The sequence below is a fragment of the Trachypithecus francoisi genome, unplaced genomic scaffold (genome assembly GCF_009764315.1).
Source record: "Trachypithecus francoisi isolate TF-2019V2 unplaced genomic scaffold, Tfra_2.0 Lachesis_group3, whole genome shotgun sequence".
Taxonomy (NCBI): domain Eukaryota; kingdom Metazoa; phylum Chordata; class Mammalia; order Primates; family Cercopithecidae; genus Trachypithecus; species Trachypithecus francoisi.
Genome location: NW_022681468.1, coordinates 90,618,888 through 90,907,245, shown reverse-complemented (window position 1 = coordinate 90,907,245; position 288,358 = coordinate 90,618,888). Strand labels below are relative to the sequence as shown.

The following is a 288,358-nucleotide window of genomic DNA, read 5'->3' as shown; positions in this document are numbered from 1 at the left end:
CTCCCTCCCCATCAATGTCTCTCTCCACCTCTCCTACTACAAGGCCCAGGCTAAGCCCTATCTCCCAACATCCTTAACATCCCAACACTTCCTCTCTTGCTGCAATTCAGTCCAATTAGCCCCAGCCCAAAATCTAATTGTGTGCAAAGTACAAATTAACACTAAACCTGATCAGTGTTGTTTCTTTGTTAATGCTGAAACAGTTCAGGGCTCACTCATCCTATTTCATCGGCTAGATTGCAAGCTCCATGTAGGGATTTTCCCCCCTTTTATTTAAACCAGCAGGCTGCCCCTTCTGGTGGAGCTGATGCACCCTAAACACTCCTGGGCCATGAGTTAAGGCTCAAAGCATATTGGTCACATGAGTTTCTGAAGATGGCTTCTGTGAGTGCCTGCAGATTTCCTTACACATCCCACAAGGAAGAGCAATGCCCCCTGTCCATGAACAGAGACCATGACTCCCCAGTCTGGCTGCAATCTTCTTTTTTATTCTCACCTTGCTGAGAATAATCAACTCATCTCAGTTTTCCTGAGGCTTTGCAACTTTTAGCACTGACAGTTCCATGAGCCAGGAACCCACTGAGGGCCAGGCAAACCATGACAGTTGATCACTCCACTTGCCTGCCCTGCCCATAAATGAATTAAGGTTTTACAGCCTAAATCTTTATCGCCTGCTTGAAATGTTCTTATCCCATGGTTAGCCTTTCAAGGCCAAGTTTAAATGTTCTTCCCCTTACTGGACATTCCCTTATCACATTCCTTATATTGCCTCCCTCCTGATGAGTCCGGCCAAGTCACATGACCTGGCACCATAACTGATTGCCCACTGACCCATGGTCTAGTTCTCAGTAAAACTGCTTCCCTTCTGGATGATTCTTGCAGGCAGGGTATCTGTTATGCACATCGTATGCACATGCTTGCTTCCCCAGCAAGCCCAGCACTGTTCCTCGCACCAGCACATCATCAGAATTGGAAGACACTTAATCAGCATTGCCAGTTGATTGATTGATTGGTTCTGATCCCAGAACAGGCCCAATCTAGGGAAGCCTGAAGCCAGGCAGGAGTATAGTGGAGAATCGGGAACTAGCTGCACTAATTCCACTCCAGCTGAAAACTCTCAGTAAATAACACTAAAATCTTCAACTGGCAGAGCACCTAGCTCCTCTGTTCAATGTTTAGGGCTGTCTATAACCCATGAGTTGTGTGTTAGTGTTTTTTCTACATACGGACCTAAGTCTTTGCTGATGTATGTAGAAAGGAGTCCACAGCAGGGCAGAATGCCTACCAGGAAAAAGAAACGGTTATCATGCAACTATGCTAGGTCATTCAGAATAGTTATCATTATATGCCCTGCTTGGGAAATTGCAGAGACCATATTTTTTAAATGAATATAAAGTCTAAAAGGAATTTTGTTAAGTCAGATTTACAAAAATCAAAGTAGGCCACCCTGACTTGCGCTGTCAATAAGGTGTTAGGAGAAGATACTAGGAGATTAACACCCTTTCATGATGACCCAGCTGTTCCCTTGAAGGTGATAACACCCAGTCAGGTCCAGGATGAGGAACAAAGAGGGACTGGGGGTGACACTGGAAGCTTTCAAATCTAAGGAGCCACAAATCTCCTACTCAGTTTGTTTTTAATGACGTTTATTATTTTTTTAATGTCAGTAGCATTGCTTTCCAATCTATATCAACTACAAGAAAGAAAAATTTTCACTGGGTATTTTTCTTCCTGTTGTATTACATTACATTGATTTTCAGGAAGTTACTATATAAAAAGAGTCTCTAGATAATGAGAGAATCTCTATCTTTTTCTTTCTATATATATAGTGAATACACGTAATATATAGTTATTTCAATGTTTTTTATTATTTGTCAATTATATTAAATATATAAATATATAAAATATGTTATATATTTATTTGTTATGTATTTATTTAAATGTATATTAGATGTAAAGTATATACATATTTATATATATTTTGTATGTATAGTTTGTACCTATTGTATATTATTTTTGTATATAAATATTTATGTACATATGTGAATTTTGTTCAACTGACGGATATCAATTCCCATCCAAACACTTGCTGTGTCATTCGTAGAGAAAGTGTATATGCCAAATTGGGAAAAGCCACAGTAATCACCATACCCACCTTGTCCACCTAAAGTCAATGTTTCTGTAAGGTCACAGGTAAATAGAACTGGAGCCGAAGCTCTCAGGTAGTGGCTAGCTCACCACCAGCTAGCAAACATGTTAAGAGGAAGGACTCGTTTTCCCAGGACCTTGCTGTATTTTCTGGTCACATGGAGGTACAGAGAATACAATCAACTGTATTGTTGCTTCTACAGTTTGTGTGGAGCTAGAGCCCAGTTTGGGGCACCTACTAGTCAAATGTTTAGCAACTCCGTGCATTTCAGAATTCAGTATCGTTGTTTCTGCAATTTTAACATCTCTATTATTCAGTTCTTTAATTTGAAGCCTCCATGTACCATGTGGTGTTACCTGTAAAATTAGAGTTTCCCCTGCTCACACATCTGTCCTCCCAGGAAGTACCAATTTCACCCCCTTCTTTTCCTCCTAAACTGCAGAGGGGCTTATTCAGGCATTCTCAAGACTCGAAGACAGTTCTCTGTAATCTAAAATGGCTTTCCTAAAGAGATAATGTGAAGTTTTGTTTGTTTTTTTTTTTTTAATTTAGTACAGGTAACAAAGAACAGAAAAATTCAAAAGAAAACCAGCCAAAGAGAAAAAGGAACACCAGTATTAAATGTGCAGTGGTCTGTCTTCTGATTCTTAATGTTCTTCCTAGAGTTTTGATTAGCAAATGTTTTAAATGAGCACTTACTAAATCAGGGGGCATCTGCATCTTCCCTTAGGCAAAGCTAAGAACTCATTTCTGGATCTCCAAATATGTTTACTTATTTCTATGTTAGTTAATCATTAGTTAGTATGAATAATTCTAAAATGTGAAGTAAATAAAGGCAAATTAATTTTTTTTTACAGCAGGAGGAAAAGTGTATTAGTCCATTCTTACATTGCTAGAAATAAATACCTGAGGCTGGGTAATTTATAAGAAAAGAGGTTTAACTGGCTCACAGTTCTGTAGGCTGTATAGGAAGCATAGCAGCATCTGCTTCTAGGGAGGCCTCAGGGAGCTTCTACTCACGGCAGAAGGCAAAGCAGGAGCAGGCATCTTCACATGGCTGGAGCAGGAAGAAGACAGAGAGATGGTGGAAGGTGCCACCCTCTTTTAAACGACCAGATCTCATGAGAACTCTGTCACTAGAACAGCACCAAGAGGATGGTGCTAAACCATTCAGAAGGGATCTGCGCCCATGATCCAGTCACCGCCCACCAGGGACCACCTCCAACATTGGGGGTTACAATTGAACAGGAGATTTGGGCAGAGACACAGATCTAAACCCTATCAAAGAGTATTTTTGTAAAGCTCAATAAACAAGGAGTTAAGAACATTATTGGATTCTGGCCCTAGTTTTGCCACGGGCCAGCCTTGTGAACATAAGCAATGCAAGCCATCTTCTGAAGACTCAGTTTCCACAACAGTGCATTGATGATGTTGAACCAGATTAATCTTAAGATCCCTTGTGGACCTAATAATCCATTAGTCTATAAAGAAGAAAGGAAATAGAAACAGATTAACTAGGATTAAATAGGGCATTATTTTCTCTTATGGACATCCAGTCTTAGAGAGAACTACAGAATTAAATTTTTAATAACAAAAGTGGTAAATGTTTATAGCTGAAGAAATAAATTAATAAATAATAATAATAAGATACTTTGCCTTGATTTTGTGATCTGTCATATAGCATTGGGGAAATATGAATTGGTATTAATTGGTGTAGGTTTTCTAGCAACCAGGTTAGCATTATGTATCAAAAGTCCTGAGACTATATGTATTCTTTAATCTAACAATTACCTTGCTAACAAGGCAATTTCCTAAGGTGTAAATGTATGAAAAAGGATGGTCACTATATCACTGTTTAGAAACTGTAAAAAAAAATGAAAAAAGAAAACAAACCAAATGTCCAAAAATCAAGGTCCTATTAGGTAAATCACAGAGTACATTTACACAATGGAACACAATGCAGCCTTTAATAACGATACTCAGATATATATTTAGGAACACGAAAAACTATAGGCAACCAGTATTTGAGGCATTTCCTCTGACAACCACAGGTAAGGGAGTTCACTGAAATGCTTTCTTTAAAAAAACCACAATAAAGCTGCCGGGATGGCACAGCCCCGATCTGGGCTGCCAACAACAATCTCAGGCTTTCCATATGCTCCGCAGCATCCAGAAATGGCAGGCTAACATTTTCCTCCTGCTGGCACTGGTGGGCTCGCTGCAACTGTCACCATTCCATCCTCACTCTCCACCCCATCTCCACAACCTTTGCCCACTCTTAACCAGGGACAGAGAGACACACTCTCGAGGCTGAAAAATTAGAAACCTGTTGAGTTGCCCTCTTGCACTCCAAAGTTGCCAAGAGCCTGTATGGGGAAGGACAGGAGGTGAATGCAACAGGATGGGCAGAAGGCAGAGGCAGCAGGAGAGGGAGGCAAGGCGTGGGAGTGCAGGGACATCCAGCAGAGAGAGAAGGAGGGTCACAGAAAGAAAGGCAACCAAAGGGACAAGGCTCAGGGCTGCAGAAGAAAATGGGAAGCACTACTTTAAAAATAATCATAGAGGGTAAGAAAAAAAGATGCTGCCATGATTCCTTCCCTTTGGTGATGCAACCAGTGAATTAATGAAGGAAACCCGAGGTAGAGCCAACCAGCCTCTGAACTGCTTACAGATACCTGGAAGAGGAAGGATTCCTTCTTTTGCTTATTCTTTTCCCTTCCTTCCCCACCATCCCTTTTGGATTCTCCTGGTTCATTTATATACTCTCTCTCTCTTTTTTTACATTGTCCAGATAAACATTACAATGGCTTGAAGTAGTGTGACAAAGATGGGAGCCAAGATGAGAAGAAGGGAGCTGGAATACCTATTCAGGATGAAGATGTGTAATATGATTCACCTGTTCATACCCTAGTGACATGGTTTGGCTGTGTCCCCACGCAAATCTCATGTTGAATTGTAACTCCCACATTTCCCACGTGTCATGGGAGGAATCTGGTGGGAGGTGATTAAATTATGGGGGAGGGTCTTTCCGGCGCTGTTGTCATGATAGCAAATGAGTCTCATGAGAGCTGATGTTTCTAAAAAGGAGAAGTTCCCTGCACAAGCTCTCTCTTATCTTGCTGCCATCCACGTAAGATGTGACTTGCTCCTCCTTGTCTTCTGCCATGATTGTGAGGCTTCCCCAGCCACGCAGAACTGTGAGTTCTCTATTAAACCTCTTTCCTTTGTAAACTGCCCAACCTCGTGTATGTCTTTATCGGCAGCATGAAAACAGACTAATACATCTAGTCTTTGACATATTGATCTCCAACAGGAATGATTGGAGACCTGGAGAGTGTGAAGATGCCATACTGTGTAACTTCCTAACCCTCTGCTGGTCACTCCAGTTGTTGTGGCTTAGCTGTACTCAGTTTCTAATGGGTCTTGTCTAGCTTTCCTTCATACCTTAATTTCTCCAGTACCCCCTCTCACTAACTCCAGAATACTTATCCATTTTCAACTCTCAACAATCCCTTTTCTCTCTGTGATTTGTAATAGCAAGGACATCACTTAAACCCATCCGTCTCCTTCTCTTAAATGAAGAATACTTTTCCTCAACATTGCCATACTTTCTATCTCTATACTTTCCTGTTACAGTGCAATGCTTAACAATTAATTTTAATTAACCTTCTAACTGAGGGACACAATCTGAGATGCAAGCAATAAATAAAATGTCTGTCCCCAGCATCCTCCTTGGCAGCCTGGCAGTACCTGCCACCCCAGCATCAGGCACTTTTCTGTACCCAATCACCATGAGGCCATTGGCAGGTCCAGTTTTTGCTGTCCTGATGCTTTCAGGTTGTCCCCTGGCTTCCAAGAATCCTAGTTTCTTAACTAGAGGTGATGAAATATAAAAGGAAATTCCTGGTACAGCACAAAATTAATGAAGAATGTATATCACCATATTTCCCAACTGAAGAGGTGTTCAATGAGTCAATAACACCACTCCAAGGTGAAAAAAGAGATTCTGATTAACTGAGAGACTACTGTGTGCCAACTACTGTGCTAGATGCTTCATGCTTACTGGGAACCATTATCTTGCTAGGTACAGAAGACACAGTTCCTGTCCTCAAACTACACTCTGTGTAGACAAAGCACTCACAAGATAATTGGCTTGTGGACCCTCGCAAGGGACATCTGCCAGAGTAAGTCAACACAGAGTCAATACCAGAAAAGTACAGATTTAGGATAATAAAAATAATTTACATCATTAAGTGCTTACCACGAACCAAGTATCATGTCAGTCCCTTTAAAACACTAGGCTTCAAATTCTCAGAATTGTCTTCCATGGATGATAATGAGATTTGAGATTTATGATGATCCAGCACATAGTAGAATTTGGTCATGTCCTCTGTATCATCAGAGAGATGTTGAATGAAGGAGGAAAAATCAAATGACTTTGAAAATCTGTGCTCAATTGGTATATTGATGTCTACTTATTAGCCCAAATTATTAATTTTCTTTTTAAAAACACTTTGTTATAAAGTGGATTTTATGAAAACTAAACAACAATACTTAGTCCTATTGGTTTAAAGGCTGTTAATTCTGGCACATAATATTAAGTAATATCCTTATAGAATGGATATTTAAGGCATAACATGAATCATTACTGGTATGAGTTGTGATATGTATAATACCTAAGCATTGTGCTAGGCATATGCTGTCAATCTTCTCATTTATTACTCCTATTAAACTTATATGTAAGTTTCTATTATCAGTCTCACTTTACATCTGGAGAAACTGAGTCACAGAAAGGTGAAATTGTGCATGCTTTCAAATTTGGTAAGTGCAGAGGTAGGACCTGAGCTCAGGTTTACTTGATTCTAAGCCCACTGTGTCCTAACCCATGACCATCTCAAATGGTTTTCATTACTACTTTAAATAATAAAACAATTATAATTTTTAAAAATCTCTAGAATATGTTTCACTATGATGTAGTAGTCAAATCCCATTGAAAGCCAACTGTGCCCAATTTTTTAATATTTCTGATGATCAATAAGTAAGATAACTGCACCATGTCCAGAAGGTTTCTCTATAGGAGTGTTTATCCCTATCAAAATGCTTTCTTAACTTGAAAATTACCGGCATGGCTTTAAACCACTAAAGCTGACTTTAAAAGGGGAATGGACTGGGGGGAGGGGGGGCGGAGAGGCTTTCATCATTTACGAACAGTCCTTTGTTCGAAGTTCTGACACCTGTGAAAAATAAAATTATTTTTTGTGGTCACTGCTGGTCGCACTCAGGCTCTTAGGGAGCCTCCTTCAATGTCTGATGACATACAGACCTAAGGGGACCTTCCAACAGGGCTGGCTGCTTTGCATCCCTTGGAATGCAAGTCTGTTTGCTCTAGGTTTTATCTCTCAAGTAGGATCTAGTTGCCAGTGATTTGGGGTGTTGCCCCCTTATTTCCAAGAGTTGAGAAATATTTCAAATGGTGAAAATGTTTTCCGGTTCTCCCAGTTTTGCCTCTGAAAATTGCCATTTATTCTGTCCTAACATCAGTCTTTTCCTGACTACCTTCCCCTGCTATTCTGTGGGATTTCACTGTGCAATGATTGGAACGTCCAATTTGCTGAGTGTTACAAGTCGGGGCTAGGCTTGTATTGCATAGCAGATGAAGCAACTTCAACACCAGGAAGCTAAGTGGAGGAAAAGAGGATTCTGACGTTTTACTGAAGGAATTTTTGTTAATCATCAAACTCAAGAAGAATATAAATTTTTTCCCACTAAATTTCTCACTTGAAATAGATAGAAACAAGAATTTTTCCCACTGAATTTCTCACCTGAAAAGATATTAGAGCACATGACTATAACCGTCATCTCCCAATGAATACTTTTATGCTTGAATAGATTTTCAAGCCCCAAAACCTACATACTATTGTATGATCCTGAAGGAGGAGGATGTTTTCACTAAGGTTGGTGAAGGTTGAGAAAAAACTCTGCTAGAAAAATCCAGGCTGGGGTGATAATTGAAAGAAGAAAACAATAGACATGTTCTCTCTCAACTTCTACTACACCAAAGACAAACACATAATTTACCAAAATGGTCCAGATTCAAGCAAAGGCTACCTATAGCTAAATTTGCATACATATGAAGTTGAAAACTAAAGCATATTAGCCTCAAACCAAAGTAAAAGCCTTTCTTACATCAAACACTGAGGGAAGATCTATGAAACAAAATTTCTTCCAGTTTATATCATCTCTTAAGTCACAACAATTCCCTCCTTCACAAATACAAATACTTCCTACAAGTTCAAAACCAATTATGTTTTCTAGACATTTGTGTACCTCTTTCAATAAACAAATCATTTTGTCCATTCCCATATGCCGCAACTCATTCATCTTGACCTTGGCAAATCACTTTATTTGGAAATTTTCAGTGTATTCCCACTGAGATCACCAATTCTAAGTAATTATCACTTTGCACCAGCTGGGTTAGAAAGTCAAGGTGTTTTCATCCACCCATTGTGGTTCCTCTGTGTTTTCTGTAGAGCACTCATGATTTTCTACTGGAAATCCATATTTGTATACATTTCTTGCTCTCTAAACTGCAAGCTTCATGAGAACAGGAAACATTTCTTTACTTGAAAATATGATCTCCTGTTTATAGCCCTCCTAGGACTTTGCACACAATTGTTAATAAATATAAGTTGAAGGACTCAGAAATTTCCCTTCCAGGAATACGTCCTATAGAGCTATTGGCATAAGCACGCAAAGAGATACTTGTTGTATTACTGTTTTCAGCAATGAAAATTGGGAGCTACGTAGATGCTCATCAACAGAGAAATGGTTAAATAAACACCTATACCCTTTGCAAGCTATGGATTGCTACATATCTATAAATATATAGTGTATATACACATGTACTTGATAATAAGGGCAAATTAGATAAATAAGATGTGGAAAAGTCTGATATTATCAAGTGGAAAAAGATAAAAAGGAAAAGTTCAGAAAAATATGTCAATATACTTCCCATTTTTAACAACTGCTTATGGATAAACTCCATTATATACTACAACACATATTTTTCCTATGCACAGAAAATGTCTGAAAAGATACACAGTATGTTCTCATGAGCAAATATCTCTGGGAAGTGGGAGGCAGTGGAAAAAGGAGAAATTTTTTCCCTTTACATATGTATTTCTATACTGCTGATATTCTTTACACTGAATGTGTATATCTTTTCAATAAGAGGTTAAGGAAAATAAATCTATTCTAAATGAATGAATGAATGAAGTCTACATAATTAAATTGTTAATTCTGTGTCCCTAGTCTGGTTTATGAGGATAAGCTGACGAAATCAGTCCTCCCCTGGCGATAGGCCTATTACAGGGCAAGAAAGATCTTTGCTGAAAGGTCCTACAGCAGCATGCAAATTACCCTGTCCCAGGAACCAGTAGACTAAATTCCTGGTTTATCTGCTACCTACCAAGCCGGAGGACAACATACATTCCCTGTACCTTACTTTATTTATTTATAAGGTAAGGTTGGGTAGACTAAAGGATTTCCAAAGTCCCTTTGAATTCTAAATTTCTCACCCCCTTCTTCGAGAGACAGAGAGAGAGAAATGATGAGGGTCACCAAATGGCCAAAGCATTAAAGACGTAAGTTGCACTGCTATTAGAAGATAGGCAGTTAACAGAATCTGGCAATGAAAAAAAAAAGGGCACTTAGAAGGTTAACGTTCATTTTATGCTTTGCTTCATGATATAAATTTAGGCTTTCATCTGCATTCAACCCTACATAACATCCTATAAGACAAGGGAACACTGTTTACAGCATGGCATTTCAAATATCCAGATGATGGTTCATTTGAAATAGATTACAACTCTGCTTTCTGTCATCAGGCATTCTCAGACCCATATTGCATCCATATGTAGCCAGGGACCATTAATTCGTCCAGTATTCTTTTATTTGGGGGGAAAAAGGGAAAATGGGGCAAAGTTTAGTACTTTATTAATATATTTTATTCTAAATTTTCTAGATTGAAAACTAAATAAATTATACACTAGTTTATCAATCATCGCATTTAACACGTAACACCTCTTAAACATCTATGATAAAGTAAACCTGAGTCCCATCAACATGAAATGTAACCTCCTGTCTCAGAAACCACATTGATCCATGAATTTTACTCTAACTATGATATGGAGTAAGACCAGGAGGGTCACTTAGACATAGCCTAATGAGAAAAGCTTCTTGGATTATTTTCCAGCCTCAGTTTTAAAAAATAATAATAAATGGCAACTTTTTTGATTCATGACATCCTATCAAATGCAAAAGAAACCTAAAGTTTTCATTGCCCCCAGTGATATTACATACAGTCCTTTTTTTGTTTTCTGACAGAGTGTCTTAATTAGGACTTAGAATGGACAAGTTTATTTTTTAGCCAACTTTGAAAGATGATCTTCCCCACCTAATTTTCTACTTGAAAATCAATACATACAGTTTTGCCTTCAGCGGTTCCCAGAATGATATCCACAGCATGCCATCTTCCACTTGCTTGCATCTAGTTTTTATTACCCAAAAATGTCTTTGTTCCTCTTTAAGAGCTCTAAAGAAAGATCTGCTCAGACTGCATTGAGAACACAGGGAAATAAAACATTTCGGAGTAGGGGGTATGACAGAGAGGTCTGCCTCCTTGGAGCTGGGAAACCTGAGCATTTAAGCATCAATTTTAGAAAGGATGATGGATCCAGGGCTGGCAAAATGATGACCATGTAAGCTCTTCTTTGGGAAGCACTTGCCTTCAATAAACTCCCCTCTCTTCCACCATCATTCCAGGTGCTTTTCTACTTCCCATTCAATTGACCAGGAATCCCACTTTCCCTGCTGCCAAAACTTAAAGTAGACCCATTTTCCTTACTGTAGCAGTGTCTAGCAACAGAATCTTTTCTTCAAACTCTATCCAAACATACCTAACCTGTGCAGAATCTACTCATCTGTAGACATTAAGAGATCTAAACTGTTAAGGTAAGAACTGAAGTGCATGCGTTGTATGGCAGCTCCTGAGAATAAAACCAGAGGTCCAAGACGACTCTCCCCAACTCTTCTCTGTTGCAGGCCCTATCAATCAATACCTGCACTTGTTCTGCACTTGTTCGCTCTAAGCCCAGATACAATCTTACAGTCCTTAACGCTGGATTCCAGGCAGCCACAACCACTTCCAGTGGAACAGAGCCAACTGGAAAGTTGGAAACTCTTTGCCATAATTGTCTTACCCTCAAAAAACAAAAATTACAATTGCTAGAACCATAGATAGCTGCCAAAGAAAGTGGGTAAGGTGATCACCTTTCATTGGATAAGGTGGACCTTTCAGTAAACTTATGACAACACCCCACTACCTACCTATGGAGTTGACCTTACCTCTGATATACCCCTTCTGATATCGGAGGTAAAGACAAAGTGATGATCATCCATCTGCAATATGCTCTCCAATGACAACGCCAGCTTCTTCCATCTCTGACTATTTAATGGTTTATTGCTTATGCCTTTAAGACATTCAGATAAATCTTTTTTATACATTTAAATTCAGCATAAAAACAAAATAAATTGCAACTGCTCTTGGATGCCATACTCCTACATTTTTTTCACCAAATTCTGAAGTTGGAAGTATTTATTAAAATACATGGTAAAAGCATATGTATTCCTCTATAGCAAAAAACTGCCTACTGAAAAACTCCATTCAGCATACATTGTATTACTCAGCTTGAATTTAGGGAAAACTTTTTGATTTTGTATAATTCCCCCTTGATCTCCAGCTCATTGTATTGAATTTACACATTTGTTACACATATACTATGGGCCTACCATATACAAAGTAGCCATCAGAATCAGTGTTACAAGTGAAAACTGAACTGTCTGATTTTGGATAAGCAAGCCAATTGTTTGGCATTAGCATAGATGCATCAATTCTTTTTAATGGCTTGGATTTGTGACTTTTCTCTATGTCACCTCACCACCACCCACAAACACTCATTAATACAAGGGTCAAATTACCCTTATTTTATTTCTATCAGGGTATTTCACTACAGATGTCTTCTGAAAATCTATTGGTTAACCAGAATTCCTCATTCATATTCACACTGTCTCTGCCCCTCCCGCCTGATTTCAGTACACTTCCAATTTGTTTGGCATTCGTCTTCTCCAAATTTCTGAAGTTAGTCCTGGCTTTCTCCCGATGAAAAAGCCTCAAATATTTAGTTTCCCTTATTAATAACAAAGTTTGATTCATTCAATCAACTGGTGCACAATCATTTACACAGTGAAAAGTATTAGCCTGATTGCTCATAGCACAGCTGATACTGTTTGACCCTGTTCAAGATAAAACCCTTTGCAGGTATGACATCTACCATAGACTTAGCTCTTTTGCCAGGTAATCAAATGGCTATTAATTTTTCTATTAACTGAATTTAATACCAGAGGGACACTGTAATGAGACCTAGCAAATAATTTGGGAACATTAGGATCCCATGGATGCTACTAATAAAAGCTGTGATTTCTCTACTCTTGGTACTGCTTTTCCTTACTAGGAAATTGTAACACAATAAAATTTTAAATTCTGTGTTTATTTCATTCACGGTGAGTTGGACCCTGATCTTGCCAACCCACTGGGGACCATTTGGCCTTAGTGCTTGGCTTGAGATTAAAATTTTCTCAAAACTGAGGAATCAGATTTTTCATACGTATCATGGTGAATTTTTTTTAAGGCACATTGTTTTCCAGAAGACTAAAATTTCTGCGGAAATAAACAAAGACCACCAAAACGAGAACATGCAAACACTATTTTTTCAGAGCTTGCTACAACAAGAGCATCAGCCACCATCATTCATGTTTGGCAGAGACTCAAGGGCAGGTACAGAGGTGAGAAAGCTCACAGCAGAAGGAAAGGGGGAGGCTTCGATGTGCCCTGATTGGAAGCTGTGGTCGTGTAGGAAGCTGGAAACAGGCTCGCTAGAAGTCAGGTATCCTATAGGATTGGTTAGGAGTGAGGAATTGGGCTTCTCCAGTTGGCCCTAAATTGGAAGGCGGGACAAATATTAAGAAAGCGCTATTATTGGTTAAACCCTGGCCATCTTGGGCTAATGACTATAGGGGTTTATATTTGGCTTCATGAACTGGCTGCTTCAGGTTGTAGGTTAGAGTTCTATTTTTATACACGATCTGGCCATTGTCTGTTTATATATTCAGTCTCTCAACTGATACACACTGAAAAGTCTCACTTAAATGAAATGTCTGTGCAATACTAAAAATACCACTGCCATCCAATTTGCTGGTTTGGCATTTCTTTTCTGTGACTAGAAAGTAAAACCTAGTTAGTGTATGTTATTTGGAGAAAGGAAAAAAAAACACAAAAATAAAACAATCACCAAATATCTCACCATGTTTAAAAGACAGCCCTGATAACATTTTGGAATATACATATATTCACTGCTCTTTCTATATACAAAATTTACAAAATCAGAATAGAACTGAGCATAATCTTTTCTAAACCATTCTCTAAACCAACAATAAGCCAACAATCATGAACATTCTCTGCCTGATCATTTAGCAAGTTTCCCTGTCATGATTTTAATGACTATATTATTTTAACGACTTCACATATTAAGGGTTCCTATAATAGATGCAACACTCTGCTCTTTTGGGATATTCATGGTGTTTCTTATTTTTATTACAATACAAAAATATTGCACTGAGCATTCTTTCAGGTAACTCTTAGCACACAGCTCTGAACTCTAGATGCTAAAGAAAAAAAAATGGAAAAGGGATGGTGTTGAGAACTAACCAAGAGGCAACAGAATAGGGTAGGAAGACCCATGGGGTCTGGTAGGTGTTTTTGGTTATACTGGTTCCACCATCACTCACTTTTTTTTTTTTTTGAGGCGGAGTCTCTCTCTGTCACACAGGCTGGAGTGCAATGACACAATCTTGGCTCACTGCGACCTCTGCCTCCCAGGTTCAAGCAATTCTCCTGCCTCAGCCTCCTAAGTAGCTGGCATTACAGACATGCACCATCACATCTAGCTAATTCTTGTATTTTTAGTAGAGATGAAGCTTCACTATGTTGTCCAGGCTGGCCTCAAACTCCTGACTTCAGATGATCCACTCACCTTGGCCTCCCAAAGTGCTGGGATTACAGAAGTGAACCACCGCACCTGGCCCCACCATCAGTTCTTCTGTCACTAAATCCCTTATTTCTCTTCCTGGGCCTGAGTTTCCTCAGGAGAGAAAAGAGAAAGGGCTACCAAGGATGCAGCAACAACATTTTGCAATTCTGCCCCCCTGCTTCTGCTCTTCCCGAGATCATGACAGCTGGTGACTTGCGCAGAGGCTCGCAGGACCTTCTCCTAGATGGGGCAGGCCCTTCAGCCTGGGAGGCCTGGACATCCTGGTGAGGGTGGGACAGTGGCTGCCCTTGTGCTGCCTGGTTTTCACTGGTATCTTGATGAAGATGTTACAAAGCTCTCAAAAGCCCTATTTCTGGGCCTCTTTAAACTTCAAAGGGTGCCATGCCACAGCCTGCCTTTAAGCCCTGGGGCGATGCAAGCGACCCTAGAACAGGTGGACTGATTGGCACAGGTTAAATTCCTGCTGTGTATACCAGTCTCTCTCTCTGGGTAACCCCAATTTTCATGTTGTTAACTGTCAAGTTCAAACATTTGAACCAAACCATAAAATGTGTATGAGACACAAAGTTGTCCAGACAGAAATGAGCTCTGCTTCAGTGGTAGGGAAACAAGCACATTTAAACACTGTGACCAGAGGTAGATCCAGCTGGAGGCCCTGAAGCTTATACAATTTGGGGGTGCCCTGTAAGAAAGAGAATAAAAAGTTACAGTATAACACTAGCTACAGAGCCTTGGAAGGGGCCTTGCATAGGAGAGTAATGAGGCTCAGGTTTGTTCTAAAACTCCCTGGGGGCTTGGTCAACCCTAGATGCTGACATCATTCCCAGAGCTTCAGTTCAAGTGAGCATGATGAGGGACTGGGAAATTTCTAACAAGTTGTTGGGCAGCAACAAAGCTGCTGGTCCACACAGAGTGCCCATACGTTGAGAACCACAGATTTATACAAGGGTGGGTCACGGTCTCTTTAGGAAAAAGAATACACATTCTTTTTCACATTTTATAAAATCTTCTTAGTATCCCGCATTTTACCAAAAATACACAGGATAGCATGACAGTCTCTCCCAGGGCTGTCGAAAGGCCCCGGGGAGTGAGAAGCACAGAGGCCAAAGTTTTACTTGCTTTGCAGACAGGCCATGGCTGGGGAGGCCGCTTCACCATTCAGCAGAACCCTAAGAGATTGCATTTCTGGGATGAAACCACCATGTCAACTCTCCTCAAAAGAGAACACTATGTCTTGTCTGGATGACCAGATGCTGGTTATCTGTATTGCTACCAGAGGGAGCTAGGACAGTGTGTACAAGCTGTTACTGTAGAGTTAGATTAAGGAATTCAAATCATGGACTTGCCATGGACTGTGTGGCCTTGATCAAGTTACTAACTTTTCTGTGCATCAGTTTCCTTGTCTCAAAAGTGGAGATGGTAATGGTACCTCCTTTGCGGTATAGTAATGAGGATTCAGCACTCAGTAAATGACTAGCTGGTAGCAGCAGCAGCAGTGTAATGTGGCTTATGGCATTGACTCTAGAAGCTGACAGTGTGGATTCAAATCCTGGCCCCACCGCTCCAGAGCAGCACAACCATAAGTAAGGAAATAATCTCCCTGAGCCTTTATTTCTTCATCTATGAAACAGAAATAATAATAACATTTATCTAGCTAGAGTTCTTTAAGAGTTAAATGAGATAATGCATACAAACATGCTCCATGCCCAGCACACAGTAAGATTCCACAACTGTCAGCTGCTGCTAATGTTGTTACTATTATCTCCGCATTTGATGATCTTATGTTAATCCTTATTGGCTCAGAAAGCACAGAGGAAGTCCCCGGACCCTCTTGTTCCATTTCTGAGCACATGGTAAGAAGTCAACACATGTCTTGTGTATTGAAACCAAAAATGGAATTGAATGCCTTTATCTCATCATCAGCAGCATCAACATCAGAATTTATCGTTCATTTTGACATGAGTTAGTAAAAGTAATTCTATGCAAATCAAGGTGCAATTGGTCTGGTGGTGGAGGGGATGTAGAAGCTGGTTTCTTAGGAATAAACCAAATTTCCCTTTTAGGTTGAATAATTGATTGGTCTACTCATATCTATTGAGAGCTCAGTGATTTTATTGTTTGTGTGGCTGACCTTGAATATACAAAACATTAAAACTATCAGGAGTGGAAGAAAGGGGCAGTTCTGGGGACTGTCATTTCATTGGCTACCAGGAAAAATGACTATGGTGGAGTTTCTAAGGCCACCCGGCAGACAGTGGACTATTGCCAGCGGGCCTGTTGGGGGCCATCTGTAAAGGGGCTTCAACTACAAAATGTAAAGGTTGAGAGACAATGAAGAACCCTGGCCAGAAAGCCTAGAACCAGCAGCAGAGACCACCCTTTGGTGAAGAAAAAGAGGCTAATTCTACCCTTATCCTTCCTTCCCTGCCTAAGCTCCTCCAAAAGGGGACTGATGAGAAAGCAATGCTGAAATCCTCAATTGGAGGCTTTAGTTAAATGATGTTATGGCTGTATTCCACTATCAGGTGTCAGAACCTATCATTTATACAGAAAATGAGCAAAAATATGATGACTCACTAAAGCTTTCCAAAATGCTGATTCATTCATTCAAAAGCATGTATAGCATCTATTGTGAACCATAAAGTGGTTTCAACACCAGGATAGGAAGTAAAGTGTCTATTCATCATTTCTATGATCACACCAGTTCCAGATGCCATAGAAACTTGTGTTCCCTATAGTGCAAGAGTTATAGTCCATATTCAATTAACTCTGGTTCAATTAAAATACACAGGGAAAAGGCTTCTGGTATCACAGATTAGAACTATATAGTCTGCAAACATCATCATGTTTACCACGGAAGATATGATACCCTGTTGTGTGCCTCTCCCTATATGAGTACGTCCTGTCTGTACAAGGAGACAACCAGAAATGCCTCTAAGAGAGGGGTCATGTAGTAACCAGCATGTGCCCTGCTAGCACCTGTCACAGTGCCTGTCTTTGCTAATGAAAGTGGTCATCAACAACCTCCATATAGCAGCAATTGTTTATTGTGCCCCAGTCATTTTTCCTGTAAACCATGCCCAGCTTATGTGGGCAAAGTGTCCTGGGAACACAGCATAGGGAGCCTGATTTCTGCTGAGAATTTCCAGGAAGGCATCTTAAAGAACAGACGTTAAATTCAGTCAGTACTTGAGATATGAATAGGACTTTGGTGGTGGTGACAGTAGGGAATGGAAGGAAGAATATTTCAAGCAGAATGAACAAATAGCATATAGACTATATAGGACATTCAGGCCAGCAGCTGTGGCTCATGCCTGTAATCCCAGCACTTTGGGAGGCCAAGGCAGGTGGATCACCCGAGGTCAGGAGTTTGAGATCAGTCTGGCCAACATGGTGAAATCCCATCTCTATTAAAAATGCAAAAATTAGTTGGGCATGGTGGCATGCGCCTATAATCCCATCTACTCACGAGGCTGAAGCAAGAAAGTCACTTGAACCCAGGAAGTGGAGATTACAGTGAGCCGAGATCGTGCCATTGCACTCCATCTGGGGCAACACTACAAGACTACATCTCAAAAAAAAAAAAAAGAAAGAAATATATATATATATAGAGAGAGAGAGAGAGAGAGAGAACATTCAAAGTAGGAGGGGTGGAAGGAAATGCAAATCAGAGTATACTTTCAAAAGAATTGAGACACTCAAACATATCTGAGGATCCATGTTCACAGCACATTATTCAAAATTGTCAAAAGGTAGATGCAACTCAAGTGTCCATAGAGAGATGAATGCATAAATAAGGCACTCTATATATAAATAATGGACTATCATTCAGCCTTAGAAAACAAGAGAATTGTGGCACATGCTACAACATGCATGAACCTTGAGGACATTATGCTAAGTGAAATAAACTGGTCATACACAAAAAAAACCCCCTAAATACTGCATGATTCCACTTACATGAGGTACCTAGAGAAGTATATTCATAGAGACAGAAAGTAGAATGATAGTTGCCAGGGGTTGACAGGAGGGAGGAATTGAGAGGTATCGTTTAATGGGTACAGAGTTTCAGTTTTACTAGATGAAAGATCTGAAGATGGATGGCAGTTATGGTTGCACAACCATGTGAATGTACTTAATGTCACTGAGCTGTACCTTGAAAAATGGTTAAGATAAATTTTGTATTATGTGTATTTTACCACCATGAAAAAAAGTCTTTAAAAGAAAAAGGGAAAAACCAACAATCATTACAATTGTGCCCTGAGTGAAAAGTTCAACTTCTAAATACTTAGATACTTGTACCCTCAAAAGTACTATGCATTTACATTTTATGAAAATTTCTAACGTGCAAATTTGAGATAGACACAATTAAAATATTCATAAATATCACATTTTACCAAAAAACAGAAACATGAATCTTTTCCTAAACTTTTTTACTTAACCAAGAAGCATACAATTGTAGTGATCTAAAGCCAAGTGAATTGTAAACTGTGTTTAAGAAAAGATACATGGAAGTTTTAACTGAAACAGCAAAAATTTCTGTCATCCTTGCCAGTGACTTCTGAATTGCACAACACAAGATTTTAGTGAATATTGAGTTATGATGTTTAAATACACTCCAATAAACTTAAATTTTTCCCTATGCTATTGTTCTTCAAATTCAAGCTCTTCTATGGCAGTACCACCACGAATACTAAAAAAACACAACGGAAAAGAAAGGACTCTGGAACATGAGTTAGAAATGCCAGAATCTTAAAGAGCAAGTCAATCATTGATTAATAATCTACCTATCTCCTTAGGCTAAAAGGCATATTTAAATTGTTCTTAAATGTCCCTATCTTCTTCCTTTTGTGTGTTCTGTGAACACATCCTCACAACTCAAAATTATGTACGTCTATACAAATGCATTTTGCACATGAAATGCAAATACTTTGTGTAATGGAAGTCCAATTTTCCTTTGGAAATGCTGGACTGTCAGCAAATGTCTAGTGTCTGCTGGCCTGCAGTCCTCCTTTGCTACCCCATGACGGCAATATCCCATTGCCACACTCTGCTTCTGCAGAATCTACTTTCAGGCACTGAGCCCCATTTGCTCAAACCTATCCATGCATGTGAGAAGCAGATCTGAAGGTGGCCGCAGGCCAGCACGTGCACTTGCCCGGCTCCCCAACACCTAAGTCTCAGAGGCCTTTCCTTAATGGGGAGAGGCTGCCTGTCAAATGGTGGGAAACCATCTCAACTTCTGCACAGATTGTCACCTAAAGCCAGTCCTGAAAACTTGTAGCATGGGACCTCTGGTCATCTGAAGCTCCAAAAAGTATCAGAATAATTCAGTAATTTTCCCACTAAAGAATGGAATAACTTGAACTCATAAGCATATATGGTCCTAACTGAAGATATGAGTATGAGAGGATATATATATATGAGATGAAACATCTCAGGACACACAGGTCTGTCAAATAATAAGAAAACTGTAGGTTGGAAAAATATCACCAAACATATTGGAGCCCCATGAAACATTAAGCCTCTTATCAAATACACATTTTTGTTCTGTGAACCTTCCAACAGGGACAGGCAGTCTGTCTTTATACCCAGGCCAAAGTTCATCTGTGAAAATGCAGCTGTAACAGAGTGAAGTTCCCTACCACCCTTTTAAAACCTAAAAAGAGGCCAACTGCGATGTGAGGAAGGAAACATCTAGTGGGGTTGTCACTTTTGTCACCACCTCCAAGTCCAGCTCGCAGCCCCCCATGGCAGTATTAAAGGGCCTCCTTATCCTGAATGTACAGGAATTTGGTTTTCTGAAAGGTAGCTTCACATTTCAGCCCGAGTCTCTAGGGTAATAGGTATACAGGCAGCTGTAGGGAACCATTCAGGTGTAACACCCTCACTTCCCGGAGAAAAGACTCTCAGTCAATGCTCAAAGGCTTATCCCTTTCCCCCAGCACACACACACACACACACACACACACACACACACACACAGTCACACACACACAGACCCACACACAGAGACACACACACACAGAGACACACACACAGACACACAGAGACACACACACAGAGACGCACACACACACACACACACACAGAGGTAACCTTCCCAGCGAGGATAGGATGGCAAGAATTAAATGGAGTAAAATCGGAATGTTAAAGAAGCCCTTCTGCAATGAAGGTATATCCAAAAATCAATCCAAAGAATTTACCGAGATTTCTGCTCCCTGAGGAGGTTGTGGTGGAGGCTGAACAGTGGAATATCTGAATCTCCCCTCATCTTGACTGTAATTGATAGAAAGAAAGAAAAAAATGCATTGTGTTTCTAACTCAGTTCTTCTAAGATTTTATTTTTGATGCCGGGTCTCCTTTTCCATTTTTCAATCACACAACATGGTACTTATTAATGAACTCTCAAATTACATAAAGAGAGATCTAAAGCACAGGAACACTAATATGCCCCGTGGCATTGTGGCTTTGAGTGCAGAACGGCATTTGTGTGCAATTGAGGAGGACCGGCCGCAGCTATGGAAACTAGAGCCAGACAAGGAGGAAGATGGCGCCCACAACACGAGGTGGGAGCTGCAAAAAGGAAAAACCCCCAGAAAGGAAGACAAGTGGCATCGCTAAACACACACACACACAGTCCCAGGTACTGGTACCTTAAGTGATGCAACTCTCATATCCCAATCATCTTTTGTTATATGTTGGGTTTTAAAATTGAAGAATCCCACAGGAACAATATATATATATTATATATATACTATATAAATATGTATTTTATAGTACTAGCTTAACAAATAAAATCAAGTATTTCTGCACGATATAAAAGTGCGGATTCTTCAGTCCATTAAGATCATCCTCTGTATGTTCCGCCTCCAGTCCAGATGGGACCAATTAAGAGTAAGACCCCCAGTCCTAACAGATGTTAACCAAATAAGCCAAATCTGAAGCTTTAATGAATGAAGTCAGTCACATTTACTATACCCAAGAGAAGCAAAAATAAATATAATGTATACGGTAGGCCACCTGGGTTAACTTTGGATGACTAGGGCTTTGACCCATGGCTGTGATTAGTTTCAACTTTTCCCACATATTTGTAATTAGCATATCAAAGGCCGTGGTGGTGTTTAACACAACCCAAACCTTGGAATTCTTTTCCTTAATATTGTTTGAAGAGGCAATTTCCACCTCTAAAATACTTTTCATTGCTTCTATTGAAATGGGAAGCATGGCTTTGTAACATTCTAAATCAATAATGATTAGTAACTCAGTGTGCAGCTTGTTCTGTGTCAATAAAATATGTCGCTTTCCAGCTCTCTCTGCTAGCTGTGACAGGCTTGGTTGGCATCACTTCTGTAACTTGTGCCTCACTGAATTCCATGTAGGATGGCGTGCAGACTAGAGACGCACCTCAGGCAGGCCGACCATCTCCCAGGGCCAGGTCCGAGCCCTAATATTTTCCTGAACAACAGGTGGCGGTAAAGAGACATTCTGCAGAAGCTCATTAAAGAGGTTTTCTGTTTCAGGCTGGGATGTAGAAAGGCTGCTTAAGAGAAAGGATTGGGTAGTAAAAAACAAAACCTGATTCAAGTTTCTCTGCACACAATATTCTGTTCCTACATATGTCACACCTAGCTCAGAGATTCTCCACCCACCACCCCCTTCTTTAAATAACTCACCTTGTGATATAAATACTTTCCTTATTGTGGAGACCTCAGCTTTTGTAATGAACAGACCTCTAACCACTGACTCCCCTCACCCCCCCCCCGCCACACACACACACACGCTGACACATCTAAAAGAGCTTGAGCTTTCAAAAGCACAGATTCCAAAGCAGCAAAGCCAAGGGGTGCTTTGCGAGAAAGCTGCCATATTACGGGAACATTTGGTTTCTGAACTGCCTTAAAACAGTGACCTTTTTTCTATTGCCAAATAAACATTCTGCAAGCTGCACTGGTGTAGAACAAAAGTATCATCCAATAGTTGATCATGCTGATCAAAGAGTTGTCTTTTAGGTTCTTTTGTCATTTTGACCAGAAAAGGGATTTGTTTGAATTCTGAGCAGAAACTGTCCCACTTTGCTTTAAATGTACATGAACAAAGAATTTGCAGGAGCACACAGCACACAGCTCTCCTCTGAAAAGACAGAGAGAGAGAAATTGAGAGACTGATTTAATAAAACATTAAGTCTCAGGGAATCTACATGACTAATTTTGTATTAAAAAATACTGACGATGTCTGTCCCAGTGGGAGCTGTCCCCAACAATCAGTAATTGCAAACATTAGTCACAGAGGCATGGAAAATACAATCTGTAGCTCATCTAGTACATTTTGCCCAAAAATACAATCTATGGAGCTGGGTATTACCCATTTTGTTGCAGCATGCCGTCCAATGATGCAGTCCAATTCACAAGGCGAATCTGCCAAGTTTTACTGATTCATTCCATTGGCTGGGCAACTCTCTGGAAGCAGCCACTGCCACACCAAGCAGGATCATATGGCCGGCCCTATTTTTCCTATACTCCCTGTATTTAGCCTGTCAGCTCATGGATACGCTTTGCTTAGGATACCATGGATTCCAACAAAAGAAAAGGAAAGCTTTCAAGGGCCATACTGGACCTGTGAGTTACTTAATAACTCAGCCCCCACCCCTGCTCTTTTGTTTCTTGGTTCCCGGAAACTAGAAGTGACTATTTTTCATTGATCAGTGTCAAATCTCCCAAGAGATGTTCACAGAGAATAAACATATTGAAGTGTTCCCAACATCCATCATAACCTAGTCCTTCAATTCTTCTAAAAAGTCAGGAAACAACAGGTGTTGGAGAGGATGTGGAGAAATAGGAACACTTTTACACTGTTGGTGGGATTGTAAACTAGTTCAACCATTATGGAAAACAGTATGGCAATTCCTCAAGGATCTAGAACTAGATGTACCATATGACCCAGCCATCCCACTACTGGGTATATACCCAAAGCATTATAAATTATTCTACTACAAAGACACATGCACACGTATGTTTATTGCGGCACTATTCACAATAGCAAAGACTTGGAATCAACCCAAATGTCCATCTGTGACAGACTGGATTAAGAAAATGTGGCACATATACACCATGGAATACTATGCAGCCATCAAAAAGGATGAGTTTGCGTCCTTTGTAGGGACATGGATGCAGCTGGAAACCATCATTCTTAGCAAACTGTCACAAGAACAGAAAACCAAACACCGCATGTTCTCACTCATAGGTGGGAATTGAGCAATGAGATCACTTGGACTCGGGAAGGGGAACATCACACACTGGGGCCTATCATGGGGAGGGAGGAGGGGGGAGGGATTGCATTGGGAGTTATACATGATATAAATAATGAATTGATGGGTGCTGACGAGTTGATGGGTGCAGCACACCAACATGGCACAAGTATACATATGTAACAAACCTGCACATTATGCACATGTACCCTAGAACTTAAAGTATAATAAAAAATAATAAATAATAAATAAATAAATAAATAAAAGTGGCTACTTGGAAGATCCAGACCTAAATAGCCACCTGGGTACAGCGAGTCATGTGCCACGCAAGAAATCTAGGACTCAACTTAAATTCTCCCTCTACCTTTTCCCAACAGATCAAATAATGACCAGTGAGTCTTGCCTCACCCTTCTAAATATATCACCTGGCTAAGTAATATCTCCAGGTGTAGGATTTATTTTAAATACAGGAGAGGGAGGGAGGTTTTGTGCCTCCCACCCTCTCTACCCTGCACCTAAGTTAAATCCTATATCTGTGTCTGTGTATTTTCATAATCCCCTGTGCCCCATTCTATCAGGGCAAAGTCAAAATTTAAGATAACTGTCTCGTTACATGCTTGTTTTCTCTAGGAGACTATGAGTTCCTTGAAGAATACAACTATCTTTGCTCACTCTCTTCTCAATATATGCCTGACCCGGGTGTTTGGCAGATGGATGGAGGGATGTATGTGTGGGTGGAGGATCAGTGAGGAGCACTCCTGAGAGGAGAACCCTGCCTTCCCCTTGCCTGCAGGTTCACTGTGGACACAAGTTCAAATCGCCTCAATCAGGAGGAAATTCTTAGCCTCATTACTTAAGATGTTCTTAAGAACAAACTATTTTTAAAGAAAAATCAATCTACATTCAAAGACAGTAAGTCCCTAAACACTAACTTTGGGAGGAAACCTCAAAGAAACAGCTCTAAATAATGAAAGGCTTGTCTTAGAGACTTTGGAATTGTTTAAATTCCAAATCAAACAGGCAGCTATCCCGACCCCATTTCCATTTCTTTATGCAGCCACAATGTAGCTCTGCTACAGACTAAAAGGCCTGGTTTCAATTCTTCCAGGTGGAATATGCCTGCCTAAATAATTAAAGGCACTTGATCTACCAAGATTAAAGCCTCTTTTTGAACCTGGAAAAATGTAAGTTCCAAGAAAAGGCGGTAAACTTTCACCACCAGAAATCCTCTGTATCTCATCACACTCTCCTGAACACATAAAATACCAGCTATCAATTCAGGTTGCTGACCCACACAGGATCCAGGGAGAGTTACCACATAAAACACAGGCTACACAGTTAAATTTATTTCAGATAAACCATAACTAATTTTTGTATTTGTATGCCCATGAAATATCTGGGACATACTTATTCTGAAAAATGTCCATTATTTATCTAAAATCCAAATTTCACTGAATCTCCTATATGTTATTTACTGTCTCTGGCAACCATAATTCCAGGGTGCAGGGCCAAGTGCCTCATCTGAGATTCTTGTGAAAGTAGATAGTTCACTGTGAGTTAAAATAAAAGTTCTATCCTTTGGCTGGATACTGCCATGTGGAAAATACTTGCTCTTAGTGCTCAGTCCAAGCTGGTCATCCCTGATGGAGCTACAGCTCTTCCTGCCCTCCTAGCCCCATTCCAAAGCCGGCTTGAGCTCATAAAATCAGAACGTGTTGCCGATGTATTCTCCAGAAATTCTCTCAAATCTGTCGATCGGATACTTACTAAAATAGAAAATCGTAACACTGATCCCGTGCACAGCAATGCAAATGGAGAAACCCCAGGAGAATGAAGGCATTATCCAGAGGAGCCTTTCCTTTTCTAGAATCATCTTGGGGTTTATGACAGCAGTTCCAGCAGTCACACATCAGTTTCTGAACATCATTCATGCTTATTTCCTTCTCTTCAGCTCCAGGTGCAAATAGGCAGGGTGTGCAGGAGAGTGAGGTGAAAGATACACCTGGGCTGCAAAGTTTCCGGAGACGTGAAGTCTCAGAGCAGAGCAAACATGCAGTCAGCATCTAAGAGAAAGTGTTGCATCCCAGGTGCCTCATTCCCCTCACCTTAGTCCTGGCCGTGCAAAAACAGGTTATTTCCTTTTCAACCAGAATGGTTTGTGAGACAAGAGTTAGGCATTTCTAACTGGTTTCATATCATTTCTGGGTGGAAACAATCCAGATTTATGAGGAAAGAGATTGCAATCTTTTAGCAAATGCATAACACAGTCCCTCACAGACAGAGGATAGTCATCACCGTGATGTCCTTAGCACATGGGTCTGACTCTGTCCTCATCAACTTGGCAAGCCAGTAGAGCATGCACTCATTTCCTAGAGTGTTGTAATAAAACACTGCAGGCTAGGTGGGTTAAACACAGGAATTTGGCGTCTCACAATTTTGGAGCCTAGGAGTCTAAAAGCACCGTGTGTCAGCAGGGATGGTTCCTTCTTAAGGGCTATGAGGGAGAATCTGCTCCAGGTCTCTCTCCTGGTGGGTCACTGGCCATCTTTGCTGTTCCCTGGCTGGCAAATGCCTGCCTTCATCTCCATGTGGTGTTCTCCCTGTGTGCGTGTTTTTATCCACATTTCCCTTTATTAGGAAGCTAGTCAGATTGGATTAAGGCACACACTAATGGCCTCATTTTAATTTAATTACCTTTGTAAAGACCCTACCTCCAAATAGGGTCACATTTTGAGGTACTAGGGGTTAGGAATTCCACACATGGAATTTGGAGGAACACAATTCAACCCGTAATAGAGCACCTCTACACTGACTGGAGAGGGACATGCTTGTGGACGCTCAAGGCCCCCTGGACAGGTGACTGTTTCCCTCCAATTTCATTTCTGTAAGTGCATATCTTTTTGCCCTCCCTCTAACCAATCCTGGCTCTGATGTCCACACCGGTAAGTCATGCTGGACAAAACTCTTAAACACTCTGGCTCCCCGCTTATTAACCTGCACTGCCAGAACTAAGTGGACTTCTAAGACCCTTCCTGCTCTACATTATTGTTTTTCTACTTGCTTCATTAAAAGCATCACTATGGGGAAAAATGGCATTAAAGGACTAAAGCATTGCAAATCTCAGGAGGGTTCTTTTTTTCTCATAAGCAATAAGCTACAGGTCACAGGTGGAGAATGATGGAAATCGGTGCCTGCAATTGGTTGGGGCCTATCAAGGAGATGAAGGAGAGTGGTTGGGGGCTGAGGCAATAGTCTGAAAGGGTCATCTGGGGTTCCTTCCCAGCAATGCACCATGTGACATCTAAAGCAGGAGCATCTACAGGAGAGCAGGACACGATGTAAAGGTGGGAGGAGGAAATGAAATGGTGGCGGAGTGGGGGAAGGATGCAGGGGGGCACATTGGACATCTGAAAAACACCATTGTACTGAGGAATCAGCCAGTAATAAGTTTGAGATCTTGTTCTTTTCAGAACTGCTGTGTGACCTTGGGCAAAATCCTTAACCTATCTGAACCTCATTTTCCCCCATTTAAAAACGGGATCATGATACCCGCCTCACAAGCCTGTTGGAAGATTAAACACGTAATGCGCCACAACCTGGCACACCTACCCTATCCGAGAGAAGTGGATTCTCACTGGCTTCCTGGAAGAACTTCCTTTCTGGCTTCCTGGAAGAACTTTTAAAATGTGACTCCATCCTGGCAGAAGTGTCCAGGCAGGGCCAGCAGAGAGACAGTGGAAGGACTGAGGGGAGGAGGAAAGCGCTGCAGTTAGGCTCGGCAGTTCAGCTGGTCCCAGGCTGCTGTCCATGGTCGTGATGGTCTTGGGACTGTAGGAAGAAGAAACTGAATAAAGGTGACCTGTCGGTTCAGCCAGGACTCAGGGGCCAAGATACGAGATGATCACTCAGGGACCCTTTCCAGAGAGGTCAGGAACTGTGGACAATTAAGACTAAGGATGCTGAGAAGAGCTCTCTGGTTTCTGGCAACAGACGTCACCCAGACCCGATGATTTCCTAAACCCCCAGGAAATGAGGCTCTGAGCAAGCCCGACACCCGGCCCTGCCGACGCGAGGTGGCGCAGCACAGCCAGAAAGCCCGAGGCGGCGCCTCAGCTCCCAGAGCCCGGCAGTGGGAGGTTTCCACCGGACCTCATCCCAGGCAGCACGCTCTGCTCAGCCCATGGGTTCTTTCTGCCTTCCTATTCGCGTTTGCTGAGTAACACACCACCTTATATTTTTTCACACTCACACCCCCGCAGAGATGTTGACGTTTGATGACAAGACTATTTGACGCCTCTATTAGTTTTTCCTTAGTTAAAAGAGGTTTGAAGGACTGGTAAGGAGGAAACCGAAGGAACAAAATTATTCTAAACCTTGTGGCTGGCGCCCACGGGTAAGGTCTGAGTTCAACAATGAGCATTTACAAAGTGATCATGTAGAAAGAGAGGAGGAGGAGGAGGGCTAGCTAAAAACAAAACAAAACAAACAAAAAATCCCATAAGACAGTTTCTAATGAAATTCAACACATTCCACCCAGTGACATGGAAATTCCACTGTTACGAAGGAGTGCTGACCACCACAACACGTGCACAAGAATGCTCAAAGCAGCTTTATTCCTAATCGCCCCAAACTGGAAACAATCAAAATGTTTATAAATAGGAAAACGGATGGACAGACTGTGGTATATTCACACTATGGAATTGCTTTCAGCAATTAAAAGGAATGAGTTGCTGGCCCCGGCGCGGTAGTTTGCGCCTGTAATCTCAGCAAATTGAGAGGCCAAGGCAGGTGGATCACTTGAGGTCAGGAGTTGGAGACCAGCCTGGCCAACATGGTGAAAACTCGACTCTACTAGAAATACAAAAATTAGCTAGGCATGGTGGCAAGAAACGCCTATAATCTCAGCTACTCGGGAGGCTGAGGCAGGAGAATGGCTTGAACATGGGAGGCGGAGGTTGCAGTGAGCCAAGATGGTGCCACTGCACTCCAGCCTGGGCGACAGAGCAAGACTCTGCCTAGAATAAATAAATAAATAAATAAATAAATAAATAAATAAATAAAATCAAGGGAACGAGCTGCTGAAAAGAGCAACAGCATGGCTTTTGGTTAAATGAAAGCTGCTGATACAAAAGACTACGCTATGCACTGTGTTATTCGGGCTCCATTTAGGTGAAGTTCTGGGACAGGCAAACGAAGAGTGACAGAAAACAGCTCAGTGGTTGCCTCTGGGGTGCTGATTGCCTGGAAAGGGACACAGGGAACTTCCTGGAGTAATGGAAATGTGTTCATTCTTAATTTGCATCATGGCTGCACATTTGTGTGCAGATGTAAAAATTCATGGAGCTGTATGTTTAGATTGGCAAAACTAGTTGAGCTTCTACTGTTCCACGATGGTACGGTAGATTTCAAACCATTCTAACTTTCTGTTCTTATATCCTTTTGAAAGATTTCTCTTAGCAAGGTTTTTTTCTCTAATGTGAAGAGTATGACCTATTTCTGGCGTCTGTCTCTCCTGACCATTTTTTTTGTTTTGTTTTGTTTGGAAAATGTAGCTAAAGACTTCATTAGCTTTTTTAAATGCTTATGCTTCCAACTAATGAATTGTCCAAATCCTCATCATAAGACTTCAGTTTCACTCATTAGAACCTTAATTGTCAAGCAGCGGAAATGATTCTTATTGTTTATCCTAATTGCTGTTAGGAAGGAGTACCGGAATTACTTGTCATTCATTAGTCACATAAAAATGAGGAATAAATAAGGTTATTTTCCCTGAAGTTATTTTCAAGGTACAGATGCAAGGAGGGGCATGTTTAAGGAACACCATACCAGGCTTCTGTGGGAGGGAGTAGAAGTCTGTCTCTGGGAATCTACTTGCTGTGCTAATCCTCAGAATCACTCCTTTTCAACCCTGTTCAAGCACTTGGGGTCTTGAAGAGTGATTCTGAGGATAAACACAGCAAGTAGAGATTCCCAGATCCTTGGAGCCTCGAGGGATTGCTTCCTCTTGCCCCCATCAGAACCCACTCTTGGAAAAGATCCAGTGCTGGTCAATTTCACCGCCTTCCCAATGGGACACACACTTGTTACTTGTCCTTCCTAGTGTCAGGGACCCAAGCACTGGAGAGATGGAGTTGCCATATTCCGGGACCAGGAGCCAGGAATCTGGAGGACATGATCAATGACTTCTGATCAGCAATGGTGTGCAAGGGGTGCACTGAACAAGATGCCTGGCTGAAGGGACACATGGGGGCCAACTCTAAAGCCAAAGACCCTAGAGTCTAGGGTGGGTACCTTTTCCTTCACCTAGAGGGAGAGCATTTCCTTTTGCCTGTCACATACATCCAGAGGGACCATTTATTTGTAATATGCACAATTCACCAATGAGGTTGACAGTGGCCCTAAATTTATCTTCTAGAAAACCAAATTGCCATTATGATCGATGCGCCTATTTTCACACCCAGTTATGAAGAATACAGAAAGGATGTGGACCTCCCACAAAGAATTTACATGCTAGCCAAGAAGTGGAAAATGATGACAGGAAGCTAGACCCCCTTCCCCATCCTACCCTCTTCACTTAGCCCAATCCTGTTTGGTCTTTCCTCCCCTCTTTGATTCTCTTAGTTTGAGTTAAGTGTTGTGGCCAGGTGCTTCAGGGCACCAGCACTTAAATCAATTCTCATCACCATTACAAATGGCGTCAGAGGTGGGGCACAGTAGCTCACACCTGTAATTCCAGCACTTTGGGAGGCCAAGGCAGGTGGATCGCTTGAGCCCAGGAGTTTGAGACCAGCCTAGGCAATGTGGCAAAACCCCATCTCTCCAAAAAACTACAAAAATGAGCTGGGCATGGTGGTGTGTGCTTGTAGTCTCAGCTACTTGGGAAGCTGAGGTGGGAGGATTACCTAGGCCCAAAGAGGTCAAGGCTGCAGTGAGCCATGATTGTGCCACTGCACTCTAGCCCGGGTGACAAAGTGAGACCATGTCTAAAACAAACAAACAAAAAAAAAACATGGTGCCAGAATTTACACACACACATTTATATTGCATGTTGTAAAATACACATATATATATATATCATCACAATGACTTACTAAGGTCATAGCCTGTTTCCTTGCCTATACAGTGAGGATAACAAAGGTCCCTACCTCCAAGGATTGCTGTAAAGATTAAACAGAAAAATGCACTCTTGCATTTGTTTAATGCCCCTGTGATATTCCACTGATAGCTGAGGAACTGAGGCAGGACTTCCACCGGTGCACACTAATAACTGGGGAGCTCTAGAAAGAGAGGGAAGCACCCAGACGTCAGGCCAGTCACCAACCTATCTTCTTTCCTATCTTCCTTCCCAATAATAGAGCCTGTTTTAGTTGGGGTGGTATTGTTTCCAGGACTATTTCCTGGCCTAGCTTTCAGCTAGGTACATCCACAAAACTAAGTTCTGACTAACGAGATATAAGCTGACATTATTGGAGAGGGTTATGAGAAATCTCTTTAAAGGGTAGAAAAATGGCTGTGCAAATTCCTTTTGTCCTTCTCTTCTTCATTTTTCTGTCCGGATCATGGATGTAATGGCTTGAGCTCTGGTAGCTGACTTGGACCATAAGGCAACCTTAAGGATGAAAGCCAAGATATAAGAACGCAGAGCAGCAACATAGAGGAAGCCTGGTTTTCCAGTGAACCTTTGGAGTCCTCACACCAGCTCTGACATGCTTTCCTCTAGACTGTGATATGTGAGAAAAACATCCTTTCATCACATTCTGTTTAGTCTCTGCTCTTAGTAGTCAAACACAATGTCTAACTGATACAGCAGACACAACCAAGATACCCTCATCTTTACAGAGCTTACAATCTCATTGGTTGGAACTAACACAATATGAGAAATTTGGGATACTGGATTACAGGAGACATAAATCCAGGAAACCAGGAAGACGCAGGAAAATTTCCCCAGAGAAGTCAAACCTAGGATTGGCATTAAGGATTGGTCAAATTTAGCCCCATAGAGAAGAGAGAAAAGTGTGTTCCAAGAGAACAGCATGCAGAAGGGCCCAGAAGCAGCAGAGGAAGCACAGCCTGCTTATGTTAATAAATATGAATTTGATTACAAGAGTTACAGAGACTACCAAAGGCTTTTATGCAAAAAAAAAAAAAAAGTCATAGAAAAAAAAAAATCCCAGGGCCAGACATGGTGGCTTACTCTTGTAATCCTAGCACTTTGTGAAGCTGAGTTGGGATGATGGCTTAAGACCAGGCATTCAAAACCAGCCTGGGCAGCACAGTGAGACCCTGTCTCCACCAAAAAAAAAAAGGTAAATTAGCCTGGCGTGATGGGACACCTATAGTCTCAGCTACTTGAGAGGCTGAGTCAAGGGGAGCACTTGAGCCCAGGAGTTCAAGGCTGCAGTGAGCTACACTCCAGCCTGGGAAAAAGAACAAGACTTTTCCATTTACTAAAAAATAATTTTAAAAAATGCTTCTCACTTCTAAGCAGAGAAGGGACTAGAAAGGTAAGTCTGAAAGCAGGAGATAGGTGGAGGCTCATGCAGAAATCCAGGTAAGATACCAATGCACTTAGAACTGGCAGAGTGCTGGCAGTGGTTGGAGGGATGGATGAATTTGAGTGATAATTGACAAACAGAATTGGTAGGACATGGAAAGTAAGGGAATACAGTCAAGAGAGGGTCTCAGTGTGTGCTGGCTTGAACCAATTTCAAAACAAGAGAATTAGCTCAGCCTACCACACTGCACCCAACACCACTGCAGAAAAGTCTTGTTTTGTAGCAAGAGATTGGTTCTCTAGCCTCCCTTGTGGACATGTCCATGGGTCAGCCCCAGCCCAGCCATTCATTACTACTGGAAATATGTAAGAAAAAACGTTTTCATTTACAAAGTAACATTATGTTTAAGATTAAAATGTGACGGGTATTAACTTGCAGAGAAATATTTCAAGATTTCGTGTGAAGGTAAAAAGTGGTAGGTAGTTTTTTACATAGATAGGTGCATGACAACTAGCTTACAGAAAAATGATCCCAACTATTCTTAGAGTACAAATTCTATGGTTCTTTTACAGCAATGTCGTCAGTCTCAACTCTCACAGATGATTTGGGGAAGAGTTCTGAGATTTAGTATATGAAAATGCAGGGCATCAAGAAAGAACATCCTATGAATAAAGAGAACCCCACTTCACTTCAAAGAGAGCAGTCTCTCATTGAATCGCCCAGTACAGTTCCGAGGACCAACATTAACTGGGTAGAAGTAACCATGCAGGTGCAGTTAAAGTGACTGCCATAGGAGGGCAGCCTAACACGGTTCCTGCAGGAATCGGGGCTGCTCAAGGCTGAGAGGTATAGATTGCCTAGGGCTTCAATATGACCAACACAATCCCACTTAGAGAATTATCTCACTGTGGAAGTAGTGCAAAATATGGGGTGGAGGAACACATCCTTAAGAAAAGTGATTTCAGTGTAGTAAGTAGGAGAGGAAAACTGGAAGCAACCTGAATATCTAACACTAAAGAAATGGCCAAGGAAATTATGATATATGCAGAATATGATGCTTTTTTCATCAAAATGATAAGGAATGAAACAATAATGTTGCATTTTCAATGCAAGACACAATGTGCTAGATATGAACATGAAACATATTTAAATATACAATTAAAAGCTAAATTACTATGGGAAATATGAGCAGGAAAGGGTAAATGTTATAATTAAGCCTTGATAATATTTTTTAAAAGACTTAATCATCAAACAAGAAGTGCAAATCAGGAAAGACATATAAATTAGAAAGGAAAAAGTCAATCATCTAGAAAATTCTAAACTGTCTCTTAAGTAATTCTTGTTTTGTTTTTTAAGTCAGAACAGCAAGAAAAAATGTGTTTTTAGACTCATGGCATTAAAACCTACATAATTAAATAAGAAAGAGTTAATGACTTAAACATCCAATTCAAAATGTTAAGTAAAACAAAAATAAAATAAACTCACATAGCACGTGGAAGAAGATAATAAAGGTGAGGACAGGAATGAAAGAAATACAAAACAGAAAAAAAGTAGAGCATTTTCAAGGAAAATACAACATACAAAATTGACCCCAGAAGAGGGTGAAAACATAAATAAAACAAGAAAAGTGAAAAAAAATCAAAAAGAAATAGTAAATAGCAGTAGCATTCATGAACAGAGTTGCTTCCCTGCAATAGAAACCATTGTTATTTATTAAAAGGATAAAGGTCCTTAGAATGAGCTGATATTAAGGTAACTTTTTGCAAAAGGAAAATGCAAGGTTTAGCATAGCAGGTAGGCTGTGACCTCCTTGTGTAATATGTATGTATGTATGTATGTATGTATGTATGTATTTAGACAGAGTTTTTGCTCTGTTGCCCAGGCTGGAGTGCAATGGCACGATCTTGGCTCACTGCATCATCTGCCTCCCGGGTTCAAGTGATTCTCCTGCCTCAGCCTCCCGAGTAGCTGGGATTACAGGTGCCTGCCACCACGCCTGGCTAATTTTTTTATTTTGAGTATTATTTCCCCCTTCATTTTAAACAAGTATTTTATTTATTTATTTATTTGTTTTTGAGACGAAATCTGGCTCTGTCGCCCAGGCTGGAGTGCACTGGCACAATCTCGGCTCACTGCAAGCTCTGCCTCCTGGGTTCATGCCATCCTCCTGCCTCAGCCTCCTGAGTAGCTGGGACTACAGGCACCCACCACCACGTCCAGCACATTTATTTTTAAATACACTAGCTTCAGATGACATATTTTGTAAAATATTTAAATGTAAGGCAAAAATACTTCCTGGCCTTTTCCATGCCTAGCCCCTCCAGGGTGGGCATCTTCTCTCTGCATTAACATAGACACATACATAGTTATAGAAATGTGTAATTGTGTTGTTTTTAGCAATATAAATGCTGTCATACTTCATGTATTGTGCTGCAACTTGCTTTTTTCAATGAAAAATATGTCTTGGAAAAAGGAATTTCTATGCCAATATACAAATATCTACCTATTTAATAGCTGCATAGATTTCTGTGATGTGTTTGTGGCAGTTTATGTAACTGTTTCACTATTGATGGGTGTTTAGTTTGTTCCCAAATTTTACCTCTTGCCATCAGTATTGCAACACACATACTTCTGCACATCTATTTCTCTGACTTTTTCTATTTTATATACTTTTATGACATATTGCTTTCATAATTTTCAAACTAATAAGAGTATGGATAAGAGGAATATTAGCTTGCTTTCCAAACCCAAGAATATTCACTGTGATCTCTTATTTTTTGAGACAGAGTCTCACTCTGTCACCCAGGCTGGAGTGAAATGGTACAATCTCTGCTCACTGCAACCTCTGCCTCCCAGGTTCAAGAGATTCTCCTGCCTCAGACTCCCAAGTAGCTGGGATTACAGGCGCCCACCACCATGCCCAGTTAATTTTTATACTTTTGGTAGAGACAGGGTTTCACGATATTGGCCAGGCTGGTCTCAAACTCCTGACCTCAGGTGATCTGCCAGCCTCAGCCTCCAAAGTGCTGGGATTACAGACATAAGCCACTGTGTGTGATCTCTATGATCCTAAGTATGAACCATTTCTTAAAGCATAGCATACCAGGGAGAATCAAAACATCTATAAGTGTATAGTAAAGTCAGACAAAACCCCACAAACAATAAAAAATGTGCCATTTTCCTCAGGAGGTAGTAGAAAGTAAACAAACATAAATCTGCAGTTTAGCAAATGCATAGGCGTTACAGCATTAATTGTCCACTGGGATGTTTAGGGATAAACAACTTTTAATGGAAACATTGTGAAGAACAATCATGTCTCTTGGTGCAAGTGCCAATGACAGGCTTCTAGACTAGATGGATCAAGAGCCCGCCTGATGTGATCAATGTTGTGTCCTTACGATCACCATTACCAACCAATGACAAGCCTTTGCAAAGATCTTTCCATAATTTATTATCTTGTCTCTCTTCCAATAGGTTTACTGTTTCATGAGAAAAGGCCCACAAAACAATTAAGTAAAGCTGATTATTTTAGATAAGGAAAGTGAAATATCCTTTTTCCACTTCCCATTTTTCTTTCTCTGAATTTGCATGTAAGGTACAACAAACTTATGTCATTTATCACAGGCAAGCCCCAGTGCAGCAACAGAAATCGCTGGGAACAGAAAAAGAAAAAAAAATGTGACAGACCCTCTCAAGACTTCTCAAAGGGGGAAAAATGTTCCTCAGTAAGCTCTCTTGTCAGTGAAGCAGAGAGACGGTGAGGCTGAGCTTCGCCCTGTTAAATATCGGAGCAGAACGTGTTATTTTGTTTAATAGAGCCGCAACGTGCTCCTCTTCAGAATAGACAGTTTGATTTAGGAGAAAAAAGAAAGAAAGAAAGCAATTTGGCTAGTCTTGTTCAAATTGACACACTCACTGAAGAAGAAAATAAAATAATGTGTTCTGCTTAACCCTGTGGTTGCAGGGTAAAAATCTCAATGTGAATATTTGAGAAAGAAAAAGAAACACAAGCACAAATTCAAAAAGAAAAGTTTATGAACTTTATACAAGACTATTTGGGAAAGCGTTAAGACCAAAAGGAAAGGGTCAACTAAATTTCAAATCATTACTCCATTTGATCTGAGTTTTCAGGTGGTCTGGAAAAGAAACAATAATATTGCATTGCTCTAGCAGATTAATCTTAAAATCACATTTTAACATGTGACCCTTTTATCAAAATCCCATGTGATTCCACTGCTCACATCAGGAGGTTTTAGTTTCTTTCTGCCTTCTAAGTCCTCCCTCCCTCCCTCCCCGCTACCTTCCTGCACAGTATACATGGATCGCTCGTGAGTGCCTTCCTTTTTTCCCATATTCTCATCTGATTTCTGTGCCTTCTCTTACCACATTTGTTTTGTTGATTTCATTATGTGTGCCATTAAAAATTAAAGCAAAAGATGATAAGGGTGCGTGATGATTTATGAAGCTCTTCTTTGAAAAGCAGTTGCCAAATTAAAGCTTAATTTATGGTTTTATGTCACACTAAAGCAAGTGTCTTTCTAAAGTGTTAGTCTTTGTTCCTCCTGCACCAGAAGACCTTGTGATGAAGAGTTTCTGCTTGAACACAGCCGAATGGTCAAGTCCTTCCACAAGCACAAGCACTCAGCATGCTGTTAGCCTTTGGCGAATGGCAGATTCAAAATCCAATCCAATTTCCTTTCCTTTTCCATTTACTACTACAGTGTCTGCAAAAATAAAAATCAACACCCCTACCTCTGCTACAGATAGGAATTGCCATGTGACTCAGTTCTGACCTATGAGATATAAAGGAATGCTGCTTGTCTCTTCAGAACCCTATTCCTATCTGCCTGGAATGCAGAGAAAGGTTGGCTGAGCAGCCACCACCTTGTGACCAAGACGGCAATGCCAAGACAATTTTGGAGATTTAGTCTAGGCGTTGCTGAGCTGCTGAACCAATGACTTCAGCTGCCTCCTAACCAAAGCTTCTTATGATGTAAGGGAAGCAAACTCCCTGGTAAAGTTACCTTAAGGCAGATTTCTGTTGCTTACAGGCAAATGCATCCCTAGACTAGATGATATGGGCTATAAAGATGACAGTCTAGATCCAAAGAGTTTATAAAATCTTAAGAGAGAAAGGTATCCAACTAATTAACTAAAACATTAAACAGTATGAAAATTAATAAGTTGAGGTAAGCAAAGTTCCACGACACGGAAGCAAAAAGAGAATTTTTTTGTTACCACTGGGACACGGGAAGCCCTCACAGAAAAGATGGAGAAGACATTAGAGCCAAGATTTACAAAATGAGATTTCTCCCAGCCAAGAAGGGCTGAAAACCCCACATGAAGGATATGGCAAGAAGAAATGAATGATGGCCAAAGACATCTGCGATTAGTGGACTGTGCTTAGTGAGGTGGTCTCATGCCTGATCTTGATGCATTACAGAACAGTTTTCTCAGCCTTACTTTCTCCTAAACCATTTCCCACTCCCATCATTTCTGTGCTCAGTATCAGTCTCCATCACATATATCTTCACAACAAGAAACTAGGTACAAATCACTGGCTGCTACCCTGCAAAAAGAAAAAAAATAAAACCATAGTTTCCAGCAGTTGATAATACGAAAATCTAATGATTCCTTTTATATAAGTGGTTCTCAACCAAAAGTGATCTTCTTCCTGGGGGACATTTGGCAATTTCTAAAGGCATTTTGGATTTTCACAATTTCAGGGGAGGGTTGCCACTGGAATCTAGTAAGTAGAGGCCAGGGATGCTGCTAAACATCCCAGAGTGCACATACGGTACAGCCAGCCCCCTACAGCAAAGAAGTATCTGGTCTAAAGTGGCAATAGTGCTGAGCTTGAAAAACCTTGTTCTTTTTTATTTGATGTGGGCCAGTGACTTCCTTTGTGTGGCTTCATATCACCAGATAAGCTCATCAGAGAGAAATGAGTAAAGGTCAGCATTGCCTTAAGAAAAGACCAGTGAGTCATCGTGCTATGTGCTATTATGTTTTCTTTTTAATACTGAGCAAAACTACATTGACTGAAGCAACATCATAATGTCATTTAATACTTTTAGATTCCCTTATACATGGAAATTCCTCTAACAGAATGCTTGGTAATAAACATTTGTTTACTAGATGAATGCAGAAACAAAGGCCCATCTCACAGGATTCAAAATATACTTCTTTTACAGTGAGGCTTTCTGGGAGGGTGCTAGAACAAGGGTCTAGTTTATTAGCTGTTCAGAATGTTAAGCCCTTGCATGTAATAAAAACAACAACAAATCATTATAACAGTTGTAAAAGCCATATTTACTATTTCATTCAAAAGATACTCCATGCCAAGAATAATAGTATGTTACAAAAGTAGTTTTCTTAGAAAAACTTTTTTTAAAATCATATTGAACTACAATGGGATTCAGCCTTTGCTAAGAACTGTGTTCAGATCACAGATGGAATATTGAGAACTGTGCTAAATCACAGATGGTATATTTTTTCCTATATTTCACAAAACAGGCCATTTCTACCACTTTTTTTTCTTTTACATTTTGCTCTTGGTAATCCTGTAGCTTGAAAAAAAAAACGCAACTAAAAAGAAACATGGAAACATTTACTTTTAATGCGGTTTATAATCTTACTCTTTAGTGGATGGATACATCACTGAATATTCTGTGGCGTAATTTACTCAAAAAAAAACTTAAGCGTGTAATTCATTTTAGGTGAGCAATTTGTTTTATGAGCCGTGTATGTTTATTTGGGGTTGTGCTGTTCTTTTATTGAGTGCAATAAAGACACTTCTTATCAATTGATTTGTTGTATCAGCAATGGGCTTCTTTCCAGATTGAAACATGGCAGCTTTTCTGAGGACATTATCCAGCATATAATTTCACCACAGATATGAATCTGGGTTCATTAGGGCCCACTTGCACTGCCTGTTATGACCTAATTTCTAGGATTCCTGCTTGATGCTGGCATTATCCTTCTCTGCGCACAGTGCATAACATGGTTGTCAAATGGGTTCTTCCTCTTTGATGGTTCATCACATACACAAACTTTTAATTTTGCCAACTTTTATACCAACTGATAAAATCAGTTCAAAAGTTCACTTCCAATTCCATATGACATAGAAACTTTAAGTATTATAAAGCTTACACCTCTTGTGAATAATTAATTGCAATGCAGGGCAGAAACTAGAGGTATTAGATTACTATTTTGATGGTGTCAATACACCACCAGGAAGTAATTCTTAAGCCAGATGTGGATAAGCACATTTCAGTGGTACATGATGCAAGCCACCAACCTTCTATCAAGCCTGGGTATGATGAACACTGTTTTTTTGGGTGCCATTGACTTCCCATGACTCTCAGACCACGGGACACCTTGCAAGACCTATTATTAGCACTCTCATGTCGGCACATGATGCCATTTATTTGCACCTTTCAAGTGTGAGAAAATCATGCCTTGAGAACAAAATTACGCTGATGCAGATCTCACACAAGTATGTATCACAATGTCCTGGGGAACACTCCTTTGCACTTCAGTAATGTCATGCATGAAGCAGAACATAAGTGATATACACCCATAGAAAGTAGAGCCAAGAGATTTAACAGCTGTGCAAATGGGCTTGAGAACGTAAAATCAGGAAGCTATGTCTTTAGAAAAGTATTTTTTTTAATCCCCAAATATCACATCTGGTTGCATTAAGTTGTCATTATGATATAGTATTTAAGATGATTTAATGGGTTATTGCAGAATAAGAATTTTGGAGTTTATTTAACTACTGTGCATTAACAGAATGTAGCTATTTAAATGATGTTCTGACAAAGCAGATGAAAAGCTGTTCTTGATGGTGAATGACTTTATTATATACTTTTTTACTGTAGTCAGTATAAATATAGATATTCAAACATAAGCACAATATATAGAAATACAAGAGTGGAAGTGGGACTTTGTGATAGAAATTCAGATCAAGCAGTGCATACAAAAATGTAGGCAACTATTCACCCTAGATTTATGAGGTGCATTGGCCATGTGCACGAATAGGGTGTGTCACAATACAAATGTATCACTTCTTGACTGTTCCTTATTTGTCAGTCCCCTGACTGGGCATCTGCAAGTGAACAGGCCAGTCCTCAAATTGACGGCTGGGTATCTCGGATCTGGAAGCCTCCTGACCTGTTCTCACTCATGTGCTCACCACCTTCCACCTTCCCCTGTTGACCTAAACCTCTTACCACCTCTTATCAGACATATACATCATTTTTAATAGAAAATTGAGGGTCTATGTAGTTAGAACAATTTCAAATAACTTATTAGGGCCTAAACTAAAATCTGGCTTCCCAGTTTCCCAATGTGTTGCTCTATCACATCATCCCATCCTTGCTGCCACTTACGGGACATCAACATTGCAGGAGAGATGGGTGAGTCCCAAAGTTTTTCCAACCTGGCAAAGTATACAAAAGTCTTTCTAATGCCTCCCTATCCCTAAAGTGAATGTGTTTTGTTTTGGCTTCCTCCTAATCTGCTAAGAATTTCTAACGAGGAGGGTTAAATAAACAAAGCATTATAGCAAACAGCAAACTTCCAGCAGATTGCAATGGCTATATAACGGTGTCCTAAACAAATAGAAGGTTAGTCAGGGGCTAGAACAGAGCCCTGCTCAATAATATTTTCAAGGACACAAGCTCCTCCAGCTTACTGTTTCATCATTCTCGTGGCAGGTCCATGTTCCAGGCAGCAGAATTCAGGAAAAGAACAAGAGGAAGAGCAGCAAACAGCTTACACCAATTGCCTCCTAAGAATGGTTTGCAGAAATTTCCACACAGCACTACAGTTTATATCCCACTGGCCAAAACTTATACTTAGTGGCTATATCCAACCGCAAAAAAAATAAAATAAAAAATAAAAATAAATAAAAAAACAGATCAAAAAGTTTAGTTTTATTGTGAGGAACCAGGTATCCAGGCAAAAATTCACTATTATGAAAGAAGAGAACAATATGGTTGCTGATGGTGACATGCGCATTTGCCCATGGACATTAAACCATTTACAAGACTGTTTTTTACGCACTGCTTCTTCCATCAGTTCAAGACTCTAGCACTAAAGTAGCATATAGGTTTTAAAGGCAACATTGATTAATTGGCAATGACTGCTTGAGAAGGCCATTTCAGACAAAATGTGGTCTCAGGGACAAAGATCTCAACAATCTATTAGTGATGTCTGTAATGGATACAGGAAAAGAGAGTGGGGGTGAAGATGCTTTCTTTTATATTTCTATTCTCGCACTCTCATTTGACATTGACTTTCAAATTAAAGTAGGGGTTCTACAAGTCCAGCAGCATAATAATAATGAAAGCTGCTAACACATCTATGATACATTACCCAAAACAATCTATGCATGCAGGCACTAATTCCATCCTGACAGCTCTATCATGAGATAATAATGTATTTTTATAATCCCCAATTTGGAGATGAAGAGGTTAAGTTTTAAGCAGAACAATGTGTTTCCACTAAGGTCACCTAATCATAAGTGGCAGATCCAGAATCTGAATTTAATTCTTTCAGCAACATCAGATGTTCTTTCCACTCCCTGTACAATAATACTATTCCAAAAAGAAAAAGAAAAGAAAAGAAAAGAAAGAATTAAGTTGTTCTCCTGGTAGATTTTCTTGGATCTTTAAACTATTTTGGTCCAATATATTAAAAGTGGAAAGAAGACAGAGCAATTGTATATTATCTACTGATATTATCCCTTAAAGTTTTGGGTCTTCTCTGCTAATGAATTTCCTGTGGTACTCAACAAGACCAACTGAAATAGTCATTCAACAAACACAAAATTCAAGCAAAAACCTTACTGAAACAAAGCCTATTAGGAACTGGGCAATAGATACTCATGAAAAAGTAGTTTCTAATGGCCTTTAGCCCACAGATGTGCAAACAATTAAATGAACTGCGGTGTGCTAAGAGCTGTAATAAAGGCAAGCACAAGGACCCATGGTGGCACAAAGGAGCCAACTGCTGCCATTCCAGGTGTGGACAAGCAGTTGGTATGTCAGAGCCACTTCACAGAAGGAGAGATGGGTGAGTCCCAAAGGGTGGGTGGGTAATCACCAAGCACACACAGGGAACACCTAATCATGCAGGGAGGAGTAGATGCCAGGACTGGATGTGCAGAATGGCATGGCCAGTTCAGAATGGCATGGCCAGTTTAGAAAAGCTGGGCACAGTATGTGCATGGCTGGAATAACCAGAATGAAGTGGGGGACCAGCAGGGGAGTTGGTCAAGAGGCTAACCTTGAGAGGGGCACCTGGACGAGGCTGTGCTTTATGGATTTTAGTGTGTAAGCACAGAAAAGCCACCGAAGGGTTTTTAAGCAGGGGAACAAAAGAATCACATTGATCTTTGAAAGAGACCCCTAAAGAAGTTGGGCTGCCATTACCAAAGCCACAGGCAGTGAAATCTGGTAAGAAACGAGTAGAGCTGAAACTGAGAGTACTTCCCCTAGAACCCACACTTTTTGAAGGGTTTATGAAAGGCCTGGAATGATACGATCCAAATGTAGGACTAAGTATTTCTCTGAGGAAAAGCTCTGTGCCTTTCCCAGGTTCTCAATGAAGCCCACAAGCAGAGGGACAATAACAACCTATCGGTTAAAAATGTGTGACCTAAGCTCAGACCACTGCAATGGAATAAAAAACATAGTTATAACAGAGTAGTATATAAAATGAATAGGAATGAAATGCATGTATTTGCATTTAATTTTTTAAAAACAAAAGAGCAAAATTCTTAACAATGGGCCAACTATCTTTGATTTATATTTCATATACGCAAAGTTAAGGAATTCAGGTGTATATGTACACAGGGGCCTTGCCACAGACATCCCAGGATGGACCATGTTGTCAACATCCCATCTTCTTACACCTTGTTGATATTACAGGTACTCTTTTACTTGTTGGACTATATATCCCAAAGTTTGGTTGAAAAGTAAATTATCTAAAAAATCAAGCTCCTGAGAAGGTGGTCATACTTCTAATAGCTTTTGCGGGGAGAGGGCAGTGTTGACAGGCATTAAATCTCAAAGTTCTTGCTACAGAAACTTAAGCAGAAATGGAGCCATTGCCAGGCAACAAAGTAATTACGTGGGAAAAATCTAGATCAGTTGTTCTTAACCATTTTCGGTGTCACAGAACCTTTGAGATGTTGCTGAGCTATATAAACATTCTCAAAAAAATTCATAAATGTATCCTCTTACAAAATTGTATATAAATTTCCAGAGGTTTATAAAACTCTCAGAGTCCAAAAACATTGAGGTGACACTGGATGGCACGTCAAGAACCTTTAGTTTAAAAAATTCTCCTCTCTCTCAACAAAAATTTATCGATTTTCATCTAAATTGACCTCACTAATATTTTCTTTATCTCATTTTTACGGATACTATTTGCTCTGCAATTAATTTCACCTTTCTCGCATGCATATAATCTCCATCAGTGGTAAAATCACAAAGTCTGAGAAAAGGAGAGTGATGCCAGTTTTCACTAAATTGAACTGTTGCCCAAACGACAAACTCCCAAATGTATTTACAAACCTAGATTAGAAAACATTGTGCTATCCTTTCACTCCAAAAAAATGCCTTCTCCTGTCAATGCTAGTATCTGTCTTAGAACCAGGTATTTGAATTCTGGTCTACTACATTGTTGCGTATATATTCTTTAACATTCATTCTACTAAAAACATCAAGACCTTTATTTGGAAATTATATTAACTTTCTTCCAGAATAAATAGAAACCCAGCAATGGTCTTGTTTTCTTAATGGGCTACAGAGCAGAATAATTTTAAGGGGAAAAAAATACCACAAATTCTATAGTACTCCTTCTTTCTCCCACATTGCAGTTACTTCAAACCTTTAATTAGCCCTCTAAAAAAGACCACACATTCTATAACTTGAAGCAAAAGGTTAATGGTGTTATTACAACTATTATCTCTTTTAAAATCATTATCTTTTTTTATGGCTATATTACCTTCACCTTTCCATGAACCCACTTTACCAGCTGTTTCCCTCTGTCATAAACTTTGCTGAACATCATCATAGAAATAGGATAAATGCCATGTTTTATCAATCAAGCCTAAGGGGATTTGAGGATTCTTATAACTACAACTGTAAAGGGAGTTTATTGCAAGTTTCTGTTTTGATTTGTAAATTGTCCTTAAGTAAAAAACACACCTGATGCAAACGTCCAGAATGTTAAAATGCAAGGTGGTATGCTACAAAAATCTGCATCATAAAATTTGCTAGGTTGACAAATGAGAAAACTAAAGACTATTGAGAAACACATGCAGGTGTGTTTCCTGTGTGAGTTGACATCTGCTGGCACCACCATCCCTACCCATACCTAAGTTCCATCACTCCTAACAACACCCACCCCAGCACTCCAGCACTCCAAGGAATATGTGGAGCATAGAAAAGGTGATTTTAACTTACACAGACTACTTAGAAAGTCTCAACACAATTCAAAATTAATTAAATTAACTTCATCGTAATATTGCAATAAAATTTAAAATTTACAATAAAAGTCGCAAAATATCATCATACACTGGAGACTAATAAACTTCTAAATTATAAAACATCATGAAATATTTATAACTAAATCACATAAACTATTAAAACTTTTAAGCTGCAGTTAAACTAGTACTTCAGGAAATTTTGCAGCTTTAATAAAAATTTTTTAGGGTTGAAAATGAATGAAATATTCAACTGAAGTAGACATAAAAAAAGAGCAACAAAAATCTAAATTAGGTAGTGGAAAAGAAACTAAAAGAATAGCATTGAATACATTTAAAATATAGAAATGAACAACAAAATCAAACTCTAGTTTCTTAAAAAGATGAGTACTATTTATAAATTTCTGACGAAAGTGATCAAGAGAAAAGCAGGAAAGCTGCAAATCAGCATAATTAGAAATGAAAAAGAAACGTAACTATAGATAAGTTACACCTTATGTTAATACTATGAACAATCTTTCCAATACATTTGAAAACATGTGAAATGTAAGATCTTCTAAAAAAACGTTTAATTACCAAAATGACTAAAAAACAAATACATTCTGAACAGATAAGCAACCATTAAATAATTTCAATCAGCAGTCAAAAAAATCTTTCCCAACCAACTACACAGAATAATTGTATTAAATCCACAAAACCACCGATCTCTATTTTTAACAAATATTTTTCATGAAAAAAATTAAGAAAAGCATTCCTTTTTATAACATCATTAAAACCATATGCCAAATCAGTCTATGACAGTGCAAAAATAATTTTAAAACCCAACTCATTTATAAGCATAAATGCAAGTATAATAAAACAGTAGTAAATCAAATCCAATACTGTATAAAAATAATTCATCATGAATGAGTTGCATTTATATTAGTAAGACAAAGATACTTCAAAATTATAAAATTGATCAACACTCAGAATAAAGGTCAAAATGGGGATTCTCTATAGGTACAAAACAGTTTAAATAATACTTTTATTATAAAAGCATTTGGCCACGTTGTAATAAAGATAAATTTTCTTGACCTAAAGATGACATCATTCTTAACACTAAAATTTGTAATGAATCCCAATAAATCCTGGAAAAAGGCAAGAATCCTCACTATTGGCACCACTGTATAATACTATACTAGAAATCCTAGCCTATGAAATATGATAAGAAAAAAAAAATCAAGAGGCTTGCTTAATAGATGGCTTTAAGAACAAAAATAATAAAATTATTATCTACATCAAGTCTCTGCAAAATAAGACTCATTGGCCAAATAAGGCCCTATTGTAGGCCAAATTCAGTACCCCCATTTTTGTTTTACATGTTGTCTATAGCTGCTTTTATCTTAAAAGTCAGAGTTGAGTAGTTGCAATGGAGGTTGCATGACCCTCAAAGAAAAAAACATTTACCACCTAGCCTTTTCCCAAAAAATGTTTGAATACTTCTGTTCTACATAATAGGTCAAACAGAATCCATAAACAAACAAGTTGAATGAATAAAAGGACTTAACAGTTTCTGGTCAGAGGATCAATGTAAAATAAAAGTCAAGAACATCTTTATACAGTAGTGTAATCTACTAGAGAGCTATGTTAAAAACACAGCTACAATTGACAATTAATAAACTATAAGGTATTTAAAAATATACCACACCTTCACAAACAAATTTTTGAATGGAATAAAATGGAATATACCATTTACTAGATGTGAAGGTACAATAATCCATTAGCAGAGGATGGTTATAATTCATCAACAAAGATACAATACCATGTAGAACAACATCAGCAACAACAACTGTATCTAGTACTTATTGTATGCTAGACTCTACTCAAAGATAGATGGATAGACAGATAAACAGACAGATAATATCCAAAATATATTTTAATAAGAAGAATGATATAGAAAGCCTTTTCTTGCCAAAAACTGATATATGTTAAAAAGGTATAATAATTATGACAATGTGGACTTGGTCCAATAATAGATAATTAGACAAAGGAATTAGAATACAGCACTTAGACACACAAATACCTGGAAATTTCATATATGGTAAATGTGACAGTAAAGATCAGTAGGAAGAGGATAGAAAATTCTGAAATAGTGCTGGTATAATTAGTTATCTATCATGCTGGTTATTTATTACTACCTCTCAAATCCAAATTCATTCTTTTTGCCCACTCTGCAAAAAAAGATCTGGACCTGTTAAATACTTTTGCTGTCAGATGGCACAATATTAAGTTTTGTTAGTAGAGGTCACACAAGAGAAATTGCAAGAAGAAGAAGTTTTGGTTTCTGGTCCCAGAGTGTCCACTGGGTATGCTCCAAGGGCTTGACTTCTCTATCACCAGGTACCTGCAGCAAAGGCAGCTTCCCAGTGCACAGTCTCTTGCACTGTTTGGAAATAAATGCCTATAAACCAGGGAAATCAATAAACAAATGTTGGCTTAGGCATACTATGCATTATTCTACAATAGTTGAAATGAATGAATGAACTAGTTTTGTGTGTATCAACAAGAATAAGTCTTACAGTGTTAGAAAAAAATAACATTGTGTAATAATAATGTGTATACAGAATAATGATTTATGTACATTTAATGGAATTATGTATGTATATACATATACACACATATTGTTATATATGTGTGAAATAGAAGGGTATATAACTTTTTAAAATTTGTTTTTCATTAAAATTTTTATTGAGGTAATTATAGATTCACATACATTTGTAAGAATTAATACAGAGAGAGTCCTGTGTGTTTTCTGAGTATATCCTTTTTGATAAATCCTTTCCAGCAGGCTTTCAGTTCATTTTACCCAGATTCTTCAGAAGAATCACTCTCTATGGTAGCTATGACCGTATAGCATATATTTCTTAAATAATAAGACTTTGAAGTTGAAATTACTTCTTGATCCATGGGCTGAAGAATGGAAGTTGTGTACTTCTATACACATACACACATGTACAAGAGAAACTGGGGAATCTGAATAAATTTTGTACAATTTATTACATGTGTAAGAAACTGCCAAATTGTTTTTAAGAGTACTTACATCATTTTGCATTTCCACCCACAATGTACAAATAACCTAGTTTCCACACATCTTCACCAGCATTTGTTGTTGTCACTACTTTTAATTTTAGCCATTCTGTTAAGTGTCTGGTAGTATCTCATTGTGTCTTTACTTGGATTTTCCTAATGGCAATAATATTAAACACCTTTTCATATACTTATGATCATCTACATATCATTTTCATTAAAACATCTGTGTAACGTTTTGTCTATTTTCTAATTGGAATATATCACAATAAAGTGAGTGACACAAAATTTTATTATTTCACATAGCATATAAAAGTTATGTTTATATTATACTGTAGTATATTAAGTGTGCAGTTCCATCATGTCTAAAACTGCACATACTTTAATTTAAAATATTTTATTGCTAAAAATGAGAGCAATCATCTCAGCCTTCAGCCTCTTCTGTTGGTGCAGGGTCTTCCCTCCATGCTGATGGCTGCAGACTGATTAGGATAATAATTGCTAAGGTTCGGGTGGCTGTGGCAATTTCTCAAAATAAGACAACAATGAAGTTTGCATCAATTGATTCTTTCTTTTGTGAAAAATTTATCTGCAGCATGTGATGCTGTTTGGCAGCATTTTACCCACAGCAGAACTTCTTTCAAATGTGGAGTTGATCCTCTCAAAATCTGCCAATGCTTTGTCAACTACATTTATCTAATATTCTAAATCCTTTGTTGTCCTGTCAACAATGTTTATAGCATCCTCACAAGGAGTAGGCTCCCGCTGAAAAAAATACTTTTTTTTCATCCTTAAGGAGAAACTCTTCATCCATTCAGGTTTTATCATGAGGTGGCATCAATTCAGCCACATCTTCAAGCTCCATTTCTAATTCTAGTTCTCTTGCTGTTTCCAAACATCTGTAGTTACTTCCTCCACTGACATCTTGAACCTCTCTAAGTCATTCATAAGGGTTAGATTCAACTTCTTCCAAACGCCTGTTAATATTGTGTCTTCCTCCCATGAATCATAAATGTTCTTAATGGCATTCAGATAGAATGATAAATCCTTTCCAGCAGGTTTTCAGTTCCTTTTACCCAGATCCATCAGAAGAATCACTATCTATGGTAGCTATGACCTTATGGCATATATTTCTTAAATAATAAGACTTTGAAGTTGAAATTACTTCTAGATCCGTGGGCTGAAGAGTTGAAGTTGTGTTATTAGACATGAAAACATCATTAATCTCCTTGTACGTGTCCATCAGAGCTCTTGGGTGACTAAGTACATTGTCAATAAGCAGTAATACTTTTAAAGAAATCTTTTGTCTGAGCAGTAGGTCTTAACAATGGGCTTAAAATGTTCAGCAAACCATGATGTAACAGATGTCCTGTCATTAAGACTTTGTTGTTTCATTTATAGAGCACATGGAGAAAAGATTTCACATAATTCTTAAGGGCCCTAGAATTTTCAGAAGAGTAAATGAGCATTGACTTCAACAAAGTCACCAGATGAATTAGCTCCTAACAAGAGAGTCAATTTGCCCTTTGAATCCAGGCATCAACTTCTCCTCTCTAGCTATGAAAGTTCTAGATGGCATCTTCTTCCAATAGAAGGCTGTAGTGTCTATATGAAAAATCTGCTGTTTAGTGTAGCCACCTCCACCAGGTATCTTAGCTAGATTTTTCTGAGTACTTGCTGTAGCTTCTACATCAGCACTTGCTGCCTTCTCTTGCACTTTTATGTTACAGAAACAGCTTCTTTCCTTAAATCTCATAAACCAATTTCTGCTGTCTTCAAACTTTCCCTCTACAGCTTTTTCACCTCTTTCAACCTTCACAGAATTGAAAAGAGTTAGACTTAATGGAATGTTGTGACTGGTTTCATCTTCTATGAGACCACTCACAGTTTATCCATATCAGCAACAAAGCTGTTTTGCTTTCACACCACTCGTGTGTTTACTTTTAATGTTCCTGAATAACTTTTCCTTTGTATTCACAACTTGGCTAACTGTTCTGTGCAGGAACCCTTGGGTTCATCCTATCTCAGCTTTCAACATGCCTTCCTCACTAAGCTTAACCATTTCTAGCTTTTGCTTTAAATTGAGAGACATGTGGTTGTTTTTTTTTTAACTTGAACACTGAGGGGCCATTGTAGGATTATTAATATTAATTGTAACCCTATAATTAGGTCACTGATTTCAATATTGTTTTGTCTCAGGGAATAGGGAAGCCCAAGGAGAGGGAGAAAGATGGGAAAATGACTAGTCAGTGGAACAGTCAGAACATATGTGTTTATTGACTGAATTTGCTATATTATAGGGACACAGTTCATGGTACCCCAAAGCAATTAAACAATGATCACTAATCACAGATCACCATGAAAATATCATAATAATGAAAAAGCTTGAAATGCTGCAAGAATTATCAAAAGAGACACAGAGGCACCAAGTGAGCCCTTGCTGTTGGAAAAATGGTGCTGACTTGCTTGACACAGGGTTGCCACAAACCTTGAATTTGTACAAAGCACAGTATCTGTAAAGTGCAACAAAGTGAAGCACAAAAATAGCAAGGTGTGCCAGTAGATATTTTTCTCTTAATGTCTTTGTTTGATATGAATAGAGTCATTCCAATCTTCTTATGCTTACTGTTGTATGGTATTTGTTTTGTCTACCTATTTACTTTGAGTTATCCATGTTCTTATACTTAAAGCATGCCTATTGTATACAAAATATAATTAGGCCTCACTTTTTTATCCAATCTGACAATCTCTGTCTTTTAATTGCAGTGTTTCAACCACTTACATTTAAACAATGAATATTTTTAATTTAGTCTCTCATTTTACATTTTTTCCTGTTTGTTACTTCTATTTTTGTTTTCTTTGTTCTTCTGTTCCTCCTTTTTGCTGCATTTTCAATTGTCTGCTTTACAATAATTTCATTTTAATCTCTCTATTGACTTTCAAATTTCAGATCATTCCCAACTTATAGTGATTGGACTTTTGATGGTTCAACTTCATGATGAGTTTACTGGGGCGTAACTCCATCATAAGTTGAGGAGCTCCTTTTGATGTATGCTGAGGTTATAGTTTCTTTTAAATGCATGTAACTTTCTGTTTGTTTGTTTGTTTGAGACAGGGTCTCACTCTGTTGCCCAAGATGGAGTACAATAGTGCAATTGTAGCCACTTCAACTTGAACTCCTGGGCTCAAGTAATCCTCCCACCTCAGCCTTCCAAGTAGCTGGCACTATAGGCACTTGCCACTATGAGTGGCTAATTTTTTTTATTCTTAGTAGAGACAAGGCCACTCTATGTTGCTTAGACTGGTCTCAAACTCCTGGACTCAAGTGATCATCCCACTTCTGAATCCCAAAGTCCTGGGATTATAGACACAAGCCACTGTGCCTGGTGCATATAATATTTGCACTATCTTAAAGTAAAAATATCTTAAGTTGAATCATTAGAATTAAGAAACTATGCTGTTTTGCAAGCATTAAATATATTTTCAATTTACAATATTTTTGACTTATTATGGATTTATCAGAATGTAACCCCATCATAAGACAAGGAACATCTCTATATATTTTTGCTTTTCTAGTACTTGTTATAGAAATGAAAATAGATGTCCTTAACACTTCAGTCTGTTAGAGTTAATGTTGTTCCACTTCACATAAAATGTACAAAGCTTGCCACAGAATAGGTTCTCTCATCCCCTTCTCTATCCATTATGCTATAGGCTTTATATGTATTATATCTGCATATATTTTGAATCCCAAAAGACAAAGGTAAATTTTTGCCTTACAGTAATATATATTTTTAAACATAAGAGCAAAAACAGTCTTATATTCATTCTCACATATCTGGTGCTCTTTATTCTTTCCCATTTATTTAAGTTTCCAATTTCCCCCCTTCAGTCATAAGACCTTTCTTGAATGTTTCATGTATAGGTCTGCTGGTGAAAAGCTTTCATATATTTCTTTTCTCTTAAAAGAATTCTTAAAGAAAGCTGAATATAGAATGCTGAGTTAACAAGTTTTTTTTTTTCTTCGCCAAGTGCTTTAATGACATTTTTCCATTGTCTTCTGGTCTCCACTGTTCATAACGAAAAGTCAGGTGTCATGCGTACCATTGTTCTCCTGTATATAGTGGATCTTTTATCTCTGAATGCTTTCAAGCTTTTTATCTTTGATCCTAAACATGTTACTTTGTGAGCCTAGGCTGATTTGCTTGAATATGTAAGTCTATATCTTTCATTAAATATGTGGAAAGATTCAAGTTATTATTTATTCAAATATTTTGTGCCTTTTTTTCTCTTACTCTCCTAGGACTCCAATTACATGGATGTTAGATCTTTTCCATTCCCCACATATTATAACGATTTGTCCTTTTTCCCCTTATTCCTTTTTCTATTCATATTGAATAGTTTTGTTAGTTTATTTACAAGTCTACCAACTATTTATTCTGTCTCCTTCTTTCTACTATTAATCCCATTCACTAGTTTTTCCAGATAATCTGTTTTTCAGTTCTAAAACTTTTTAAGTATTTTCAATTTCTCTGCTGAGACTTCCTATCTTTTCATTAATTGTAAATAATTATATATAACTATTGATTATATACAAGCACAGCACAATTACAATAGCTGCTTTTAAACCCTTGTTTGCTATTAAAATCTTTGTCTGACAATTAAATATTCTGATAAAAAAATTTGAAATGTTCCAGAAATTCTGAATGATACATATTAGAGGGTATGGATTCCAATATGTTTATCCAGAAAATATCTTTTTTTTTTTTGTTTTAGCAAACTGTTAATGTAACTAAGCTGAAACTACAAACTCTGTCTTCCCTGCATTGTGTGGCAACTGAAATCTCAGTCCATTTTTTTAGCCTCATTTGGACTTCTTAGCATCAACCCTAGGCTTGTGTGGCTCAGGGGTGAGTCAAAGATCGAAAAGGTTATAAGTTTATAAACAGAATTTGGAGCTCCTTCTCTCTATTTTTTTCTCCTTTCCTGGATTTCTACCTCAATTCCTAGCTTCTGAGTTTTCCCCTAGCCATGTGCCCTGATTACTCAAGACAATTGAACTATGAGTTTTCTTTCCAGATTTTAAAAAGCTCTCCAACATGTCCCAAACTGGAACCTACCCTCAAACCAGAAAGGGCAAAAACATGGAATACTCACTTAGTGCCTTTCTGTTCTTCTACATGTCAATTCTGCTAAAGTTTTTGCATACTTGTATGATCTCTCCAGAGTCTGCACAGAGTTTTTAAAACATTTTATTGAGAATTTATAGTTGTGTTCTACAGGATGATTCACATAATAAAAGCTACATCCCACCTTGCCACTATCAGAAAGAGCATTTGCATAAAACAAAATATAATCTAAACTCATTTGGTGATTAATCTGACCTATATTCCTATAAGACTTTCATAGTCTTTACCACTATATCTCAATAAATAAATATTAATGGTTTTGATAATAAAATACTTCCCTAAACCTCAATAGAAGTGTTTGGTGATAATCAGCACATTCATGGTATGATACTATTTAAAATATGGAGAATCAACAATTATGAATCACATCTGTGCCCAAGTGATAAACAGACAAGTAACTGAAAAATTATACCTGTCTCATAGAACATATTTGGAAAAAATAACATATATAAAAAGGAATAACCTAGTATATAATTTACAAAAGGTACACAGTAAGCCATAATGTTCTTACCCCATTTGAAAATGATCGGGGCCGGGCGCGGTGGCTCAAGCCTGTAATCCCAGCACTTTGGGAGGCCGAGACGGGCGGATCACGAGGTCAGGAGATCGAGACCATCCTGGCTAACACGGTGAAACCCCATCTCTACTAAAAATACAAAAAAAAAAAAAAACTAGCCGGGCGAGGTGGCGGGCGCCTGTAGTCCCAGCTACTCGGGAGGCTGAGGCAGGAGAATGGCATAAACCTGGGAGGCGGAGCTTGCAGTGAGCTGAGATCTGGCCACTGCACTCCAGTCCGGGCGACAGAGTGAGACTCTGCCTCAAAAAAAAAAAAAAAAAAAAAAAAAAAGAAAATGATCAGGAAAGCAGTGATACCAGTTGGAACAAGACAAATATGGTATATGTTTATTCTTCTTATCAGATTAAAATATTTGTTTCTTTGTCAGACTGTCCAATCACAATATATTCATTAATTATTGAGTCTCAGATTGTTAAATTTCCATTGCTAACCTGCCTAGTGACTATTTTGGTTATTTATGTATTTCCCAACATAATTTTATATAGATAATATTATATAGATAATAATAGATTTCTTGGATGTTATTATATTCAGCATGTACAGAACAAATAAAGGATGAAAAGTGGAAAGGTGAGAAAGAAAGCAAATTCAACAACCATATTTTAATCTATTATGATAGTCATCAAAATATTTACTAAATTTAAATTTAAAATTACTGAATATCTATAACATGCTATACTCTGAAATAGGAATGTAATGTGCCTATATTTTTCACCACAATCTTATGAGGAAGATATAATTATTATTTTAAATGTATTAAATGTATATGGAGAAACTGAGCCTTGGAGAGGTTGGTGCCTTTCACAAATTACACAGCTAAGCATTAGGTGCAGATCCAAACTCAGGCAATTTATTGCCAGAGCCTGCTCTCTTAATCCTCACTCCCGTGAAATAGATATTATTTTTCTCATTACTAGATATGATATTATTATCCTCATTATCCAAAGATGTAAAAACAGAAGCTTGGGGCTATTAAGTGACTTGACTAAATCCATAAGCCTAGGAAGTGGTGAAGTTGGCATTCAAATTAGGTTTTGTTAAAGTTCCTATCATTGCTGCTACACCAACTATGATCCAAAACTTGAATGACGCCAGTAGTGGGAAATAAGAAAAGCTTTAAAAATTAATTATTCTGCAAACAATATGATTTTGGGTGGAACAAACCTTCATAAATGTCAATAGACTATACATTATTAATGTGTCAAAGTCAAAATTTCAAATATTTAAACACTTCTACTACTGAAATGTAAGTACTAACTACCACAATCACTAAAATTATTGAAAATACATTAAATTTCTACTCCTCACTAATAAAGTATGGTCTCAGTTGATCCAGTTCTAATAATTTTATATAGAAAAACAGGTTGGGAGATCTCTAGAGAGATGTTACAAGCAAAGAGGCTATCCAGGTTACTGATTGTTAATATATGAAGTTGCTTCCTCCACCTATTGCATTGTTTTTTAGTATCCTTGCATTCTGTTGAGATAAAATTTAATTCTTGGCAATAATAGTTCAAAGTAAGTGTTGGCCTCCTATTTTCTTTAAAAGATAATACATTTTTATTGTATATTTTTTAAAAAGAGAGATAATACTTTGACAACACTAACATCCCTAGATAGCTATTCTTGACCATGGAGTACATTTTTAAAATTGAAACAATTCGCCAACAACTGCTATAAAATTACCTCAGTCAGGAGACTTGTTTGGACCTCAGCAATGCGCCATCAAAGAATCTGGCATTTTGTTTGGAAAAGGCTGAGTTGAAATGTAGAAACAAAATTTGACCTCCAAAGATAGTAATTAGCAATTCAAATTACTATGTATAAATCTTATATCCAATGTCCAATGGGACCAATTCAAATAGCGAGGTCAGAGTTTCCAAAGCTTCTGGCCTGGGTTCAAAGCCAAGAAATGGAGTTGTCTGCTCAAGTGATTGTAGAGATTATGACATAATCCCAGGCAGCCGATGGAAATACTAGGACAGATTTGAAGCCTCCAGAGAAAGGTATATATCAAGGGTTGGTAGTGGATTTTGGGCACTGTTCTAGCAGGTGAAATTTCAAAGCCAGCTCCAGGCAAGGATTAATCACACATACACCCAGTTATTGGTATATTACCACTGAAAGCTCAGTGAAGAACCTGAACTTCAAGACTCACCCAAAACTTGAGGGAGGAAAGTAACTCTTGGATATGTCAAATGGTCTGGTCTCATTCAGATTCCTGATCTAGCCAGCATTGGATCTCTAGACTCAGTAACTGGGTAGGACTGAAACTGCAGGTTGAATATTCTTTGCACTTCGAGATGAGCAATACTAACACAAATAATAAGGTCCCGTTGACACGTGGTAAGTAGTGGGAATGACTCAGCTTTGCTGTATTTCCAAATTCTCAAAGTTGTTTATCAAGTAGGCAGGGATGTTTAATCAGACAGGTTAAGTTTGCCTCAGTAGGAGCTGGTTAAAAACCGATCATTGAGCTTCTTATTCAATATGGTAAACAACACACTTAGAAAGTTATCAGTTTATCCCACAAAAATCCCATTGAGATGACAAGAGCAAAATTATTAGTAATTTGATGAAAGCACTGGAAACCCAAGAAGTTTTCCACCATAAGACAAGAAACATTATAAACGTCTACAGGGCGTAAAACAGGTAGGACAGGACTGAAGTTGACATCACACTGAGTTGTTACTTGATCCAGGCAAACAAGGAGGTGGTTGAAAGAATGAATAATAAATCTCGCAAGACAGTCTCCCAAATCTTTAAATACAGAGTCAGCAGGTTCAGGTAGCAGGAGCAGGCTATGGGCTTGTGGTGGACTCTTGGCATGGGAATTAGAGCCAGAAAGAGAAGCTGAGCTGTTTCCAGGCAACTTCTGGCACCCACAGCAGATGTGAGCCTCTGTACCTTAAAATAAGATGTTCCCATGCACACACATGTTTATTGCAGCACTATTCACAATAGAAAAGACTTGGAATCAACCCAAATGTCCACCAGTGACAGACTAGATTAAGAAAATCTGGCACATACACACCATGGAATACTATGCAGCCATAAAAAAGGATGAGTTCGTGTCCTTTGTAGGGACATGGATGCAGCTGGAAACCATCATTCTCAGCAAACTATCGCAAGAACAGAAAACTAAACACCGCATGTTCTCACTCAGAGGTGGGAACTGAACAAAGAGATCACTTGGACACAGGAAGGGGAACATCACACACCAGGTCCTATTGTGGGGAGGGGGGAGGAGGGAGGGGATTAGGAGATATACCTAAATGACGAGTTAATGGGTGCAGCACACCAACAGGGCACATGTATACATATGTAACAAACCTGCACGTTGTGCACATGTACCCTAGAATTTAAAGCATATAAAAAAAATGGCAACACCCTCAGCTGTCCTACAGAGGCCTCCAATTGGCTACATCCTATTGTCCCACGACCAATCAGAGGCTGAAGTGGAGGCAGCTCGTGGCCAATCAGAGGCTGAAGTGGAGACAGTCTTGTTATTTCAGGAGGGAGGCTGTGGCCTGAGTGCTGCCTGATCCTGCCCAGAACTGGCTGCACCTGCTGTTCTTTTACTTCTGCCTTATCCCTTGCTTACCCTCATTCCCTATTCTCCTGCCTCTCATGGGCCTCTTTTCCTCATCTTTAAAGTGGGGATAATAACAGTGTCTACCTCACCAGATTGTCAGGAGATCGGCAATCAAGTAGGTTGGCATATGCAATATACTTACGTTTGGTACACAAGACATGCCTAGTTATTATGACTACCTGCGCATTCTAAAATAGAAGAGAATCTTCATTCTTTACCTTTCAGCAATAAAGAATACAGAATCATTAACGCAAAAAAATAAAAAGTAAAAATAAGATGTTCTAAATCGTATCACCCTACTAAGACTCTATAGACAACACTTCCATTCATGGCTAGGGGAAGAGGGACCCACCATTGCTGAGTACTGTTTATCAGCTACTCATGTTGACTACTCTAGATATTAATATATAAACAATACAGAAAGAGATGACTAAAAATCACCAGGCATTTAAAGAAAACAGCATGGAAGATAGAAGGCACCCTATACAAGCAAAACAAATGGTTTATCAAGGAAGCAACATGAATGCAAGGAAGAGAAGAAAATGTTGCCAAAAACCTGAGTATCTTTTGTGATATTGAAGGTAATGCTGCATATGTATAAATGCATGCTGGTAAAAATGTATAGCCAGAAACCTTTAAAAATTCTTAGGAAAGTAAAAATATCCCTACCATAATATGAAATTCAATGAGAGACAATTTTAAAACTTCATACATGCAACTACCAAAGCAGTCATTTTGAAAGTCCAATTTGAGAAAGTAAAGCAAAAAACAAATAGGATGTATTTGAGAAGTGCTATTTGAGAAATACTTGAATTTTCAGAAGAAAAGTGCCACCTAAGCACTAAAAAGGAATACTAAAACAGGAAATTAGTATATATCCTGGTATTTCTAAATTCAACGGTTAATTCTAAAAAATATTGAGAACTTCTGGAATGCTTAAACAAGTTCATTAAAAAGGAAACAGAAACAAATATATGCTGAATTTGTTGTACAAAATGCTAAGAACTAGAACTTGATGAAGATATATCTATATTGTTCTAAAAAGAATACAGTGAAGCTTTAATGCTTTAACAAGCCAAATTATCATTTACACATGAAGTCAAACTAAGCATTTCTTAAGTTGCTCAAGGATTCAGAAAATATACTGGCAAAATTGTAACTTTTATAAAAATTATTAATTATATACTCCAGCCAAATAAAACAAGTATATGTGTATACCTAAAAAGGAGAAAGACCTTAGCCATAAAACACACTACAGAAAAGCAACAGAAAAAACCAAGAACTACATCAAAATAAGGGTGACAGTATACTTCTAGAGTGTAATGCAACTGTTCAGAATAGACACTTTTAAAAACAAGAGGCACAAGGAACTTTTAAAATCATATTTTTAAAACTTTGTAACCAAAATGAAAGAATTACAAATATTATCAAAACCCAGGTCTTGTAGCACAGAAGAGGATAAATGCAAATGTTTAGAAAAGCTAAAGTTTTTATTTTCTTTATGGATTATACATACTGATGAAATAGAAAGTAGAGGCTCAAAAATGCTTATCAAGATTTAGGGCTATCTTTGAGGGAGGAACAGCAACTGAAGAATAATGGGAAGTCTTCTAGGGTACTGATTACATAGTGTGCACACTTTCTAAAAATTCCTCATGCTATAGAATTTTGATGTGAACAATTTTCTTTAAGTATGTTATACTTCAATTTCAAACTTCTTAAGTATGATCTTAGTGACTGGAAACAAGATTAGAAACTCTAAATTGCTGTAGATAAAAGAGAACAAACAAAATTTTGTCAACCAATCAAAAGTGGAGAAAGAATTTAAATAAACAATAGAAAGATGTAATTAGTGTATTAGTGCATTCTCACACTGCTGTGAAGAAATGCCTGAAACTGGGTAATTTATGAAGGAAAGAGGTTTAGTTTACTCACAGTTCGCATTGCTGGGGAGGCCAGCAATCAAGGCAGAAGGCAAAGGAGAAGCAGGCACCTTCTTCACAGGGTGACAGGACGGAGTGAGTACAAGCAGGGGAAATGCCAGATGCTTATAAAACCATCAGATCTCATGAGACTCACTCACTATCATGGGAACAGCATGGGGGAACCCACTCCCATGATCCAATCACTTCACACCAAGTCCCTCCAACTACATATGAGGATTATGGGAACTACAATTCAAGATGAGATTTGGGTGAGGACACAGCCAAACCACATTATTCCACCCATGGTCCCTCCCAAATCTCATGTCCTCATATTTCAAAACACAGTCATGTCTTCCCAGCAGTCCTCAAAGTCTTAACTCATTCCAGCATGAACTCAAAAGTCCAAGTCCAAAGTCTCATCTGAGACAAGGCAAGTCCCTTCCATCTATGAGATGGTAAAATCAAACACAAGTTCGTTCCTTCCAAGATACAATGGAGGTACAGGCATTGGGTAAATATACCTATTCTAAGTGGAAAAAATTGCCCAAAAAAAGGAAGCTACAGGCCCTATGCAAATCAAAAATCCAACAGGGCAGTCATTAAATCTTAAAACTCCCAAATAATCTCATTTGACTCCATGTCTCAAATTCAGGTCATGCTAATACAGAAAATGGGCTCCCATGGCCTTGGCAGCTCTGCCCCTGTGGCTTTGCAGGCCACAACTCCCTTCCCAGATTCTTTCATGGACTGGCACTTAGTGTCTGTGACTTTTCCAGGTACACAGTGCAAATGTCAGTGGATCTACCATTCTGGAGTTTGGAGGATGGTGTCCCTCTTCTTACAGCTCCATGAAGCAGTGCCCCAGTGGGGACTCTGTGTAGGAGCTCTGACCCCACATTTCCCTTCCACACTGCTCTAGCAGAGGTTCTACATGGGGGCCCCACCCCTGCAGCACACCTCTGCCTGGACATCCAAGTGTTTCCACACATCTTCTGAAATCTAAGTGGGAGTTCCCAAACCTCAATTATTGACATCTGTGCACCTGCTGTCCCAACACCACTTGTAAGCCCCCAATACTTGAAGCTTGCACCCTCTGAAGCAATGACCTGAACTGTACATTAGCCTCTTTTAGCCATGGCTAGGACACAGGACACCAAGTCCTGTGACAGCAAAAAGAAGCAAGTCCCTGGACCCAGCCCATGCAAACACTTATACCTCCTAGGTCTCTGAGCCTGCGAAGTTAGGGGCTGCCAGGAAGACCTCTGACATTCCCTGGAGATATTTTGCCCATTGTCTTGGTTATTAGCATTTGGCTCCTTGTTACTTATGCAAATTTCTGCAGCCAGCTTGAATTCCTCCTTAGAAAATGGGTTTTTCTTTTCTATCACATTGATAGGCTGCAAATTTTCCAAACTTTTATGCTCTGTCACCTCTTGAACGCTTTGCTGCTTAGAAATTTCTTCTCCCAGATACCCAAATTCATCTCTCTCAAGTTAAACATTCCACAGATCTCTAGGGCAGAGGCAAAATGCCACTAGTTTCTTTGCTAAAGCATACCAAGAAAGACCTTCACTCTGGTTCCCAACAAGTTCCTCATCTCCATCTGAGACTACCTCAGCATGGACTCCATTGTCCATGTAACTATCAGCATTTTGGTTAAAGCCATTCAACAAGTCTCTAGGTAGTTACAAACTTTCCCACCCTTTTCTTTCTTCTTCTACGCCCTCCAAACTGTTCCAACCTCTGCCTGTTACCCAGTTCCAAAGTTGCCTCCACATTTTCAGATATCTTTATAGCAGCACCCCACCACCTTGGTACCAATGTACTGTATTAGTACATTCTCAAACTGCTATGAAGAAATACCTGAGACTGGATAATTTACTTTTTTAAAAAAGCCTTAATTGAGTCACATTCTGCATTGCTGGGGAGGCCTCAGGAAACTTACAATCATGGCAGAAGGCAAAGGAGAAGCAGGCACCTTCTTCACAGGGTGGCAGGATGGAGTGACTGCAAGTAGGATAAATACTAGACACTTATAAAACCATCAAATGTCATGAAACTCACTCACTATCACAAGAAAAGCACAGGGGAAATTGCCCCCATGATCCAATCACTTCCCACTGAGTCCCTCTAACAACACAAGGGGATTATGGTAACTACAATTCAAGATGAGATTTGGGTGGGGACGCAGTCAAACAGTATCAATTAGAAAGTCATAAGATTAAAAGGTAATCACAATAAATGCAAAAGGATTAACATGACCTTTTAAAAAGTAAAAAATCCTCTCCAATTAAGCAAAATTTAAAACCAAATGCTATGGTATTCAAGAAAAGCACTAAAACAAAAGAGGCTTAACACTTGAAAATAAAGAATAGATGAAGATATGCCAGAATATGACCCAAAAAACGCAAAATCAATATCAGACTATGTCAGCAAGCAAGAGATGGTGTTTTATCTAGGGTCTAAGTAGGAAAACAGAAATTACTGCAAGTATTTTTAATAGAGGAAATTTAATGCAGAAAACTATTTACAGATATGGAGAAACTGACTTGACAAAAACAGTAAAGGATGAGGTGATGCTAAGCTAGAGAGACGAAAGAATAAGGTACGTCTCTGCTGTCCAGGGGTGACAGGGTCACTGAAATCACTGTAGGCCTGTAGTTGGGGGGCAGTTATAAGGAGATGCACCCAGAGAGAAGGATGAAAGGAAGGAGGAATAAGTACCCTGAGTTTCCCACTCCTCCCACTATTAACCCCTTTCACAAGTGCCCCCACTACCCATCTGAAAGCCGACAAGGGAGCCCAGAATCCTGAAAACACACATGCACATGTCACCCTCCCCATAATACAGTGCAGAACAGAAGTAGACAAGGAATGAATATGGGACAAACAGGCCAAAAACAGACAAAGAAAATTGAAAAGGAATGCATTTAATATTGATAAATGGTATGACTACCAATATCACATAATAATCATGAATCTCTTTGCACTAAACAATATAGCTCTAAAAATTATAAAGTGAGAACCAATAATGGGACAAGTGGGAAGGAACTTTGGGGGACAGAAACATTTAATATAAACTTCCAATGTAAACCCCTCTTCCATGCCCCCATGCCCATATAGAATCATAAGTCTAATGTTCATCAGTACTTTTGTGTGACTCCTCTCTTTGAAGGGAACCCCCAAAAATATTGAACTTCACATTGGGTCAATATAGAAGAGTAGAGAGGCAGGCAGTAAAGTCATAAGACCTAGAGCAGGAAGACACATAAAAGAGTGGGTCCAAAGAATTAAAAAGATTCCTGGAAAAGTTTGAGGCTTCCACAAGCCATAGAATGATATGCTCAAGGCTATGTAGATTGCACAGTGTGTGTGTGGCCGCATATTTGCATGCATACATGGTTCTAAAAGCAAGGTAAAAATCTACTGAAGGATTCAGAGCAAACTCCTGACAGAGGTCACCTTGTGGAAGCAGTAGAAATGGATGTGTGACATCAGTCAGGGAACAGTTTGATGACAGACATGTAATAGGTATTTTAAAGAATTTAATATGAAAATGTATTAACTAAGTATAAGGTTGTTAACTAGGTACTTGAGGGGGAAAAAAGAGAATTGTGAAGTATTAGAGAAGAGCAACTTGCAGGAAACAGCTCAGAGATGGGGCCTCATGGGCCTGGGACCCAGACATTCAGGAAGAAAAGCTGGCAGATAGTGATTTTGAGGATGCCACGAAGTTTGCTTTGCACACATCAGAAAAAAAAAGCAAACTAATCAACTGCTACTTCTAGAATGGAAAAAGGAACCAGATACAAAATCCAGATGAGTGAAATGAAGGAACCAGCGAAGTCTCCCTCTATCAGCCTTGCAGGCTGCCTCCAGGACCCCAGACTGGCAGAAGCTCAACATGAAGCAGCTAGTATAAAAGGAATGTAATTTGTAGAGTCCCAGTCCTGACATCACAAAGCAAGAGTATAGACAGCTGAATACTCACAATTAAACTTGAAAAATATTTTCTTATTTGAATATAGTCAAACTATTATACTTTTCAATATTGTTTAGATTTCTGCTTTTATAGATGTAAGCTGTCTTATCTATAATTTATTTTTATTTTAGTTAGCCAAATTATCACAATTTTTCCAGTGGAAGTCACATTTCATATGGTTTCTGAAAATTTTCTATACCATCTCTAAACATGTAAAAGTATTTTTACTTTTGTGGACAAAAAATGTCCCAGGCTCGCCTTGTAAACTTACTACTTCTTTCTAAGCAACCAGATAGCTTATAGTGAGAAGAGTATTAGAACCCAAACCTGAGGCTAAGGATGTAAATAGTATTGTTTGTTTGCAGTACATGTGACATATACCCATCTAGTGACAAAGGATGCAAATGATATGTAAATTTTAAATTGTGAGTTCAAACTGATATTTTAAACATACTGTTAAACATTTTCCTATTGCATGCCACTTTGAATTTTTAACTCCTTACTTAACATATTCCAAATTGGTAACTAAAATCTCAATTAAAACAAATACATTTATTTCTCAAACAACAAAATATGTCAAAAATTTACTAATTTAACACTTTGATATGTAAGATTTAACACTAAAGCCTTCATGACAATGTGAACAATCATCTCAATTTTCGTGACAATTTTTTAATTTCCCTAATGTTTTAAAACAAACTTATTTTGCATTATTTGTAAAAATTTGTCTTCCATTGAACTTATTTAAAGAAACAAATGTATACTTTCATCCAACAACTTAAGTTTATTTTAACCACAACTCTTGGTCTTCTAATGATTGATAGTTTTGGCTTTGGAAAATATTCACTCACCTTTTGTTTATTTAATAAATATTTATTGAGCTATTAGTGATACAGCAATAAATATAACAAAAATCCATGTCTTCTAGAAAGTTGCATTCTGTTTGGCAGACAAACAACAACAAAAGATAAGTGAAATAAATAGTATGTCAGATGACCATAAGTGACATTGAGGAAATATTAAGACTGCTAGTAAGATGTTAGGGGAGGGATAACTAACAATTTTGATGGGGTGACTAGGGAAGATATCAAGGACAGGTTGATAGGGAGGGAATAAGAATGAGGTGAAGACGCTATTCCAAAGAATATCCACAGAATAAGAGCATTCCAGGCAAAGGTGACAAGAAAGACTTAGGCAAAGCATGCCCAACATAAGAGAAGGTTAAGTTGCTTTTCCCAATTCAAAACCATCATTTCTTCAATTCACAACTTTTTTTTTTTTCTCATGTTAGCTTTGGGAAAGTTTTACATGTAAAACATATACTGAATACATACACACACACACTCACAGCAAATTTGTTTAATTTTATATCTTATTATTATAGGAGTAAGTACACTTTTTGCCATTTTGTCTCTTTTATCAACATAGAGGTTATTTTAGTTTTCTTTTTAAATATAATGTTACGGTTATTATAGAAACAAAATTAATGATTAAATTATAATTGCATTTTAATGTAACTGTTAGGAATTTATCTTTAATAATGATTATAACTTTCATTTGCAAAAGACACATGTTAATTCAAACAGATTTTAAAATAAGTTGATAGTGTTTACACTTTTTGCCAGTGTAAGTTTAATATTTTCAATTAAATATTTTAATTGGTTGCTCATAAGGTACCTTTTCAAAAGACACAATCATTTTCAAGAACTTGCGATCTCCAAACACCATCTTAAAATTCAATTAGTTTATAATACATTTGAATAAATGATAGTTTTCAAGACAGCTCTTTCAGAAGGCCAAATAAGATAAACAATTAAAATACTGTTACTCTATATTGCCAATGTGAATACAAACTTATTTTTATTATTATGAAATATTTCAGTGTCCTAAAGAATGTAACTAATAGAGAGCTATAGGGTATAAAAATAATTTTTAAAGTACTCATTAACGTTTCAGAAGACAAATAGAACGTCAGCATTACTGTTAAAGCCTCCACGTGTTGTACCTCCTTTCCTCTGTGTACCAGGCACCTTCCGCCTTCCTAAAGGTAATTAGTCTTCTAAAACTTGTGTTCATTTTCTTGCCTACTGTCATAGTGTGTGAATCCTAGACAATATATTATTTATATATTAAATGCCACTGAATTTCATTTAAGTGGTACTATGTTGTATGGTTTTGCTGCAACGTGTTATTTTATTTAACACTACGTTCATGAGACTTATCTATATTGAAATTTACAAAGCTATAGTAAACTCTTTTTCACTGCTAAACAGGATTCTGTTGTATTAATATGCCACAATCCGTTTATTCTCCTACCAATGGATTTTTGTTTATTTTTAAAATTTTACTATCAGAAATACAGCTACTATGAAGACTCCTGAACACATCTCAGGGCATTAGGAATATCCTTAAGGATGGGTTGTAAAGTATATGCATCTTAATTTTTAAAAATAATAACAAATTGGTTTATAATATTGTTGCATGAACTTATAATTTCAGCAGCAATGTGTATAATTATGGTTGCTTGATTTTTTTCATAATATTTTGACAAAATGATCGATTTTGCCCAGAATTTTAACACAATGAAGCAACATTTTTAAAGTAATGAAAGAAAAATCTGTCAACCCAGAACTCTATAACTAATAAAGATATATTCCAAAAATTGAAGGCAAATTTTCTTTAAAAATCAACCTAGAATTTTATATCCATAAAAATATCTTTCAAACACTGAATGCAAAATCAGGACTTTGTCAACTTTGCAAAAGATAAAAGAATTCATCACTGAAAGACCCTTTCTACAGAATATGCAAAGGGAAGTCCTTCAAGAAGGGGGAAAATAATGGATTCAATCTCTTGCTATTTTGCCCTTCCACCTTCTGCCATGTGAGAACACAGCAACAAGGCCCTCAGCAGATCAGATGGACTGATCTTGGACTTGCCAGCCTCCAGACTAAGTTTCTGTTTATTATAAACTGCCCAGTCTCGGATATTTTGTTATAGCAGCACAGATTAAGACAGATATCTTAACTTTGTGGGTAAGAAAGACCATTACCTAACTCAGGAGAGTATGTTGAAAATGAGAAGGAATTGAATAATAATTTTTATTATAAACCTCTCTGTATGGTTTGACCACTCATTTTTTAATTAAATATTTTCTAGAGAGAAAAACAAAAGCAAAAACAAAAACAGTCCAGGCGTGGTGACTCACATCTGTAATCCCAGCACTTTGGGAGGCCAAGGTGAGTGGATCACTCGAGTCCAGGAGTTGGAGACTATCCTGGGCAACATGGTGAAACTTTGTCTCTACAAAAAATACAAAAATTAGCCAGGCATGGTGGCATACACTTGTAGTTCTGGCTACTCAGGAGGCTGAGGTGGGAGGATCACCTAGGCCTGGGAGGCAGAGGCTGCAGTGAGCCATGATTGTGCCACAGCACTCCAGCCTGGGTGGCAGAGTGAGACCCTGTCTCAAAAATAAAAAGAAGAAAAACAATAAAGTTTCTTTCATGACTAGTCTCTGCCAACAGAGAAGAAAAAAGTATAGTTAATTCACACAACTTTTTCAAATAATGACAGTGTCATTAAACTTCCTAATTTGTGTCTTTAGCAAAACAAATTCCTGCTCATATTAAAAATTAAGTTTACATTTCAGAGGGCCATGGGAAAATTAAAATATAATCTGCAGAAAACTGACTAAGAAGGCATTTGTAAAAGTCTTGCCTTGCCAATCATCCACAAAAATTAATTTCCATGATTCTTACTTCTTTTCAATTTATTCTGAACTCAAAAACTGTTGCATTTTTTCATTGTTCATTATATAGCAAAAAATCCAGTTGTTGACAAACTGGATATTGGTTCTTCTGATTATGGCACAGGATTAAACCTGCATATGATTTAATTTATTGTCTAAGCCAAGACTTTCTGATTGAAAATGAACCCTATTAATAATAGTCTTCCTTTTCCTTAGTCTAGTTTTCCACTAGTGTTTCCTTAGACCTCAGGTTCTAAGAATTCCAAATTATTGACAGTCTTTAATATATGCCATGCTGCTCATACCTTCAAGGCTTTGCATATTCAAAGACTTCAGGATAGAATGCCACTGAGTACTTCAGAAACTCTTCTTGGGCTTTTCAAACCCACCTTAAGGGGTTAGGCATCTCTTAGGAGAATCCAGTGCTAATGTCCTTCACATCTTGACCATTCTCTTCATTTATAAAGGATTCTGCCACTGACCACACGTACGGTGCCATATGCCACAGAGCTACTAAAGATAAACATGCCCTTTATGCTCTGGGAGCTTAATATCTGTGAAAACTCTGAACCTTGAAAATGCTTCTATTGTAATTATTTTACTGTATTACAACTACCTGTCCCATCCCCTTACAGAGCTGCTAGCCCCTTGAAGACAGACATTTTAGCTGACCTCTGTATCTGACCTCTGTGTCCTGACTCTGTTCTGGAGAATTAGCCCTCCAGCACTGCACAATCTTACTAGGTGTATAAATTAACTATTGCTGCTTAACAAACCATACTAAAACCTTGTGGCTTAAAACATTCATTGGGCTCATGGATCTTCAGGCGATCTGGGCAGTTTTGCTGCTGTGGACTGGCCTGGTTGATCTTGGAGCTTATATATACACCTATCGTCACCTGAAGGCTTGACTGGAGGCTGGCTCATTGTAGTGGTTTAAAAATGTCTGAAAATTTTATCGCATTCCTCCCTTCAGACAGTAGAGCCTATGGTGAGGGAAATTTTTAAAAAGAGAGACAAAAAGTAGAGCCTAATTCTCCTGCCCTTGATTGCAAGCCAAACTTGGTGACTCATTTCTAATAAAATAAAACATGGCAGGCTGGGTGCAGTGGCTCACACCTGTGATCCCAGCACTTTGAGAGGCCAAGGTGAATGGATCACTTGAGGTCAAGAGTTCAAAACCAGCCTCGCCAAGTGGAGAAACTACATCCCTGCTAAAAATACAATAATTAGCCAGGTGTGGGGTTGCATGCTTGTAGTTCCAGCTACTTTGGAGGCTGAGGCAAGAGAATCACTTGAATCCAGGAGGCAGAGGTTGCAGTGAGCTGAGATCGCGCTACAGCACTCCAGCCTGGGTGACAGAACAAGACTCTGTCTCAAAAAAAAAAAAAAAATAGAACATGGCAGAAAGGCATTTCCATTTTCCACTTGCTCTCTTAAATTGCTTGCTTTGTGGTAGTTAGCATCATGTTGAAACAGCCTGTAGAGAAAGGCCCTCATGGAGAACAACTGAGGCCTTCAGCCAACTACCAACTTGTCAGTCACATGAACAAATCACCTTGAAAGTGAATCATACCACCTCAGAATATTACAGTCTGGCCAACATCTTCTCAGAAACCTTGTAAGAGGCCCAAGTTAGAACCTCTCAGCTAAAACTGCAATGGATTTCTGATCTTCAAAAACTGTGTGAGATAAGAATTTTTTTTATTATTTTAAGTTACTACATTTTTGCAGTAATCTGACATGCAAAATGAATGATGGATACACTGGCTATGATAACCTCACCTGAAATAACTCATCACTGCTCTACACAGCCTCTAATCTTCCATCATGCTAGTCCAGATTTGTTCTCAGGGCTTTACAAGTGTTTTGGTCAGGGCTCTCCAGAGAAACAGACCCAATAGGATACGTATGTGCTAGGGTTTGGACGTTTCCCCTAAAAAGCATCTATTGGAAACCGAATCCTCAATGCAACAGTGTTGGGAGATGGGGCCTAATGAGAGGTGATTAGGCCATGAGGGTGAAGTACATTAATCTATGATGTTATTGCCAGAATGAGTTTCCCATAATAGGAGGAGTATGGACCTCTTTACTCTTTCTTCCATCCCCTTTCCCCTTTTGCCATGGGATGACACAGCAAGAAGGCACTCACCAGATGCCAGCCCCTCAACATTAGATGTTACAGCTTCCATAACTGTGAGTCAATAAATTTCTATTCATTATAAATTGCCCAGTCTTACATATTCTGTGATAGCAGAACAAAAGGGACTAAGACAGTGTGCATATGTGTTTCTGTGTGTATACAGAGAGAGACAAAGAAGGAAGGGGAGAAATTTACTGTAGAAACAGGCTCATGTGATTAGAGAGGCTGAGAAGTTCCCACAGTCTTTTCTGGAGACCCAGGAAAACTGGTGATGTAATTCATTCCACATCTCAACGTCCAAGAACCAGGGTAGTCAATGATATAACTCCCAGTCTAAGACCAAAGGCCTGAGAACATAGAGGCAGGGGCAGTGGTGGCAATATGAGCCCCAAAGTCTGAAGGCCTGAGAACCAGGGAATCCAGTCTCCAAGGGCAGGAGAAGATGGATATCCTAGGTCAAAAAAAGGAAGTGAATTCACCCTTCCTCTGCCTTGTTGTTCTATTGGGACCCTCAACGGATTGGATGATGTCTGATCACATTGGTAAGGCCTGATCTTCTTCACTCAGTCAACAGATTCAAATACTGATCTCCTTCAAAACACCCACACAGACACATCCAGAAATAATGTTTTACCAGCTATTTGGGCATCCTTTAGCCTAGTGAAGTTGAAATATAAAATTAACCATCACAACAAGGTTTAGTGAAAGCATATGATTACAGGGCACCCTGAGACCCATGCTCAGAAATGGCATGTCACCTATACCACTGGCTAAAGTGAGCAACAGTCCAGCCCAAGTTCAAGGATGGGGAGATGAATGCCTTCCCTTAAGGGGAAAAGCTTCAAAGTCACATGCCAAGGAGCAAGGATTACAAGAGGAAAATATCTGAGGTCACTTTTGTAATCCATCTACCACAGTTGAGTTTGTCAAGGTGTTTCCTCTCCTTTGTCCCAAGAGTGGGTTTTCCATCCAAGCAAGGGCAGTCAAGTGCTGTCTACCTCAGGAGTCTTGGATGGAGGACCTCAAGGGGGAAAATGAATGGTTTTATCCTGATGATGAGCGGTTTGAAGAGGTGGGGCATTTGTTCTTGCTGCTACATTTCCGTAGCTGTCCTACTTTCTGTTCTGTATGGTTCTTTAGCTAGTCCTTTCTGTAAACTGTCATGTGCTTTCCAACAAACACCACTCTTTTCTAGTCAAGTTAGCCAGAGTCAGTTTCTGTGGCTTGCCACCAAAGGAACCTACATTCCCAGTCACTATGCCTGTGCCTGAGACCTTGGCAGCATGGAGCATGTGTCTGCATGATTTCCTTAGGAAGTGCTTCTAATAAGCACCAGTGTCCTTTACAAGAGGTACAAGCCAGAAAATGTCATAAATAAAGCACTGAGAAATCCCTCAGAACATTACTGGCATTTTAAAAATAGCTTTTAGAACTCTTCAAACTTCCTTAAGGACAAACATAATACAAATGCAAAGCAATAGCAATGAATGCGACAACAACTACCCTGAAATGTTATTTTCCGCAAAGGCTGAATTGTCTAGCAGCACTTCCATGTGGCACTGCTGCTGTCTGCCATGGTTATCGTATTCCAGAGGAGGCCAAAGATTTTGGCAATTGCACCAAATATCCATATTTAGGCTATGAAGGCAACTGTCTGCTGCCTCCTGCTTTCCACTGACATATGGCAGCTTCAGGCCGCTGTTCTATTTGCTTGTCTATAGCAATTGAGTTTTACAATCTCTCCAGGCATGAAATACTTAATAAATTCTGCTTTCCACTGGTCATGTTCCCTTACTATACTACATGGTCATGTTTTCCACTGCACCAACTGGGGATGACAGAAGGTATCAACTCCCTTTTCGGGTATTTAAACTTTGAGCAGTCATCTGTATTCAGAAAGAGTGCCCATGAACTTCTGAGAGCTTGGCTTATGCAGACCTGAGAGTGTGAATGATGCACAATCAGATCCTCCCAAAGATATTTCCCAGTCTACAATCAGCAGCTTCTAAAATAAACTCATCAGTACATCTTTTGTCTGGATTGTTAATCAGGGATGGGCTTGGGCACCTGACAGTAGAGACAGTGTGCCCTAGTGATTAAAGGCACAGCCTTTTAGCCCCAAAACCATGAGTTCCTGTCTGGGCTCTACTTCTTACTATCTGAGCAATCTTGGACAAACTTCTTAACCCTTCTCTGGGCCTCAGTTGCCTCATGGGGAAAACTGTGTCAAAAATAGAAGCTGCCTCATCATGTTCTTCTGATAATTAATGTAACAATATATGTAATCCACTTAGCACAGAGCTTGGAACATAGGAAGCACTCAAACGGAATTGCTACTGCTTTTATTATTATAATTACTAATACTGCTACTGCTAATAATAATTTAACATGCCAGCAGCTTCCAGACTGGAACAGCAAGACAAGGTACATTTGACTCACCAAGCCTTAGCAGCAGACTAGTGCTAGTCCATCCAGGATTCACATCAATCCCCAAAGGCAGCCACCTGAGAAAGTAGGGCTGGAGCTCACAGTCTGAGGTCAACACCAGACACTGTCAGCATTTCACCTCCACACTCTATCCAGGTTGGACCAAGAGTGTCAGAAGCAGAGTTAGAGCTCAGAAGAAAGGTGAGAACACATCTAAGTTTCAGAGCGGGGCTCCAATCTCAGCAGAGAACTGAAGTAGATGCCTGGACTTTGGCTGTGGGCTGATGTCCACCGAACACCCAGAGCTCTGTTCATGCTGTGCTGGCTTGGACAGTGGGAACTCTCCACACCTGTTCCATCAGCAGAAAGGAGAAGCTTCTGCAGTGCTGCCAACACTGGCTATCCATCAGACTGAAGGCAGTGCCTTAATGTGAGCTGGTCCTTGTGTATAGGGATAATACCATCTCGCTCTCTCAGCTGAAGGAAGAAATACACCTCACAAGGAAAAGGAAACACATAGAGCCCACAGTGATGGCACATCTGACACAATCACTGAATGCTCCAGGAGAGAGCAGGGCTGATTACCTAAAACAGGAGCCAATAACTGGCATGTCAGATACCTGAGGCTTCAAGGCTAATCTGTCGCCTCTCCAAAAAACCCCAGTGCTGCTGCAGGCTGCCAGCTGCAGAGACATTCCCAACAGATCCTCTAGGATTATCTAGAGGATTCTTCATGATTATCACGAAGCCTATAAAAATACTAATAGAAGCCGAGTTTAACCAACACCTGTCAGTAAGTTATGAATCTTTGCCTCTGCCCCTCCCCACCATGTACAAAGGTCACTCACAAGCAGGGTGGGGAAAGCCTCTGACCACTCCCACAACGCCTTCCCGTGCTCGTGCTTGTGAAGCTGCAGGTGAGTCACTTGGTGTTTAGTAATCAGATGCCCACCCATAAGTCCACTTCTGACCTTTATGCGCACATCACTTACAGGCATTTTAAGAGGAAATGGGTTTTTCCACTCAACCCTTGAAGTAAGTTACTTCTTTGAAAATCACTGAGCAACATATTTATTGGCTATTGGATATTGATAGATATTGGTTATTGGCAACAAAAGTGATACATCATTTAATTGGCAGTCTTAAAGCTCAACTTGGAAAACAATTCATTACTTCTCATGGCTTCTTTACCAAAAATGCTCCTAGCTTTTTTCAAGGACAGAATGAATGCTTGCTACATCTTAGTGAGTGGTTAATATCTGGCTTCTCTTCTAGAATGTTCTAATCAGCCTCTGCTTGGGTACACAACCTATCAGGATATGATGCTTTGGAAAAAAAAAAAAAGTGTTGCAGCAAAGAGGTTTTCCTTCAATAAAATGTTTGTTGTTACACTACAACACACTGTGTCCAATTGTAAAGAACTTCTGGTTCAGACTCTAAGTTATGATAATCAATTAATCTTCTTTATTAACAATAATTTAAATGCCTCCCCTACCCCAGCCTAAATTCAATGACTAAACGAGAAGGATTATTACTATCTTGCTAGTAAGAGCAAAGGAATATTTGGCCTAATACAACTGATATGTCTCCATTGTTTCGCTAAGTAATCCATAGTCTTGGGGCTTGAAGCAAGAAATCAAGGCTTTTTCTTTGACTTTTAAGTTCAGGGGTATATGTGCTTTTTGGATATGAATCTTGTACCTCAGCACTTAGTGGTCTACATCTGTTAGAAGACAGGGCTTGGACACAAAGTTTCCTAAGGTCCTAGTAGATCACAGGCTAATGGGGAAAATAAGGCATTAAAATGATATGGTATTAAAATGATAAATCCACTCGTAACTTCTAAATTTTAGCTTCCCTGTCTCCTCTGAACTGTTTGGCTTTACAAGTGAACAGTATCAGGCTCAACAGATACATGTTGTTATATAGGTAAATTTGTGTCATGGGGGTTTGTTGTACAGATGGTTTTGTCACCTAGATATTAAGCCTAGTACTCATTAGTTGTTTTTTCCTGATCCTCTCCCTCCTCCCAGCCTCCACCCTCCGATAGGCCCCAGTGTGTGTTGTTCTCCTCCATGTGTCCATGTGTTCTCATTTAGCTCCCACTTATAAGGAACAATATGCAGTATTTGGTTTTCTCTTCCTGTTTTAGTTTGTTAAGGATAATGACCTCTAGCTCCATCCATGTTCCTGCAAAGGACATGATCTTGTTCTTTTTTATGGCTACACAGTGTTCCATGATGTATATGTATCACATTTTCTTTATCCAGAGTACCATTAATGGGCATGTAGATTGATTCCATGTCTTTGCTATTGTGAGTAGTGCTGCAATGAACGTACATGTGCACATGTCTTTATAATAGAATGATTCAAATTCCTTTGGGTATATACCCAGTAATGGGATTGCTGGATCAAATGGCATTTCTGTTTTTAGGTCTTTGAATAGCCACACTGTCTTCCATAATGGTTGAACTAATTTACACTCCCACCAACAGTGTATAAGTGTTCCTTTTTCTGTGCAACCTCACCAGAACCTGTTACATTTTGACTTTTTAATAATAGCCATTCTAACTTGTGTGAGATGGTATCTCATTATGGTTTTCATTGCATTTCTCTAATGATCAGTGATGTTGAGCTTTTTTTATATGTTTGTTGGCTGCATGTATGTGTTCTTTTGAAAAGTGTCTGTTCATGTCCTTTGTCCACTTTTTAGATGGTGTTATTTGTTTGACTTGCAAATTCGTTTCTGTCCCCTGTAGATGCTGGATATTAGACCTTTGTCAGATGCACAGTTTGCAAAAATTTCCTCCTACTATGTAGGTTGTCTATTCACTCTGTTGATAGTTTTCTCTGTCGTGCAGAAGTTCTTTAGTTTAATTAGATCCCATTTGTCAGTTTGCTTTTGTTGAAATTGCTTTTGAAACCAGGGCTTTAAGTCAAAGTCTCATATGTCTTTGAAAAGCAGTGTCCCAGGATGTTCAGTTTTGTGAGAGAAGTGAGACACCTGGTTTTGAGTGAATACTTGGTTGATTACCTGGTATCCTTATTACATATCTTTATGGAAAATAGCCTAGCTGAGAACATCCTTAAAATGCACACAAATCCAGTAACTCAAAATCCTGAAATTTTTCACAGGATGCAAATGATATCCGAAGCTCCCTTTACATGTTGTGATTACAAAATGTGCTTTTAATGTGAGCTAATAGAATACATTTCTTCTCTCTATCTCAATGAGAACATCTTTTCTTATGCAGAGAAAGAAGGCAGACAGCCAGAAGTGACATGATTACCAGCTACAGTTACATGATATATACATACATGGACATACATGTTTTTACTTAATAATTTATGACCAGCCCGACTTTGAGGAAATTGAGGCTTAAAGAATTCAAGTGGCTTGTCCCAGGTCACACCATCAGGAAGTGATAGAGCTATGACTCCAAATCAGACCTGTCAGACTCAAAGTCCACCTCAGCCATGATCACCTTGTCAACAACAACAAAGACCTCAATTTATTGAGCATTTTCTGTTGACCAGGCATCTTCTATGTAATATTTCACTTACCATAGTAGGCCCACAATAAAGACATCGTTAACATCTGAAGCCTAGAAAGTTCATCTCTTCCTCAATTTTATGCAGCAAGTGCTAAAAATAAGGCTTGCACCCAGGAACCAAAGCCCCTGATCTTTTTACTGTCTCTGGGCTTTCATATGCAGCAGAGACCTACCTGCCTTCCACATACCTCTAAATCTCACGCAACATACCATGCTCAACAGCATGCAGCTCTGTAGCTGATGCTAAAGGCTAACAGTGTCTCCAGCCTGGCAAGGAACAAGGGAAGCTGGAAGGTTCTCTGTCGAGCCTGATACTGTTCACTTGTAAAGCCAAACAGTTCCGAAGACACAGGAAAGTTAAAATTTATAAGATAGAAGTGGGTTTATCATTTTAACACTATATCATTTTAATACCTTATTTCTCCATTAGCCTGTGATCTACTAGAACCTTAGGAAACTTTACGTCCAAGCCCTGTATTCTAACAGATATAGTCCCCCAAGTGCTGAGTTACAAGACCCATATCCAAAAAGCAACAGCTTTCCTCTACACTAGCAATCACCAATCCAAAAATATCAAGGAGAAAAACAAAATCCTGTTCATGTAAAATAGTGGGGAAAACACTTATTATAAAATAAATCTAACCAAAAATGTGCAAGGCTTATATGAAGAAAAATGTAAAATGTCACTGAAGAACACATAAATAAATTCCTGGATGAGAAAACTCATTTAAAAATGCTCATTCTGTGTAATTTAATGAATAAATTCAATATTTTCCCAATGCTATTTCACTCTACCAGATTTTTTATAAAAATCTAGCAAGTGAGTCCTACCTTCTTTTCTGAATGACAAAATATTTTTAAATTGCCAAAATAAAAAGTTTAAAGAAAAGAATTCTGGTAATCCTTGCCCTACTAGTTATCAAAACATACTACAAAGAAACCTGCAATGAACAAAAAATACTGTTTTGTTGCAGAAACAGACAGTAGATCTGTTCAAGAGAAAATAAACATAGACTGACGGATTTATATCAATTAATTATGTAATAAAATAAATATTCCATTCAGTGGATAAAAAGATTATTCAATAAATTACTTTAGAGGAATTTACTATCTTTGTGGTGGAAAATGACTAACATTTTTCTTTTCTATTTTTTTCTTCTTTTTTTTTTTTAGAGACAGAGTTTCGCTTTTGTTGCCCAGGCTAGAGAGCAATGGCATGATCTCAGCTCACTGTAACCTCTGCCTCCGGGTTTCAAGCGATTCGCCTGCCTCAGACTTCCAAGTAGCTGGGATTATAGGCGCCCGCCACCACACACAGCTAAATTTTGTGCTTTTTTCTTTAGTAGAGACAGGGTTTCACCATATTGGCCAAGCTGGTCTCAAAATCCTGACCTCAGGTGATCTGCCCGCCTCAGCCTCCCAAAGTGCTGGGATTACAGATGTTAGCCACTGTGCCCAGCCACTAAATATTTTTCTTGACAAACTACTCAGCTTATGATTTTAAAAAATCACAAAAATACTAGAAGAAAATATAGGTAAAGTCTTTATAATCCTTGGGGAGAGAAGACCTTCCTATGATTTTTTTAAATGATGCTGTAATGGAAATGATTGATAAACATGACTATATTAAATGAATGTATATTTAATTCAACTTAAAAGCATCTGCAAGATAAAAGGCTGAATGATGAGAACACATGGACACATGGTAGGGAACAAAACACACTTGCGCTTGTTGGAAAGGGAGGTTGGAGGAGTGAGAGCATCAGGAATAATAGCTAATGGATGTTGGGCTTCACAACTAGGTGATGGGATGATCTATGCAGCAAACCACCATGGCACATGGTGCAACAAACCTGCACATCATGCACACGTACCCTTGAATTTACAACAAAAGTTGGAAATACAAAAGAACAAAAATGTACAAGATGAGAGAAAATATTTTTAGTATATAACATCAAGTTTTAATATCCAGAATACATTTAAAAATGTATAAATCAGTGAGAAAAAGGAAAAATAACACAATGGAAAAAAGAGCAAGAAAGATAAATTGCCATTTCTTAGAAGAAACATGCCATTATGAATATATTCTCCACTTCAATAATATTCTCTCATATTCTTAAAAAAGTAAACTCAGGTTGGGGGCAGTGGCTCATGCCTGTAATCCCAGCACTTTGGGAGGCTGAGGCAGGTGGATTGCTTGAGGTCAGGAGTTCGAGACCAACCTGACCAACATAGTGAAACCCCATGTCTACTACAAATACAAAAATTAGCTGCGCATGGTGGCAGGCACCTGTAATCCCAATTACTCGGGAGGCTGAGGTAGGAGAATTGCTTGAACCTGGGAGGCAGAGGTTGTAGTGAGCCAAGTGTGCCCATTACACTCTAGCCTGGGAGACAGAGCAAGACTCCATCTCAAAAACAAACAACAACAACAACAACAACAAACAAAAGTAAATTTAAACCACAATGAAATACCATTTTTTATCCATTTAACTGGCAAAAATCTCAGACTAGTTATATCCAATGCTGGCAATTAAAAAACAATCTCACTCACTGTACTTGAGAATAAAATCTTTGAGAGGGCAAATATACCATTAGGTGCCTATGCTAGGGGAAGTAGATATATGCAAGGGTGTTCAGCATTATTATTATTAATAACCCTAAATCTAAAGTAATATAAATGCCTATTAGTGAGGCTAAGATTTTTTTTTTTTTTTTTTTTGAGATGATGTCTCACTCTGTCACCCAGGCTGGAGTGCAGTGGCATGAACTCAGCTCACTGCAACCGCTGCTTCCCAGGTTCAAGCAATCCTCCTTCCTCCCTCCTGAGTAGCTGAGACTACAGGTGCCCACCACTGTGTCCAACTAATTCTTGTCTTTTTAGTAGAGACAGAGTTTCATCATGTTGTTCAGGCTGGTCTTGAACTCCTGACCTTAAGTGATCCATCCACCTCTGCCTCCCAAAGTGTTGGGATTACAAGCATGAGCCACCGCACCAGCCAAGGCTAAGATTATATAAAGAATGGTGCAGTCACACAATGGAATCCTATGTTACTCATGGAAACTATGAAGCAGACCACAGAGTTTGAAATGAAGAAAAGCAAGGTGCAGATTCCTCAAGAAAGGTGTGATTTTCAGTGTGTGTGCATGTGTATGTAAGGCAAATATACACAGCTATATAAGATAGGTTTTATGTCACATAAAAAATATGTCCATATGTTCCTAAATGCACATGTGTTTGCAACTGCGTATACAAAGTGAATATTGCTTCAGACCAGGGGAGAAGTGTGCTGGTGGTGGAAGGGTCTGCACAGGACCAAAACACTAGCATGGGTCCCACTCACACTCACATACTCTTTGCCATGAGTCTATTGGAAAACACAGTGTCTTAATTCTCTGGACTTCAGTTCAAAGCGTGATTTTTTTAAAGCTGTTGTAATTTCCACAATTTTCATAATCATTTTATTATTTAATTCAATTAGAATACTTCATGAGCCACTAAATATTTACAAGCAGGTTTTTTTTTAAATCAATCATAGAGTCAGTTATCGCAGGGCAATTTCAATTGGAACTGACCTTCTTGGGGGAAAAGAGATATTAAAGGGCAATCATGTAGAACAAATAATGTTTCGTCACAGACGAGCTTTTCCCATTGATTCTGTATTCAATATAAATCTAGTTATATTTATTGAAGACCCACAATTATTACTCTTCTTATGTGTCTTGATTTCATACTTGCTTGCTCAGTTTTAGTAATGGCAATGCAATCTACTATTAGTTCATTCGTGGAAACTCTTTCCTCATTCTGTTCATCCCGTTGTAATTGCAATACAACTACATTATGTATGTGTAAACCATGACATAAGAAGGCAGGACCTTTTCTGCTATTCAGAGTAAGATACCTTTAGCAAAAGGATCCTGAGTCCTTATAGCAACCTGTCTCTTCATCAAAATAAGAACTGAAACGAAAACTGTCTTCAATGCTTTCATATTTTTGGGGGGTTTTTTTGTTTGTTTGTTTTATTGTCCTGTTCTTAGTTGTCTTCTTCCCCATACCCTTTTTTCCTTCAAACTTTCCTTCAAGTAAAAAAGCTCTGTTATTTCTTCCTCAACTGCCGGAGTCATTTTGGGGAGATGGGGGAGAGTAAATTTAGGCATGAGGATACATAGAGTGCTCTAGTACAGGGATAACCATTTCCAGTAAAGTATTAGTAACTCAGAGGGCACTATCTCAGTGTCAACAGTGCAAATAACCATGATGGTAAAGAACCCACACAGGAACTGGTGAACATCTGTCCTGTCCACTGATTAAAATAAGTTAATCTTCTTCTCTTCCTCCTTTTCCTTCCATCCTTCTTCCCTTCCTTCTGTTTTCTTTCCCCTCTAACCTTGAAGGCAGTATAGTGAAAACAAGACAGGTAGCCTTTGGTTTGTGGCAAATGACTTACTGGCTGTGGGAAATGAAGCAAGACACATGGCCCATCTTTCTGAACCTTGGGAGCCTTGTTTGTCAATTCACACCTCTATCCCAAGATGTACTTCCAGAGCTTTTTACGAGTTGGAATAGGATTGTTTATGTTGAACATCTGAACTGGAGTTCAGTGGGTGCTTAATAAAGATTAGGTCCTCTCCTTCTTTCTACAGATATTTTCTTTGCAAACTATCTCCAACTGTGAAATTGTGAAACTGGAATTTGGGCCATAATGAATTTCCAACACCGATAAGCATACAGATATAGTCCCCCAAGTAAAACTGAAGTGTGTGCGAACACAAATTTACAAGATAAAAAAAAATCTAAGCAATAGCAAGATGAATGCATGCACCACGCAAAAAGATAATGAATGAGCACTGGTATAATACTTATGCTGTGATTCAGTTACCTTCATAAAATCTCAAGGGTCTGAAAAGATAAACTGGAACTTCTGGTATTGGAAAATATAGAGTTAAAACATTACAGCCTATCTCTCCTAGTGATCATAACCAGAATTCTGAAAATAATAAACATAAAAGCAATTATCTCAACACCAATAACATTAGCAGGTAGTCTGGGGAGGGAGGTCAAAATCTGAAGTGCAAACTGTAACAAGAGTAAATGTTGTGTAGGGTTTTCTCTTTTATTATCTCCTTGCTTTGAACCAAGGGTGGTCCCAGTGGGGAACTACCAGGGGGCACAAGCAGCAAAAGCTTAGAGACAAATCTATCTTTCATCCAGAGTAAGAGGAAAAAATGGTATCTACAAGCAGGAGAGTTTGGGGAAGTAGGTCTGATTGTTGTTTAATAAATTTTACCTTGGAAATATTTTATATTTTCAGAAAAATTGCAAAGATAGTACAGAGAGATCTTGTACACATTCACTCAGTTTCCCCCATTATTTACATCTTACATTACCACAGTTCGTGTGTTGAAGCTAAGAGACCTATATGGGTACATTACTGATATGGATTGGCTGTGTCCTCACCCAAATCTCATCTTGAATTGTAGCTCCCATAATTTCCTCATGTTGTGGGAGGGCCATAATTGGAGATAACTGAATCATGGGGTGGTTTCTCCCATACTGTTCTTGTGGTAGTAAATAAGTCTCATGAGATCTGCGGGTTTTATAAGGAGTTTCCCCTTTTGCTTGCCTCTCAGTCTCTCTTGCCTGCTGCCATGTAAGACATGCCTTTCTCCTTCCACCATAGTTTTGAGGCCTCCCCAGCCACGTGGAACTGTGAGTCCATTAAACCTCTTTTTCTTTATAAATTACTCAATCTCGGGTATATCTTTATCAGCAACGTGAAACAGACTAATACCAATAGCTGTTAACTAAACTAGGCTTTATTTGGATTCACTAGTTTTTCCACTGAAGTTCTTATTCTGTTCCAGGATCCAATCTAGGATATCATAGTGCATTTAGTTACCACATCAGCTTAGTCTTTTCTGCTCAATGGCAGTTTCTCAGCCTTTCCTTATTTTCCACGCCCTTGAGAATTTTGAGGCGTATGCATTGAATATTTTGTAGAATGTCCTTCAAATTGGGTTTTTCTGATGTTTTGCTCATGCTTAGACTGGACTTACGGTTTGAGGGTAAAATATCAAAGAAGTGAAGTGCCCTTTACCTAACATCATATGAGCGGTACACGCTATCAACAGAACTTATCACTGGTGATGTTAGTCTTCATCACCTAGTCCAAAGAGTGTTTGTTGGATTGAAAGCAAGTCACTAGGTCTAGCACCCACTCAAAGTGAGTGGGAGGAGAATCTATATAAATTACTTGGGATTCTGCTGTAAGGAAGATTTGTCTCTTTTCTCCCATGTTTATGTTTATGCCTTGAGAGTAGCATAAACATAAAATGTAAAATTGGTGGGTTTTCTGAGGTTCATACAAATGTAAATTTTAATGTATGTGGATGTAATACACATGACAGCTATAGCAGAAAAGGGGAAGGGCAGTCATTCCTAGAGCAACTGCTAAAAATATATATTAAGTAAAAAAAAGACAGATAAATTTAAATGTATTACTAAAAGATGTTCAAATAATCAAAATGAAGACAGGAAAAAAAGAATAAAGAAACACAGACACACTGATGAAGGCACAACCAAAGCAAATAATAAAATGACACATATAAAACCAACTGTCTTAGTCTGTTCGGGCTGTTATAACAAAATGCCATAAAACAAGGTGGCTTATAAACAACAAACACTTATTTCTCATAGTTTTAGAGACTACAGAGTCAAAAGATCAAGGCACCAGAAGATCTGGTGTCCCATGAGGACCTGTGTTTTCATCTGGCGGTGGTTGTTGTTTTGTTTTGTTTTGAGATAGCGTGTCACTCTGTGACCAAGGCTGGAGTGCAGTGTCACAATCTTGGCTCACTGCAGCCTCGACCTCCTGGGCTCAAGCAGTCCTCCTACCTCAGCTTCCCAAGTGGCTGGGACTACAGGCACATGCCACCATGCCCGGCTAATTGTTACATCTTTTGTAGAGACAGGGTTTTGTCATATTGCCCAAGCTGGTCTCCAACTCCTGAGCTCTAGCAATCTGCCCACCTTGGTCTCCCAATGTGATGAGATTACAGGCATAAGCCACCACACCCAGGCTCTTAGTCTATTTAGTGCTGCTAAATAAACAGAATACTTGAGGCTTATATGTGTGTATATATATGTATATGTATATATATATAGAGAGAGAGAGAGAGGTTAATTTAACTCACGATTCTGGTGGCCAGAAAGTTTAAGATTGGGCAGCTGCATCTGGTAAGGAACTCAGGCCGCTTCCACTCACCACAGAAAGCAGAAGGGGAGCAGGTATGCACAAAGAGATCATATGTGGAAAGAAGAAGTAAGAGAGAGAAATGGACGACACTCGTTTTACCAACCTGCTCGAGTGAGAACCAATCCAGTTCCATGAGAGCAAGAACTCACTCACTCTTGCCACAGGGTGTTAAGCTATTCATGAGGGATCCACTCCAATGACCCAAATGCCTTCCACTAGGTCCCACCTCCCAACACTGCCACACTGGGTATCAAACTCAATATGAGTATTGGTGTGGACAAACCATATCTAAGCCATAGCAGCCTGTGTCTTCATAGATGGTGCCTTCTACATCCTCACATGGTAGAAGGAGCGAGGGTTCTCTCTCGGGCCTCTTGTAAGGGCACTAATCCCACTCATGAGGGCCCTGGCATTCACGGCCTAATCACCTCCCAAAGGCCCTACCTCCTAATACCATCATCTTGGGCGTTAGGATTTCAGCATATGAATTTTGGGAACACAAGTTGTAGCACCAACGTTGTTAAAGATCACATTACATGTAAATGGCAAACACGCCAATTAAAAGAGATTGTCAGATCGGATTTTTTTTAACTGTCATATGCTGCTGTATTAATAATAGCTGAACTTGAATATTCATTGTAATGTATACACAACAAAAATGGAATTTTATCTGTGAATGAGTTGAGTCACCATATAAATTACCTTCTCTCTGGTTACAGAAGATTTTTTATTTAAATATCCTCTTAAGGTCTGGCTGGGGCAGCTCTGCTCTATAGCAAATTTGGCCAGACCCACTTAAGCCACTCGAATGGCTCTACAATGTTGACTGCTCGACAGCCATTTGCCCCTCTTCCTTGTTAACAGAGCTCTGATTGTGTTCAGCACCCAGAGAAGAATCACTGGCCTAAGTGAATTGTAAATATCCTATTTATTTTTGCCAGTCAATAATCTATAGGTGTACATATGACCAGTTTTGGCCAATGATCCTAGGATATAAATATATCTGCTTTCTGAAAGAAGAGAGAATTTTTGTTTGTTTGCAGACCCTCCCTTGCTTTATGTCTTGAACTCTGTTGTTAAGGAAGAGAAGGAGACACTTAGAGCTGTGGTAATTCTCTACTACCATGAAGGTAGCAGAGTATGTCAAGGAGAAAGATAAAAGGACTCTGATGAATCAACCTGAAGGGTCCATACTCTACTATTGATCTTTTCGTCTAGTAAACAAGAAATATTTTTAAAGGCAGAATGTGTGTTGGCCACACTTTCTGTTGTCACCTGTAGCCAAAACTATTGTTTTTTGTTTTTTGTTTGAGACGGAGTCTCACTCTCTCACCCAGGCTGGAGTGCAGTGGTGCAATCTCGACTCACTGCAACCTCTGCCTCCCGGGTTCAAGAGATTCTCCCGCCTCAGCCTCCCAAGTAGCTGCGACTACAGGTGCGAGTCACCACACCCAGCTAATTTTTGTATTTATAGTAGAGACGGGGTTTCACCATGTTGGCCAGGATGGTCTCGATCTCTTGACCTCGTGATCTGCCCGCCTCGGCCTCCCGAAGTGCTGGTATTACAGGCGTGAGCCACTGTGCCTGGCCAGCTAAAACTGTTCTTAACTGAAATGAGAACAATGAGTCTGGTCTTTCCCAATACGGAATGCAAAATCTACCATTTGGTCCTTTTGTCACTGTTAGGGCCATTGTCCTTTTCTCCCTCTCCCAGCCACTTAATTTGGAGGGAACCATTGCCTGGAGACAGTGAAAGTTTTTGAGGCAGAACACTACTCATGTATTGCAGAGCCAATAATACTACAAGGTTAGGATGCATCATTCAATCCAAGTTCTGCGTTTCATATGAGTGGAATGGATAATACACAGATAAATACGTAAGATCAGATTGTGTTATAAAAAAAAAGTAGGCAGAGTAAGAGCATGTTGGGAGTTATTCTGGACGAAATGGTCAGAGAAGAACAACTATTTCAGAACTTTATACAGAGCCTAATTTGGGACTTTTTCACTTTCTCTGAGAGCTAAAAAGGAAATTTTGAACTTATAAAACTTTATTAAAGCTCCACATTAATAATCTAAACTCAACGAGGGTAGTAGAGCAACCTTTCAACCTTTGAGGGTTTTTTTAAGGAAAATTGTTAAATTTCATTGTGAGATTAATCAATACATAACAGCTCATAAACGTGGCATGTCAATAAGGGGACAACTTAAAAGTTAAGAAAATGATGGTCAGCTAATGACAAGCTATGCAAGACGGTAAAAAACAGAACAGAAAAAAACTGGAAGGTTAAAAAGGGAAATGTAACAGGACAAGCCAGAGGAACCGCGGGCGTGGGGAACAAGTCATCAAGGCAATTGGAAATTTTTGTGGATATGATACTGATGTCAGGAAACTTTCGGGTGGGGCAGAAACTTGAGTGGCAGATGTTGTTCAAAAACAATGTGATTCATGACCTTATTTACAGCAGGAAGAATCAGAGTTCCAGCTATTCCTAACAGAGATACTGCAGAGCTTAGGAAGAGAACTCCTTAGGGGACATATCAGGTTTAAAACCACAACCCTCATTTTTCTTATCTATGGCTCTTACATAGTCTGGGAATTCTGAAACCTGGGAGAGGCGGGGATCAAAAACCTGGAGGTTAGAAGATTCCAAGTCATTCATTAAAGTCCCGATGCGGCCGGCCCCCAAGATCTCAAAAGGAAATATTGCCGAATTCCATTTCGCAGAGCATCTATTTCCTCTTGAGTATTGCAGATGTAATCATAAACACAAGCCAGTTACAGCCACAACTTCATGCTCTAGGGAGAACCCAGTGGCTCCTGCAAAGTCCTTACGCTGCTAGAAACCCCGCCCCCGTTCGTAACTATGGGAACGGCTGACACGCTGAGAGCCGGAGAAAAACCCTATTCCGCCCCCTCCCTGACAGATATTGTTTCCCACTGTCTGTCCACATGGGCGCACCGCCTCGCTATTGGCCTGGGCTCCAGGACTGTGCCTGGCCTCAGCCAGTAAACGCCCTGTGCACGTGCACGCCGGAGCCTCCCGATTGGCCAACACTCCCTGATCACGCACGGCCTTCCTGCGCCAACCCACGCGTGGGAGCGCCAATGAAATAACTCAGTGACCATCTACAACAAATCAGCAAGAAGCAGGGCTCGCAACTGACCTATGGCCGTCCGCCGGGGGTGGGCTGTCCCGGCCCTTCTCCAGCCCCAACCGGGTTTGTTAAAGCGACAGGCCCGTCGGCGAGCCGGTGCTCTGTCGGGTACCGCACGGCTGCCGCGGCGGCCTGAGCCTGCCGCGAGCGCCTGTGACAACGGTGCGGCTGTGCTCGCGACCCCGGCTCCGGGTCTCTGCCGACCTCAGGGGCAGGGACGAGTCGCCCGGCGGGATGGGCGGCGAGGCTGGGTGCGCGGCGGCCGTGGGGGCCGAGGGCCGCGTGAAGAGCCTGGGTCTGGTGTTCGAGGACGAGCGCAAGGGCTGCTATTCCAGCGGCGAGACGGTGGCCGGGCACGTGCTGCTGGAGGCGTCCGAGCCGGTGGCCCTGCGCGCGCTGCGCCTGGAGGCCCAGGGCCGCGCCACCGCCGCCTGGGGCCCGAGCGCCGGCCCCTGCGCCTCGGCCAGCGCTTCGGCCCTGGCTGTCTTCTCGGAGGTGGAGTACCTGAACGTGCGCCTCAGCCTGCGGGAGCCCCCAGCCGGTAAGCGCAGGCGACCGCCAGGGGTTCCCCCGCCAGGCTACCGGGCCGGGGAGGGGCCGGGAGGCCGCGTGCCGGCGGGATGCCCACCTGGCAGGTGAGATCAGGGCGGGCTTCCGGGGGTCGGGTCCGGCCTAGCCTCGCGGGTAAGGAGAGACCGCACGTCCTTGGTGCGCGGCTCTACCTGGCGCCCCGCCCCTTGCCTGGGCCCAGTGGCTCGGGATTTTCTAGGACCGCGAGGGGAGGGGGCCATTGGGTGCGGTGGGAACCTGTGATTGGACAGTGGGGGATCCAAAAATCTAGGTCCTGTTCTTTCTGGTCGAGGAAAGGATAGCGGTACCGGCGGCTATGAGTTTACATTTTGTGGTGCCCGTGTCTTATGGCTTCCACTCCTCCCTGTCCTGGACATGTTCTTGGTTCATGATGAATTAGCAGAAATTTGGTTTTGGGAATAGGGAAGTAGTTCCTGAGGGGTAGGAGTTCAACGGAAGTGTTTTCTAGACTTGACCATCATGCTTGGTTTCCCTCTTCTGGGGAGCAGGGCCCCTTAGTAAGAGTTGTGCCTGTACCTGATACTGCTGCTGTTTCTTCTGCATCCTCTTCCTCCCCATCCTCCTCCTTCCCTCCTACCCACTTCTTCCCCTCTCCCCCACATCTCTCTACTCAAAATGCCTTTAGAGACAAGGGCATCTGGGCATGTCTGGATTTCCCTTCCTGCTCACTTTGGTGAAGTCCAGTTCATAGTGTAGACTTTTCCAGAAGTACCCATGTGGGGACACACTACATGAGTGTTTTATAAATATTAGATACCAAAAATTGGATCCCTTTAGTCATGAAAATACCAAGAACCATGAGTCTTACTCTTATTTCATGGATGGAAACTAATTTAAACTTTTACCTTTTTGCCACGAGCTTTTATCTATTAAGTAAAACGATGGTATGTACCTCCTCTCCTTGAAGAGTGAACGCATTATATTTATGTGGTATATCTTATACAAAATATAATAGAATATGTGGTTTTGCCTTATCCTACTGTGGACATAGCGAAGTCCTCAAGGTAAGCGATCATCTGAGTGATCCCAAAATTGTAGTGAGGAAAACCGTATTTGGAACCGAAACTGCCTTTTGGATCAATGGGAACAGTGTGCTAGTGATAGTTTTTACTCCTTCATACCCTTTCCTCAGTATGGCTTCCAGGATCAACCCAGGCCCCAGTGGAAGCAGACAATACAATTTGCAAGATGGCTGAATGGAGTCAAGGACGTTGGGAGAGAGAGATACATTCATTTTTGTCCAGGACTTTGGATTCTATCTCTGGGCCTGTAACTGCTGAGTAAATAGATGTAAAATTAAAAACAGTTGAACCTGGAATTAGCAATAAAAAACTGCTTTGGTAAAATCTGGGCTAACAAATAGTTTTTTAATTCACAAGTCAGATGTTTATTTGTCACATGCACACACATATATACATATGGAACAGAATGTAAAAGCTAGACAATTTGAAAATCTTAAACTTGTTTTAGAATGTATCATAGCACATATTGGCACAATTACATTTTGCTTAAGACCATAGTCTCTTTTAGCTGAGGAAAAAAAATAAGTCACCCCTAATGTCTATAGCTTGGAAGAAGTTAGCATCTTGACACAGTCTATATTCTGGGGGTCATTTCATTACAAAACCTGGCTGTGTTTCAATCACCTAAGGAGATTTTTAGAAATCCATGTTATGTAGCACTGGGATCTGTTTTCACAAATGCTCTCCAGATTTTTATTTTATTTTATTTTATTTTTTTGAGACGGAGTCTCGCTCTGTCGCCCAGGCTGGAGTGCAGTGGCCGGACCTCAGCTCACTGCAACAGATAATTATTTGACATCCTTAATCTAATTCAACTACTTGCTATCATTGTGATTGCTTTTCTTCATATTTTTATTGAGAAATTGTAGTAGAAAGACAAGACAGAATCAGAGAGTTGGTTTCAGTTCTTGGTCACCCACCAGCAGTGTGACCTTATGCAAGTAACTCACCCTTCCTGAGCCCCAGTCTCTGCCTCTGTAATGGTCTTCTGCATCCCATGGCTCATCAAAACCTTTAATTATGAGCTTTGGCTGTAAGACCATTAGTGATTAAAACATCTTTCTGTGACTTTGTAGGGCTCAGTATACAAGACAGAAATAATGAGCGGTTGGTGCAGAGCAGAAATGGGCACATGGTTCAACTTGTGAACCTTTTACATTAAAAAAAAAAAAAATTGAGAAAGAGGAAAAGAAAACAAAGAGTGAATTCCAAATATTGTAACCCATTTTTATCAGTTTTCCTATTTCTTTTTCCTGTTTATGTTTTGAGATAGTTGAAAGTCTCATTTTAAATGATATGGATCCTATGTCAATTTGTTTCTTAATGAAAGGGGAACTTCATCTCTCTCATTCTCTTCAGCATCCTGGGTAACTCTGTTCCCCACACATGCCTGCTATGCTCTTCCTCATGCTATTCCCTTATCTAAATTTCGCTTCCTACCTGTCTCCATTCCAGCCCTCAGGTCCTGAAGATGTTGGGCCCACCCCTGTTCCTTTGTAAATGCTCTAGATTCTAGCACTCTATGGTAATTACTTGTGTGCAAGCATGTAATCTCCTTTCCTCCCCCGGTCTATTTGAGGATTATCCACAGTGCCTGAAATCTAAGCACTATGCATTTTAAACTCAAATGAAATACATACTTCAAAATATTTGTAAATACTTGGTCATGTTCTGTAATCTAATAATTTCAAATTAGAACTTCAGCCCAGCTCCATTAGGAGCACTGGGATTGCCTTGAGCCTTTCACTCCACAGCCATCAGGTTGAGATGCTTCCCTGGTCCCTGGTACTGTAGCTCTGCTGCAACCTTCCTGAGCACACCTCAGCCACTGGGACTCTCCCTGCCACTGAATTTAACATGATCTCATGCCCCTGTGACTTGTTCTTCACTTTGCCTCCAATCACCCACCTGTGGAGTATTCAAATTGACTTAAGTGGCAGGTGTGTCACTTTTTTATCACTCTTGATGTTAACACATTAAAAGTTGGGGATAGATTCAGAAGACTTAATGGGTCAGTAATGTGTTCCTATTTTCTAAAAGTACAAAGTTGAAATGTCAGCTGACTTGGTTAAGGTCATAAAATAAAACTCTGTTTTTTTATTTAAGGGATAAAAAATTCCCATTTCACTACTGATTTCTTTAATTTTTTTTAGTGAATGGATAAAGTAGAAATCTTCATTTTAGTGTCAGATGACCAGGCAAATCTCAGAGTTCTCTCTCTGTGTTCCCATTTCTTCATCTTATTTATCCTATCCACAATAAGGGAGTTCAATATTAAATCTGAGCATGAAATGAAAGGAGAGTGTATAAGTCTTTCAAGAGAGCCTCCTGACCAACCGTGAAAGCCACAAAGTCTACTTTGGATCTGAATTAAACAGATTGTCTTGGTACCTTCATCACAGGTTTCAGTGGTGCCTCTGGCCTTACAAAGTCCCTCCACATTTTGCATTTTGGCCTTCTCACAATCCAGTGATAAGCTTCTGCATGAAATAAAATGGAGCTGGTAACCCAAAGCTGAGAAAAGGGCTGTGGCCATGCTTGGTGAAGCCCTTTCTGTATTCCCAAGTTAGCCACCAAGAAACTCTTTCTTAGTCAGGAGAGCTCAAGGATACATGCATGACTTGCTTAATAGCTTGTCTTGCTGGTTTGGCTGTTTTGTGTTATACCCAATATTAACAATATTCATAAAGTTTTCACTCCCTTTTCCATTTCTGCTCAAAGAATACTCAATGTGATGTTTCTGGTATACCCAGAATAAATCTGTCTTTTGCTAAATTCGTTTTTGGTCCAGTTTAATATTGGTATTTCCCATTAGTATAATAGAATGGGGGTAAGCAGTTGTGATTTTTACATATACACACACACACACAAATATACATATCCATATACATATATATATGTATGTTGGGAGTTCTGAGCCTTAGCACTTTAGTAATTGGCCTATTTGAGAATGGAATATATGTGTGTATGTATGTGTGAGTGTTATGGTACTTGGTAAAAACTGGCCAAGTGCAGTGGCTCACCCCTATAAGCTTAGTGCTTTGGGAGTCCAAGGTAGGAGAATCATTTAAGGCCAGGAGTTTGAGACCAGCTTGGGCAATATAGCAAGATCCCATCTCTGGAAAGAATTACTAAAAATTAGTCAAGAACCATGGCACATGCCTGTAGTCCCAGCTCCTTGGGAGTCTGAGGCAGGAAGATTGCTTGAGCCCAGGAGTTCAAGGCCATAGCACCCTGGTCTGGGCAATAGAGCGAGACCCCGTCTCTCAAACACATACACATGCATACACACACACACACACTCGAATTTAATTCTGTACATTTGTTTAATAAACTTTTGGAGTATGGTGCATTTTGTAGCAAGAAAAACTTCCTTCAAAAAATTATTTACATTGTGAAAACTCTTGATCTAATACTAACCATCCTTCATTAAAATAAAATACAATCTCTTATAGGTGAAGGCATCATTTTATTACAGCCTGGAAAACATGAATTTCCATTTCGCTTTCAACTTCCATCTGAGTAAGTGAAACTGTATAATTTTGTGGTTATCTTTCTCTGCAATATGTCCATCCGAATGTATCACTGCTAGGTATCTTCTGATTCTCAAGTATGCATGTTTATACTGAATAGTCCCTAAATAGACTTACTCATTTTTATTTCCAACCTAAAACATTTTAAACCATGCTTTTTTTTGGCTATGTTTAACTGAAAGTAAACTCATAATTAATGTCTTTGGTTGGTTTCAGACCTTTGGTCACCTCATTTACTGGGAAATATGGAAGCATTCAGTACTGTGTCCGGGCAGTGTTGGAACGACCCAAGGTACCTGATCAGAGTGTAAAGAGGGAACTGCAGGTTGTTAGTCATGTCGATGTCAACACACCAGCATTACTAGTAAGTTCTTCCTTTTTCTCTTCCTCCTTCTCTTCCTCCTTCCCTCCCTTCCTCCTTCCTTTCAACAGTGGGATCTATATTTAGCCAGTTTACTGGTAGTCTGTCCTGTCACTTTCTGATGGCTTGGAAAACACAATCTTGTAACCCAAAGGCATTCACTATAAATATATGATTCTAGGTTGGACAAATTACAAATTGTGTGTGTTAATACTATTGATTATGTCCCTGCTGTTCAGGGCTTCTTTTGCCAAAAAGTTACACAGGCTTGAAATGCATTAATAAGGCTTAATAACAATAATGCACACATAGAGAGTAGTTACTTTTACCAGAGTGGCCACATTTACAGGACTGGGGTATTCTAAACTCCTCAATAATAGCAGGTTGAGGAACAGTAATTATGGAAGAGTATTAATCATGCTCAGCCTGTTATTGAAGCTCAGGCCATTATGCTATGTATCCTTCCATTTTGCATGTCATTTTCTAACATTAAGTAAGTGCATGCAGCTGCCGCCGAGATCCTTTCACTTATCATTTCCTTATGACAGATTTGGCCACATTAAAGCATTGAACTTCTAATAATCACCAGAAATACTGTAGACTGATAAGAAAGATCAGGCTATAAGTAACAACAGAATAGGCAAGATGGGAGCTAATGAGCTAGATTCTTTTATCTAAACCCATATTATCAAAATAATATAAAATTATACCTTGTACTTTCATGATAGCTACTAGGACCTAATGGTTCTTCATTTAAATATGAATGAATGATTTTTTTTACTTCGTAGAAAATACTGAGATAATTTAAACTTTCCATCACGATACTGATGTGACAAAGATGTACTTTTCATGTTGGAGGTTTTTCTAGCCTGTGTTTTTTGAAAGACAAGGAAAAAGCTAGCAGTTAAAAAGTTGTTGTTTAAATCTTATTTTCGCATGTAAAAGAAATAGAATTTAATGTTCACCTTTAGATTATGAAAAGACAGCAGATATGCTGTGGTTACATGGCCTCTTGTGGTCAGAATCATAAAATAGCCAGCACCCAGCTGGCCTGGCTTATGGCTATGACTTTAACAGCTGCTTTAAAACCATTTTTGAAAATTGGTGATGCTAAGTAGCTTGTATTTTAAAAACTACTTAGAATTGGCAGGTTAAATATTCTTAAAGTTTTTATGACCATTGCAGGAATTGATTTAAAGGGATTTGTCTTTGCTAAAAACAGACACTGTTGATCCCTTGTTATTCTTTGTATAAATAAAGAAGAAATTTTGCAAGTAACTGGGTTTTACAGAAAGCTTTGGTGTGTGTAACTTGTAAACTGAACATTATAAATCTTGTAGTAACTTCTCTTGACACTATAGAATAGAATACTATAGTGAGATAGTATGTTTAATAAGCTTTTCAGATATGTTAACACTACACGTTATTGCACTATTACACAAAACCCCAAAACCATTCCAAATTAAGAACACATGAAATTTCTGCTTGATAATGCATTTTGAAGTACGTGATGGGAAAAGGCTGTTTGATTATTCCACTTATTAAATGCCAAAATAAATATAATGTTCTTATTATTTTTTTTTATTTTTTATTTTTATAACATTTATTCTTACACCTGACTTTTATATATAAAGTCTTAAAAATAATTCTGTCATGTTTATAAGTACTAATACAGCTTTTGATTTTTTTGAAAAAAACATGGTATATTATTTCCTGGAAACATAATTACTTCAGGGTAAAATAAAATGGTGTCATGATAATTTTTGAATCTGAAAATTCACTGTGATTTTCCTAAAAGGGGGAGTCTTAACACGCTGTGTTTTTGTGCATATTTGGGCTAATATGCTACATAAGGATAAGAAAGTTTTATTCATTTTTTGGTATTTCTTTACAACCATTCTGTGAAGAAAGACATAATTTTAAGTTATGTGAGTTCTCTAGAGTGGCTTAATTAAGGTTATTTTATTGTTTGATATTTTGAAGACCCCTGTATTGAAAACTCAAGAGAAAATGGTTGGCTGTTGGTTTTTCACTTCTGGTCCAGTCTCGCTGAGTGCCAAAATTGAAAGAAAGGGATACTGTAATGGTAAGCAAAATGCTTGAAAGTCCAAATGAAAGATTTCATTCATTTTCTTAGCTAATTTTAAATGATTTTAAATAGTGTTTTTTGTAATTGTATGACGTGTATAGTATTTTAAAACATGAATAGTGATACATTTTTAATATAAATAATTGATATTTAAGTATTTTTAAATGGAGGAATTGTTTCCAGTCAAACTCCTGTTTTTTTCTGACTTCGATCCTGTTACTTTAGTAACCAAGAATATAACTAGAGGAATGAGAAAATGCCAGCATCTGATTTTAATGTTGCAAGAGAATCTCCAGGGTTGTATTGCTAAGAAGAGAACTATTGGAGTATGAAATGCTGTTAGACATTCTGATTCCTTGCTGGCTTGATATATGCAAATACTTGGGACTGGAATGTAGTATATTAAAAAACTTAACAATCAGATTGTTACTGGAACTGCCAATAGTGAAGGGCCCATTTCCAGCAGTGGATTTGGCCCCAGCTTCAGGAATCGGACTTGTTAGAAAGGAATTCAGTATGGAATGGTATGATGTGGAGCCATAATGTTATAAAACTTGCCTAATCCATCTGTTGATTCTTTCTGTGCCTTAACATTATTAATTCCTTAAAAGCAAAGGCTTTGTTCTCCTCTTGGGCAGATTTTAATTTGATAAGCACTAATGAGTTTGTTAGTGATCTTTTATACTTAACATAGTCCTGAATCATTTATTTGTATGTCTTATCCTAATTTATATAGACACTGGTCATTTACATATCTTTAGAATTGCTAATGCAATATTGCTACATTAGAAAAGTCAATAATGCAATAATTAGAAAATAAGATCTACCACAACCTGCAGTGAATTTTTATTTCTCTGGCTTGAATTTACAATATGTTTTCCATCAAACCTTCTCAATTTGTTAAAGTGATGTTGGAACATTTCAGCTATATGGCCCTAATCCACTGTGGTGAGAACTTTTTAAAGAGTCCCTGAATCCTCCCTGGTTTTGTTTTCTTTTTAGGAGAAGCTATTCCAATCTATGCAGAAATAGAGAATTGTTCCTCTCGTCTGATTGTTCCAAAGGCTGCTATCTTCCAAACCCAGACGTATTTGGCTAGTGGAAAAACAAAGACCATTCGACACATGGTCGCCAATGTGCGAGGAAACCACATTGCTTCTGGGAGCACGGACACATGGAATGGGAAAACACTCAAAATTCCACCTGTCACTCCATCCATCCTGGATTGCTGCATTATCAGAGTGGACTATTCCTTAGCTGTAAGCAAAGCTCTTTAAAAAAAAAAATGTGTATGATGGACAATAACTGATGTCATGTTACTGTGCATAGTCAGCATTAACACCAATTGGGGACTGTGTGAAGATTGGCCCTTGTTTTTAATAAAAAACTATTCCCCACAAGGGATTTAATAGAATGCCATAAAAGAATTGAGGTGCATTAAAGTGTGTTTGTTATATTGAAGACATATCCTTTATTTTCTATAATTATTATATGAGCCATGCAAACCTAAAGTGATGCATGTTAAGGACACAGTTCTCTGTCACAGAGCATTCACTATGTTTTGTATACTCTTCATTTTGTTTAATCAAGACAATTGAGAATTGTGATGAGGGTGGTGGCAGCTGACAAAAGCATTTGTTTCTATGAAAAAAGAAAGTAATTGGGCTACTTGCTGGAGGTGTAACTTACATTTGTTCCTTTCTCTCTCTTTTTTTTTTTTTTTTTGGCTTATTAGGTGTACATTCACATTCCTGGTGCTAAAAAATTGATGCTTGAACTGCCATTAGTGATTGGTACAATTCCATATAATGGTTTTGGCAGCAGAAACTCCAGCATTGCCAGCCAGTTCAGTATGGATATGAGCTGGTTGACACTGACCCTGCCAGAACAGCCTGAAGGTAAAATATTTTGGTGTTCTTTCATAATGAAGTTTTACCTAGAAAATACCTAAGAACAGAATATATAAGCTATGAAGTGCTCAAATGTTGATTAGTACTGCTACTCTTTATTCCTACTACTAAAAAATCATAAAGCGTTAGGAGGGGCTTTGAACGTTTAGCTTTATCTAGGATGCAAAGCTGCTGATAGCAGATTCAGGAATAAGATATACATTTGCTAATTCCTATTTGTAATAGGAAAACAATGAAAAGTAGTCAAATGTGTGGTGTGTTACATATTTTCTGTAGTCATATTTCAGTGATATTTGTTTACCTATATCTCAAGAGACTAGAATATAATCTATTAGTAGTAGTTTAATAAAGGGAGAAACTATTTTTTATTGTAATATGCATAAAACCTTGCTGATTAGAGGGAAAGAATGCCATATTTTTATCTTCAAATTTAGCTGTTTCTTGTTTTTGTAACAGTTAAGAATTGAGATTAATTTTTGAGTGGATTTCTTACTCCAACTTCATTTCTATTTCAGCACCACCAAATTATGCAGATGTGGTATCAGAGGAAGAATTCTCTAGACACATTCCTTCTTACCCTCAACCCCCTAACTGTGAGGGAGAAGTGTGCTGTCCTATGTTTGCCTGTATACAGGAATTCCGGTTTCAACCTCCACCTCTTTATGCAGAGGTAAGCAAAGCAAAAGAAAATTAGACTTTTACTGTATTATTTTCAAATCATTTTTTGTCATCCATTTATTAGAGTATCTGTTGCTGACTCATAATTAGTAAGGGATACATTTAAATTTGTTTATACAGTGGTAATAGATTATCACTGATTCTTTTGCCAGATTTTTTTTACTATTTTCCTTGTGATCTGTGGCATCATATACAGTATTGTGGATAGCCTCTAAGGTGTGTTATTTGGCCATGGAATATAGAGAACTTAAGCACCTTCTGGGACTTACTAATAGCAGGCTCTGACCAACTTGGCATATAACCATCATGTAATTAGAAATAGGTACTAGAATCATTTTAAATAATGCTACAACACTAATCTCAGTCTGCTCTTTTTTTGCAGGTTGATCCACATCCTAGCGATGTAGAAGAGACCCAGCCTGTTTCCTTCATTCTCTGAACATATTTCAGAAATCACTGTGTTCATCATCAAATTAGAATGTTGGTTCTTTTCCTTCTGCCTTTTTGGGAAAGAGACAGGAAAGATTCACTTGAAAACATAAATGAATATCAAGACTGAAAGCAATAGGAATTAAAGAATGTGAGAAATTTCTGGTGGGCCGACAGGATTGCTGCACAAGTTTATATGGTGGTCATCATATATATATCCCTGTTAAAAACTGGGATGAAGATGTGTAAAGTCACAGAATGTAATGGAAGTCCTGATGGTTATAGAGTAAGTGAAAGGGTGCCTGCGCTGACCTGAGAGAAAGGAATCTGTAAACAGTGGAAACACTGTGGGAGTTTCCCATGGTGTTTTAAAGAGTGGAATGAAGGCTATATGAACGGAAGTGGGGAAGAATTGATTTTGGAGAGGGTAACAAAACAAGGGCGTGCATGAATAGGAAAATGGCCCACTCCAAATACGAAGTGAGACCCTGAGGTTTTGGGTGCTTCATGATTTCCTATCATATTCAGGCCTAGAGACATTGAAAGTATCTTTTCTTGAGATCATGGTCATATGAGGTCCTAATGAAGTACTACAGTTTTCATTCTTTCAAGGGTAGACTAAAATGTAGTTTATAAATTGGCAGTACAGTATTATGAAACCAAGAAAGGGTTTCTTGAAAAGCTTGTCGGTTCAAAGGGGAAAGATGAACTTCAGTGTGAAAACACATTTTGTTGAAGGCTGTACTTTTTATCCCCTTTAAGTGCTTTAACAGGATATATGTTTGATTTTCCTCATATCTTATTTACCTAGGAGCATGTCAGGGAAAGAAGTGAGAGAAAAGGTTGCATCTGCAGGATGCCTTGATAACTACACAGTCCAAAATAAAAGGCCTTTTTCTAACCTACCTCTAATGGGGTTATCAGATATGTTTTTAAATCCCTCACCTTGAGTACTCTTCTTTGGAGTTACTGCTGTTTACAGCAACAATCTCATCTATCACTAAATATGAAACTGGGCCAAGGAGAAAATTCAGTAAGTTAGCATTAAATGGAAGTAAATATATGTATACCTAAGAGAATGTCAAAATAAACACCAAACCAAAAGAAGGTAGGAGTGTCATTTTTTTAAAAAGACACAACTTTAATTCATGTCAAGAGACCTAGGTCTACTGATAGCAGTCACTGCATTGTACATTATTCCAGTTCTTTAGTAATTCTGTTTAAACTGTGATTTTTTCTTTATTGTGTTGGTGCAATATTTTATTATCCTTTAACCTCAGGATATTCAGACCAACAGGATTGTGTTGCTGCTAAAAGTCTGAGCAGTGTTTTACTGTCCCCAGCTCCCCTCCTACATGGTCACACGTTCACTTGCTTTTCCCGCCATCTGTTGGTTTTGTGAGCTGAGAGCATCTCTGGACACGTGGAAGGGAGCCAGGGATTCCTGTGATAGAGATTTTGAACTAGCAGAGTACTTTGGTTTTCTTCATGTCCTAAGGGTTTGATCTAGAAACCCTGGTGCTTCCTCTGCAGAATACTGTACTTCATTTAACAGAATGATGATTTTTCTTTCAATCAATGTTCACCAAAAATAGAAAAGTTCTTTTAAGGTTAAATTTTGTATTTAAGAGTTAGTTGGCCATTTGATCAGGGAATTTTCTACACACATTAGGCAAATGTATGCTTTTCACCCTCTGGGCTTACCTCTCTTCTCTGCAATGATGGAAGCATCCCGCATAGTTCTCTCATTGTAAGCCGCTATTTAAATTACCACAATGCAAAACTGTTAGACCAGTAATTGTGCTACTGAAATTGTCACAAAACGTTATTCCTTGATTTGGTTTTTGAATTTTGCTCTTTTGTGTGTGTGTCTTTAAACAGGTAATGTGTATTTAAGTGTTTTCTAAACAGTTGATTTTTACTTTACAAAAGATCATTGTTTATTGACTTCAACTGTTTATTGACTTCTAAGTTGTAGTTCATGCCTTGTCAAGGCATTGTTTAACTCCCTGATACTAAAACATAATGAAAGAAACAAACTCCAGTATGGAGAGAGAGTAAGTTTAATTATTTGGCTCCATCTAGAAAAGCAACTACTTAAAGGAATCCTTCACTAGGATTGTTTTGTCACCTTTTAAGGTAAATCTTGAAGTGACCCTGTGAAATTGAAGTGAAACTGTCTCTGTAGGACTTAAGAGAATAGCTAAAACGTGTGACTTGCCTTATTGAACTGATACTGGCATATCTGACCATAAGCAGTAGGTTGAAGATATCATTTTATGAATGTGGAGAATTCTACATTGAAACAGAAAATACCTGGGAATGAAGATTAAAAATTTAGCTGCTCTTATTTGCTTGTTAGTTCCCCTCTTGCTCTTCTTTAGTTTGAAAAAACAAAAACGTGGCCTTGGAATTTTCATTTTGATGCCGAAATTTTGAAATTGAAAATGTGCATGTTTTGGTGCACAAAATCCTTCTGTGGGCAAAACTCTTTGTTTTTGTTTTGCACAATAAGAAACAATAGGCAAGGGTTATGCTTTTGGTAAGTTAACTATGAAAACTTTCTTATTTTTATTATTAAAAGTGTAACAATTTAACCCACAGGAAAAAAAATACTTTGTATACTTGTTTGAATCCTATGGGTTCGTTTTATTAATAAAATTATTACACTAATGCAACGAGTTGCTAGTTTTTTTTTTTTCAAATATAAATTATTATAGACTTAAGGGAACTCAATACCAAAAAAAAAAACAGATGTTACTGCAGTTAAAATCCTTTTCTCTAGGCGTGTTATCATGAAAGAAGAACAGCCCTAGAACCTGACTTTGTTTTTACAGTGGGCTCAGTTTCCCAAGGTAGACCTATTTTAGCATTCCATGAAGAAAAGTAGTTGAGACAAGTAAGGAAACTAAAGCTATATTGGTTATAAAAAGCATATCATCATTTATTCCCAAATGATAAAGGTTACTCTTTAGAGCCTCCTGAGTTTGAGTGTTTGCCCTGAATCTCCCCAGGGTCGATTTAGCAGGTCTCATGGGCAGTCAAGGGGTCCTTACTGGGACACACTGATGCCACCCCTTCCTACGCAAACACTCCAGTAGATATCAGTAGATATGAGCACTATATTCTGTACAAGGAGGATGTAATGATATGTCATTTCAAGGAAACCGCCCAGACCCTCTGTCCTGGAAAATTACCACCTGATCTAAGGAGTAAGAATTAGTCCAGTTGGTTTGCTCTCCGGTTATTTTTAATAGATGGTGTTACATAATAAATGGGTCCTTTCTGTGTCCACATTTATAATCAATATAAGTTGAAATATTTGTCTTATGCAATACTGAGGCAAAATTTATGATTACCATTTCTGTAGTTTATGTGTAGTATGAAATTTAGAACTAGGCAAGACACTGCAAAGAAACTAGGACAAAGCCCTCACATTACAAATCAGGATACCAAAACAGAGAGTTGTAACCTGAGAGCATGGACCCTGCTTGCTCTGAAATTTCCTGATTCTACAACCTTCATAAAAGTAATGGGAACAATTAATTGTTTTCAGTTACACAGTCTAAGAGTTGCATTCCTGGTTACCTGGATACTAAACATATGCTAAATCAGGGGTCTTTAGTGTTTACACTTAAGGGCTCTGCCTCCTGAAAGGACACCACTCTTTGACTAAATTGCTTCCAAGTGTGTTTAGTTGCCAGAATCTTTTCTTCAACAGAGATTTATGTTTCTACCTTTATATAATGAAATAATTACAGACTCACAAGAAGTTACAATAATAGTACAAGGAAGTCTCATGTACTCATCACCTGGTCTTCCGCAGTGATAACTACAGTACATTAGCAAAACCAGGACATTGAGAATACATTTTAACTAGATCTTAGACCTTACTTGGATTTTGCCAGCCTTTGCATGCAGTAATTTTTCTTGTGTATGTTTTTGTGTATAGCTCCAGGACATTTTACCTTCTGTAGAGATGCATATTGTCACCACCACCATCAAGACACAGAACTGCTCCATCACTGCAAAGAAACTCCCTTGAGTTGTCCCTTTATAGTCACCACCTCCCTCTCTCCATCTCCTTCCCTCACCCCGGCCTTCCCATCTGTTTTTCATCTTGGTAGTTTTGTCATTTTGAGAATGCTAGAAAAATGGAATCATTCAGTATGTACCTTTTGAGACTGGCAGTTTTTTACTGGCAGTTTTTTACTCAGCAGAACACCCCTTAAGATCCATGCAAATTGCCCTGTGCATCAGTAGTTTGGTTCTTTGTATTTTAATGGAGACATTTTACAGCAAACAGAATCGACTACTTCTGAAATTTTCATTATGCACTTTGCAAAGAAAATGTGTGACATCGATAAGCACATGATACCTTTGTAAATATTTTGATTTTGAGTTTGAGAACTTTTTATGCAGAAAATATATAAATGCAGATTGATACACATTTTTAGGGCTAATGTTTAGCTTGTCAAATACTTGAAGTATTTTGCCTTTAAACAGAAAGAAATTACATTATAAATGAGCCAGATAGACCTGCAATGATATTAGACAACAAGGAGAAACTATATTGGGCTATTTATCATATCAGCTTCTGAGTCTGATAAACTTTAACATAAATTATCCAGGAAAGAGACTACAGTTGCCTGGTGTGATTGTGTATTACATTTTGTGAATTTTTTTCCTTCTTTTCTGTTTCTTCTTTAATTCCTTCATTCATACTCCCACTTCTTAATATTTGATGAAATGGAAAGACCACTCAGAAGCTGAGAAAAGTTTTTAATTACAATATATGTGTTTATTCCTAATGAAACAATACTATAAAACATGGGCTTAATTGCTAAGACTATTAAATTTTTCTAGAAAGGAGAGCTCTTACTTTACAGAAGCCATTACACACTAATGTTTCCCAAAAACCAGACATGAGTTTGTTGGTGATGAGAAGCAACAGCAAAAGAAAGACACTGAGACAGGGTGGAGGTGGATAGAAAGGGTTGACCGGTGTCAACTTCTAGAATGTCACTATAACTGAATTCACCATGAACTGTCTCTGGTGGATCTTTCTGTGTTCGTTGATGGAGATTTCACCATCCCTGATGAATTTTCAGGGAACCAAGATGTCTTGCTGAACAGGAAGAGACATGCTTTAGGCAGCTTCTCCCACTGGAAACAAGGAAAGCATAGGTGCTTTCCACGTGTTTGCAAACACCTGCCACATACGTGCACACATACACATGTGCACTCACAAGCACTGCTATTTCTTCCTCTCCTCCACACCCTTTACCTCCAGAGCTGGGGTCTATTTCAGGTAAGAATTTGAGCTCCATTATAAAAGGAATAAACAGATAATAGCTTCCTACTTCCATAGGAATTTATTGGAAGAGGAGCCTTTTGCCCCCAGCTTCTTACTAGTTTGCCCCCAAACAGTACGAGACTGGTAGAAAGGTATCAGGGAATTGTAATTAAATGAGAAAATGGTGGGAAATAGATGCCCTAAGTTTATTTTTTTCTTTTTTAAAAAAAGTCACTGCATGGTGTAACAGTCATTTCTCCATGCTGCCCCAGTCTCATAGATCCTAATTTTAATGACTAAAGGACATAAAATGTTTCAGACCAAAATAATAATTACTACATTATTTATAGCTCACACAACTAGTATTGACTGTGTTCTTTACAAATATGCAGTCACTTTCCCATAACATGAAGGTTTCCGTGGTATTTTTTTATTTTGCTTTTTAAATCTTAGATGACAGAATACATCTGATTGTATTCCACATGGCAAGTGTTCTATATGTGATCAATTATTCGTATTTGCTACCACTGCAAATATTTGGACTTGCCGGAACTGGTTGATTGAGTTGATTCAGTAACATCTAAAGCTTTAGTGTCTACAGTTTAATTAGCTTCTTTCAAAACACAGCACGTGAATGCACACACACGGACACACAAGGCATGCACTCGTGCACTCACACACAGATAGATGCTCTGTTTATTGGCTGGAGATTTCACCCCTTGGGCAAGAAAACTCATCAAAAATTTCATTGTTTATACACCTGGGAATCGAGAGGGCACGTTATCAACATTGATTCATCTCACTACTAGAAGAACACAGAGCTCTAGCCTTATTTTTAGTAGTTGCTGTATTGGTGGGTGGTAAACAGATAAGGAATAAGGAAGAGTCCAACAAAACAATTCCATATTTCACACACCTTCTAAATCACTGCAGCACAGGAAGCCAGATTCAATACCCTGCTATTAAACTGGAATAGCAAGGTGTAAGATGGATCTAGGATCACATGTGAGCACATTTGAGAAACTGCACTGAGGGTCCACGGTTTTGGAGTTTTGCCACAGATCTGTTCTAATACTTCTGACAAAGCTCAGATTATGGAAAAACAGCTTAGGAACCTAAACACTTTCCTAACTTCTTTCTCCTGCTTACATTAAAACAAAGATGTATATGTAAGTGTGCATACACATGGGAGGAGTGTGATATTGAGCTTGGTCTCTAGTTTCCTTTATCTTCCTTAGTGAAGTGGCATCGTTCATCTGGGATAATACCTGAGGTTTGTTGACTCATGCCAAGGAAATCAAGGACACAGACACACAAGGAGTGAGGTTAAGAGCAGAGATTTAACAGGTGAAAGAGAGAAAAGCTCTCTCTGTTGTAGAGACAGAGGAGCTCCCGAGTAGGTCTTCCAGTTCCATGGTGAAATGCATGGGATTTTATACAGGAGCTTGAGGAGGCGGTGTCTGATTTACATAGGGTACGAGAGATTGGTCAGACCAGGTGTGTCATTTGCATAGTGCAAGAAGCTGGCCAGCCCACCGTAATCTTCTATTATGCAGCTGGGTTCTCTACCTGGCCAGCACCATGTTGCCTGCTTCTTTACTGTACATGTGGTTGACAAAGAAAAGGGAAGATAGAGCCTCCATGTTGAACATGCCTGGCCCTCAGGTAGCCTTTTCCCATTGGCACGGCTACCGGTATTCACCCATGCAAGCTTCTATCTTGCTTTTCTATGTCAGCAGCTTGATTTTTCAGGCTGCTCTTTGTTAGAAAAGAAATGATTTGGGGGCTGCTTTTTCTTAAAAAGGAAACCTTGACAAAGACTCTCTTACCCTCACTAACTGCCTAAATAATTTCTTTATAGTTCCTGTATCATTAGGAGAGGACAAAGCCAAAGATTCACGGTAAACCTCTTTTAAGAGAACCTCTGTGTACAGAGGTGGATTTAAAAGCAAATTTCAATATGTGTTATTTCATCCTTAATTCAACCATCTGGCCCTCTTATATAAAAGTGGAATACTGCTTATCAGGGGAAACTGTAGCAGCAAATACTTACTTTTATCTCATCTGACATAACAAAAAAGCTTGGTCATTATGTCAAAAGATAACTGATCTCAAACATGTGTGGCTGCAAACACCAACAGCTGTTCCTGTAAGAGAGTGGCAGGATTACATCAGATAAATGCAGTGTTTTTAAGAAAATTCGTAAAGCCTTTTTAAGACAACCAGAATTATCCTCCCAAGAACAAAACAAAAATAATTCCCTTTGCTAATGGGAAGATGTTTAAAATAGTATCTACATTGAATAGGAAGACTTCTAATGGTCTCAGACTTGTTGCTAAATACAACAGGGAAGTCTCCTGGGGAGAACTACATTGGTGAGCCAGGAAACCCACATGTTAACCTTCTTTCTCCAGCCTTGGCCAGCCAGAGACACTGGGTCTTTGAACTTTAGCATTGCCTGACTGGCTCCAAGATAAACAGTACCTTCACTGACTCCTTGGCGGCTGCTGGAGAGAGCTGGAATGTGTCATCTTGCCCCAAGTCTGGTCTAAGCCTGGACACTTAGGCACTTGCCTTGCTCACCCATTGCCTCCCCTGGGCTGGATGACCCACACAGAGGACTGGCCCTGTACTGGGAAGAAGCCCTTACCAGACCAACCCGCTTAGTGGAGACCCAAAGCTTCAATTCCAACACCGAGAACCCCAGAAGAAGGAAGGTATGAGACATTTCTTACAGCAAGGAATAAATCAGAAATGGCTGCTATCAGCAGAAATGAGGGCTGCATACATTGAGTAAGTTCACTAAGAGGAAATTGTCTTTTTTGTACGTTTGTGTGCCTGTGTGTGTGCATGTGTTAAATTGTCTTTTTTGTAGGTTTGTGTTCCCATGTGTGTGCATGTGTGTTAAAGGAGGGAGGACTGGGGTTTTCTTTGCATCTGATTTTTGTGAAGGAGCTTTATACCTTAAGACCTAAACAGTTCTGAACTTGGCATCTCTCTTCTTGCCCAGCCAGGGCCCTGATGCCCTGCACAGCGATTCCCTGGCCTTCCCCAGAGGACCAGCTTGTCCTGGTTTGCCCAGGGTTTCCCCAGGTTTAGCACTGAAAGCCCCCATCCCAGGACCCCTCAATTCGAGGTAAAGGGGTGTGGTTGATCACCTTCCCCTCATTCCTTCCACTGGGGCAACCCTGCTCCCCACATCTGCCGACACCAGCTGTCGTCCTCCAAGAAGCTTCCATCACCTGCTGCCTTCTAGCACTAAATTCCTCCTGCTGTCACTAAACAGTCCCTATGCAGAGTGTCCTCCCAGAAATGAACAAGGACACTGGGATGGGGCCAGAAACCTCAGGCCCCTTTGGCCATTGGCATTTGGATGGCATCCCCCACAAAGACCAGTAGTACAGCTGGTTCAGTCCCCATCTCCCCTGATTCTAGTGACCTCTCCTTCCCCATTCTGTGCGGAGGCCCAGCCTGCCCCGAGCCTGCCCACAGGGGCTGCCAGGGACCGAGGCCTGGCTCTGGATTAGAAGTCACCAGACCATGGATGATTTGTACACCATTTCCTTTCAGAACTTGTATTCTGTGCACAGGTGTCCATGGTCAGAGGTCACAGACATGTTTCTCAGGCTGTCTTTGACTTTCTGCTCTCTCTCTCTGGACTACAAATAAATGAGGACCTGATTTCCCAAGAGATCTGGATCTCTTTCTCCTTCTTGCAGCTCTGTCAACAGTGACCTGCGGCCAGTGAAAGCAGGCCCTTCTCACTGTCTAATCCCAGGACCGGCTGGTATGCTCATCATATGAGGAGTAACTGCAGAGGAGGGTGACACGAATGTGCTCAAAGGATGCCCAGAGCACTCTCGAAATGACCCTCAGAGCCTGTGGCTTTGTCTTCTTATATCTTCACTGGTGAAGAGCCTTTATCCTTTGAGGTTAAAGGATGATGCCTTTGATAATACCCAAAGCTCATTCAGAAACAAGCCTGGAGGGTAAAGCTGAAGGCCGGGCTGGGTGTGGCACTGATGAAATCGGGCAGAGCAGAGGTGAAAGACAGCAGCAGAAGCGAGAAACACATCGGACAGGTAATACTGAACTCCTGCTTCACCTTGCCTGTGTGTTTCCGGGCATCGTCAGCCTGAGGAGGTAAATTGGGTTCATTAAAAACAAGATCCCCATGTTGCTAACTCTTACCCCAACTTGATCTTGAAAAATTTCAGCTTCTCGCAAAGTCTGTCTTCTACTCCCAAGAATTTCCTAAAAGTCTCCAGGAATAAGTCAATTCCCACTACTCCCTAGCATCACCTCTAATGTCTTGAAGTCTTCACAACCCCAGGCTGGGATTGATTTGGGGAAAGTGAAGAAGAATGATTTGTTTCATTTTATATTTTCTGGTTTTTTTTTTTATTTTTTATTTTTTAAGACAGAGTCTCTCTCTGTCGCCCAGGCAGGAGTGCAGTGGTGCGATCTTGACTCACTGCAACCTCTGCCTTCCGGGTTCAAGCAATTCTCATGCCTCAGCCTCCCTGAGTAGCTGGGATTACAGGCATGCACCATCACACCCGGCTGATTTTGAACTCCTGGCCTCAAGCAATCCACTGGCCTCAGGCTCCTCCCAAAGTGTTGGGGTTACAAGCGTGAGCCACGGCACCCGGCAGATTTTATATTTTGTTTTGTAAAGGCTCCCCACAAAAAAAACCAGCTTCTTGTGCCCCATCCTATTACCTTGTTTTTAGAGAAACTGCTGTTTTCACTTTTTCGTTTGCAGATTTTCCTCTGGGTAAGACTCAGATGTACAATCTTAGGACTGGGCTGATGACAAAAATCAGGTGATCCAGAGTCTCACCTCCCTTCTGAACACTAAAGCTCTGGAACTGAGCCAAGCTTAGCTTCCCTGGCACCCTCTTACCTTAGGATGGGTCTTCCCAGACCCCACAGGCCTCCAAATGCTTTCCAGGCATCAACATACATCACTGAGCCCTAGCTCAGAGTCAAGCTGGGGCCACCTCCATCTACACCCCGATGGCCAGAGAGTCGTAGAAAAGTGACTGCAGGAGGGGCCTACCACCAGCCCTCAGAGGCCCCTAGCTCAGACAGCTGGTAGCCCTTGCTGAGTGGGAGGCTGGGCAGAGGAGCACTCAGGCCATCCTTGTGTTTCTATCTGAAACACACAGGGCCTGCGGGCCAGGGGACAAGGGGCTGATATATCTTGCTAAGAAGGAAGAGCATCCTAGCTGTGGATCACCGCATTGTGAGGGCAGGTCCAGGGGAAGTCATGATGGAAGTCCTCAGGCCACTAAGGAAAACCACAAGGTCACCTATCCAACCTGCCCAGGTGTCAACAGGGAGGAAACTGGGCACTAAATGTGCCCCTGTGCTTGCTTTGAACTTTGCCTCACTTCTCACTGCCAATTCTGTAGCCATCTGGGCTGCAGACCCCTACTTGGACAGAACAGTGTTAGGAATGCAGTGTGCTTATAGTCAATCTGGCCAACACAACTTTTCCTGTCTCCTTATCACCTATTTGGTTGGGGTTGAGGGGCTAAATCTCTAAATGAGCTTTTCCTATAAAAAGCCTCCATGTGTGCTTAGTATGGAGACTCAGAAGCCCAGGGAATTTTTATATTTATGACAGAGAGGCGGGCATCCATTCTGTGTGTTTCCATTAACACAGACTGGCAATTAATGTGTTTGGTTCAAAAGACTTCAAACATTTGTACATCCATTTGCACGTTTAAATGGCTCTGTATAACAGTCAAGCAGGTGGTTAACTATATGTATATTAAATTCATAGAGAAACTGGTAATTTTCAATTATAATTGTCAGTTCACAGTTTACATGATAAGAATTTTTTGAATAGACCCATTAGCTGATTTTAGTTAGCCAGGGTTTTTATAAATCATGGTTTATTTGCTTATTCTACTTATAAAAGAGAAATTTTCAGTATTCTCACATGAATCAATAAATATTTACTTTGGTCTTTATTCTGCTCAAATGCCAAGTTTGACAATGGATGAAATATCATTGGGTTTCCTTAAACAGCTGTTTGAATGCGGCTGTTTTATTAGTTGTTTTGTTTAGTATTATTACCCGGATAATGGTTTAAAAGTTTTATTCATTTGCTATTAATTTGTTTTTTTATAAATAAAGTCAAAATAGGACTGAATTGCAGTTCCTTATAATTTTACAATGTATTGTACTTTCCTGGTAATATGTTTTGACAATAGAAACTTCCAAGCCAATGAAAAGCTGTCCCATTTTTCTAAATTATATCCTCTAAAGCAAAACTCCTAAATATATAGCACTAACTTGTGCATAATAAAATTTGATGTTTTGTTACTGTGGATAATATTTCTCTTTCCTAGGCAACAGAAATAATTTAAATGCCTCTCATTTGGCTTTTACAGCACAAAAGGCAGTGTGAGACACCAAATCTCTGGAGGAGAATGCTGAACTGGTGTTGAGAAGAGGAATAGCATTTTGAGAAATACTTTCAACATTCTCCACCTTGTAACTCCCTCGGGTCTGTTCCTGGGTTTCTCCTTTTCAAAAACGATCAAGCAGGGCCGGGCATCACACCTGTAATTCTAGCACTTTGAGAGGCTGAGCCAGGTAGATCACTTGAGGTCACCAGTTCGAGACCAGTCTGCCCAACATGATGAAACCCCATCTCTACTAAAAATGCAATAGAAATTAGCTGGGTGTGGTGGTGGGTGCCTGCCATCCCAGCTACCCGGGAGGCTGAGGCATGAGAATCACTTGAACCTGGGAGGCAGAGGTTGCAGTGAGCCAAGATCACACCACTGCACTTCAGCCTGGTGACAGAGTGAGATGCCCATCTGAAAGAAAGAAAGAAAGAAAGAAGAAAGAAAGAAAGAAAGAAAGAAAGAAAGAAAGGAAGGAAGGAAGGAAGGAGGAAGGAAGGAAGGAAGGAAGGAAGAAGGAAGGAAGGAAGGAAGAAGGAAGGAAGGAAGGAAGGAAGGAAGGAAGGAAGGAAGGAAGGAAGGAAGGAAGGAAGGAAGGAAGGAAGGAAGGAAGGAAGGAAGAAAGAAAGAAAGAAGAAAGGAAGAAAGAAGAAAGAAAGAAAGAAAGAAAGAGAGCTAGTGGAAGGTTTTCAGGTAGTTTCCAAAAGCTCAGAACTCCACCTGATCTCCGTGGAAGCCGCCATATCTGTAACCGGGAGCTGCACCATCCTTGACACCCTTCCTCTCTAGTCCTCTCTGTCCTAGCCATCTGGGCAAGGACTCCTCAAACAATGTAAGAAACAGAAGCCATTTGCTTTAGTCCCTCAACCCATTTCCTCTGGGTCCAGCCAGACTTTTTCACACTGAAGGGAAGGCCTAAGTGACTGAACATGGCTGGCCCCCACTACCACAACTGATGCCTTTAAGATGGTCACTCAGAGGCAAGACCTGGAGAAGAATCTCTCTGCGTTACTCAGCTACAAATGAAGAAATAATGAAAGACAATGTTCGAAAGAAGTATTTTATCTCAGATCATAGGAAACTATTAGAAACCACTTAACATCCCATCATAAGCTACCACATATTTTGAAGAAATATAAACTTGTTAATATCCTCATTTAAAGGTAATCATATCATGATTTTCTCCTATTAATGCCTCAGTAAAATGCACATGGTGAGTGTCAGAAAGCTCTGACCCTGACTTAGCATTGATTGCCTACTCTACTTATGAAGGTTTAAGTGATTAAAAAGAGTTCTATGTCATTTGAGTCTATTGATGTTATCAAACGGGACATTGCAGGAAAAAGTGCAGTGCTATTCTCAAAATAAATGTTTACAGGCAACTGAAGAACATTTCCTAGAAAGAGAAATCAGGATTTGTTATTTAACAGAGAAAAGCAGATCAAATTGGAGAATTTAAGAGGTGACACCAAACAGAATGAGAGACTTGGCTGTAACTCTTGGCCACTCATGTTATACAACCTCAGGCATGTCATTTAACTTCTCTAAGCTTTGGTTTCCTTGTCTGAAAAATGGAAATAACAATACAGTCTCTGGCTGGGCCTAGTGACTCACTCCTGTAATCCTAGCACTTTGGGAGGCTGAGGCAGATGAATCACTTGAGGTACAAGAGTTCAAGACCAGTCTGCCCAACATGGTGAAACCCTGTCTCTATTAAAAATACAAAAATTAGCCAAGAGTGGTGGTGCATGCCTGTAGTCCCAGCTACTCAAGAAGCTGAGGCAGAAGAATTACTCAAACCCGGGAGGCGGAGGTTGCAGTGAGCTGAGATTGCACCACTGCACTCCAGCCTGGATGACAGAGTGAGACTCCGTCCCCCCCAAAAAAAAAGTACAATCTCAATAATCTCAATGGTTGTTTAGAGAAATAATGGAGTAACATCCGCAAAGCTTAGATCCCCTAAACCATGAAGCCACAATGTGTGTTCAGTAAATGTTAGAGGAAACCTGGAAACGTTACATCATTCGTCATTTCAACAATGAGATGAGTTAAATTTCATCTCAGAGAGATTTAACTTCTACGCCCCTTCTCTGTCCATCCTTGATCTTCCCCACTACTAAACAATTCCCAAAACTAACCTTCTCTTCTTCCCCCACAGCAGTTCTGAAGGCCCTGTATGTCTACTCCATAGGACCCTAGTGGTAGACTTCTGCCAACCAGCCACATCAGTACTGTTCAGGAGAGAAGGTAGGGGAGAAAACGTTGGGGAAAGCTGCTTTTCTGTATTTCTATAAAAGGCTTCAGTATCCATCATTGAAGGTCAAGGCATTGACAGCAGGTGATATGCTATTCGTGCAGGGTAGAAAAGAAAAAATGGCACAATGGTCACCCTACAGAAATAAGCATTTCTGAAGGCAAAATTTGTGCCTTTTAAACGGCATTTTCATAATCATATCACTTTAAATACGATTCTGTACAGGTCAACAAATTCCATACCCCATTCCTCTTGAGCTTATTGCTAGAAAGTTCTGGGAATAAATGTCTGGACATAAGTCAATTCTTTGCATTTTTGGGTCATAGAAATTTTACATTTCTTTTAATTTTTAAAACTATGAAGTTATTACTAATTTCAAAAATAAGAATAAAATAAAAACACTCATATTTACCACCTAGTTTTTAATCATCCATATTCTGCTTAATCTAATTTAGATGTTTCTCAATATAAAAATAAAACCTTGGCCGGGCACAGTGGCTCACACCTGTAATCCCAGCACATTGGGAGGCCGACGCAGGTGCATCACGTGAGGTCAGAAGTTCGAGACCAGCCTGGCCAACATGGTGAAACCTCACCTCTTCTAAAAAGACAAAAATTAGCTAGGCGTGGTGACAGGCACGTGTAATTCCAGCTACTCGAGAGGCTGAGGCAGGAGAATCACTTGAATCTGGGAGGCGGAGGTTGCAGTGAGCCAAGATCACACCACTGCACTCCAGGCTGACAGTGAGACTCCATCTCAAAAATAAAAAATAAATAAAACCGTTAGATAAAGCCAAAGATCTGGTTGCAGCTCTCTTGATTCCTTCCTCTCTCATTCCTTCCTGGGAGAGATCATGGTACCCATGTTATGTGACTCCCTCTTATTTACATTTTTACAATCTTATTATGTCTCCCCGCTCCAGAAACAATATAGGGTACTGATATAGTTTGGCTGTGTCCCCACCCAAATCTCAGTTTGAATTGTATCTCCCAGAATTGCCACATGTTGTAGGAGGGACCCAGGGGGAGGTAATTGAATCATGGGGGCCAGTCTTTCCCATCCTGTTCTCATGATAGCAAAAAAGTATCACAAGATCTGATGGGTTTATCAGGGTTTCAACTGGGTGACCTACCCAAAGACAGCCCACCCATTGACAGATGAAGCCCACAGATAGTGAATGTCCCACAGACAGTGAATGTGGAGCCAAAGTTTATACCCAATTCTTCTGATTCCAATTAAAGTCTTCCCAACGTCCTTCAGGTGAGAAGACCTAGACAGACAGGGAGGAGAAAGGAACATGTCCCAGTCACCATCAATGAATACAATGTTCAATCATTTATTTATTCATTCCATTAGTTTTATTGAGCGCTTACTGTGTGCCAGATACCACACCAACCATGTAGAGGTATCTAACCTCAAGAAGCATGTAGAGGTGCCTAACCTTATGAATGCTTTGATGTATTTACTACAGTTTTTTTTATATAAACAATGAGACTCTTGACCATCTCTTCTGTCTTCCAAGTTAAAATGAGACCAAATTGGCTTCTTGAAAATTCATTCTCATCTCTCAAGAACACCAAAATATATTTCATGAGGCCTATTTAATGTGTCAGCACCTAGGGCTCTTTCTCAACTATCTATGGACAGAGTTTCTTATTACTGCATTAGGGCCACTACCTGCCAGTTAAATCATCCATATTATCTAGCTAATCATCTAGCAATACTGGCTAATCATCTAGTAATATTAAGGGTCTGTTAGGAAAACATGCAAATATACATGAAGAAGTGAAACATAATACTTTTTATACCCTAACAGGCATTCTAGCTATTCCTCCAACATACTTGATCATAATAATCCTCCAGGATATGTGTTAAAAGTAGAGATTCTGGCCGGGCTCAGTGGCTTACGCCTGTAATCCCAGCACTTTGGGAGGCCAAGGCAGGTAGATCACCTGAGATCAGGAGTTTGAGAGCAGCCTGGCCAACATGGTGAAACCACATCTCTACTAAAAATACAAAAGTTAGCCGGGCATGGTGGCAGGCACCTGTAATCCCAGCTACTTGGGAGGCTGAGGCAGGGGAATCGATTGAACCCAGGAGGCAGAGGTTGCAGTGAACCAAGATCATGCCATCACACTCCAGCCTGGAGAACAAGAGTGAGACTTCATCTCAAAAAAAAAAAAAAAAAAAGTAGAGATTCCAGAACACTGCAGGAATCTTCTTTTATTTCAGTCTGTCACCCAGGATAGCATGCAGTGGTTCAATCTCGGCTCACTGCAAGCTCTACCTCACCATTTCAAGAGATTCTTGTGCCTCAGCCTGCCGAGTAGCTGGAATGACAGGTGTGCACCACCACACCCGGCTAATTTTTGTATGTAGTACAGACACAGTTTCACCATGTTGGCCAGGCTGGTCTCGAACTCCTGACCTCAAGTGATCTGCCCGCCTTGACCTCCCAAAGTGCTGAGATTACAGGCATGAGCCACCATGCCCAGCCAGTGCATGATCTTTTGATTCAGACCTGCCAAGAGAGGGAGTCTCTGGCAAGTCCAGAAAAGCCTGGAAAATCTGCCTTAGACCATGTCTACCATTATAGAAATCAGAAAGGAGAACTCCAGATATTCAACTCAGGATTCTCAATTTTGAGGAATATTTGGAAGCAGGAAACACCACAAGGTGTTTGAAGTTTATAGGTCAGGTGGATGATGGGCCTGGACAGGTCGTCAAGGCAAGACAGGGTGAGAGATGAGGAGAAGGTCTTGTGAATGAGGCAGGGAATGGGAAGGGCAAAGGAGGACTCAATGAGGATGTGGATGTCCTCACTGATTCACTGAATGTCCTCATGGATTCAGGGAGCTGGGAGGCCAGGCAAGAGGTCCACAGCTCTGGAGCAAGCAGTTCAGTTGGCCCACAGCCACTTTACTCATATACATATTTACTGACCTAATGAAAGTCAGGTAGTCCAAGCCCACCTGACCTTGAGCTGCTCGTAAACAGAAGGGCTGGCTTCATGCCCACTGTTGGCACCACCAGGAACAAAGTCAGCCGTTGGTAATACAGGGAAGGCCATTCAGAGTTTGTCAGGAAACCTAAGCTCCTTTGTGGCCCTCTCACAAGCCTGTTCCTTTCGTGGTAACTGTGAAGAAAACTGGTTGGAAGGTGTTTACAAAGGCTCTTGTCAATAATTCCAAGGCTCCCTTGCCTGCTTCTTGCACCTATAAAGATATCCGAAATCCTCATTGTCTCAGCCCTGAAACAGACTTTTTGGTTTTTAAAGGAACCCTCAATGCTTTGGTTTGGTATTATCCAATAGTCACAGCTGACTTAGGAATTCTGAAGCTTTGCAACCTTGACAAATCTATAAAAATGGAGTATATCTCATTTTAAGAACAAAAGCAGGAGATAATTTTAATTAATCAACTTAAAAAAAAAAAAAAAGCACGTGCATGCCTGTAAGACTGCAAAGTAAGATCTCAGAATATGAAAGAAGGAAGTAAATCTCTTCATGGATTCCCCAAATACTTCCAATGTATTTATATTCCTTCACATTAAATCATCTGAAAATTACTTTCACATTAAGCAGCTCACTTAAAAATGAGGTAGAACTCATTATTCCCAATTTACAGAAGATGAAACTGCAGTTCAGAGTGGTTATGTAACCAGAGTGGGAGATAGGGTGATCTGAGCTCAAAGAAAGAGGTACCCCATGTGACATAACTTGAAGGATTTCCCAGAAATACTGAGAGTGTTCTGATAACTGCTGTCTCCAACTTGATCATGAAAGTAAGCAACTTCTCTTATGTATCTTTGCCTGCCTAACAGTGAGCTCCAAAAATGGTGACTGAATAAATGATTTTAATGATTGTATCCTTAGCCAATCTCTGAAAGTCACTCCTTTGTTTTAAGGCTTTTGGTTGATCCTCCCAGACAGTCTCTTCTCAGGGCTTCACTCCCACCAAATCACTTGCTACCAGAGAGGAATCCAGTGAGCCCTCTTCTCTCTTTCCCACATATGACTCAATCCAGCAATATCGAATCCTTCAAAATATCTCGTGTGGCATCTCAGAGACATGCCCTTTGAAATATGATTAGTCAAGTAAGTCAGGCCACCAGAATGTTGTAATACTATGGCATTGGCACGTAGGCAATTAGACGAGTCACTGGGCCATTATTGTGTGATGTCCGAGCTCCTTTGCCCAATCACTGGGTCCCGGATGGGTGGTAGTTATGCATAACTGAAAGTCAGCTGCAAGATAACTTCTTGGCTTGCCTGTAAGAAATCCCTTCCTGTTGGATGGGTCCATGAAGCTGCTTCTGTATGTGAAACCTGGCGAAAGAGAGAGATATGATCTCAGTTCCTTCCTTCAAGAGCTGGAGGACACCATTCATAGTCAGGCAAACTGCTCCCGAAAGAGCTTCCCTTATGAGGGACTCTGTAGCTACAGTCCAACACCTGGGCTTATTTCTGTCAGTTTCCAGCTTTGTCACTTTTGTTGAGTCATAGCAATTTTCTAAGCTTCAGTTTCCACATGTACTTAAGAAAAAAAAAAGAGGAATTCTAATGCCACTTTTATCATTGGGTTGCCATGAAATTTAAAGGAAAGAGTTTGTGTGGAAAGGCTGATAGCCCACTGCTTTACACATTATATGCTTTTGACAAATGTCACTTATTTATTATGGATTTTTTCAAATTTAATGGATTATCTGGTAAAGATGTGCTACTTAGGCCGGGTGCAGTGGCTCACACCTGTAATCTCAGCACTTTGGAAGGCCGAGGCTGGCAGATCACTTGAGGCCAGGAGTTCAAAAGCAGCCTGGCCAACAGGGCAAAATTCCATCTCTCCTAAAAATACAAAAATTATCTGGGTGTGGTGGTGCACACCTATAATCTCAGCTACTTGGGAAGCTGAGGCAGGAGAATTGCTTGAACCTGGCAGGCAGAGGTTGCAGTGAGCTAAGATCGCACCACTGCACTCCAGCCTGGGCAACAGAGCAAGACACTATCTCAGAAAAAAAAAAAAAAATCTGCTATTTATCACTTAGACAACATTAAGTAGCGTGTGTGAGACATTTTTGCTCTTTCCAGACTCATAGAACCTGAACTCCAGGAATAACCTCAGAGAACCCCCAGAGAGCACTTTTTCCCTAGAGGAAGCAGAGGTCCAGTGGGGTGGCACTGTCCAAGTCACATCAGTGACACACCAGGATTAGCATTTGGCTTTCCTCATACCTCATCCCCATTTGTTCTCCCACACCATCTTCTCCGTTCATGGTTCACACTGTTTAGTTTCTAAGGAAACACCTCTTTGGAACCTAAAAACTTTGTTGCTAGCAATGAGAACTGTCAAAGAATAATTTCTTATATGCTCTTACTCTTATAAATCTAAGAATTAAACTCTTTAAGAGTTTTAGCATAGATTTCTATTTCTGATAGGCAAACCATAAAAAAATCATAAAGTGGGGGGGGCGTTCCAGGAATGTTTGAGGATAGAGAATGCACACATGTCTCAACTTTCCATTGAGACATACTGTTTAATCATTTTTTACTCCAATATTTCAAACCAAGGAGATGTATGACTTCATGACGTTGCTGAGGGTGTGAGGGGGGTGGTGATTACTTTGTAGAAATGCTTCACTGGGACAGGTGTGAGCATTAGAAACTTAAGATGTCCCAGTACCTTCTCTCATACTGCAGCATGACCTGAAGTGCAACTGTCCTGCAGAGAGGAACCTCAACTGTAGACCTCAGGGCTTGCAGGTCCTCTGCCCTTGTATGGAGATAGTGCCTCCATGGGGATAGGGGTTATGCCTGGCTTTTCTACTATTGCATTTCCACAGCCTAAAGCAGTGTTTTCTGATAGTAAGTGGTCAAAAATAATTGCTGTTGTTGTTGCTGAGAGGCAAGTTTTAGGATAGAAGACACTTCTTAAACATTTGGTCTCATCATAGAACTTAATAGGTCAACAAGAACAAAAACAGCAACAGCAAAACAAACAGAAGAAAACTTGGCTCACCAAGTCTGGACTCTGTCCTCCATTCTCCAGGCTGCTGAGTTTGTCTGCCTGCCTTGGCAGATCTAGGTTGCATAATTGTTTGGGTGTGTCACTCCAGCCTGTTTCTGAGTGTCACACTATCTTCTAGGAATTTACACAATGAACAGGTTTTGGAAGAACACCAGCTGGTTCTCAGACTTCCTTTTCTCATGTTGTTTTTCAGAATTCAGGTCAGTTTCTATCTCCACACCTTCCTATCACCTGTTACTGGATTTCAGCTTTGGTTTTCTCCATGGGACACAGCACAGACATTGTCATTGGGTCACCATCTGATTTAAATCACTTCTTGTCTCATTGTGAAAGGTGATCAGTTTGCCTTACACAACAGAAGTGATTGGTGTGGAGTCAAGAAACCTGAGCACAGGCCCCTTTGGGAAAGGGGTTAAGTCTTTGAAAAGGAAAACGAGGGAAGAGAACTTGATGGCAGGCAGTAGCACATTATTTACATGAAACATAGATTTCACTTTTTAAAAAATCTGTTTGTTGGTGTCACAGTGATTTTTGTCTTTACGTTCATGGAGAAAACTGATCCTGTGGTCAAGATGGCTGGGAAAAAAGCCTTTCAGTTTCAGCCTTCAGGTAGGTTGGGGAACAAGGTGTCAAAGAAATTAGTAGGAATTTCTAGATACTTAAAAGGTGGTCTTGTTCTTAAGCTTCCTGACAATGGTGTTTTGGTTTCATTATCTCCCAGCTCACTGCTTCAAGCTCACCCTTTCTGGCTGCAGCCTGAATGTTTTGGAACAAAGTTATTCTTATGACTTCTGGAGCCAAGTTCCTCATTCAAAAATATTTTTGAGTGTCTTGTGTATGCCAGGTACTGTTCTAATTGCTGCAGGGACCAAAACAACCACAAAGCTTTCAGTCTCTTCGGGAAGAGACAGACAATGAATAGATGAACAAACAAATGAACGAGAAAAAGACAGACAATAAGTAGATGAACAAACAAATAAATATTGCAAGTAGTGCCTGACACGGTGAAGAAGATACACAAGGAAAGGGGAAGGGAGTGGCAGGTTGAGGGTAGTCTCCTTTGAAGAGGACCAGGGAAGGCTTGTCAAAGGATAGCATATGAGCTGAGATAGGGATGATGCAAGAAGCCAGCCACCAGAGGGCCAGAGAGACAGTCTTCCCTGCAAAAAGCAGGTGCAAAGATTCAAGATGCAAAAGAGCTTGGCAGAGTACACTGGACAATAGGAAATGAGGAGGAGAGGCGAGGGGAGGAGCCTGAAGAGAAGCAGGAGCCCATTCATCAGCCAGCTGGGCCCTGCACAGAAGGAGGGCCCGATGCTCCTCTAACTCAGACCGGCCCCTGAAAATTCTATCTGAGAAGATGGCCCCTCACATGCAAACACGTCATAGAAGATGACTGGCTGGTGAGGTCTTGAGAAAGAGAGAGAGAGACAGACAGACAGACAGAGAGAAAATAAAATCTAGAAATTTCTTAGCTTTGTTTTGTTGTTTACAGAAATTAAAAATTGTTTGTGGCCAGGCATGGTGGCTCACTCCTATAATCCCAACACTTTGGGAGGCTGAGGCCGGTGGATCACCTGAGCTCAGGAGTTCAAGACCAGCTTGGCCAACATGGTGAAACCCCATCTCTACTAAAAATACAAAAATTAACTAGACATGATGACATGCACCTGTAGTCCCAGCTACTTGGGAGGCTGAACAGCGAATTGCTGTAACCCAAAAGGCGGAGGTTGCAGTGAGCCGAGATCATGCCACTGCTTGGACGACAGAGCAAGACTCTGTCTCAAAAATATATATATTGTTTGAACCCCAAAACAGCAACAATCCTCCCCCAAATCTGATGTATCTTAAGATTCTGGTGAGTGCCTAAGTAGAGATGTCTTACTAAAATTAGTGGAATACAAAGCTGAGCCTGGAATAAAAGAATTTGACATTTTAATGCTCCTCTGAAGTGGCAAGATAGTGCCATAGGAAAAGCAGCTTGGCCATGTTCTGCCTTTTAACTGCAGTGTGGCCTTGAATAAATTACTTAACCTCTCTGAGCTTGTTTCCTCTTTTGTAAAATCCTCACATGGTTATTATGTGCAATTCCATGAGATAATAGTGGATGCTCTTGTAACATTAGTTTTGGTTCCTCCCTCATCCCTTCTCTGCCATGTAGACAACAGGAGAGTGAAGCTCAAAGTGAAGACTGATACTATTTAACAGAGAGAGAAAAAGGTGGAAATGAAGGCAGGGATTTTGTCCTTGCCGAGAGCTGTGCCTGGAATATAGTATTTGTTCAATAAATATTCCCTGGGTGAATGCATTCTTAAAGAGCCAGAACACTCTACAGGAAGGACTAGGGGCGTTTCACTGGTGTGGGCTCATTCCCAGTGGGTTTGGTTTGTGGCTTGTGTCACTTTCTCTGGTTTAAGATGTAGCCAGGGAGTGATAGGAGGGCAGTGTGGGGAGGAGAAAGAAGGAAAGATGCAAATATTTGCCCTGAGAGAGACCTAACCTCCAGAGGTTATCCTCAAGGCCAGAGAATCCTTCGATACTTGGCTCGGTGGACTTGTTACTTTACAAATAATTCAATAACTTTCATTGTTTATGTAACATGCAGAAAATGAAGTAAAATGAACAAATCAACAATCCTCCACTCAGAGATAAATTGCCATATTCATATTTTGTTTATTTAAACATCATTGAGATCCCCATGTGATCTCAATCATGTAACCTGCCTTTTTCAATCACTATGCTGGAATCTGGAAGGTTCTTCATCAACACAATCTTTACAGCAATGTAATAGTTCAGGTATGAATGTAGAATAACGAATTTCACTAGCACCCTCGGGGTGGACATTCCAGTTGTATCCAGTTTTCTTATCACAGACCATTTGCTTTTTTAACTTCACATTATGAGCCTGGGGAAAGATATGAAAGAGTAGATATATATACAGATGTGAGATTGTGTATTTAAGAATCCAGGATGAGATCCACCAGCCCCCTCCAAGCAACAGGCATCACTCGGTCAGGGCTGCCACTCTGCAAGAGCTGCCTTCATGAAAGACCATACCTGAGACCAAGCCAAGGACCATTGTCCTGACCGATATTGGAATTCCCAGACTCCTAATGGGACACAGGGAGAGTGAGTGGGAAAAGGGAATCCAGAGTGAGGTTGCCGACTCAACATCTGCACAGGTGGCCTGTGTGTCCTGATCGAGCGTTCCTTTCTCCAAGATTGGAGTATGCAGGGAGCCCACCTCTCCTCTGCACTGGGGCTAGACACCTGGGACCTGCAGTGTTGTCCACCACTCTCTTATTTGATATCAAAATGCACTCAAGCTTAGTTCAATAGACGTGGAGTTTCACAAGAGCTAAAAGTAAAAAAACAAACAAACAAACAAACAAAAAAAACTATCTGTAGAATGGCTGCTGTCAAGGTTGGGCAGAAGGTTGATTTAGTGTAACAGCACACTCTGTTCCCTCCCACCTCTTTCTGGCCCTCTCTCCATGCCAGAGAAAGAAAGGAGCACTATAATGTTCTTTGCTCCACTTCAGCTCCAGACAGGGTGTACTACTATGATGATATTTGTCACACTGGACACCTGTGCCTATGTTATGTATCTATGGCTTGGGGACTAGAGTTGCTATGTTCCTCCTTACTTACCTAGTGCTTAGCATATTTCTGGGACCAGAGAAGGTTCTCAAAAAAATCTTTGCTCCTCTTTATTTGCAAAGGGGAAAAGAATTAAAGCTGATTTTTAAAAAACGAACACCATGTAAATAAAGTTAGTGCTATGGCCTTCAGAGGTTACACAATTCCTGCAGGCCCATTGATTGACATTGTTCACAAACAGTTTTTCCAAACCATCTCTTGGAATTATCTTCAGAGGCAGCACGAAAACAAATGTGATGACTCAGTGGAATCTACTTTTTGACGACTGCAGAATAACTCAGTCTGATCCCTCATTCTTCACTCAATTTGGCTCTGCACAATGACTAGTGCTGTCTAAAAGCTAAAGTTTAAGAATTTGTTGGCATGTAAGTTATTGTGCTGCAGGGCTTTCCGGGAATTCCCAAAGTGTTTGGAGCACTAGCAGCAGGGCTGGGTTAATGGGAAATTTCCCATCCAGTCTGCTGGGAAGGAGTCCAGGTCCATATGCCTGGAACAGGTTGGGAGGCTTGGTGATCATGTCACTCCCATAACACACACGATTTGCCTGCAACTTAAAAACCACTTTCTACCATTCCCCAAATAATTCACCACCAAATTCCATCTAATCTATTCATTCTATAAAGTATAACAGAATTTAATGGGCAACTGCTCTGTCTTTGTTGAGCTAAACAAGACAGCACAATTATACTCTGTCCCCAGGGCCACACCATGAAACGTAGAGACACAGACTTATTGCTCTTAATGAAACCCAAAGGAGGTGTCTGGGAAACTCCCTTGGGAAAGAATGACTTTGACAGGAAGTGGCTTCTATGGCAAATAATTCCTCTAATTTAAAGCTTCTTTTCTTTTGATAAAAACAAAGCCTTTAACAAAATTGTAGGAGGAATAATTCATGGGCTGTTATGGACTAAGTTGTGCCCACCTCCCCATACTTTTTATGTGGAAGTCCTAACCCCCAGTGCCTCAGAATGTGACTATATTTGGAGGTAAGGTCTTTAAAATTAAAATGAGGTCTTATTTATTATTTATTTATTTATTTTATTTTTTTGAGATGGAGTCTCACTCTGTCGCCCAGGCTGCAGTGCAGTGGTGTGATCTCAGCTCACTGCAACCTCTGCCTCCTGGGTTCAAGCAATTCTCATGCCTCATCCTCCCGAGTAGCTGGGATTACAGGCGCCTGCCACCTTGTCTGGCTAATTTTTGTATTTTTAGTAGAGACGGGGTCTCACCATATTGGCCAGGCTGGTCTCAAACTCCTGACCTCAAGTGATCTGCCTACCTCGGCCTCCCAAAGTCCTGGGATTACATAAAATGAGGTCTTTAGTGTGGGTTCTAATCCAACATAATTGGTGTTCTTATAAGAAGAGGATATCTGACACAGACACGCACCGAGGAAAGACATGTAGACCACCATTTGCAAGCCAAGGGGACAGACCTCAGGAGAACCTGCCCTGCTGACACCTTGATCTCAGCCTTCCAGCCTCCAGAGCTGTGAGTAAGTAAACTTCTGTTGTTTCAGCCACCCATTCTGTGGTACTTTGTGATGGAAGCCCTAGCAAACTAATATACCAGTTCTTCTAAATGGCATGTTTGGGTGATAAAAAATTCAGAAGTTCTTTCTTCCTCAGTGTAAGCTAAAATAGAAGACAGCCAGCAGGGCTGGGCACGGTGGTTCATGCCTATAATCTCAGCACTTTGGGAGGCCGAGGTGGGCGGATCACGATGTCAGGAGATCAAGATCATCCTGGCCAATATGGTGAAATCTCATCCCTACTAAAATACAAAAAAATTAGCCAGGTGTGGCAGCAGGTGCCTGTAGTCCCAGCTACTCAGGAGGCTGAGGCAGGGGGATCACTTAAACCCAGGCCGCAGAGGTTGCAGTGAGCAGAGATCACGCCACTGCACTCCAACCTGGCGACAGAGTGAGACTCTGTCTCAAAAAAAAAAAAAAAGAAAAGAAAAGAAAAAGAAAAAAGACAGCCATAAGCATTTTCCAGGTTGACTCCAATTTGCCCCCTTGTTTTGAAGGCAACGTTTTGTTCTGAAGTGACCATGGTCAACAGACAAACCCAGCACAGAGGGAGGCCGGGAGTTCCCATGCCCTAGCATGGCTAGACCCAACTCCACAGATTAATTTATGCCTGCAGCTGTGGGTTTTAAAATCCACATGGGATCCCATCCTTCACCTAAATGTAGGAGGAAGAACACAGCACCTTCCTTTGGCTGTTCCTGGAACACTCAGCAGGAGCATGAGGAAAGTCTTAGAATCAATGATACAAACCAGTCTTATACACACACCACACACACATACACACCACACATACACACACTCCATATACACCACACACACATACATATCACACGCCCATACCTCACATACATACACTACACACACTACATCACACCCATCCTGCACCACAATCACCCACACCACTCACACACCTCATGTACACTGCACACACCCTACACCATACATGACACACACCACACACATCACACTCACACACACCACATTCACACACACCACACACCCACTCAGGCCCCCACATAATCACATACCCACACTCTACACACATAGTATTCATACAAGCCACACACACTATACCACACACACAACACACACACATATCACATACACCCTATACCACTCACCCCCTCACACACATACCACACCACACCCGCATGCCACACACGCCACACACACATTTGCAATGCTTTGGCAGCCCCGCTCCTACTTGAGGGCATGTCTGTGGTTGATACGCTCCCATGACCAGCTCCTCAGACAAAAGAATCGCTTTCATCTTCACTGGCCACTTGGTTGTAGGAATGCAATAGAGTCTGCCACAGGTCAGGGAGGCTGGAGCATGAGATTGATTTCCAAAGTGACTCTTATGCCAGGAGTCGTAAAAGTAGTTATGGAGTCGTAAAATCTCAACGTTTCTTTTGTATTTGAATAAAGATAATGGTTTCTATCACTTTATTGAGTTTGAGAAACAGAGTCCAAGTAATATTCCTATGCTCTGTAATAGGGGAATTGGCTGGAATAAACCAATTTATAACATCCACATATGTGCACAATAGATGACTCACTTGTATGTGAGTCAGGAGGACACAGGCATGGTTTTCTTGCCTATATACACCACATACATGTGTGTATATAGCCTCTGAATGGCAGCAGCCAGCTCATACCCCATGCCCTGGATGGCCAGAAGGCACAGGAGACCACAGAGCATACACATATGTGATGTGTGTATGTGGTGTGCATGGTGTTCATGTGGTGTATATAGGAGGGAAGTGTATGTGCTGTGTGTGCTGTGTATACTGTGGGTGGTGTATGTGATATATGTGTATGTGGTGTGTGTGGAGTATATTGGGTGTGTGATATGTATGGTATATATTGGGTGTGTGTGTGGTGTGTGGTGTATATGATGTGTGTGTATGTGGTGTGTGTGGTATACATTGGATGTATGTGTGGTGTGTGGTGTATGTAATGTGTAGTGTATGCAATGTGTGTGTATGTGGTGTGTTTGGTGTACATTGGGTGTACGTGTGGTGTGTTTGGTGTGTGGTGTATGTAACGTGTGGTGTATGTGATGTCTGTGTATGTGGTGTGTGTGGTATATACTGGATGTGTGTGTAGCATGTGTGGTGCGTGTTACATGTCTGGTGTACGTGATGTGTGTATGTGGTGTGCGTGGTGTACATTGGGTATGTGTGTGATGTGTGGTGTACGTAACATGTGTGGTGCATGTGATGTGTGTATGTGGTATGTGGTATATATTGGGCTTGTGTGGTATGGGGTGTATGTAACATGTGTGGTTATGTGATGCATGTGTATATGGTGTGTGTGGTATGTGGTTTGTGGTATATACTGGGCATGTGTGTGGTGTGTGGTGTATGTAACATGTGTTATGTATGTGATGCATGTGATACATCTGTATGTGGTGTGTGTGATATGTGGTGTGTGGTATATATTGGGTGTGTGTGGTGTGTGGTGTATGTAACATGAGTGGTGGTGTATGTGATGTATGTGTATGTGGTGTGTGTGGCATGTGGTGTGTGGTATATATTGTGTGTGCGTGGTGTGTGGTGTATGTAACATGAGTGGTGGTGTATGTGATGCATGTGTATGTGGTGTGTGTGGTATGTGGTGTGTGGTATATATTGGGTGTGTGTGGTGTATGTAACATGAGTGGTGGTGTATGTGATGCATTTGTATGTGGTGTATGTGGTATGTGGTATGTGGTATATATTGGGTGTGTGTGTGGTGTGTGGTGTATGTAGCATGAGTGGTTGTGTATGTGATGCATGTGTATGTGGTGCGTGTGGTATGTGGTGTGTGGTATATATTGGGTGTGTGTGTGGTGTGGGGTGTATGTAACATGTGTGGTGTATGTGATACATGTGTATGTGGTGTGTGTGTATGTGGTGTGTGGTATATATTGGGTGTGTGTGGTGTATGTAACATGAGTGGTGGTGTATGTGATGCATTTGTATGTGGTGTATGTGGTATGTGGTATGTGGTATATATTGGGTGTGTGTGTGGTGTGTGGTGTATGTAGCATGAGTGGTTGTGTATGTGATGCATGTGTATGTGGTGCGTGTGGTATGTGGTGTGTGGTATATATTGGTTGTGTGTGGTGTGGGGTGTATGTAACATGTGTGGTGTATGTGATACATGTGTATGTGGTGTGTGTGGTATGTGGTGTGTGGTATATATTGGGTGTGTGTGGTGTGGGGTGTATGTAACATGTGTGGTGTATGTGATACATGTGTATGTGGTGTGTGTGGTATATATTGTGTGTGCGTAGTGTGTGGTGTATGTAACATGAGTGGTGGTGTATGTGATGCATGTGTATGTGGTGTGTGGTATGTGGTATGTGGTATATATTGTGTATGCGTAGTGTGTGGTGTATGTAACATGAGTGGTGGTATATGTGATGCATGTGTATGTGGTGTGTATGGTATGTGGTGTGTGGTATATATTGGGTGTGTGTGGTGTGGGGTGTATGTAACGTGTGGTGTATGTGATGCGTGTGTATGTGATGTGTGTGGTATGTGGAATATATCGGATGTGTGTGGTGTATGGCGTATGTAACATGTGTGGTATATGCAATGCGTATGTATGTGATGGGTGTGGGGCGTGTGTGTGTGGTAAGGGGGTAGCTGCTCACACTCAGAAGCTGTCCATTGTCCCCTTCCTAAGGAGGGCTGTACACCAGTTGTCCAGGGTAGCTTTCTGGGTGCCCCCCCAATCCTGCACTTTCCCTCAGCTGGGAAGCATAAGGCAGGAAGGGGAGGGGAGGTGGGAAGAACCTGGGACACAAAGGGCCTCTGTTGCCCTTCCTCACTCAGGCACAGTCTGGGGAAGACTTTGGCCACAGCCCACACTAGAAGGCTGTTTCCCAAGCCTGCTGGAGCCTCTGAAGGGCAGCAGCCAGCTCACACCCCATGCCCTGGATGGCCAGAAGGCACGGGAGACCACAGAGCATACAAACGGGGCAAGAGGAAACCATCTATCAATGACCAGGGACCAGAGGAAGCAAAGTTCCAACATCTCGCTCACGATCTCCCAAGGCACGGAGGGGAGTCTCCCTTTGCTGTGCTCAGCATTGGATCTGGGTTCCAGGGGAAGTTGTGGGTCATCTCAAACCTCAACTCCATACCGTGATGACTTCACCTCATGATAAGTTCAAGGGCTGTGCAAATAAAAGGGACGGACTTGTTGACACGGATCTGATCAGGATGTGTTACCATGGGAATCAAAACCATATCAGTTCAACGAACACTCTGTGAGTCTCTACTAAGCATCAGGCACTGGGGTCAGGTGCTAGGTACTCAGGAACAAATAACACAAGGTCACTGCCCAAGAAAATTTCACAAGAAGATGGGTGCATAATCTCCAGATTAGTGTTAATGTGGAATAATGCCCAGGGTGCCTGGGGATTAACCCAGGAGTTTAAGAAAAGCTTCCTGGAGAGTATCATGTCTGAATTCATACCTGAAAGATGATTAAGAACCGGCCTGATGATGACAGATAAAAGAGGAGAATCCCAGGAAGAGGCAGGATTGTAAATAAAGGCATGGAAACCTAGAGCCCTATAGCGTGTGGGGAATTCCAGCAGCTTGGTCTTACAGGAGCACAGTATGTGAGGTGGACAAATAAAAGGGCTGTGGAGTCAACAGACGGGTCGGAGCATGGGGAGGAGTGTTCAGAGTTGCAATTTAGGGTATTGGTAAGACTGAACTGTGGCAGGCAAGAAGACCAACTGGAAGGCATGGGAACTTTCTGGGTGACAAAGGTAGCAAACCTGCTCAGGTTCACCTGGATACAATGGAGCATTAGACTGCAAGAACTGATGCCAAGTTTGGATGTTCCTGGAACAAGGGATCAAGTGCATGATTGTCCCCACTGCCTTGGGGAAGAAATTCCGTGAGAGGCATGAGGTATGACATCCTCTAAGCTGTAACTGTACAGACTCCAGACACCTCCATTACTCACCCACAAAGATTGGTTCAACTACTGTGTGGGAGAGAACTGCCTGATCACAGGGCCTATTGCAAATTTGCCAACAGAGGCATCGTTCCCATTTAGAACAGGCAGAGAGGAAGTCTCACTTTAAGCCAAGGGGAAAGGCTGACATAGAGAGGGGATTAATGGTATCTCATAAACATAACAATATCTCCATGATGTGAGAAGGAGTCAAAGAACTCCTCAGTTAGGCAATTCCCCATTGCCAAAAGCATCCCTCTGGAAAGCCTCAAATATTAATAGAATATTTCTCCTCTCTTTCTCTGTGAGTCCACCCTCCTCTCCATTTGAGATGGCTGAGTATTGGCCCTGATGCTTAAAGAGTGATACACACCACTAGCTGATGCAGGGACATTACTCTGAGCCCTTCTTTTCACCTGCTTTTTCTTTATGTTTCTGGAATGACTCTGGAATCCCCTGTAGCTTCTATCTTAATCCCCCAGGAAATACTGAACTTATCTCTCAGTCTCTATTTTCACTACTTAGTCAAAAATAGACCAGCTTTTCTTCTTTTTTTTTTCTTTTTCCAAATTTATTCCAGTGGAAAATGAACACGTAACAAGGGATAAGTGTTTATAGTCATGTCAACCAAGTCAATAGGACACAAGAAAAATGCCAGTGTTTAGTAATGTTGCTAAAGAAATGACGACACCAATACAAAGAGGTGTCTAAAACACCCATCTTTCATCCAGGTAAAACAACAACCCCAATCATCAATTGTCTACCTGAACAAAAAAGTTACTGATTCATTAGCATAGTTCAGTCGGTTGGTGCGCTACATACACAGCCTAATGCTCTCTGCCTAGCCTTTGTCTTGTGACTCCTTAGTGACATTCAACAGAAGACCAAGTGGCTTTGACTATGCGAGACTCTGAGCACCTTCAGAGAGGGGGACAGTCCCAGAGATCAAGGCTATGACAGAGTCAATGGGTGTGGGGGAAGCCAAATTAGTCACTGATAATTTGGCTGTGTCCTGACCCAAATCTCGAATTGTAGCTCCCATAATTCCACTGTGTTGTGGGAGTGACCAGGTGGGAGGTAATTGAATCATGGGGGTAGGTCTTTCCTGTGCTGTTCTCCTGAGAGTGAATAAGTCTCATGAGATCTGATGGTTTTATAAAGGGGAGTTGCCCTGCACATGCACTTCTGCTTGCCTGCTGCCGTGTAAAATATGCTTTTGCTTCTCCTCTGCCTTCTGCCATGATTGTGAGGCCTCCTCAGCCATGTGAAACTGTGAGTCCATTAAACCTCTTCCCTTTATAAATTACCCAGTCTCTGGTATGTCTTTATTAGCAGCATGAGAGCAGACTAACATGGTTATCAAGAATGCCACCACTTAGAATCCTTCAGGGAGCCTCATATCATCATGGCAAAGTTGCCATTTTCTGTTTGCCAGCTCCATCCTTGCTCAAGTTTCATTGTCCATCATTTGAGTGACAATATTAGAGGCTTGTAAGGAAGTGCCAGGCATTTTCTAGTCATGGAATCTTGAATTCAGGGCCTTGCAGTTTGAAAAATCAGTATAGGCTTTGAAAAGCCAATCACATTACTTTTCTGGGGGACATCCAATATCTTCTTGTGGCTATGTGGAGCGTGAAAGAAGCTGAGCGTATGTGGCACCGTGAGACACCATAATTGTACCTGTTTTCTGGGCTCTTCCACCTGTCAAACACCACCCAGAGGTTTATATTTATTAGCTTGTTTGACCCTCATCACAGCCCAACAACAATTATACTATTATTTTCTGCACTTTATAGACTAGGAAACCGAGTTACAGAAAAGTTGAGAAACATGCTAAGCCTACACCTTAGTCAGTGGTGAAGCAGGGATTCAAAACCCCACAGTCACGCTCTCAACCAGCCCTGGTTTATCTGCTGCATCTGCCATTCTCCACGTGTCACCTGGAGAAATGTTCTTCATCGTTTCAAGCCTCTATTTGCTCATTAACATCACTGGATAATTAAATTTCCCTTATTGATCAATTGTTAGGATTGGAGGGGATTATGCATGCTTGGCACAGAGGGCACCCCCATATTGACCCCCGAATATATTACCTGTTTCTATCACTGTCTCCAGCTGCCCTTTCCAGAGCACCCAGGCACATCATGGTTAAGGTGAATCACAGGTTTGAATCGTCCTGACTCCACGCAGCGGGGTTACAGTGCCTGCTGTCCATGGGGTTTGGTCCTGTGACTTCCAATCCCAGCATGAGTATGAAACCGCTGGGCTTTTCCTCTCTCCTGGCCCAGCTTAGGGTTCACACCAGCCTCTAGCGATGTCTTAGTGGCAATGGAGGTGACTGCTTGTCCTTTTAAGGGGCTTCTTTAAAAAAACTGAAAAAATTTGGGGGTTATGTTTCAAAGGCTATAATTTTAAGTTAGATGGTCTCAAAACTCAATTTCTGAATTTAATAAACTGTTTTCTTCAGTTCCAGCTGCTCTGAAATGACTCCCATGTCTCTTGATATAATTTCTGGCTCACTAGATAGCCTAAATATTGAAGTACATCTATACCTCTAATACTCCCCAGATTTACTGAGAATGCATCCAGTCATTTGTGGATGATGATAAAATATTTATTTATATGAATAAGTTATTTATATAAATATGTAAGATAAGCACCTTAAAATTTTTCTCAGTAGGCTTAGTAGACATGAACAGAGAGAGTTGGTGACAGAACCTTGTATAAACTCTGTAATGAAGTTTATGAAGACCCGACATTGGTTCTTCCAAAAACAAGTATTTAAAAATAATATGTTTTTCCCATAGGCATCTTTTCCTTCCCATTTTTTGTCACTGTAATTATTTATACTCCACTCCCTTTAAAAACAGCACTCTTCTTCTTGGTGGATACCAATGCACTTTGAGAAGAAGCAGGAACACATGTATTTCTAAATAATGAACTTGGGAGAAATTAACAGGCAAAGGATCAAGTACTACTAATATAAAAATGAAAAGTGAAATTAAAACCGAAGAGAAATGGCTACTTGGCTGGTCTGCCTAAAAGGGAGTCAGTCTCACTTTAAATCAGATCACTCATTTTTTCTTCAATATGTTAAAATGTAAAAATTTAAGATACAAATTCATAGAAGTAAATCCATCTACATTTTCAACATCCCACTTATATCTTAGCCTATTTTAAACTTACTTCTAACTCTTTACAATTTTTAAAAAACTTATGCTTTCTTACTTAAACAAATACACATAACTAAAAGAATTCAGACAATTATTGAAAAATACATACATGGATAAAAGTGAAAAAAAATATTCCTTCTCTTAGAATTGGCCACCATGAACCTTTAGGAGGTCACTAAGCACGTCAGAAAAGAGCAGGAGCCAGGCAGGAGCCAGCCTGACTGCTTCTGGGTCTCTCCTGGTCCAGTCACATGTGTCCAGGCAGGACACAATGGTGTCTCAGTTTCCTCATATGTAAATGAAGATGATGATGGTAGTACTTACACCACGGGGGTTACTGTCATGAGCTAACCCATGTAAAACACCTAGAATATATGTGACATAAATGTTAAATATTATTACTATTTTTAATATTATTGTGACTACAGGTATCTTTCTATGCATACACAGAGCTAAAAGGAGAGCGAGTTAGGAAAACTGTTCTAAATATTAGACCATTCTATAGATTGTATTTTTATCAAAATTATTGTATTAATTTTAGCTGAATTTGAATTGATGTTGAAAATGAAAGGACTAACTAAAGAGACACTTCACTTTGAAATAAATGTCTCTTTACCACAGAAGTGTTATTTCCAAAAAGACCTTTCTAAAGTAAAAAATGAAGATTAAGGAAAACAAAGTAACAGTCAGATCCATTTTAAGCAAATCTTTATGCTTCAGTTTTAGATGTGGGCTCGTAGCAATTCTGCCAAGATCCAATTGTTTGTTATTTTAGAACATTTTAAAATAACTTTTCAGGCACATCATGTCTGCAAGATGATCTGAACCCATAATTCTTATGATTATTAATAACAAGTTTTATACTTAAATGGATTCAATCCTCACTACAAAGCCATTTAATATATTTTCTCCTCCTCACTTTACTTTTTAAAAAACCCTTTGGTTAGATGAGACTTACACAGAGCTATTTGTTGTTTGTTTTGGTTTTTATTTTTATTCATTTATTTTTAAAAATTATTTATTTGTTTATTTTTATTGAGACAGTGTTTCTCTCTGTGCCCAGGCTAGAGTGCAGTAGTGCCATCTTGGTTCACTGCAACCTCTGCCTCCCAGGTTCAAACAACTCTCCTACCTCTGACTCTTGAGTAGCTGGGACTATGGGCAGGCACCATCATGCCCGGCTAATATTTGTGTGTTTTGTATAGATGGGGTTTCACCATACTGCCTAGGCTGGTCTCAAACTGGACTCAAGCAATCCACTCACCTCAGCCTCCCAAAGTGCTGGGATTACAGACATGAGCCACTACGCCCTGCCTTGTTTGTTTTTTAATTTCCAAAATGGTTCAAAGATGTTCACTTGAGTTCTTTCATGTTTGACAATGTTTCCCTATTACCTTTCGATTTTGAAGGCACCTTGGCTATGAATAACCAAGTGACTCTTTTAGGAGTCTTTTTGCCTTAAGACTTCCTATTTTTTTGGTACAGGCAATCAGTGTAGAAAAGCCTGAGGCCAGTTGAATTTTTTTCTTTGTAGTAGCAATTTTACTTTTCTGCCTGGGTTCATGGGAAAAGGAGTATTTATAAAACACTTAATTAGTAAGTGTCTAAGTATTAAGAATTCTGGAACAATTTTTTAAAAATATGGTATGGTTATTTGTTCTTTCAGAAAATGTTAAATATCAAACATATTTTTCCATTTGTAGGGTTTTTTGTTTTGTTTCAGAGACATCACTTTACCTTATGTTGAACGGTACACAAACCTATTAGTTTCTCTCCTATTTTAATATTTTGCCTTTATCATTCACATTACTCAGTGATATTTATTAGGTCTTTTCTTCACATCACTAATTTGATTTTTTAGACTTTTCCCTGTTCTTTGGTGTTTCTAATTTATTTTTTAAAATTATTTTTCATTTTCTTATTAAGGCATTATTTACATGCCATAAATTCACCCTTTTAATGCAGAGTTCTTCACATTGATAAACAGTCACGTAACCACGACTGCAATCAACATATAGAACAATCATTCATCTTCAAAATATTTGCTCACACCCTTTTGTGGGCCCTGGCAACCACCAATCTGTTTTCTGTCTATATCATTTTGCCTTTTCCAAAATATTATATAAATGTGATCATATATTATGTAGACTTTGGCTTCTTTCATTTAGTGTATACATTTGATATCCACTCATGTTGTTGCCAGCGCCAGTAACTTGTTCTTTTTATTGCTCTATACTATTACATTTTATGGATGTACCACAGTGTGTTTATCCATTCCTCTCTTGAGAGACATTTGAGTTATTTCCAGTTTGGGCTGATTGCAAATAAAGCTTCCCTAAACATTTGGCTGTAAGTTTTTGTGTGAACACAGTTTTCATTTCACTTTGGTAAATCTTTTGCCTCTTTTACAATTGGATTTCTTATTTTCTTATGCAATTTTGAGTACTCTTTACATGTTCTGAATGTAAGTTCTTTACCGCAGAAATGATTTGCAAGTATTTTCTCCCAGTCTGCAGTTATCTTTTCATATTTTTAACCAAGTTTATGTTTCAGTTCAGTAACAACTGGGTTTTTGCTTATGTCCTGTGATCTGAAAGTTCTCTTCTATTTAATTGCCTTTGATCATTTTGTCTTGAGCTAACCCGAATTTTCATTCTTACTAAATTGCTCTGTAACATAAAACAATGCTAATAATTTCCTTTCATCCCGTATTTTCTTCTAGCTTGGCTTCCTCTAATTTTTCACACCATGTTCCTCTGGCCCCCACCCCCACATACATGGTACTTTTGCACCTAAAAGAGGTTGACTTGGTGATCATATTGCATTTTCCATTTGGCTTATGTTTGCCCAACTCTGATTAGGCACGTTGTTTGTTCTGATAAAGTCTGGGTTACTATTTTCTCAGTGATCTATAATTTTCAGATGAGTGAATATATCATAGTCCACTCATTTTCTCTACCCCAAGAACATGTTAGAGGTTCAGGGAATGCTAAACGAATGCTGCTTTTTAATTTTCCTTTCTTTCTTCTTTCAAAAAGAATGCCTGCATTCAGCTCTCCCTCGAAGCATTTGTTAAATATTCTTTATCAGGACTCATTTCATCTGGTCAGTGTGGGAGTAGGGTGTGGTCCTACTCCCATTGAGAATACCCCCAATTCCTTGTGTAGCTGTCATGTCCTCTCTTTGGATAAAGAGAGTGACTGCTCTGTTGATCACATGTCTAGTTTCACACCTGTCTCTCCAACAGCCATCTCCACTTACCTGTCAGATAAAGAGCTCCCTTTCTTTATGTGGTACACATAAAGAAAGATGTGGGTACACAGTGAGAATTTTAAGGGCTCTGACAGCTTAGCGTGGCTTCTGAGGGTGGAGAGGGGTTATTAGGAACCATCCCCACTGAGGTCTCTCTGTCCTCTCCAAGACTTTCTGTTTTTTCCCTTTGCCATCAAGCTTTGGACTTTGTGGCTCCAGGTTAAGCTTTACTTAATTTGGTTACTGTTGGTCCAAAACTTCAAAATAATTTTTATTACTCATTTGTGCCTTTTATTAGACTTAGGAAAGGAAAATTGCAATTCATTCCTTACTTCTGGCATTAATAAATTCAAGCCAATGCTTAAAATATTAAAATACCTCTACACCTACTGGAAATTGTCACTGTGCTAACCCCACTCATGCAACACCCAGAATCCTTCTCCATAGCCTTGACTGCCCTGGCCTTTGCCCCCTAGAAATTTCCTACCTCACCTCCTGTTGATCCAGCTCCCAAAGGGCTGATGCCTGGACCATCAAAGGACTTCTAGGGCCCTGTACCAGTACTGCTGGTCACTGATGAGTGTGCCTGCATTGGCTGGTATGCAAGTGAGACTACGTGGTAAACATTTTCAGTGTCACCCCTACGTGTGATTACCTCTCTCATGATACTATTTTACCCAATTCTGTCATCACATCTTTGGCTGTCTGTCTTCTCACAGTCTGGAATATGAGTTCCTTGAGGGTAACACTTCAAGTAAAAAACATTTGTTTAACTTCTTTTACATGCCATGTTCATCTTTCATTAAACTTTTCCCAAGATATAGCAAAGTTGGTACCCTTACTCCATTTTACAGATGAAAAGCCTGAGGGCTAGTGAGTTTTGGCAGCCTGTGCAAAGTTATTTTGCTAATAAGGGCCTAAAACAAGATTTAGATTCAGCCATGTTCCATCAATTGCCTAGGAAAGATATTTCCAGTGGAATGTTTTTATAAATAATACTATGGGATAGGAGCAGCCTCCATATGATAAACAGGGTGACATTAATTTCTTATAACATGCATGCACCTGAGACTTTTTTTGAGGACGTAAAAAAAAATCTTTATATCCGTTAGAACATAGCAGACTGCATGGTTCCTAGTTGGCTCAAATAAATGATTGTAAAATTAAGGCAAGCAAGGATGAATGAATGGATGGATTAACTGATTGATTAGTTGATTAATTACTGTTTCAGAAGGCACATTATTGGGAATATGCAAAGGCAGTGTAGTTGAATTGAGAGGCAGTATGTACAGCATTTTAGAGCATAGACTATGGACTTTCCCATAGTGTGAATAAAATAGAATTTATTTGATAATTCTCTATTAATAGACACTTAAGTTGTTTTCATTTTATATTATTCAATTAATAATGATGAATATCTTGTATATATTTTGGGAGGCATGTGTGGATGTTCACATAGGTTACATTTCTAGAAACAGAATCATTTGCTCAAAGGCATATGCAAGTTGAACACACTTTGATACTTTCAATTTCCTTCCAAAGTGGCTCCTACCATTTTATACTGCTGCAAACAATTTGTGAAAGAGCCATTTACCCACATCTTTACCAAGGATGGTTACATTTTATCTGTAATTTTTTGTTAAAAATATCAGTGCTTCTTATACCAGTCAGAATGACTAGTAATAAAAAGTTCAAAAATAACAGATGCTGGCAAGGTTACAGAGAAAAGGGAACACTTGTACACTGTTGGTGGGAGTATAATAAATTAGTTCAATCATTGTGGAAAACAGTATGGCAATTTCCCAAAGAGCTAAAAGTAGAACTGCTATTGAACCCAGCAATCCCACTACTAGGTATATACCCAGAGGAATATAAATCATTCTACCATAAAGACACATGCACATAAATGTTCATTGCAGCCCTATTCACAATAGCAAAGACATGGAATCAACCTAAATGCTCTTCAATAACAGACAGGATTAAGAAAATGTGGTACATATACACCATAGAATACCACACAGCCATATAAAGCAACAAGATCATGTCTTTGCTTGAACATGGATGGAGCTGGATGTTTTTATCCTTAGCAAACTAACACAGGAACAGAAAGTCAAACACTGCATATTATCACCTATAAATGAGAGCTAAATTATGAGAACTCATGAAAACAAAGAGGAGAACAACAGACCCTGGGGCCTACTTGAGGGTGGAGGGCGGGAAGAGAGAGAGAAGCAGAAAAAAAATAACTGTTCGGTGGGTACTAGGCTTAATACCTGGGTGATGAAATATGTACAACAAACTCCCATGACATGAGTCTACCTATATAATAAAATAAACTTTTATTTTATTACCTATATAACAAAATAAAACTCAAAATATACCTATGTATAATAAATATATATATTATATATAATATATGTATATTATAATATATACATGTTATATAATATATACTATCTATATATAATATATAATATTCTACATAGCTAATATATGTCTACATAACTAACTATATAATATACATATGATTATATATTTATATATAATACATATGACTATATACATTTATATATAATATATACATACATTATATATGTTATATAATGTATAATCTATAACATGTGTATATTATATATATACATATATTCATGCCTTATAGCATTAATTTACATTTTCTGGCTTACCAGTGAGGCTGAGCAAAATTACCACTATTAATAGTTGTTCTTTTTTTCTGTGAATTGCCTATTTATACCTTTTGTTCATTTTTAACTCAGTTGTTTATCATTTTATTAATTTATATCATGGATGTTAATCAGTTGCAACCAATACGTTGACCCAATGATGCCCCTGATTATTCCTGTTATTTTACTTTGTTAAAAAAAGTAAATATTTTTAATCTAATGATTGTTTTAGGGTGCAGAAGTTTTTGGTATTTTTTTTTGTAGCCAGTTGATCAGTTTTTTCCCTTGTGTCCTCCGAGAAAAATAGTGATTATAAAAGTATTCTTTTAAATTTTCTCCTAATAGTTTCATAGTTTTGGCTTTCATATTTAGATCTTAAATCCGTCAACATCTTTCTTTGTGAGTGTGTATGTAATGAGAGCAAGAGAAAAGAGAGGAAACAGAAATAGATGTGTACTAATATCTAACTTTATTTTCTAACTTGTTTCAACACTGTATACAGGTACTTTTGCTTAGAAAAAAAATCAAGAAACCACTGAAAACTAACGGGAACCTTCTTTTTTTTTTTTTTTTTTTGAGATGGAGTCTTGCTCTGTCACCCAGGCTGGAGTGCAGTAGCGCAAGCTCAGTTCACTGTAATCTCTGCCTCCCAGGTTCAAGAAATTCTCCTGCCTCATCCTTCCGAGTAGCAGAGACTACAGTCGTGTGCCACCTTGCCGGCTAATTTTTCTATTTTTAGCAGAGACAGGGTTTCATCATGTTTAGCCAGGTTGGTCTTGAACTTCTGAGCTCAGGTGATCTGCCTGCCTCAGTCTCCCAACGTGTTGGGATTACAGGCGTGAACCACTGTGCCTGGCCCTAACTAGAACTGTCTAACAAGAGGGTTTTTAATGTAGCTAAATATAAAAGGATTTCATTAAGCAGTCATAAGCAATCTGTAATTAATGAGAGTGTTATCTCTGTCCAGTATCTAATTATTTTTTGGTTTTGTTTTATATTGTTTTGTTTTTTGAGGCAGAGTTTCACTCTTTTTGCCTAGGCTGGAGCTAATTGTTATATTTGTAAATCTTGACTTACTGCCTTGACCAAGGCTCAGTGCAATATTAAACAGCAGCACTGGTAGTGTACCTTTGGTTTATTCCCCATGGATGAGAAGCCTTCTGTTATCTCATCAGTACATATGATATTTGTTGTAGCTCACTGATTAATAACCTTCACCCAGTTAAGAAAGTTCTATGTGATTCCTCTAAGGACTCTAAATTCAGAGAGCCCTAGTCCTGACTAACTATTAAATCATACATCTACACTGGCCTCTCTGAAAATGGAAGAATAGAACAATTTTCTCATAAGTCTTCAGTTAATTGTCTATTGAAGACCTACTCTCTCCCAGGGCCTCCCTGAATTCTGGGATAGGAATTAATCAGAGGTTCTGCAGGAGGGCTTTTCTCCCACCTGTAGGGCTCACGTGTCCTCGGCTTTGCTGTTTTGTGTTCCACCTTCCCTTTATGTCTTCCAGCTTCAGAGATTCCTCACTGTTCTCATCTGCAGGGAACATACCTCACAACTTTTGGCATGGCATGACTGTGTATTTATTTTTACTCCTACATTGCTTCTGTGACAAATGGTGGAGTATGATTCAACAGTTTTATATATTTTAAAAATGTAACAAAGTATTCTAGATCTCTCTCTTCTCACAGTGTATCTCAGAAATCTAACTACATAAGAGCTGCCTTGTTCTTTTTAATGACTGCATAGTATTCCCTTATATAGCTGTCTTACAATTTATAATAAAACCAGCCTCCTACTGATAGATCACCTTTAGGTTTCCTCCAATATTTCGCTATTACAATCAATCCTGCCACAAAGATTCCTGGGTAAACATTATTTCACACATGTAGAAGTTTATTTGTGAGAAAATATCTATAATGAAATTTCTAGGAAAAAGGTACATGCATTTTTAAGTTTAAAAGATATTGCCAGACTGTCTTCCATGTAAGTCATACCACTTTATAATGCCTATCTGGGAACATTTTTCATTTTCCCCTTTAGCTTGTCTTTATCTTATTGATTTGTAAAAGCTTCATATGTTTTTGAAATTAGCTATTTATTGATCTTATGAATTATAGACATTTCCCCTGTATTTTTTAATGTTTCGATTATTTTTAGCTATGTGGAATTTTTCTACTTGTATGAAGTTGAATTTATCAGCATTTTCATTTGGGGTCCCTGCTTTTGTGTCATGCTCCAGAAGGTCTTCCATACCCCAAGATTGCTTTTAAAATTTAAAATTTCTTCTGTGGTTCCTTTATAATTTTACCCTTTAGCATTTAAATTTAATATATCTGGAATTCACTGTAATATAAAGTACAAAGCATGAATCCAACATTTTCTCATTCCCTGAGGGACAGCCCCAATACATTTATTTTGAATGCTTATGAGCCACTCTTACCAGCCCCTCCCTTAGCCAGGTGATCTCCATTTACAGGAGTTCTTGAACAACCCCAATTCCTCTTCCTTAACACATGCAGTGCCTGTTAATTAGTCCAACATGTGAATGATCTAAGGTATCACTCCTACGTCATCAGTGTGTCTTTCTCTCCAGAATGAATTCTATCAGCATGAAAAATGTGGTCATATTGCCCACTAAAAACCAAACACATTTAAATGAACTCTGCCACCACCCGCCCCCTACCCACCCCAGGTTTCCTCTGATTGTCCACTCACCTTTATAAGATGACTCTTTGAAAGAGTTGCCTATTGTCTGCACTGGGCTGTCTGTGATTCCTCTCTTCTGACTACACTCTGTCTCCCGGACCCAGAATCAAAACAGGGCTTGGCAAGGCCACCAGTGACCTCCCTAGGCTAATGGTCTCCAGTGGCTGGGTCTCGGCGGTCTCCACACTACTCGATCTATTGGAAGATCAGCAGCATAAATCTCTCCTGTAGAAATGCTTCTTGACCTGATTGTAGGTCATGGCTCTCCCTTAGCCCTCTTTCTCTTACCTGCTCTTCCTTCTCAGTCTCCTCTCCCAGTTTCTCTTCATCTGCCTGTTAATTATCTATGCTCCAGGGCTGGGTCCTCAGACCCTCTCCCTCTTCTATCCCTTCTCTCTCCCTTGATGAGCTCATCTCACCTCCTGGTTTTAAACAGCATTTAAATGCTAAGGACCCTCAGGGTGATGTCTCCATCAGCACCAGACTCCTGTATAATTGTCTATTTGGCATCTCCACTGTGTGTCTAATTGAACATCTCAAATTAACACTTTCAAAAATGAATCTCTAGCTCCAGCTCCCAAACCTGCTCCCTCCTTTCTTCCTCCACCTAAATCAATGCCAACTTCATTCTGGCAGCTGTTCAGGAAAAACCCTTGGAGCCATCCTTGGCGTTTGTCTTTGTCTCACATTTCATATTCAATCAATCACCAATCCTATTGTGTCTGCCCTGAGAATGGATTCAGAAACTGACCACTGCTCACCATGCCTGTCCTAGGCCCCAGGCCCCAGCCTCCAAATTGGTCTCCTGCTTCTGCCCTTCCCCATGGCCAGAATGTGGTCCTTTGCAGGCAGGTCCCAACCTGTCACGGCTCTGGGAATGGCTCCCTCCAGTGGGTCCCATGCAATTCGCATGGCCTCTAAGGCTCTTGAGGGTGTATCTCAGACATCTCTACTCTCACCTCCCATCATCCTCCCCCTCCTCCCTCTGCAGCCACCACACGGGACTTCTCCACACTCCTTGGAAATATCGAACACCTCCCTGCAGCAGTGCCTTTGCACCTGCCGTTTTCTTATCCTGGAATGCTCTCCTCAGGTGGCCACATGACTCACTCCCTCACTTCCCTTATACAAAATCCCTGATCTCTGCTCAGCATCAGATTCGAATGGCCTTCCCTCATCTCTCTAAAGAAGTAGCCTCCACTCCAACACAGGCTATCCCCTCCCTGGCTCACTTCTCTCCATAGTACCTAGTCCCTTCTGTATCATATGCCAGTCTGATTTCTGTAACTCCACGCTCTAGATGTGAGCTTCTTGAGAGTTGAACTTCCACAGCTGAATTCCCAGTATCTCAAGCATGCCTGGCTCAGAGGAGGCATTCATAAACATGTGCTGAATAAGGGAAGGAATTCTGTCCAAGGAGCATCTGGTATATATCCTGCCTTCTAAGGCCCAGTGAGTAGATGTACAGTCAAAGGGACTCAACTTTTCACAGTTCAGTTAAAGGAACTCTGTGCTAGAGCAAATAAAACTCCATTATATTCCCATATTTGGTATAACCAGGTGGAAGCCTTGGATAAGTCCATTTATTGAGTGTCCAAAATTCCTTGCCAGAAGACGAATTTCATCCTGCAATCAAACCCAGTTCACTGGAATTTGGGTAGAAAGTGTGGGAAAATATATATTATAAAAGCAGACTTTTCAACTCTCCCCTGACCCTCATCCTCCTTTTAGTCTCACTACCTTGTGAATGGTGCCTGGATGGGTACAGCGACCCAGACACCCTTCTCCATGCCTCTCCAGCATCCAAGAAGTCACCAATAGAAGCTCCTTCATTTCTCTCAATTCTATTTTCTTCCCACCTTTCCAGGTACCTCTGTCTTAGAGCAGCCTCATTTGTGCAGATTGCTGAGAGAGCTCCATAATTGGCCTCCTAACCTCCAATGGTGCTTCCTTTCTGTTGATGCTTCACCCTGGAGTGCAAATATGTCCCAGTCCCTCCCTTGCTTAGAATCCATCAAATGTTCTTGCCTTTACGTCAGGTTCAGTCTCCATGAATGATCATACAAGACTCTCCATGTGGTTGAAGCTTCACTGTGCTCATGTCCTGGCTTCATTACCTATGTTTCTCAAAACCCATGGTGCAATTCCAGACCTCAGTGCCTCAGCCTGTGCCACTCTTTTTTTCCCAAAGCAGCCTGGCTTGTCCCACCTCCCTCTAATGTCTGCCTTTGCTGTCCCCTAGCTCCTGTATTTCCTTCTCTCAAAGCCCTTTCCAGAAGGCTATAATGCTAGCTGAAGTGTCTACCTCCCCACGCTAGGCTCTCAAAGGAAATAGCTCTTTCTACTCCCAGCCCTGCAACCAACCATTATGGGCACTCGATAGCTGTAAAATGGGCCAGTGAAGGTGTGGAAGCACTTTGAAATGTTTATAAAACACTAACCAGGTACCACTAAGGTATTGTTACTGCAGTGTGGAAAACTATGCAGAGGAAAGATTGGTATGTGTGCCTTTAGTGCTATGCCTCGTGTGCTTCCAGCCAAAGTCACAGTATCCATTTTGCACTTATCACCTCGTTTCATTTCACGACTGCCCCTTTGCCAAAATATCCCCAGGATGCTCTCTGCAAATCACAAAAGTGGTTATTCAGCTTATTTTGGGAAGACAAACAGAAGCCCATTTAATTTCACTGTTCAAATAAACATTCTACCTACTGGACTTTGATTCCAGTTGGAAATGGACCAGGTAGCTATGTATTCTCTCATGTTTGCAAAAGAGGAAGTTGCTGGCCTTGCCATTTACTCCTTTAGGTCAGCCAAGGACCAGGACAAATGTACATTACACACTGAGTATATATCTGGAAAAAGCAAATATCAGAAGAAAACACTGTGACCTTAAGAGCAATCCAAAGCACAGAGCCCCAAAAAGCTCCTTGCAATTTGGGTTTTTTCCAACAGAGCAGCACATTAAGTTGGACCATTAACCCAAATGAAAGGTTTCAGATTTATTTCATTGGCAGATGGAAATTAAGTTGCAGAAGCAGCCAGCACACGCTAGAGTATATTTAATTTCATTTATTTTTAATTACGCAAGTAATACATGAATATATTGTCACTATAAAAATTCAAACAACACAGATAAAGGTAATGTTGCTCTTGACCACTACTCCACTCATTCCTCTGCCTGAGAGTTACTGCTGCTATCAATTTGAAGTGTCATGAGACACACACAGTACACACACACATTCACACACCAAGATGTGAAAAATAGCTATTTAATCTTAGCTTTGGCTGAGGTCCCACCATAATAAACACTATATTCTAAAGTAAAACACAAGATCATTATGGAGGGCACCAATGGAAGTGGCCAAAAATAGTTATGTGACTCTTAATTCCTGAACTATGTCAAGGACCTGAAAGGACTTTGAAAAGGACATTAAGTGGAGGGAGGTTTTGATGAAAGCGTCAGCCCTTCACCTCCATGGAGGCAGTGAGAGATGACGCATTTTTGTTCTGCTCAAACCAAGAAAAGCTTCAATAGGACAATTCTGAGAACTTGATACATGTCCCTAACATGGTTATATTTGGCCATCTTTTACTGTATAAGTTTTGCATTTTTTTCTCAATAATCCATTTCTTATTTTCAAGGTCAGAAATATACTCTATTTTTCTGATGTTTTTATTGTTTAGGCATTTGATTTGCCTAGCTTGTTGTTTTCATGGTGTGATAAAGTGACCTAACTTTACTTTTTGCCAAAGGGATAACAAATTATTTCAACATGGTTTATTAAGTAAGTAGCCCTTCATTACACTCTGGTTTGGAGACCACTTTTATCGGATACTAAAATTCCAAATATTCACTGGTCACTTTCTGAATTGTGTTCCACAGCATTGATCTACTTGTCTATTCCTTTAAGAGTGCATTCGTTACAATTCAATTGTGCTTCCTTTTCCAGAGGTTGAGAACAGCACAAAAAATAACATTATACCTATCACTGTGTGTTTTCCAGATGATACCAGACAAAGTAAAACCTGGGCTGTGGTGATGGAAGCACCAGTGTCTGACGTCTGATGCAGACCCTTCCATGAAGGCAGGTCACAGACTTGCTCTCACCCTCAACCCCTCTGCATATAATTCTCAGTTTCTCCAGAAAGCATTTTCCCTGTGCTTCAGAGGGACTATTTGTCTAACAAAGATATTTGCCATTTTCTACTCCTTCTTTAGCCTCCCTAGGATATGCCTGGTGGTATGTCTATGAAGCTAACATGGTGCACCCACGCCTCCACCCCTTTCCCTGTCCTGCCACATGACTGCCTCTTTGAGGACTCCACATTGGTGACTGAATATACTCTGGAGGGCATAGTGATCTAGCCTTCCCATTGTTTCTTACTTCTTTTTGCAGCACTGTCTTCCTTAGAATCAGGCATAAAATCATGGGACTCCAATGGAAGACTCCGGGGACCCTGGCCCACGGCCCATCAGACAGTCCCTCATGGGCCCAGATACCCCTTCATCCGTATGAACTGAGGACTGTAAGATATCCACAGCTTCAGTTCTCATAGCTGGGACCTCTGCTTTATGTCATAAAGTTTACCAGGAAACAAGCATTTGTTCACTCTTCTGGGCAATGGGCACAGTGCTGCATCTTTATGAGAGTTTTGTGAGGACTAAAGAGACCCTATATGCTCAGTTCATTGTAAGGGCTTAGCAGGTGCCACTGACCTTTCCTCCTCACTGAATCAGGCTGACACCCAGAGGAAGCACTGCCTCTCCTCTGAAGCTTCCTCTACTGCAGTCTCTGTGCTCATCGCAAGGATCTCTCTTTACTGACTTATATTTGTTTCTGTTCTTATATTTTTTTCTCTATGGACAGACTTCTATTTTCAGAAGATATTTAAGTCACAATATTCTGGACTCTGGCTTAGTTAGACCAACCATCTCTTGATTGTCTGTGGAAACTGAATCAGGAGCACCCCAGAGAGCTCTCCCTGGACATAATTCACAGCTTCATTTAGTCATTATCATCAAAGTTAATGAAGGCCATAAACTGTTTCATAACATACCAATGGGCAGTATGATTGGAAGGAAAGCTGGACACCTCACCATAAAACTTGCACAGCAGAAAGCGCTCAACTAAACAAAACCTTCTTATGAAGAAAAAGACAATGAAACCATATTCAGTTTAGTGAACCTTTCACACTTGGTAATGTGAATGTTAAGTCAAAAGAACAATGGAGGTGTGAGCTTTTTTATCAAATTTTTATTTCAGGTCAAATAAGCAATTTTGTTTGTTGTTAAGCGTAAAGAGAGTTTTTGGTTAGCTTTTCAGTTATAACTTTATCTTACCCACTTCTAAAAAAGCTTTGAGGCTACTTGAAGTAAAGTCCTGTAGACGAGAGAACATAACATTAAAAGATAGAAAGAAAACTTATAAAGAAGATAGAAGAGAAATAATTGCACTAGAAACCTGGCCAATAACATGAACAGGCTCCATATAGGGACTCCTCTATATAAATCTCTGTGTGAATGGATAATACATTCAATAAATGTATCATCGGAACTGCTTTTAAAGTTTTACTCTTGGATTCCTGAAATACTATCTCTATGGATTTGCCTATTCTGGATGCTTCATATAAATGGAATCATTCATTATGCAACCCTTTGTGTCTGGCTTCTTTAATTTAGTATGATGCTTTCCAGGTCATCCATATCATAACAAGTATCAGTATTTTATTCCATTTTAAAGTTCTATAATAGTTCTATTTATCTATTTGGTATACATATATGTATATGTTAATTTTGCTTATCCATTTATTCATTTATGAACATTTGGATTGTTTCTACCTTTTTGAATTGTAAATCATGCTGCTATGAACATGGGCGTACACATACCTGCTTAAGACTCTGCTTTCAATCCTTTTGGGTACATACATTGGGATGGAATTACTGGATCATATGGTAACTCTATGTTTAACATTTTAGAAAGTGTTTTTCCCACTCTGGGTGGAAAAAACACAAACACAAAGTGTGGAAAAAACAAACTTCTTTTCCTCTGCTCCCAAACCACAACAATTACACAGAAGACTTCTGTGTCCAAATGTGTGTGTGGTTTTGTATTACACACCAAGAAAGCAATCAGTTCTGCAGCAGACACTAGCTGGGTATCCTCTAATTCAATTCAATACTGACACTATCTACATAGAGTTAGCATAGCTCCCACAAATTAAGGGCTCAGTCCTACAAAACTGCTTCCACCCCACTTCTGATACCAATCACAAGCACAGGTTGTTTTGCCCATGCTTCTGAACTGCTGGCTATAAATCAACAGTCACATGATCCCCTCCTTAAATTCGAGTAATTTGATAGAGTGGCTCACAGAACTAAGGGAAACACTCATATTCACCAGTTTACCTTTAATATAAATGAGATTACAAAGGATACAGATGAAGAGCTATATAGGTCAAGGTATCAGGGAAGGGGCACAAAGCTTCCATGCCTTCCCTGAGCATGCTGCCCTTCAAGAACCTCCACATGTTCAACTATCTAGAAGCTCCCCAAAGCCAGTCATTTTGAGATTTTATGATTGAGTAAACCATTGGACACTGGTGATCAACTTAGCCTTCAACCCCTTTCCCCTCCCCAGAGGTTGGGAGATGGGAAAGAAAATCTAGCACTCTAATCATTTCTTGGTCTTTCTGGGGGCCAGCCCCCATGATATGGTTTGGCTGTGTCCCCACCCCACCACATCTCATCTTGAATTGTAGTTCCCATAATCACCACATGTCATGGGAGGAACCAGGTGGGAGGTCATTGAATCATGGGGACAAGTTTTTCCTGAGCTGCTCTCATGATAATGAATAAGTCTCATGAGATCTGATGGTTTTATAAAGGACAGTTCCCCTGCACATACTCTCTTGCCTGTTGCCATGTAACATGTGCCTTCGCTCCTCCTTCACCTTCTGCCATGATTGGCGGGGCTCCCCAGTCATGTACAACTGTGAGTTCATTAAGCCTCTTTTTCTGTATAAATTACCCAGTCTTAAGTGTGTGTTAATTAGCAGCATGAGAATGGACCAACACACCCTATTTGAAGCTATCTAGGGGCTGTCTGCCACCAGTCATCTCATTAGCACACAAAAAGACATTATTTTGGAGATTTTAAGGATTTTAGAAGTTGTATGTCAGAAAACAGGTCAAAGACCAAATATATATTTTACAGTATCACATCTACAATAAATGCCTAACAGGCAATTAATCATAAAACAAAAGTATGGAAAAACAAAAGTTTATAAGTCAATGTATGTCACACACACACACAGACTGCCATCTGCCATGTTTTTTTGTTTTTTGTTTTTGTTTTTTTTGAGACAGGGTCTCGCTCTATTACCCAGGCTGGAGTGCAATGGCATGATCTCGGCTTACTGCAACCTCCACCTTCTGGAGAATCCAAGCAATTCTCCTGCCTCAGCCTCCCAAGTAGCTGAGATTATAGGCACGTGCCACCATGCCCAGCTAATTTTTCTATTTTTAGTAGAGATGGGGTTTCACCATGTTGACCAGGCTGGTCTTGAACTTCTGACCTCAGGTGATCCGCCCACTTTGGCCTCCCAAAGTGCTGGGATTACAGGCGTGAGCCACCACGCCCAGCTTGCCATCTGCCATTCCAAATGCCCATGATGGTGACAAGTCCCCCTGGTGTTCTAAGTATAGCACACTCCAGCAAAAGGAACAATAGGGACAGTCTGTTTCACCAACCTTTCATTCCCTCCCAGGCACATGTGATACCAAACTTGGGTTTTTGATGATAAGAGGCATGTACTGATTTTCCCTGCTGCCTCAAGTTTAGCCAAGAGCAAACTCCAACTCCCTTCATTGCTTCCTACTAACTAAGGGATGAAATGTACAGCATGCTTTCATAGGAGACTGGCATGCTTCCCAGGGTCGTTCTAAATGGTAGCCTTCTAGATATGCAGACACCTAAAAGGAAATGGCAGGGGGTTCTCAGGTCAAAGGTTCTAGGTTGGCATGTGACCTCACCCAGAGGGCTGGGCCCACTATGCAGGTTGCATCCAGGTCACAGGGTCAGACAGAGTTCCCTGTGAAGCAAGCTAATGAGGAACGTGTTGCGGAGTCCTGGAGAGTCTGCTGACACCTCCACAATCAGGCCACTAACTTTGCTAACTCAGGGAACGTTTTAATTACAATAAACATTCTTCCACTTAATATATTTTGGGAGTTTCTTTCAGCAAATCTATTAGAGACAAAATGAAAATCACAGTCTTGAGAGAAGAGAATTAGTCATATACAAAATTTTGATCCTCATTCTTAAGCCACTGGGCTTATACAGTTGGAGGAAAAGCATAAAGTGTCAGATGGAGAACCCCCCGCCTGGGTCAGCATGATCAACAAGAACTGGATGTCTCCAGTAGCCAGAAATCACTAACATTCCTATCCCTCCCTTTTTCCTATTTCCTGCATAGCTAACTTTCTGCTCCACAGGTATCTTAAGAAAAGTAGACCCTCCCTCAAAATTCATTGTGATTCCTCATTAAAAAAGACTAAAGGTAGTTGAGTCATCTTAGAATCTCATTACAATATGATAAAGAATCTTAACCTTAGTTCCCCTAATGTATTTTTGTGTATTAGAAAGTAAATTTTGAAATGTGAGAGTTATTGTCCTTACATTTTTTTTTTACATAAATGCAAGCTCTTGCCTTTCTCAAAAAAGCAAGTACATAGACAGGTGGCTTCTGGATCTCAGAATATAGCAACAGAGAAAATAATTAGAGAGAAAAATAATTAGAATCAACGTTTGATGGACAGGTTATTTAAATTAAGTGTCCTTCCTCTGACTCCAGGCACTGTGTAGACTCACAGTGGAGAAGCTGGTCTTGCAGCTGTTACAACATTGGCCAGCCCATTTCACAGGGCCTGGCCTAGTTTTTATAGGAAACAAAGCAGGTGAATGTCAGTGTTTAGGAGCCAAGACTCCATTGTTCTGTTCTGTTAGGAAAAATCTCTGAGGCATTGTTTAACCATATGCAAAGTGGAATTTCTTTCTGATTGAGTCATTCTTTTGTTGAGTCCAGGAAATTAAAGAGAACAACATTATTCCTGTGCTGAAAATTCATAGTACATAGTGATTATGAGGAGGCTTTGAATTTGTTGATGTGACGGTAACAGATGACCATATTAATGTGACGTAGTTACAAGTAAATACAACGCAGAGGGCTAAGGCTATTTGGGATATACAGGTTAGCTTCGAGGACCCAGCCAGGAACCTTAGAGACCTCATAGATTCTCTTAGGAGAACAAATGACAGACTCTGACCAGCTTGCCTTAGGTATCGTATAGAAGACATATCTCCATCTCTGGTTTTCTGACATGCTGTCCAGAATTTTCTACTTTGCCACATTCACCTTTTTATAAGGAGATTGGTTTTTTCTCAGATCTTGGAAAGTTGGAGGGAGTAAGTAATAGATTCAATGCACTGTTGCCTGCATTCTTCTCTTTCCTTTCCACATGCCTGTAGGACTGATTCTCCAATCTCTACTGCAGAACTCTTGTATTTTTGATGTGATGATATACCCATAAGAAGCAGTGTTGTGCCAACTTCGGCAGCATATATACTAAAATTGGAATGGTAAGAGAAAATTAGCATGGCCCCTGTGAAAAACTGACATGAAAATGTGTAAAGCATTCCATTTTTAAAATAAAATAAAACATAAAAAACAGCAGTGTTGATTAGAGAAAAGAAGTACTAGTAACAGTAGCCACAATACAAAATAACTGTACAAAAATCAGTAACATTCCTATACACCAACAACATCCAAGTGGAGTGCCAAACCAGGAACACAATCCCATTCACAATAGCCATTAAAAGAACAAAATACCCAGAAATACAGCTAACCACAGAGGCAAAAGATCTCTACAACAAGAATTTCAAAGCACTGCACAAAGAAACCAGAGTTGACACAAATAAATGAAAAAGCATTCCGTGCTCACAGAGAGGAAGAATTAGTATTGTTAAAATCACCATACTGCCCAATGTAATTTACAGATTCAATGCTATTCCTTTAAAACTACCAAAGGCATTCTTCACGGAATTAGAAAAAACTATTTTATCACATGGAACCATAAAAGAGCCAGAATAGCCAAGGCAATCCTAAGCAAAAAGAACACAGCTGGAAGCATCACATTACCCGACTTCAAACTAGATTACAAGGTTACAGTAACCAAATCATCATGGTACTGGTACCAAAACAGACACATAGACCAATGGAACCGAATACAGAATCCAGAAATCATGCTGCACACCTACAACCATCTGATCTTCGACAAACTTGACAAAAATAAGCAATGGGGAAGGGACCAACCATTCAATGAATGGTGCTGGGATAACTGTCTAACCATATGCAGAAGATTGAAACTGGACCCCTTCCTTACATCATATACCAAAATCAACTCAAGATAGATTAAAGACTGAAATGTAGTATCTAAAACTATGAAAACCATGGAAGATAACCTAGGCAATACCATTCTGGACATAGGACCTGGCAAAGATTTTGTGATAAAGATGCCAAAAGTAATTGCAAAAAATAAATTAATAACCAAATGGGACTTAATTAAACTACAGAGCTTCCGCACAGCAAATAAATTGTCAACAGAGTAAACAGGCAACCTACAGAATGGGAGAAAATATTTGCAAACTATGCATCTGACAAAGGTCTAATATGTTTTCAGAATCTGTAAGGAGCTTAAACAAATTTACAAGCAAAAACAACACTGAAAAAGTGGGCAAAGGACATGAACAGACACTTCAGAAGAAGACATACACATGAAATACACAACAAACATGAAAAAATGCTCAACATCACTAATCATCAGATAAATGTAATTCAAAACCACAAAGAGATACTGTCTCATGCCAGTGAGAATGGCTGCTACTAAAAAGTCAAAAAAAATTCTGCACCAGAAGGTAACTAGAAAGCTAAGTACAATGCTGTCAATATAAGCATATAAAACTGCACCATTGAAAACTACTTCATGAACTATTGCCACACCACACATGAAAATAGTGCTCCATTTGAAGCCTCTCTTTTATTAATTGTCCTCTATTTATCAGAGATGTTTTAGTGAACCTAGAAATTCATTTATACTAATGCCTTAAGGACTGAATGTAAATGATTATTTTTGCAATTATTGGAGGATATTCAGAAAGTCAGTTCCAAAGTGTCTTGCAGTCTGAATCTGGCTAGTGATGCCAGTGAACATCTCTTGTATACACTGGCTGTATCGGAGATTACTTAATTTAATCTTCAAAACACACTGTTCAGATGAGGAACCAAAGGTTCAAACAAGCTAAGTAACTCAGCACTGATCACATCAGTAATAAATGATAGAGTCAGCCTTTCCACCCACACCTAGGGGAGCAGTCCTCTCTTCAAGGCTGGCTGAGGAGCCCTTCTCTGAGTTTTAGCTAGCTCTCAGAGACCCTCTTTGCCAACCCCAAAGCCAAGAGCTTAAGCAAAGCTTGCATTTGGGGTCTTGTTGGAGTCTGACCTCCAAAAAGCAGCTATTGGCTCTCCCTGACTAAAGCTTCTCATTTTCTAAGATCAACTTATTTGGGTTTCATTGCAAAGACCAGCTGGGGCTAACACAGGCAAGCTCATGCTCTACAAAAAAAATACGATCAGATTATTTAGAAAACTCAAGAAATAAGAAGAGGAGCCACATTTAACAGAGAACAATTAGCAATAACATTTGAGAAGGTCTTTGACCTGAATTTCCTAATATATCCGGACAGAACTTGGTGACTCATGACTCAGAATCATTTTCTATGGAAAAGTATTTCAGATTTTTTCCAGAAACATTTACTTAACTTGTTTTTTTTTGTTTGTTTGTTTGTTTTAGATGGAGTCTGGCTCTGTTGCCCAGGCTGGAGTGCAGTGGCACATCTCGGCTCACTGCAAGCTCCTCCTCCTGGGTTCATGCCATTCTCCTGCCTCAGCCCTCAGTTGGGACTACAGGCGCCCACCACCATGCCCGGCTAATTTTTTGCATTTTTAGTAGAGACGGGGTTTCACCGTGTTCGCCAGGATGGTCTCGATCTGCTGACCTCGTGATCCGCTTGCCTCAGCCTCCCAAATTGCTGGGATTACAGGCGTGAGCCACCGTGCCTGGTCATTTTTTTTCTTTTTTCTTTTTTATGTACTCCAAAACACATAGTTCGAGTTAATTTTGAATGTCAAGATCAACCTTCCTTTGGATCTGTGGGAAAACTCCATATAACACAGGACAATAGAATGTGCTTTCTTCTCAGGATCATGGAAAGGCTTTTCTCATCAGCTTCTACATGACACACATCACAGAAAAGACATCCAACCCACTGACTCACTAAGGCTCCTTAAGCGTCAGTAGATAGCTGCCTCTTTCTTTTTATTTTTGAAAATTCTATTGTGAAATATTTCTGACATGCAGAAATATGGAGGAAATAATATTATAAATGCAGAGATACTTGTCTCCAAACTTAAGAAATAAAACTGTACAAATACACTAAAGGTGCTATTTTTTTTCCATCCCATCTCCCTCGGGAAAGTCCAACATATCTATACATGTCTTTATACTTTTACCACATTTGTCTGTATATCTAAGTAATATTGAGTATTATTTTTGTACAACTCAAACCTTACATAAACAGTGTATCAATGACATTGTTCACAGGTATTCTTCTAAAATTTTTTTCATTTGACAATATGCATGTAAAAATTATCTATGTTGATGTTCATTTATTTTCACTGTAGTATAGTATTATAATACACAAATATACTTCAATTTACTTCATCATTCTCTTGTTAATATTCATTAATTTATGTGTTAGTCCATTTTCATGCTGCTATAAAGAACCGTCCTAGACTGGGTAATTTATAAAGAAAAGAGGTTTAATTGACTCACAGTTCAGCACTGCTGGGGAGGCCTCAGGAAACTTACAATCATGGCAGAAGGTGAAGGGGAAGCAAGGCACGTTTTCACAAGGCAGCAGGAAGGAGAATGAATGCAGGAGGAAATACCTAACACTTATAAAACCGTCAGATCTCATGAAAACTCACTCACTATCATGAGAACAGCATGGAGGATAGTTCCACGGTCTTATAGGAGTATCAGGGGTGGTTCTTTTATTTTATACTGGGAGAGCTAGAGGAAATATCCAAAAGAAAGTTGGGCATTGAAAGATGACTATAGTCCTCCAAGTGTTAAACATTTACAAACTGTCTTTATTCATTTAGTGTTACTATAAACAAATACTTGAGGTTGGGTAATTTATAAGGAAAAGAGCATTATTCACCTCATGATTATGCTGGCTGGAAAGTTCAAATATGGGCATCTAGTGAGAGCATCATACTGCTTCCACTCACAATGGAAGGTAAAAGGGAACCATCTGTACAGAGATCGCAAGGCATGTGAGGAAACAAGAGAAAGACAGGGGAGGTGGCAGGGCGGGGAGGTGCCAGGTTCCTTTCAACAACCAGCTCTTATCGAGACCATCCTGGCTAACACGGTGAAACCCCGTCTCTACTAAAAATACAAAAAAAAAAAAAAAAAAACCTAGCTGGGCGAGGTGGCGGGCGCCTGTAGTCCCAGCTACTCGGGAGGCTGAGGCAGGAGAATGGCGTCAACCCGGGAGGCGGAGCTTGCAGTGAGCTGAGATCTGGCCACTGCACTCCAGTCCGGGAGACAGAGCGAGACTCCGCCTCAAAAAAAAAAAAAAAAAAAAAACCAGCTCTTGTGGGAACTAATAGAATGAGAACTCACTTACCACCATGGAAATGGCACCAAGCTGTTCATGAGGGATCCACCCCCAAGAGCTAAATGCCTCTCATTAGGCCTCACCTCCAACACTGATGATCAAATTTCAACCTAAGATTTGGAGGGGACAAACATCCAAACCATGGCACCAACATACTACTGCATGGACTGGTATAGGGCACAAAGCTTCCAGAGAGGCCTGACTCCTCACTCACCACTCTGCTACATTTTTCTTCCAGAGAGGTGGGTGTGTTCATGCAAAGCACACATAACTTAAGGATTAGACACTGACCTTCTCTCCACAGGCTGGGTAGTTTACTTGAGCATCTGCAACAACAATTTGTGGATACCACTGAAAATTCAGAAGTAGCAGGTAACAGAGCTCACTTCTGATACTGGCTCCTACTTGACACCTGGGATGGGACTACAACGATTAGAAATCAAGAGAGCACTCCTGTGCCAATGTCAGGAACAAAGCAAAGCTTCCTCTCTGCTTTCCTACTCGAGGCTTCTTTCCCAGAACTCACCAGTGGTTCTGGGCTGCTCTGGCTCAGGCACATTTAGTCATCCTTTGGGATTGATACGGGAGCTTCTTGGGCATCTTTTTGTGTCATGGAGTGAGGGGTTAATAGACCCCCTGGGACTCTACAATCAAGTTCCTTTATCTCTTCTTCTCAATTTCTTCATTTAAAAAAAAATTTCAGTATCTATTTCCAGGACTTTCAATCCCTCTACCCCTGTTAAAGATCTTGACCTCCTATATGATGTGAGTTTTTAAACTTACCCAGATTTGCTGTCAATTTGGTTCCTGAGAATTGTGCTATGTTTTCCCCTGGGGATCTCTCCAGTCTCACTTCTTAACTCTCCTCAAGCTCCCTTTACCACCAACCCTAATAGAAAAGAAGGGATGGGATAGGTCATCCTCTGGGGACACCAGAATAAGAAACTTCAAATCACAAATGATCAAAGACAACTCACTCTGCAAACATCTGGACAGACATGAGAAGGAACAAGAATAAAACTACCACTTATCCATTAGCATGCATTTTTTATGATTAAGATGTTTATCATAGCAATAAAATTAAAACAAAATGAAAAATGAACCAACCAAGTGTTCAATAAAAAGGGATGGGTTAAGTAAATCCCAATACATAATTACATTGTAATGCTGTGTACCACTCAAAGCTATGACATGGAAGGATATTTAACGGCACAGAACAATATTCATGATGTATTGCTAAACAGAAAAAAAAAGTTTACAATATGAGTCCTACACACACATGCAGGCAGGCACATGCACATGTGCAAACATGCATGCACACACACAAGTATGCACATGTGCAGACACATACATACATAAGTAGCTATGTAGTTAGAATATACATAAAGAAAACAAAAGACTGGTAAGAGCTACACATCAAAATGTCAAGTGTATATCATTACATATGATTTTTACTAATTTTACTTGGATTTTTAATGATCAGATCATATATCATTTTCTTGTTTTTTTTTTGGGGGGGTCTCTTTTTTTTAACCTTTGAGTTACGAACTATTGTGACATATACCAGTTTTGTTTTGTTTTGTTTTTTTCCCAAGACAGAGTCTCGCTCTGCCACCCAGGCTGGAGTGCAGTGGCCCGATCTCGGCTCACTGTAACCTCTGCCTCCCAGGCTCAAGTAGTTCTCCTGCCTCGCCCTCTGGAGTAGCTGGTACTATAAGTGCAGGCCACCACGCCTGGCAAATTTTTTATTTTTTGTAGTCAGGGTTTTGCCATTTTGCCCAGGCTAGTCTCGAATTGTTGAGTTTAGGTGATCTGCCCACTTCAGCCTCCCAAAGTGCTAGGATTATAGGCATAAGCCACCTCGCCAGGCGCCTGACATATACCACTTTTTAAAGGTGAATTGTTTAAAAAATGAACCTTCAGAGCTGCTCATCCTCCTACTTCCTTGCCTCTCTGAAAAATCTCTTGTGCTTTGAATCTCTGAGCTAAATCATCTTGTCCGCCCCTGGGTCATTGCTAAAGGACAGTGACCTCATTATCAATCACAGAAATCAAGGCACAAATTGCCAGCAGACTGTGCTTTGAGCTCAGAGCTTCCACATGGTTCCCTCTATGTGAACACAAGCTATATAATTTCATGTCGGGTCAAGAGAAGCCTACTTTCTTTACTCAGATTTCTTTACTTTACTGGAAATCTATGCATGATTTCCAGTTACCTTGCAAGATGGTGCAAAGCTGACTGCTTGGGCAGGCCTAGGCCAGGTGAGGACAGAGAACCTTTAGTCCAAACCACATTGTTTACCTCTGATTCACATGCAACAGAGCCTGCTGATCATGCAGAAATGAGTAGTTCCATTACAAGAATTTTCTAGTTAAAACCTAATCTATCTTTAATTCTAAATTTAATTTCAAATTTTAAAAAATTCAAGAGAAATCTTTTAAAAGTTATTTTACACTTTCTTGCCTTGGTAAGCAAATTAAATCTAGTGCATTTATTTTGATGAATACTAATGATAATTAATTCTCTACTCTAAGCGATGCTAATGTAATGTACAATCTTATACCATGCAGGCCAAAGCACCTTGTCTTTCATGTCTTTTCTGCATTCATCTCCTCTTTCACTCTTAAGAAGACATTTCATGTTCTGTTTCAGTCAGGTGGAGCTGCTATGACAAGATATCATAGGCCAGGCAGATTAAACAACAGAAATTTTTTTCCAGAAATTCGGGGAGTCTAGGAAGTCCAAGGTCAACATATGGACATATCTAGTGCCTTTTGAGCGATCGCTAGTGGAGACAGTGAGCTTTACTCTTTCTCTTCTTATAAAGACACTGATCTCATTATGGTGGCTCCAGCCTCACAAACTCATCCAAACCTAATCACCTTCTAAAGGACCCGCTCCTCTTACCATTCCATTGCAGGGTAGGGTTTCATCATATGCATTTTGGGGGGGCACAAGCATACAGCCCATAACACTACCTACAGAGGGAAGGTGTTAATTTCTTACCTCCTTTATAATTCTCCACTTTTGATATTATCTTAATTGTGACAACAGAGAAACAACTCCTTAATATTGTTTTAATGTATAAGTAAATAAGTTCTGAATAAAGCTTTAAGGTTCTGCTTGTTAATGTTTTAACCTATGAGGTTTTGTCCATATGTTCAATCTGATTTGATCAGAATTTTTTTTTTTTTTATTTACTGGTTTTTGTTCATTCTCTAGCTAGTTAAAGTAAAGGATAAATGATCTTCAAACACGAGGTGTCCACCTATCTTTTAAATATGGACTTTACTGTTGTTTTGCTTTTATTTTTCATCTTTCCTTAAATACAATACATGTTCTTCAATGGGAAAATCCGCATCCTATATTTGGTCCTCTACTATTCTGAACACAGAGCAGATGCTTGATAAACACTGTGTAACTGGCAATTCATAGACCTCAAAGACTCCTAATAACTGCGTAGGCCAGACGTGCAGCCATGAAATAATACATCAAAGGCACAAGCGTGAATAACAGTATGATGAAAAATTAAATTTCTACGAGAAACTATAATTTCTTTTTCTTTTTCTTTTTTTTTTTTTTTGAGACGGAGTCTCGCTCTGTCGCCGGGGCTGGAGTGCAGTGGCCGGATCTCAGCTCACTGCAAACTCCGCCTCCCGGGTTCCCACCACTCTCCTGCCTCAGCCTCCCGAGTAGCTGGGACTACAGGCGCCCGCCACGTCCCCCGGCTAGATTTTTGTATTTTTTAGTAGAGACAGGGTTTCACCCTGTTAGCCAGGATGGTCTCGATCTCCTGACCTCGTGATCCGCCCGTCTCGGCCTCCCAAAGTGATGGGATTACAGGCTTGAGCCACCGCGCCCGGCCCAAGAAACTATAATTTCTAAAACAGTGTTTTTTAATCTGTTTGCTTGGGGACTCCCTACCAAAGAACACTAAAAACTACACACTGAGTGGTACATTCATAATTTGACTTCTAAAATGTGTCATGGTTAAGTTTACAAAGTTACAGAGAATTTGCTTTTTTGGTACACTGTAACTATTGACTTTTATAAATAAAGCTGATCCTTCATTTTAAATATATCTAGCAGAATCTAGATACCATGGTGATTAATCTTTCCATCATCCATTTTAAAAATCTACAAACAAGTTCCTCTTTTAATAGACAGAAATTTCATTTTTTCTTCTTGAACTCTTATTTGTATTCCACTCACTTTGCATAATTTTATTTCTCTAGGTTTACTTATTAGAGTTAGTGATAGTATACAATATATATTCTTCATAAAATTGTATTGAAATGCATGTTTAATGAGATAAAGGTTTTAAATTATTTTTTACATGTTGCTAAAATGTGATAGAATTAGTTTTCAGGGACCAGGCGCTGTGGCTCGTGCCTGTAATCCCTGCGCTTTAGCAGGCCGAGGTGGGCAGATCACTTGAGGCCAGGAGTTTGAGACGAGCCTGGCCAACTTGGTGAAAACCTGTTTCTACTAAAAATGCAAAGATTAGCCAGGTGTGGTGGTGTACACCTGTAATCCCAGCTACTTGGGAGGCTGAGACAGGAGAATTGCTTGAGCCCAGTAGGCAGAGGTTCCAGTGAGCCAGGATCATGACACTGCATTCTAGCCTAGGTGACAGAGTGAGATTCCATTAAAAAAAAAAAAAGAATTAGCTATTAGTACTATTTTTTACTTTGATAGAACTACCTACTGAGTAAATGTTGTTTACATATGTAAGTAAATAGGAATGAAATGAGTAATATTATAGCACTGTCACTCTTTTTTTTTTGAGATGGAGTCTTGCTCTGTCACCAGGCTGGAGTACAGTGGTGTGATCTCGGCTTCAAACTATATGCCAAAAATCACGTAGTAATCTATTTTCAAAAATATTTTAATGATCTATCAGCTCTCAACTCAATGAGATCCTTCTTCATTGTTGAGATCAGGGAACTAGACTTAAACTACTTGCAACAGGACGTGTTACCCAGACATTCACTTGTCAACACTGATAGTTTACAGTTGTCCTTGCTTGGTGCCCCTGAAGGTCTGTCATACTAGATCTGTGCAGCATGGTAAGATTCTACATGGATGACAGGTGGACAATCTCCTGTAATGTGGGAGAAGGGTGATTTTGAAGGGGGAGGTAGGAGAAGAGCAGCAGAAAACACATTCACAGGCAGGTCACCTTGTGAATGGTGCAAAGTTGATTTTTTTTTTTTTTTTTTAAGAGAGAGATAGGGTCTTGCTTTGTCACCCAGGCTGGCATGCAGTGGTGCAATCATACCTTACTGTAATCTTGAATTCCCAGACTCAAGAGATCTTCCTGCCTCAGGCTTCCCAGAAGCTGGGACTACAGGTGCATGCCACCACCTCTGGCTAATTTTTCTTTTTTTGCTATGTTGCCATCATAGGCTAGTCTCAAACTCCTAGCCTCAAGTGATCCTCCTGCCTCAGCCTCCTAAAGTACTGGGATTACAGGCATGTACCACTGCTCCTGGCTAGTTGATGTGTTTGTTGTTGTTGTTGTTGTTAATTGATACCTACTCCCTTTGAAAGTTCAGGTGTAGTCCCAGAAGGAAGATCAATGAGGTAGAAACCTTGGAGAAAGCTTCAGGAAGGAGTCTTGAGCTGAGCCAAGTGACAGATGAGATTTAGATAAGCAGAGAAGAATTGGGAGGATTATCCACCTGAGAGGCACAGAAGGAGCAAAGGCCTTGACTGTAGTGTCCTAATGGAAGATGCCTGAAGAAAGTAGCCTAGAAATACCCACCACTAAACCCTTGGTTGACTAACTCTCATCACAGAGTCTACACAGATAAACAATATGAACATGACTCTAGATCAGATATTAAAAAACAAGCAAACAAACAAAAAACTCAAATGCTTATAGGAGCCAGGCGGGTCACAAAAAGCAGAGCAGCTACTGGGAGTATGTCATAGTGCAAAGTGTGCACTGAGGGAAGTTGTCCCAGCCAAGTGGTCAGTCTCTGCTCAGCAATAGTGGAAAGATGGATGCAGCATTGCAAGTGTTTCTATGTTTTCAAGAGAAGTGGAAATCTGGACTGGAATGTAAATCTTCCACAATGGCAAGACACAACATATTTCTGCCCTGTATCTGTCCTGTGAACATCACTTTGGTACCTCTGCTCTGAACTCTAAATTTTAGCCACAGATCAAGCCAGAATATCAGAAAGCATCAAAGCTGAATTATTTGAATTATTTTGCCCTGTATAAGGGGAGATGCCAAGAACAAAATAGATGGTCAATCCATATTTGGCAGCTGAATGGAAGTCTACCTTTAGAAGGCCCTCCTTGACTTCCTTCTAATTGAGAGGTGGCTTGAGACTCATTATGCTGAAGAGTAGAGTCTAAAGTTGCAGCACCAAGTGTCTTTTGCCTGCAGCTGGTTCCATTTTCTTCTCCTTTAGACTAGCAGGAAGAACAGCTGCAATTACACCCACCTTCAGCTCTTTTGTAGGAGTTTGTTCTCTGCAGTTCCTATACTAACATTTCCGTAGAGCTACATGTTTTCTTCTTACTGTTGTTTGCCCCTGCCTTGGATTTCCTCATGTACTTGTTTTATCCCGATGTGCTCTGTGTATTTTGCAAGGCTGCTTGAATCTTTTTTGGAATGACATAGTGTATAAATAAGTAAAAGCGCTATCTCTGGAACCCATCTCTTCTCCTACCAGAATTTTCAGGCCCTGGGCCTATGGGGATGCCACTTAATAAATTACTGATTGCATGTATCCTAAAGGTAATGGAGCTTCCAAAGGTGCAGAACAAACCACGAGAGAGTTGTTTAAGCACTAGGAAAATCTGGCCCGATACATTATTCCAGATCTATATTTATGCTCATGGCTTGCAAAGCACCCCAGGGCCTTTTGGGATAAAAGAAACTGCATGAATCTAAGAAAATATTATTATATAGATTTATTTGGGGTTGCTAAAGAGTGTGAGGCCCTCTGGAGAACCACAGGAGGAGAATGAATTATTTTCTGCAATTTCCAACACTTGTCTTTTTAAGAGTCTCTCACTGAACCCCTGGTGCCCACCCTAATAGTTCCAGCTAATCTTGTTGCTATAGTTACAACAATTAATTATATGCTTAACTAGCCTTACTAGTACATTGCAGCAATTCAATTAAAATCTGATTTTATTCTTCCTTACTTGCAGGTTTTTTTCAGCCTCCAGCTCTGAAAATTGCCTATAATATGAATTGAAAGAGTCCTCGAGGCTGTTCAGTCCATTTCCCAGTGACATCTTTGGCTAGAACTTGATGGAACAGGGCACTGTTGTCCTGACATAGACCTTGCTACAAGAGCCAAGACATTTGGGAGCTTGAACTCAACAGTGGAGCAAATCATAAAATAATATCCGATGGGTGTAAGGCTGCTATGAAGAGATTTTTCCCCCTTCTTAATTTTAATAATGTATTTAAATTGGAATGGAGATACACAGGATTCCTAAATTTGTGGTTGTGCCCAACCACTGTTTGACATCTAGAGACATTTCCAGTGGCCCCAGCAGCTGTGACATATGGTGGGGAGCACCTCTTCTGGGCAGCCCTGGAGACCAAACGGGGACTTAAGAGGCAGCCAGATCAATGTAAGCTCCAAAGTTCATGGAGATTGTTGGTCTCCAGATATCTGATGGAAACACATTGACTGGAAAAGCTGGATTATTGCCTCTTCTGCTCCCTGCCAGTGTCAGACTAAAAGCCCAACACCTTCATTTACTAGGAGACAAACACAGCTTGAGAGAAGTCTTGTTCAATTGTGCATGCTTTCAATGACAGAGCTGGTGGTAAAACCCATTCAGGTAAACCTCTAGAGGTTGTAGTTTTTTTCTTCCTTTCTTTTTTTTAATCTCAAAAGACATTCTGTCAGTGTAACTGACACTATGGTTTTCTGATATGGCTCCATATTTTTAATTGTTCCCCTTCCTTTCTTAGCCCCTAATAATGACAGATAAAACTGATGAATTTCTATGCACCAGGTACTGTGCTGAGGGATTTCCCACGTTATCTGATTTCGCAGATATGGAAACTGAGGACTGAGAACCCAAGGACATAGAGTTAGTAGCAGGATAACTGCCACACTCTGACCTGCCTGGCTCCCATCTGAGTTCTGAGTGTTCATTCTCTCAGCAATTCCCAATGCCTTTTCTACGCTGACCCTCTTTCGTGGATGCCCCCATTACTCTGGTGCTCCAGTCTTCAACTCTGGAGGGGTCCCCCATCTCCAGCCCTGACCCTCCATCACCGGACTGCAATACATCCCTTGTCTTCCTGTTGTCTCTTCAAATTCACTGTGTTACAAACAGAACTTGAATTCCCCTCCCTAACTCCCCAACATCCATCCTCTTTACTGCCCTACGTCTGTTATGTGACCCACTGTTCTTCCTGTTATAGGACCCTGAAACCTAAGAGTTCTCTTCCATCTTCAACTCTTCATCTGCTCCTAGGGCCAAAGGAGTACACTGGCACATGGAAGAGGGCTGGTTTTAATCCCTTTGCCATGAGCCAGAATGTGGGTTTGGCAAGAAATGACAACACACACGCCAGCTTTCTATACTGCTGTGGTTTTCCCATGTCATGCATTCCCTTCCATCCCTCCTGGGGGGTCAGGGTTTTTGTGCCATCCTGCAGGGCAGGTATGCAAAGGGGACATCCATCTGTCCTTCCTGGATGCTGGTCTTCTTCTCTGGACCATTATTGCATCCCAGTCCCTCAATCAAACATGACCTTCCTATGACCACAGAGGGACAAGATAACCACAAATGTCTTTTGGAGCTGTATCTTGTTCCAAGTACAAAGTCAGCACATTGTAGACATTTCAATTCTAAATTCAAATTTGCTTCTTTAGAAATATTTTTTTTTCAGCAGACATACCCCAATTGAAAGGAATGATTCCAAAATACGGGCCAGACATGGTGGCTCATGCCCATAATCCCAATACTTTGGGAGGCTGAGGTGAGCAGATCACCTGAGGTCAGGCGTTCGAGACCAGCCTGACCAACATGGCAAAACCCCATCTCTACTAAAAATACAAAAATTAGCCAGGGGTGGTGCCAGGTGACTGTAATTCCAGCTACTAGGTAAACTGAGGCAGGAGACCCTTTTGAACCCGGGAGGCAGAGGTTGCAGTGAGCCAAGATCTCGCCACTGCACTCCAGCCTGGGCAACAGAGCAAGCCTGCATCTCCAAAAACTAAACTAAACTAAACTAAACTAAACTAAACTAAAATAAAATAAAATAAAATAAAAATGTGTGTGTGCCCGTGTGTGTGTGTGTGTATGCAGATAGATGAGAGTGGGGAGAATATTTACAGACACAGACATAGAAAGGGGACTGTGCTTCATGTAGTATTTGGATTTTCCCAGTGCCAGGCACAATGTAATTTAAAAGAGATTGAGTGTTTTATATCTGCAAGGCACTGTGTTAGGTGCAAATATTATGTATCCCCTAAATAAATATTCATCAATGAGTAAATGAATGGGTCAATGAGAGAATGGACGTATCTATTTATTTATTCATGTATTTATTCATCATGGAGACCACATTGGGCTCTGAGAACAAAGTGATATTTTCATTGTTCATGCATTTCACTAATGTTTCACACATGTCTTGTATGTGCCAGTCACCATGCTGGACCCTGAGAATACAAAGATGAACAGTATTGTGTATACTAAATCACTAGGGAAGTAGGTCAAGTCCAGTGATGGGGACTGGGAAGTGGAGGCCAATGACAGTGACCCCACTGGGCCCTGAGCCGTCCCAGAGCTCTGCTGGCTCTGCCTGATGCAGGAAAGGCCCAAGGATACTGCAGCTGAGAGACGCTTCCCTCAGGGTTCCTCTTGGAGCCAGTTGACCCCATGTGGCCTGCCACTTGACTCATCTATGAAACTATGACCCCGATTTTATGAACACCACAGCCCCCACAGTTCAGTAACAAAGAGACACATCCATGAGCCAACAGAGAATCCTAATCTATCCCACTTAATCCACGGAAGTGGTAAAAACAGCCCATCACCACCCAGGCTTCCCTGGCACCCGGCTGGCTGTCACTGGGAAAGGCAGTGAGAGGATTTGCCTGGGTAAACTCAATGATGCTGGTCACATCACAGCGCTGTCCTCAGCCACTGCAGATGCTGCAAGGGGGCTGGAGTCCCGCATTTAGCTTTCATTAATCGGTGCTCATCCGGGAACAGACTTAATCTGACCAATTCCACTAAAGGAAAATAAAATATAAAGAATATCCCGGGAACAGCTATCCCTTACACAATCACCATGGAAACACTGCCATCACAGGGGCTGTCTAGGCCAAAGCTGTGCAGAAAAGAGGGTGGTTGTGGTGTGCTCGTGCCCTCACCCTCCAGGGCACAGCAGCCTGGGGACATGAATAGAGTCGCAGGCAAATTATAGTATTCTCCTGCCTCTGTCCCAGCTGCTGCTAGAAAACTTGGTGCACCTTCACATACCTACCCAGCCAGCTCTCAGGATGCTCAGGAGTGTCTCAGCCGAGATGAACTCATCCCTAGACCTTTTCACAGTCATTGCTGGGATGAGCCCTGTACTAGCACCTCCCAAAGACACCAAGCAAACCAGATGCAGAAATGTCCTTCTGGCAGCAGGCTCGGCTGTTGTCTTGTGGTCCAGAATGTCCCTTGGGCTAACACTGAATCCAAGTTAGAAACTGGCCCTGTAGCCCATCTGTTCTCCTCTCTCTGGGGCAGTGGCCACAATCCAAGTTCCTACTTGATACCAGCATCTTAGAAACAGGGTAAGCCCCTTCCTTCAGCCTTTTCTGCCATCATACATCCACAATCCCCTACTCTCACCCCATATGCTGAGGGATGCTCCCCAGCTAACCCCCTTCTCCCCACCCATCTACCCTGAATCTTGAATCAAGCGTCCTTGAGCCCATCTGCCTGTGCCTCTCTGCTCTTGCTTCTCTATTGCGAACTCTTTCTAGGAGAACCCCTAGTTTTTCACATACATAAGCCTCTGAGAGGTCTTCCCCTCCTTTTCCACACCTGCTGAATCCCTGGGTGAACACATTTGGGTAACTTTTGGCTTAAAGACAATTCATTCAAGCAAAGCCATACAACTGGGTGATTTGTAGGAACTTCCATTGGTTTGCTCAATTTTTTACTGCCTGAGCTTCACAGAAGTCTTGGCCCCTTCACAAAGACATGGGTTGGAGGCTGGTGCCGGATTGAATGAAAGATACTGCTATGGACAAAGTTGTGTCCTCTCACAAAAGTTGTAAGTTAAAGTAAGTTAAAGTCTAATCCCATTATCACTGTATTTGAGGTAAAGAAGTAATTAAGATTGAAGGAGGTCATAAGGGTGGAGCCCAAATGTGACAGGATTCATGTTTTTATAAGAGGAAGGAAACATCAGAGAGCACACTTTCCCTCTCCACCATGTGAGGACATAGCAAAAAGATGGCTGTCTACGAACCAGGTAGAGAGCCCTCACCAGAAAGCAAGTCAGCTGGAACCTTGACCTTGGACTTCCCAGCCTCCAGAACCATGAGCCAGGTAAAGACCTCTCACCAGAAACCAAGTTAGTTAGAACCTTGATCTTGGACTTTCCAGCCTCCAGAACCATGAAAACATAAATGCCTGCCATTTAAGACCCTCGGTCAAAGGTATTTTGTTATGGTGGCCCAAGCAGACTGAGGCATGTATAAACAGCTGCTCAGACAGTAGGCAATGTTTATGGACTATCTGGAAGGCAACTTGCTGTCTAGGTACAGCCACTTGCACTGTTTATTTAATCCTCACAGCATCTTCCAAGACCTGCATTGACATCCTCAGTCTACCCAGAGAACCCAGTACCCATGAGGTTTAGCTGTTGGCCCAAGTGGCAGAGCTGGTGTCCAGACTTAGGTCTAGAGGATTCCAAATGCTGGAGTGAGGGGAAGGGAGAGAAAATGCTGGAAAAAGGCTCACAGTCTCACAGAAAGGGTCTGGCATGGCTCACTATCCATTTGCTCATTGCCCTTGTTCCCTGGGGCTGTCCTGGAGATCGAGTGTTCTCATTGCCAGACCCAGAAGGTAGTGGAGAATTAGGTTTGGCATTATTTCCAGATTGTATACCTCAGGGACAGTAGAGCTCTCCATCTTCCTTGTCAGATGATAAGCCAGAACCAGGAGCCTCATTCACATCCATCCACCCCTTGGCTCTAGTCCTTCCTTTCTGCACATCTCTGGGAGCATTTACTTGAATTCCTGGGCCATCTACCCTTTTCATTCATATCATACCCTATCCCTGCTTCTCCTAATGTATTGCTGGAGCATACATAATTTATGACAACAGTGTTTCTTTAATTTGTGGCAGGCATGGAGATGCACCACCCAAATCATCTTCAAGAAAAGACTTGCCACAAGCAAGTACAGTGGTAAGCTGAGAGCTTCTAGCTCCTTCAGGGTCTGCCTCAGCTTGTGAGCCATGGTCATGCTATTCTTGAGCTGCCTTCAAAAAGGAACAGGAATGGAGGAACAAGAGGCTAAGGACAGTTACCCCAATAAAAAGACACCCTCTTGCTCAATTTCTGGAAGTGTGCTTATTTTCAAATCTGAAACTTACTAGAAAGGCTGGCTGTGTCTTCTTGGAGAAAGACTGCAATGCCATGCCAAGTATCTGCTGTAATTTTCCCAGTCCTTCCCCCCTTTACTAGAGTAGCAGAACATAGAGAAAGGGGACTATTCTTATATTCTGGGGATCACTGGACACAGGCCTAGGTTGACATTGATTCACAGACACCTGAACTATGCTGGCTTCTGGTTACAGTGGAGGCTTATCTAGAGGTAAAGTAACAACAGAATTCTGGCCAAATTTCAGCTTACACTATGTCCACTGGGTCCACAGACTCACCTGATGGTGATTTCTTCAGTTTCCAAACTTATAATTGAATTAGACATACTTAGCAGTTAGCTACATCCCTATCTTGGGTTCTAGACCTTTGTAACAAGAGCTATCAGAGAGAAGAAGACCAAGTGTCCTTGGCCAGATAGTAAATCGAACATGGATGGTATCACACCCAGGGAGGGAGGATAGCAGGTAGTAGTAGTACCATCCTAAAGGCACTAATTGGGTTAGTGGTTTCTACATATCTCCATGTAATTCACCAGTTTGTCCCTGAAGAGGTGATACATCCTGGAAAATGATTGTGGATAATCTTGAGCTTAACCAAGCAGTAGCCTCACATACATGGGATATGGCCACTGATGCAGCAAATTAAATTTTTTTTTAAAACTCAAGGAAGAGGATCAGACACAGTTTACACCTACATAGAATAGACACAACATATGTTCACAGTTTATTCCTTGGGGCTATTTTAATTTTCTCTTCCTCGATTATTATTTATTTATTACTATACTTTAAGTTCTAGGGTACTTGTGCACAACGTGCAGGTTTGATACATAGGTATACATGTGTCATGTTGGTTTGCTGCACCCATCAAATCATCATTTACATTAGGCATTTCTCCTAATACTAGCCCTCCTCCAGCCCCCAACCCCCCAAAAGAGGCCCCAGTGTGTGATGTTCCCCGCCCTTTGTCCAAGTGATCTCATTGTTCAGTTCCCACCTATGAGTGAGAACATGCAGTGTTTGGTTTTCTGTCCTTGTGATAGTTTGCTGAGAATGATGGTTTTCAGCTTCATCCATGCCCCTGCAAAGGATATGAACTCATCCGTTTTTATGGCTGCATAGTATTCCATGGTGTATATGTGCCACATTTTCTTAATACAATTATTGATGGACATTTGGGTTAGTTCCACGTCTTTGCTATTGTGAATAGTGCCACAATAAACATACGTGTGCATGTGTCTTTATAGTAGCATGATTTATAATCCTTTGGGTATATACCCAGTAATGGGATGGCTGGGTCAAATGGTAATTCTAGTTACAGATCATTGAGGAATCGCCACACTGCAGTGATGGGCAATAAACAGTATGGAGATTCAGGCACCTGCAACTTCAGAGACCCACTGCATCTTGCATACCCTATCACATCAAATGCAAAGATGCTTTGCTAAATATCATAAAGGGAAATAAAAGGATGAGTTGGAGAGAATATCAATGAAATTTATTTTGATTAAAACACCATCAGATTCATTGAATTTATAGATCGAATTGGAGACAATGAGCATCTTTACAATTTTGAGTATTCTAATCCACAAGTATGTATGTTAGCTTGCTAGGGCTGCCATAACAAAGTACCACAGACTCTGTGGCTTAAAAGAAAGAAATTTATTTTATCACAGTTCTGTAAGTGAGAAGTCTGAGAGCAAGGTTTCAGTAGGGTTGATGTCTTCTGCGGTTTTTCTCCTTGGCCTGTAGTTGGCCACTTTCTCCCCATGTCCTCACATGGCTTCCTTTGTACCTGTTTGTGTCCAAATTTCCTCTTCTTTTAAGGACACCAGTCATATCAGATTAGGATCTATCCTAATGGCTCCATTTTAACTTAATTAACTCTTTGAAGATCATCATCTCCAAATATAGTCACATTTTTACTATCGGGGTTCTGCCCTGGGGGTTAAACTTCAACTTAGGCATTTTGGGAGAAGCCACAATTCAGTCCAGAACAATAAAATATTCCTCTATTTATTCATACCTTCTTTCTCTCAATTACATTTGACGGTGTTTAGTGTTGAAGTGATGCCCTTTTTTTCTAGGTGTTTGATTTATTCCTAGGTATTTGATGTTTTGATACTCTTTATAATTGGTATCATTTTTAATGCCATTCTCTATTTGCTGCTGGTATATTAAAGTATTGAATTTCATACACTGATCTTTTATTCAGTGACCTCATTAAATTCATTTATTAATTGCAATAGTGTATTTGCAAATTCCTTTAGATTTTTCTACTTCACAACCATATGGTCTGAAAATAACGTTATTCTATTTCTTTCCTTTTAGTCCTTGTACATTTTTTTTTTTTTTTTTTTTTGAGACGGAGTGTTGCTCTGTCACCCAGGCTGGAGTGCAGTGGCCGGATCTCAGCTCACTGCAAGCTCCGCCTCCCAGGTTTACGCCATTCTCCTGCCTCAGCCTCCCGAGTAGCTGGGACTACAGGCGCCCGCCACCTCGCCCGGCTAGCTTTTTGTATTTTTTTAGTAGAGACGGGGTTTCACTGTGTTAATCAGGATGGTCTCGATCTCCTGACCTCGTGATCCGCCCGTCTCGGCCTCCCAAAGTGCTGGGATTACAAGCTTGAGCCACCGCGCCCGGCCAGTCCTTGTACATTTTATTCATTATTCTTACCTTATTGCACTGACTTGGACAACTAGTACAATAATGAATGGTGTTATAGTTAATATTGACTGTTGATTTGATTGGATTGATGCAAAGTATTGTTTATGGGTGTGTCTGTGAGGGTGTTGCCAAAGGAGATTAACACTTGAGTCAGTGGACTTGGAGAGGCTGACTCACTCTCAATCTGAGTGGGCACCATCTAGTCAGCTGCCAGCACTGCTAAAATAAAGCAGGCAGAAGAAGATGGAAAGAGCAGACTTGCTGAGTCTTCCATCCTCCATCTTTCTCCTGTGCTGGATGCTTCCTGCCCTCGACCATCAGACTCCAACTTCTTCGGCCTTTGGACCTTTGGACTTAGACCAGTGTTTTGCCAGGGGCTCTCAGGCCTTCATCCACAGACTGAAGGCTGCACTGTTGGCTTCCATACTTTTGAGGTCTTGGGACACTTTGAGGACTTGAGACCCTACTTTGAGGTCTTGGCTTCCTTGCCCCTCAGCTTGCAGATGACCTATTGTGCGACTTTACCTTATGATCCTGTGAGTCAACACTCCTTAACAAACTCCCCTTCATATATACATCTATCCTATTAGTGCTCTCCCTGTAGAGAACCCTAATACAAATGGAAATGATAATAACACATTTTGTCTTATTTCCGTTGTTTAGAAGATGCCTCCTATGTAGCACTATACATTATAAAATGTTTACTTTGATTTAATTGAGCTGCTTCTTATCAGTTTAAGGAAGTTTTTTTTTTTTTTTTTTTTTGCTGTTTCTTGTTTGCTGAGCATTCTTATCAGCAATTAGTAATAGATTTTATTAAATTTTGATTCTTCACCTGTTCCTTATAGGAACTTTGTTAATTACATATTAAATTTATTTAGTAGATAATAGAAATAAATAGTAGTATTTAAATAGTAGAAAGACTTTCTCCTATTTTTAATTCTGTTTGAGAGGTTTTCCTTTTTAATTAAAGTATTTGGTTCATTTACATTTAACATAATTGCTGATATAGTTTGGTTTTTATCTGTTATCAACTACTGTTATCTATTTTATCTGTTCTGCATGCCTTTTATGCCTTTCTTGAAACTTTTTGAACCAATAAAACATTTAAAAATTTATCTCCAGGTCCTTTTCTCTTACCTTGTTAACTATAATTTCTTTTATCCACCTTTAAAGGTTACACAGTGATTACCCCAAACATTGTTGATTTATTAGATTCTAATAAAACTTGGTACTTGGATCACTTCCCAGGTAGGAAAACAACTTCACAAATTTTAACTTCATTACCTTGCTTCCATCTTTTGTGTTGTTTTGCATATTTGTTCTTCATGTATTTTAAATCATTATTGTTCTGTATAGTCAATATTTATTTAGATCTATCCATATATTTACATTTTTTCATTCCTTTTTATTTTTTCTTGCATTTCCATGTTTTCATCTGAAATAAATCTTTCTCTATCTTAGGAAATACTTTAGGATTTCTTTTGGTGTGTGCCTGAAGGTAACAATTGTTTAAATTTTGGTCTGTCTGATAATGCCCTCATTTTTCCTCCATTCTTAAGGAATGGTTTTCCTGGATAGGATTCTAGCTTGGCAATTATACTCAGAAAATCTATTCAGCAATATTTGTCTGGTACTTAATATTTATCCAAAACCTGTTTTGATCAAGTAATGCCACTTTTAGGAAATCAGTGAAAATAAGTTAAAATGCAAAAAAAGCAGCTGCATTGCATCATTCATAACAGGGAACAAGTATAAAATGTAGCATTTATGCAACGTTAAATAAATCATGACACATTCACAATGCAATACTGCAAGAACATTAAAATGATGTTTTATGAAGAATTTTTAGTGAGCAAAACACACTATTATTATAAGTGCAGAAAACGAAATGCACATTTCAATATATTATGTGATTTTGGCTAAATAATAAAACTATATGTATAGGAAACACCTAAAAGGAAATACATAACTCAGTTAACTTTGCTTATCTATAGGTGTAAGTGTTACAGGTAGTTACTTTTTGCTATATAATTGGAATAAATGATTCCCATATTTAACTACAGTAGCTTCACTATTCTTTTCCATTTAAAATTATAAATGAAATTAATGGTAAAATTATAGCTCATTTAAGGAACATTTAAGAGGTTGAAGTTATCATAATTGTCTTCTACACAGAATTTTCCATGAGAACAAAACATAAAAATATAATGAAGAGAGCCGTTTAAACTGTCATAAAAGGTCCCCACCCTCAAATCACTGACTAAAACTTACCTCACGCAAGATGCCTGCTATGGACTAAATGATTGTGTTCCCTCAAAATTTTTATGTTGAAATCTTAATCCCCAATGTGATGGTATTAGGAGGTGAAGTCTTTGGGAGGTGATTAGGTCCTGAGTTCTCTCTCATGATGGGAGCTGCCTCAGAGAACTGCCTCATCCCATTCACTGTGTCAGGATGCAATGAAAGATGGTGTTTATGAACCAGGAAGTGGGCCTCACCAGATGCCAAATCCGCCAGTGCTTTGATCTAGGATTTTCCAGCCTCCAGAACCATGAGAAATAAATCTTTATTGTTGATAAACCACTCAGTTTTTGGCATTTTGTTATAGCATCCCAAATGGACTCAGACTGTGCCATAAACACATGATCCCTAAGCATAATTCTTTCTGTTGAAAATTGCATCCCACACACATTTCATCCAGAGTGAAAAGAAGAGTATACACCATCCTTCATACACAGTACTAATCACTTCCTAAACCTCATTAGGGCTGGTAATAATGCTTCCCCAACAGGAATTAATTTTATGCTAATCATATATGTCAGTGACTCTCACAGCTGCTCCACAGAAGCAACGGTTTTGCAAATTAGTTGCTTTCTTATTTGGGAAAGGTGTGGGATGGGCCAGAAGGAAAAGCATCACTGGAACTCACATAATGTTTTTAGACTTGTTAATTAGCCTCGCAGTCTCGTTTTATCATTTCATCCGAAGATGGTTTGGGGCTTAAAGCAATCCTGAGGTCATCAGTTCTGACTCAGCTGATTAACACCGGGCTTGTCAGATAATTGGAAAGGTCAAAAAACAGTGTCTAGTCTTTCTCCTAAAGCTAAAATTACTGTCAGAAAAATTTCTAAGAGATGTTCCAGCCCTTGCAGGAAGGAGCTTAGGAATTAAGTAGATCTTAACTTAGATCTTTGGTCCCTGCTGCCTTGCTGTGTGGCCCTGAGAACAGAGCTTATCTTTGTGAACCTAAGTCTTCTTCTCTGTGAAAATGAAAATTAAAATGCCTCTCACATAGGGAGGAGCAAGAAGCATAATGTCCAACACACAATGGGGGAAAGATAAATGTTCATCTACTCAAATCTTCTTTCTACACTTACTAGAAATCCTTGTTTATTTGGGAGGATCAAGATACAACTTCAAAACTAATTGAATATTTTTCACTTTGAAGGTAAAACTGATTAGGTTACTTTCAGCTTAAAAGTGGAATGTGATAGAGACAAGAAGGTCCTGTACGGGTAGAAATGGTGGAGGGAGTTAGGCAGACACCATGAGAATCCAGGCAAAGCACAAAAACCTGAAAAGGATCCCACAAAAGAGATGATAAAGGTTAGTTTTATTTATTCGTGTAATTAACATTTATTGAGCACCTACTACATTATAGGCACAGAGTTTGATGTCGAGGCTACAGTGGGGAACAAGATAATCTCCCTGCTTTTGTCAGAGAGCTTATACTCTAGTGGGGAAAACAGGTATGGAGACAGAATGGTAAGGGCTGTGATGCTGAATCCCCTGCTCCCCACTCTAGAATGTCCCTGAGTCAGCCTGCTAACTTTCCACCAGCAATGCTTGTACTGGCAGACTGTAGAGTCCTTGGGAATGGGGCCATGGCTGGCAGGGCTCGGAGGTAGCAGCATGGCATTGTACAGGGCAGACATTAGATATTTTATTCTGTTATGACCCAGTCTTCGGAGAGGGGTTGCTGCCTTTTCCCAAGACACAGGTAGTGATCACAGAAGTTCACAACTGTAGCAAATCACCCCACATATACCAATCACTGTGAGTCATTGAGAGGAGCGGCTTCTGCCAGGAAAGACCCCTTCGCTAGGGAAGGCTAGCTTGCCCGTATATGTCAGACCCAGCCTACCCCTGAGCGCATCTTCTCTGGCCTTCCCTATGATTCCTCTCCAGCTCTCACATGGCCATGCCAGGATAGTCACTTGCCTGAGTGCCTTCTGGGAGGTTAGGATCAACTGAGGGCAGTGGAGAGTTCAAAGAAGCACAGTGCACTTCTTCCCAGGATGGTGGGTCACACAGAGCAGGAAGGAGAGATCAGATTATACTCTAAATATGTTGAAGACCTTGCTGGTTTAAGAACGGAAAGGTAAAGAATCCCCTCATGCTTCCCTTCATTCACTCCACGAATATTTGATGAATGCTCATTATGTGTCTGGCACAGTGCTCGATGCTGGAGGTACACTGGTGAGTTAAAATAGTTCTAGTCCCCACACTCATTGAGTTTCAGATCAGTGAGGTAGAACTTAAGCAAATCAAGTCAGAAATTAAATGTGACAACTATGACTGGTGTTATGTAAGGACCACACAGGATGCCATGAGAGGGAGATTTCACCTGGTCAGGGAGGGCATCCCTAAGGAAGTTGATATGGTTTGACTGTGTCACCATTCAAATCTCATCTTGAATTGTAGCTCTTATAATCCCCCACGTGTCATGGGAGGGGCCCAGTAGGGGGTAATTGAATCATGGGGGTGGGTTTTTCTCATGCTGTTCTCATGATAGTGAATAAGTCTCATGAGATCTGATGGTTTTATAAAGGGCAATTCCCCTGCACATGATCTCTTGCCTGCTGCCATGTAATATGTGTCTTGCCTCCCTTTAACCCTTCGCCATGATTGTGAGGCCTCCCCAGCCATGTGGAACTGTGAGTCAATTAAACTTATTTTCCTTTATAAAAAACTGTAGTACAATATCACAACCAGGGTACTGACTTTGACACAGTCAACACACAGAATATTTTCTCCCCCACAGGGATCTCTCATGGTGCCCTTTTCTTATCATACCTACTTCTTTCCTGCCCCTAACTCCTCCTTAACCCATTATTCTCCATTTCTGTGATTTTATTATTTGAGAATGCATGTAAATGAAATCAAATGATATGTAACCTTTCAGCTTTTTTCACTTAGCCTGATTTTTTAGAGATTCATGTGGGCTATTGTGTGTATCAACCTTTTGTTCCATATTTATTAGTGAATAGGATAATTCATGTCCCATGGGATGGATTGCCACAATTTGTTTAACCATTCATCCATTGAAGGACCTCTGGGCTGCTTCCCAGTTTGGGGCTACTACAAATAAAACTTCTGTAAACACTCATATGCAGGGTTTTGTGAGAATATAAGTCTTCATATCTCTAGGATAAATGACCAGGAGTGCAATTGCTGGCTCATGTGGTGGTTGCATAGTTAGTTTTATATGAAACTGCCAAACTGTTTTCCAGAGTGTCTGCACAATTTTTCAATTCCATCAATAATATGAGTGATCCACTTTCTTCACATCTTCTCCAATATTTGGGGTTATCAATATTTTTTTATTTTAGCCATTCTGATAGGAATGTAGTGATAGCTCCTTGTAATTTTGATTTCTAACTCCCGAATGGTTAATGACTGGACATCTTTTCATGTGATTGGTTGCCATCTGTATGTCTTCTTTAGGGAAATATCTCTTTGTTTTTCATTCACGTTCTAATTAAATTGCTTCCTTTTTTACTTGAATTTTGAGGGTTCTTCACATAGTCTAGATTCTAGTCCTTTATTGGATATGTGGCTTATACAAATATTGTCCCAATCTGTAGCTTACCGTCTCATCCTCTTAAAAGGGTCTTTAACAGAACAAAAGTTTAAACTAGTGATGAAGCCCAATTTATAAGTTTTTCCTTTCATGGATCACACTTTTGGTTTCAAGTTTCAAAACGTTTTGCCTAGCCCTAGATCCCAAAGATTTCATTCTTTTTTAAATAAAAGTTTTACTTTTAACTTTTAATTTTGAGTCTGTAATCCATTTTGAGTTAATTTTTGGAGACGATATGAGACTTAAATTGAGGTTATATTTGTTTATTTTCCATGAATGTACAATTGTTCTAGCACCATTTGTTGAATAATCTTTGCATCTTTGTAAAAATCATTTGGGCATATATGTGTAGGACTATTTGGGATTCCTTATTCACTTACGTTTATCTTTGTGTCTGTCTTTCCATCTTTGCCACATAGTCTTGATTAATGTAACTATATAATGTCTCAAAATTTAGTAGACTTATTCTTTTCACTTTATTATTTTTCCAAATTGTTTTAGCTATTGTAGTCCCTTTACCTTTCTGTAAAAATTTTCAAATAATCTTGTCTGCAACTACACAAAAATCTTGCTAAGATTCAGAACAATTTTTAAATTAATATATATTTATTGGCTACCTGAAGTGTTTTGCTACATGCATAGAATGTGTAATGGTCAAGTCAGGATATTTAGGACATTGATCACCCTAAGTATTTATCATTTCTATCTGTTGGAAACATTTCAAGTTGTTCCTTCTTGCTATTTTGAAATGTACAATCCATTGTTGCTAAGTATAGTTAGCTCACTCTGCTATTGAACATTAAAACGTATTCCTTCCATCTATCTGTATATTTGTATTGATTAATCTCTTCATTCCCCACCCACTCCCACACACATACTCTTTCCAGCCTCTGGTAACTATCATTCTATTCTATCTCCATGAGATCAAGTTTGTAACTGCACTTATGAGCAAGAACTTGTGATATTTATCTTCCTGTGCGTGGCTTATTTCACTTAACAAACTAACCTCTAGTTTCATCCATGTTGCTGCAAATGACAGGATTTTATTCTTTTTATAAGCAAACAGTATTCATTGGATATATATATATATACAGCATTTTCTTTTTCTATTCATTTGCTCATGGACACTTGTCTCCACATCCTTGCCAACATCTGTGATTTTGTGTCTTTTTTATAACAACCATTCTAACAGGGTAAGGTGATATCTCATTGTGGTTTTGAGTTACATTTCTCTTGATGATGAGTGATGGTGAGCATTTTTTCATATGCCTGTTGGCCATTCATATGTCTTCTTTTGAGAAATGTCTACTCATGTCCTTTGCCCACTTTTTAATGGGATTATTTATTTATTTATTTTTTGCTGTTGTTTGAGTTCCTCGTATATCTGGATATTAGTCCCTTGTTCACTGAACAGTTTGCAAATATTTCCCCATTCAACAAATTGTCTCTTCATTCTAGTGATTGCTTCTTTTACTGTGCAGAAGCTTTTTAGTTTAATATAGTCCAATTTGTCTTATTGTGTTATTGTTGCCTGTGTTTTTGAGGTCTTAGCCATAAAACCTTTGCTAAGACCAATGTCCTGGAGTGTTTCACTTATGTTTTCTTCTAGTAGTTTTATATGTTTGACTCTTACATTTAAGTTCTTAATCCATTTTGAGTCAATTTTTGTAAATGGTAAGAGATAGGATTATAATTTCATTCCGCTACATATGTATGTCTAATTTTCCTGGCACCATTTAGTGAAGAGGGTGTTCTTTCCCCACTGTATGCTCTTGGCACCTTTTTCAAAAATCAGTTGGCTGTAAATACAGGAATTTATTTCTGAGTTCTCTGTTCTCCTCCATTGGTCTATGTGTCTATTTGTATACTAATGCCATGCTGTTTTGGTTACTATAACCTTGTAATATATTTTGAAGTCATGCAGTGTGATGCCTCCTCATTTGTTCTTTTTGTTCAGTATTGACTTTGTTATTTGGATTCTCTTTTTTGTGTTTCTTTGGTGGTTTTCTGTCATTGTAACATTTGAGTACTTTCTCTTCTTCATTTGTATGTTTGCTCCATCAGTGAGTTTTACACTTCATGTGTTTTCATGAGGGTAGATATTGTCCTTTCACTTCCAGGTATAGGACTCCCTTAAGCATTTCTTGTAGGGTTGGCCTAGTGGTGATGAATTCCTTCAGCTTTTGCTTGTCTGGGAAGGACTTTATTTCTCCTTCATTGATGAAGGATAACTTTTTTGAGTATAGTGTTCTTGTCAAACAGTTGTTGTCTTTCAGCATTTTGTATATATCATACCATTCTCACTGGGCTGGTAAGGTTTCTGCTGAGAAATCTTCTGCTTGTCTGATGCATGTTCCCTTATATGTGAATAGATGCTGGTCTCTTGCTATTTTTAGGATTCTCTTTGTCTTTAACTTTTGACAATTTGACTATCATGTGCCGTGGAGAAAACTTCTTAGGGTTGTATCTATTTGAGAGTTTCTGAGCTTCCTGTATCTGGATGTCTAAATCTCTTGCCAGACTTGGGAATTTTTCAGCTATTATTTCATCAAATAGATTTCCTACATCTTTGGCCTTCTCTTAATCTTCTGAAACACCCAAAGTTTGAATATTTGGTTGCTTGTGTCCCATCACATAGGTCATTTCTAAAGACCTGTCTTTAAATTCTAAAATTCTTTCTTCTCCTTTAGCTCATCTTTTGTTGAAGTTCTCAAATGTATTTCTTATCTTATTCATTGAATTTTTCAGTTCCAGAATTTCTGTTTGTTTCTTTTTTATGATAGCTATCTTTTGGGTGAATTTCTCCTTAATATCTTATTGTATACTAAGACACTAATATCTAATGGTAACATACTAAGATATATTGATATCTTTAGTATACTAAGTATTATAATCTGTAAATATGGTATGTCTCTCCATTTATTTGGACATTATTTGATTACTTTCATCTGTGTGTATAGTTTTTGTCATAAAAGTCTTGTACATGTTTTGGTATATTTACACATAAGTATTTCATTGTTTGTGATTTTAAATGGTATTGTATTTTTAGCTTTAGTCTTCACATGTTATTGCTAGTCTATCAAATTACAAGTGATTTTTGTATGCATGTCTTGTATCTGGTGACCTTGCTGAAATCTGTTTACTTTTAGGAGATTTTTGTAGATTCTTTGAAATTTTTGATGTAGTTAATCACGTCATCTACAAAGAAGGACCCTTTTTACTCCTTTTATAATAGGTATGCCTTTTTTTTTTTTCTTGCTTAATTGCACTGGCTAGAATTGTAAATACTATATTGAATAAGATTCAGGACAACAGATAACCTTCTCTTATTCCCAGCCTTAGGGAAACAGTATATATTCTTTCACTATTAAGTATAATGTTTGCTTTAGGCTTTGTAAGAACTTTTTATCAATTCAGGAAGTACTCTGGTTTCTATTTTATCTGAGAGTTGTTATCATATATGAGTGTGAAATTTTGTCAAATAATTTTTCTTTATTCATTGATATAATCATGTGATTGTTATTCACTAGCATATTAATATGGTGGATTACATTGATTGATTTTCAAATATTAAACCAGTTGAAACATTGTTGAATATACTGTTTAATTTAATATGGCTAACATTTTATTAAAGATTTTTGGGTATATATTCATAAGGAATATTTGTCTGTAGTTTTGGGGGTCTTTTGGATTTTGTTTGTTGTAGTTTTGTGGGTCAGAGTTCTTTGTTGGTTGATTGTACTTTGTATGATTTTGATATCAGGGCAACATTAGCTTTATAATATGTATTAAGAAATGTCTCCTCCTTTTGTATTTTCTGGAAGAGATTATATCAAATTGTTGTTAATTCTTCTGTAAACATTTGATAGAAATATTCAGTGAAGTTATCTGGGCCAGGAGATTTAGGTTGTGAGGTGCTTAAATTCATAATTCAATATCCATAGTAGTTATAGGTTGATTCAAGTTACTTAATATTGGATGAGTTGTGATAGTTTGTGTTTTTTAAAAGAATTGGTGATCCATTTCATCTAAGTTGTCAAATTGACATATACAGAGTTGTTTGTAATAATTCCTTATACTCTTGATATCTGCAAATTCTGCAGTGATATGTCCTGTTTAATTTCTGATATTGGTAATCAGAAAATTCTAATATTTTCTTTTTATCTTTATCAGCCTTTGAGATCTGTCCATTTTATTGATCAAAGAAGCAGCTTTTTCTTTAAATTTTTCTGCTTTCAATTTTATTAATTTCTACTCCTATTATTATTATGTTTGCTATTATGCTTATTCTTTATTATTTCTTCATGATTCTTTATTCTTTACTATTCCTTTCCTAAGTTGTTGAGGTAGGAGTTGAGATTGTTGATTTGAAATGTTTCCTCTTTTCTAGTGTAGGCAATTAGTGCTATAAATTTTCCTTTCAACATGCTTTATCAATATCTCATAAATTTTGATATTTTATATTTTAATTTTTCTTCCATCTAGTGTAAATTTTATTACCCTAGAGACATCCTTTTTGTTTCATGGGTTCTTTAGATATATTCTTTATTATCATTTGTTTGAATATTTTCCTATCTTTCTGTTTATTGCTTTCCAGTTTGATTGCATTGTGGTCAGAGAACACACTTTGTGCGATTTTGTGTCTCTTTAATTTGTTGAGGTTTTATAACCCAGGATATCTTCCAACTTGGAACAAGTTCTGTGGGTGCTTGAAAAAGAATGTGTTGAGTTTTTCATCAGTTTTTGTTTTGCATATTTCAAAGCTCTGTTGGTTGGTGCATACATATTTACAATTACTATGTCTTCTTAGTGACTTGACTTTTTACCATTCTGTAAGGTTCCTCTCTTCTCTGGTAATTGTATTTTCTCTGAAGTCTACTTTATCTGATATGAATATAGTCATTTCTTTTTTTCTTTGACTAATGTTTACATGATATATCATTTTAATCTTTTTTACTTTCAACTTGCCTATGTCATTATATTTGAAATAACCAGGTCTTTCCCCCAACATTGGGGATTACAATTTAACATGAGATTTGGATGGGGACACAGAGCCAAACCATATCATTACTCCCGTGGCCCCTCCCAAATCTCATGTCCTTCTCATATCTCAAAACACAATTATGCCTTCCCAACAGTCCTCCGAACTCTTAACTCAAAAGTCCAAGTCCAAAGTCTTATCAAGACAAGGCAAGTCCCTTCCACCTATAAGCATGTAAAATAAAAAACAAGTTAGTTAATTCCAAGATACAGTGAGGGTAGAGGCATTGGATAAATGTTCCCATTCCAAAAATGGGGCTATAGCCCCCATGTAAGTCAAAAACCCAGCAGGGAAGTCATTAAATCTTAAAACCACAAAATAATTTCCTTTGACTCCATGTCTCACATCCAGGTCATACTGATGCAAGGGGTCGGCCCCCAAGGCCTTGGGAAGCTCCAACCCATGACTCTACAAGGTACAGCCCCTGAAGCTGCTTTCAAGGACTGGCATTGAATACCTACAGCTTTTCCAGGTGTGTGGTGCTAGCTGTCAGTGTATCTACTAATCTGGGGTCTGGAGCATGGTGGCCCTCTTCTCAAAGCTCCACTAGGCAGTGCCCCAGTAGAGGTTATCCATGAGGACTCCACCCCTGCATCAGACTTCTGTCTTGACTTCCAAGTGTTTCCACACATTCTCTGAAATCTAGGCAGAGGTTTCCAAACCTCAACTCTTGCCCTCTATGCACCTGCAGGCTTAGCACCATGTTGAAGTCACCAAGGTTTGGGGCTTGCACCTTCTGAAGCAATGGCCCAATCTGTACCTTGACCCCTGTTAGTCACAGCAGAGCTGGAGCAGTCATGATGCAAGGTGCCAAGTCCCGAGGCTGCACAAAGCAACTGGGGCCTGGCTGCTTCTAATAGCATACAGTCATATGCATGCACTAAGAGATTATCTGAAACTGGAACTTATATTTAAAAGGGAAACAGAGCATAAAAGTTTGAAAAATTTGTAGCCTTCCCATGTGGTTTAAAAGAAAACTGCATTTTCTGGGGGAGAAATTAATGCCTGCTGCAGAAATTTGCATAAGAGGAGTCAAATGTTAGTAGCCAAGACAATGGGAGAAATGCCTCCGAGTCATTTCAGAAATCTTTGCAGCAGCCTCTCCCATCATAGGCCTGGGCCTAACAGTGAAAAATGGTTTTTTGTATAGCCAGCCCTCATCTTGAATACTTTGCTGCTTAGAAATTTCTTCCACTAGATACCCTAAATCATCTCTCTCAAGTTCAAAGTTTCACAGATAACTAGAGTGAGGTGCAATGCCACCAACCTCTTTGCTAAAGTATAGCAGGAGTGATCTTTATTCCTTTACCCAAAAAGCTCCTTATCTCCACCGGAGACCTCCTTAACCTGGACTTCACTGTCCATATCACTACAGCATTTTGGAGACAACCTTTCAACAAGTTTCTAGGAAGTTTCCAACTTTCCCTCATCTTTCTGTCTTCTAAGCCTGCGAAACTGTTCCAACCTCTGCCTGTTACCCAGTTCCAAAGCTGCTTCCACATTTTCAGGTAACTTTATAGAATTGCCCACTTCTCTGGTATCAATTTTCTGTATTAGTTCATTCTCACACTGCTATAAAGAACTACCTGAAAAACTGGGTGATTTATAAAGAAAAGAGGTTCAGTTAGCTCATGGGCCCTCCTTCTCTGATCCTTCCTAGGCTTCCATAACCTAAATGTTTGATCTTTTGTGACAATATCCACAGGTCTAAGGGGCTCTTTTTGTTTTCTCAATTGCTTTTTTCTCTGTAGGTTACATTGGATAGTTTTGATTGTTCTATCTTCCAGTTCACTGATTCCTCTTTCCCCTCTGTTTTGCCATTGATCTCATCCACTGATACAGTTACTTTAGCTTTTGCACTTTTCAGGGCTATAATTTTCATTAGGTTTTTTATATCTTCTATTTATTTGCCAAGTCTCCTTTTTTCACCTATTTTAAATATGTTCATAATTGCTCACTGAAATAATGGCTGCTTAAAAATCTTCATTAGAAAAAAAAGTTGTTTGATATTTCTAACATCTCTGTCATCTCAATGTTAGCATTTATTGATTGCCCTTTTTCATTTGGTTCAAGATACTTCTAATAATTGACATAAAAAGCAATTATTATTGAAACCTAGGTATTTTATATTATGTTCTGAAATAATTTTATGTAAATTTTCTGCTTTATATGGCTCTCTTTGACACCACTCTGTCAAGGGAAGGGTTACTGCCACCTTGTTACTGCCAGGTAGGAGTAGAAGTATGGGTTCTCCACTTTGTCTCCATGACACTCAAGGCAGAAAGGGCTCCTCACTACTGACAAGTGGAGATAGAAGTTCTATCTCTCCCGAGGGTCTCCACTGACATTGTGTTGGGTGAGAGCTCATTTCCAGTGGGAATGAAGGTCCTGGCTTGCTATTTGGCCTTTTCTGATACCATCATGATGAGGCCATTGGGGTATCTAATTACAGCCTCATGAGAGTGAAAGTATGAAAGTCTAAGCTCCCCATCCAGACTTTGCTGGAGTGGTTAAGAGTAAAGTCATTGTTTTTGCTTTGGTGTTTGGGTGGGGTAGAGTGGTTGTTGCCCAAAAGATTTTTGTCTTGCTAGGTTGCCCTGTTTCTGGTCCTTTGGTTAGAAACAGAAACCTTTTCTTGGAACTATTTTATCTGTGCCTAATGGTGCCCCCAGGTTACCAGATTTTTCAGTTCCAATTAAAGGGCATATAAGGCAAAAAGAACATCCAATAAACTCACCACCATGTCATTCCTCAGGTGCTAAAGCCACCTTTCAGAGTCATCTTATGCTTGTTTTATATATAACATCCAAGATACTTAATGTACTTACTGGAGGAAGAAGAAAAGTACATTGACTCCATCTTCTCCTGTATCATGTTCTTTAATTGAAAAATCCTTGAAAATGAGACCTGAGGAGATTTTAACATTTATATGAACTCATTTTGTTTTACATAAGAAGCTAGAGAGGTTGAAAGTTTATCCAAATTACACAGCTGGTCACTGTTGGATTTGTTGCTAGAAGCCAGTGACCTGATGTTTAGCCAGAATTCTGTTATCTTTAAGTCACACCCTGAGATAGCTCTTCAACACCAGACATGTTTGTGATATCACCAAAACTTCTGTGCTGACCTCAGCAACTCCAATGAAGTCAGACTAAGGTGATCTGACTTTGTGGTACCAAGCTCTAGGCAGCCAAGCCAAGCAAAAGCCTGTCTACACTCAGCCTTAGATGTTCCTGGGGAGAGTCTTGGGTTGGAAGACCCCTGGAGAGGGGAAAAGGGAATCAACTATTAATCTTTCCAGAACAAGGAAAAATAGCTTCAATGTGCCCTGTGTCTCCACCAGCTCTAAGGGTATACCAATTGGTGATTACTTTAATGATCATAGATGCCAAAGGCAGAAAATTCAACAGATACTTCTAGCCTTGTAGAGATATTAAGCAAACTTTTTCATTAAATTTCTATTCTCTGTTGTGGTCAGAGTTTTCAATATTCCAGTGAAACCATCTTAGTTATTTTCAGACAGACAAACCACAAGCCCAAACCAAAGAAGACGTGGGAAATGTTACAAGGGTGTATCTCTCAATAGCCCTTCCTAAAACTAGCAAGGGCTCTTGTTGGAGTAACTATTTAAAATTATTTCTGCATTAATCCAAACAAAATGGCAATGTCAAAACTTTCAAAGATGCAAAGTTGCTGTCCCCCAGAGTAGGAGTTTCAGAGAACCAAAGCAAAAATACAAAGTTCAGTTGTTCTTTCTGTACTTTATGGTTGTTCTAACTCAGATAATCATAGAGTTGTAAGGGTCAAGGGAGTCTTTTAACCCCCAACCTAGGGGTGAGGAAGGTGCAGGAACACTCACCATTATGGCATGTGCAATGACTCCTCCCAATTAGTGAGGTGTTAATTTCTTTTTGCCCTTCCTGTCCCTCCCTTAGTCCAGCAGATAATGAGCTGATACCCACAGCTCTTAATCCAGCAGATAACAAGTCACAGCTTTGGGCAGAGCAAAGATATAGCCTTTCTGCAATTGTTCCCAGCAATTTTTCCCTAGGGATTGGAGAGTGATTCAGAAATAGCAGTGTCTTGACCTCAAGCATAAACAGATTTTCATGAAGCTAGTCCAGGAGCAGTGGTGGACATGGGCAGGATATAAGGAACAGAAACCTCTTTGTTCTCTAAACACCAGGCAAGAGAAAGGGTGACTGAAGGTTTTTCTGGGCACACAGGGTCTCAGGCACCTCAGAAAAGTCCCAATGTTCCAAGCATGACTTGGCATTACAGAAGCTCTGGACTGGAAGGTGCTTTGTACACCTGGATGGCAAATCATTCTCTTATCCTCTGATTCCAGAGACCTGGTACCATTTTGGAAGGGGTAGTCCTACAAAGGATGATTGGACGAGGGATTAGCATAGAAATTGCTATTTTAGAAAAGGCAGTGGTGCTTGTTACTTCTCCTCTGGGTTTGTGGCCTGTAATTTATACCACAGAGCACTTCATAGTATACTCCCATTAATCCTGACAGCATCCTGTGATGAGAAAAGTCAGATTCACAGAAGTTACATGATTCCCCTGAGGTCCCATGATCAGTCTGCAGAAGAATGGGATCTGCAGCAAAATCAGACTCAAACCTACACTCTTTGCTCCATTCAAGTACCTTACTAAGGGGTCCTTAGTTTTTGCTGAGTTTAATTATTACTTCTTGGAGAGCTCCAAGGATACAGAGACACGTCCAAGGGACATAGGCAAAGGAACTCACTAGGTTTTTCCCTTTGCTCCTTTAAGAAATAGCTGCTTCTCACAAGCCCCTGCTCCTTTTTATTGGATGAGAAGAGGAATGGTGTCTCTTTAACAATCTGCTCATTGCCACAGCTCATTTCAACTCATATGCATTTGCATGTGAAAATTACCTTCCTCAGCTCCCAAATTGATGTTTGCATGTGCAAGGAGAGAGGCTCCTTTCTTTGAAGCTTGAGAAGACATTGGTATAAAAAATAATTATTATTTCCATTCTGATGCTCACCCTCTGGCCTCTTGTACCTCACACATCAGAGTGTGCCGACAAGAAACCACACACTCCAGCAAACATTTATTTTATTTAAAGTACGGGGTCTGAGAGAGAAACAGGTATTGCTTACCTCGAATTTAGTCTGACAAAACCTATACCCTGCAACTGAATTTCTCATGTTTTCTTGTTTTGTGCCACTTTCTGATATCAGTGGTAATTTGATTTCATTTTTACAGAACCATTTTACCAAGAGGTGGTAGGATTCAACTTTTTCTATGTAGATTGAAATTAAAATAAGGCATGAGGTACAGAAAGAACTTGGCTAAAGTCACTGACACCATAATCTGCTGACTGATGCAGATACAGAAGGCTACTTCCTCCAGGTGCCAGAACATTCATTCAGAAGCCAATCTGGATCCCACAAGCTCCTGAGAGGTCCCAGCCTCTGCCTTCCCAACAGCGGGACCCCAGACCCTACCATTTGGCTGAACAGCATCCTGAAGCTTTGTTTTCCTCCCTGGTAACTAGCCAGCTACTGGCATCCTCCTTTCCAAGACCTGGCTCTCACAACCTGGCTCTCTTGACCCACAAATTGCTCTGGATTTCACCCAGGCAAACAGAAAGGCAGGGACTAATTTGCTAGCACCACCTGCCTATGGTGATGATAACGAGGTTGATGAATCAATCACATTAACAGGCCCTCACTTTTGGTTTTATAAAAATGGCTTTTAATCACGGTACTCATTTTCAGATTTAATTCTAACAACAGTCACTGGGTAGACATGGCTATCCTCATTGGAAATATGGAAAACCAAGCTCAAAGAGTAATTTTTTTCAAGATTCACAGCCAGCTAGGTGTAAAGCCATAATCTTTGCAAACTCCCCTGAGGACAATGCAACTAGGGGAAGCAAGGAGTGTTCATACATTCACCCCACACCCCATGCCTTCCCAAAGCAGGTCCAGAGGGTACTGAAGGCCCCATCCCTCCTCCCTTTCTGCCCAAGTCTCTGAAAATCATGGGGTACCAAAGAAAGGAGAATGAGAAGTTCTAGAGATGGAGACAGCACCAAGGCTAAACAAGGGATCATCTGTTTATCACATCACATGTGGCTTCATCGCTTTTCTACTTTCTTTAAACTCCTTCTTTTGACTGGAGAGGCTGGGAGCCAGAGCCCAGAGGGGTCTTTGCCTTGAACAAGGCTCTAAACATCCAGACCATGTAGCCAACAGTCCCTTGGCCACGTTAAAATAATTAACTGGGAGGCCATTAGACTAAGGCAGCTCCAGCACCCTGGGTTCCTACATGGGCAAACCAAAACCTAATTCAGTATAAATGGTAAAACTAACCTTAAGCTTAATCACTCAGAAACTGCCAAGCAACCTCTCACTAGGGAATTTCCACTGGAATAATCCAAATAAGGCTATGGCTCCACATTAATCAATCAATAATTTTCTTTGACTCACTTCAATGTTCACCCTGTAAAAGTCTTCCCCTCATGCTCCTTCAACAGAGCCCCCAAATGCTTGCAGTCTGGAGCTGCCCAATTCATGAGTCAGTCTGCTCAAATAAAGTTTTTAAATTTTAATGTGTCTCAGTTTATCTTTTAAAGGCTACCAAGAGGAACTGAGTAAGAATCAGTCTCTGCATAGAAGCAACACTCTTCAACAGGCATGCAACAGCAGCAACTGGGCACCTGTCAGACAAAAGCCCTATAAGCTGTGTGGAACTCCAGAAACTAAGAGCAGCACAGAACACTAGTGATGCTGTGGGTCCCCCTAGAAGCATTTCCACAAGAGGAGCTTCACTGGATTCTCACTGAATGCCTCTGAGAAGTTTATTGAGCAGAAACAATTACCCCCCAATTAATACGTGAAAAAAACTGGGGCTAAGGGAGTTTACATAAACAGGTAGGGAGATACCCTTCCTTCAGTATTCTCCATGGGACAGGCATTACAGTGTCCATTTCCATGAATAATCTTTCAATCCTCACAACAGTCCTATGGTGTCCACCTTAAAGAGGAAAAACTCAGAGGTTTGGAGAGATTGTGTGATGTGCCCAAGGTCATTAAGCCAGCAGTGGTGGGATGAGGTCCCACACTCAGGTCTTCTGGCCTTAAGTCCAGAGCTGTGTCTGCAATTCAGCAAAGGCCAAATTTTATCCCCAAGCCTTCTAGAGACCCCTAGGTAGTCACTAACACAGCATATATCCCTTATAGGCTTGTCAGAGCCCCTAAATAGACACAATGACACAACATGTTAAGTGGCAGGCTTCAAAGAAGAAAAATATGAGTCTGCATGTTAATTTGGGAAAGCCTATTCCCAGTAAATAAGTGTTTAGGACCTGGACTTCAGGGAGTTTCCAGGATGGATGGTACATAGAAATAGACAGGGGTGGGAGGTCAGACTTTCCCTTGAGTTGAATTTTTTCTTGGATATTTTGATCCAATTAATGGTGAATTCTGTTTAAACACAAGGCCTTCTGAAGTGGATTTTAATCTCTCAAAATAATCTGGAGTTAGAGCATGCAGCAGCAACTGCCTTATAAACTGCAGAGGAAGTGAAAGATGATAGCTATAATATAACCATTTCATTCAGCATAATAGGAAATAAAGTGGAATGGGTGATTGGAGCAGATACGGCACAGAGTAAGTACCAAGCATTACTCACACTCTTGAAATGATCACAATTACATGCATCTCCTCAGGTCTATGGGCAAAATAACCCATGAAAGAAAATCTGCTGAATGTGAAGTGGGGGGAACAGGAGGTTTTTAGGAGGGGAACAGGATTCATTACACTCTACATCTTAAAGACACAAATCCACTTGACCAAGGGATGTCTGTGCATTAGCTCCAGTGCACCTCAGAATTGCTGGAGGATGACACAGCACTTCACAACTCAGCCATGGGATGAGAGGCTGGTTTGGATCTCTGTCCTGGACAACAGAGCCTGCTGCACCCAGGCTGGTTAAAGCAGTAATCCTGGAGATGCCAGTGGGAACTCCCACATGGCCTCCGATTTCTTTACTCTTTATACTGAAAATGGGTCTGACTGAGTTATCAAAATGAGGTTTCTTCTTGGAAGATGCAGCAGTTGCTTTGAGTGTGGCTGCTGTAAAGGTGTAGATTTCCCAATCCACTCAATGCCTCCCGTTTCTCAGGTAGTGGTCACACTCCCTCCATGAAACTGCCTGCAAGCCCTACCCTCATGCACTCACTGTAAAGTGCAGCACCACTGTACTCTGGTCAAGGAAGGGCTCTGTTTGGAGACAACTGCTATATTGCATCTATGGTCGCATAAGCGAAGTCTCTAAATTCCAGCAGTCCTAAAGAGCAGATGATAAGGTCACAGAAGACAGTGACTCAAGGCCAACGTCACACAAGTCGCAAATCTTCCCTACCCTGCAGCCCTGAGCTCTAGGTCTATCTCCAGAAGTCTCACCTCTTATAAGCTTTACCTGGAGCCTAAAATCATGAGAAGCCTCAGGCTTCCTGGATAAAGACCAAGAGAGCATGCCAAAGAGGACACCGTTTCTCTAAACCCAACCTGGGAAGGAAGACCTAGGATAAATTACTTGACCCTCCACTAAGGAAATATGTCATGTGGGGGGATATTTGTCACTTGCCAACTTCAAGCCCTTCAGAATCTGTCTACCACCTTGGGTATGCAGTGCACACCCAACCAAGCACCATCCGCAAGAGTGCTCCACTTCCAAAAGGCTCTGTGGTTCAACTTGTTTTACGTGCACTCCCAGGTCCAACCTCCTCCTGGAGACTCACAGTGCATGCAAGCATTGCAAAGGCTCTGAGAAGTCACAAAGTACATAAATCCACTCCTCCTGCAAACTTCTTTTGATTTGAGCATCCCGTCATCAATTTTGCAGAGCACAGTGAGCTAATTTATTGAGAGAATCAGATACATTTCGATGCTGGTGGAAAAGTCAAATAAAAGAGAGCTCTGCTCCCCATTTTAGGCCACTGTGTTGCAGACATGGGACTTCCCTTGTGTCTAAGGTCAAGTTTAAATATCTTTGCATTTAAAAAAATTAACTAGTAGAATGGGCTCTAGAGTTTGAAGGAGATAGACTTAAGCATCAAGCCCTAATGAGAGAGATATTTCAAACAAGAAGAGGCCTCTAGCTTGGAGTTTGGAGTTTCTGTCTTCAGAAGGGGCAGTCTCTGAGTGAGGGGATGGTGGACATACAGGTCCTGTGCATCTGCAGCTAGGCCTCAGGAAGGACTCAAATGGAAAAGTCTGGCTGGAAATGGGGAAGCTATCCTCCCACCACACACAAACACACACCACCACCACCATCAAAAGGGGCCATGCTGGCTTAGCAACTCAGCATGGCAGTGGAATTTAGTGTGCACCAATTACAGAAAGCCCTCCTCAAGCATTCCAATATGTGTCAGTTCCCTGCAACCTTCCCATGGTGGGTGAGTAGGAGGACAATGCCCCTTAGATAATTGTGCTTAAATTTTCTACCTCACAAGTGCATGGCAGTTCAGTCAGATTTAATTAGATTTGCAGAAACAGAGTAATAAGACTTTGCTTATACTTGAGTCTCACTGTGACTGCATATTCAAACTGTACCCCAGGAGTTATACATATCAACACTCCACGGAACTTGTTTTCTGCATATTACTCATTAGGTAATGCTTGAGAGGTTTGACTTTAGACTTTTCCCCAAATCTTTACCTCCTTTCTGTCCCTCTGTAAATAAGTTGAGGAAAAATGTTATTCTAGTAATTAAATCAATACAACCTCAAATAGAGTTGAATGTCAACATTCTTTCAAACATCTGGACCAAAAGTAAAAACCTGATTTGACCTTCTTCATTTCACATTTTGGAATACCCGGATATTTGACCTCTCACACAGACAGCCAAATTTTCTTCCATTAATTTCTTCACTACTTTGACCTGAAGGAAAACTTTTAAATCTATTCACCCTTGTTTTATTAAAGTAAATTACCATGAATTGAGTTTTTAAAATAATCTTAGGATTATTTAAAGTCCTAGAAAAAATGTTCATGATATATTGATAAGCAAAATGTAAGTCACCAAACAGAATGCTCCACATATACAGTCATGTTCTATAAAGTTGCTGCCAACACTGAATTAGCAAATATTGAACCACTGCTCCTAAAGGAAACAAAGGGTTAGGTTCCTGTGAGCCTCTGGTCATACAATATTTTTGTTAATTGATCAATACATAATCTTTGTTTCTTGTGTTTCTGCTTAAAGATGCCTTATTTACATTATTGCTTCACTAACTGGAACTCACTACTGACAGCACTGTAACTTATTTATGTCTGAAGGAAACTTATCTAATACACATGACTTTCTCTGTGCCATATATTAGAGCCATCCTGAGTGCAGGAACACTAGACAGCACTTCAGCACTACTCTTGGGGGCCATTTCAAATGGCAAGATCACCAGCAAAAACACAATGCAAAATATGTGGCCCTAAACAGAACATGAAAAGCACATTTGTTTACAATATGAAAGCTCCAACAGTAAGGCAGAGCTTCCCTGTATTCAGCCTCAGCTGGGAATGTGGCCCTCGGAGAACTCAAACATTTTGCCTCTCTGCACATGTCTGTGAATGGCCATGACAACAGCATGAGTATTGATTTGGGGGCTACAAATACATTTCGATAAGTGAATTTGCAAATACAGAATTCACAAATAATGAGAAACAATGGTACTATTTTTACAATGATAAAGAATGTTATTAAACTTAAAAAAGTCTTAGCCCCCATGGGATGACAAGAATAGTGACTGTAGTATACTGGCCATGTACTCAGTGTGTTCTGAGCAGCGCAATTCAAATTTCTCTCCTTGAATTAGGCACAATTGCTCCATTTTGCTGATAATGAACACAACTGGATTTTTCCCTTCTGATTCTACCCTTTTCTATTGATCCTATAGACATCACAAGAAACAAATATGGCCCCATTTCCTTTTGCCACAAATTTATGATTATAAGAAGACACTCTCCCATTTTCCCAATGTGAACATTTTAATATAGCATCCTTAAATAATGCAAATAAAATTGTAATATTTTAGACCAAGTAGCCAATGTAGTTGCACATAGATAATTTAAACCTTACATATCACAGAATAAGGTGTTATTTTTAAAAGATTGCTTTTTGTTGCTCTCTAAGTATTTCATATGATAATTTTATTCAAACTGCTTACCTCTTTTAACATCTATTTCTCTAGCATCCCTAGAACCAGATTTTTAACCATTACATGCCATTTTGCATTTATGTCCATTTCCTTTCTGAGTTGTTATACACACTTTTAAAACATAAATGGCACAATCACTCTAATCTTTATCCCAAGCTTCAAGTATCCATTGGCACATTAGGATAGTACTATGCCTCAAATCTTCTGTGACGATCTGACAAATTATTTCTTTTTACAGTGTCCTTCAAAAGCTAATTTACAATTAATGATACTTGAAAAGCTGAACTCTTCTTCCTAAGGATAATTACTACTCAAGTATTAATAGTCTCTCCCACTCCCACTCTTCCTCTCTTATTCTTCCTGATGACCTATGAGTATCCTAAACTAGAATTGATTGAGATCAATTAAGGCTAAGTGTGTCTTCCTTACAAAACATATTGTTCAAAGTAAAACAACTAAGATTACTGTCCTATAATAGAAGATAATTTGTAAGGGTTTGAATACTGGGCAACTTCTTCCTTTCGGAAAAATAATTTGAGGGAGGGGAGGAGGGAAATTTTTCTTACATCTGGGCGCATATTATAATTTTATTCCAATAAACTAATAAAGCCTCTCCATGGGCCATAGGTCCCTCCTAGAAAATCTGACCTCCTATTTCCCAAAGGTGGATGAACCATGCCTTTACCTATCTGGTGGTGAGGAAAAGCTAGCAGGGAATTAGTATACAGGGTGATGGAACTGGATATTAGATTTTTGTCAGGTAATAGTTTGCAGATATTTTCTCTCATTCTGTGAGTTCTCTGTTTACTCTGTTAAAGGTTTCTTTTGCTGTGCAAAAGCTCTTTGGTTAATTAGAGCCTACTTGTCAATTTTTGGTCTTGCGGCAATTGCTTTTGAGGACTTAGTCATAAATTCTTTGCAAGGCTATGTACTGAATGGTATTCCTTGGGTTTTCTTGTAGGATTTTTATTGTTTGAAGTCTTACATTTAAATTATTGATTCATCTTGAGTTAATTATTTTATATGGTGATAAGTAGGGGTTCAATTTTATTCTTTTTGATTTCATGTGAATTTTAGAATCATTCTTTTCTAATTCTGTGAAGAATGACATTGGTAATTTGATAGCACTGAATCTGTATATTGCTTTGGGTAGTATGGCCATTTTAACAATATTAATTCTTACAATACACGAGCATGGAATGTTTTCCCATTTATTTGTGTCATCTCTGATTTCCTTCAGCGTGTTTTGTAGTTCTCTTTGTGGAGATCTTTCACCTTCTTGATTAGATGTATTCTTTGGTATTTTATTTTTTGACGCTATTGTAAAAGGGATTGGGTTCTTAACTTGGCTCTCAGCTTGAATGTTATAGATGGACAGACATGCTACCATTGTCATTGTACATGGACTTTATATCCTGAAACCCTGATGAAGTCATTTATCAGGTCAAGGAATTTTTTGGATGAGTCCTTAGGGTTTTCTAGGTACAGAATGATATCATCAGCAAAGAGAGATTATTTGACATCTTATTTTTCCTATTTGGATGCCTTTTATTTATTTCCCTTTCCTGATTGCTCTGGCTAGGACTTCTAGTACTATGTGAATTAGGAGTGGTGAGAATGGGCATCTCTGGCTTATTTTTGGTCTTAAAGGGAGTGCAGCCAGCTTTTTCCTTTTCAGGATGATGTTGGCTATGGGTTTGTCATAGATGGCTCTTATTATTTTGAGGTATGTTTCTTCAGTACCAAGTTTGTTGAGCGTTTTTATCACGAAGGGATGTTGGATTTTGTGGAAACTTTTCTCTGTGTCTATTGAGATAATCATATGTTTTTTGTTTTTAATTATCTTTATGTCTGTGAGTCACATATATAGATTTTCATATGTTGAACCAACCTTGCATCCCAGGAAGAAAACCTACTTGATTGTGATGAAATAACTTTTTGGTGCACTGGTGGATTCAGTTTGCTAGTATTTTGTTGAGGATTTATGCATCTATTTGCATGAGGAATATTGGCCTGTGGCTTTCTTTTTTCATTGCGTCTTTACATACAATCAGTTAGGGAGGAGTTCCTCCTCCTCGATTTTTTGGAATAATTTCAGAAGATTTGGTACCAGCAATTTTCTGTATGTCTGGTAGAATACAGTTGTGAATGTATCCGGTTCAGGGCTTTTTATGGTTCACTTCTGTCTGACTGATTTGATTTTGGAATCTGATAATGGTCTGTTCGAGATTTTAATTTCTTCCTGATTCAATCTTGGGAAGTCGTGTGTTTCCAGGAATTTGTCCATTCCTCTCTCTACATTTTCTAGTTTGTATGCATAGATGTGTTCATAATAGTCTCTGAGGACCTTTTGTATTTCTCTGGAATTAATTATAATATCATCTTTGTCACCTCTGTGCTTATTTGTTTTTTGCAGTCTATCAAGCTTGTTTATTTTTTCAAGGAGCCAACATTTGGTTTTATAAACCTTTTGTATGGAATTTTGGGTCTCAGTTTCATTCTGCTCTGCTTTGATTTCAGTTATTTTCTTCTGCTAGCTTTGGGGTTAGTTTGCTCTTGCTTTTTAAGTTCCTCTAGGTGTGATGTTAGAGTATTAATCTGAGATCTTTCTAACTTCTTGATGTAGGTATTTAGAGCTATAAACTTTCCTCTTAATACTTCTTTTGTTGTATTCAGAGATTTTGCTACGTCATGTTTCTGTTTTCATTTATTTCAAATACTTTTTTAGTTTCTGCCTTAATTTTGTTGTTTACCCAAAAGTCATTCAGGAGCAAGTTGCTTAATTTCCTTGTAATTATGTGGTTTTGAGAGATCTTCTTGGTCTCTTCTTCCTGGTATTCATTTCTACTTTTATTCCACTGTGGTCCAAAAGTATGGTTGGTATGAATCTGATTTTTTTTTTATTTATTGAAATGCTTTATGGCTGAACATGTGGTTGATCTTAGAGTACAGTTTATGTGCATACAAGAAGAATGTATATTCTGTAGTTGATGGATGGAGTGGTCGGTAGATACCTATTAGGTCCAATTAGTCAAGTGTTAAATTTAAGCCTAGTATTTCTTTGTTAGTTTTTGCCTCAATGATGTGTTGAACACTGTCAGTGGGGTGTTGAAGTCTCCCACTATTATTGTGGGGGCTATATAAGACTTTTCATTGGTCTGGAAGTACTTGCTTTATGAATCTGAGTACTCTGATGTTGGGTATTGATATATTTAGGTTAGTTAAGTCTTTTTGAATTGAACCCTTTTTCATTACGTAATGCCCTTCTCTGTCCTTTTTTACTGTTGTTAAAGACTATTTTATCTGATATAAGAACAACGATCCCTGCTCTTTTTTCTTTTTCATTTGTGTGATAGATCTTTCTCTACCTCTTTACTTTGAGCCTATGGGCACTGTTGCAAGTGAGATAGGTCTCTTGAAGATGGCAGATGAATGGGTCTTACCTTTCATCTTTATCCAACTTGCCACTGTGTGCCTTTTTTGTTTCTTGTTTTTTTTTTTTGAGATGGAGTCTCACTCTGTCGCCCAGGAGTGCAGTGGCGCGATCTCGGCTCACTGCAAGGTCCACCTCCTGGGTTCACGCCATTCTCCTGCCTCAGCCTCCCGAGTAGCTGGGACTACAGGCTCCTGCCACCATGCCCAGCTAACTTTTTGTATTTTTAGTAGAGACGGGGTTTCACCATGTTAACCAGGATGGTCTCGAAGTACTGACCTCGTGGTCCACCCGCCTCAGCCTCCCAAAGTGCTGGGATTACAGGTGTGAGCCACCACGCTCAGCCACTGTGTGCCTTTTAAGTGGAGCATTTAGACTATTTACATTCAAGGTTAATATTGGTATGTGGGATTTTGATCTTATTATGGAGTTGTTAGCTGGTTACTTTGTAGTTTCTATTGTGTAGCTTATTTTTAGGGTCTATGGACTACCTACTTACGTTTCTTGTGTGAAAAATCCATTTTTAAAAAAATATGGAATGCTCCATGAATTTGTCATCCTTGTACAGGGGCCATGCTAATCTCTGTATTGTTTCAATGAAAACCCAGTTTTGAATGGCCAAAAAAATTACTCTATGAACAGACTCTCTAAAGAAGAGTTTCATATGGCAAATAAACCTATAAAGAGATGCTTGGTGTCATGAGGAAAATAATCAAAACCACAAGGAGATACCACTATATACATATTAGAATGGCTAATATTTTTTAAGTGACAATACTTAAAGTTGGTGAATACATGAAGCAACTGGAACTCTCCTAAATAGTACCTAATATTGGTAGGGATGAAAAATGGTGCAGCTACTTTAGACAAGAGTTTGGTAGTTTTTATAAAAGTAAATCTCCACCAGCCATATGACCCAGCAATCCCACTCCTAGGTATTTACACAAGAGAAGTAAAAACACACATTCACACAAAGATCTGAATGTTAATGTTCATAAACACTTTTTGGAATTGCCAGAAATTAGAAATGACCCAAATGTTCCTCAACTGGTGAATGGATAAACACATTTTGATATATCCATGCACTACAATGTTACTAAAATAAAAGAACAGAAAAGAACTTATGCTGAAACAACATGAATGAATCTCAAAGCAAGCTATGTGAAAGCAGCTAGATACAAAAACCATCATGCTATCTGATGCCATTTATACAACATTCTGGAAAAAGTAAAACTATACGGAGAGAAAATAGCTAAGTGGTTATCAGAGGCTGGGAATGAAAAAAGGAGGCTGACTGCAAAAAGGCAAAAGACAACTTTTTAGGGGAGGTAAAAGGTAACTTTTTAGGGGATTCAGTGGTTATTACACAATTGAAAATTTTACTGTATGTACATGATTCCTCAATCAGTATGATATCTCAAAGTTACTACGGGCAGCATGGTTGGCTATCTAAACCCTGTTTATCAAAGAGAGAAGAAAGAATAATGAAAAACTCATGACTTCCTGGAAACATTCCTGGCCATCTCCCTTCAAAGACGCTAAAGTCTCTACAAGTTCAGACAAGACCTTGGTTGAACTATGTTTCCTATGGGGAAAAGCATTTAATATCATCATCCACCCCAAATACTAAGTGACGATATTATATTTCCCTACTGGGGAGAGATATTTCAAGTATAAATATTATGTTAATTAGACGCTCCTCTTTCCAACCCAGTTATGAATTCAGTTTCATCTATGTCAGAAGTAGATGGGAGAACTTGATCAAAGCCAGTCACTAGGAAAACAGCATTAGCATAAATGTGGAACCTAAAAAGCATATGACAGGTATACTTCTATAACCTCGTCCATGACATTGACCATTGTGATCTCAATGGGCATTTCTATTTTGTCTTTTCAGTATGTTCATAATATACAACAAAAACAGTCCATTTGAATGATGTACAATTTTAAAATATGAGCTTAAAGAAACATACAAACCTATTCAAATCCTGTGCTAAGTTGCTTTGTCTTCAATAATACTGAATTAGTACGAGCTCTTGGCTATTGATTTCATTACTTTGACAGCTGAAATAACATGTTCATGCCTTATGTCTGTCTTGACTGTTTGGGGTTAGAAAAAGAATGTCAGGTTATGCATGGTATTTTCTAAATTAACTTGAGCTCTGCATTTGTCTACAGGCCTACAATGTTCAGTCCGTAGGCTTGGTACCTGAGGAGGTGGCAGGCACAAGTGGAAGTTTCCGCTTGGCTAGGTGCCACTGTCATAAGAAGCCAGTGTCCTCTTTTGTAATGTAAAGGAATAAAATAATTTAATCTTTTAAAACAAATTAAATAATGCATTCTGCCCTGAAAGAGATAAATTAATGCATAAAGTACAAAAAGTAATCCCTTTGATAAGCATGCTATCGTGCTTATCTATTTTCTCTCATGACTGGGAAATCAGAGTGAAAATTTAGCACTGATTATAAACATCTTAAAATTTAAAGTTGCAAGGAAAAAAAGAGGTAGTGATGGTGATGAAAATTGCAATGTCATGGCTAGTTCAGAAAAGCTTCTTCAGAATGCAACAGCCTTCCAGGAACAGCAGAGGGAGGGGCTGTGCCTGTCAGACCAAAAATAGCAGCAGGCCAAGGGGTCTGTTGTCCATTCCTCCCAAACCTCCCCCAACAGAAAACCTCCTGGATGATCCGAGTAACCAGAACATCTTTCCTTTATTTCACTTGTAAAAGAATAGGCAAATTTCAACACAGGAAGTTACCCTGACCTCCAGGGATGATGAATTGAATCCAGAAGATGAACTGCTCAAAATGGCATGAAAAGACTGAAATGATTTATTTTAAGAAAATGACAAAGAAAAAGAGAAGGAGAGAGGAAGCCACCATGGAGAAGAGAGAGTGATAAAATTTTGGAATTTGCAGAGACCTGGGCCAAAAATGCAGGCACTCAATTTGGAGGGTAGGGGCACGAGCACAGCAGTTCTTCTCTCTGACCCTTCCTGAGGGCTCAGGGCCTGAAGACACCTGGCATGGATGGGGAAAAGGGCCTACGAAGAGATGTGCATTTCAGCCTGAAACAGAGGAGTTGTGAACCCCAGGATCCCATCCAACCCCATGCAGTGACTACCACTCTCCAAGCCCGCAGGGCCCATTCTGGAACAGCTAAAACAGAGGTCTGATCTCCTGCTCCGGAGTTTAGGGAAATGGATACAGAAGTATAAGGCAGAGGACTGGAAACAGGGATCAGGGAATGGTAGTGAGATATGGAGTTCAGGGAATGGTAACAGATGCAATGTATGTCAGAGTTATGAGGCATACTCACAAAACCAGTACCCCAACTCAACCACCAAGCTCAGAAAGAGACCATGCCCAACACAGGGAATCCCCTTAAGACCCCCTGACTGCACCCCTCTGCCTCAGAGGGAACAATTCTTTCTAGTTTTGTGCTTATCCTTCTCATTTAAAAAAAAAAAAAGAGGTTTTTTTCTAGATTATGTCTGTATTCCTAAACAATATACTGTTTAGCTGTGCTTGGATTTTAGCATGATAAAAATGGTATCATCTCATATAATACTGACTCTGAAGTTTTGAGGCTCACCATCACCCATCTATCTCCTGATGGTGGCAGCTTTGGGTCATTCATTTCCACAGTTGTATCATATCCCACTAAGTAAATATACCCAGCTTTTATTCATCTATTTTCCGATGGTTGGATATCTACATTATTCTCATTCTGGCCACTACCAAGGCTGCTAAAAACATTCTGTTGTACATGCTTTTTTAGTACTCAGGGACAGGAATTTCTCCTGGGTGTAGAGAGAATCAATGGGTTCATAGGACTTACTTATATTCAAGTTTATAAGATGATGCTTTTTGAAGTGCTTATATCAGCTTACACTCATGCCAACAGTGTATGTTCTTTGTTTTTATATTTCCGAGTACTTGATCTTATCAAATTTCTTAATGTTTATAAATTGAAGAGTATTTAAAAAGTATCATGTGATGTCTTAATTTTCATTTTCTTGAATATTAGTATTTTCAATTAAAGGCAGTCAAGAAATTTTTAAGAAATGTAGTCAAGAAAATTAACTCAACCCATACCATTGAGTTTTTCTTCATTTTTTTTTTTTTTTTTACTATTTATGTTTCTACCTATGAGAAATGTCTATCTATATCCTTTTCTCCTCTTTTCCATTAGGTTGTTTTTCTGAATTTATAATGGTTCTTTATATATGCTGGATACTAATCCTTTTCCAGCTGTACATGTTAGAATTACATCTATACGTTTTAGATTTGTCTTTTCCTATTTTATAGTGTCTAGTGTCTTCTAAAGAATATCTTTTTCTTTTTCTTTTTCTTTTTGAGATGGAGTCTCACTCTGTCACCCAGTCTAGAGTGCAGTGGTGTGATCTTGGCTCACTGAAACCTCCACCTCCAGGGTTCAAGTGATTCTCCTGTCTCAGTCTCCCGAGTAGCTGGGATTACAGGCACCTGCCACCACACCTGGCTAATTTTTGTATTTTTAATAGAGACAGGGTTTCACCATGTTGGTCAGGCTGGTCTCGAACTCCTGACCTCAAGTGATCCACCTGCCTCGGCCTCCCAAAGTGCTGGGATTACAGGTGTGAGTCACACCCCTGGCCTAAAGAATATCTTAATAACTAAAAACATAATCTATATTCAAGGTGAAGAACTCTCAATATCATAAAAATGTCAAGTCTACCAAAAGCAGTCTATAGCTTCAGTCCACTTCCAGTCAAAATCCCAACTGGTTTTTAAGGTAAGTTACCTTGTAATTCACCTTCCTGTTTGAGTCAACAATTATTTTATGCAAAAATGAACATGGAATGGAATAAGCAGCCTTTCCCACACCTGAAGAGTGGAGTAGGCATGAGTCACATGGATGCAGGTTTGAGTCCGGGTCCTGTGTTCACCAGCTCCACACTTGAGCAGAATACTTCTCAAAGTGTCTATTTCCCTGTTTTTATGGAGATAAGAACACCTAATGATAGCATTGCTAAGGGAGATAACATATATAAACTCTTCTAGAGTCATGGTACATAGTAGGTGCTCAGTAACTGCAGACTGCCTTCTTGTCATGCTTCCTTTTGTCTCACCATCCTCCCTAGAAGCATAGGGCTATATGGGCTTCCTGAGCCCAGTAGCCCAGCCCCTGTTAGAAAACAGAGGCTCCAAGAGGCCCTGCCCTTGGCTGGACACCCTGAAGTTCTCATGGGAGAGTGGGCTGCACACACCTGCAGGGACTGGGTACCTGGGCATGGAGGAGGCAAACAGACAGGCAGGGCCCACAGGTCCAGGTCATCCTATCCCCATCCACAGCCATTGAGACTGATTTAATAGTAATATTAAAAATAATGATAAGCAATAATAAATAAATAAATAATAATGCTATTTATTGTAAAACCACTTAGCAAAGTCAAAGTAGCCCCTGGCTAAGATTAGTGTCACTTTCATTATTGTTATTTTTACATGTCAGTTGCTTTACATGGATTATCTCATTTAATTCTCATGACCACGCTATGAGATCAGTCTTATTTCTTTTTTTCTTGGCATTTGACAGCCCAAGATGCAGAGGCTCAGAGGGGCCAAGGAGGTTCCTTGTGCAGGGTCATGTGGGTACCAAGTGTTGGAGGAAGGATGAGAAGCAAACAATCCACTTTCACTGAGGCTCCACCTCCCACTGTTGTCAGCTCAGTGCCAATAGCTGCCTTTTCCTCCATGTCATGGACAGTCTAGCCCATGGCACGCTGCCAACTGGCCTCTCCATCTTGACCAAATCTCCACAAGGCCTCTGTTTGCAGGGTCCTGTAGACACAAAGTCTGTGCCTCCTATTCAGACCTGAGCCTTTCCCTGCAGGGTGGACACACTCCACAGAACACCTGGTAGGAACAGGCCCCTTTCCCTTTTCCTGGCCAGCGTGCCCTATGACTCTTCTGTCCTCAAGCCCAGTCCTGTAGTCCACAGTCTTCATGACCCATACACAGCTGAGCCTAAGCAGAGAAGATTTTTGCCAGGTACACACCTGGCCAATACACAGCCTATCTTGCGGTATGGTATTGTGGGTCAGGAGGGGGCATGTAACCCACAGACTGGAGAAAATAACAATAGTGACTAACCAAGACAGGTGTCTTTAAAGTATTCAGTGCAACATTTTATAATAAACCTTCAAGTGGCTTCAGTGTAAATGTCATTGTTGCTCCTAGACATCTGCATCTGTATTTGTTCCGTGCATTAACTCAAGATGACTTCTGATGAGACTTTAATTGCTTACAGTCATGCAAAGGCAGAGTGTACTAGTGCACCTTGCCATGGGCCTCATCTCTGTCATTCACTGTCACCTTCAGACAGTCATTCCCCTTCCTGGCTTTTCTATCTGTAAAAATGAATAATCAGTGATCACCAAGGGCCCTTCCTGGTCAAACGTATCTCCTTCCATTAGCTTTCCAATTATGCATCCAGTTCAACCAATTAAAAAATATTGATTACATGATGTTCCAGGGCCTGCCAAAAGTGAAAATACTTTTCATCTCCGTGCTAGAACATGATATAAATCTGTTTTTGTATCACGCAGAAAAGAAAATACGGAGCACTAAGATCAAAGATAACAGCCAGAAGGCCTTGACTGTCTCTTCCTTTCCCCTGGAATGTGATACCAAGCAATACCTGGCCCTCCCCTGAGCAGATAAAACTCCAGCATGGTGGCTCAAGCCTGTAATCCCAGCACTTTGGGAGGCCGAGACGGGCGGATCACGAGGTCAGGAGATCGAGACCATCCTGGCTAACACGGTGAAACCTCGTCTCTACTAAAAAAAATACAAAAACCTAGCCGGGCGAGCTGGCGGGCGCCTGTAGTCCCAGCAACTCGGGAGGCTGAGGCAGGAGAATGGTGTAAACCCGGGAGGCGGACCTTGCAGTGAGCTGAGATCCGGCCACTGCCCTCCAGCCTGGGTGACAGAGCAAGACTCCGTCTCAAAAAAAAAACCAAAACAAAACAAAAAAAAAAACTTACATTTCCGGGCATCTCACTTGCACTCACACAGGCGCCTTCCATGGCCTGGGGAGGGGCTTCAGCAGTGTATGCACATGGTCGTATGTTTTTGTCCTGTTTTCAAAAGTAAGACATTTTAACTGCAATCAGTGAAGGCTGTGTCTCTTCCCACTGATGACGCCCCCCTCCAATCAGGCTTTCCATCATGTTAAGTGGAAGGGGAGTGAGAGACTCCCCATGAGAACTTTTGGGGTCTAGCTAAGGACAAATTGAGTTGGGGGCACATTTACTTTGACTTGACTTGAGCGGAATGTGAGTATGTGGTTCACAGTAACTTCCTCAGAGAGCTGAGTTATTGCTGTCTTGGTATAGGAATGATGTCCAGGGATACTTCTACCACCCTTCAAGCGGGCTCACTCAGCGTCATGACACCAAGATGCAGGGCCAGAGGTCATGTCGTGACATGGTCATGTGCTACCGTCCACAACACCAGGAGCATGTGATTAGAGAAGGAGAAAAAAAATACATATAGAAGCTGGTCTGAAATATCCTTCCAAATCTCACAATTCATATGTGACATATGAAAGAAAATTGATGGAGGAAATTTAAAATTTGGCAACAATTCTAAATATTTACCTGACATTAAACTGCTTTTTATCTGTATAGCAGGTTGAGAAGCTAAAAGAAACATCTCAAATTATGAATAACATCAAAAAATGTTTAATTAACCACAACAGAGTAAAGACTCCATTATCTTGAGATTCTCTCTATAAAAAGCAATATCAAAAAAAAAAACTGCTATCAAAGACGATGCAGGCAAAAGATCAAAAAAAATTAGAGTATTCCAGGCAGATAATTAATTTAAAATATTATGTTATTTTGTGATGTTTGTAGTTTTGTCAACTTAAAAATTGTGTAGCTTGTGATTTATCTTCTTTTCTACATATCCTCTTTCATACCTAATTTTATTAATTCACAAATTGTATTACTATTCTGAAAGCAGATCCTCCAACTACAGAAGATCAAAGCACCCCACCACCAGTACCTGCCCCCTACCTGCACCTCAACTTGACAATCTTCAGTTTTTCAGTTTTTCTGAGTGGCCTGGGGTCTCAGATTGGACATCACTCGCAGGGCAGTCAAGGGGATGGCAGAGGGATGGCCACCAGGAGACATGAGCCAATCCTAGGAGACATGAGCAAGCCAAGCATGGCAGTGGACCTGATCCAACCACTTCTATTGTCTTCATGAGACCAGATGCCGAGAGACACCTGATCCCTGCTCTCTTGCCTCATTGAGGGCAAATAATAAGCACGACACCACACACACACACACACACACACACACACACACACACGGCAAGTCAGCAGGGCCCATCCAAAGTCTTCAGGCAGGAGATCTGCAGGCACTCCTCCGTCTTCCTCTTCTGTAGCCTTACAGCCCACCTCTGACAAGAGATTCAGACGCCTTCAGTTCCTGTGCTTACCAACAGCCAGGCCAAGGAGAGTCCAGGAATGCCATCTGCTTTCCATGAGAAAGGAATTTCTCACATGACACAGGGAGAGTATGTCCCCCCACTGGAATTGGGAGGATGACATGAGACAGAAGGGATGGGAGCAGAGTTTCTAGAATGCTGTGCGTAGGTGCTTATAGAGTCCACACGAAAGATGGAAACAAAGTCCAAACCCTGCACTTAAGCTTCGTTTAACCAGTACAATTTATCTTCTCATCTGAGCAAGCTCCAGTTCTGCCAAGTAGTCACCACTCTATATCCCTGACCCTGGGCCACTGTAAGTATTAATGTTACCCGCCAGGGTTCAGAAACTATCAAAACTTGCAGATAGGCTACTTGAGTCTACAAGGACTTGGGGTGCTGCAGCCAGAGAGGATGCAAACACGTTACCTCCACTATGTTCTCAGACTCTCAGACCATTTGCTTTGGTTCCCAGGAGCTTCTGCCCAGCCCGGCTCCCCTGTTGGCCCCATGGAAGTTGAACTTGAGGCTCCAGAGGCAGGCTACGCAAGGAGCTCCTTGCTGGCATGCCTCCAAACGGTATCCATCAGCGCCTGCTCCGATTGATGCCAAGGTGACATGCATACATTTGAGTTGGTGAGATACTTAAGAGGCAGGATTTCTGGTTCATTAAGCAGCGCCCTGCAGGACTAGGTACTTGACAGGGGGGATAAACAACTCGGTTAGTAAAGACTGTCTGTCATCTCCAGCTTGCCAGGAAAACAACTATCAAGAGCTTCCTTCTGATGAAATATCAATTTCTGTGCATCACTATGCAGCAGTGACTTCCTCCGCCCACCCTCACCCCCCTGCATCCATCAATCTTCCTTACAGAAATGATTACAGATAAATGGACAGTGAAAATCACAACTGCCTCAGGCATCTCTAACTCCCTGTTGCAGTTTTCACAAGCAGCATGCAGTGTGAGTTTTGCCATCAGAGGGGCTCTGTCTGCAGGCTGCTCTTGCCTTTCCCAATGGGAAGCAAGAGTGGAGCCTGCCTCTGTTATTCGCTAAATCTTTCCAATAAGCCAGCCTTTAGCTTCACCTTAGAGAATGCTGGACAACTCAATGTCAAAAATAGCCTGTTTCGTCGCCGATACACAAGGCCAACCCTAGGCACCAAGAATGAAGATTAATGCCAAATCTCAATTCCTGGTTCCTCACATCCTTCTTGATTTTTAAAAAAGTGAGAAAAAAAATCTGAAGTGGGCAAGAAGTTTATTTGGCCTCTGCTGAAAAGATATTAGTTTAATACACATTTTTTTAAACTTTATTTTCTTACAAGCATTCGGCACCTAGCATGTACCAGGCCATATACTGAGCATTTTGCACACATTACCTTCTTTAATCCTTGCAATAACCCTTGAATTAAGTAGTGAGCTAGAAAGAAAGAGGCAGAATGGGCCAGAAATCCAACTTTCTTGGATTCCAATTCTGTGCTGTGTCTTGGTGCATAATTTTAAGAATCGTGGGTATCTCCCTTCAAGAACCTTCCCCACTTCCACCACATCCGAAGTACATCCTGGAAGGGACCAGATAGAGGCAGAGCCAGCAGCTGGCTGCTGGGAGCAGCAGAGAGGGCTACTTAGTACTCTCCTTCACCTCTTGGCAGAGATTATAAAAAGGGAAATTAAAAGTATAAAGACTTAGATAGTCCCAGGTTAAGAAAAGAGAAGAAAACCCAAAGTATATTAATATTAACCAAAAGGTATAAAAATATACACCTGGTTGGGCATGGTGGCTCACACTTGTAATCCCAGCACTCTGGGAGGCTGAGGCGAGCAGATCACCTGAGGTCAGCAGTTCAAGACCAGCCTGATCAACATGCAGAAACTCAGTCTCTACTAAAAATAAAAATTAGCTGGGCATGGTGGCGCTCACCTGCAATACCAGCTACTCGGGAGGCTGAGACAGGAGAATCATTTGAACCTGGGAAGCAGACACTGCAGTGAGCCAAGATCACGCCATTGCACTCCAGCCTGAGCAACAAGAGCAAAACTCCGTCTCAAAAAGAAAAAAAAAAAAAAAAAAGCAAAGGAAAAAACCATATATATCCCTAAATCTGGGATGCTTGGCTCAAATCTGCCCTACAAAATTGACCCAAGTTGACATTGTATCTCTTAAGAAAGGGGTCTTTCAGTGTTTAGAACTATAATATATATACACAAATACAAAAAGTACAGAAGATAATGTAATACACACCATGAATTCCCCCTCCAAAAATGAATAAGTATTGTTTCCACCTCTAAAAATCACGTTTACTAACCTCTTCTAAGAAACTAGACAAAGGGGCCTTCTAAGAAATGTTTTCGATGGTGCCACCTGGTGGATTCATCCTAAAAGTGCTATCTGCTCTTGCTCACAATTAAACTGACTTAAGAGGACAAATTCTCATACATAATGAGATATTCAGCCCACTAATTTTTGCCCCCAGCTTTCCTTTATTTTCTCTCTGGGCATCCTCAGCCTCCCTTCCATTCCACTACAATCAACTGATCCTTGGAGTTCCCATTTCATTTCATAGCCTTTCTGCTGCATTAGAGCAATTTTACAGCAAGATTTACAACAATGTCAGGAATAAAGAAAACTGTTGTAAAATAGCCATGGACAACATTATAAACTGGCAATAAAATCAACCATAATGCACAGCTGGTATTTATGTAGGCCACCTGTTCCATTTTAGCTACTCCTGATCCCTGCTTTCATCCCATTCACTGTGCTTTGAAAGACTTTTTACTTGTCTCCTTCTCCTCTAAAGTGCTCAGTCCTCATATTGGAGTACCCTTGCTCATCTATGAGCCCAAAGGCCCAACATGGCTGAACCTTGCTTCCCAGTCTTTGAACTCTGCCAAAACCTGGATATTGAACAGAAGAAATGTTCCAGCAAAACCCTCATGCAACTGCAAGATACATTTAAATATAAATACATATACTCATCCAAAAAAATTAAATAGTCAAGGAACTATGTACTGTTTACCCACTATGGAGAAAATGCTACAGCCATAATTTGTAGGAGTGCTTCCCATTTAATGAACAGCCTCTAAGTATGAGCTTAAATTTTTAAACATTATCTCTAATCCTTGCAGCAACTCTTTAAGGTTGCTTGAATCAATTACTCACTACCTCTGCGACTTCAGTAAACAATTCTATCAACCTCAATTTAGAAGTTGGCCTATCAGGACCAGATGTGGTGGCTCATGCCTGTAATCTTAGCAATTTGAGAGGCTGAGGTGGGCAGATCACCTGAGGTCAGGAGTTTGAAACCAGCCTGGCCAACATGGTGAAACTCCATCTCTACTAAAAATACACACACACAAAAAAAAAAAATAGCCAGGCGTGGTGGTGCATGCCTGTAGTCCCAGCTAGGTCAGGAATCTGAGGCAGGAGAATTGCTTGAACCCAGGAGGTGGAGGTTGCAGTAAGCCAAGATAGCACCACTGAACTCCAGCCTGGGAAGCTCTGTCGAAGAAGAGGGAAAGGAGGAAGAAGAAGAAGGAGAGGATGAGTAAGAGGAAGAGGGTGGAGGAGGAAGAAGAAAAAGGAGAGGATGAGTAAGAGGAAGAGGGTGGAGGAGGAAGAAGAGAGGAAGGGGAAGGGGAGGGGAAGGAGAAGGGGAGGGGAAGGGGGAGAAGGAGGAGGAGGAGGAAGAGAAGGAGAAGGAAGAAGAAGAAGGAGGAGGAGGAGGAGGAGGAGGAGGAGCAGGAGGCGGCAGCCTAACAAGTCTGTGGAATTGTAGTGAAAATTTAGAGTAGCTGTCATAAAGGTAAGATTCACCAAATGTTTATTCTGTACTAAGCATCCTTATAGGAACTCTCCACATATTAACTCATTTTATATAGTCACAACCAACCTATGAGATGAGTACTATTAATAGGCCCAGTTCATAAAAGAAAGCTGATACACAGACAAGTTAAGTAACTTGCCAAAGGCCACAAACTGGTAAGCAGCAAAGCCAGGATGTGAATCCCCCAAAATCATATTCCAGAGCACTGTGTTCTTAATACAGAGAGATATGACTGTTATTTAGACCATTAATTTTTAAAAATCAAGGAGTGAATTCAGCATAAATGGTGGAATAAATACTGACAAAGCTTCTGTTCTCCATAGAAACAAGGATAAAGTTGGCAAAGATTATTAGAATCAACTTTTCCAGAACTCTAGAAATTGACCAAAGACTTGTAGCAACTCAGGAAGCATGTATTTAAGAAAACTAGTCAATGCTCCGTAAGAACAGTAAGCTTTGTGGCATTTTACCTTGATTCACTCTCATGCCTCACTTTCCTTTCCTGCAGTGTCCTTGAAAAATAACACCCCACATTCCTGGGGCAGTATTGGAGCCACCAGAGTAAGCAGAATGAAGCTCTTTTTAAAGCCTCATTCCCAAAAATTTGTCCTTATCAGAACTGTCTGGTCAGACCCATCTGGTAATACTCTGGAAGACTCCACATGCAAGATTGTCCGTGACTTGGAGATTTACTGGTTTACGGTATTTACAGAAATCTCTGTCCTATCCTTACTCAACAACCAAGCTAACCAAATAGAGACTTCAGTTGCCACAAAACAAAGAGTACAGACTTTGTAGAATTAGTTCAAAAAAATACTAAATATACAAAGCAGCTAAAAAATTGCAGCACCAACAATATACTCTGGGGAGGGAGAGAATGATTTTAAGAGGTGTCACAATGTATTATTTTAAATAGTCATCAATAGAAATTACAAGGCATGTAAAGAAACAAGAAAGTATGGCTCTATAATAGGAAATTAAGCAACTAACAGAAACGGTTCCCTGAGGAAGTACAGACTTTAGGCTTACTAGAAAATACTTTAAATTAGTTATTTTAAATGTGCTCCAAGAGCTAACAGAATGTGTGTCTAAACAACTGAAGTAAATTATGAAAACAAGGTCTCACCAAATGCAAATATTCACAAAGGGATCAAAATTACATATTTTTGAAAAATTGAAATTCTGGAGTTAAAAAGTACAACAACTAAAATGAAAATTTCACTATAGGGGCTGAGCAGAAATTTTGAAGAAGCAGAATAGAGTATCAGCAAACTTGAAGGTAGGTCAATTGATATTACCTAGTTTGAAAAACAGAAAGAAAGTAGAATGAAGAAAATGAACACAGTTTTGGAGGCCACTGGGACATCAGCCACAAAGCAAGATGTGGATAAGAATTTCAGAAGGAGGGGAGACAGAGAAAGGGATAGAAAGAATATTTGAAGAAAAAACGAATCAAAACTTCCCCAACTTGATGGAAAACATTAATCTATATATCTAAGATGCTCAACAAAGTGCAAGTAAAGTAAACTCAAAGAGATACACAGCCAGATACATCATAATCAAACTGTTGAAAGAGAATCTTGAAAGCACAAGAGACAGACAAGTCATATTCAAGAATCCTCAGCTGATTTCTCATCATAAACCACGGAGGCCAGAAGATACTGGATGATATACTCAAAGTGCTGACCAATGTCAACAAAGAATTCTATGTCCAGCAATATTATCCTTCAAAAATAAAGAAGGAGCTTTCCGGGCAGGCCGAGCCATTGAAACCTGAGACGCGAGGAGGAGCTGTTGCGTCGCGCCGGGAGGGAAGTGGGCGGCCCCGGGTCTGGCCCTCCCCTTACCCGTGACTCCACCGGTGGCCTCAGCCTGGGAGGCTGTCCCTGTGCCCCTCGTGTCCTCCTCCCTCTCCCATTCCTCCCCCGGGCTGTCGCCGCTCCCCGCTCCCTGCTCCCCTCCCCCTCCTCCTCCCCCAGGGTCACCACCGAACAGTCTTCCCTGCTATCAACCCCTGGCTCCCCAGACAGTTTGCAAAGAGGGTTGGCTCCACCTTCCCACCTGATTCGCCACCGCCAGGAGAATTTACTATTTCTCTTTCATTGTGGGGAGGAGAAACCGTTAACGCCCCCAACCCCCACTCACACGCACACCCTCTCCAGTACCCCGGGCCTGAACGGGCACATCTCAACCCCCTCCCACGCCCCTTCACACTTCTATTATTTCTATTTCTTTGGACAAGAATTATTTGCGTTAACCCTTTTTGAAAATGTTTCACTCCAGTAAGCTCACTAGAAAGAAGGAGGAGAAGGAGGAGGAGAGGGAGGAGAGAGAGGAGGAGGACGAGGAGGAGGAGGGCAAGGCAGCAGCAGCCGAAATTTACACAGTTGAAAAATAGGCCAAAGCACACTGAACCTGCAGAACATCCAGTAATCTTTTCTGCCCATTTCAAAGTCTTTCCCTGTCCTCACCCAACTATTATAAGCCTGCTTTTGCTGATACCTAACAATGTTATTTAGTAAATGTTCAGCTGGTATTCATTTGAAATAGAAATACACAATAGCAGGTAATTTTTTCTCCTGTATTTCTCCTTGACCTGTTTCAGGGTGTTATCCAAGGAGAGGTAGAATGCAGTGGTGGTTTTAAAATGTCAGAAGCCTAGGAACCCAAAGGCCTCAGCAGGCTGGCACCTCCCCCCTCCCCTCGCCCGCCGGCAGCTCTTAGAGGCCGAAAGATTGAGGGTCGTGATCAAAGATTGAGGGTCACGTTCAACTCATTATACCACTGGAAGTCATGTGAGTAAGCAGCAAACTTTCTCATGAGAGCAGGGTGCTGGCAAACTGACAAACTGTGTCTGCCGCCCAGAAGGACTGCTGAGGGCATTCACGACCCAGGCACAAGTGTTTTTATGATTAGACATAATTGAAGCCTGTTAGTAATGGGAACTTGTGATCAATGAAGCAACTGACCAATCTTACTGCCTCCTCCCTGCTCATTCTACCCAATAAATACGAAGGGCTGTGGAAGCTCAGGGGGGCTGCCTTTGCCCACTAGAAGCAGGGTGCTCCCTTCTTCTTCCCCGTTTCCCCTTCCTTTATAACAGTTCATTTCTACGTTTGTTCCTTCGTTCAGTCTTATAATGACGGTTTCAAGTAGTAAGAGTAATAACTGTCGTAGTGACGGTCTCAAGTAGTAACAGTAATAACTGTCGTTGTTATGGGCTCAAGTAGTAATTGTGGCACTCAGCCACAGGCACACAGGACTAAAGGTTCATTAATGTCTGCTGTAAAAATGTAAAATATATTTCTTCAAGGTATGAAGTATACATTTTTTGGTGCATGTTTTTGTTACATTTTTTAAAGTTCTCTTGTTTTTAAAAAATTACATATATAGGGCCGACCGCAGTGGCTTACGCCTGTAATCCCAGCACTTTGGGAGGCCGAGGAGGGTGGATCACCAGGTCAGGAGATAAAGACCATCCTGGCTAACATGGTCAGTCAGGAGATAGAGACCATCCTGGCTAACACGGTGAAAGCCCGTGTCTACTAAAAATACAAAAAAATTAGCCGGGAGTGCTGGTGGGCACCTGTACTCCCAGCCACTCCAGAGGCAGAGGCAGGAGAATGGCGTGAACCCAGGAAGCGGGGCTTGCAGTGAGCCAAGATTGCGCCACTGCACTCCAACCTGGGCAACAGGGCGAGACTCCGTCTCAAAAAAAAAAAAAAAAATTACATGTATAGTGCCTGCACAGTTCCTTTAAAATGTGTGTGTGTGTGTGTGTGCATGTATACAGTATAAATAAAGAATAATGAACTGAAAAGTTCCCTGCTTCTCATTCAACTCCTATTTCCAAAGTAAATATTAGTCAAATACCTCCTCTTTTCCTTTTAGTCTGAGTTTTGTGTCTCACATGACTAACTTGAAACTACTCCAAAACTAGAAAATAATTCTTCTAAATTTACCTCCAGTATTTTTACTGTCTTGATTTTCAGATTTGAATTTTAATACAATCAGAATTTACTGACCTATATAGCATAAGGAATGGATCTAACTATATCTCATGGTTCCCACACCATTAAATGGTATATTCTTTCCGTTACTAATTTGAATTATCTCTTTAACCATATATTAAATTCTCATATACATTCTAGCTGTTTAGCAGTTTTTTTGATTCTACAACAATACTGCACTATTTTAATTACCCTAACTTTTAGCACATATTTGGATATCCGGGAAGGCAAGCCAGTTGCATCTAGTCTTTAACATTGGTTTGCATTAACATTTTTAAAGTTTTGAATCTTCCCATTATAGAACATAGCATCCTTTGGTTTATTTGGGTTTTCTATGTATTTTTTTCCTAAAGTTCCAGTTTTCTTTTCTTTTTCTTTTTTTTGTGTTTTTTTGTTTTATTTTTGTTTTTGAGACCGAGTTTCACTCTTGTTGCCTAGGCTGCAGTGCAATGCTGTGATCTCAGCTCACTGTAACCTCCGCCTCTTGGGTTCAAGCGATTCTCCTGCCTCAGCCTCCCAAATAACTAGAATTACAGGCATGAACCACCATGCCCGGCTAATTTTTGTATTTTTTGGGTTTCACCATGTTGGCCAGGCTTGTCTGGAACCACTGACCTCAGGTGATTCACCTGCCTTGGTCTCCCAAAGTGCTGAGATTACTGGCGTGAGCCACTGTACCCTGCCAGTTTCACAGCTTTCCACAAAGGGATCTCATACATTTCTTGCCAGGTTTATTCCTAGAGATTTCTGATATTTGAAGGGTATTGCGGATGGGCTCTTTCTTTTCTCCAATTACATTAGAGTTAGTTATCTGATATATAAGAAAACTCTTAGGCCCTGAGAGGTGGCTCCCACCTGTAATCCCAACACTTTGGGAGGCCAAGGGAGGAGGATCGCTTGAGGCCAAGAGTTCAAGACCAGCCTGAGCAACATAGCAAGACTCCATCTCTACAAAAAAGAAAAAATTAAGAAATTAGCCAAGCATGGTGGCACACACCTGTGGTCCCAGCTACACAGAAGGCTGAGGTGGGAGGATCGCTTGAACCCAGGAGTTTGAGGATGCAGTGAGCTCTGATAGTGCCACTGCACTCCAACTCCAGCCCAGACACTATCGCTTTAAAAAGAGAAAGCTACGGCAGGGCGCGGTGGCTCAAGCCTGTAATCCCAGCACTTTGGGAGGCCGAGACGGGCGAATCACGAGGTCAGGAGATCGAAACCATCCTGGCTAACACGGTGAAACCCCGTCTCTACTAAAAATACAAAAAAATTAGCTGGGCGAGGTGGCGGGCGCCTGTAGTCCCAGCTACTCGAGAGGCTGAGGCAGGAGAATGGCGTGAACCCGGGAGGCGGAGCTTGCAGTGAGCTGAGATCCGGCCCACTGCACTCCAGCCTGGGGGCAGAGCGAGACTCTGTCTCAAAAAAAAAAAAAAAAAAAAAAAGAGAGAGAAAGCTATTAGCTTCAGTATATACCAGTCTCATATCCAACCATTTTTAAGAGGTCCAGTAATTTTTAAAAATCAATGATCATAAATATTATAATCGAATTGTCTATAAGTTGGATCTCTAAGCCTTCCTCAAACCTACTCAGCCACTTAGCACTCACTTCTGACACAAAAATTACTCTTGGCCCCAATCAAGGAAAAAAGAAAAATGCCTCTTATATGTGTATACTGGAAAATAGGGGCCCCTGGAAGGCCTGGAGCATGTTTTAGTATGGTCCCCGCTCCTTCCATTACAAGAGGATATTAAGCTCTCTGCTGCACCCTCCATCTGGCCTCGTTTGTCTACCAAGAATTTCCTCAGTGTTAATAACACAAATGTTCCAGTCATTCCTAAGATATTTGTGAAATTTGAAAGAAAAATCCAGTATTTAAACAACAGGGCTAACAAGCTACTGGCTTTTAACAAGTAGAAAACTTCCTTTTGCAACAGTTGTTACTTTGCAGTCAAGGAGCTGTAGTCCCAAAAAAAAAGTGATCAAGACTTAGCAAAAATATAAGGGAAAAATATAAGACAGAAGAAAAATAAAGACAAGTCCTTCTCTTTACAAAATGTAACAGAAATATCACCTTGTGATATATCATAGAAAACTGCCAGGAATTTTATTTTTTATTTTTTATTTTTTAGACGGAATCTGGCTCTGTCACCCAGGCTGGAGTGCAGTCGTGCCATCGCGGCTCACTGCAACCTCTGCCTCCCTGGTTGAAACAATTCTCCTGCCTCAGCCTCCCAGGTAGCTGGGACTACAGGTGTGCGCCCCTACACCCAGCTAATTATTGTATTTTTAATAGTGATGGGGTTTCATGATGTTGGCTAGGCTGGTCTCGAACTCCTGACCTCAAGTGATCCATCTGCCTCAGCTGCCGAAAGTGCTGGGATTATAGGCGCAAACCACCACACTTGACCCTGCCAAGAATTTTAAAACATTCATTTTCAAAACTTTTAATTCAGAATCCACAGGTGAAGCTGTAAATTCCAGTATCTTCAATATCAGTTTCCTACGGGATGTTGAAGATGATCGCAGCAAACCAATTTCTTGATGGTTTTAAAACCATTTTGAATGGTTGTTTCAGAAAGTTATAAAAGTCTCGTCTTTTTCATTTTTATTTTTTATTTTTTTCATTTTTAGAGACAGGGTCTTGCCCTGTCATCCAGGCTGGAGTGGAAAGATCATAGCTCACCGCAGCCTTGACCTCCCAGGCTTAAGTGATCTTCTCCCATCAGCTGGGAGAAACTCCTATGTAGTTGGGAATACAGGAGCATGCCACCATGCCTGGCTTCAAGTTTTTAATTTTATTGATTGATTCATTGATTGAGATGGAGTCTCACTCTGTCTGTCACCTGGCTGGAGTGCAATGGCACAATCTTGGCTCACCGCAACGTCTGCCTCTTGGGCTCAAGCAATTCTTCTGCCTCAGCCTCCTGAGTAGCTGGGACTATAGGCGCCTGCCACCAAACCTGGTTATTTTTTGTATTTTTTTGTAGAGATGGGGTTTCACCATGTTGGCCAGGCTGGTCTTGAACTCCTGACCTCAAGTGATCTGCCTGCCTCAGCCTCTCAAAGTGCTGGGATTACAGGCATGAACCACCGCACCCGGCCTCAAGTTTTTAATTTTAAAAAGTAAATGGTGTAAGCATTTGAGAAGCATGCTTCAGTATAAAGTTTAAAAACATGAATGTACAGTGTCCAGTACCTCCAAGAAGATGAATTAGAGTTTCAGGTTCCTAACCTACCTGGGCACAGCAGCCAGATCCCACCTTGAACAATCAGCAAATTCACATCCCGGTTGGAGTGGTGGGGGGTGGGAGAATGTTCTTACCAAATTTTTAACAAATTAATTGTACTAGGAAAAAATTGTTTGTAAAATAATTACTTGTAAAAAATTAATTGTACTAACTGCTTCTGTTAGTTAATTCCTAGTACACATCATAAATAGTATAATTTTGAAAACAAAAATGTTGGCCGTGCCTACTCAGATTGATCTTCTAACTTAACACTGGATGAACCTAACAAAAAAGGGAAAGCAATAGGTTTTTTGATGAAATATTCAGAATCTCTTTTAGTTCTTGTTTCCATTTTAATTATAATCTATTTACTCATTTAATTGAATATTTGTTAGTTAGATACCATAAGGTCAGCATATCAACAGCCATATCATGTCCCCTAAAAGAGTGCAAGATTTTACAAATGACAGCTCACAACCCCAATTTAGCCCATTGCCCGTTTTTGTACAGCCTAAGAGCTAAGAATAGTTCCGACACTTGTAAATAGCTGAAAAAATCCAGTGAAGACTATTTCATGTCACATCAGCATTATATTAAATTCAAAATTCAGCATCTATAAATAATTATTGGAATTCAGTCACACCCGTTCACTTACATATTATCTATTGCTGCTTTCACACTGCAACAGCCAAGTTGCAACTGGCCCACAAAGCCTGCAACGTGGGCTGGGTGTAGTGGCTCACGCCTATAATACCAGCACTTTAGGAGGCTGAGGCAAGCAGATCACTTGAGGTCAGGAGTTTGAGACCAGCCTGGCCAACATGGTGAAACCCTGTTTCTACTAAAATTAGCTGGGTGTGGTGGTGCGCACCTGTAATCCCAGCTACTCAGGAGGCTGAGGCACGAGAATCGCTTGAACTGGGAGGTGGAGGTTGCAATGAACCAAGATTACACCACTGCACTCCAGCTTGGGCCACAGAGTAAGACTCTGTCTCAAAGACCCTCCTAAGAGGGCACCTTGCCCTCTTAATCCTAGAGTCAAATCTGATTACAAACATTTTCCTCTCGGGAATCTAGCTTGTAAGGAAGATCACTGTGCTTTCTGTTAAATAAAACAGCTCCATTTAGTTGCCTTATTCGTTCTCAGGCTTACTGTATTTCATCGGCCTGAAGACTGTATTTGACATCAATTTTTAGAGACCATTTGTTTTTACAATGAAAAAAGAAATAAAAGTGCAGATGTTGAACCTCAAAATCCATACTTCTCGGAGCTATTTTCATTCCAGAATGTAGGACTGTGCTAGGGGTTTCTCGTGTGGGGAGAGGAGAGGTGAATGAATACACAAATAGACATATCACTGTGACTAAGTAAAGTATTTTATATCTGTTGTTTTCTTTTTCTATTAATTTCAAAATTAGAGAAAGTTTCAGAACAGAAAAAAAATAAGAGAATTACAGGAAAGTGAAAACTCCAGGACACATTCCAGTTTAGTTAAAATAAGAACAGCTCATGTCAAATCAAAAAAAAAAGTAATGATGAAAATTTCAGCTTTGTTATCAGAAAAGTAGTATGGTTAAAGACGGGCAGTCTTAGCACTTAGGGAGTCTGCTTAAACACAGGTTCCCATTCCCAGACCTCATCGGTGAATGCTGACAGCGGAGTTGGACCCTAGCAGCAACCAAGTTTACAAATGTGGGCATTTCTGGCCAGGCGCAGTGGCTCATGCCTGTAATCACAGCACTTTGGGAGGCCAAGACAGGTGGATCATGAGGTCAGGAGTTCAAGACCAGCCTGACAAAGATGGTCAAACCCTGTCTCTACAAAAAACATAAAACATAGCCAGGAGTGGTGGCAGGTGCCTATAACCCCAGCTACTCGGGAGGCTGAGGCAGAGAATTGCTTGAACCGGGGAGGCAGAGGTTGCAGTGAGCTGAGATCACGCCACTGCACTCCAGCCTGGGTGACAGAGCTAGACTACATCTCAAAAACAAACAAACAAACAAAAACACCAAATGTGGGCATTTCTTAATGGCCCAATCTCTTCCTTTAACTGTGCAGGGGAAGCCAAGCCCCCATGATGGAACTAGGTAAGTGATAGGAGCCAGGAGAGCTGCTCACCAGAGGAGGTTGAGACCAAGTCCACAAGTGCCTCAGGGAATGTGAGAAACTGGGTAACTTCCATGAAATGAGGCGAAGTCCAAAGTCCTCTGCATCTCACTCAACACAAGGTGGGCCCCAGCTTCTCAGGGCAGGGAGTGGGAGACCAGTGGGAGCAAATGGCACTTCCCACCTGTTCTTGGCTATAAAGAAGCCTGCAGCCCACACCAGGAGCCAATTAAAGGGAACTGAGCCTGGTTCAGAATCCCAGAAAGCCATCAAGTGGGGTCTAATCCCTGGAGGTGATCCCGATTAAAAGGGAGCGCTTTATATCAGGAGGACAATTCAGAAGATGCAGCCACGTGGTCCTGCTGTCACACTGAGCTTTCTAGAGGCCGCACGGTGCTTGAGAGGCTCTGCCTGCTTCCCTGAAGGGAGCTTCTCCTACCCAGGCCTAGATGGGGACAGATAATTGTGGCTCTTCTTCCTCTTATTATATAGCTTTTGAAAAATAGTATTTTTACTTAAGAAAAAAAAAGTTTTTAAGAATATTTTTAGAGACAGGGTATCGCTTTGTCACCCAGCGTAGGGTGCAGAGGTGCAGTTATGCCTGACTGGGCTCAAGTGATCCTCCCGCCTCAACCTCCCGAGTAGCCAGGACTATGGGCACACATCACTTTTTAAAAAATTTAATTGACGCAGTCTTGCCATGTTGCCCAGGTTGATCTTGAACTCCCTGGCCTCAAGCTATCCTCCCACCTTGGTCTCTCAAAATGCTAAAACTAAAGGCATGAGCCAATGCACTTGGCCAAAAGTTTGTTCTGTTTTCTTTTGTTTTTAAATAGTATTCTCTGAAAGATCAAAATGTTGTATAACACAGCTTCTTCAATAGAGGAGATAGCCCCAAATGTTAGTTTTTTCGGTTATTCTGACACAAAAAGAGGACTGTCTGCACAGCCAGGTGGCATGCCACGGCTGTGGCTCACTGTCAGTGGCACATTTAAGGAGTCCAGCAGAGTGTCAAACAAGCACTTTTCGCAGGCAGAACACAGGATGGTGAGCGCAGAGCTACCAAGCCTGCACAGACACTAACTAGGTGGCAAGCCTCTGTCCCTCAGGGCTGATGAAGCTGGGGACAGTGCCTGGGACACAGAAAGAATCCATACATGATCCGGTGCTGTGATCCTCATTTCTCAAAACAGGAAACCTGAGCACAGAGGTTAACTTCCCTGAGGACCCACAGTTCCCAGGCAGCGGTGCTTGCAATCAATATTTTAAAGGCAGGTGCCATAAGATTCATCTATGGTTTTGTTTTCTTTCTCTTTTCTTTTTTTTCTTTTTTCTGCTCACATCTCACATATTTTGTGGAATCAGTTTCCAGAGCAATCAAATTTTACCAAATCATAATGGCCAAACACAATGAGGGGCTCTGGCAGGGAGCGGGGATTACTAAAGAGGAAAAAATAAGTTCTAAATAAATGACGTACAGGGTAGCCCACAGTGCCCAGGACAGCACCCCTTTGAGCACATTCTAGTGTCCCGTCCCAGACACCCCTCCATCCCAGGCAAACCGGGACAGGTGGTGGCCAAACCCTTAGCTCACCTTTGAACCATCCCGAACAACAAACTGACCCAGACCCAGCAGAAAGTCCCTGCTGGCGCTCCGACCCGCTGTCCTAAGCTTCATAGTTCTGCTTTCAAGGGGCATCGCCTTAACACTCTCCCCCAGATCCTTGGCCTTTCGGGGCCCAGAACGCTACAGAAGCCCGGCGGCCAGGAGGAGTTGGGCTCCCGCTCCATAGCGGCCCCATGGCCAGCACGCGGCCAGGCCTGCAGAGGGCGCAGAGCCAGGCCACCGAGCTGCCGCCTGACCCAGGAAGCGTAGCGCGAGCTCCCACTTCGTCTTCATGGATTCCCAGCCCAGCTGCGTGGTGGTGACTGGTAAGACTATATAATTTTTTTCTCTGCTATTTGTTGCTGCTTTTAGCCTGGCCCTGGAATGCGCACTGGCTTGATCCTGGGTCTTAAACAGTTCCCTGAGGGGAAAAGAGAGTGGCAACTGGTGGTGCTAATAATTCCAGATGGAAACGGACTTCCTGCTGTGCCCCATTAATAAACAATCAGGAACACAGGCATTTCTGCTTCTGTGGCTCATTCGCTTCAAATAACTCTTGAGTGGGACGCACGAAGGTGCCGCTGGTGGCTTAGGCTCAGACCTTGCCTTTCAACCCAGCAGGGAGGAAGCTGAGGCTGGTACCTGCTTTCCCTGAGTGGGGCCTGAGGCACGTGAGGTATCTCTTGGGGGTGCAGGCTCATAGCAAGGAAGAGGAATCTGTAGGCCCAGAAACCACAGGGCCCTCACAAGGCTTGCAAGCCCGTCTACAATGGCCACCCGCGAAGGAACACACAGGCCCCGCTCCCAGAGTGAGAGCTTCCATTTCTCAGGGAGCTCTGAAGCACCCCTGACAGCCACTAGCTGGAGACCCTGAGCCCCAGAAGGTCAACTTGGAAGGAATGGTGGCTGCTCACTTCTGCAAACACCAGTACATCCAAAGTCACCCCCACCTACATGTGCCTCACCAAGTCAGCATCCCAGCGGGTCCCTGGGGGCCTGATCTTCACAAAGCTCTTTATTTTTATTTTTATTTTTATTTTTATTAATCTTTTTTTTTTTTGAGACAGAGTCTCACTCTGTCGCTAGGCTGGAGTGCGCCCAATCTCGGCTCACTGCAACCTCCGCCTCCTGGGTTCAAGCGATTCTCCTGCCTCAGCCTCCTGAGTAGGTGGGACTACAGGTGTGCACCACCATGCCCGGCTAATTTTTGTATTTTTTGTAGAGATGGGTTTTCACCATATTGGCCAGGATGGTTTCAATCTGTTGACCTCATGATCTGCCTGCCTCAGCCTTCCAAAGTGCTGGGACTACAGGCATGAGCCACCGTGCCTGGCCCTATTTTTATTTTTGTATTTTTAATTTTTATGAGACAGTCTCCCTCTGTTGTTCAGGCCGGAGTGCAGTGACTCAGTCATAGCTCACTGCAGCCTCAAACTCCTGGGCTCAAGTAATCCTCCCACCTCAGCCTCTCGAGTAGCTGGGACGACAGGCACTCACCACCACACCCACAATGTATTTTACTTTAGTTTTTAGTAGAAACAGGGTTTTCCTATATTCTCTAGACTGGTCTCTAACTCCTGGGCTGAAGTGATCCTCCCGCCTTGGCCTGCCAAAATGCTGGGATTATAGGCATGAGCCATTGTGTCCAGCCTTCATTTTTAGTTAGACACATTTGGCCAGTTTTAAGTTTTCTGAATTGTGCTGGATGAAGAGACAGGGTTTCCTGGATGAATGGGAAATTGAAAGTTATGTCGCTTAATCCTTTCAGACTGTAATTCAAACTCCTATCAACCTTCTGAGAAAAAGAAAGTTCTTTGGGAAACCTTGTATCTCCCTTGCTCTTATTTGTGTTATTTTGGTTCTGGAGATTGAATGGTTCAAATTACTCTTGAATTCCTAAGGAAACTGTACTCCTCATACATGCAATGCTTGTCATGAATGAAATACGAACATTGAAGCACCATCTTAGAATCACACTGACCCCTGCCTTTGTCTTGTCAGCCTGTGGTTTGCTGGCAAACTGGAGATTGTTTGATGAAGTACCTGATAATCAGCCGCGATTTGAGAATGCCCGCTGGATTCCAGAGCATGGCCTTCCTGTGTTAGAAATGCTTTGAGCTGCCAGGGGCAGTCTCTTCATTTAATTGGATTTGCTTCATATGTAAATCTTGCCAAGACAATTGGCATGTAGACAGATGGTGGGAGAACCAGGGCTCCGACAAATTGCTTCGAGATCAAGGTGTTCAGACTGGTACCAACAATAATAACAAGAGTGAGAAAACATGCATCCCTCCCATGGGCCTCTCAGAATTCTAAGAGATTTCTCCAGCTCCTTTTGCAAGTTCCACTGGGGGGCCGACCAAGTTTAAAGTGAGGTTTGACCCTGCAACACAAGAGCTTCAAACCTTCACTTGCAGAGTTGATTTTTCTAATTTAAAACAGATAAGAGATGTCATATTTGCTGATAAAAATATGATTCTAAAGCAGAATGTGATTTTTGTGTGTTACTGCATTTTTATTATCCCAGGAGGTACCTGGCTTCTCAGTGCTTTTTTTCTTAATCTCACCATTTTCTATAACTGCTCTTTTTTTTTTTTTTTTTTTTTTCTGGCTGTTTCCAGGGGCAGCTAAAGTATTATTTATTCTAAAGGATTTGGTCAAATCAGAGGACACCATGGGCTTTTTGGGACGTCCTGTCCAAAACTTTTTCATTCCCTGAGAAAGTTTTTACCCCCTCGTGAGCCAACCCTGTTTGTGGGTCCAGACTCCGATGTTCAGGAATTACAAAGGTATAATTCAAGTTTCTCTGCAGAACTGGTTCCTACTCTAAAGGCCTGAGGTCCATGGAGCTGGGTTTTCAGAGACTGACATTTAATCACAGCCCTTTCCTCAACTAAGAATTTGAATGATTTGAGAAATATGTCACAGGAATCAGAGATGGAACAAAACCTCAGCTGTGCTCCAGGATAAAGCTGAGTTAGAGAATTCCACTTGTACCTGCAGCCCACTTAATTGAGCACCCCACTCCATCACAGGCATATCTGGCACTGGCTCGTCTCCCACACAGGAGGCCACACAGTTTTTAAAACTTTATTTTGAAATAAATATTCATAGGAATTTGCAAAAAAAAAGTGTACAGAGAGGTCTCCTGTACCTTTACCCAGCTTCTCCTGATATTTCAATATAAAAACCAGGATACTGACATTGGTATAATTCAAAATTTGTATGCACATGCAGTGTATTTGTGTGTGTGTGTGTGTGTGTGTCTGTGTGTGTAGTTTCAGCTCGTATTTAGCTTCCTGTAACTACCACCGCAATCAAGATGCCTAGGAGTACCATCACCACAAAGTTCACTTGTGTTCCCTTTGGGAAAAGGAGTATTTACCCAATTCTTATACCCCCACTGTATCTTGGAAGTAATTAACTTGTTTTTGATTGTTACAAGCTCATAGGTAGAAGGGACTAGCCTTGTCTCAGATGACTTCAGACTTTGGACTTTTGAGTTAATGTTGGAATGAATTAAGACTATGAGGGAAGGTTAAGAAGGCATGATAGTATTTTGAAATGTGAGAAGGACATGAGATTTGGGAGGGGCAAGGGGTAGAATGATATGGTTTGGGTTTATGTCCCTTCTCTAATCTCATGTCAAATTATAATCCTCAGTGTTGGAGGAGGGGCCTGGTGGGAGGTGACTGGATCATGGTCGTGGATTTCCCCTTTGGTGCTATTCTCATGATAGTGAGTTATCACAACATCTGGTTGTTTAAAAGCGTGTAGTACCTCCCCCTTTTCTCTCTCCCTCCTGCTGCAGCCGTGTGAGACATGCAGGCTTCCCTTTTGCCTTCTGCCATGATTGTAAGTTTCCTGAGGCCTCCCCAGCCATGCTTCCTGTACAGCCTACAGTATTGTGAGCAAATTAAACCTCTTTTCGTTATAAATTACCCAGTCGCAGGTATTTCTTTATTGCAGTATGAGAACAGACTAATACTACTGGAAACAGCTGACCTGCTGGGTAATGCTCAGCTTCCCTTGCACAGGCCCCCACGCTGCTAGAAGCCAGTTCCAGGCAGTTGTGCAGCATCATCTCCTACCATCCAACCCGTCTGGGCTCCAGCCACATTGGGCAACTTGATGATCTGCAAGCTTCCATGCTTCTGCCTGCCCCAGTGACATACCCATGACTTTCTCTTAATTGCTCCTCTCTCCTCCTAGATGAGTCCCCATACCCACTCCTTGTTGGTCCTCTGCAGAATCTCTGGCCAGTCCCCAGCAAAGGTGACCTCTCTCCTCTGAACTACCCTGGAAAATGCCCTTGGAATTTTATTAGCTCCTGTTCCACTTATCCACTTATTTTTAGTCATACATTTAAGAGTTCTTTGAAAATGGGAGTTTTTGAGGAGAAAGATAAAAATTTTCTCTTTTGTTATTTCCCTGGTGCAGACAGAGTTGGTGCTCAGCAAATGTATGAGTGAATGAATAAATGAAAAGTGGGGTCCTCTCAGAGGTGAGCAAATGCTTTATTTTAACTGTGTTCAAGTGTCAGGTGTCCCAGAAAAAAGCACAGACCCTGAGGCTGTCCGTGTGCTGTAATTCTTGGAGATCTAGGAAGCACGTAAGCAGGTAAAGCTGGAAAAGAGTATCAGTCAAGAAGCTCATGGAATCCAGCCTTTCCCAAATGTGTTGGCCCTGGCTCCAGGGCAAGTGGGCTATGCAGAGCAGGCACCATGGTAGCACCACTGTGGGTGCCCACTGCAGGGTCCTCGCTGTAGGGCCATGTGTTTCTCTTAGATAAGGCTGACAGGAGGGGCTGTGCCTGGCCTCAGCCTCATTCTTCTCTCCACCCACCATCTTCTCTCTCACTTCTTCCTTCCCCTGTGCAAGGCAGCACGTACCACAGGCATGTTCCCGAATCTAGATCTGCCTCACCATATGTGAACATTATGTCCCATGCACCAAATGCTAGTGTCCTTAGCTACGAAGCTCTACCTCTCACCCCGTTCATCCTCCTGTTACCCTACATGGCCCCAACACCCCTCCCCCACATGGACTCAATGTCTCTTGGCCCCACAGGGATACCCCTACCCCATGCTTCCAACACATCACTGCATCTGCCCCTAAGGCACCCTCCTACAGCCCATCCCAATGCACACATTGAGGTGGAACTCCAGTAAGATTCTTCCCTGAAGGTGCTGTGAATCAGCATCGAGCCAGTTAAGTCAATTACACCAATCCCCACATGTAAAAAGGTTCATGGATCTGTGTCTGAGTTTCTTGGCAACTCAGGTCTTAACCAACAATGAACTTCCTTACCCAAGTGCTTGGGGGATCCCTGTTTCTTACTGGATTTGACAGGGAGACCAATAGCTACTTTTAAGTACTAGAAAAGATCAACTAGAAGAGTAATACACAGAAGATGAAAATGAAGAAAACAGTGTCCAAACAGACTCCCCTCCCAGTGGGCTCTATCTCCAGTTCCTGGGGCTCTTTAAAATGTGCCATGAAATAAACAGAGCTAGGTGCCTTCAGGCATCTCTGAGGTCACTCAGATTTGTTCAGTCTGTGAGGGTCCATATGGGGAAGTGGCTGACAGTGGGAGGCAGCCACGCAGGGGCTACAGGGAGCCTTGCTGCAGCAACAGTATCTCAGGGCAGTCTTTGACCTTCAAGAGATGTTCTCAGGGCGGAGCAAGATGGCCGAATAGGAACAGCTCCAGTCTCCAACTCCCAGCGCGAGCGACACAGAAGACCGGTGATTTCTGCATTTTCAACTGAGGTACTGGGGTCATCTCTCTAGGGAGTGCCGGACAATCGGTGCTGGTCAGCTGCTGCAGCCTGACCAGCATGAGCTGAAGCAGGGCGAGGCATCGCCTCATCTGGAAGCGCAAGGGGGAAGGGAATCCCTTTTCCTAGCCGGGGGAACTGAGACACACAACACCTGGAAAATCGGGTAACTCCCACCCCAATACTGCGCTTTAAGGAAACAGGCACACCAGGAGAATATATCCCACACCTGGCCGGGAGGGTCCCACGCCCACTGAGCCTCCCTCACTGCTAACACAGCCGTCTGCGGTGATCTATCCGCAAGGCAGCAGCGAGGCTGGGGGAGGGGCGCCCGCCATTGCTGAGGCTTAAGTAGGTAAACAAAGCCGCTGGGAAGCTCGAACTGGGTGGAGCTCACAGCAGCTCAAGGAAGCCTGCCTGTCTCTGTAGACTCTACCTCTGCGGACAGCGCACAGCTGCAGTCCAACAGGGGAAAGAGCGGAGGCCGGTGCAGACGCGAACGACTCTGTCCGACAGCTTTGGGGAGAGCCGTGGATCTCCTAACGCGGAGGTTGAGATCTGAGAACGGACAGACTGCCTGCTCAGGTGGGTCCCTGACCCCTGAGTAGCCTAGATGGGAGTCATCCCCCACTAGGGGCAGTCTGACACCCCACCTCACAGGGTGGAGTCACCCCTGAGAGGAAACTTCCAAAGAAAGAATCAGACAGGTACACTCACTGTTCAGCAATATTCTATCTTCGGCAACCTCTGCTGCTGATACCCAGGCAAACAGGGTCTGGAGTGGACCTCAAGCAATCTCCAACAGACCAACAGACAGTCCTTCTGACTGTCAGACGGAAAACTATCAAACAGGAAGGACACCTATACCAAAACCCCATCAGTACGTCACCATCATCAAAGACCAGAGACAGATAAAACCACAAAGATGGGGAAGAAGCAGGGCAGAAAAGCTGGAAATTCAAAAAATAAGAGCGCATCTCCCCCTGCAAAGGAGCGCAGCCCATCGCCAGCAATGGATCAAAGCTGGTCAGAGAATGACTTTGACGAGATGAGAGAAGAAGGCTTCAGTCCATCAAACCTCTCAGAGCTAAAGGAGGAATTACGTACCCAGCGCAAAGAAACTAAAAATCTTGAAAAAAAAGTGGAAGAATTGACAGCTAGACTAATTAATGCAGAGAAGATCATAAACAAAATGACAGAGATGAAAACCATGACACAAGAAATACGTGACAAATGCACAAGCTTCAGTAACCGACTCGATCAACTGGAAGAAAGAGTATCAGCGATTGAGGATCAAATGAATTAATGAAGCGAGAAGAGAAACCAAAAGAAAAAAGAAGAAAAAGAAATGAACAAAGCCTGCAAGAAGTATGGGATTATGTAAAAAGACCAAATCTACGTCTGATTGGGGTGCCTGAAAGTGAGGGGGAAAATGGAACCAACTTGGAAAACACTCTTCAGGATATCATCCAGGAGAACTTCCCCAACCTAGTAGGGCAGGCCAACATTCAAATTCAGGAAATACAGAGAATGCCACAAAGATACTCCTCCAGAAGAGCAACTCCAAGACACATAATTGCCAGATTCACCAAAGTTGAAATGAAGGAAAAAATCTTAAGGGCAGCCAGAGAGAAAGGTCGGGTTACCCACAAAGGGAAGCCCATCAGAATAACAGCAGATCTCTCGGCAGAAACTCTCCAAGCCAGAAGAGAGTGGGGGCCAATATTCAACGTTCTTAAAGAAAAGAATTTTAAACCCAGAATTTCATATCCAGCCAAACTAAGCTTCATCAGTGAAGGAGAAATAAAATCCTTTACAGATAAGCAAATGCTTAGAGATTTTGTCACCACCAGGCCTGCCTTACAAGAGACCCTGAAGGAAGCCCTAAACATGGAAAGGAGCAACCGGTACCAGCCATTGCAAAAACATGCCAAAATGTAAAGACCATCGAGGCTAGGAAGAAACTGCATCAACTAACGAGCAAAATAACCAGTTAATATCATAATGACAGGATCAAGTTCACACATAACAATATTAACCTTAAATGTAAATGGACTAAATGCTCCAATTAAAAGACACAGACTGGCAAACTGGATAAAGAGTCAAGACCCATCAGTCTGCTGTATTCAGGAGACCCATCTCACATGCAGAGACATACATAGGCTCAAAATAAAGGGATGGAGGAAGATCTACCAAGCAAATGGAGACCAAAAAAAAGCAGGGGTTGCAATCCTAGTCTCTGATAAAACAGACTTTAAACCATCAAAGATCAAAAGAGACAAAGAAGGCCATTACATAATGGTAAAGGGATCAATTCAACAGGAAGAGCTAACTCTCCTAAATATCTATGCACCCAATACAGGAGCACCCAGATTCATAAAGCAAGTCCTTAGAGACCTACAAAGAGACTTAGACTCCCATACAATAATAATGGGAGACTTCAACACTCCACTGTCAACATTAGACAGATCAACGAGACAGAAAGTTAACAAGGATATCCAGGAATTGAACTCATCTCTGCACCAAGCGGACCTAATAGACATCTATAGAACTCTCCACCCCAAATCAACAGAATATACATTCTTCTCAGCACCACATCGCACTTATTCCAAAATTGACCACATAATTGGAAGTAAAGCACTCCTCAGCAAATGTACAAGAACAGAAATTATAACAAACTGTCTCTCAGACCACAGTGCAATCAAACTAGAACTCAGGACTAAGAAACTCAATCAAAACCGCTCAACTACATGGAAACTGAACAACCTGCTCCTGAATGACTACTGGGTACATAACGAAATGAAAGCAGAAATAAAGATGTTCTTTGAAACCAATGAGAACAAAGATACAACATACCAGAATCTCTGGGACACATTTAAAGCAGTGTGTAGAGGGAAATTTATAGCACTAAATGCCCACAAGAGAAAGCAGGAGAGATCCAAAATTGACACTCTAACATCACAATTAAAAGAACTAGAGAGGCAAGAGCAAACACATTCAAAAGCTAGCAGAAGGCAAGAAATAACTAAGATCAGAGCAGAACTGAAGGAGATAGAGACACAAAAAACCCTCCAAAAAATCAATGAATCCAGGAGTTGGTTTTTGAAAAGATCAACAAAATTGACAGACCGCTAGCTAGACTAATAAAGAAGAAAAGAGAGAGGAATCAAATAGACGCAATAAAAAATGATAAAGGGGATATCACCACCGACCCCACAGAAATACAAACAACCATCAGAGAATACTATAAATGCCTCTACGCAAATCAACTAGAAAATCTAGAAGAAATGGATAATTCCTGGACACTTACACTCTCCCAAGACTAAACCAGGAAGAAGTTGAATCCCTGAATAGACCAATAGCAGGCTCTGAAATTGAGGCAACAATTAATAGCCTACCCACCAAAAAAAGTCCAGGACCAGATGGATTCACAGCTGAATTCTACCAGAGGTACAAGGAGGAGCTGGTACCATTCCTTCTGAAACTATTTCAATCAATAGAAAAAGAGGGAATCCTCCCTAACTCTTTTTATGAGGCCAACACCATCCTGATACCAAAGCCTGGCAGAGACACAACAAAAAAAGAGAATTTTAGACCAATATCCCTGATGAACATCGATGCAAAAATCCTCAATAAAATACTGGCAAACCGGATTCAGCAGCACATCAAAAAGCTTATCCACCATGATCAAGTGGGCTTCATCCCTGGGATGCAAGGCTGGTTCAACATTCACAAATCAATAAACGTAATCCAGCATATAAACAGAACCAAGGACAAGAACCACATGATTATCTCAATAGATGCAGAAAAGGCTTTTGACAAAATTCAACAGCCCTTTATGCTAAAAACGCTCAATAAATTCGGTATTGATGGAATGTACCTCAAAATAATAAGAGCTATTTATAACAAACCACAGCTAATATCATACTGAATGGGCAAAAACTGGAAAAATTCCCTTTGAAAACTGGCACAAGACAGGGATGCCCTCTCTCACCACTCCTATTCAACATAGTGTTAAGGGTATCCAGTTAGGAAAAGAAGAAGTCAAATTGTCCCTGTTTGCAGATGACATGATTGTATATTTAGAAAACCCATCGTCTCAGCCCAAAATCTCCTTAAGCTGATAAGCAACTTCAGCAAAGTCTCAGGATACAAAATTAATGTGCAAAAATCACAAGCATTCTTATACACCAGTAACAGACAAGCAGAGAGCCAAATCAGGAATGAACTTCCATTCACAATTGCTTCAAAGAGAATAAAATACCTAGGAATCCAGCTTACAAGGGATGTAAAGGACCTCTTCAAGGAGAACTACAAACCACTGCTCAGTGAAATAAAAGAGGACACAAACAAATGGAAGAACATACCATGCTCATGGATAGGAAGAATCAATATCGTGAAAATGGCCATACTGCCCAAGGTGATTTATAGATTCAATGCCATCCCCATCAAGCTACCAATGACTTTCTTCACAGAATTGAAAAAAACGGCTTTAAAGTTCATATGGAACCAAAAAAGAGCCCGCATTGCCAAGACAATCCTAAGTCAAAAGGACAAAGCTGGAGGCGTCACGCTACCTGACTTCAAACTATACTACAAGGCTACAGTAACCAAAACAGCATGGTACTGGTACCACAACAGAGATATAGACCAATGGAACAGAACAGAGTCCTCAGAAATAATACCACACATCTACAGCCATCTGATCTTTGACAAACCTGAGAGAAACAAGAAATGGGGAAAGGATTCCCTATTTAATAAATGGTGCTGGGAAAATTGGCTAGCCATAAGTAGAAAGCTGAAACTGGATCCTTTCCTTACCCCTTATACGAAAATTAATTCAAGATGGATTAGAGACTTAAATGTTAGACCTAATACCATAAAAACCCTAGAAGAAAATCTAGGTAGTACCGTTCAGGACATAGGCATGGGCAAGGACTTCATGTCTAAAACACCAAAAGCAACGGCAGCAAAAGCAAAAATTGACACATGGGATCTAATTAAACTAAAGAGCTTTTGCACGGCTAAAGAAACTACCATCAGAGTGAACAGGCAACCTACAGAATGGGAGAAAATTTTGCAACCTACTCATCTGACAAAGGGCTAATATCCAGAATCTACAAAGAACTCAAACAAATATACAAGAAAAAAACAAACAACCCCATCAAAAAGTGGGGAAAGGATATGAACAGACATTTCTCAAAAGAAGACATCCATACCGCCAACAGACACATGAAAAAATGCTCATCATCACTCGCCATCAGAGAAATGCAAATCAAAACCACAATGAGATACCATCTCACACCAGTTAGAATGGCAATCATTAAGAAGTCAGGAAACAACAGGTGTTGGAGAGGATGTGGAGAAATAGGAACACTTTTACACTGTTGGTGGGATTGTAAACTAGTTCAACCATTATGGAAAACAGTATGGCGATTCCTCAAGGATCTAGAACTAGATGTACCATATGACCCAGCCATCCCACTACTGGGTATATACCCAAAGGATTATAAATTACTCCACTACAAAGACACATGCACACGTATGTTTATTGTGGCACTATTCACAATAGCAAAGACTTGGAATCAACCCAAATGTCCATCTGTGACAGACTGGATTAAGAAAATGTGGCACATATACACCATGGAATACTATGCAGCCATAAAAAAGGATGAGTTTGCATCCTTTGTAGGGACATGGATGCAGCTGGAAACCATCATTCTTAGCAAACTACCACAAGAAGAGAAAACCAAACACCGCATGTTCTCACTCATAGGTGGGAACTGAACAATGAGATCACTGGACTCGGGAAGGGGAACATCACACACTGGGGCCTATCATGGGGAGGGGGGAGGAGGGAGGGATTGCATTGGGGAGTTATACATGATATAAACGTCATGCACATGTACCCTAGAACTTAAAGTATAATAAAAAAATAAATAAATAAATAAATAAAAGAGATGTTCTCTTACTTCTGAACTGGAACTTTGCCCTTCTCTTTAGCCTCCAGCTCTGATGGAAACAGGTCATCCTGTTGGCAGGGACCTCCCCACACCTGGCCTTCTCCTCTCCCTGGTCTGAGTTCAAGCTCTCACCAGCTCCCTTACAGCTAGATCAGGGGACCATCCAGGACTCTTCACCTCATGACAACCCCAAAGGCCAGGATTCCCTTTGAAAAATGCCTGAGGCTGCACGGCAGTATTTGGGCCCAATTCACTTACAGGCACAAGCATCATGCCTTTAAAACACTTAGTGCAAGTTTTCTAACTTTCTTAGAAAATTGGAAATCGTAGAGTAGAATGAATCCTAACAGATGGAGGCTGCATCACTGTGGAAAGTGAGATAACTTCAGTGGACGGTGACGTGACATCAAATTAAGTCAACTTCATTTTAACTTTAAAAGAAATTAAATTACATAGGGAGAACATTTTCAGTCCTGCTTATTAGGACAAGAAGAAAGTTCCAGTTTGCTGGTGCTATTTCTCTAACACCCCCACACCACACACTGGTCTTCCTCTTCAACAAACAGGAACGAGGCTTCGGGCTCTGAACCTTGATCAGGTCACTACATCTGACCTGATGTTAAGGATACTTTCTTATTTTTATTTTACTTGGGTTTTTCAATATATAAATCTCTCTCTATATATATATTTTCAATATATAAACTGAATATATTTTTTCAATATACAAATTTCAATATTTAAATATATAAATATATATATTTTCAATATATAAATATATTTTTTCAATATATACATCTATATATGTGTGTGTGTATATAAATGTATGTAACTTATACATTAGAAACTTAAGTAAAAGTATCCTAATGTCAGGTCAGATGTAGTGACCTGATCAAGGTTCAGTGCCTGAAGCCTCGTTCCTGTTTGTTGAAGAGGAAGATCAGTGTGTGGTGCAGGAGTGTTAGACAAATATATATTTTTTTCTAATAGATAATATATATATATAAATAGATATATATATCAATTTCTCTATATGTATATAGAAAGAGTGAATATATATATATTTAAGCTTCTAAATATATGTTAGCTGTGTGTGTGTGTGTGTATATATATATATATATAGACAGAGAGAAAGAGAGAGAGAGAGAGAAAGAAAGAAAGAGGCTTAAAGGGAGAATCCACTGGAAGAAAATGTACTGATTAAATCACGTGAGTGGTACACAGACAGTGGACATTGATGAGGAGCATTGACCACAGCTGTAGACATGGCTACACAGCAGAAGCATTATTTGAATGATGGACAGTTGGGAAACATGGGGAAGTAAAATATCCTTGTTTCAGAGATGGCAAAAGCAAATCAGAGTGGGGCCAAGCATTTTGCTTCATGGAGGTGTGATGGCCCTATGAGGCCCAGGCACATGGCATAAATTATGTTCTTACTTTTATTAATAGGATATAATCTGTGGGGAAGTCACTGCTAGCTTCCTCTACAATGTCTGTCTTCCTCTTTCCTCCAGCTACTTGCCCTCGATGTCTGGCTGGATGCAATGCTATTCAGACAAAACACTCCATCTTTGGTCACCCTCCACACTAAGTATGACAGACGACTATGTTCTAGTCAACAAGCTGAAAACAGAAATGTTTTGTGTAACTTCCAGGAAATCTCTTCACAAGACAAGCACATGCTCTCTTTTCTCCCCTTCGGTCATCTTGCACTCTGGTACCAGGATGTGATGGCTGGAGCCCTAGGAGCTATCTTGGGTTGTAAGGATGAGGCCACATGTAGCAAAGCTGGAAGCAGCCTGGGAAGCTGATGAATTTATGGACCTGCTGCACCTGCATGTGAGAGAAACATTTGTATTGTGTCTAAGCCCTTTTGATGTAGGGATTTTCTTTTCCTATGTGCCACCAAACCTAATTTAAACTTATATATGTGTGTGTGTGTGTGTGTAATTATATATTATATATGTCATTATATATGTAATTATATATTATGTATGTAATTATATAATATAACCTTTGCCTCTTAATATAGAATCCTTTAGAATATACAAAAGCCTATAACATCCACTGTTTTGTTTAATCCTCACAAGGCTTTAAGAAATAGGCACTTAAAATTCTTTTTTTAGAAGCAAATGTAAAGGCTAAGGCCCACAGCTAGCACAAGACCAGAGGGGTTGATGAGGTCTAGGACTTCTGGACTGGAGTCTCGGCATCCAGTATCCCTGAGTTGGTGAGGCTTATCCTGGGCCTGACTGTTCCTGAGACAACCTACTCAGGAAATCCCTCACCTCAAACAGCATCTGGATTCTCCAAGCAGCATCCTTGGGTGACTTAGGAGAGAACTCTGTACAATATTCAGTAAAGCAATCCCTCTTTACCTGCCCCCTTCCTGAAACACACAGGCCTTCCCTGAGTGAGAGTTCAAAGCCACGCTTGTGCTTTCATCGAATATTAGAATAAGAAAGTGCCAAGTGCAGACTTTGCACCATTTGTTTTTTGTAAATCCACAGTGGCTGCTTCCATACCAGTCACTAAGGTCGTGGAGGCTGCTGTGTTTTTCTACCCGAACCAATGAACATAATTCCTGCAGCAACACTTCTGGATGGGTGGGGATGGGTGGCTAGTGCGGGGCCAGAACAGCCCAACGATTGCACACTCTGGATAGAGCTTGAGAGCCTAGCCCCCTCTGTGTGGCTCACCAGGTATGGAGCTGCACTGAGCATTTTTGCTGCTGAGCTTGATAAAGCAATGAAAAGTTTGTAGATTGTTAAGTGAGACTAAATTCCAGGCAGATCTTTAAAAATAGAAGAGCTTCACCCAAGCAGACACATACAAGACAAGGCAGCCTGATCAGAAGCCAAACCAAAGCAAGGAGGCCTGTGCTGCAGAATAGTAGGCCCATGAGTGGCACAGAAGTGAAAGCATGATGGGTTATTGAGGACCACGGTCTCAAAGCAAGGGAGCCTCCTAGACGTGACTTTAAAAGCTAGGGTAAATTAGCAGCAGATGCAGGGGCCGGGAATCAATCCTTCTAATGGACTCCATATTGTTGCCTTCCTCATTAGGGTTCCTTACCCAGTCTGTGGCCTCTACGTTTTAAGAGACATGTCAAGACCTGGAGACGGGCCAGGGAAATGCAATAAAAATGATTGAAGGGCAGGGAAATAGGTCTTGGAAAAGAGGAGTGAAAAATTAGTGACCGGAGAAGACAAGGCCACAAGTGACTCTAACCATGGCCTTTCCCTGAAAAAAAGGTCAGAAGCATCTGAGCTCCAGAAAACTCACTCCACACCCTGGCTGCGTCCAATGAATCCAAATGTCTAGGCATTTTGAAATAGCATCTTTTAAAGCTTTTTAAAAATGTTTCATCCAGCTGGTGTTGTGTTAAGCCAGCCTGAATGTAAATCAAGCACAGGCATTTGCCTCCAGAAAGATATCTCTACCATGTGTTGGTCTCTGGTTTGGGGTTTCATCAATTAAAATCAACAAAGGAACTCATTGAGTCTAACATTTTAAATAAAAAGAGCATGAAGGAGATATTAGAATTCCCAGAGAGGTTAGAGAACAGGCTTCAGAGGGGACATAAGAGAAAAGGAGGGGAAAAAGGCAAAGTCAGAGGTTTTATTGGTCAACTGTGGTTGATGAGCTGCCGTCTTGGGCGGGCATGACCACCATGGATGAGTAATGTGGTGTCTGTCCTCAGGGGAGTCTAAGGGTGTCCAGAACAGAATGAGAAGTGTCAGGATGGAGTCTGAAGCACAGTGGCATGAGGATAAGAAACACCCAGCTCCTTCTGGGCAAGGACTCTCTCATTTAGTCCAATGAGATATTTGCTTCCTCAACCTGAGTTGTTTGAAATTAAGCCCTTTGCCCCAGGTTGCATGGTCAATAGACAGTGAAATGCCAGCTCCAGGGCCATGTCCCATAGCAAGGCAGCCAGGATGAATTTGAGAAAGCAGCTTTAAAAATATCCCTTTTTATCCATTTAAAGTATCATCTCTTAGCTACATGAAGAGAAGCTTACATTATAGAAACCAACCAGAGAGCACTTACTAAAAACCAGTCTCATGTGAGATGTGTAGATGCTCCTGGGGAAACCAGGACATGTGACCACAAGTGATGAAGATCCCCTTGAGGAGAATCAGACATGGAGTGTCACGAACACTCATGGCTCCAAGCCATCACAGAGATTCCACATCATCCAACCTCTTCACCTCCACTCAGTTTTACAAAGGTCTATCTGGGGCCCAGAGAAGTGAAATGACTCAGCTCACAGCAGAACTTGTGAGGGAAGATCCTCTGCTCCAACTGCATGCAGTCTTTTGACTCCAACTCCAGGGCTCTCTCCAGCACCCAGCATACCTGGCTACAGATGACAGGAACCAAGGAAGGGTGCCAGTCATGAGATAGAAGGCTGTTTCTACCTGGAGAAGGCACAGTGGCTCTGGGAGGAAGATCAGAGGTGGAGAAGAAAAATTATTATACTGAGCTGATGAAAACCATGGGGAATGAGGAAAAAACAATGTCATCCATGAAAATATTTCCCTCTTGGTCTACACATATTAGAGTTAATCATTAAGAACATCAATATATGCCTTTAGAGAAATCAGCCATGATGAAAACCACTATGAAACTGATAAAACACATACACATGCACATGCAGCTGTGATCTCTCAGGTTTGCTGGCACTAGGAGATGATGAGAACCCAATAATGCAACGTTTGCTATCAATGGACGTTAATAACACTCTAATACATCATTGTGAATAATGCAATATTGACTGTAGAAGTGGAGTCAGGAAACTTGAAAACAGCAGAAAAGGAGGGAAAACCTTCCCTGCAGATAATTCTTACCCATTCCCACAGGATCCCATGGGTGCTTCTGTGACAGGCCCTAATGTTTGCCTGCCTTACAGCCATTCTCCTGCCTCCTTGCTAGCATGACCCTGGCTTCATATCGGGGCCACACACTCTGCTGAGGGCATGACTCACCGTGATCTGGCCTAGGATGGCAATACCATTCCCTGTTGCTTCATGGCTAAGCCCCCAACCTCCCTGGTAATTAGGGGTACCCATGTGATCCACTTCTTACCAATGAGACTTATGGAAAAATTCTCCAATCTGGAGGGCTGCTTCAGGTGCACCACATAAGACTTGCCCACTCCTGAGTGAAGCATAAAACAGAAGTATGTTATTTCTCCTATCGTATAGATTGAGCAAAGCCCTGGCCGGTTTTTCCTCCATCTTTCCTCGTGAGACACCGTGTTCTATTTACCGCCTTCTCGGCTCTCTGCATATTCACCCATCTCTGACACCCCCGCTCTGACCATACTGATTATTAGAAGAGTTGTGTGCACTTTGCTCTGATGGTTAAGCACCACCGTCCAGCCCAGTGCTATCAGCAAGCCCATTTCTAGAACAGTATTTATCATCAGCCATGGCTTACAGAAGACAACTACTATGGAGCTCACCAAAAATGCTGCTGCCTTCTCACCAGGGCACTCCTTCGTGGCCTTGGTAAGTAAAATGTCCTCGTGTTTGTATATCTGTTATATTTAAGGGCAGTTAAACTGGAAAATGTTTTTATTTTAGAGACTTCCAAGTATTTTTTATTATCTAAGAAATCTTTATTTATTTTCTGCTCTTGCATGGAAAGGAAAGATGCTGAAGGATGGGAGGTTGTTTGGAGAGGACGATCTGTTTGTTCTGAAGCAACAGCAGTGATGCCAAAAGTTTCATTATCAACAGAAGCCTTAAGATCAAAGGATGACAGTAACAAAAAAAGTATATCTTTTACCTAATGTACTTTTTTTTGGAACATGGGATTTTGGAGTGGCAGGCCACATACATAGTATATTCACTCCAGGATGGCTGCTTCTCTGAGCCATTTTTCTTTTCCTTGAGATGGAGCTTTGCTCTTGTTGCCCAAGCTAGAGTGCAATGGCAGTCTCAGCTCACTGCAACCTCCAACCCGTGGGTTCAAGCAATTCTCCTGCCTCAGCCTCCCAAGTAGCTGGGACTATAGGTGCCAGCCACCATGCCCAGTTAATGTTTTGTATTTTTAGTAGAGATGGTGTTTCACCATGTTGGCCAAGTTGGTCTCAAACTCCAGACCTCAGGTGATCCACCTGCCTCAGCCTCCCAAAGTGCTGAGATTAGAGGTGTAAGCCACCACGCCCTGCCTCTCTGAGCCCTTTGATCCCTCTTGTCTTCCCCTGACATGGCAGTGCTAGGACTCTTCCTTCACTTGGTGTATGCTTTTGCTTTCCCCAAGCTTCAGGCGTCATGCTAGCGATGTATTAGCACCATCTCCCAGGTTCCTAGCCAGAGGCTACTCTTGTTTCATGGACAAATGCTCCCGTCAATAAACCATTCCTTACCCAACTTTATGTTCTACCTCTAAGCATCTGAGGATCCAGTCCCATACTCTCCTACGTCCTGCAGTTTCAAGTTGACTAGGTCCTTCAACTCCTTCAAAATATAGTTCCTTTCTTCACTTTGCTGGCACATCCCTTAGCCAGTCATCTTAGGTTGTGACTGAATCCTATATATTGGTCTGAAGGACAAGACAGAAGGTGGGGGTAGATCTTGGGGGTGGTGGGCAGGGGGAACATTTTATCTGCAAGACAGAGGCCTCTGCATTAGCTTGGAGTAAGGGAGGAGAGCTAATCTTTAACATGGAAGAGTGGGTGCATACAGGCCCAGAGGGTTGAGGGGATTTTTTTTTTCTTTTTTTTTTGAGATAGAGTCTCACTGTGTTGCCCAGGCTGGAGTGCAGTGGCATGATCTCAGCTCACTGCAACCTCTGCCTCCCGAGTTTGAGCAGTTATCATGCTTCAGCCTCCCCAGTAGCTGGGATTATAGGTGCATGCCACCATGCCTGGCTACTTTTTGTATTTTTACTAGGGATGGGTTTTGCCATGTTGGCCAGACTGATCAACTCCTGGCCTCAAGTGATTCGCTTGTCTCGGCCTCCGAAATTACTGGGATTTCAGGCATGAGCCACTATGCCCAGCCTAGGAAACAGGATTTTTTAGTACATCAATGCAGATGTCCCATCCCAAATCTCAGGGAGCCTAACCTAATTAGGATCCTGACTGTTGCACATCAGACCTGTCTTCTCAGTGGTTCCTCTATCTCATAACAAGTTCCAGGTCTAATCCTGGGTTTTGTTCTGCCCTCTGCCTAAAGCAAGTAAGTCTCTTTCAAAGCTGCCAGAGATGCCTTCCAGTTTCCACACTGAGCCTTAAGTTGGTGATGGATCACTCACAGCCTTTCATTGTCTTGCTTCAATATATTGATGGCCCCATCAATTGATAGCCATCCAATCCCATAGTCCTTATGAATTCTAACTTGTAAAGGTTGACTAAACTGTTTAATGCCTTAGACTTTGTGCCCACCATGCATGCATTCCCTTCCTCTGGCAGCCCCAGTGAGGCCCCTACTCTGCCAGAACCACACTACCCCATGTCTGTGGCAGTCATGACTCCATTTACCACCAGGAATGGGCTTTCATTACCAGCTGACTAGGGGGATCCAGTTCCAAAATCCCATTTTAGAATCTGCTTCCTCAGCCCACTGCTGGCATCAACTGCTGTTGCTCAGATTCCTAGGAAACAGGCTTTGAGATGGAGAGTCTGACACACAGGCTTTGGGAGCAATTGCACCAGCATCCTCAGAGGATCTCACAAGGAGCTGTGAGGCTGGCGTGGTTGTGAAGCTGAGTTATCCTAAATCAAAGCAAGGTCACTGATACAGTTTGGCTGTGTCCCCACCCAAATCTCATCTTGAATTGTAGCTCCCATAATCCCCACATCTGTCATGGGAGGGACCCAGTGGGAGGTAACCGAATCATGGGGGTGGGTTTTTCCCATCCTGTTCTCGTGATAGTGGATAAGTCTCATGAGATCTGATGGTTTTATAAAGGGCAGTTCCCCTACACAGACTCTCTTGCCTGTCACTATGCTCCTCCTTCACCTTCCACCATGATTGTGAGGCCTCCCCAGCCATGGGGAACTATGAGTCCATTAAACTTCTTTTTCTTTGTAAATTACCCAGTCTTGAACGTTTCTTCATAGTAGTATGAAAATGGACTAATACAGCCACCAGGCCTTTGTGCTGCTCCGTCCACCAGTCTGTGGATGCAAACTGCCCCCAGGGAGTGGACTAGCCTCCCTTGAATGAGACAGCTCCCTTCAGACAAAGACAGGGCAACTCCTGCCGAGGCACACGCTATGAGTGGTCAGCAGGCAGTGGTCAGCTGGAGTGGTGAGTGCCTTGATTTTTCAAGGGAGACTCAGGCAACACATGACAGTATCCACTACAGCCTCTTAGTCTGAAAGACCTCGATGAAACACAAAATTCCATCCCATGGGGTGAAAATAAGTAAAGTCGATCAGAACTACAGGGAAATGAGAAAGAGGAATAAAATAAAATCACATTTGGCACAAAAAATTTACCCCCAAGGATGCTACACATCCATAAAACACGAGCCACAAACATGATTCTAAGATTCCCAGTGACAAGAGGGAAATGCAATCATTTCCAAGAGTTACGAGATCCACAAGACAAAAACTTTCCACCCCCTCAAGCATACGTTTTTCTTGACACTAAGGTCTGAGAGGTGTTTGTTCTCTGGGTCCTGATAGAGTGTGAACTTTGTGATGTGGACAAGAACACCAGCATCATCCCTGTGGTCAATACAATAGCAAGAATGTCAGAGCAACCTTCTCAGAGCACACCTAGAAGCTCACCTCAGGTGCAGCCCCAAAGAGCAGCGGCTAAGCAACTTGAAAAGTCCGTGCCTTCCCTGAAACAGCCTTACTGTACATGAAACACTTCCCAGGCAATTTCATCTTAGATTCCACCTTCACAGAGAGAAATGTATGAAAACATTTTTGGAACACCTGTCCATCCGTTGGTAAATTTTTTTTAAAGTGAGTACAATAATTGCAATATTCTATTGCATTTTTGAAACATTTGTTCAGCAAACAGTCTTTAAAAAGCAAATCATTTTCATTTGGTTGAAAAGCTGGTGATAAATTAAGCCTTTTATGCTTATAGAAAATGTTTTTTTTTTTTGTTTTGTTTTATTTCCAAATCTCTCCCTGTCGACATTCAGAGAGACATATTTATGGAGAAAGCAAAACAGATGATCTGGCCACATTGCTGAAGGAGGGCCACATCTGTCTCCAAGTACCCTGAGCCACTTACCAGGATAAATCTTTCTACCACAGAAACATTACAACACCAGGCTTCTGAGACTCCTTTCCAAATGGCCTGCGTTTCCAGCTTCCCTTTCCTCCTAGAGACGGTCACCTGGGTCTCAATCACTCTCCCAGCCCCCTACATATCGTGATCCCTGTTCCTTTTTCTCCTTGAAATTCTCCAGAGCTCACTCACTTGCATCTGCTCTTACTTCACAATAAGAACATACCTTCAGTCCTTTCCAATTTGAGGTCAAGTTCCTTCTCCATAAGCATTATTCTCCTAATATTTTGCTACTTTTCAAATTCGTGTTTTCCTCCTTTTGAAAGACTCTGACCTCCACCATGAGTCCAAGTATACATGATGAAATTTAAAACATTTCCCCATTCACCTGCTCCTTCACCTTTCAGTGACATCACATAAACGGCACTCTATAGACAAGCCCAGGGCCTTGCCACTCCCCATGTGCTCTCTCCAGGAGACAAAACCAAGGCCTGTTTTTTCCACTTAAGTCAACAGAAGAGCTGTCCTCACTCTGCAGTCCTGCCCTGGCCAGTCAAATTTGGAATCCACATGGAATGCAAAATCTGTTTAAACGAGACAGTCAGAGGGATCATCTTCAGGCTGTATGGGGGAAAGGAGGGCCGTGTGGGTGGAAAAGAGCATGGATGGGTTTTGTATTTAAACAAAACTGATGTTGAAATTTCCTTTATCTTTCTAGGTTTCAATTTTCTAGTCTGTTAACAAAGATGTTCAAGCCTACCATTCAAATTTGTTTTGAAGATTAAAGGAAACCCTGTCTTCTTGGTTTGGGTCCTGCTTTAGCAGATCACGAGACAAAGATTCATATGCAAGTAGTTTATTTGGAGATAAATTTGTATTTGCTTACTAGGGCTGCCATAACCATGTACAATGGATTGGTTGGCTTATACACCGAAATTCAGTGTCTCCCACTTCCCGCGGCTGGAAGTCCGAGATCAAGGTGTCCACAGAGTTGGTTTCTGCTGATGCCTCTCTCCTTCCTTAGCTTGCAGATGGTTGTCTTCTCTCTGGGTCTTCATAGGGTCCTCCCTCTGTCCTTTTCTGTGTTCAAATTTCCCTTCTTATAGGGATACCAGTTCTATTGGATTAGAATTCATGACCTCATTTTAACTTAATTACCTCTGCAAAGATGATATCTCCAAACACAGTCACATTTGGGGGTACTAGGGATTAGGATATCAACACATGAATTTGAGAGGACACAATTCAGCCCATAACAGCTCCCTAACCTCCACCTCCCCACAAACAAACAAATGGTAGGGAATGTGGAAATTAAACAGGGAACAGAAGGAAGCCAAATGGAGTCAGTTACTGCTCTCCGCAACTGGAATTCAATCTCACTGAAGAACCCTAAGAGATGGCAAGTCCATAATTAGCCTGAAAATTATCCCAACAACTCCCTGCTTCTCATGGGTTGAGGGTAGTGTTTCCATGTGGGAATTCCCTCCTGGAATTTCTCAGAAGGCTTTTATATCCTAAACCCCAAATCCCAAGAAAAATCATGTGAGAGTTCAAGGACATGGGAAACAGAATTGTAAATATGAACAATCAACCAAGAACCATCACTGGTTTTAACAAACCCACTGAGTCAGGTCTAAAGCAATAGCAAGGAAGGCTGCCATGGAGAGTGGAAGGTGAAGGCCACGTTTCCTGGAACCAGGACAGGAGCACGCAGCAGAGAAACATCATATCTAACCAGTCAGCAGTCAGTTCATAGGGTGGCCATGTGACAAGAGTGTGTCCCTGGTCCTGGTTGCTGCTAATCCAATTCTTGCAAATACAGTAAGTATTACTCAGTTTTTATGCTTCGTGTGCCTCATTCAAAACATGTGAGTGGTGTCAGTGTTTCAAAAAATAAGTTTAGGAAGCAATCAAAGAAGTCCTTAAATTGGCCATTTTGACATGTGATTCTGTGTAGTCCTGTTAAACCTGCTAGAATATTGAATGTTGTGTTACACAAACACTACCCCATGTTTTCTAGCGTTTTAATATTTGCCATAGGCTATGATTCTTTGTAAATACAACAAAAGCACCTTTAAAAATACTATTAAAATACTAAATACTACTTTCCCTTTGTAAATACAACTATAATGCAGAATAATTTATGATTTTAGGAGCTCCCAAGAATTTAGATGTCTCATCCTCAAATCCCTAAGATAAGTAATATGTCAGGAATTTGGAAATGCTAGTTACTGGATATGCCCAGAGCCATTAAGCCCCTGGCTCAGAGCTCATCCTGTAGGCAAGTCTAGACCTGCTCCAGGAGGCACAGGGACATTCCCTGACAGGGGCTGTAGCATTCTCAGGGAGCATCACTAGATGGATAGGGGACTCTGGAAGAATCTGGCAGGGCACCAGCAGCATTGACTATAAGTGCCTAAGATGGTACCAGGCATAGGTCTCAGGACCGCCCTGGGCAGTGCTCCATCACAGCTAGGTATCACCAGGGGATCCTAGGCAGTCCTTCCATAGGGTCCCCCCTCATGTTGTCCGACAGCCCAAACCTGTTTTGATGGGTTCACACTCCCCTGCCCCTATGCCACCCATATCTGACAATGTGCCAATCTGCTTCAGCCTGATAATCCTGCTGACTCTGGGCCATTTCGTCCTGAAATCTCATGCAAAGATGCTTCACCTTCACCTGCTCCAGGAGGTTTCGCAGGCTCAATCAGAAATGGATTTTTCTTCCTCATTTTTTCTTCCAAAATAAATCCTTCCTCGCTCCACTTCTAAATCTAGTGTTCACAGCAGGGACTTCAAACTCAGGCACGGGAAACCCCCTCCTCACTTGTAAAATCACATTCCTAGGGCACAGGCCCTCATGAGCCCTGGAGCTGGCATTTCAGACACTTCTCCAGGTGCTGCCTGATCCTTTGAAAGGACTTTTGGTGGGAGACCTTCCCTGAAGCAGGGGGTTGCATGATTTTCATATGATTCAAAATGCCCTTTGGAGGATTTTTAAGGGAAGATTGCTAGGGAACACTCCCAGTAATGCTGATTTAAAAGGTTTGGAGCATAGTTAGTGTTTTATCGCACTGCACTGGTGGTTCCCAGGCAAGTGGCCAGGAAGCATATGGCCCTCCATGTGGCCTTCCTTTGGCAGCATCCTCGTTTGCTCTTGGAGAAATCGGCAGCCACCATGCCCAGTGCCCCTTCACCTCCCTGCATCTTCCCACTGCCAGCTTAGTCAATGCAGCTATGGATATTCTCTGCCTCCTCCGAAGGGACTTCCTCTTGCAGGTGACAAGCTTTTCCCCATCATGTGGATAACTCTGCCACAAACATTTATCATTAAAACCTTATCTTATGTATCTCTTAACTATGAAACTCAGTGCATCAAGCTGGGTCCAAGAGGCAGAAACATGATGAGTAATGGGAAGATGCTGAGAAGATGGACTGTCCTGTATGGGACAAGGAGAAGTTTAATATAAAGAATTGTTCAGCTATGATACCAGAGTAGCTATAAATATGAAATGAGAACTCTAATGGGACCCAAGGAAGGGCAGACTTCCCTCAGGCTGGTGTTCAGGCCTCATAGGAGAAGGTGTGGCTGCAGCCAACTGGATGATGGAGTAGTTCACCAGGATGCCTAAGCCAGAGCTGCCCCACAGCTGCCAGGCAAGCGGGAAGCAGCCCTCCAGGGTGCAGGCTGGTGGATGGGCACAGAGGGGGTCACTGTGCTGGCAGTCCACCCATAAGGAGAGAATGCAAGGCCTGGGCGTGTGTGCATGTGTGTCTGAACTGGAAGTGCTCCGGGAAGGTCTTTGATGGGCCAGGACAGGAAGATGCCAGGGGTCTGTGCACTCTGGCCGCAGGGCTAGGGCACCACCAGATGGCCCCCACAGCCACATCCCTGACTGATCCTTGCAGTGGGAGCCAGGAAATAACAACAAAAACGCAGCTAGTGGAACCAGAAAGAGATGCCCTTCCTCCTGCAATGACCCTCCAGTCCCCTCTGCTGACCAGGCTCACTATGGTGTTCACTGTGGAGGAAAAAACATCCATTATGGCCCAGGAGGGACTGAAGAGAGAATTTGCAGTTGAGAGGATCTAAGGTGATGATCTGCACAGTTACGAAAACACTGGAGGAATCTGCGTCGTGGCACTTTGAGAATTATCAAACCCTAAAATGTTTGATTTTCCATTGTAAGACTGCAGACGCCATAATGCAAATCTATTATATGGAGAAAATAGAATCCAGCAAAGGATTCCCCTTTAAGGAGGGCTCTGGTTTAAAAAGGGGTTCCTCAGCAGCTGTGCCAAAACCTAATTTTTCTCTCTAAGATGGAGAAATGGTTTTTTTTTTGTTTGTTTGTTTTTGAGACTGAGTCTTACTTTGTTGCCCAGGCTGGAGTGCAGTGGCACAGTCTCAGCTCACTGCAACCTTAAGATGGAGAATTTTAATCAAAATATTACCTCTCTTTCCTCCAATCTCTCTCTCTCTTTCTGTCTCCTCCCACTTCCCCCTGTTCCCCACCAGTACCCCACCTCACACACACACAGCACACACACCACAGGTAAGCCAGGAAAGGAGTCCTGGGCCTAGAAATAAGAAATTTGCTACCCTGTCAGTGAAACCAGTAGTAAATCCAGAGGGTACTGAGCCACATTCTCTCATTTGAAATGCAGGCCTGGCTTCAATGTACACATTAGGCAGCTGTTGGTTTCAAGTAACAGAATACTTAACTAAGTGTGGCTTGAAATCCAGAGATCTGAAGGCAGGCTCTGGGAGGACTGATTCTGTGACTCAAAAATATCAGAGCACTGGGTCAACATCTCTGGGAAAAAAAATGCCTTATTCCTCATGTCACAAGATGGCTGCAGATCTCAAAGCATTATATCCTCACATATGATTGCTCAAAACAAAGAAGATGGGAGCAAGAAGTGCCTTCTTTTGGATTACTTTATTTCCTTAGGAGGAAGAATTTTACCCAGAAAACCCCAGCTGACTTCCCATAACATCTCATTAGCCATGATGGGGAGGTCACATTTTCATTTCTACACTGATTGCTGGCCAAGGGCATGGCATTGTCATGATTGGCTGACACCGTTCATGACTCATGCCTATTTACTCCAAACAGAAATAAAGATCCATTGGTGAGCAAGAAAAGAATCAGCTGACAGGAGGCAGCCAACAAGACCTTACACACGTTTTTGGTTTGTTTCTTGAGATAGGGTCTCCCTATGTTGTCCAGGCTGCTCTCAAGCTCCTGGGCTCAGGGTCCATAGCAAATATTTTATTATACCCTCTCCTCTCCACTCTACATTGTGGAAGTGTTAAGAGAGCAATTATGTGTGGAAAGTCAAAGCCACATTTTAAAAACTGAGTTTTCAATTACATGAAAATACTGCTGTTGGAAATTAGAAATCAAACTCCCTTCTGCCATCCAGATAAGAATCCCTAACAAGCTATAAATAGTCGCTCATAGTAGGGCTGTGAACTGGATACTATAGTCAGTTTTTTAAAAACAGTACTTAATTCTTCAATGAATTATAGTAACTCTCCCCCAGAGATAAAGACGAAAGGCAGGAGAAATCAAAATAAGTGAGCTCAAGAGGGGCTCTCTTGCCTCTTTCTACAGTGTCCTTCCTGGGGTTCCTTAATTCCTTTGAGATCACAGTCACAGTCATCTGCCCATCTGTCTAGTGAAGGATAGCCCTGGAGAACTGGGTCCTTGCTTTCCTCTGTTTGAAGTTCTGACTTGTAGAGTATCTGCATCCTTCCTAGCAGAGATTGCAGCAGAAGACATGGCCTCGCCACCTCCTCTCCCACATACTTTAATCCTCTTCTTGGCTTCTTTTCTTTACAGAACTTGTTCCCTCTCCCCTTGCTTCCTCTTCCTCATTAGCATTGGTCATTAGCATTTTCCCTTCAGTTCTGAAATACTGCTCTCCTCTCAAGCCTGAGGCCCCCTGCAGCATGAGCGATGACATCGGTGTCCCTTTCACCCAGCAGGAAGTTGACACTGGCCCTTCTCATTGCCCCGCCCTGACACATTGTGGGGTGTCATCTCATAACACTCTTGCAGCTGCCTATCTATTTGCATGGTGACCTGGGGTCCTGCTCATAATTAGGAACCCTGTGGCCATCATACACAGGATGCTGGCAGAGACAAAGCAATTTAGGAAAAAAGCAAGGATTTTGAAGTCAAGCAAATCAGCTCCAACTCCCAGTTCTGCCTTTCACTAATTATGGGTATGGTAGATTAAAGACGGTTGAAATTTTTTGCTCTCCTCCCATTGAGAGATGAAGTCTAATAACCCTCCCATCACATGTGGGCTGGCTTGAGTGATCAGCTTGATCAACAGCTTACGGTAGATGTGATGATCTCAAACTTCTGAGGCCAGGTCATAAGAAGTCTTGCAGACTTTTGCAACTCACACTCTGGGGGAAGCCAGCTACCATGCAAGAAGTCTGATTACCCTGAGACCACCATACTGTGAAGCTCTAGGGAGAGAGATTGAGGTCAGAACAGCCCAAGCATGTGTATGAAAAAAGTGCACTTGAATTCCAAGCTCAGCAAACCTGAAATGAAGAAAACCAGAGGAATCTAATAGACATCCAGAACCAAGACACCAGATAAATGGTGACACCTCCAGGCATTTGAGCCAAACTAGCTGAGGCCTCAGTCACTGTGGCGCAGAAATCAGCCACCCCATTGTGCTCTGTCTGAATTCCTGATCCACAGACTCCTGAGCACAACAGAACAGATGTTGTTTTACACAGTTAAGTTTGGGACACACATTTTGCTGCAGTAGATAGCCAGAACTAGGGGCACAGGGCAACTCCTCAACCTTTCTGAGCTTCCATTTCTTCATCTATAAAATGGGGCCAAGGATAGCACCCACGTTACTTGTATTACCTATCTCATATGGATTAAGTAAAACAACGACCCTCAAAGAGCAACCCAGTGCTTAGAAAAGACAGGCAATGATTCTACATTGGTCCTTTGACATAAGATAAAAACATATTCTAGGCACTATTTGTTAAGCTCCTAGTTAGGAGTTATGAATGATGGCTCATAATGCCTCTTACATTCTTGGGAGCTGACTGGCTTATGAGTGTCTCCTGAGATGCTGAGCACCAATCAGGCTGCCCAAGATCATTCAGCTTATAAAAAATATCTCTGCTAAACTGGAAAATGAGATCAACAGGAAGTACAGAGGATGATAACATATATGAAGTAGCATTATCTACAACTTCAAATCCTTTAATACTGTTTATTATGATGGCTGATTTTATGTGTTCACTTGGCTGCGTCATGGTGCCCAGATATTTGGTCAAACGTTATTCTTCACATTTCGGTGAAGGTGTTTTTTGGATAAGATTAACATTTAAATTGGTGGACTTTGAGTAAAGCTGATTGCCCTCCCTAACATGGTGTATGTCATCCAATCATTCAAAAGCCTTAATAGAACAAAGACTGACCTGCCCCAAGAAAGGAAGAATTTTGCCACCCGTGGCCTTCGGAGTCCAGCCGCAACATCCACCCTTCCCTGGGCTTCTACCCTGTTGGCCTACTCTGCAAATTTTGGACCTTGCAGCATCCACTATTGCATAAGCAATATATACATATAATGTACATATACACATATATTATGTATAATGTGTACGTATACACACGCATATATATATACACATGTAATGTACATATAATGAGTCTGAAAGCAGAGGTGGAAAAAGCATATAAGTCGCAGGAATAGCATATGGAAAGGTTTGGGACCAAGAGGAAGCAAAGCATATTCTGAAACCTTCTGTGGCTTAATAGGCAGCTGGGAATGGCAAAGATGATGCGGGAAAAGTAGGTAGAAAGCAGATAATAGAAGCCCTTTTGTGGTAGGTAGGGATTGCAATCTTCAGTGCCAACAGGGATCAGGCAAGACATGAAGAATTATATTAAAAACAGGAAAGATTCATGAAAACTGTAACCAATGCACTGTTCCCTTTTAATGAAAAGCTTCCAAAATTCATATTACAAATGAATATCGACCAGGTGAAATAACAGACATCTACTGGTCAGAATGTATCTTCAGGCCACCAGTTTAGGTGATGAGAAATACTGGAAGTTTTTGAAACAATAGAATCATATGATCAGATTTGGATTTTGGGAAGACCACTCTGGCAGAGATTGCTAAGATAGAAGCAGAATAGGGTGGGCTTAAAGGGATGAAGAGCCACACCAAGAAGGGGCTATTGAGACTTCCAGGTAACAGATGCTAAGGTCTAAACCAAGGCAGTGGTGATGGGTGTGAAAAGGAGGGACAGATTCTACAGCTCCTTCGAACTTAGAATCAGTAACTGCAGAGGAAGAAATGTAATTCTCATAAAGACTTCTATTATGACCAAATTTGCAGCATGTCATTTGAAGGAGTCATAGGCATATTTCTTTATATATCAAAAGCCTTTAAGAAATATAGCCATTTCTGTAGTTCAGCCTGAATAAAACAGGTTGTTTTTAAAGATCCAACATGTAAACAAGAATCTATCTTTTGAAGCAGTAAATCAGATTATAATGTAACCAGCTCTCTTCTCCTGCTTCTAGTTTTCCTAACCCAATCACTGCTTTTCTGGGTGAAACATCTCCATTAAGTCACCCATTTCTCAGCCTGGAGATGCAAGAAGTAGGTGGTAATCAATGCTGCATAACTGATGAGTGTAATAACAGAATGAAGAAAGGAATCTCATTAGTGGGGTCACCTCATTAGCATTCATTATGGCCAACAATATCATCCTTCTCACCTCCTATTTATTAATCAGTTAATTTAAGGCCATCAGCCTGCATATATCATTGCATAGTAGCTTTCTGTAAGGCACAGCTAGCTCGTTTTTATCATTTCACAAAAGTTCTTCTAGTGGCAATAAAGTCCCTTTGCTGACAGCCCTTGCGTTTCATTAAGGCAGTAAGCATTGGCAGACACATGAGGCTGGAGTTCTATGCCCAGTGCAGATCACAGTAGGATAGGTGCCAGGCTAGGCAGCAGGCCCCAGGCTCATCTCCTGCAGGACACTCAGCCAGTCATGGCTGAGCCCCATATGGAGCCTGTACTCATCTGCCACCCCAGCTGACTTTAGTGACCTGAGATATAAGCATACTATTAGAGCTTTACCTCCATGGTCTCCTTTTAAAAGAAAAAAAATCATAAAAGCTATAACATATTATTGGTATCTACCTACATCCCCCCAGCACTTACCACCTAGTATATGCCCAGGAATTCTTACTGTTAGCACCTTTGATTCTCTGCACAGGGCTTTCCTTGGCCACGGGAGCTTGCCACCTGATAGATCTTAATGTTCTTACTAATGGAACCTGTTTATGAGGGGAAATGTGTCTAGCTCTAGGGCAGAATGGAAATATTATGGAACTAATGTTCCTCCCTGTGAACAGCTCTCAACAATCTCACATGAGAGTTGAAGGATAAATACCCCAGCTCTCTCACCCTTTGGATGAGACAACTTGGGGGCATGTTCTACACAGTATCCCAGAAGACCACAGTGGGATGAACTCTGGCTGCCCAGAGTGGTAGTTTGCTTCTTAAGGCATCCTACAGTAGATTCCTTCCCTTTCCTGTCTTACTTACTGTTAGGGGAGGACTTGGAGGTCCTAACCCAAGGAAATACTTTGTGCTTCCTGAGATCTCCTCCTAAATGAACAACTTGCATCCAAACCTTCCTTTCAGTGTCTTCTGGGGAAGTCCAATGAATAGAGCTATGAAGAATTTTTCATTGACTTCAGATCCATTCCTGCCCTACAATTTTCCTTCCTAAATATCTCACAGATGTGTCTCCTTCTCTACCAGCCCACTGTTTCTGAGTTCAGAATCTCATCCTTTCCCACTGTGACACAACAATGGCCCCTTAGTTTATCCAACTCTCCTCTTCTATGGTCCCTTCCCATTTACCTACTCTACTATTCCAAGAGTGGTTTCTCTGGCAAAAATAGAGTAGACACATGGTTCAATCTTTCAACATTTTTCCACTGACTATGGGAAGACTTTCAGACCCCACAGCCTAGCCTACAAGAACCTCATTGATTTGGTCATGCCTTCCGTGTCCGGCCATCATACTCCCATAACAGAAATTTGGAGTCAGATGTTCTCCACTGAGCCCTTTATTTTTCTCCTGTTGACACTGTCTTATGATCCCACTGGTCATTATTTATTGAGAGCCAGCTGGGAACATACTGCTCACTGCCTACATTGTTCTAGAAAGCTTTGCCTTTCTCCTAGTGGCCATGTAGGTTTTACGGAATGCTGAGCATTTGTTTGGTCTTTTGCTGTTAAACCTAGGAGAAGATTCTACTCCAAACTGTCCAGCTGAATGATGCAAGATGCTGAGTGTCCCCACGGAGAATATCAGAAGGGACATCATGAGACAAGCATTTCTCAACAGGGGCAAAGTTCACAGTGGAAGTCTGTCAAGGCTCCCCTGTTAATGTCTAAGGAGGTCATAGTAGTAACAGAAGGCTGAACTTGGAGAAAGAGTTATAAAATGCTTTGATGGGTGAGGGCTTTTTTCACCCTATGATTTCTTTAAAAACACAGTAGAAAGGATCAATCCCTTGCTCTCAGAATGTGGCAGACTTGGTAATATCAACAAAATTACTTTAAGACTTTCTAATCAGGCAAGTTTTATTTCTCTTTGTTACCTTGGAATCTAAAGAGTCATGGTTCTGAACAGGGAGTCCTGAGAGCATATTTTACACACACACACACACACAAATGCACATGCACACACACGCACACACGTTTCTTTTCATTGCACCATCACAATAACTTGCTGAGGTACTTTGCCCAGTTTCCTTGTCTCTAAAATGGAGAAAAATATCTAACTGGGGCATTTTGAAGATTAAGTGAATTAATGTAAAACACTTAGAGCAACATCAGGCACATAAGGGCTATAGCTTACCTTTTTTATTTTTATCATCATCATCCTCAGCAACAACATCCCAAGTTCTAAAATAAGGAAACTTACACATTGAGAATGAAATAATTTGACCAAAATCACAAAGCTGGTGAGTGTCAGAAAGGAATGAACACCCACACCCATGCCTGTCTGCGACATTGCCCCTCCAACCAGAGCTGAGCTTGCCACAGGCCAATGGCCTCCCAGCCTTTGGCACCCTTTCACGAGTTACTCCCTCTGTCTGGCAAACTTGTACTGATCCTTTAAGACAGCTTTGCTGTGTTCCCACAGAACCATGGTATCTGATTGACTACCAGGAAGTGAACTCTTTTGGAGTCCTTCCCTGCTCTTTCTTAATTATCTTTCTATTCCCAGGTCACTGAAGAGTACCAAGCATATGGTCAATCTTCAAATACACATTGGATAAATGTGTATATGAATATATAAGTATATGTATTTATCTCATGGTGAAGATGTTGGCTTCATCCAAGAGAATGAGATGAAAATTTGTTTCATTTAGGAACCTTGGTGGAAACTCAGGATTAAACTACTCTAATGCCCACAATTTACCTCATGACTTGAGCTGTTGAGTGTGAGAGCCAGGAGTAGGGTGGCTTGGTGGCAGTGGAGGAAAGGGTTTAGGGCCAGTCATTCTGGAAGGCTCTATAATAGATTATTTCTAGAGAAGAAATGAATATTTCTACAGAAGAATTAATATTCTATTCATTCATTCACTCATTCATGTGTTTATGTTTATTCGATAAATATTTATATCTCCTTCTACAGTTAAATCCTCCTAGAATATCTCTGCCCTTCCTGGTTGCAGAAAAGGCTTGGTGAAAAAAATAAAAGAGACAGACTTTGAAATAATTTGAGACGTGGAATCAGGCCCTTGGGTAAATCATTTAACCTGTTTAAAAGTTAGCTTCTGAATAACAGCTTCCATCTACTGGGGGCCCATGAAATGGTCCTCGGGTATTTGCACACCAGCTCTTTGATCCTCTTAAGCCTCTGATGCCCACCTATCAAGGATATTTGTGCAAGGACTAAAGACAATGAACTTACGGCACTTAGAACCAACCAGGCAGGCAGGGAGTATTCATCTCCTATGATTCAGAAGGGATGTCAATCAGTATACAAACTGTGTCTCCAGCCTACCACTAGCTTGCACCCCAGAGCTGGTCTGTGCCATGAAGGCTTGAGGACCAACACCCACCCCCTACTTCCCACCAGAGAACCCTAATGAAATCTAAATTGAACTGTCCCACACACCTGCTCACGGAGCACTCATTGGCTCTGTTCTCCCAGGTTGGGCTTCTATTGATCCTTGGCAGCTTTTGTTAAAATAAATGTTTCTCCTCAACTCAGGTGGATAAAGAATTGAATGCAACAGTTCACAAGTTCATGGTTGCTTGAGGTCAAGTCCAGTGGGAAGGGCAGGAGAAGTTCAGGAAGACTCAGCAGGAGGAGATTCTAGGCAGCAGAAATTCTCACAAACCCAAAGTGGGCAATGCCACAGAGCTCACAGTCCTGGGCAGAGAGGAGACCCAGGCAGGGGCTGTAGATATGAGCTTCAGGGTCCAGACCTACATCTCGCCCATGAGCCCAAGTGTCTCAGAGAGAGGTTTCCAGTGTGCCACAGGGAAAACCAACTAAGCTTCGAGTACTGACTGTATGCCAGTCAGTGGGTGAGATGCAATACATGCACTACATTTTATTCTCCTTAACAATCCAATGAGTCTAAGTTTATCACTTTACAAGGACCACCCCAAAGTTCAGAGAAGTGAGAAACTTGCCTAAGTCCCACAGCTAACAAGCAACCATGCTGGGAGTAAATTCCAGATCTGCCTGACTCCACACCACGTACATTTTCCACTGCACAAAGTTATTTTCTGGACAGGCTGGTTAGCATTTGGGACAGAATTCCATTCTGAATAGGGCATTTATTGACAATTGAGACATAGTGGGTATTCAATAAGTGATAGTCACCATGGTCACTGTTGTTGTTTCATTAGAGTAATAACAATAATTACTATTCTGGCCAGTCATGGTGAGTTATGTAAATGTACTCAAGCTTCCAGGATTTAATTCAAACTCATTTCATCACCTGTGAAAACTAAGATAATGGGAAAGATGACCTCACCTTGAATGGCTGCCCCAAGGATAAGCCCTGTTGGAACATCTCTCCTGCAAAGATACACAAGATTATTTTTTATGAGTGAAACAGTGACCCCTGGTCCTGCAGTTACAGAACCACATGTGCAAGTGAGCACCGTGGCAGATCTGAGCTTTAGTTAAGACTCTACAAGATGCATAACGTTATAGGCCCCCAGAGGCTCTGGCTTCTGACCTCCTTTGACTGCAGACAAGCCACTGGCTCACTGGAGGAAGACGATTTATCTGACAGCGTGCAGAGCCAGCCCTGTATTGCCTTCAGGCTAGGGTGGGCTAACTTAAGCCAGAAATGTCTAGTCAGGTGTTTTCAGTGTGGGATTTGTTTGGGGAATATCCACATCTACAAGAATGTGAGATCCAAGCCGACCTTGTTGTCTTCTTTACTTCCTTCCTCTTGAAACCTAGTATGGAGCCTGACCCATGGTGGGCACTCAGTGAATATTGGCAGAATAAATACATTGCAACCATTATTGAGTGGCCCCATGTGCTAAAGCACCAGAGACACAGACATGAGTGAGTCAGAGGACAAGCCTAGCCCTGTTCTCCTAGAGCTCCTGGTCAAGGAAGTGTATCAGAAGGAAGCAGACGATTCTATTGCTTGCACATCAGCAATAGTGAGGAAAAGTGATCGCAGGGAGTGGCTTTGAAAAAACAGAGAAGGGACTCTCACAAGCCCAAGAGGTCAAAGAAGATCGTGGAGAAGATGAGGTCCTATCTTAGAGGGTAAGTGTGAGTCAGGCCAAGAAAAAGAAGAGTACATTGAGGCAGTAGCAAAAGAGCAAAATGGATCACAGAGAGCACAGGAAAACTCAAGTGGCTCACACAGGCTGGAGCACAGGGTATGGAAGAAAGAGTCCAGGATGAGGTTAGAGGAATAGAAGAAACTGGACCACCAAGGGCCTCACTGTGTCATTCACAGGGTGTTCTTTTTACCTAGAGTGGCACTTCCTAGTTAGTTCTCTGGAAGACATGTTTAAGCGGGAGCTGAACAATAAGAACACATGGACAGAGGGAGAGGAATAACACACACGGGGGCCTGTTTGAGTGGGGAATTGGTGTGGGGTGGGGACGGAGAGCATTAGGATAAATAGCTAATGCATGCTGGGCTTACTACCTAGGTGACGGGTTGACAGGTGTAGCAAACCGCCGTTGCACACATTTACCTATGTAACAAACCTGCACATCCTGCACGTGTACCCCAGGACTTAAATACATAAATAAATAAATAAATAAGTCTCACAAACTAAAAAAAAAAAATAGATGCTCGGCAAACACAAGCCTCTGTACTCAAACAGATTAGGGAAGCGGTGTGTTTAATTCCCTCCCCTACAATGCACATTAAACTTCAGAGGTCCAGAAGAGGCCTGTGGTGAAGAACCCTCCACAGTGCCATGTATACAGTCATAGTCCAAACCCTGCATGCACACTGCAAAATCTTTCCCAAAGGTACTCAGGAGTGATGGAAATGTTTTAAGCAAATCAGTGAGCTGATTTGTCATTATTTATATGTTACAAATGATCACTGGCAACAGGCAACAAGTGAGAAGGCTGAATTCACAGAATACCTCCTTTTGGCAATGGTGGACTGTATAGTCCTCATCAACCCTCTCTGAAAGTATATAGAAAAGGTGGGTGAAATAAAATAACAAGGTATCTTGAAAACATCGAAGAACTACCAGGGTAGTAAAGAATTACAGGCCAGGATAGATACCCAGAGAGAGGCAAGATTAATATTCAGAAACACTTTGGTGGGGAATGGGGCCTGGAGGAGGTGAGCAAGGCTGAAATGCTGAAAATTGGCTATTCATGTGGGAAACAAAAGAAATTGACTCCTGCTTCATAACATGTAGAAAAATTCCATGTGAATTACAGATCTAAATGTGAAACACAACATAATAATTAATCTTAATGACTTCAAAGTTGGGAAATGTTTCTTTAAAAGACATAAAAGGTACTAGCCATTAAGAAAAAGGTTGTTATTTCACTGCACTAAAATCAACAATTTCTGTTTATTGAGAGACACCATTAAGACAGTGAAAAGGAAGATGGTAAAGAGATGTATGCAACACAGGTAACTGACAAAGCGTTTATATCCAGAATGAATAAAGAAATTTTGCAAATCAATAACAAAAAAGACAGTCAAATCAATAGAAAAAAAATGTATAACAGGAGCTCCAAAAGAAAGGATATCTGAATGGATATTAAACAAATGAAAATTGCTCAACATCATGCGTCGTCATGGAACCGCAAATTGAAACTACAATAAGTATCACTCACATCACCAGAATGACTAAAATTGAAAAGACTGATGAAACTAAGGCTGGCAAGCACATTAAGTAATGGGAGCTTTCAAATGCTACTGGTGGGGTTGTAAATTGGTACAAGAAGTTTGGAAAACCGGGCGAAGCATGATAGTTTACACTCATAATCCCAACACTTTGGGAGGCCAAGGCAGGAAGATCTTCTGAGTCCAGAAGTTTAAGACTATCCTGGGCAACATAGTAAAACCCTGTCTCTACAAAAAATTTTGTTATAAAATTAGCTATGTGGGCCAGGTGCAGTGGCTCACGCCTGTAATACCAGCACTCTGGGAGGCCGAGGTGGGTGGATCACGACGTCAGGAGATCAAGACCATCCTGGCTAACACAGTGAAACCCCATCTCTACTAAAAATACAAAAAATTAGCTGGGTGTGGTGACAGACGCCTGTAGTCCCAGCTACTCGGGAGGCTGAGGCAGGAGAATGGTGTGAACCCGGGAGGTGGAGCTTGCAGTGAGCTGAGATTGGGCCACTGTACTCCAGCCTGGGAGACAGAGCAAGACTCTATCTCAAAAAAAAAAAAGAAAAAAGAAACAATTAGCTATGTGCTAATACTCAGCCTCCTGAGTAGCTAGCACTGCAGCTAGTACACGTGCCTGCAGTACTAGCTACTCAGGAGGCTGAGGTAAGAGGATGAGAACCTGGGAGGTGGAGGCTGCAGTGAGCTAAGATCATGCTACTACACTCCACTTTGGGCAACAGAACAAGACCCTGCCTCAAAAAACAAACAAACAAAAAGTTTGGAAAACTGGAACTAGCTACTAAGATTGAAGATATGTAGACCCTACAGATTATGAATTCCAATCTGAGAAATAGGCTCAACCAAAATCTGTACACATTAGCACCAAGAGACTTGCATAAGAATGTCCATAGCAGCATTATTCAGGAAGGCCCCAAACCAGAATCAATCTACATGTCCATCCACAGAAGAATGGGTAAATAAAATTGTGGCATGTTTATACAGTGGAATTCTAAATCACCAGTACATGCAAAATATGGATAAAGCTCTTGAACACAGCATTGAGTGAAAGTAGCCAAACACACAAGAATGCATACTGTATGAACCTATTTATATACAGTTAAATTAAAAAGGTAAAATCCAACCATAGTGTCAAAATTCAGATTATTGGGAAAGGATTGAGGACATAATGACTGAGAAGGAAGGGAACGTTTCTGGGGTCCTGGCAAGGTTCTATATGTAGCACTGAATGTTTACTTGGTGATAATTCATGGAGCTTTACAGGATGCTTTGTGCCTTTTTGTATGTGTTCAATGTCAAAATAAAATAAAAGATTTTAAAAAGTATTGAAGGACAAGTGAGACTAGAATTAGGAAGACGTCACCATTATCTAGACCAAAAATGAGCCAGCGGCAGTGAAAATGGAAAAGGAAAGTCAATCTGTTCGATAACAAGAGTTTTTTTACTTTGAAAGCTAACATTGAGGAGAACTGCCACAATTTCAATGGATCTAGCCCATCAGGTATTTTTACATCCGTAAGTTCATAATGACTTTAAGGGAAAATAAATCACCCTCAGAGGCTGACAGGGAACCAACTTGTTATCTTTAAAACTGGTAAACAAAGAGAAATAATCAAGTATTTCTTTTGCCTTTTTTACATGAACTGGCCAAGTGAGTAACCAAGTGGTAGATGGGGGCAGCCTCTTTATAAAAGAAGTCCAACTTACAAATTGCAAAGAAATTATAAAGTTAGAATATCACTTTTTTTGCAGCCCCCTATGAAGTAATAAACCTACAAATTGCACATCAATGGCTGTTTGTGTCTTAAGAAAGGGACAACCGGAAGTCATGTATGTCCTATGAAGAAACACAGCGCTGCCTATCAGTCTGGCCAAAGGAGTCTAGCCTGAGTCTGAGCAAGCCTCAGGAGCCACTGCTTGTGCAGGAAACGCAAACTAGAGAGGGGCATGTTAGTTGCACCACCCGTGTGCAATCAACGAAAGCCTGACTGTGTGTGGGAAATTGCCCGTCAAAGGAGCCAGTTCCTTCACCAGATAAACTGCAAAAAGAGAAAAGGTAGATTTAAAAGAGGCTTAGAAGACATGTGACTTTTTTAAGGGCAAAATTATAATGTCTGGTGATGCACATCTATGCAATAAAAGAAAAGAAAACACAAGGAAATAATTTCTACAAAAGTAAAGACACTGGCTACTTTTGTGGGGAGAGAGAGGTCTGTGATAGGGATAGAGCAAGTGGGGGACCGGGCTTCTAGAGAGGATGGCAAAGATCTATATCTTGCCTAGGGTAATAGTTACAGGATGTTCACCTCATGATAATCCATTAAGTCATACATTGGTGGTGTGTGGTTTTCTGTACCTGTGTTTTTCTTTTCAGTAAAAATATTTTTGCATCCTAGCATTAACTTGTCATATAGTACAATAAGATACTTAAACAGAAATTTAAATTCTTTGAGGTTCTAAAAGAAGGAAATATTAAACACACAGTATTTACATAGCATGTGGTAATTTTAAAGAAACTTTCATCTTCATTGCCTCCTGTCATGATTACACAAATTTTTGGTGTTATTATTCTGCCCACTTCACAGATAAGGAACATACGGGTTCATGTTTGCCATGTTTTTTTTGCCCGTGTTTTTTCCAACTCCAAATTCTACACCTTTTCTTCTAATAGTTATTAAAATACCTTTTTACCATGGATTCTGTGGCCCATCTAGTCCAGTCATTACCAATGGAAATTCCAATAAGACAAAAAACTCGATTACACAATAGAAAAGTAATTCAACGAGAAAAAATACTTAGAGAAGAAAACAAACCCAAACGTCCATCAATGACAGACTGGATTAAGAAAATGTGGCACATATACACCATGGAATGCTATGCAGCCATAAAAAAGGATGAGTTCATGTCCTTTGTAGGGACATGGATGCAGCTGGAAACTATCATTCTCAGCAAACTATCGCAAGAACAGAAAATCAAATACCGCATGTTCTCACTTATAGGTGGGAATTGAACAATGAGAACACTTGGACACAGGAAGGGAACATCACACATCGGGGCCTGTTGTGGGGTGGGGGAAGGGGGGAGAGAGAGCATTAGGAGATCCACCTAATGTAATTGACGAATTAATGGGTGCAGCACACCAACATGGCACATGTATATATATGTAACAAACTTGCACGTTGTGCACATGTACCCTAGATCATAAAGTATAATAGAAAATAATAATAATAATACAAACTTAATTATACAATAGAAAAGTAATTCAATGAGAAAAAATACTTAAGAGAAGAAAACAAAATTTCAAAACCCAACGAGCAACTCATAGGATTACTAGTAATGACCTTTGGTCATATACAAACATTAAAATCTATGGAACTATGCATAATTCCATGAAGGTAATTGAAGAAACAATGTGCAATTTTTTATCCAGATTTAGTATATTCCATAATAGCAAAACAACCTAAATTATTAGCAGAATTATGGATGTACATATGGGTATGTTTATATGATATATTATTATTTAAAAAATAATAAATAAACCTCAAAAATATATTTTGAAAGAAAAGCATCTCCCTCCCAAAACACCTCACCCTCCTGTTCTTTCTGCTTCCTAATACATGTCACTCCATTTCCTTGTCTTTTTTTCTTTTTTTTTTCACTTTAAGTTCCAGGATACATGTGCTGAACATGCAGGTTTGTTACATAGGTATACATGTACCATGGTAGTTTGCTGCACCTATCAACCCGTCATCTAGGTTTTAAGCTCCACATGCATTAGGTGTTCGTCTTAATCCTCTCTCTATCCTTTTCCCCTACCTGCCTACAGGCCCCAGTGTATGATGTTCTCCTCCCTGTGTTTATGTGTTCTCATTGTTCAACTCTCACTTGTGAGTGAGAACATGTGGTGATTGGTTTTCTATTCCTGTGTTAGTTTGCTGAGGATGATGGTTTCCAACTTCATCCACATCCCTGCAAAGGACATGAACTCATTCTTTTTTATGGCTGCATATACTCCATGGTATATATGTGCCACATTTTCTTTATCCAGTTTATAATTGATGGGCATTTGGGTTGGTTCCAAGTCTTTGCTTTTGTAAATAGTGCTGCAATAAATATACAAGGAACTTAAATTTACAAGGGAAAAACAACCCCATCAAAAAGTGGGTCAAGGATGTGAACAGACATTTCTCAAAAGAATACATTTATAAGGCCAACGAACACATGAAAAAAGCTCATCATCACTGATCGTTAGAGAAACACAAATCAAAACCACAATGAGATACCATCTCACGCCAGTTAGAATGGTGATCATTAAAAAGTCAGGAAACAACAGGTGCTGGAGAGGATGTGGAGAAATAGGAACACTTTTACACTGCTGGTGGGAGTGTAAGTTAGTTCAACCACTGTGGAAGACAGTGTGGCAATTCCTCAAGGATATAGAACCAGAAATACCATTTGACCCAGCAATCCCATTACTGGGTATATACCCAAAGGATTATAAATCATTCAACTATAAAGATACATCCATCTCCTTTTCTATATGGCCACTAACCTAGCCCACCAACGCGAGCTCTTAGCAGGATTGCTGTACAAACCCTTCATTGTCCTCTTTGTTTTGAACTTTGCCCTGCTCCTCTGCAAAGTCATCTTTCCAGGGGGATATAAAGAGAAGGCTTCCAGGGCACACATACCTGCAACTAAATCCTGTCACTACCATTTGTAGTCATATGAACTTGGGCAAATCATATGACATCTTTGAGTCTTTGTTTCATTATCTGGAAAATGGGAATAATCATTGTTCTGACCTAGAGGAAACAGATCATTTATCTTCTAAACCAGAGTCACTATTCTAACCACATAGGGTTTGAGGGCACGTGGGATAATAACAGTAAAACTACACAGTAGAGAGCTTGCAGCTTTGTAAGCACTCAGCAAATGTGAATTATTGTTAATCCATCACTTTTCTGCCTGGTGGGCTCCACTGCTTTGAGAATCAAGTCCAAACTGCTTAGCATGGCCTATGAGGCCCTGCTTATCTGCCCAGCCCACTCCTGCCACTGCCCTCTTGTTGTCCAAGCCACAGCCATACTTACTGGAACTCTCTGAACGTCCCGTGTTCCCTCTAGACCGGATCTTTACACAGGGTCCTCACTTTACCTGGAACATCCCCCAGCCCTTTACCTGGGCAACTTCTTTCCATGCTCCAGGCCTCAGCTTATTTGTGACCTCTTCTTGCTTTTCATTTCCACAGACACCTGTGTTTCCGCTGTCATTTTGCATCATACTGTATTGGTGGACAAGGGTCCATCTTCCCCTTGATGTGCAACTGCTCATCTGCCTTGCTGATCAGCATATTCCTTGTGCCAGGCACAATTCATCCACCTTTTGGAGTGGATGAATGAATGAATGAACAAAAGCTGAACATTTATAGGTAAAATGGCTTCTCCACCTTACCTGTAACTCCACACTAAGCAAGAGACCTCCTCAATTTGGTTCCTTGTGAGTAGGGGTGGCGTGAGGTGGCGCTCTCTTCCCTCCTAAGTCTTGAAGAATTTTATTATCAGTCTCACCCCAGGCTCATTCCACTGTCTGTTTATTCTGGAAGTGTCTCTCTTCCACTCACTTCTTATTCCTAACTTCAGAAATCATCGTACAATGTGTTGACTTTTCCTGATTTCCTGCTCAATCTCTTTTTAGATCCTTGCCCCTTTTACAAATACAAAAACTCAGTACCCTATCCCCAAGATTCTGAAATCCCTTCAAATTCCACCAGTTGGAAAGCAGAAATTTGCATTGATATTGTAAATCACATTCTGAACATATTTTTTCCACTTTCCCCAGTGTAAATGCACATCCACCCGACATCCTGACATAGGCCTCCTGGAAAAAGCATGCTCCCTCTCTCCCCTCCCCACCACCACCAGGGTGAATCCCTGCTCTGACCTTCTGTCTTGTGGCCTTTTCAGCAACCACTTAGGATAGGCCTTTCCCTGTCCCAGCAAGATTGAAAGGGCATTCAGACAGCTGTGGCCCAAGAAGATTTGATGTCCACCCAAATGAACTGATATTATATCTCCTCCTAAAAGCATAGGCTCTTCTCAGTGATCCTACCCATGCCCCCATTCAAAGCAAGGAGGTCTTCTCTATGATCTGGCCAAGTCAGGTATCTTTGCAAGAGCTGGAAACATGTAAGGATCTGCGAGGTGCAATAAAGTGAGTTGTACCTGCATTTATGACTTTCTAGGTCATAAATTCTCCTTTGGTTTGAGATTATTTCTGTAGATTCAAGTCCCTGACAATTGCAGTGGAATTTTAAGCAGAGATTTGGCCATACTTCTGGAATCAGATTAGCTTCCCAATTTGATATGGCCAGGATTACTTCAAAGGCAGCTGCAGTTTCATAAAATAGAGGCTCCCTGCTGTAGGCAGTTCTTGTAGAGCTTAGGAATGCATGCCTGAGGGATGGCAGGCAGTCTGAATTTCTTCCACCAGGTCAGAGAGTCAATGTCACAGCTAAAATCTGCACCTGGGGCAGGACAACTGGAAGCAGCCTCAGGAGAGTGAGAGCAGATTGTCAGCTTGTGAAGGGAAAGGATTTCTGCCTTGGATAGTCACTGCTCATTTTTCTTGCAAAAAAGGCCTGGCTCTGCTTTAGCCCATCCAGTCTTTACCCCTGGTGTGAGAATGGGGCCAGCTACTGATCAGACCTCCTCACCTTCTGCTCTTACCTTCTGTCCCCTGGAGGTGAAAAGCAAGGTCTCTGGCCTTTGCAAAGTGGGGAAGCTAGTTCCATGCTAGCGGTTCTAAAATGGGACACTTTTTAAATAGAAAGGGGGAAGATTTGCTGAAAGAGTCAGAGGAACCAGGAGAAGCCCATGAATGTACACCCTTCCTTTTCTGGGCCACACAACACGGTTCACATCACCCTCTACCCCTTTGCTAATGTTCCTCTCTCCCTGAACTTCTTTAGCACAGAATTCAGGCCTCCTCTTGAATTCTGGGTTCTCCCCAAAGCAGATCGTGTTAGTCAGGGTTCTCCAGAGAAGCAGAAGCAAAAGGATTTAAAGAGGTATGGCAGAGGAGATTTATTTATGGTGGGAGCTTGTTCACATGATTGTTGAGTCTGAGAAGTCCTACAATCTGCCATCAGCAAGGTGGAGACTCAAAAAAGCCAGTCCAAGACCAAAGGCCTGAGAACCAGGAGAGCCACTGGTTCTTGGGTCTGAAGGCCCAAGAATCAGGAGATTGGATGTCTGAGGGCAGGAGCAGATGGATGTTCCAGTTCCACAAGAGAGAGGGAATTTACCCTTCCTCCACCTTCTTGTTTGATTCCAGCCCTCAACAAATTGGATGAGGCCCACCCACATTGGTGAGGGCAGATCTTCTTTACTCAGGACACTGATTCAAATGCTCATCTCCTCCAGAAACACCCTCACAGACACACCCAGAAATAATGTTTTACCAGCCATCTGGGCACCCCTTAGTTCAGGCAAGTTGACACATAAAATTAACCATCACATAGACCCTGAGACCCAAGGTTACCCCAGGAAGCACTGTGAGGAAGCGAGGTAGTGAGACAAGGGAAGGAGCAGAGCAAGTTGTCACTGCAGACAACTAGGGTTCAACCCATTGACCTTTAGGAGCCAGTGTAGGCAGACCCCTGAACTGACTCATTGAGGGCTGAGAAAAATAGGATATTTATTCACCAGCTTTTATCCTTCACTGGCTGGGGGGTTGTTCCTGGGGTGTTGATTTCCAGGCACTAGCACTGGCCCCTCCCTTCATCAAGCCTGGAGGCAGTATCTAAGCTAATAGATGCAGAAATCCATGGTGGCCTGTAAGGGAAGTGTCTGCAGGTATCTAGAGTGCTTCCAGGGCAGACAGGCAAGACCCCAAGGTGTCTATTCCATTCCCTTTGTCTTTGTAGTCCCTCTGCTTTGTCTTTGGTGGGGCTGGGGCTGGGGGTCTACCACACAGAGGATCAACATGTTTAGGCTGAAAAATGGAAGAGTGCAACGAGGTGGGAAAAGCTGATGAAGTCCTTCCCTTCTGTGTCCTTAAAGCTGGGCTTAGGCCACTCACTTCAAATGTTCCCAGTGCACTCAAAGCACAGGTAATGAGGAGCCTCTGTGTACCTGGATGGCCTGGCCATGCCTGCACAGCAGGCTTCTGCCCCTTCACAGGGTGAGCAGAAAAACTACATTGTCATGCCATCTAAGGAACACTTGCTGTCCACCCAGGGGCTTTCCACCATGGTGGACCTGAGAACCAGCTCATACTCCTGAACACTGTGTCAGTTGTGCTGGGTGCATTTTACAATTCCTGATTTCCTGAAAAAAACAAATAGCTACTCATACACCCATTTCTGGTAGTGATGCCTCTCTCCAGACAGCACCTCTGCCATCTCCTCGGGCTAGATCACTCTCCAGGAAGTCACATTTCATTTCATCACAAGGTATATTTAAAGTTGGAGTCTGAGAATGAAGACAGAGAAGTCCCTTGTGCCACAGGTAGAAAAATTAATGAATCTGTAAATTTGGGATTCATTAACTTTTTGGGAAAATTTTATATTTTTAGATATATTTTGTAGATTACATGAACCGATACTATTACTAAACAAGTGTGAGTTTTGAAGTCTTTCAAATATTTAAATATAAACTCTAAGAAAAGTTTTAAAAACAAAGAGAGAAATGAAGCAGGGCAACTAATGTTAGCAAGCAAAACTTAAAGGAGATATAGCAAGCGGGGAGCACAGAGCCAGGGACAGAGTGGATGCACAGCAAGGGCTGTCACCTCAAATGGGGTGTTGTGGGTTCCTTTGAATAACAAAGAAAACTAAAAAGGAGAAACAGGTAGAAAGCAATAGAGGAAGTGGGTGGGGGCAGAGAAAAGAAAGGAGAGGATCTGCAGGTGAAGGAGAAGAAAGTGAATGAAAGATCAATGAGGGAGATGAATAAAAAAGGAAAATGAGCAATTAACCCACAAGGAAATTCGAGACCCTACTCAGCATTTTCTTTGACCTCTTCAAACAGAGTTGAATGTAAAAGATCTAGGGTGATAGGCAGAATAACGCCTCCCTCCAAAAGATGTCCACCTCCTAATCCAGGAACGTGTCAGTATGTTACCTTACACGGCAAAAGGGACTTTGCAGATGTGATCAAGCTTAAGAACCTGGAGACGGGGGGCGTATCTGGAACTATCCAGGTGGGTGAAATCTAGTTACATGAGAATAAAAATGGGCAACACTTTTTGGCTGTGGTGAGTAAGAGACAGGGGTAGTCTGAAAAGGCCTCCACATCCCCTTGCTGGTTCTGAAATGTGAGGCTCGATGCCAAGAACTAGAGAGAGACCTCTGGAGGCTGGAAATGGCAGGGAAACGCATTGTCCCCTAGAGCCTTCAGGGAGGAACTCACCTCCTCCCACATCTTAATTTCAGTCCCTGGAGACTCAGTTGGGATTTCTGACCTCCAGAACTGTAGGGTCATAAATTTGTGTTCTTGTAAGCCACCAAGTTTGTGGTAATTTTTTACAGCAGCAGAAGAAAAACAAATACACTTAGGGACACCAAAATGGGAAATTATCAAATATTGCTCTCCGACTCTCTGGTATTCTGCCTGTAATCGGTTTCCCATTTAGGTTGGAATTGTTTTTCCTCTCTACAGAACAGAGGGTGGCTGCTCACAAAACTCATTAATATGCATAAAGGGTGGCATAATTAGTTGCCACAGGTAACCCCTCTGTGGCTGTGTGAACTGAGTTAATGTGCAAATGCATGCTGCATGGGTGAGCAGAGCGGTATGAGTAAAAGTCCCCGTTTCATAAAAGGAAATATTTGAATAATATGCAAATGCACTGGATGTTATTAGCAGGATGTCAGGTTTGACAGTCTGTGTTATTGTGAAAATAAATGAGTTTTGACACAAATAACTTAGGTATGCATTGATTTTTTTAAAAGCAAATCTTGTAACGAGATGTTATGTATTGTGCTGTAGGTTTTATAAAGATTTTGATGGCTATGAAAAGAAAAACATGGCGAAGGATCGTTTATTAATGTATTCATTAAGCTGCTCTAAGGTGTAACAATAATTACTTTCCTTCAAAATGTACACTGTTCCTCTGGCATATTTAATTGACTTTGGCAATCCATATTTAAGACAATGAGGGGAGTTGTCAGCAATGTGAAGACAGAAATGAAGAGAAATCAAATCGCCATCATTGGTATCTAAAACATTGTGTTGTGTATTTTAACTCCTGGAAATATTTTCTCTGGTTGGTCTTCATCTTGAAGCAATCTACCAGATGAAATTTATCTGGCCCATTGTGTTTTCTTTCTTTTGGGCCTTTCTCCTCTTGATTTTTTCTTCAAGGACTCTCTGGTAACTGGCAGGACCCAGTGTTGAAGTCAGCACTCGCTGTCACTGGGCAGGGACTGGGGGCTCCCTCTCATTCTGGCATTTACCCTTGAGAGGCAAAGGAGTGAGGCATCCAGGAAACATCTCCGCCTAAGGACAAACACCTGCTGGAGAAGCTCCTGGGACTTGTTCACAGGCTCAGTGGAGGTTGCCACCTGACACTTTCTATCCTCTGGGGTCTGAAGGGGAAGAGCTGACAGGTCAGGGAACACTGCCCCAGCTGAGCTGATGGCTAACCAGCCCTCCTTCTCCATACAGGCTTCCAGATGTTCCCTATGCAAAATGGGGAGGGCCTCCCTGAAACCAAGTTCTGGGGTGGTTCCCTCCCCACAGGGGTCAAGTTTTGTTTACAGTCAGGCAGCAAGGGAGCTTTGGGGCGTAGGGCTTACTTTGAGAGTGAGAGGCAGATACCACCACCTTGAGGCCGGGATGCAGTGGGTTTATAGGTATTTGACACCCGGAGAGCCTGCATTGCACAAAGTATTTGGGTTCTCAGTTCCTCTTCTGTCCCCTCAGAAAATGAGGACAAGCTCCTGGGACCAAGATGAAAATAGCTTCACCTGGAATAGGGAAGACGAGATGCCCTTGACCAGCGGAGTGCAGACAAGTCAACTGTTCTCACCCAGGGCAGCCTGGGGACCATGAAGCCAAGAAACACGGAAGCCTCCAGAAAAGTCTGGAGATGTCTCTGGTAAAAAAAGATCTCAAATAAAGCCTTTAATGGCTACAAAAGATGACAAGGCTTGGGCAAATTTCCCCCACTCTGCAGACTAGGAAAACAGAGGCCAGAACAACACAACGCCTGCCCTCAGTGGACTTCAGGGCTAATGGAGGAGACAGACACACAGAAAGAGAAGGAAAGGCTGTGCAAAGGCCTGTGATAGCTATATCAATAGGATGTTCAACGCATGGAAAAGAGCCACCAGGGGTCATCCAAGCAGCTCACCCATAGTTTCAGTCTCACCCCTCAAAGCACACGGCAAGGTCCTGCTTCCCTGTCCTTGAGGACGCAGCAGCCTTATGATTTGCTCTGCAATGAAAAGTGAGCAGCAGTGCAGAGTGCCACACCAGAGCAGAAGCTGTAAGAGCAGTGCCTGCCTCAGTAACTCTCAACGCACAGAGTTAGAGCCCCTGCCAGCTGGGCAGAGCAAGGGCATCTTAGAGAAAAAGCTCCAGCCCCCAGCAACAAACATGTACTGTAAGCTTGAGCAAAATATAAGTCTTAGTTGTTTGAAGTCACTGAGATGTTGGGAATGTTTGTTATCACCACACTGATGGGGCATCCATCATTGAAGGCTTCCTGGAGAAGAGGCCCTGAGCTGAGCACCAGAGGATAAGGTAACATCTTCTACAGGAAGAGCCTGCAAGGTCACAGCGTGCACAGGGCGTCTCCTCCAAAGGATGAGGTTCCTTATCTGTCTCTTCTTTGGCTAGGGCTGTGATCCCTGGATCACGCAGGAAGGTACTCTTGCCCCCATCTAATGGGCTCAGGAATGAGGAATTGCCACTCGGGGCCCTGGATGGCTGGTAAAGGAGACAGAAGGTCAACTGTGGGCCCTCAGTAAAGTCTTCTCTGGCTCTTGTTCCCTTCCCCTCTCTAACCTCCACCCCACACACCAAATAGTCCTTTCTTACCAAGGACTCTCAGAACTCTTAGCATCTGCCTCTGTTGTCCCAGTTAAGAAACACCTTAGTCTAGGGGAGAAGGGACGGCTACTTGAGCTTGACAAAATGTGCAGGCCAAGCTGGGGGTCAGGGGTGAATTCTGGAAAGCCTATAAATTTTTCCACTTTTCTTATCTCATTTTACTCACACAGTTGTTATTGCTCAATTCCAAAGCAAGAAAACTAACTAGAAGAGTAATTTTTCCATATCATGCCAATTTTATAACAAAATCAGAGCTCAATCCCAGGGCTCAAATTCCTTGCCGTATATGCATTCTCTAGCCTATGCCATAATGCTACATCTTACAGAGTTTTAAACCTCACCAAGTGTTTTAAATTATGGGACACATGGAAAGATACCATCACGTTTTCAACAGAAGTGCTCGGTTTCTTATATATGATGTCACTATTTTACACACTTGGAGATTACTTAGGCTGATCTTATAGGATTGTTGTAAATGACAGAACCCACCTAATATGAACTTAGCATGGTGTCCGTTGCAAATCATTCCTTTCTGAGTGGCCACTGTTGATATTTGAAGTACTAATGTCCACTTTTGGCATTATCTTTAGCTCACTAGACTCTGACCAAAATTCTGGTTCAGAAGTGTGTTCGCATTTCTCTTTCCTTTTCAGGCAGAACCCACCCCGACCATAGAAGCCCAGGTGGATGGACACTCACTTCCCCAGCCTCCTTTGCATGAGGGTGCAGGCCCAGTACTCAGGTTCTGCCAATCACATGCCCTCCATGGACTTTGACTATGAAGGGAGTGCCACTAAACATCGGGAACCTGCACAACCAAAACTGTCAAGGCGGTTACAGTGACATCCAGTTTCTGGAGACAACTGTGTCTGTTCTTCCAGTATGGACGTAAAGGTAGTGCCAACTGCAGCATCCAATCCAGGAACAGGAGTGACAACCACCCATTTCTTTGGAGTAGGGTTTCTGGCCATGGTCCCTATGTGGTGGCAGAGGTGGAAACTCAAGCAGACACAGAAGAAAATGTGGGTTTTGTTCAAGGCCAAGATTAGGTGTAGAATTCTTCAGAAATGCCATGAGTGGCATTTGGACAGCACTGGGAGTGAATGCCCAAAAGGCAAGTTGGTGCCAGAGCTCAGGGGACTTGTTTGGTTGGTTGTTTTATCAGAAGAGCTAATTCAGCAGGACTGAGGCATAAAGCTGCAGTTTTTAAACAAGCATGGATTTAGTGAGAAAATTAAACACAGTTACCAAGAGCTTCAGCTTGGTTAAGATTGTAGGAGGCAAAACCTAATCATCTGTGTAAGACATTAGATCACACACTTTTCCACAAGAGGGGGGAAAAAACCCCATGCATATTGACCTTCACTCCTACCTGAGAGTCTTTGGGTAAAAATAAACACATACACACACACACACACACACACACATATAATGTCACTGTTTTACACACCTGGATGTTACTTAGGCTGAGCTTATAGGATTGTTGTAAATGACAGAACCCACCTAATATGAGCTTAGCTTGGTGTCCGTTGTAAATCATTCCTTTCTGAGTGGCCACTGCTGATATTTGAAGCACTAATGTCTACCTTGGGCATTCTCTTTAGCTGACTAGATTCTGACCATAGAGTACCACAGGTACACAGATGGCTTTTTAATTTCTCTTCAAATCAAGAAAGCTAAATGCCTTATAAGTGAGTCAGCCCAGCATTTTTTTATTAAAATAAGTATAAGTTAGAAATAAAACAACTTGAGGGTGACATGTATTCTCTTGAAGTAGGATTGTGGAAACGTCAGTGAGAAATGTGCACAGGGCTAAGAGAAAGTCCTAATAATGAGACTCAAATCAGCTAAAATTAAGGCTGGGAGTAGAACAAAATACTGTAGCCCAAGCATAACACTCTCTACTGGTCTTATTACCCAGAGATAAGCATGTTCACACCCCTATCTCAGAACCTCAAATAGTTGTGCAAACTAGGTTGAAATACCCCAGGTTATTTTAAAATCCCAATTGATCTTCCATTTGATATCACAAATGCATTCAGTCAAAGTTGCCTGCTCTTTTATCCTTCCCCAACACATGAACACATGTGAAATTGCATGCAGTGGCAGCCCATGTGCCTCTGCCATGGCCCTGCTGGAAACCATAGCCAATACCTGGCCCAGAGAGACATCTGCAATCTGGTGATACAAACATTGTCCCCTGACACCACAAGGATGCTGCTTCCAGCACAACCACTGTACTCATGGTTTTCTAGTTGCAAATACTCTTCTACTTTGAAAAGACTGGCATTAAAAATAAAGCCAATAGCCAAATATGAGATGGGCACTAGGGGCCTGGATTTTTAATTTCCAACCTAATAAGAAAGTTCTGTGCTTTTTCATGATAATTGTTTACTAACTTACTTGGCAACAAACACGTGACCATTAATCAACACAGAAACGAATTCTCTAGCAGTGATGCTAGTTTCCTATAATACTGCAGAGGACTATCAATTGCCGCCCACTGATATCTTTCAAACAGGTTCTTAGTTGCAAGCAAAACAAACCAATTTCCTCTAATTTAAGCAAATAAATCAACAAATCTATCAAAGGATTTTCATGGTCTGAGGAGCAATAATAAAAGACTACAAGGCAAATAGCAATGTCTAAATTCAAACCACAGAACATCTCATTCAGTAAAGGACCACACCACCTGTACTGATGTCCCTCTGATGAAAGAGCTACTGATGCTGCTTCTGGAACTGATATAGCTACTGCAACAGTTGACATTCTCACCAAAATAAATCCCAAGAAAGCCTCTGCTTCCTTGCACCACAAATTTCTGAGTCAATGCCTGGCATGGATGTGTCTGACTGGCAGAGCCAAAGTCACATAACTGCACACCATCTTCCCTGAAAGAGAGGCTGGAAAAACAAGCTCTGTCACTTCTGTTTCTATAGCTGGAGTAGGTTTCTGCTTCCCATCTTGACTGATGAAGTAGAGAACCTCCCAAAGGTAGAAAGGGCATGAATACGTTGAATGGGTAAAAATACTGACAAATGTTTCCTAGAGTCCAATTCTCTGGCTTTCTTGCATCAGTATATGCTCTTCCTAGCAAACTTTAATTTATAAGCATCAAAAACACTGCCTGCTGAACACAGTACACGTCTCCAACATACAACCAAAATCATACCCATTCCAGAAGCTGGACAACCTGAAGGATTATGGTTACGGCATGTGTGTCCAAGATCAGCATCCAGGGGTAATGTCCATTCATCCTCTAGTTCCTTCATGATCTAGCCTCAGTATTTGATAACTGTAAAGTGCACCACCAATGGCATGCTCTATAAACAGGGTGGAAGAAACAGGGGGAAAAAATAGGAAGACAAATAGTTTAAATGTGTTATATTTACATGACACACCAAAAGAGAAAAATCCCCCCTTACCTATGGTTTCAATTTCCATGATTTTGGTTACCAATGGTCAACTATGTTCCAAAAACATATTAAATGGAAAATTTCAGAAATAGACAATTCATAGCTTTTAAACTGCATGCTGTTCAGAGTAGCGTGAGGGAATCTCCTCACTGTCCTTAGCTGGAACATGAACCCTCCCTTTGTCCAGTGGTTCCACGCTATAGATGCTCCCCGGCCCATTAGCCACTTAGGAGCTGTCTGCAGAGTGGATCAGATTCACTGTTGTGGTGTCACAGTGAATTCAAGTAAACCTTATTTTACTTAGTAATGGCTCTAAAACGCAAGATTAGTGATACTGGAAATTCAAATATGCCAAAGAGAAGCTATAAAGTGCTGTCTTTAAGTGAGAAGGTGAATGTTCTTAACTTAATAAGGAAAAAAGAAATCTTACATTGAAATACTGAGATTGCTGAGGTCCTTTCTTGTCTTCTTGTGAAACGAATCCTTTCTTGTCTTCTTGTGAAAGCGCAAAGGAAAGAGAAGTTTCTAAGAAGGCAAAAATGCCTAGTCCTTGTGTAATTTGGTCTGTGCTTGCTACATGGCAGTTCAAAGCCAAACAGCGTATTGTTTTTCAATATATACCTAGGTGGTTAAAATATAAAGAAATCTACAGAAATGATTGGCACAAAATGTGGGGATGGGAGAGTAGCGGGACTTGCCTGGGAAAGGAGGTACTAGGAGGCTCCCAAGGCACTGCTCAAATCCTGTTTACCTTAATGATGGACTCCAGGGTGTTCATTCTATTATTCTTTCGACCACACATATGCATATTTACATTTCTCTATATACATTTCACAATAGTATTTTTAAAAATCACATGACATTCTTTATTTTTTATTCTTTATTATTGCAGAATGCAAAGTAGAAAAAAAAGATCCATTTGAAAGATTCTGAAAAATTGGAAAGCTGCAAGGCTGCAAGATTTTTCAACATAGAAAATAAAACAAATGCCAAATCATATACTGTTTGGTTTGGGAGCCAAATTAAAACCAGCATTTAAATTTTTGTTGTACCATCAAAATAGATATTTTAAAAAGAAAATTTAATATTCTAATATATGGAGTTCTTTCATAAGATCAGCTGTTTTCACAGTATTTTTGAATTTTGACTTTAAAGTGTAAGAAAGAGGAACTTACGTTGCTATTTTGAGCATGTCTCAAATATCACCATGTAGTCATATGTAATAAATGTGGTAAACGACCTCAATTTACAGATTAGATGACTGCTATGTGAATTTTCATGTTTGTATATCAATAAGAATAATAATTACAATAAATTGAAGCACTTAAAATGTGTTGAAATTCATGAGCTACATCAAAATCAAGTTTTTTGAAAAAATTTCCTTGGTCACCTCTTGAGAATGATAGATAACTAAATCATTATTTGAAAACAGGCAAGTAAAGAGAAATATTACACATTTGACTTTCCTATGAAACTGTATCATTGGAGAAACAAGTAACTAATAAGAAGAAATTTCTCCATACAGATGTATTCCAGCTAATAAAGGAAGAGAAATAACAGGATGAAAACTTCAGCATTTCATCACTCTAAAGCAATGAAGGATGAAAACAATGATCAGCCATGAGGGTGGTTGACATTACAGAAAGAGCCAGCCAGACCCAGGTGCTTCCTGAGAGAGACACCAACATTAACTATGAGTCTGTCTTGCAAAAATCAAACAAATAAAATATTAATTGTATCAATTGTTTACATCTAACTACAGGGAATACTTCCAGGACAACATCTAAAGGGTAGTTTGAGGATACGATCAGAAAAATCCAGACTGATCCAAACTGTGTAAATTTCTACAGGACAAAAAATATAGTTTTGTCATTAAATAACTGTAAGGAGAGAGAGAGAAACAGCCCATAGAGTAAAAGGAATTAATAGCATAAAATCAATTGCAGTGAAGATATAATTCCAATCATAATTCAAACAAAGACACTGTAAAAATTATGTGGCCATCTGAAAACTGACTGTGTAGTTAGTGTCAGGATCTAGGTGAGACAATAGTGTGATAGTTATGTTTATAAAAAAGATTTACCTTTAGAGATACATGATCAAACGCCACACATGAAATAAGCTGATATCTAGAGTTTGCTTCAAAATTATTCAGAGAGGTGGGTGTGGCTGGATGTGGGTCTAAGAAGGAACAAGACTGGCCATCAGTCAGCAAGTGCACAAGCTAGTGACGGGTACATACAGATGCACTACAGCATTTCTTTTTTGCTTGTATATTTTTAAAAATATTCCATAATTAAAAAATTAAAATGTTGCCTCAAATAAAATGAGAAACAGTCTGTGCCATGTATATGATAAACAAAAGGCTTCTGACATTAATAGAAAAATCTCCTACCTATAAGTGAGAAAAAGAACAATCTAACATAAAAACACTTGAAGAATATGAAAACTTCAAGAAAAAGACGTACAAATGGCCAGGACATATACAAAATGTTGTAAACATTAAAAAGTAATATTTGATTAAATAAAGTATTTAAAGAAACGCAAGGAATGATCATCGTTCTGGAGGTGAAGGTGGAGTGAGTAGTTGTGAGCTTCACTGAGACCAGAGAGAGAACAGGGGAAGATCAGCATCCAAACAATCTCCTGAGATACCTTATATAGTAAATTTTTTATTTTGAGATGAGTGTGTGTGTGTGTGTGTGTGTGTGTGTGTGTGTGTGTGTAAATGAAGCTGGGAGGATAACTTTAAACAGAGGCGTTCATTTGTTGGCAGTCTTACTTCATTAAATACATAACTATGTGATAAAATTAGGCTAATAGTTTTACTCTAAATAAGAAGAAATATCTTCAGAATTGTTTTAAAGCTACAGTGATACAGTGACCTGGCATTCTGAGTAGGCTTCCAGGTTTAAATTTGTAGGTAAAAATATTCTCAAACAACCTGTTAAGCTTTTAAGCACCAAAAATGGAATTGGCCCCGTAAAGAACAGTTTCCCACACGTGGAGGATTGCCGGGCAGTGACAAGAAGTTTGAGGCCCACTGAGTGACTGAACACCCATAACCCATTTGCCCTCCTGACGTTGTCAATCCCGCTTTCCAGTGGAAAATGTGCTAGATAGTCACTGAATGATATGGTTTGGCCACCCGAATCTCATCTCATAGCTCCCGTAATTCCCACATGTTGTGGGAGGTACTCGGTGGGAGATCACTGAATCATGGGGGAAGGTCTTTCCCATGCTGTTCTCCTGTTCTCATGATAATAAGTAAGTCTCATGAGATCTGGTGGTTTTTAAAAATAGGAGTTCCTCTGCACAAACTCTTTTTTTTTTTTTTTTTTTTTTGCCTGTAAGATGTGACTTGCTCCTCCTTGCTTTCCACCATGATTATGAGGCTTCCCCAGCCATGTGGAACTGTGAGCCCAAGTAAACCTCTTTCTTTTGTTAATTGCCCAGTCTCAGGTATGTCTTTATCAGCAGGGTGAGAATGGACTAATACACTAATATAATCTAACATATATGATGTGAAGTAATATATAACATAACATAATACAGACATCTGCTTAAGCAATTGGAATACACAATATTCACAGTCAAACCACAGTAAAAGTCTTGAAGTCTAATTATTGGAAAATTATAACCCCAAAATGCCACTGATGCAAAAACACATCACTGTATATCATGGAGTTAAACAGAACACACAACAACCTAAATTGATAGAACCAACAAAATTTATAGCAAATTGCAATTAAAAGTAAAAAGCAGCATCAACTGAAACATGAGATGAGAGCTACTCATACAACACTTATAATACAGGGTTTTCCAAACTGGGAGGATTCCAACCACCTGAGAATTCACACATAGGAGATCTACAACATGGCTAGTATTGCACATCAAAATGTTTTTTCCAATAAGAAAGTAATTTGTGAATATTATTCATTTAATAAACTTCAGCTAAGACAGATCTATGGAGAGTGAAAAGTCTTCCTTGACCTTTTCCCACAATTCACTTGACTCCCCAGTGAAAGTTTCCTGCACACAAATGCACAGTGTGAGGGGTGTGAGGTTTTCATAAATGAGGTTTACTTCACATGTTAATCTGCAGCATCTTTGCTTCTTCTTAATAATAAAACTTGGAAATCTTTCCATGGTAGTGCGTATGTATCTACCACATCCTTTTTTAATAATGTCCAAACTTAGTGAATTAAAGTCATCAGAAACTCCAAGCAACATGCTGATTTCCACTCATGAACATCGAACTTTAGTAACTCTTAGTGGGTTTTTTGTTTGTTTCTTTGTTTGTTTTGAAACGGAGTTTCATTCTTGTTGCCCAGGCTGGAGTGCAATGGTGCAATCTTTAATCACACACACACACAAACACACACACAAAATCAAAGTCAAAGAAAGGACTGTCACTTTGAACCAATTGCTGCCTATTGGGAGAACCTGGTGAGATAAGTAGCTTATTTTCAGTCTTAAAACTATTAAATAATTTAAAATAACATGAACTATTGAATTACTGAATGTATGTATGAATTATTATAAATTTTAAGGTTGAAATGTAGAGCAAAAATAGTAGGTTCATACTGACTGTAAGTATATTTCCACATGCCCATAAAATTTTATTAAAATATGAGCTCCTTGAGGGAAGAGAGAAGGAACTATACCTTCTTTCATCTCATACTCCCAGTTCCAGGGACAGGCAGAACATAGATGTACCAGATAATCAACCCTCTGTTCATTTATTCATATATTTAACAAGTATGGCAGTCACTGTTTCAGGCAGAAAGTGAAGCCATCCTCACAGGGTTAACAAGAATTCTGGACAGAAATATAATTAAGCATTAATCAAACCACACTTTGATCCACTTTCTTGCAACCAAAAGTCACGTAACACTAGATACTGGCCATTTGCTTCCTTATTGTTCCTACAGATAGGATTTCTAATGTTAGAATCATAAGGCTTTAAAGATAGGATTTCTCACATTCAAATAAGGCTTTTGTTTAAGAATTGCTTAAGATGATTTTCAAATCCTGAATTCCAGCAAAGCAGCGCATGCCAACCAGTTTGAAGACCCACCACACACACACAGAGGCACAGAATAAGCATGAGAACACAGCTTCTTCACCTCCCTGTCCCATGACTTCACCCTGCACTCTTTGACCAAGTCAACAATCTTCACACTTTGACCCACTCCAAAACTCTTAAAAACCCTAGCTGCAAACTCCTTGGGGAGATGGATTTGAGGTTTCCTCCCATTATCTCGTTTGGCAACCGTATGGTTAAACCTTTGTCTCTGCCGCAACCCGTTGTCTCGGCATATTGACCTGTTGCACACATTGGGCAATGAATCTGTTTCCACGAAGATTCGAGGATGAACAGAGTAGGCATGCTTCCTAAGCCCATGGAGCTCACATTCTAGTTTGGGGAGATAGACAATTAAAAGTGGTAACAAAATCAACAAGATAATTTTAGATTATGTCAAGTGCAGTAAAAACAAATGTATCATGTAGTACAGTGACTAGGAAAAGGTATTTTTAGATAGGGTGTTCAGGAACAGACTTTCTCAGGAGGCAACATTTGAACTGGGATCTGAATGACAAGGAGCCAGCCTTGTGAAAAAAAAAAAAAAGTAGGTAAAGACAGAGGGAATTGCAAATGCAAAGACCTTGAAGCAGGAGCACCCAGGTTGGTTCAAGGAACTGCGGAAGGTTCAGAGCTGCCACATGGCTGTAGCACAATGAAGAGGGAGAATGGTGAATGTGAGCTCAGGAATGTTGGCAAGGGCTCCTTATGGGAGTCTGAAGAGGAAGTCAGAGGAAGGACTTTTTATGAGTCAGTGGGGCCCCTCAGGGTGTTATAAACAGGGGATGGCTCCATCTGATTTGTGCATTATGAAGGCTCCTCAGCCCATGCTGCTGCTGTATGGAGAGGAAACTCTAGAAGGGAAAGATGAGCCAATGCAGAATGAGGATGCCGAACTCAGAGGCTGCCACAGAGCACAGAGTGTCAGGAGAGGAAAGAGGGCAGCTGGCAGAGAGTGCGATGAGGAGTAAGAACAGAACGAAGTGCAATTATCTGTTTTGGAGGTAAAAGAAACAGAACTTGTGAATGGATTGATTGTAGCAAGCAGGCTAATGAGAAGAATACAATGATTTCCCAAGTTTTTAATTGAACAAAAGGATAGATGGACTGACATTTACTGAGCTAGGAAGACAGAAGAGAAACAGGTCAAGGGGAAGAGAAAAGAGTACTTTGGGTGATGTTTCATCCGAGATGACTATAAACATAGACCCAATGGAGATTTCAAGCAGACATTTAGATGAAAGTTTGGAGCTCCCAGGAGAAGGCTGACCTCAGAGATATAATTAGATGAGTCGCCAGCACAAGATAGTTAAACAATGGGATTGAATAACTCCTATAGGGAAAAATGTAGATAAAAAAGAGATAGGACTGGGGACCAAGCAGTGGGGCTCCAGTTCTTAGTGAATTGACTAAAGTCAGAAGTAGAGTTGAAAGTAATAAAAGTGGGTTTAACGTTTGTTTTATTCTTTGCTCCCTGAAAAATAATTACATTTGTTAATCATTTTAAAACAAAATAAACTCATCTAAGCAAATATCCCTGCAGCGTGCTCTACCAGGCAGGCAGGTCACCTCCTGCATATAGAGGAACAGTCTAGCCATCTCCTCCAGTCACCACCCCATGCACCTCTGTCATCAGTGATGAACCATCCAACTCATTTTAGTTGTGTGACATTTGCTGTTGTCAAAAATCTTAAGCCAAACTGAAGTTGAACACAGAAAATCATCAACAGGACTATGGGTCCATTGCAAGTGATGCTCATGTGTATCTGCTCTAATTTAATTTCTCTCATGTCAACAAAGACGATTTGAAGTGTACCAATTGAGATTTGGGCATGGTTTGAGTGGGCAGCTTCCAGTAGTTAATGATGTGTGTATTTCTCTAGTGATTGGGCTTCAAATTGGAGGAAGTGTGAAGGAAAGGTCTGAAGCCCTTCTGTGGACAATTTTAATCTAGTTTAACCTCCTACTCCACTTAGGTTATCTTTTCCTTCTGTTTTATCTTCTCTCAAAAGGAGGGTAGGTTAGTTGGGTAAGAAGTATTACCAAGGTTCTTTTTCGGTCAATTTCCAATCACTGTGATGGTTAATTTCATGTGTCAACTTAATTAGGCCATGGTGCCCAGTTGTTTGATCAAACACCAGTCTAGATGTTGCTATGAGGTATTTGTTATATATGATTAACATTCAAATCAGTAGACTTTGAGCAAAGCAAATCACCCTCCATAATGCAGGTGAGCTTCATCCAAGCGGTTGAAGGCCTTGAGTGAAGACTGAGAATTCCCAAAGCAGAAGCAATTCTGCCTCAACATGAAATCCCAGCCTTGGTTTCCAGCCTGCAGACTTTGGAGCCAAGACTGCAAAATCTTCTCTGAGCTTCCAGCCTCCAGACCTACATGAACCAATTCCTTAGCATAAATCTTTCTATCTTTATAGATAGATAGATGAGAAGAGAAAGAGAGAGAGAGAGAAAGAGAGAGAGACAGAGAGAGAGAGAGAGATCTCCCATCTCCCATTGGTTATGTTACTCTGGAAAACCCTGACTTCCCTTCTCTGTGGCTTTGCCAGCCCTTTTCATCACACCTGCCCAGGTTAACACAAAGTCACTTAACGTGAAGCCCTTGTGGAAAGTTTTGCACTGAAGGTTGAGGAATAGGGGACATAGGCTCTGACCCTGGGGTTTTAGTATCTGAGTTCCAATTGAATCCAGCACTTCAAAATCATGTGAACAAGTGATGCAAACCCCAAGTCTCAGTGTCCTCACCTGGGTGAAGGGAGGAGTAGTAGCTGCACATTGATTTTGTGCGTAAGCCTGATGTAGTTTCCTAAATCAGGATAATGATGCTTTTACAAGAATCCAACAGCTCTGTCCCCAACACTATCTATAATATTGAGGTAAGTAGATTTAAGTAATTTATTCTGAGAAAATATCTAAGAAAGAATGAGAGAATTGCCCCTCAATACTGGTGCAATATTTCCTCAACTGAGTATTTTTTGTCATTAAAACTTCTGATAAAATAAAATGGTTCTTTTTGTCATTATAATTTCTGATAGAATAAAATGGCTCTCAGTGCTCACTATATTCCAATTTTTTCAGAAAATTAACACACACCCTCCCCCACTGAATTGAGGATTTTGAACACTATTAGAATTAACAATAGGTTATAATGAGGTTAACTATGTTAGTTAAAGAGAAAGAAGCAATGAACACACAAAGTTTGATAACCAATGTAGTTTTAAGTCTTTGTTCAGCTTTCAAAGTGAATCAAGCCCACTCAAAGCACATGGTCAGGCTTCAGTGGGCTTTTAACTTTAAGCCAAATTTGAAGATAGAGAGTAACCATGTTAAAGAAATCTCTAGTGCCTAGGTAGTAAGTTGGGGAAGAATGGATGACTTAGGAGGCAAGGCATGGGATTTAATGGAAAGGCTACCGAATTTGACATCAGGAACCCTAGGTGGTTTCTTCCAACTCTTAGCTATATGGCTTCACGAAAGAAAGATAATCACCCCTACTGAGCCTCAATTTCCCCAGGTCTAAAATGGGTTAACAATCTCTATATGGTTTTCCTCACAGTTTTATTATGAGACTCAAGTGGGATAAGTGTGTTCAAGGGCTTTATACTGCACTTTACTAATAGTAGCTATTATGATCACAGGACAGTATGAAAAGGTTAGTGGTTTCATTTTGGCAAAAATTCTAGAAAGTGAGTCCTTGTTCTTTGTTTTTTCATACAACATACAGATCCCAGAAGAAGCAATCCTCCTTCTGGTTTTGCCCTGTGTGGTGGTGCAGACTGGCTCTCATCTTTGCACCCAAGAGATCATGAAGATTAATACACAATCTCAGAAGCCTCCTCAAGCTGATGTATTGGGCCTTTTTCCATTACTGTCTAAGGCAGGGAACCTGGAGGTAGAGGGGCTCAGGACAGACTCGTGGTGTGATGTTAGAAGGTTTGCTGGGACTAAGTTCTAGGGTTAAATTTAGTCTGTCTCCACTGGCCAGAGGAAGTGTGTGAACTCTCTGGGGACACCTGGGTGGTATCTGACTATCTCAAGTTTTGCAAATCCCTGCTCCTCCTCAGTCAGGCACAGAAATTTCAGATGTTTCCAAAGCCTGGTTTAATGTAATACTGCTACACTTTCATCAAATGATGTAATTTTTTCCTAGGCATCTTCTTATGTTATCACAGTGACGTGGGTACTGAGTTGCCCTCCTGGCAGATTAGAGGCCATAAAAAGGTTGAAACCATGGACATGTGAGGAAAGTTCTCATTAAAGAAAGAAAAACCATCTGCTAAAGGCTGTCCTCTGGGACTAGGGATGAAGGCAATGCCAAGTACAGCCTGAACAAACAAATGAACAGAAACCATCAAAACATGTGGCTGAAAAACAAAGAAAAAGTAACTGTTAACCTTTACCAAGTACTCTGTTATGCCAAGTTCCCTGACAAGCATTTAACATGCTTCATTTCATTTTATCATTTAAACAATGTTAAATTAGACTACTATTATCCCCAATGTGCAGATGAGGAAACTGAGGCTCAGGGAGGATGTGTCTAGTTGAAGGTAGCACAATTAGTAAATGGCAGAAGAGGATTCAGAATCAGGCTGTTCAAAATATTTTCACTCTGCAGCCTTCCCAGAATATTGAACAACCCCATTATAAGGTTCATTTATTTTGATCATCTTAATAGCTTTCTCCAATTAACCACTCAGTGACCCAAATGAAAAATGTCCTATTTAAAACTGATGATCAAATATCAGGAAACAGGAGCTGTAAAAGGAACTGAGAGAGCAGCTGGACGGAAGAACGCATCACTTCTACCGGGTAACACTCTTTTGGTCTCAGGTTTAAGCCAAGCCTTGATCCTTAAAACAGCAGCCCAACATATGATAAGTGGTAGAAGGGCGTATGTTCATCAGTCACTCCTAATACATAAGGTCTTAAATGGATGCTTGTTGCCAATATATATTGAAATGTATCTAGATGAAGCATCACTGCATCTAAGTAAAGTGTCAAGATGATACAAGCAAAGCATAAGGTCTTACATCAAATATGTGAGAATATAATCATATCTTTCACCTTGCAGATAATTATAATTGCCAGCTGGGTACTTCATGCCTTCAGGTAGGTAGATATGTGACTTGCAGAAGTAAAAGAAAATCAAGGTAAACACTTCACTGATGGTTTTCAGATGAGACTTGGGCTGTCAACTCCCTGAGAAAAGGAGGTACCAGGAATTCAAAGCAAATGAAAACCTTAGACTTTTCCCCACTGATTGTATGCAGGATGCCTCGGGGTGAATGCCAGCAGGAAAGGAACAAAGGGAAATAAGGGGACTGTATTAGTCAGGGTTTTCCAGAGAAACTGAGCCAGTAGGAGATACAGATATATATATAGAAGGATATTTACTATGAATTGGCTCATGCAATTATGGAAACCAAGAAGTTCTATGATACGCTGTCTGCAGGCTGGAGACCCAGAAAAACCAGTGGTCTAATTCAGCCTGAATTCAAAGGCCTGATAACCAGGGTAAGGTATCTGACGGCCCAGGAATGAGGAGCTCTGGTGTCCACAAGCTGGAGAAAATGGATGTCCCAGCTCAAGCAGGGAGTGCAAATTTGATCTTCCTCCACTTTTTTTTTTTCTATTCAGGCCCTCAAATGATTACATGTTACCTACCAACATTGGTGAGAGAGATCTTCTTTACTCAGTCTACTGATTCCAAACTAATCTCTCCTGGAAATACCTTCACACACATATCCAGGGATCATGTTTTACCAGCCATCTGGCACTGCAAGACCAGCCAAGTTGACATCTAAAATTAACCATCACAGGGAGCATCTGCGGCCCCACATCCTCAGGTTTGGGGAGACATGCTTGATGGTCACTGACACCACGAATGCTTGATGCTGATGATGTGGCATGGCTCCTAACATGTGTCTTCACCCCATCTTGTTCCAAAAGGAACCTGCCGCTCTCTGCCCAGTTTTAGAGTCTCCCAGCAAGCCCTCAAGGGAGGGCTGGAGCACATCATGTTATGACGGGGAGCTTCCTCCAAGACTAGGCTGCTGCATCCTCTGCACAAAGCCTTGTGAACCTCAGTGACAGGCTCATTTAGAAACAAATTAGGGGTTAAGTAAAAAGTGCAGGACAGAGGCAAAACCGAGTTTCCCTTTCCCCTTCTTGTCGGTTAGCATTAGAAAGTGCCCATGAGCAGCGTGTGTCAAGAATATGAACGTGAGATGTCATTTTGGCTGCCTCTAATTGAAGCCAGGATAAATGGAGTGGAAAAGCAGCGTCTAATCCAATCAAAACATGAAAAAGGTATTTTGACATGTAAATTACAAACTTCCTGTGTATTTTGTCTCCCCAATTACACCCTCCCCTGTCATGTTTTTTTAAATTATATCTTAATCTCCCAGTCTCCTAATAATTATGTCATCATTCTTGCACCCTGAACACTGTGTAATGGTATTTTATGGGATATGCCACTCATTATTAACTAAACTCACTCTCTGTCCCCAGTGATACCATATCTCATGGTGTTCAAATATGCCTGTGTCAGCTCCTGCTTTGTAAATACTATAGCAGCTCCACTCTCTGCTTCATGGTTGTATGGGAACACATTTGGGAAGCACTTGTGGACAGTTAATCCGACTCATCGGTATTTTTATATGGGGATAACTGACACTTTTTGGTTAATGAAAAGAGAGATTCATTTCAAATATAAATATCTCATCACAGGGGCTCATGAAAATAGGGATTTTAACCACTGCTCTTAAAGAACTAGCCAATATTAAGATCACACAATTAAGATCACAAAAAGAAGTAAAGAAAAATGTCCGTTTGATATGCAGAGGGTGATCGTACTGTAGTGGTTGGAGGAATTACTAAATGCAACCATGCATCACTTAACGACAGGGATACATTCTGGAAAATGTGGCCTTTGGTGATGTCACTGTTGTGCAAACATTACAGAGTGCGCTTATACAAAGCTAGGTGGTAGAGCCTACTACACACCTGGGATGTATGGTATGGCCTATTGCTCCTAGGCTACAAACCTGTACAGCATGTTACTGCACTAAATAATGTGGGCAATTATAACACGTGGTATTTGTGTATCTAAGCATAGCATACAGTATTAAATCTTGTGGGACCACTATTGTAAATGTAGTCTGTCATTGATGGAAACATCACTATTTGGCACATGACCATAATGCTACAAATAGTCTCCAAGCAAAACAGAACCTTAAAGACCCTCTAGCCTAGATCCCTGTATTTACAGGTTTGAAAAAAAAAAATGGTGGCAGTCAGGTAAAGCACTTTCTCCAGGTCTCTCTGTTCTTTGGAGGTGGAAACAATAAGATATCCCTGGGCACCAACTGAGCTACGCAAGGATCTTATCAGCTTCTGCTTCAGACCCCCAGAAGTTACATTCGTGAACCAATGCATTGCACTTAGGTCCACTGATCAAGCAGAACTGACATCTTTGACTAACCAAAGGCTTGAGGCCATGAGAGGAGCAGGTAAAATTGAAAGTCACCATTGAATAATCCTGGCTTTCACAAGGCCCCTGATTTCTTTGAACTTTTTCTTCAAAAGGCTGTCTTTTATTAAAAAGGCTTGCTCAGACTTAGAGCATTGGAGTGGGGCAATAATAGGAATTGGGTTTGGAAAGACAGAAGTTCTAATCCTGGACATTGTACATCCCAGGGCTTGACCTTGGGCAAGTTACTGTGTCACAGGATCCTTATGGTGTTGCTTTTCCAGGTGGAAACCTATGTGGCTTGTGGCACCTTTGCCTCAGTTTGCTTGGGCCCACTGCATTCTTTCTGCCACTTGTCCCTGCAGGCTGCACTTCACTTGTGCTACCAGCCTAGATCCCATGCCTGTCAAGGGTGAGCCAGGAATGAAGTGGCAAGGGCTGTGTGAGCAAGCAATAGGTCCAGCCACTGCATACAGCCAGGCATGCCAGCTACAGCAGGGTGGGTAGCTCCAGGCACCAGCACAGGCACCAGCTCCTTGCAAGGCTGTGACTGAACCAGGCGTACCACAAGTGGCTTCCACTGCAGGCATCAGGGAATATAGTGGTGCCCAGAAGCTTGGAGATGCCAGGAACCACAGAGCCCCAAAGAGGGTGTCACAGCCCTGGCTCGGGGAGCCCCTAGGTCTGGGCTTCCCAAAAAACTGCAGCTCTTCTCATTGCCTGCAACCTAGCAAGCAGAGGATGCGTTTCAGCCCTATTTGTGTTACAGTTCTTTCAGTCCTGCCATTCAGCGGGTCCCAAGATCTGGTCCAGAATCCAGGAAGAATGAAGAATATGGATAACTGGAGGGTGAGCAAGGAGGAGAGGAGCTTCATTGAGCAACAGAACAGCTCTCAGGAGACCTGGAGTGGGTAGCTCCTTTCTGCAGGCAGGTGGTCCAAATGAGTGGAGGAGACCTGAAGTGGGTAGCTCCTTTCCACAGCTGCTAGTCCTGATGTGTCTGTGAGTCTGGCTGAGTCCAGGATTTTTATGGGCTTCAGAAGGGAAGAAGTGTATGCTGATTGGCCCATGGGCAGCCATGGACAGGCCAGAAAAAGCACTATAAGTTCTCACTCTGGGCTGCAGACTCCACCCAGAACTGACAGCTGGACCCCCATGCTTCAGGCCATCCCTGGCTTGAAGGTGGTGCTTCACCAAGACCTGCCCCTTTCCACTGAGAAGCCTGTCTGCCTCCTGCCACCATCAATCATGTCGTCCATGGTGCCCAGACTGTTCCTGTGGAGGAGCTCCTGCAGGTCCCACCAAGCCACCCTCAGCCCCTGCAGCCTCCCTCCCGTGCTCATTTGCACCCAAAGTCCAAATGGAGCCAAAGTGGCATGGGGCTGGTGTGTCAGCGCTGCCCCAAGTGCACGCAAAAAGGCCGGGTGGCAATAGTGCCCAAAAAGGCTTAGCCTCAACTTTGCTCTGAAATAGGAGTGGGCGCCAGGAGCAGGGAGAAGCCAGGCAGCAGGAGCAAGCACTTCCGAGTCTGCGGGGACAGGGAGACTTCCTCAGCTCTACAGCACAGGGATGCCTGGGTCCACAGCCTCAGCTCCCTGTTGCAGTTGTGCCTGTGAGGGCTGGCCTCCCACCCCACCAACTCAGAAGGACCTGTTCCCAGCTCCTGCTGGCTGCATGGAACCACAGCCCTGGTCATGCCTCCCCTGACTGCAGGCCACATCTTCAGAGCGGCCACTCCAGACAGGCTGACACTGCCATCAACTGGGACACCCCGAATGCTTATCTGCAGCACAGAGATTATAATAACACAGCTCTACTGGGACAAGTAAAAGCAGATGTCATTTCCTCTACATAATCCAAAATTAGAACATTTAAAGTGTAAGAACCCTGAATTCGTGTCCTTTTCTGCTACTCATTAGTCCTCTGACTTCAGTTTCTCCTTTGTAAAAAAATGAGTGAAATAATATACCTCCCAGAGTTAAAATGAGGTAACTTGGACCTATGTGTTTTACGAGGGTCCTGGCGTGTGGAAGATGTTGAACACCCATCCAGGCTTAGACTCTTTTATTAGAATCAGGTCTAAGTGACACCACTCACATGAGTCGGGGTAAACAGTGAAACCGGATGTGACAAAGGTGCTGAAGACAATCAAAATATGTGGACAGATTGTTAGACCACATCAGTTACCACGCTGAATCCTTTGGCTGAATACAGTATCCAGCAACCAGTGTCGACAGGAACAACAGATCCCCAGGGGCATCTTTCCTACCCACCTACACAGGTGTGGAAAGGAGGTTTCAGGTACCAGCAATCAGTCGGCAGCTTTAATCTTTACACTTCAAATAGCATTGATGTTGGCGCCATGGGAAATCAGAAATGATGAAGATACAGTATCTGTCCTCAAAAATTCAGAAGCAGAAACAGGAGCTATAAGGAAATCATCCCTAATTTAAATTGGAAAGTGAGGTATGCCAACAGAGTAGTGTAATCCTAATCTTTATTGTGTTATAAAGTTCCTCAAGGCGTAGATGGAAGTCCATCCCCTAGAAGAATTACTCACAAAAATGAAATTTCCTGTTTTCAAAAACGACAGATATGGTATAGAAGTGGAACCACACACAGTGATCTTACTACCCTGGGGGGTGCTATGTAAATGGGCCCGGAATGGTGTCTGGACATTTTCCTAAAATTACCTGTATGTTCTTTACTTCTTCACAGGCAGATTAGGGCCTTTAGCTCAGAGCTTGCCAATACCAAATTCAGATTCTTATACAACCAATTGCTTTAAATATTAAAAATAAAGTCTAAAATCTTTAAATTTATATTTAAATCTTAAACATGCAAAGTCTTTTTTAAAAATCAAATTAAGCATATATTTAGTCATTTAGAATCTACCTACTCTGCATTCCTCACAAAACTGCACCCAACATCTGCAGACTGTAGAGGAGATAAGACCTGCAGCTGCTAAACACCCCAGACGGCCGCTGCCCTTCGAGGCTCTCAGAGCCCCCACCTTGTTGCTGAGCAACATAACGTAGACAGGTGGTCCCTCTTTGGTTCCCCTCTCCCCTGGGTGAAGGCTTCACACCACTGTCTCTGAAAGGTCTCCTCCTGGAAGAAACTTCCCCCCTCACATAAGTGTTCTTGGGTGGTCCACGCACCACCCAAGAACACTTGTTTTGTGTTTACTGCCTCTCATCCTTGATCGACCCTGAAATCCTCAAACTGACCATAGAGAGCAACCACCATCTAATGGAATAAAGACTGGAATCACAGACTGAATGTGAGTCCCAGCTCCAACCATGTGCATGCTCTGTGGCCTCAGGCTGGTTAAACATCCTTTGGAGCTTCATCTGTGAGGTGAAGATGCCCACGTCACAGCCTCAATGTGGCCAGGGCAATGAACAACTGAGGAAGATCCAGAAAAGGAACTCAATAGGATGTCAATAAAGTGCAAGGGACCTTCCCCTGTGTCCCAGCAGAATTCCAATGTTGGAGCTATGAGAAAATAGTATCTCAGGTCATGGCAAACATCTAGTCCTCCCAGATAATGGGCGGCTCCCAAGAGATTACAAGGGAAGTAACTTAATAGTTTAAGAAGTACCATGCTGGTGCCTGCCATGTCCAGTTTTACCCAGCTGCACATAAAGATGACCATCCACCAGTGGGCCTGAACCAGCGAGGCTCTCTACCCCATTTCCCAAGGGGAGTCTCCTCCCAAAACTGGTATCTGTTTTCTTGGGTTTTGAGTGAACCTGAGGTTCCTCAGGTGGCCAGTCAGCTGCCCTGGCTTCTGGTCCTCATTTCAACATCCCCAGCCTGGATGACTAAAGTTGTGGCATGCCCTCAACCAGTGTAGACTTGATTCTGGTATTCATCTTCCACTGACCATATCCGTCAGCCCATATACCCATCTGTCTTAATTCTGGTAACCTGGACAACTACTGCATAGGCAGTCCTGCCCATGGGCATTTTCCACACCATAGTTCAAGCCCTTGTCAAATGGAACACAGTTTTGATCTTCTCCTTTGAGTCTAGAAATGTCTGAGAGATATTTCTTCTATGACGGAAATATTATATGTCTGTGCCATCCAACATGGTAGCCACTAGCAACACTGGGGACTTGAAATGTAACTACAAGTGACTGAGAGACTGAATTTGTAGTTCTGATTAATTTAAATAGTCCCATGCTACCAAATTGGACAACACAGTTATATATAATTTGTACATTCACATGCTGCTATGCTATTCTTTAACCATACTGGTTAGTTTTCCTTGCTCTCTCTCAACTACAGCTAAATTCCTCTCAAATCTTAGAGGTTTTAGACTAGAAGCTTCACTAGCTTAATCTAAATAACACTTTTCCTCTAGATGTGCATCTCCCCAGGTCATTACAGCATCACTGGCCATAAGATGCAAGCCCTGAGTGAGCAGGTGCTTTGCACATGGAACATTCTGTATGCATAGCCCAGGGAGTCTGAGGAGCAGGGATTCAGCCCTAAGGGAACTTGTCTCAGACAACAGACAATGGATTTTGATGGTGGCAATAGTGGTAGAAGTAGGGAAGAGCAGCCAGTTTCTAGATACAATTTGAAACTAAAGTCAATAGACTTTGAATTGGTTTGAATACAGTGAATATAAGAGATGATGATATAGAGGAAATGAAAAAGGACTCTGGAAGTTTGAACCTGCAAAAAAGAGCCAGTGCTACTAGAGTTTGGGCACTGGGGAGACATAGCAAAATGGTTCCAAGTTTCTCTCTGCAGTTCCCAAGATCCTGAGCCCCACTCAGCGTTATGTCCCGAGTCTCCGAAGATAGCAGCTCCATAGACTGCTGTCTTCACAGTCCTGAGCACTTGCCCTGTTTGTTACAACCTGGAGGCTTTTACTCATGTCTATGTACCCCCACACACACACCCCACACTTCTCTCTTCATTTTCATTCTATATTGTTCAAGGAGAGCTTCCCAAAAGACATTTGTCATTAGTCTTGACCTTCTCTAATTCTCCTTTCCATTGCTGTGATTGTTATATTTTTACCTTCTTTATGTCACTTTTCTATTTAAAACCCTGTGGTAAGCTGCAGAATATACATTATAGCATGTCATAGGTACAAAATAAGTCCCAAAGTCATTAGCATCCTCTGTGAAACACTGCTAGATATCCAATGAAGAACTACCAGCCCCCTCCTCTATGCCACTTTTGTGGTTCATTTCGCTTACCACATGATTTTATTTTTCTCTAAACCCCATTGTCTTACAACACATACCCTGTCACGTGGCAGATACCCAATAGACATTTATTGCATCACTGAATTTTACATTTATAATGTTACAGTTTTTCAAAAGTCTTATTTTTCTCAGTCCCATTTCCTGGAATGTATTGGCCAGAAGTCACAAATGAAATTAGGGAAAGCGAATAAATATAGTTAAATGTGCCATAATAGGGAGTGGTGGGGGCTTGTGACAAATCACAGAGCATGTAGCCTATCTAAAGTCATTCAAACACACACACACAAAGAATTAACTGCTGTGTCAGCCAAACAAAAAAAAATGCAGCAAATTTAATTTACAGGCAATGTAACTCAGTGCACTGGTACAGCACCACTTCTGATCTTCTGAATGTAATGAGGACTTCTTCCCACTGGTATGAAGTTTCTGTGTTGTGCAAAGTAATTTGTAATTTACAGGAGAACGAGGATAGGTAAATAGAAAACTCTTTGGGAGGTTGCATCTAGAGAAGGAATTACCATGAGATGAGCACATGAAGTAGTCTAGAGCTCCTGAAGCCCCCTCACCCCAGCCTCTCTGTTGAAGGAGTGACCTTGCTGCTGAGTTCATCCCTGTATGCCCAGCACAGTGTCTGGTACCTACAAGAGGCTCAATAATTACATGCTGAATTAATAAATTAAAAAATTCGATGCAATCAATGCCTTTCCCTTTTCAGTATATTCTTGAAGCTACTCTTCCTGACAAAACTCGAGGGGCAACAAAGACTCCTCATTGCCAAGGTGGGTGTCAGAGACAACTATGGGACAGCAAGTGGGTGGGCTAAAAGTGCAGCACTCAGGCAGAGAGAACCCGATGCCCAACCGAGGCAAGAAATGTAACAGGCACTTGCCATTTTTTTCAGTGTGTGTGGGTGATAGAAGTGGCTTCCTGAATGCTCTGCAATGCAGAGCATAGATAACCAAAGTAATATTGATGAGGATGCACTAGTTATAGCCCAAACGATGAGCATGTGCTCACCAATAGGCTGAGCAATCCCTGCCATTGGTAACCTATGGCCTGATAAAGACAGTGACTGTGGCGGACACCTAAATGATGGAACAAGAGGATTCAGAGAGAACGCAAAAGGACACATGTCCTGGTTACGTGTTTCCCTAGTCCCTGGAGAAGAGGGCTGGGAGTTGAGGCCAGAACTGCCTAATGTATTGGTTATAGTTCACATTGCTTAATGGGCTTACATTATCTGAAACATAAGTTATACCAAAAGTACCCAGTACTTACACTTTGATTGATTGTCCAAAAAACACCCTTAATACTCTTTGCAAATGGGGTTCATAGTTTATCCAAAGGCTACAAGTTTCTTCGGCTTCCTTACCTTGGCACCCAACCGTCTTCTGAAAGAACACAGAGCATTCATTTCATACTCCCATCCTGCCCTGCTGTATCTCAGAATCACTCTTTGTCTAGCAGTATTGTTTTTGGTGTGCTTTTTAAACAAGCTTTGAGCCTTCTCTCAGTGATGCAGTGGATGTCTTCTTTTAATGAATTAATAAAACAGTGATTCATATTCCACCTCAATAGTTAAAAAGACTTCAGGGAAGCTTACAACGATGCACAAACCATACCTAGATAAAAATAATTTAAAATGAATAACAACAAGGAAGTAAAGGGAATAACAGAATAAGAACAATGAAGTAAAGGGAATATTGGAAAAGTTGAAGCCAAGAGTGTAGTTTACAGAATACAGGCAATGAAATCTTATACACTTGAAATGGATGAGGCTCAAAATTCACAAGAATAAAGGTGTCAAAAAGGAAGAGAGAAAACCCTACCAGTCAAGTGGTAAAAACTATAGCATCCCTTCTCAAGATTTGAAGGGATTCAATAAGATAATGGCTTTAGAGCACTAAAGATGGTTATTTTAAATACGTAAATAGTACATGCTTAATAAGTGTTGGCTACTTGTATAAAAAGCACATGGATTTCTTGATACTGAGGCCAGGGAGAACGTACTCTTCAGGTTCTCTTCCAAAGAGTCATCAGTGTGTTGGATAATGAGCATCCTTATAGAAAATCCAGCAGAGGTCCAACAAGTTTTCATGGTGCCCCCAGAGAAGGCCACGGTGTGCTGCCAACATCCAGTTCAGTACAATTCTGCCCATGGCCCTAGGAAGCAGGCTTCTGGTGGCTTTGTCTTCATGTACAGTCGTGTGCCATATAGCATTTTGGTCACCAACAGACCACATAAGACTATAATGGAGCTAAAAATTTCCTATTACTGAGTGACGCCGTAGCCATTGTCAGAGTGCAACACATTACTCATGTGTTCGTGGTGACACTACTGCAAACAACTGCAAACAAACCTACCACGCTGCCAGTCATATAGAAGTCTAGCACATACAAGTATTCCTGCTAATGATAATATAGGGCTATGTTACTAGTTTATGTATTTACTATACTATACCTTCTATTTTACAGTGTACTTATGCTATTAAAAAAAAAAAACTAACTGTAAAACAATCTCAGACAGGTTCCATAGGGGGTTTTCCAGAAGAAAGCATAGTTACTACAGGAGTTGACAGCTCCATGCCTGTTATTGCCCTTGACGACTTCCAGTGGGACAAAATGTACAGATGGAAAACAGTGATATGGATAATCCTGACCCTGGGTAGCATAGGCTAATGTATATGTATGTGTTTGTGTCTTAGTTTTTAACAAAAAATGGTGGGTTTTTTGGTTTTTTTGAGATGGAGTTTTGCTCTTGTCGCCCAAGCTGGAGTGCAATGGCATGATCTCAGCTCATTGCAACCTCTGCCTCCTGGGTTCAAGCGATTCTCCTGCCCCTGTCCCCAAGTACCTGAGATTACAGGCATGCACCACCATGCCCAGCTAATTTTTGTATTTTTAGTAGAGATGGGGTTTCACGACGTTACGTGGGCCAGGATGGTCTTGAACTCCTGACCTCAGGTGATCCACCCTCCTCAGCCTCCCAAAGTGCTGGGATTACAAGCGTGAGCCACCGCACCTCGCCAACAGAAGGTAAATAATAATAATAATAAAGGTATTATAAACTACCTTTATAATACTT

General features: G+C 40.8%; 1 protein-coding gene, 4 long non-coding RNA genes, 1 other non-coding gene and 1 pseudogene across 13 annotated transcripts; 3 read left to right on the top strand and 4 right to left on the bottom strand.

Annotated features, from left to right (window-relative positions):
- Positions 1-85,230: 85,230 nt before the first annotated feature.
- On the top strand, positions 85,231-98,469 carry ARRDC4 (arrestin domain containing 4). Its single transcript, XM_033188882.1, has 8 exons — positions 85,231-85,719; positions 90,247-90,313; positions 90,541-90,688; positions 92,669-92,771; positions 93,777-94,033; positions 94,510-94,672; positions 95,200-95,354; positions 95,745-98,469. Exons 1-8 carry the CDS (start codon positions 85,413-85,415, stop codon positions 95,799-95,801), a joined length of 1,257 nt encoding a protein of 418 aa, XP_033044773.1. The 5' UTR covers positions 85,231-85,412; the 3' UTR covers positions 95,802-98,469.
- A 2,578-nt stretch (positions 98,470-101,047) lies between these two features.
- On the bottom strand, positions 101,048-112,795 carry LOC117070152. Its single transcript, XR_004431794.1, has 5 exons — positions 112,708-112,795; positions 110,981-111,034; positions 109,648-109,740; positions 103,141-103,234; positions 101,048-101,847 (listed from the first exon to the last, which is right to left on the bottom strand). It is a non-coding gene; the product is annotated as an uncharacterized LOC117070152 (long non-coding RNA).
- Positions 112,796-114,001: 1,206 nt separating this feature from the next.
- LOC117070151 lies at positions 114,002-139,084 on the bottom strand. Of its 2 annotated transcripts, none has more exons than XR_004431792.1 (3): positions 137,771-139,084; positions 128,034-128,312; positions 114,002-114,091 (listed from the first exon to the last, which is right to left on the bottom strand). It is a non-coding gene; the product is annotated as an uncharacterized LOC117070151 (long non-coding RNA). The 2 variants fall into 2 exon arrangements; XR_004431793.1 differs by lacking the exon at positions 128,034-128,312 and having other exon boundaries at positions 114,008-114,091; positions 137,771-137,956; positions 138,050-139,084.
- Positions 139,085-147,364: 8,280 nt separating this feature from the next.
- On the top strand, positions 147,365-147,470 carry LOC117071687. The gene has a single exon (XR_004432443.1). It is a non-coding gene; the product is annotated as a U6 spliceosomal RNA (small nuclear RNA).
- Positions 147,471-170,282: 22,812 nt separating this feature from the next.
- LOC117070150 lies at positions 170,283-206,839 on the bottom strand. 7 transcript variants are annotated; one of them, XR_004431790.1, is made up of 6 exons: positions 206,693-206,751; positions 200,438-200,566; positions 199,403-199,495; positions 197,244-197,349; positions 180,571-180,649; positions 170,283-170,412 (listed from the first exon to the last, which is right to left on the bottom strand). It is a non-coding gene; the product is annotated as an uncharacterized LOC117070150 (long non-coding RNA). The 7 variants fall into 7 exon arrangements; XR_004431791.1 differs by lacking the exon at positions 206,693-206,751 and adding an exon at positions 200,868-201,701; XR_004431788.1 differs by having other exon boundaries at positions 170,284-170,412; positions 206,742-206,839.
- LOC117071673 lies at positions 192,903-192,999 on the bottom strand (annotated as a pseudogene).
- Positions 206,840-215,338: 8,499 nt separating the features above from the next.
- Positions 215,339-230,967, top strand: LOC117071438. The gene is made up of 4 exons (XR_004432296.1): positions 215,339-215,954; positions 220,069-220,132; positions 228,886-229,210; positions 230,437-230,967. It is a non-coding gene; the product is annotated as an uncharacterized LOC117071438 (long non-coding RNA).
- The last annotated feature ends 57,391 nt before the right edge of the window (positions 230,968-288,358 follow it).

Coding starts and splice junctions, on each gene's coding strand:
- ARRDC4 (XM_033188882.1), top strand. CDS start 85,413: ATGGGCGGCGAGGCTGGGTGCGCGGCGGCCGTGGGGGCCGAGGGCCGC. Junction 85,720..90,246: donor CCTGCGGGAGCCCCCAGCCG/GTAAGCGCAGGC, acceptor AATCTCTTATAG/GTGAAGGCATCATTTTATTA. Junction 94,034..94,509: donor GAGTGGACTATTCCTTAGCT/GTAAGCAAAGCT, acceptor TTGGCTTATTAG/GTGTACATTCACATTCCTGG.